The following is a 288,358-nucleotide window of genomic DNA, read 5'->3' as shown; positions in this document are numbered from 1 at the left end:
GATCATAAAATTTCTGTAGTCATGACTTTAATCTGGTAGCAACATAACCCTGTTCCAGAAGCCTATTTGTTAGAGTTCTAGCGCGATACAAAAAGTCTGCATAGCTTCGGCAAGCTCTGGCATAACGTATGAGTTGTGATATGAACACTCCATACGTATGTGCTGAAGGGATGTTACCACAGGTGAAAGGAAAGTTGACAATTCTGAATGAAAAGTCATCACGTTTGTCGTAAAGTTTGGTCAATAGTTTTCCTTTACCATCGATTTCTAAGTATAGGTCAAGATATGAGGCTGACTTCACAGTGTCTGTAGTATCCCTTATCTCAAGTTCTTTGGGGTAGATGCAATGTATCAAATCACCGAAATTAGGATTAGTTAAAGACAATACGTCATCCATATAGCGGAAACTGAGATTAAATGATCTAGCTAAACGATATTCTTTCTTTCGGATCAGATCAGCTATAAAGTCAGCCTCATAGGAGTGAATGAAAAGGTCAGCAAGTAAAGGAGCACAATTTCTTCCCATTGGAATGCCGACCGTTTGTTGAAATACACGTCCATCACACTGGACAAGTATGTTGTAGATTAAAAATTCCAGCATTTTGTAAACATCTTCCTCTGTATATTTGGGAGATGATTTGGAATTATTTCTTACAAAGTATGAGGAATCTCTACCAAGAACTATATATTTGTATCTAGGTTAACCATCTTTTTTTTGAAAAACAACGATGTATAATGTTTTTAAGTCGGGATTTTAACTGAGTATGGGGAATAGAAGTAAACAGTGTTAAAAAATCATAGGTTTTAATGTTATTATATTCAGATAATAATCTTGAACTGATTGTCTCCAAAAGATCTTTCGAATTTTTCAGGATCCACATTGAATTAATACCACTACGGGAATATCAAGTATTGTGGTAGGACTGTAGACCCTATTTGACAGTCGTGAGTATAGAAGTTAAAAGTTTTGAAAGAGGTTTGGTAGTACATTTTGCAGATCCAGCTATGAAACGTTGTTTGTATGGATTCTTGTGGAGTTTAGGAATCCAATACATAGTAACGAAGTAACGCTTAAAATTCACTATATTTACTTTTAAAAGATTGGTGTTGCTATCAATTACCTATTTGTAAAATGTCGAGCTGGATTTTTACATTTTCATAACTTTTTATGCACTTGGAAAAGAGGTATTTTTCGTGGAAATTCGAAATTTGCTAAGCAGTTTTTTTTTCATATATTTGCCCTATGCCAATCTTTATACAATATGTACATTAAAGCGAGTCAACTTAAAGATTCAAATCAGAGAAACACCGTACATCATTTAAATACAAGTTGGAAAACAATATTTTATATAAAAGCAATATTTGGGACGAGATTACTCTGGTCCCACTTGGTCCATTAGAAAATTAGATGTTCCCATCCCCTACATTCCTCGTTTGTTTGTTTGAAAAATGTACATAATCTACGAAATAATAAAACTTACAAGGCTTAAATAAGATGATAAACTCGTACCTGAGTTTCTTTATATCGGAAGGGTCTGTTTCTAACTTTGTCACGAACAAATATCGATCTAAATTGTCGTAATTATGGGCGGTAATGCTGGAGTAGTGGAGATCGTGGATTGTTATGAAATACTGCTTAACCATTCAAAAAATTATCTCTGAGTCCAACGCAGACTGTTATTTAGCATGAATTATAGCAATACTTAAAGGGCCTTGAGAGTACATAACACACCATTTTTTAATGTTGCGATATATGTGTGTGAAGGAGAGACCAAAATAGTGTATTGATAAATGTGGACCGAATCACGGACACTCTAACACCAGTAATGGGTTCAATAAAGACAGGTGAGACAATATACTGATATAATCATTATTTTTTTATTAAAAAAATAAGAAATCTTATAGCCCAAAACATTTCGATTACTACTAAAAAAAGTACATATGTACAGTTTGTAGTTGCACATGTACAAAAATGTACAATGTATGGTACTATGTACTGAATAGACATGGAATAAGCCTGATTCCCAATGTGGTGAATACTCTTTGTATTTTGCCTTACAGTACAACCTAATCCCTCCAGTTTTGGGATTCAGTGTCTGTGGCTGTCTTTTTCTGATTTGGCCGCCCAATGGCCAAAAAGGATTAAATATAACCTACAGCAAACACAGAAAAATACCGACCATATATTATGCATTTGTAAATGTATTTCAAAACTGACTCATGTTTTTTTTTCTTCATTTTATGGACCAATATAATTTTCAGTAGTATTGGCTGCTGGGCCCTTGCAAAGTTTGTTCCCTGCTTTGTTTCTTGAAAATGAGACAAAAATTATCAAAACATATTCATAAAATTACTTTGTCTGCAAAATTCTGAATAACTATGATATTTATATACAGAGTTGCTTATAAAATGTAACAGTGCATGTATGATTTTTTCTGTTTAGAGTAAACCAGTTTATATTCAAATGATTTTTTTTAGTTTTTTGTTTGCTTGTTTGTTGTGGTTTTGTGTGTGTGTGTGTGTTTTTTTCACTTTCATTGGTGTAGATACAAATTTACAAGTATGTCCATATTATTTTATATTTTTTGTTGAATGAATTAGATCCTTAATGACTTTAATTATCTTAAACATGTCATTCGCATGGAAATGAGTTTGAATTACAAGCATGAACGAATGCAAGAAGGTGATTTCAGTTCCTCGTGTATCATTCACTTCATTAATAATAAATGTTCATGAAGTTTCATACTTGTTATACTTGTACATGTACATACATGCAATGGTGATTCCTAGTATTCATTGAAATTCTGAGTAATATAATTCATTTCTTAACGGGCATTGTTTAAAATTTAAAAGATACCAATAAAACGAGAAATAGATTTTTAAACAAACGTGTAAAATAATGAGCTTGTCCATTTCTATTGCAGGCAAATGAGTCTTCTAGGAGATTGTTGAAACGCTAAGAGCCTCCATTTGAAAAAAAAAAGAACAGAATGGATAAATCCAGACTTTGAATTCTGAAACTTATGTTGGGAATTCTGAAACAAACTGGGCAAAACATTACCAACCTTGTTAAAAATGTACAAAATGTTCATGTGCTTGAAATTTATATATTGCACTGATTATAACGATTTGCCTGTTGTTTTAGAAAAGGCTAATTATAATTTATTTAGTAAATTATGTTGATTCATCAAATATTTCTTTCTAAATAAATGATGTCTGAATTTTGCAAGTTAATTCTTAGAAAACAAAATGGCGGCCATATCTCGGCCCCCTTGGATTTTACGGAAAAAATATTTTTGCAGTTTTTCGTTTCACATGGGGTCCAACCCACTTAAAATTATTAGTCATTGCTGAAATCACTTTTGGACGGTTTTGCATGGTTTTCTAAGGGACAGCCTCTTAAATAGAAAATGTCACTGAAATGGCATTAAAACGATATACGGTTCAGACTTAAAATGTATGATCCCACCAGACATCTCTCTTCGGATCGAGGATTCATATAAGTTTAGTCACAAAAAAAAGAGAAATAACGAATTTGATTCGATGTGGGCAAATTACTCTTATGATGTAACATCAAAAATGTTTTATTTAGAAAGTAACTGTATATTATCTGTGAGTACACTGACGGCTCAAATTGAATTGTTGTAGGATTAAATACAACGATAATATGATATATAATTAATCATTGTTATAAAATTATAAGTATAAAATTGTGATACTTCATAGCATTCTTTTCATTCTCGAAAAATAACACATATTCCTATTTCAGTTGGCATTTTGCTTTTTATTTATTGCTGTCTTGGTATGGCATCTTTGTATTATGGGATGTAAGTACAATACATTTTATATTTCTTTGTCAGATAAAGATTTCATTTCTCGTAATCATTATTATTTCTCAACTTTAAAGTCTTACTCATAAGTTCTGATCCCTTTTATTTGAATAATTTGTAAAGTTTAAAATATATCTCGTACTATGTACAGTTGTTTCTGACCAAATGGATGTTTAAAATTACCTTAAATGTACAAAATATATGTGACCTATCTACACCTATAAGATATTGACTTTTTTAATAAGACGATAAGTTTTTGATTTAATTGCACCCACTTAACATACACCCGATATCTATGATAATTGACCTTCATGTTAGATCAGGAAAGCAGGCGAAGCAAAAGTGTTGTATACTGTGAGTGACCGTATATCATCAATAATTATTCTGTCAATGCATTTCTATTGTTCTAATTGGACGATTGTAGTATAAATATAATTGAGATAGACTATGCTATTCAATGACTGTGCGAATAGTTTGGTAAATTAATATTTGTAAACAACATTTATTCTTTATTTTCAGAAATCATGGTTCGGAAATGCAAGGAACTGTTGGACAGGGTGGCCAGCCCAGGTAAACCCTCGCCATTTCAGCACTGGTTACATCTGTCATAAAGTAGAAGACCTATTGCAAAATTGTGGCTTTGAAATCCACCAAACTACTTCCAAAGACGTACTTTTTTGGCATCAAATATAAATAATGATTCAAAAGCGCTGTTTTTTTTTTATTTTCATGATATATTATATATACAGGTGTAGCTGCACTTGTAATATCCTTTCTGTAGATATTTCTTTGCAATTTTATATATATTGCTTTGGAGAGAAAACTGCAGTCAGATGTATTTCAACTCTGTATAAAAAGAGTAATCAAGGTTATAGCGGTAATCAAAAGAATGTAATCCAGGGACAAAGACCAGACATAGAAAACAGACAGACACAACAAAGAACATAAAGTAACTAAAATCATACAAACAAAGTAACAAAAGCGAATAAGCAACTCGGACTCCACTAAAAACTGGTAGCATGGACCAGGTGAACCGGTAGGGTAAGCGTCCTCTGCTCTTCTAGAAACACCCGCAGAGTTGCTCATAAAAAGTCATAAAAAGAAAACTGTTATTGGTTGTCCTAATCTTGGTGTTAATAAACACTCGAATTTATTACACGAAAACATTCTTTTTTTTCTTCTTCTGTTAAAAATGAATTAATTACCAAAATGAATAAATATTTTTGAAGTAGCTATGTTTGGATCATTTAAATCAGTAGGAAAGTTCCAATAATTTCTTTTGGTCTTTAAATGGAAAATATGTTTTGAACTTCAAAAATAGAAATTTATTAACAACAACTGAACGACATTAAGAAACAGATTAAATTGATTGTAGTCTTTATACATTAATAACTCATTCAAACACTTGATGTGTGTGTGTGTGTGTGTGTGTGTGTGTGTGTGTGTGTGTGTGTGTGTGACACTTAAGTGAGGGTTATGAATATTATATATTCTTTAAACCCTTACACGAATTTTATCAACTCTTTCATCTGATTGCATGAATAATAATATTTATTAATAATTGATTTTTTCAGCCTGTTACCAATGACATTTACATATACTATCTTATAGAACTAGGGTTCTATATATCTGCTGTCTTCATGTTGTTTACAGATCACAAACGTAAAGTAGGTAGTAGTGAAACCATTTGTTTTCTTTGTATATTTTAACGATTGACATCGGAGACCAAAGTAACCGTAGAGGAACAACATTATTTAGAAAAAAATATATAACCAAAAGATGTCATCAAAATGCTGGACTTTCTTTTATAGAGAACATATTTGTATTGTGGTGGACGTGTTTTTCTATAAACGATCGGATTCCAATGGGAACAAATTGTACTCCGCTACTATTCCTTCACAGTTATTAGGCTGATTGCATAGCTGATCTGATCCAAAAGAAGTAACGTCGTTTAACAAGATCCTTTGACCCCAGTTTCCGCTATAAAGATGACTTATAATCATAAAACAATCCTAGTTAAGGGGATTTTGTACATCACATCTATCCTCAAAGAACTTGAGATAAAGGGCACTACAGGCATACAAAGTCAGTCTCTTGTCTTGCACTTGGAGATAGATGATAAAGGAAAACTATTGACATACATAAACGACAAATACGATGACTTTTATTCTGAATTGTCAGCTTTACTACTATTTGTTGCAACATCTTTCAACACCTGCGTACGGAGTTTTCATAACACAATTCATATGGTATACCAGAGCCTGTCGTAACTATGCAGACTTTTGCACCGTTCAATGTTTCTTATTATCGGGCTTCTGGAACAAGTTTATGTTGACACAAGATTGAAGTCATTACTACAAAAGTTTTATAGTTGTCATCAGGAAGGAGCGTTACGGTGTATGCATCTGCACCATGAGAACCGATTTGTTCACCGCGTCATAGTTTGCCTTTCCTCTCTCGTTTACCTCAGACTTGACATTTTATGAGCAACTCGGTGTTTTTTTTCTGAAAAAGGAGAACAGGCTTACCCTACCGTAGCATCTAGTCCATGTGCCGTTTTAATGGAGTCCGAATTGCTCATTTACTCCGTGTTTTTTGGTTATTTCATGTTTTTGTTGTGTGTGTCTAGTCTTTATCCTTGGAATATATTCTTTTGATTTCCGCTCGAATCTTGGGTTCTTTAATTACACTTTCAAACAAAGAAATTATGAGGTTCAGACTCATCAATTACAACTATAAATTTAACTTGTAAATCGTATTTGTCACACTGTGAAGCGAAAGAGATGATCGATAGATAAAATAGATCGATAATATACATGTCAAGTGTTCAGGATCGGTCGTAAAAGGAGGAGATTAAGGATCATGCAGAAAATTTTGACCGGGGTGTCCAGTATACGGAATACATTTACAATTCTATGTAAATATCAGTCTACCGATTTTAGCTATCCAGACTATCTATATATCTATTTTGCATAGATTGGTTCATTCTATTATAAAACACATTGACGAAATAAATACTACTTGTAAAATTGTGAGCATAACCCTTGTCTACAACTATTGCTGAAGCAAATTCTTACTGACCTATTTGAAAAATGTGGAGAGTGTAGATTTGAACATTTCTAAGCTTACGTCAGTAATTCAGTAATTGAAAGTTATCATAAGGTGTTTGACGAATTTTTTTTCAGGATTTTACGGAACTTATAATACACCATACCGTAACACTCTTCCTGATGGTGACATCGTTTGCCCACAATCTTCTCCGGATCGGTTCTCTTATTCTATGTGTACATGATCAAGTAGATTACATTTTGTGTGTAAGTATATTTCGTTAAGTATCTTTTCTTTCTCAAGTTTAAAAGATTTATTTTTAAATGTATACTTTTATCCATACATCATATCTCCTTTCTGTTTCCTCTAAATTGTAAGCAAGTTAAAATAAACCTTATTTTTGCCAATAAGTTAAATTTTTGAGACTCCGTTTTTAAGAGAGAGAAAACACTAGACTGGAGGAAGAGTGATTTTATCATCAGAAATTATTCTTAATATAAAGTTTGTTTTCACCCTTACACTTCTTAAAGTGAAATTGTGTTTCAAACCAACAAAAATCTCTAATGTAAATAAGTAATTAGACAGACAAACAAAAAGAAATGTCCGGCCAAAAGTATAAAAGAAATAACACATTACAACTAAAAACAGACGAATGAAATAATGTTGCAATAAAACCAGTCATAACCGGACTTCCGAAGGTTAACAGGTTTCGGTATATGAAGGTTCAAAATACATTAATGGATTTTAAAAAGTGTCGTTTTATTCAGGGCCCGGTTTAGCATTTTTCGCTGTTGGATAAGAGAAAAGGTGCATCCTAAGGATTTTTTTTTCTAGAAAAATTGTTTAGAACATTTGATGGAGAAACAGATTTTTCACTGTAGAAATTAACATAAAATCCTATCAGATCATCAATAAATACATAGATGTATTACATGCACAACAATTTGGTAAGTCGTCCTTAGTTACTTTTACTATTGTGCTTTCTTGTTTGTATTTTGTTTTTTTGTTTTTTTGTTTATAGTTGGCAAAATTGGGGTCGTACACAAAACATCATACCTTCGCAGACTTATGTTTCGTCCTATTTGTTATAGTATGGATTCTGACAAGACTTGGTGTTTACCCTTACATGTAAGTTATGACTCAGTTAAAGTCGGTTCAATTTGACTTTAAATACCAGTAAGTCATATGTTTTGGCACAACCAGTAAAACTATCTACTTGCTACTAATTGTTCGCCAAATGTTGGTAAAATACTAAAAACTTTCTTGATCCAAACCTGACTCTTAGGGACCGATGGAAATAAACAAGTCATGATTAAACAATACGATAAACACATTGACGTGTCTTTTCGTCAACTGTTCTTCGTTTTGTAGCAACCTCCATTCAGCACCTGCTTATTGTGTTTGCATATGGCACAATAACACGTTATGCCAGAGCGACACTGACTGATATTTTTTTTATTTTGTGATATATATCGTACAATTAGGCTTCTGCAATACACAGGCACAATTATTTCACATTATTTTCATACCAATTTTACATCATTTTCACCTGAATTGAGCTAATAAACATTGTGACAGAGTTCCCATGAAATGCGTGTGAATCGAGCCCTCACATGAAATTCAATTCATTTTAAGTGAATTTCACGTGAAAAATCACGTTAATTGAATTAGAACTTCACATGATTTTTTGTAAAAATTATTTGTCCATGTGGTGTTATTTGTTCCAAAATTAAAATAATAAGTACAAACGTTTTATGGTGGTCAATAGAACACTTGGATCGTAATGGTCTATCCATCTGTTTCATCAGACTTTTTTACTGTGTCATTGTTTTCCTTTTCTCTCTCTTCTACTTCGGAGGTGACATTTTATGAGTAACTCGGCAGGTAATTCTAGAAAAGCAGAGAACGCCTACCATTCCGGTGCACATGGTTCATTCTCCAAGTTTTTGGTGGAGTACGAGTTGCTTCCTTTTTTTTCGTTTGTATGTGTTTGTTTTTGTTTAGTTCATGCTCTTTGTTACATATGTCTGTTTTCCATGTCTGGTCATTGTCCATGGGTTTCATTCTTTTTATTTCCACTAGAATCTTGGTTGTAGGGATTACTCTTTCTGTGTGGGTATTATTTGGAATATTTTATATTCTTTGTTGTGCGTCTATTTTTTATTTGTCATTCCCTGGATTATATTCTAATTGATTAGCGTTTAAAATATGGTTCCTTACCTCAAGTTCCCTTTCACCTCTTTTCTTTATCATAGAATTATCTATCACATTGAAAATTAAACAAAAAGCACTTCCATTTTTCAGGATTTTGTATTCCGTTTTCATAGATCTTCCAATTATTGCCGACGAAGGCGGTGCATATTTTATGAACTACTACAATAGTTCAATAATGAACTTTGTTAGATGGTCTTTATTGATTTTACAAATTCTTCATATTATATGGACATACCTTATTGTTAAAAGTGCGCTGTCGAAATTTATATCAGGAAAGGTAAGAATTATTAAAAGAAAAGAGAATTTGCATGATACTCTAGTTTGATATCGTCATTTCTCGAATGAGAACCAGCTGCACTTCTTTTAAAAAAAAAAAAAGTGTAAAATTAGTTATGACGCCATACTTTAAACTACTTTGACGTCACAACTTACGACTAATTTTACACTTACGACTTTTTTGTAAAAAAAAATACTACAAATTTAAACTAAATACATAACAAATCTATAAAGCAAATGTTAGATTTGACTTGAGAACGAGGGACACTGGTATAATTGGGATGTTATCAAATCACGATGTTAGGTATAAATAGTATTCCATTATGTTGACCAGGTTAGATAAACCATTCCGTATACATACTGTATGTTGACCTGGTTAGATAAACCATTCTATATACATACAGTATTTTGTAATATGTACTTTGAATATAAAGGATAAAGGGGTGTCAATGTTACATTTATTATACAGATACCAGTGTTAATTGATCTTCAACTAATATAGTTATCCTTTGCTTTAATGTATAACCTTGTTAATTCTTTAATGGTATATGTTGATTAGGTTGAAGATGCTAGAAGTGATGTCGAAGATAATAGTAATGAGAGTGAAGATTAATTAATCGTAGTAGTATACCTTCATGTTTAGTTTGCTTATTTCATACTCGTTTTAACAACTCAGTTTGTATATAAATCAACAGAAGGCGATAATATATCAAATATTGACAGTAATGCAAATGGTCAAATTATTCTTGGAGTTCGAAATGATAATTAAATGTGTAGTTTCTGTACTTTCTGTTTATATGAACAATGACATCAATTAGCGTCCATTGGTTATTGTTGTTTTAGAAGAAAAGTCTTTTGAATTAAAACAACACAATGGTGAGCTATGAATGCTCATAGTATGTCCACGTCAAGAAATGTAAGACATGAGTTGTATGGGGCTTTAATGTGAATCTTTCATAGAAATTTAATATTATTTCACTAGAATTTATTATTCTTACTATTTTTGATTGAAGTCAATTTTTTCTGTGTTATTAATTTCCTTTCTCATCCTTTTATCTCATTGCCAATTTTACACAGTCCACAGAACACAGGACAGTACTGGTCAGCGAAAGCACTGGAGCAAATACCAGTAGTATCAAGTAGTAGGCAGTCTATTACAGGTTATTCATGGCACTGTCAAAGAGGAAAAAAATGTTAATTTTAAAAGACCTGAATATATTTCTACATATATATTTTATATACAATAATCATACCCCATCAAACAACGTTTGTATGTCTGCAAGTCTGTCCGTCCGGCCGACCGTCTGTCCACATTTCTTGTAAGCGTAACTTCTCCTAAACTCCTTATGGACAGTTTTTAGTGGAGTCCGAGTTGCTCATTTGCTTTTGTTACTTTGTATGTATTATTTTAGTTACTTTATGTCTTTTGTTGTGTTCTAATATGTCTGTTTCTTTGTCTGATCTTTGTCCCTGGATTACATTCTTTTAACTACCACTAGAACCTTGGTTCCTTTGATTACTCTTTCTGCTAAACCCCTATGGGACTTTGATGAAAATGTTTATAAAGGTTTGGTATCATATGTAAATTTGCATGCAGGTATATATTTGATATCAAAGGACTCCAAAAGGAGATAACCCAACATACGTTTTACATCTTTGTCTTTTTGAAGGAGGGTTATTCTCTTTGTGAGCAACCTTGCAGTTTTTCTAGTTTGATTTGATATAAAAAAAAATAAAACAGACTATATATGCTTTTTTTGACAATTACAAATATTGCAAACACTAAAAAGAAAACTATTTGCCTGTCTTATGCTGATTATGTGCTCATATATTTTCTATAATTTTCATTTAAAGGCTAATGCTTTTTAATCATCACTGGTATAGTCACGCCGCAATGGAAGAGGGAGATTTAGCGCGCTGTAAATCCTAATTTTAACCCAACATTTTAGTCCATGGGCTTGGAGGGTCCACCGTGCATCCTCCCCCCCCCCACAACTCATCAACTTCATGGCAATTTTTAGATACCTTTATACTTCCCATTACCGAATCAATTTGTCGCAAAGAATATTCTCGGATAATTTTTCAGTATAAGTCTATATTTGTAACCCACAGGGTCAAAAAGCCAAGATTTTTGTGACTTAATTGTTTGACCGTCTAAGTCTTCCTGGGATAGCATGTGTGAACAAACTAAACATATTTAGGTATTATCACGCAACCAAATGTCTCAGCTTTCCAATGATACCAAAAACAGTTGTGGTAACACTTAGAGTTTAGGGGTAAAATAATGTACCCCTACCCCGCCGAAAAATCGCTCAAATTGGCATATTTTTCAATGTCAAAACCCCTAGAGTATTTATGCTTCAGTAAAAAATGGCTTATTTGGTATTTTCTGTTTAGTATTATCACAATTTATAATTCCGGGGTTCTTTTGATGAATTTTGGCGATTTTCGTAGTCAAAATTTATCCAAAAATGCAAAAAATGGGATTTTCGAAATTTTCGTAAAAGTCAGATAAATTCTACTCTACAAGACATTGCTCAACTGAAACGTCTCAAATTTGATATCATTCGATAGATAATTTTATTTTCTACTTAAATAAACCACAACAAGCTAATTTTCAAGTTTTTTTTTTTCAAAAGATGGTAAAACAATTACCCCTACCCCTAGAAAACTGATCACAGTATCAAACAGAATTCTCATTCACATTATACCAAGAATGTAGAAGTCATATTTTTTTAAAAGCATTAATAATTAAGAGAAAGATGTATAAAACATATCTGATCAATTCAGGCGCTTATTTTTTTTTTCTTTTAGAGTGACAATTACTATGAAATCGGAAAAATGGGAAATTTCAGAATTTCAGAAATGTCTTCTATATCACACGTTATTGCCTTTTTGCAGAATTCCGTACTTTAAACACGCTTTTATGTAAAACAGCAAACTAATATTATGTCTAAGCTTAAAAATGAGCCTAAGCAATAAATATTTGAACATTTTCGGAATTTCATATTTTCTTCCAGCTCACATGTAATGGGTATTGTTTTTCAAGTATCTTACTTCAAACATGCTTTTGTGTATTCAGTCACATTTATGGAGCAACGTACCATTCTAATGAGCCAAGGCAATGCGTACTTTAACGTATTCCAGGCCATTTAAGCGAAAAGATTGTACCTCATACCCGCTAAAATTTCCGTAAAATATCCATAATTCGTATATGTTACATTAGCATTTTTAAAATGGCGTTGGATACATATATGCCTGTCATTCATCGTAGCTACTTCTTTGGAACCTTATTCTTATATGTATAAGAATGATAGCAAACAAAATCTTAAACAGAAATATACAATTTACGTTCTAAAATGCTAGAAAATCTGTTTTATTCTTAAATTTCCCTTTTTTAATATTTTGTCTTCTTTAGGACATTAAAAGCAAATTTTACTTGACAATATGATTGATTCAAGATCTGCATAATAAATGCAGTATAGGCATTGTGTACTATTTGGTATAAATGATCCTTTTCTTCCACTTTCGGGCAGATTATAGTGGTTAGGGGGTACCATTCTCCAAATGGCTCATTAGAAAGGTAAGTTGCTACATAAATGTTTCTATTTTGCTAGATTTATTGTGGACTCGACTTGATTATGAAACGGATTAGTGTTCTGAAATTTTGTTTTTATCCTTATTTAATGAATCAGTTTTGATTTAAACTTGAAACATTAGTATAGATTGGTTTAGTTGAATCATATCGTTGATTTTTTTATTTTCCTTTTCATTTGATCATAATGCTGCTAATGAGTGCATGTGTACAGTTTACCTATATTAACAATTACTATAATATATTTTTTATTTTATATTAAATAATAAACTTCAAAAGAAATAAAATATGCATAAACGATTGCCTGATATAAGGAATTGGAACATCTTTTGAAACATAAGTCAGAGGAAAGCATTAGAGAAACATGCATTACATCCTCCGGCATGTTCACTGAAATAATTGAGTAGTTTAAGTATAGTTGTGGATGAAAAAATGCTTATGGTATCATCTATAATCATTTTTTAAAAGTTGATGTAATGTTAATGGAAACAAAAAATATTTGATATAAAGTTTATAGTAGGTACAAAATTTGATAGTATCCCATATAAGTGCTCAAATATTTATCCTTAAATTCAGCATAATTTGTGGAATTACAATGAGTACCACTCAGAGTGTCTATGTAGTTTTCGGAAATGTCTAATGCCTTTGTAATACAAAATAGCAGCAAAGTGCATATAGTGGTTCGATACATTTTCGACAGTTTCACTATGTTTATTAGGAGGTAAGAAGGAGATAATAGTAATCCTTATCACTAACCTCAGTTAATGGCAAAGAAGATACTAGATTAAGTATGATAAAAGTTAATATGGCATTCCCTAGTTATCATAACCTGAAAGTTTCCCAATAATCTAAGTTAAGAATTTGATGATTCAAATTGCATTGACCGTTCGAAAACGGAACGGAAGAATTAACGTACACTCTACACAATTTTTAGACGTGGTCATTATAGGCCAACCAGGTTTTTGTACTTTTTTATTTTCATGCTTTGAAGAATAAATAAAATAAAATATATGAATTTCACTTTTCTACTATTCATACCGAAAAAAGTAATCAAGCGAACCAACATTCTAGCGGAAATCCAAAGAATACTATCCAGGAACAAAGACAAGCCATGGAAAACAGACACGCACAACAAAGAACATTGAATAACTACAATAATATGTACAAAGTAACAAAAGTAAATGAGCAACTCGGACTCCACTAAAAACTGGGAGCATGGACTAAGTGCACCGATAGGGTGAGCACTAGAAACACACGCCCAGTTGTTCATAAAAAGTCGAATCCGGAATAGACAAGCGTAATCAAGGGTACCAAGGTTATAGCGGTAATCAAAAGAATGTAATCCAGGGAGACAAAGACCAGACATGGAAAACAGACATATGCAACAAAGAACATAAAGTAACTAAAATCATACATACAAAGTAACAAAAGCAAATGAGCAACTCGGACTCCACTAAAAACTGGGAGTATGGACCAGGTTCACCTGTAGGGAAAGCGTCCTCTGCTGTTCTAGAAACACCCGCCGAGTTGCTCATAAAAAGTCAAGTCCGGCGTAGACGAAAGAGGAAAGGAAAACTATGATACCTTGAACAAATCAGTTTTCATGGCGCAGATGGATACACCATAACGATCCACGAGTTCATCATGATTACCATGAAACTTCTGTAGTGATGAATTCAATCTTGTAGCAACATAACCCTGCTCCAGATGCCTATTTGTTATAATGCTAGCGCGATACAAAAAGTCTGCGTAGTGAACAACTCCATACGCAGTTGTTGCAGGGATGCTGCCACATATTAAAGGAAAGTTGACAATTTTGAATGAAAGGTCATCACGTTTTGTCAATAGTTTTCCTTTCCATCGATTTCAGGTGGAATTGCAAGTGTAGGTCAAGATATGAGGCTGACTTCACAGTGTCTGTAGTATCCTTTATCTGAAGTTCTTTGGGGGTAGATGTGATGTATAATATCCCTAAAATGAGGATTGTTTAAAGATAATACGTCATCTATATAGCGGAAACTGAGATTAAAGGATCTAGCTAAACGATTTTCTTTCTTTCGGATCGATCAGATCAGCTATAAAGTCAGCCTCATAAGAGTGAAGGAATAGGTCAGCAAGTAGATGAGCACAATTTGTTCCCACAGGAATACCGACCGTTTGTTGAAAAACGCGTCCACCACACTGTACAAATGTGTTGTCGATTAAAAAATTTCAGCATTTTGTAAACATCTTCTGTATATTTAGAAGATGAATTGAAATTATTTCTTACAAAGTATGAGGAAGAGGAATCTTTACCAAGAACTATGTTTTTTTTATCTATGTGTACCATTGTTTTTTGGATAAACAATGATGTATAATGTTTTTAAGTCGAGATTTTAATTGAGTATGTGGAATAGAAGTATACAATGTTGAAAAATCATAGGTTTTAATGCTATTATATTCAGATAATAGTCTTGAACTGATTGTCTCCAAAAGATCTTTCAAATTTTTCAGGATCCACATTGAATTAATACTACTACGGGAGTAATAAGTGTTGTGGTAGGACTGCAAACCCTCTTCGACAGATGTGAGTATAGAAGTTAAAAGTTTTGAAAGAGGTTTGGTGATACATTTTGCAGATCTAGCTATGTAACGTCGTTTGTATGGATTCTTGTGGAGTTTAGGAATCCAGTGCATAGACGGTAAATCACAGTCATCGTCCAAAAGAGGATAGCACGGATTTATGGTTTTCCACAATTTGTTCTTTGGAGAATGTGGTAACATTATAGGTCTTATCACTGCTATTATTTTCTACGTCTACCTCTGATAATAAACATTGGATGTAAAGCGTTTTGCAGACAAATATAAGGTTGTTTTGGGCTCCGTCGGCTGGTACAACAACATATTTGTCATGCATAATAGACAATGCTTTTGCTACATTGGGGTCTCTGAAAAGTGATATATGATTGACCTACTTAAAAATTTCATTCGTTTCAAAATTAAAGACTTCGCGGCTTCAACACTCTGACAGAGAATCAATGTCTTCTTGTTCTCGTTTTATCCATTTTCTTGTGCAGTCTCCCACGACATCCATAAGAACTTTAAAGTTATAATTCAAATTTATGGACCGCGGTTCACGGTACTTGGGGCCTATAGAAAGGATACTACGCAGAGATTCGTTAACGTAACGACGTGACCGGAAGGATCATATTTCAATGGAGAGTTTTTGCAAGAACAGTCAGTTGGTTTAGCCTTGAAGTCCTCAATCTCGAGGTTCTGTAATAGTCTTTTATAATTAAAAATTTTGGATACAATGGGTGAAGTATAGGAATGTGAAATAACTGGTATGGCTTTGTCTTTGAAATATGGGGGAATTTTGTTGGTAATATTTTTGTGATGGGGGATGTTAGCCAAATTAATTGCATCTATACCTTTGTTGACAAACGGTAGCGGAAGAAATTATCGTTTTTCTTCATCTTAAGTTTTCACACAAACTGGTTTAAAGAGTCTGTGGAAACCAATATCCAAAATGATGGCAGCAAGTCTGTATAATGATGAGGTTGGTTCAGAAACAGGAGTGTCAAGACTTGTTTTGTAAAGGGAGTGCAGTAGAGTGAGAGGTTGGTTCTAATGTGATGAAGTCCAAGAGGTTTTTGTAAGAAAAGAAGGAGACCATCTATTGAGACATAATGTAACTTAGGTGATGTATAGTGGCGATAGCCATGACTCCTTTCCCGTCTTGGATTTTTGTCAAATAAATTTATCACATTTATGCTATTGTTATATTGGCTTGAAAGGTTTCCTATACTTTTGATGTTGTCATTGCACCCTAGTCTGCGTATCCGGTACTGCTCTCTTTCTTACGATAGTGTTTTACTTAAAACGGGACTGTTCGTAGGATGGTAAATGGTAGGATGGTAATTTTTTTCTGAAATACGAACTTCATTGAGAGAGTAATCAAGGAAACCAAGGAGAGGATTGAATGACCTTGTTGTTTAGAATGTTGATAAACTGTCAGAAATTTGGTGGTATTAGTTCCCGAACGATGACCGCACATTCTTTTGTATAATCGTTCTTGTGTTTCACCGACATATACTAAACCACATAAGTTGCATTCTAATCCATATATTAAGTTTGTTGATTTGCAACTTAAGTCATCGTGACGTCTTGTATGAAAGGTTTTGTTTGTAAGAGAACTAGAGAAGTAAGAGTCGGTTATAAGAATGTTGCATGTTTTGCAATTTTTATTTCCACATTTTGATATAGTACAAAAGAGGAAAGTAAACTATGACGGTGCAACACTGTATCGATCGACGAATTCATGATAATGAACATACAACTTTTACACTGAGGATTTAAATCTTGTAGCAATATACCCTGTTCCAAAATCCTAATTGTAAGAAGTCTTGAACGGTACAATAGTCTGCGTAATTACGACAGACTCTGGCATAACATTTGAGTTGAGTAAACGAAAGTTCCATACGCAGTTGCTGCAGGGATGTTGCAACAGATGAAAAGAATATTTAAAACACGGACTGATAAGACATCGCGTTTGTCGTATAGTTTGGTCAATAGCTTTCTTGTACCATCGGTCTCCGAATGTAAGCTATGATATGATGATAATACGTCGTCTATATAGCGGAAACTGCGATAAGATAATCTGACTAAAACGTTTCTTCCTTTGGATCAGATCAGCTATAAAGTCAGTCTCATAAGAGTGAAGGAATATGTCAGCAAGTAGAGGAGCACAATTCGTCCCCATTTGAATGCCGACCAATTATTGAAAAACGCGTCCACTACACAGGACAAATATATTGTCGATAAAAAATTCCAGCATTTTGAAAACGTCTTCCTTGTAATATTTGGAATTTTTTTTCAATAAATTGAAGTTGAAAGAATTCCGGGTTTGTTGTGTTGCCGATCCGACTGACTTTATTGTTATAAATTGTTTACTTCGTATGAAGATTTATCTGTTTGTTGTTGTGTTTTATTTACTTTCAGAAGTTTGTAAAATTGTAGATATTAAAAGTGTTGTGTTTGATTTCAAAACTTTGAGAGCTTGAGTTTATCTGCTAGTAATTTGTATTCATTTATCTTTTTCCATTTTCTACGCTAGATTTGATTGAATCTACTTTAATAGTGATAACAAAATTATTACATGTAATTACCTAACATGACACTTTGATTAATGATAAGGCTTCAGCTTTTCACACATAAGATGACAAAATGACTGAAGATATCTAGATTGTGAGGGCAAAACGGTAAGTCAGTTCAGTAAATCCAAACTTATCAAGATTGTTCATGTATAAGATAATTTTGGTACTTTGAATTGTGTTTGAGCCATCCGACTTTGAGCGATTGAGGTTCGACTCTATTTTTACTTGTAGAACGACATGTGAATAGATTTGCCATTTAAGAACTTAAATGTTTATCGCTGCATGAATATAAGCTTTATTGTATTTCTTGAACACAGAACGACGACTCAAAGACGTGAAGGAATATTCCTTGAAAACAAATGACGCCTTCATGGAGTTAAGTAATATTACTTGACAACAGCTCGGTGCCCCACGACGTAAAGTAAAACAGAGCGCTGACCCCAAGGCGTGAAGTAATATTCAGTGACTACAAAACGACGCTCATAAGACGTAAGGTAATATTCCTTGACCACAGAACGACGCCCACAAGAAGTGAACTAATATTCATTGACCATAGAATGACATCCAAAAGACGTGAAATAATATTTATTGACCACAAAACGCCGCCCAAAAATTGTAAGGCTGAATCAAGCATTTTATTGTTATTGGTTTTTAATCAGTATTTTGACTTCTTAGGCCTGTCGAACAAGTTTTTACTTGCTACACGATTAAAGTCATGAAAACGAGATTCCTTAAGATGTATCCATCTACAGCAAAACAGAGGACGCTTATTCTACCGGTGCACTGGTATGCTTTTTTGTTACTATGTACATATTACTTCGGTTATATCGTGTGTGTGTGTGTGTGTGTGTGTGTGTGTGTGTGTGTGTGTGTGTGTGTGTGTATTTTCCCTGTAAAGACTTTATCCTTAGAAAATATTCATTTGATAATTACTGTAGAGTCGTGGTTCCCTTGTTTACTCTTTGAGTTAAAATACAGGAGCAAACATAATCATCTGCAATATGGTGACGGGGTATTCTAATTATTTATTTTTATGATGAGATTACGTTTGCTGGACTTCTGTATTCATTTGCACCATGAAAACTCTCTTTTTTTTCAATGCGTCATAGTTTTCCTTTCCTCTTTCATCTACCTTAGACTTGACTTTTGTGAGCGGGTGTTAATGGAAAAGCAGAAACCGCTTACCCTACCGGTGGACCCGGTCCATACTCCCAGTTTTTAGTGGAGTCCAAGTTGTTCATTTACTTTAGTTACTTTGTATGTATTATTTAAGTTATTTATGTTCTTTTGATTTCTGATAGAATGTTGGTCTCCTTGGTAACACTTCTACAAGAACATCTATGCCAACCTTATCATTCTGAAAGTTTCTCATATGTGGCAGTTCTAAGGTCCCTCGAAAGACCCCGTAGAACATTGAAACTGTTTTAAAAAGTTATAATTTAAATGTTAAAATATCGAAAGAAAATACTCAGAAAGCAAAAGAATTAAATAAATAAATAAATAAAGCATTTCATTATTTAGCATTATGTTATTCATAGTTTCATAGTAGTGGTCGTTCAAAGTTTATACTCAATCTCCTGTTCCGAAATACATTCAGCATTGAAATCCGTTATATCTTTGCCAAACACATTGCCTAACCCTAATATGATGCATATTGTGCCACATATTTCTTGAAGGAAAACGTAAGGATTCGCTATTGTGATGGAGTTAAATATTTTCTATGCAAAATTTCCTGTTCAGAACAAAAGAAAATCTTATTTAGTCACTAAGATTATTTCTTCTAACATTTGAGTTTCAATCTATCAAAAAGAACATAATACAGGGATAATACCTAGACAAAAGGAAAATAGACACACGGCAAATAAAAAAAAACAAGATAACTCACATTTTCACTAAGAATAGATTAAAAACATTACGCTTACTTCATAGTCCTTATAGTATCCTCACAACGTATTAAACCATAAAACATATAACAGTGCCGCAGGTCCAAATTGAAATTATTTTGGTCTAACTAACCACTTCTAACATTTCTATTACTTTACATGTTACAAAAGTAATTTTCAAAGTCTCACTGTGAATTCCCAGGACAAATGACATCTTAAAGCTGCATACCGTTGCAAAGCTTTGAAAATAAGGCTTCCAAAATCATTATGCTAAGTGGTTAGTGAGACCTTAAAACATTTTATAAGTTTTTTTGTTTTTCTTTTTTTACATTTTATAAAAGCTTGTGGTATTGTGAGTCTAATAAGACCAAAACTATCAAAATCAGACATAGGACTACAAAGAAATGGGCATTTTTATATCATGCCCCTCAGTGATATTTTCCCTAAATTACTAAAAAATTACAATTTTAACTAACTTGTCACACCAAATTGATACCTATGATAATTCAAGAAGTTGTAATAGTAAATATCATTTACCATTATGAAAAAAGAACAGATTTCAACAATTTATATCATACCCATTTCATTACTGTGTGATTCTAAGTCTGTGCTGTGTGACTATTTGAGTACTTTGAATATCCCAAGCAGTGACGTTGTGTATTTCATAGTTGACGTCAAGTTATGAGTCGCTGTTACTGATAAAAATCTTGTTGCTATGTTATTCTTTAAAAATACCTTGCACAATGCACCTCTTAGAAGATAGCCAGATTACCAATATCACTATACTGATTTTATGGGAAAATGGAAATAATGACCAGGAAAGGCAATTTTCCTCAAATTATGCATTTCTCTGAAATATGCCATAATTTAATTTGTGGTCTCATTAACCACTTCTAACGTTTCCATTACTTTACATGTTTAAAAAGTAATTTTCAAAGTCTCACTGTAAATTCCCAGGACAAATGACATCTTAAAGCTGCATACCGTTGCGAAACTTGGAAAATAAGGCTTCCAAAATCATTATGCTAATGGTACGATGATAGTAGAAATTCTTCACAAAATTTACTTGAATAAATAATACTGAAAATCCACATTTTTACCTGTTCTGCTAACTGACAGCATGGAGGCAACTTACTCACACATGTAAACAATATTCATACACTTTTGTAGTTAATTACATATACAGGTTCAGTGTGTTTTTGGTACTACATAGGGGGGTGGCCATTTGACCCGGAAGTGGTTAGTGAGACCTTTATTTCATTACCCTTTACCTGGTTTAAAGAGAAGATAATATGCTTCTTCGTATTGCTAGATTCAATTCTAGATACATTTAAACAATTAATGTTAAATTTCAGATTATTTGTTTTTAACTCCAAGGCATTTCAATCATTTTTAATCTAAAACTGTTTTAATGAGTACGGAATAACTGCTACATGGTTTCCATTACAATTATTGATTGGCGCGTAGTTCATCCAAACACTGTTTGAACTGAATCAGATTTACAATGTCCACAGAATGCTGCACAATATTGATGTGAAAAAGGACTTGCACATATGTTGGTAGAGTTCAGTATGAGACAATCCACACCAGGTAGATCATGACATATGCCTGCAATGAGAAAGAGAAAACAATAATCACAATAAATACACAAAATATATAACACTATGAATAATTATCTAAACTTATATTATAGAGTATTGTAAACCAACTATTTTTGAAGAAAAAAACTCTCAGATGTCTCATAAGTTGACAACAATACGTTTTTTTTCGCAATTTCCGGAAACAAATATTTTTTTAAAAAGTTGTTCGCACCATTAAAGATTCTTTGTCGCAAAGATTCTTTGTCAAATAATTACGTTCTGTATTAATTTTCCCTTAGATCCTAGTCACATCGTATAATCACATCGTATAAACCACTGTATATAGATAAAAAGAATATAGGGCTCACCAGAATTCGTCAGTTCAGGTGTCATTCTTGTGGATGGAATTGTTGTTGGAGACTTCGCATTTGTAGAAGGAAAAGTTGTAAGAGAATTCGCATTTGTTGTAGGAAATGATGTTGGAGAATTCACATTTGTTGAAGGAAACGTTGTTAGAGAATTCGTTACAACAGCAGGCATTACTGTTGCTATATATATAAATTTTGATCAATATAATGTATAGGATACATGTACGAAATCACAACAGTCAGTTGGAATGTTATATATATATATTTATATTTGTCAAATAAAGATCCAACACAACCAGAAGTTCCATATTTATAATTCATTAGTACTTTCACGTCTTTATAGACGATCGTCACGTGAAAAACTACAATAGTATCAAAAGAACGACTTAGTAACGTTATAAATAGAGTTAAAACGAAACTGAAAGTGTAAGCTGATACATATAATAAAAATTGAATTTAACGTCTGTTTAAGATAGGTTTAAATTTTTCAATAAACTTTCGTTCTTTCAACTCCCTTAAAGTGACTCTCGGAGATTTCATTTTATAAAATGGAAAAATAAAAAAAATTCCACAGCCACAAGTTTCAATGTGTGCACTCAGCGGTATTTGTCTATATGCGGAATCTCTGACTTGTTGACGGTGTACCCTCATTCGTTCCGATAATGCATTTCCGGTCTGGCCGATATATAACTCTTCGCAGTTCGGGCATTTAATACAATATATTAAATTGGCACTTTTGGAGTTCATATATATATATATATATATATATATATATATATATATATATATATATATATATATATATATATATATATATATATATATATATATATCAATGTAATGCGTAATCAAAACCTACGAGTAAACACAAAGAAACAACCAAAGAGAAGAAGATCTTCTTCACAGCCGTAAATCAAACTATTATACATGTCTTTTAGAATACTGTATTGGATATATCTAATCAGTTGACATGGCATATCCAATAAATTAAAGTTTTGTTAAAGCATTGCTGTTTGTTTGTTTGTTTCTTTTTTTTGTTCATTAATTACACTTAGTGTATGTGAAGTCAGCTGTGTTTCAAGCATCGTTACCAAAACGACTTTAAATTACCTAAATCAATACAATTACTAATGATTCAGATGTTCGCTCACCTTTAAATATGTCTATACAATCTTGAGAGACACAGTCACACTCGGCCGACTCTGATAATGTGGTTCTTTCACAAGTCAACAAATCATTATCCATCTGCGTGTTGTAGATGGAAAAAGAGAAAGATATAACATCTTTATTTATGTAAAAATTAATGTTTTATGTTAAATGGGATACACCACGAAAGTCAATTTATCTCTATAAAAACGCATTTATTTTTATTTTGTTTATGCAGACAAGAATTTGTGTTTTCCTCATTTTAGTAAAGTTTTCTTTCTTTTTTTTTTTTTTTTGTTATTGTTATTTTCTTTGTTTTTTTGTTTTGGTCTTTTTTTTTTGTATGTTTTTCACAAGTCAGGCTCTCCTGTGCGTATATACGTCGTATTTTATGTATTTTTTTCCGTTATCTTGCTACTTAAAACAAAATCCATCGACAAATGTATGCCAATAACACGTGTTATATAAACTATGTTTCCAATATCAAACCTTTGGAGCACAATATCCCGTGTATATATTTCCATCTTTAGATACTCTGCAAACCTATTCGAAATGAATAAAAATCAAAATACTATTTGAAGTTGCAGTACATGCTGAAGTATTTTATGAAGACATTTTTTTGATTTATTGACCATTTTTCGTAATCTAGGTGGCACATCAACAAACAGTTTGGGTTCTGTTTTCGCTTTTAAAAAAAGCATTTGTATAAAAATAGTTTAATAAGGTTTTACTTCGAATACAAATAAGCATAGCAAACATTTGTGCAGTATGTCCATGCATGACAATAGAACCGAGCTTCAATACTGCAGTAGTTCTATGGAAGGACTGTTTTTATTACTTACTTGTGATGATGAGCATTTTGAATCAAAACAGTGTAAACCTAAAGAATAAAATGCATATATTTAATATAACACAACAGGTAGTACACTAGACACTCTGTAATATATACCTTCGATGATTTAATATCATTACTATCAAATATTCATTCGCTATCCATTTGCAGTTCTGAGACTGAAGTTGTATAACCAACGAATGTTTGATAGTAATGATATTAAATCACAGAACATATATATTACAGAGTGGCTTGTAGCAAGTATATGAAATTCACTTATCAATTGTAAAAAAAAACAAAACCAAAAACAAAAACAAAAAACAAAAAACAAAAAAAAAACAAACAACAAACAAAAACAACAAACAAAAACAAAAAAAACAATAAAAAAACGAAAACAAAAAACGAAAAACACAACAGTAATCGAGTGATTTGACCATAAATATCTTTTTCACACGGGTGAATAATAAGAAAGAAAATTAATGTTGTTAGAATTTGATACTACAGTTATATCGACGCTTTTAGCTGCCAACGAACAAATAACTGAAATATATCATAAATGCAATCACTGAATGTTATACTTTTACCATAAGACGCTGTTGATCCTACAGTTGACACTGTCTTAGTCGAAATAATTTCAGTAGGCTTTTGAGATACAGTTGTTGAAAGCGTATACTCTGAAGTGGTAGTTTCAGTAGAATGGTTTGCAATTGTTGGTGGCATTGTATTTGTTCTTTCAGCTGTAGGGGTTGGTAATCTTGTCATTGTCACCACTGATGTTGTCGATTCTTTGGGTAGGTTTTGCGTGGTACCTTTGAACAAATTCGCCTTTACTGCAATGATATAATTCACCATTTATCAAAAGCTAGAGCCAGTAGTGATGATTTCATTTTTATTTTTCACTCAAGATATAGATACTAAAAATTCAAAAAAATAATTTCATAATTGTTGTGGTCTCGTTCCAATTTCAAATAAAATTGAAAGAAAGTATCGCAGTTCCAAAATATATAAAATAAAATGCTGTATCAGAGTGAACGCATCTGATTATTTGTCTTACAGAGGAATATGTAACATATTTGTAGTTGATCATGTAAGTTATAATGTTAGACGGTTCAAATTGTTGAAATTCCATTTTTCTTGGAGGAGTGGATCTAGTCTTACTGAAACAGTCCTAAAATCTCATGTAAATCTGAAATTAATTTTAGTTTAAATTAAGATCATGATTGTTATGTGTTAGAACGAAAAAGATGTCACACCAACTGTATCTGTGCATGATGCTGAAGTGCAAGAACAGCCCACATTAGAAACGTCTGTTCTGGAATTGTTACACAATGGCCATATCTAAAACAAATAAATGAAATAGCTTCCTATAATGCATCTAAAAATAACAATAAGGAAATGAATGGAATGACTATTAAACCATTATAACATTTTATAAATTGATTTTTCAAAAATCTAGACATCTTCAAAACGGTCATCATATTTTACTTCGCTGTGTTACACAAACAGCCATCACATTTTTCTCTCTCTAAAAGCGTATATAATTGTGAAAAAAAATAGCAATAAGTTTTGTTGCTTTTAGTTATTTGTTTAAACAATATTTCCATTTCTTGGGCATAACATGGTCATATTGTATGTTCTTGATAAAACGTGTAAATATATTAACTTTTCTAACGCCTAGTAAAGGAAAACTATTGACCAAACTATACGAAAAACGCGAAGACTTTTTATTCCGTACTGTCGACTTTTCTTTTATCTGTGACAACATCCCTTTAGCACCTTCGTATGGAGTTTCATATCACAACTCATACGGTTTCCCAGAGCTTGCCGTAACCACTCAGACTTTTTGTATTGCACTAGCCTTCTTACAATTAGGCCTCTGGAACAGTGTTGTGTTGCTTCAAGGCGGATCTCATCACTACAGATGTTTATGGTCGTCATCATGAACACGTGGATCATTACGGTCTAGCCATCTGCACCATGGAAGCTGATTTGTTCAATGTGTCGTAATTTTCATTTTTTTCTTTCGTTTACCCTGGACTTGACTATTTATGAGCAACTCAGTGGGTGTTTCAAGGAAAGCACAGGACGCTTACCATACCAGTGCCCCTGGTTCACACTCCCAGGTTTTAGTGAAGTTCGAGTTGCCCATTTACTTTTGTTACTTTGTATGTATTAATGTGTGGTCTTTGTCCCTGGATTATATTCTTCTTTTTTTATCGAGCCTATCGCACTAGAACTCTAACAAATAGGTTTCTGGAACAGGGTTATGTTGCTACAAGATTGAAGTCATTACTACAGAAATTTTATGGTCGTCATTATGAACTCGTGGATCATTATGGTGTATCCATCTGCGCCATGAAAACTGATTTGTTCAACGTATCATAGTTTCCCTTTCCTCTTTCGTCTACGCCGGACTTGACTTTTTATGAGCAACTAGATGTTTCTAGAAAAGCAGAGGACGCTTACCCTACCGGTGCACCTGGTCCATGCTCCCAGTTTTTAGTGGTGTCCGAGTTGCTCATTTGTATGTATGATTTTAGTTACTTTATGTTCTTTGTTGTGTATGTCTGTTTTCCATTTCTGGTCTTTGTCCCTGGAATACATTCTTTTTATTACCGCTATAACCTTGGTTCCCTTGATTACTCTTTACGCAGTCGTGTATGGTCCAGATATCACTTTTTTCGTCCTTCCCTAAAAAGGTTATTCCTTTTTGTGATATGTTTATCGTTGTGTAATGTCTGATTTAAAATCAGATGACGTATTATCTTTAAACAATCCTAATTCCGGAGATTTGATACATCGCATCTACCCAAATGAACTTGAGATAAAGGATACTATAGACACAGTAAGGTCAGCCTCATATCCTGGCCTACACTTAGAAATCGATGGTAAAGGAAAACTATTGACCAAACTTTACGACAAACGTGATGACTTTTCATTCAGAATTGTCAAATTTCCTTTCATCTGTGGCAACATCCCTTCAGCACCTACGTATGAAGTGTTCATATCACAATTCATACGTTATGCCAGAGGTTGCCAAAACTACGCATACATTTTTATCGCGCTAGAAATCTAACAAATAGGCTTCTGGAACAGGGTTATGTTGCTACAAGATTGAAGTCATTACTACAGAAGTTTTATGGTCGTCATCATGAACTAGTGGAGCATTATGTTGTATCCATCTGTACCATGAAAACTGATTTTTTCAACGGGCCATGGTTTTCCTTTCCTCGTTTGTCTACCCGGACTTGACTTTTTATGAGCAAATCGGTGGATGTTTCTAGAACAGCAGAGGACGCTTACCCTACCGGTGCACCTGGTCCATGCTCCCAGTTTTTAGTGGAGTCCGAAAAGCTTATTTGCTTTTGTTACTTTGTATATATGATTTAGTTACTTAATGTTATTTGTTGTGTATGTCTGTTTTCCATGTCTGGTATTTGTCCCTGAATTGCATTCTTTTTATTACCGCTATAACCTTGGTTCCCTTGATTACTCTTTAAAATGAGTGGTTTCCGCAGTTTGAACTTTTGTACCTTTTATTTAATCTTATCTGGTGTGTGTAAGTGTTCTTAGAGGTTCTCATTTTAGTGTTCCAGGCTATGTTTTTTGGTATATGGATTAACTATGCATGATTCTGTTAATGATTTCCCTACGTATGACCCATTGGTCTTTCTTTAAAAAAAAACATTGTGTTTAGGTTAGTTGTATGATGGCACGGTTAAAGTAATACACTTATGAAAAGCAATTCTTGTTTTTTATTACAAAGATTTGTTTTAATCAAATCATTAGTTTCTTACTAGTATATTTATCATTGTTGCGGACAACTGTTTAAATGGTTAAAGCAAAACACTGGTAAAGTATTTAATGTATGTATCCTTACATTGAAAGGCATGCATCTTGCATTCAGACGTCCATAATGTTGGTATATATGACAGTAACTCTAAAAAAAACTAAACATTAAAGCAACAAAATAAATGAAGAACTGACATTTTATGAGACACTCGGCTGACGTTTCTAGAAAAGCTAGGACGCTTACCCTACCAGTGCACCATGTCTACACACCAACTTTCCGGTGAAGTCCAGGTTGACCATGGAATTTTGTTTCTTTGTAAGTTGTGTTTTGGTAACGTATGTACTTTGTTGTGTGTGTCTTTTTTTCCTGGTAGCTCATCGGACGTATTATTTAAATAACCACTCGAATCCTGGTTCTCTCCAATTCTCCTTCATATATGCAACGAAATTCTTTTAGTATGCCAGTTCAGAACTGTTTAATTCAGCTTTACAATTTCGCAGAAGTCTATATAATTCCGCTGTAGTCTATATGATTTCGCGGTAGTCTATATAATTTCACTGTGGTCTATATAATTTCGTCGTAGTCTATATAATTTCGCCGTAGTATATATAATTTCTCCATAGTCTATAAAATTTCGCCATAGTCCATATAATCTCGCCGTAGTCTATATAATTTTACCAATGTCTATATAATTTCGCCATAGTTTATATAATTTTGCCATAATTTATATAATTTTGCCATAATTTATATAATTTCGTCATAATGTATATAATTTCGCCGAAGCTTTTTAATATCGTCATATATAATTTCTCCATTGTCTAATTAATTTCGCCGTAGTCTATATAAGACTTATACTAAGTTCGATTTCTACAATGAAAAAGATCGCAGAGTGATACCTTTGATGGTTGACAAGCTTCTCCAAAGCAGTCATAAACTACAAAATAGATGTAATATTGTGCACTTTAATGGGTAAACGCTAAAATATAAAAGGAAAAAAGGTTTTATGATGTTTCTGTTTGCTCGGTTTATTCATCATAACTGTATTGACTTGTGACTTATTTAATACTGTGCTTTGGCGAATTTGTTGATGTGAATAATCCATATCATATAGTTTATATGTTCTCATCGACACCCACTTAAGTTTTATTCGTCAGGCTTACTGTTTTATTAGTTTGAGGTAGAAAATATTTTAACTGTTTATTATATCGGGACTTTCAATTTATAAATCTATCTTAACTGCTTGGGAAATCGACTTTAGACAGAAGCGTTAAAAATTGTCAGTAAAGTGTACAACAGGTTTTGACTATTTGTTGCTATATAAACACCACTGTTCGACCCTTATAACAGTCTGTATCACAAATAAATAGCATTTTCTGTATTCAGTTTGATTTATATGTTAACCCATTACTCGCAATGAAAAACATAATTGAAATTACTTATTTGCGACTTATGTATCGATACATACTGCCTTCAGGTGTGGTGGATAGTGCAGTCGTTACATGTATCGGTGCAAAAGTTCCTTGAGTGGTGGTCGTGGGTAAGTGCTGATAATAGCTAGTTACTAAAAAGAAACAAACATCAATTACCAGGCTGTATTTTATATGCAATATACTCAGTCTTACAGGGAAAAAAAGATCACCATTACACTGCTTCATTATCCAACCCATGTATAATCAGTTTTCATGCTAGTCTGTACATTTTTTGGTTTTTTTTTCTTGCTTTTTTCGTCTTTTTAATAGGTAGTTGTATTTTAATACTCCCTAAAGAAAATGCACTGTGAAATAGAAAGTAAAGGTTGTCACATATTTTTTTAACAATATTTATAAGAAAACGGTTACTAGTTTTTTTTTCTTTTAACAAACAAGATATATTAATCTTTCAAATAATAATTACAAAACTTCAACAACCCTCACCGAAAAAAAAATCAACTCAATGGGGTATTACGTAGGCAAAGAATATGTAATTACTTTTTAGTAGTTCTTTTTCGGACAGATATTGATTGCCATTCCTGTGCAAAGTTCAAAGTTCAAGGTGGAATTCGGAAATCCTATGAAATTAGCTAATTTTCTATATTCTTATTACAAATTGTTGTTCCTATGTTTGGTTACTTTCTGAATCTACAATTTTCTCAATTGTGTAAGCGGTATCTATCTCTATCAGTTGCTGCACATAACGCTTTTTACATGTCATTATTCATTTCGTGACGTTAGTGTTAAGGAGATAAAGTAATGAACAATTGATTTGTTAACTTACCAATTTGTTCAGAACACGTTGTCGTTGAACATGTACAACCATTTCCATTAACGTCTTGGAAACCTGAACATTTGTTTCCAACCTTTCACAATTTAATACATAAAATTCCATGTTTAATATCTATATCAATTCTATGTTGTTTTCTTCAACAAAAATCAAATACTAGTAAATACTATAGTTGTTGTTTGCAGTTTACTTCTATAAGATAGAGAGTGATTTTTTTTTATTAGGGGACTTTTTATCAAATATTTATCGATTTAAGTTAGGCTGTACTACTGAAGTAAACTAAAACCAGGACCATGCCAAATGACGTGAACATATGATAGTCATTTGATTGTCATATGATTCTCATATGTTAAGTTTGGCTTGAAAACAAATGACAATCATAAGTACATGCCCGATTACTTTATTGTCAACGTACCTGAAATGGCATACATCTTCCTTCAATTTTGTTTTCAAAGAGGAATAAATGGCAGTATTGCTAAAATAAACGGTGAGAAACAACATTTAATACAGAGTTGTAAGGTCATATAGTTTCTATTTGTTTGTTATACTTGTTAGAGATGACTAATGGAAAATCTGTGACATAAATTTGATGTGTTTTCTTGTTTATTGAATGTGTTAACAAATATATAAAAAAAAACACACACGCACACAAAAACAAGTTTCTTCACAACACTTGATATGGAAGTATTTTAGATACTTTGTAATGTAGACAAGTGTTAGAAATTTGATTTAAAGTAAAATTTTATCTAGTCTGGGTTAATTACGAGTTAAACATTAGTGATCATAATGAACTGAAGCTATGCCTTAATAGCACTCATCACTGTGTTGTGATCAAGTCAAGCTTCTTTTTTACTTAAAATGATGACATAGCATAGTATTGTTAACTTTTTTAAAAGCTGAGTGGTCATTAGGTACTAACCAAATATAATTTACCACAGTTTTGCTCATTACATTTCGGGTACACTATTGGTGTTGCTAAAATATAGGATAAATCAAAACTTCTGGGCAAAAACAGTTCGATACACAACTACAAAATGATGCAAGTCTGTATAAAATAACAAAAGAAAATATACGTATTTTATGTACAAAATTTCTTTCGCAGTTTGCGTCAAAGCAAGCCTTGAGAAATTATGCAAGAATTATCAATAAAGATACATCGTTTAATTACTTTTCGAAATCCACTCACAATTTAAAGATTGTAACTCTAAAATAATATTTTTTGACTGTTTTAAACATATCCTAAGTGTATTTGTGAGTTCTGATGATATTACCCGCACAATGCACTTTACTTATCAAATGTTTTATCAAATGTTCTCAATGTTTCTTAAATCAATAACTTAAAACAGTGCAAATTTGTGTGTACATACTTGGTATAGTGGTAGTGGTTGTCGTCGGAATAGTAGTAGTTGATATCGTTGTGGTCGTACTTGTCGTGCTAGAAGTAGTTGGTTGTGCTGTATGAGAATTAACTGAATCTACAATTCAACTGATGGTAAATTCCAAAGCAGTAATTATATACACAAGATGTTATACAAGTATAAAGACTTGACATACCATAATAATTAATTCGCACAACAAATATTGCAGCTTGCTTATAAAGGAAGAATTATTGTGATGAAATAGTGTGGTAGAGGTAACTTTTATTTATTATAAATGAACACCCTTAACATTAAAATAATGCAAGTTGTGTTATTAAGCTTTTAAAGGTGCAGAAAGTACGTACAATGATAAGCGTGAACAACAAGAGTATGATGAGATAGTAACTAAAGAAACATTGCACTTGTCTCGATTGTGTCAAAGTGACTAGTGTTTTATTGAACATAATTGTTTTATTAGGATGGAAAAGTAGTTACCTTATCAGTTTAAAAAGATCTAGAATTATAAATGACATGATATTTTCTGTGTAATTTATTTAAATTGATTTAGGCTACAAAAAAGTCACCAATCACGTGAACGTATAACCATGTATAAAACGGATTCAATCTTATACCTGGTTGAATACATTACTTACTATGACAAAGTTGACAATATTGGTAACATCTACTGTAATTTGAATCAACTATATTACTATTGCAAATATCATCCGATGATTGCAAAATGTCACAGTCGAATGCCATATCACGGTCAAGGTCATCACAGGTTGCTGAGTCATGAATATTAAAAAAATAGCTGATTTTTTTTCTGGGTGAAGCGGGGTATAATACATGGATTATGAGTATAAGCGTATACATATTACAAGCAGAAGCAACTTGAGCAGCACATTGATGGGAAAAAAGGAATATAGTGGTAGAAAGCTCTTGTTTCGGAATGCTTGCATACGTATAATTTTGTGTGTAAAGTATAAATTACTAATAGAATGATTAATTGGAAAGATTGAATAACCAAAATGTTATCACGAGTGCCGAAGAACGATTAAATTCTCAGGCGTTCTTGGCACGAGTGATCATATTTTGGTTATTCACTATAATCAATTGATTATCCTATTTATTATAAAGATTTTATTCATAATTAATCGATATTTTCTACATAAATTTTAAATTCTGTGATTGGCGGATTGATATCAAAGTTGTGACGTATTGGCGGGAGAAAGTCGGATAATGAAATTACCAAATTTATTTCACAGTGTGAGTTATCGAAATGTAATACACTGGGAACATTCGATAAAATACTGTTATCTATATAATAATTGCTTTTCTTTTCCACAATTTAAATAAAAGTTTAAATCGATTGTATTAATTAAATTAATATATCTCAACACAAAGGAGAAGAAAATTTCCTTCTGCAATCATGTAAATATACTAAGGTTCGATTCTTAAATTTCTAAAAGTTTATATTTTGCTCATCTTGATACGAATGATAAACATATCATTTTCAACTATTTTGAGGAACAGAAAAAAATGATAATAGTGTGCATTAAAAATGACATCAATCAATTACCTTCAGAATATAACAACACTCAATGACTATTAGAGTAGTTGTCAATACAAGAAAAGTCTATTATCTTTGGAGTAGTTGTCAATACAAGAAAAGTCTATTATCTTTGGAGTAGTTGTCAATTTAACAACAATCGATTACCTTTAGAATAGTTGTCAACACAGCTCTGTGTTTTACAGTGACATATTTGTCCATAATGTAGATTTGATGTACACAAAGAATGCCCACGAGATTCCTGAAAATTTAAAACAGTTTGTTGTACATATAAATCACTTGACATTGGTAAATTGACTAAAAAGATGGACTGTGTGATTTAACTGAGGGTGAATCTTTCATAAATGACAACTACTTAATTATTTGAACCAAAGGTTAAAGAGTAATCAAGGGAACCAAGGTTATAGCGGTAATCAAAAGAATGTAATCCAGGGACAAAGACCCGGCATGGAAAACAGACATACACAACAAAGAACATAAAGTAACTAAAATCATACATACAATGTAACAAAAGTAAATGAGCAACTTGGACTCCACTAAAAACTGGGAGCATGATCCAGGTGCACCGGTAGGGTAAGCGTCCTCTGCTTTTCTAGAAACACCCGCCGAGTTGCTCATAAAAAGTCATGTCCGGGGTAGAAAAACGAGGAAAGGAAAACCATGACCCGTTGAATAAATCAGTTTTCATGGTGTTGATTGACTCTATAACGATCCACGAGTTCACGATGACGACCATAAAACTTCTGTAGTGATGACTTCAATCTTGTAGCAACATAAATAACCCTGTTCCAGAAGCCTATTTGTTAGAGTTCTAGCGCGATACAAAAAGTCGGCGTAGTTTCGGCAAGCTCTGGCATAACGTATGAGTTGTGATATGAACACTCTATACGCAGGAGCCGAAGGGATGTTGCCACAGATGGAAGGAAAGTTAAAATTGCACTATCTGGTTTAATATACCAATCAATCATCGGCAAATAAAGGGCATATTACACAAATGATTAAAAAATATATATAATAATTAAGTTGATGTACAAAAAGAAAATACATATTACTGAAAAATGAGGACATGCAGACATATTTAAACATAAATAGTTGTTAAATACAAAGTTGTCCTCATTTCAAAACTTTTATAAAGAAAATCTGCTAAAGCGTTCAAAAGAGTAATCAAAGGAACCAAGGTTATAGCGGTAATCAAAAGAATGTAATCCAGGGACAAAAACCAGAAATGGAAAACAGACATACACAACAAAGAACATTAAGTAACTAAAATCATACATACAAAGTAATAAAAGCAAATGAGCAACTCGTACTCCACTAAAAACTATGAGCATAGACCAGATAAACCGGTAGGGTAAGCGTCCTCTGCTTTTCTAGAAACACCAGCCGAGTTGGTCATAAAAAGACAAATCCGGGGTAAACAAACGAGGAAAGGAAAACAATGACCCGTTGAATAAATCAGTTTTCATGGTGGTGATGGATACACCATAACGATCCATGAGTTCATGATGACGACCATAAAATTTCTGTAGTGATGACTTCAATCTTGTAGCAACATAACCCTGTTCCAGAAGCCTATTATTTTGTTAGATTTCTAGCGCGACCCAAAAAGTCCACCACACTTGACAAATATGTTGTCGATTAAAAATTCCAGCAGTTTGTAAACATCTTCCTCTGTATATTTGGGAGATGATTTGGAATTATTTCTTACAAAGTGTGAAGAATCTCTACCAGGAACTATATATTTGTATCTTGGTGTACCATCTTTTTTGGAAAAAACAACGATGTATGATGCTTTTAAGTCGGGATTTTAACTGAGTATGGGGTATAGAAATATACAGTGTTGAAAAATCATAGGTTTTAATGCTATTATATTCAGATAATAGTCTTGAACTGATTGTCTCCAAAAGATCGTTCGAATTTTTCAGGATCCACATTGAATTAATACCACTACGGGAGTAACAAGTATTGTGGTAGGACTGTAGACCCTCTTCGACAGTTGTGAGTATAGAAGTTGAAAGTTTTGAAAGAGGTTTGGTGGTACATTTTGCAGATCCAGCTATGAAACGTTGTTTGTATGGATTCTTGTGAAGTTTAGGAATCCAGTACATAGACGGTAAATCACAGTCATCGTCCTTGGTAGAGAGACCAAAAGAGGATAGCACAGACTTATGGTTGTCCACAACCTCTTCTTTGGAGAGTGTGGTAGCAGTATAGGTCTTATCACTGCTATTATTTTCTGCGTCTACCTCTGATAATAAACATTGGATGTAAAACGTTTTGCAGACAAAACCAATGTTGTTTTGGGCTTTGTCTGCTGGTACTATTTTCACTATTTTCACATGAACGGTGCAAAAATCAATTTATTTTATAATTCTAAATGTTAACTTTTTTTACAAACAGTGAAACATCTAAATACATGATTTTGGAATTTTGTATTGAGTCAGATCTATGATGTAAATGTTCATGCTTATTTATTTGCCTCGGCTTTACTATTCATTTTTAATAGATATCTTATGATCTTTAGATAGCTAAAACTACATACAGCACGTAATACGTACATATATTTCTTACATTCCAATTAAGAGTTTGTTTTGTAACCCAAAATGTATTCAAATCAAAAGATATACAATTAAACGCTCAAATTTGCTATAAACACCATCCAAAATATCTGGTAAGAACTGATGATAAATAAACATTTCGAACCAAAATTAAAATGTCAGGCGCACACTTAACTGCAAAACCTGATAATCGTATGTATTCCCTTGTCCTTGCAATCCCTTGAAGTTACATCAGAATTCCATCAAGATAGTTATGAGTTTAGAAAATTCATCTGGAATAACGTAAAGTAAATAGTACGTAGTTAAACCAAATATGTATGCACAATATTTAAACAACAGATTTGCAACGGGATTATCAAATAATTACTCCTAAAATGTTTAATGCTTAAACCGTTAGGCTGTGTCGAAGAAAAAGTTTGTGGAAAGGAGTACAGACGGACAGATATCTAAATCGCTATATGCCGTACCGTTTAAAGCAAGAGTATAATAGCACCATAGTCCTGTTGATCCAGGAGTTATAATCATTATACTGTTCGTAAAATGTTAAGCAATTTTTATTGTTCAAATCTGTTTGTCTACAATTTCAGATAGTATTCATGCCATCAATTTACAATATTAGTTTAGTAAAAAGTCTCTTAATTCAATTCACATACCGATGCACTTGCAGCACAATGTTGCTGGACACTTGAGGTATATTGTTGATACGTATATGTTTGTCTGGTTTTCGTTAGGATGCAGTACTAAAAGTAGAAAACAAAGGTTTGGACTAAGCACATCATCAACAACAGAAAACAAAAAAAGGTTGCCAAAAAGAAGATTTTAGGTTGTGAATTCAATAAAATAACTGCATTTGATATTTGAATCTGTTAATTTTAAGTTGGATTTGATTGGATAGAGTAAAATGCCAAGATATATAAAAAAGATACTTGTACCTTATTACAAACAATTAATACATGAACTTGAAATCACAGAAATTCAAATCAGCAAGTTCATGCGCATAACAAATCCAACAGCAAATGCAGTGTTGTGTAACTTAGAATGACAGTCAATTTTAACAATTTCATAAATAAGATATAATTAACGACGATGTCACTGGCGTGAGTGTCGCCACCAATACAAAGGCACAAAAAATGTATTCACAACATTCTGGGTGTCGTACAAGAAGAAATAATCAGAACAAATGTCTTGAGGAAATAATGATCGGACATGGCCATCCTTCTCTACCTAAGCTAACTTCCATCCGTTTCGTGGCTTCTCATCTTGAATGTGCAAAATGCCTCCGATGCTGATTATTCTTTGTTGTCGCCAATAGATTTGTGGAATTATCATAGGGAGCGAGATATGCCGATCTCCATTTATTCCAAAAGTGATAAAAAATATTTTTGAGTTTGTGCACGTTTTTTGAATTTTACGGTTGTCACTCCGAATATAAACATCTATGTCAATAGAGAGGTATAGCGTCTTTGTTATTCTCCACCCATAAAGTAAATGAGATGGTGTTAAAGAATCCTCGTCATCACACTTGACGAATAATTTATCAATGTCATGAATTATAGTTTATCTTTCAATTATAACGGTCTGAAGCATTTCCATTATTAAATGTGATCGCCTGGGCGCCTTTCTTAATTATGATTTTGTGACAGATATCATCCGCTCCCAGAATCCACTTTATCAAGAGCTATTTTGGAAGAATTGTCATGTTGTTCCATAATTCGATAGATTATCCCGACTTTTTGTTGATTTTGTGAGATTTCCCAAGGGGGCAAGGTACGTGGAGGCATTGTCAGAATTATGATCCGTGTTAAGGATTTGCGGTTTGTAAACCGCCTTAATAGAAGTAGAAACAATTCCTCTGTAAGATCGGACACAATTTCGTGGTGAACTGCTCGAGTGTTAGCACAAGTGAAGAGAGATATATAAACTTTCTTTGCTGATCTATGTTTTTTTCATTTACGTATGATATGCCTGTATAGTCAACGCAGTGAAAGTCGGTGCTTTGATCAATATGATCTTCATAAGAGGCGGTAGGTCAGGCACTAAGTAAGATTTTCCATCGTACTTTCTGCATATAAGACATTGATGTAGGATTTTCCGAAATACTGTTGAATGCTCGAAATCAAAAATGTCTGTCTTAGATTTGTTACCGTACTCAGAACTCATGTGTGCTAAAAAAACAAGTGGTAACAAATACGCAAAATTTGTTGTTTCTGAAACCGGTGCATAACAGATCATCTCGCCACAACGCATCATTTCCTTGGAATCCAAATAGAGTCGACGTTGTTGAACAAGGGTACATTTTTTATCACTTCTTGCTTTCAAGTTTTCTATTTCCATTGATTATTTTGCTTGTTGCTAACCTGTTATCCATAATTCTGCAGCATGTTTTTACTTCCTCACTGATAACTGCTCGAAATCTCGGTTCAATTTTGTCAGTTTACAGTTTTTTTTATATTTCATCATGTACGCAGTTACACAATTTAGACTCGGGTATGTTCTAAACCGTGTTATATCAATGATGTTTTCTAGTCCTCTTACTTCATTAATATTCAGTTGCACGGTTTCATGTTGTTCGTTATCTTCTATTTTTAAATTACAGCATAATGTTTTATTTTTTTTTAATTCCATGATTGCCATTTTTTCGAATTGGAAACCATTCCGGCCCTTTGAGCCATATTTTTTTTTGTATAAACTCTGTAGTCGATATACCTCGAGACTGCAACTCTGCAGGATTATAAGTGGTTGGAAAATATCGCCATTGGTATGGATTTTTCAGTGTCGTTATCTCGTCGATTCTGTTTTTAACGAACCTTTTCATATGCTTTGTTGTAGTCACTGTTATATAATTTGGCTATTTATCCAATATGTAATCCGTTACAACTCTATGGTTTCCTTAATGTGTTGTGATAAACGTGATCCAACCAAGGCTGCCATCAACTCTAATTGAGATAATATCAGTGTTTTCACAGGTGCTACACGATTTTGTTTTTGCCATTACAATATTTAACTCCTTCTCGTTGCATATGGAGGTTACCGTTCCTTATGCTGTCATGCTTCCATCTACAAGTACATGTAGTTCGTATTCATTCTTCCGAATCGGCAAATTACATCTATCAAAGTCCATTGTATTAGTTGTTTTCAAACTTATTTACTTGCCCATTTTTTCCATAACAAATGCATTTCGGCGGGAGTAGGTTCAATATAGTTAACGTTTCCATAGTTACTGGATAAGAGTTTTAGCTCATACTGTAACTGATCTTAACAGTCCAAGAAGGTCGTAGATGCGGAAAGATTGTGTTAATATTTCTCTCTTTGAAATCATTTCCAAGCTACATTCAGTATTTGAGTAGAGTCTCTCATTGTAGTCACTTCCGAGATACACTCAATATTTGAATCTTTGAACGATAGTTTGTCAGTTGTTGTATTCCAACGTTATCCAAAAACTTTAGTTTTATATTTGTGAAGTCGGAATTTAATCAACAGTTTTGTCAAATCATTAGTTACTGGGGTTGTAGACATCAAACAATTATTTAAGCTCGATTGTTCTTATAATTATTCGGCAACTGCAGTCATAGACTATTTAAACAGGTGTTGTTGAAGATTTTTTCTCACGGCGTGATACGGAATGTAGTGCATTTTAAGTGCGTTCTCTTCACTTGGCTTTACTTTTTCTATAAACCCCTCATTTCCTGTTCTTCAATTACTCTTGTGTACTTTAGCAAAATTGTGGTTCTTAGGCAAGTCTCATAATTTTGTTTCTTTTCTGGCCTTGGCAGCTGTGTAGTTAGTTGATAGAGCGTCATGATTGCGTTTCCATGGTAATATTGCACTATAATGACCATCTTCGAATGTTATGGAATTTCGTTGATATTGATGAAGGTATTCGTTCAATGGATTTTTCCCTATTGATTGTAACGCCTAAACGTTCAGAAGGCTGTTGTCGTCCCTCTAGTATGGTGAAACTTTATTAAATTAACTTGCTGTGTCTGTTGCGAGGCTCAGTTGGTCAATAGGTCCAGTAAATATTCTATCTTTGAGTTGACAGCTGTTGGCCCATCTCCTTTGATAACTTTTTCATCCACTGCGTCATTGTAACAGTATATGCCAATCAGTAGAGAAATCTCGAGTCGAGCGTCTTTGGTTGAGGGATGTGCTAATATGAGTTCTTTAAGATGAGGTGAGATTTAACAATTTTCTTGCGGGCACATATTTGCCCAGTGTGGTGGACGCATTTTTCAACAAGCGGTCAGGAATTCAATGGGAACAAATTGTGCTCCTCTGCTTTTGACCTATTCCTTCACTCTTATGAGGCTGACTTTATAGCTGATCTGGCCCAAAAGGAGGAACATCTTTCAGCTAAATCCATAAACACACATCATAGATGACGTTTTATCGTTAAAAAATTTAAGTTTGGGAGATTTGATACATCGCATCTACTCCAAAGAGCTTGAAATAAAAGATGCTATAGACACTGTGAAGTCAGCCTCATATCCTGACCTACACAAAGAGATCAATGGTAAAGGAAAACCATTTACTATACGACATACGCGATGACTTTTCATTCCGTATTGTCAAGTTTTCTTTTATGAGTTCATCCCTTCGGTACCTGCGTATTGAGTTTTCATATCACAACTCATACGTTATGCCTGAGCTTGCCGTAACTATGCAGACGTTTTGTCTCTGTAATGTCCCTGTTGTGTGTTCACGGTCTGATAGTATGCGTAAAGTTCTGTCCTGGTCAAAGGCTTAGCCGAGGGGTAAATACACATTCCAGAGACTCTTATGGCAGACCGAGAACATATATAACATTGCCATTACTTAAACACTAATTTCTTTATAAATTTATCCAACAACCGCAGATTAAAAAAAACATACAAATGCATATTGCATATTGTAAATTTTCATTTTACCATCTCGATTAGATATTAATTTTTGTGTCCAAGTTTATCGTTTGGCATTTTGTCCATAAAAGCCCTGTCTTAATGTCTTGTTTTCCACAACAAGCACTGTTTTGTAGTTTATAATAAATGGGCCTATCAAATGATAGTTTACTCAGCTATTTCATATTAAAAATTGTGCACATGGCATTTTTCATATTATACAAAATATCACATCGACAGTTCCACATATAATATATATATTACATATGCAATCCCCTTTTGTCCGTAGGCTAATGTGGGTCGAGGATGATATGAGATGCAATATAGAGAGATACTATTATATATTTATCATTAACTTCATATTATATTTTTGTAATGTTTACTATTTGTGTCATAACTCATTCTTGGTGTATTCACAATTTATAAACTGATTGATTGCATTGGTGGATTCATAAGTTTCATAATAATTGAAAGTTGAATGTCGTAAAATATCAACTCATTGTAATTGAAACTGGAGGCTAAAAAATTTAAATTACTAGAGTTTGCAATATTAAAATTTCAAGACCTATAAAACCTTTTTCTGTCTGATTATTCTTGATTACTTGCCCTTTACATTCGGCGTATGCCATGGCGGAATTCCAGTTATCGTCTGCTTATGACGTCACCTGTTGTCACAGGTACACAACTAAAAAAACGTCACAACGTCTCTTTCGAGGAATACGATTTCATCGCAACGGCGATTTTTTTTTATCACATCACCCTATGATATATTATCGCAATGTATCTAGCCATCCAAGAAGTGATAAAAAAGACAAAATCATAGATAATTTATAATATGTTGTTCATATAAGGAACACTATGCTAATATAAAGAAAAGAACAAAGGCATTGAAAATTACAGGTCTGAGGTCTGGTTCTACAGGGAAAAAATTATCTGCCAATTTTTTTTTTTTTTTTTTTAGAAACAGTGAAATATCAAATGTTGTTTCAATGTGAGAGGTGAAGATTATCAAAAAAAATAGTAAATTTCCTATAAAATTTAAACACAAATTTGATTTAAAAAAAACAAATACAAAGGCAAAGGCACAATAAAATAAGGAGATATTGGAATAAATGTTGATTCCATATTCGTTTGACAGACAGACAAGTATGGCAAATAAGGTACAGACTCTGTATAAAATAACTGCTTGTAATTTGATTAGTATACCTGTCCTGAATGTACATGACAACTTTTATTTCCACAATTGACATGGTCATCCATTGGCTCCACTAAACAAAATGTAAAAATGCTGCTTAGAGAATTCGTCTGTGTTCAAGTTTGAAAGGCATTAGAACATATCTGAAATAGCTTATTTCTTTAAGCTAATTTAGAAGAATGTTTGACAATATAGCATACTGTATATTTGTTTTTGTGAGGTATAACCGTACACATCGAATATTTATCTAATAATAATTTTATTCATTTTCACAACTAACAATTGTGAAACAAAATAAACACAGAACTTACAAAGCCTAAAATAAAGCTGATTTCGAATTTGATTTTGGTATTGCGATAAATATAAATAAATATCCAAAAATGCAAATAAAAATTGTCGATAAAAAACTATAAGTTACTGAAGTAGTTTTCTTCCTGTTTACTCTAGAAGGACAATCTCGACTAATTGCTATTTGGCATGTATACCTGCTGTTAAATTATGTTAATTAATATGTATACAAACAAATTTTCATTTTTTACAAATATTGATCCACTGCAATTTAGAAGCGAACAAAACAAGTCTGGTAAAAATTATTCCAGGCATACTTTTAATTTGACTTTTTTTTCGCATTTCGTAAAATGTGTGATAAAAACACTTCGTTGGCTGGTAGAGAAAAAGTGAACTAAGAGGTAAAGAACTAAATCTGCAAACAAAATAAATAAATAACCAAGGTACCTTTTCCATATGTTTTGACACATATCTGGTTTTGACAAGAACACGAGTGGCCTCGTGAAGGAGATGAGGTACAGAGTTGTGGTAATGCTGCTTTTTCTGCCGCTGTCTAAATAAATAAAATCAATTCAAATATATGAAAAAATATGTAAAATTGAAAACTGGCTCTTATCTTTTAGTTATGTAAAACATGAAGCGCGAATCGACTAAGAAAACAGAAGTCGGAAACGACAACCTCCGAAATTCTGTCCTTGATTCAACTGAGACAAACACAAGAACTAATATTTCGTCGATTAATTCATAGGCAAAAATTGTCAATAATTAGAAATTGTAAATTCAGCCTTGAACGAATTCATTTCTATCCTAATAAAGACCCACAAAATCGAAATAGTAGTTGGCCTAAAGTCATTTCCGGTAACAATCAGTAACTTAACGCTTCTTATATCGGAAACTCTCTGGTATTAATTAGTAGAAAAAAAGCAGAGCATAGCTTGAAAATTACTTGCAATTTGGTGTACATGCCAAAAACGTATCCGTATGAGTTTCAAAGCTAAAGTCATTGCATTGCTATTATCCAGAAACTAAATGCAAATGAATTACAATGAATTTCACATTAATCTTGAAACACACAAATGATCAGTATTTTTCTTGGATATTTGGATGTATACAATTCAATTAAGTGAAAAGAAAAAATATAGTTTTAAAAAATACGTTTCAGGTGTCTGGTATTTGAATTACCGAAATGCTTTTGGTAGTCTTTATGATCACTCAATAGTTATTTTGCTGATACTTTTATTCATATCGACTTTTATTTCAGATGTTAAAACTAGAGGTTCTTGACGGCCTGCATCGCTCACTTGGCTTGTTTAGCTTCATTCAACTTCTTGTAAAAACGGCTTTGTTTTTTCATGAAAAAAAAATCCAAACAGTCATTTTGTGCAGGATCCCCTCAGAAACAATCGTAATAATTTTCCTTGAATAATATACAATAGTTTCTGAGAAGAAGATTTTTAAAAGACAAAACAAGGAAAATCGACGCATAAACGTTGTACAGGAAATCTTCAGGAATAATCGTGTTTCATTCAAATCCATTCAGTAGTTTCAGAGGAGAAGATGTTTGAGAAATTGCTAACGACGACTACAAGGACGGATGGCAAGTAATAGCAATAGCTGTCATGGCCTATTGTTTAAAAAAATGGTAAATGCTTGGTTACCTTACAAGTGAATATTAATTCTATTTTAAGTTTGTTAATTTAGTTTTTCGTTTTGAAGCTGTAATACGCGTTGCCGGAAACATTGAAAAACTTAATTCTATTACACTTAGCTTGCGATAAATTTGTTTTATCTCCTGTAAAAAAAATGGTTAATGAACACAGTGTCATGCAATTTGAAAAATTTCAAATTAACTTTTATAATAGAAATGCATTGGTATTTTGTATTTATTCATAAAGGAAAATGCAAATTGTTGTTAAAAACAAAGCGATAATACCTTTTTAGGATTTAGGATTTTACATACTCAAATCGAAGTGAAAATTAACCTGCCTCTTTGGCATTATATGTAAGTTTAAATATTTTAAATCTATGAATCAGGTGTATAACCATAATTATTATTTGATAGGTAAAGAACTGATGAAAACTGTCGAACAACGAGTTAATACGGAATGTAAACAGCTAACGTCGTTTATACTTTAATCAGAACAAGGGATTGCATGTTATATATAATATTTATTCTACTTCATGTCAATATACTTACAGTTGCTTCTACACACCTCAGACGAAAACGTGAGAATAACACTGACAACACACATACCTATAATTAAACCATGTATATTTCACTTTATAAAAGAATAATCAAGGCAACCAAGGTTATGGCGGTAATCAAAAGAATGTATTCCAGGGACAAAGACCAGACATGGAAAACAGACACACACCACAAAGAACATAAAGTAACTAAAATCATACATACAAAGTAACAAAAGTAAATGAGCAACTTGGACTCCACTAAAAACTAGGAGCATGGACCAGGTGCACCGGTAGGGTAAGCGTCTTCTGCTTTTCTAGAAACACCCGCCGAGTTGTTCATAATAAGTCAAGTCCGGGGTAGACAAACGAGGAAAGGAAAACTATGACCCGTTGAATAAATCAGTTTTCATTGTGTTGATGGATACACCATAACGATCCACGAGTTCATGATGACGACAGTGTCTGTAGTATCCTTTATCTCAAGTTCTTTTGGGTAGATGCGATGTATCAAATCCCCGAAATTAGGATTGTTTAAAGATAATACGTCATCTATATAGCGAAAACTGAGATTAAAGGATCTAGCCAAACGATTTTTTTTTCTGATCAAATCAGCTATAAAGTCAGCCTCATAAGAGTGAAGGAATAGGTCAGCAAGTAAAGGAGCATAATTTGTTCCCATTGGAATGCCGACCGTTTGTTGAAAAACACGTCCACCACACTGGACAAATATGTTGTTGATTAAAAACTATTAATTGGCTCCCTGGCTTACCAATAAATATTCACTTGGATAATGGTTCTTATCTTAAATTCCATCCTTGTTTGACAACCCATACTTTACCTCTATACATTAGGAACTGGTTGTTTAATGCAACTTAGTAGAAATGATTAAGAGCTTACGTTAAGGTCATGAAAGAGGGGTTAGTATCTGTAAATCGATTTGGTCGCATTTGTCAAAACATTTTCTTGAAAGCTTCCCTATATATTAATTTTGAAATAAACTTCAAAAGAAGAGGCAGTCTTAAATGTGTGTGTAATCTGTATTTCAAAATCTTCCCTATTGTATTCGTAAGTGTTGGATGATATCAGTCTTTTAAGAGTATATAGAAATATCGTCAACTTGAGGTGTTCATTTGTTTTGGACTTTTTCAGTTACTTATTTTACGACTATTATGGTCTAATTTATGTTTCACATTAAAGCCACTCTTTTGTACAAACTTCGGTATGCACACATGTTAAGTGAACTATTCATTGCTTACAAATGTAAAAATTAATAATATTGAGTAATATTTTATAGAACTTGTCACTATTTTTGTTTACTTCAATCAAAATACATCGAGTATATCAATACTTCATTTATCATAGAAACTAACAGCATGGCCTCACTCAAACAATGTTCAACCTGTTTATAAACTTACACTGTTCAAATGTATGTGACACGTCGTATCTCCACATTGTACATGGGAATCTTTCGTGTTTACTGCAGTTAAAATTATAGAAGAAATAATACTGCAAAAGTGTTGTGTCTCTTTAAAGTTAGTTCTACATGAAGTAAGAGTCATTTTGTTGATAAAAATATTTATATGTAACTTGACTGTTATCTTCGGTAAATCGAAACTCATTTCGATATTCAAACACAATGAAACACGCAGAAAAGACATTTAGACAAATCAATAAGTAATGTATAAAGGTATTTGTTGCCTTGATTAAATATGTTGGGTTGAGTCTTGATTTTAGTCATTGTTTCGGTAAATATTAAAAATATTTTCTGTAAACATATAAGGTACCACGAAAAACTCACATAGATGGAATGCATCAATACAACTCTGATTATCACAGGCGCAAACATCGTGTGTATCGTGACTTCTAGTGCAAGTAATGTGCTATAAAATTTATTGTGATCAATCAATCACTATCATTGACTTTTATTCAGCATATATATAAATGTCTTGCTACATACGTTGGAAAATTAGAATTTTTTTTTGTTTTCTTTAAGTAATGCGTGGTACTACGGGTGAAATAACCACCATTACCAAAACAAACCAAATATCGGGGGAAAATACCGAAATGTAAGCAGTGGGATGATTCATATAATCACATGTCTTTTTAATCAATCAGTGAGAGTTAAAGTTAAAACTTATTGTTCCTTATTATATCCTAAAGTCTGCTAACGGTCTATTTGATATACGGATAGTTTAGTTCTTTTCAGTACTTCACACTTCATTTTTCTCTAATTATTTTTTCCGCATGATCATATGCAAATGTCTTTAATAAAAGATCTATCCGTGATAGAGGTGTAACAACACACACACACACACACACACACACACACACACACGTATCAATGTTACACTTACACGGTGTATCGGTCCGCATTTTGTTCCTTTTCTGGCGTCGGTTGAAAGTAGACAAACCTTAAATAAGTTAAGACGTGTTTATATTAGTTAAACATTTCAGTGCTTTAAGTTCAATAATATATGATTGAATATTGCAAACACCGTAGTGCATTTTTTAGAAACAAAGTTCTTCCATACGTGCTTTCAATTATATGTACTACCAAACCTCTAATTATTATCACACAGAAATCAGATTAAAATATAAAAATAAGATAGAAAATAACAAATATTTATAAAAGAAATTTTAGTACGCTCTCCATGTATTTAAATGACCTCTTGTCAAAGTATGAGAACCACATACTAAGGATTTTTAATATTTAATAAAACAACCGTCATTATTCTATGAAAAACCGATATAAGCACTACCAGATCACTGAGACGTAAAGGTTAACTTTAACTTATATCAAGTGTTTCATGGTTCATTTAACTGACTCAAGTTCCACTTAGCTTTCATTGTTTTTTTCTTTGTTTGACTGAAAATTATCTCTACATACTTTTGGTCTTTTATCAAATAGACGTGTTTAAAAAAACAAAAGGGAAATTTGATTAACAAAATGCTACAAACGATCTCATTTAGACATTTATCAATGATTTGCATGCACTGATTTAAAACATTCTGTAAGTTAACGACTATCTAACTGATCAAAAACGTCTCAGTAATAATAAAACATCTGCCATTTTATCAAGCGAGTTAAATTCATGCACTATTTGAATTCTTGACTAAACGGAAGCTAAAGCTACTCTATCATGATGATATAGGAAAGTGTGTAATCCTGGGTGCTGGAAAACAAATAAATGTTTCCTAACATAAGAAACGCCATTCTGTTTTTCGTGGCTTCAATATGTTTAGTTTCTAGTATTCAATTTAAAGAAATCAGTTTAGTTTCATTAAACATTTTTAAGACACTTTGCAAAACAAGGACTCAATCGCTCTCGATCCAATCAAACATAATGATAGTCATTATGAAGTACATGCTTGGTAATCTTACCTCTTTGCCTGTACAGTAATGCCCGTTACACATTAAACGTGTACCACTACTGTTGCTTGCTTTCTCGTGGTCTGCAGAAATAGTTATTAAATCATCCATGTTAATTATTTTAAAGCATAAAAATATGTTTTTATAATAGTTTGAAATTTTGTACTTGAAAATTCGTTTGCACGAATGTGTATGAGTATGTGCTTATTATGATATATTGATATGCATAGGATTTCAAATATATGTACAGTATGATTTTGATTTATATTGAATAATTTATTATTCCTTTACAGTTCCATTAGACGTTTAACATTGTAAAAATATAAATACATTTGTAAGCTTTTTCTGTTAGTTACACGGTGAATCAAAGGAATGTACCGCAAATACATGTACAACTGTAAATGTTCACAAATTCCCAACAAACTCCGTGTATACTAGTTAAATACACTAAATGAATGATACCAGAGAGCTATAACAAAGACATCCCTTATTGATTCACTTACGAGAATTATAAGCCGCCAGTGTTTGATCAACACAACCCTGTAACGAACAGTAACAGTGATCTCCTAATGACAAAGAAGTGCCTGAACATTTAGGCACCGAGCCATGGTTCCATGTTGCTGGATTCTGTTAAAAAGTGAATCTTAAATGACGTTTATTACAAAATTTGATATTGACTTTTATTTGGATTGAGTAAAAATATCAGCTACCAAAGAGGAACAAGCAATACCGATAGAACAAAGAATTTATATACAAAACATCGCCTTGAATACAATAAAAATAAGCCATGAAAAACAAATCGTACAACATGCAAATTACACCCTAGAATGAACACATACCCCTCAGAAGGGGAATTTCGTGCAACATACTATTCCGGTGAAAGAAAATGAGAAAAATATAATGTATATACATATATATAAAGAAATTATAACAAATGGAGGTCGTTGGTAGTGTTTGAAACGGCCACTCAATATAGGGCAACCAGCATGTCATAGTGACAACTAGGAGGACAACATGGATCTATTTGAAATATATCACTCCCTAAGAAATCTTTTAATCTAGAAATTCGGTGTAGTCAAAGAACGTTTTGAAATTGTGCATTAAAATTAAGAGTTCTTTCAATAGTTAGTTACAAGATGTCAAAGGTCATTCAAACATACATAATGTCATCATTTGAAATGGAAATATCATTTAATTACCTTACAAGATCCCTGAATTCCTGCACTATTAACATAGAGTTCACAATACTGTAATATAATAGAATGTGTTTATAGATAGATAGATAGATAGATAGATAGATAGATAGATGGATAGATATTGTATTTTTTAAGTGCAGCTTCGCACATATAAACATAACATCACATTCATACATAGTCATGTCACAAAATATATCTGTTATTTTTACAAACCAGGCTTTAGATGCTTATGATACACTTTATTACATTTTATTACAGTTGTAACATATATAAATTTGAGATCTTTCCAAACTTTCAATTTTGAGGCTAAAATTATTCATTTTGTTTATACACAAATGTGTTTTGTTTTATAGAACTATGACATCTAAAGTCTGAAGAATATAAGAATATGATGTATGGGGTAAATGTTACCGCTATAACCTTGGTTCCCTTGATTACTCTTTTGAGTTGATGAAATATTGTGAGAGCCTTATTTTAAAATCATCCTATTGAAGCAATTGAATATTGCATGTGAAACATGTGATATATTCTTGAAAAATCATCGCATTGTTCTTAGTAAAATACAAAAATGTAAAGTCATTATTACTTTGGACAAAAGTATTGTGATAAAAGAGATGTAAAATAATAGTTTTCGCTTGTCTCAAACTGATTTTGCAAATATTCTGATTGATCTAATTTACTCGAGGGCAAACTATTTAATCATGATGTGAATGTGTTATTTTCTAAACATATTATGAATTAAATGAAAGAGTCCGGATGCGAATCATAAAAAGTTACGTAATCTGACATTGTTTATGACAATATATTTTCCAGAGTAAAATTTTGATTTGTAATTTAAATGCAGAAATAGTTTTTCAATGCAGAAATAGTTGAAATAATCAAACAGTTTTGTGGTCGTCAATCATGAGCGCATGGATCGTTATGGTATATCCATCTGCATCATGAGATCCGATTTGTTCACTGTGTGATATTTTTGATTTCCTTATTCAGTTATCCCTTATTTGACATTTTATTATCAACTCGACGGGTGTTACTAGAAAAGCTGAAGAAGTTTACCCTACTAGTGCAACTGTTTCGTGTTTTTTAGTCGGTTACTTGTTTTATTGTTCCCTATTTTGCGTTTAATGTGTGTCTATTTTTGCAGCCTAAACAAAAAACATGTTTGAGAAGAAGGTTCATAAAACCTGATGGTTAAGATAATACGTAATACATTTACACAGTTTTTGTTTAACCTTGTAAGTAAAGAATTGACATATTTTATTGACCCTTTTAATTAATTTTATTATTTTTTTATAAAAATTTTATATATTTGACAATGGAAAAATCAAGTATTCCTGTTTTTGCAGTTTGTAGAACATCCATATCTAGGTTCTCTTAATTGCTTTTAATGTCCCGGTATTGTCTATTTCTAGATAAGAATGATAATATGTTGCTGGATATAACAGGGGAGCTGGCAGTGGGGAAATCAAGTTGTAAAATTCTCAATAAACCTCGGTTAAAGTCGTTTTTCTCTTGTAAGTTTGAGTTCTATCATACCAGTCCCTCTCAGGACTAGATGATGTAAGTGATGATGATCTCTTACGATGATCAAATGCTAAGCCCAGTTTTTAGTGGAGTCCGAGTTGCTCATTTGCTTTTGTTACTTTGTATGTATGATTTTAGTTACTTTATGTTATTTGTTGTGTATGTCTATTTTCCATGTCTGGTCTTTGTCCCAGACCGCTATAGCCTTGGTTCCCTTGATTACTCTTAAAGACTAAAACTTTACAAATTAAAAGTTGTGTCATTTATCTATTTTTCATAAATGCAAAAGTGATATAAAGTTTGCTCTTTTGAAATATTCTATCGTGAAGTGATTTAGTTTTGAACAAAGTTTAGATCACAATTTCGGAGGATCTATTTTGTTTTACTATTGGACCTCAAATAGGCCATAATGACCCTGTCTCTTTTTAATATGTGAAAATGTATTAAATACACTTACATAGTTGAGCTTGAATCAAATATATCTGTTTACACTTAGACACAATAACTAAGAAACATACACTTTGATTGACCTGTTTTTACTAAGGTCGCTACAAATAACTTTAATTCTCAATAAAAAAAAAAGAGGTGTTGCTTTTATACTCATTGTATGCATTGGTTAAGTCTGATCCACAGGGAAATATTGTACTTTTCAGATTTGTTTATAGTTACGCCTCTTATAATATCTATCAACTGGTTGAATTAAGCGCATCCCTTGCTTTATTGTTCATTCATCAGTTCTAAAGATTCCTAGTAACGCATATAACAACATCGACCATTTAGCCATAGCGGTCGTAATCGAGTTTGATCTGGTAAATTTTATAGTTCGTACTCAGGAACACCCGCAAAATTGTCGATAAATTGTTCTAATTCATTAAGTAAAAGACAATGTTTGATTAAAAGTAGATTACAGTTTGAAACAGATACAGCACAGAAATGCTTATAGCGTAAATATGATGAGAAATTTCGAATGAACACCGAAGTAATTATATAAGATAGGATTGCACCTCGTATTTGTTGGAAATATTGGCTACTTCATAAGCTCCTTTTTCTCCTTTGTATAAAATAACTTAATTAATAATAACACACAGAGAGAGAGAGAGAGAGAGAGAGAGAGAGAGAGAGAGAGAGAGAGAGAGAGAGAGAGAGAGAGAGAGAGACAACTAACCGGTTCAACAGTTCTAGTACTGTTTAACAGAAAACGTCGGCCAAGGTGTTGAATGTAAGAGTTGCAGTGATGGTGGGCACAAGTACGCACAACACCCTCCAATGGTCCTATATGATATAGGATTATCACTACCACACCTGCATAAAATAATTATATTGTTCATGATTAAAAGAATTTCTTTTAAAATTTAAATAAAGGTAGTTAATCTTGTAGAATAAAATTCGAATGAATTCAGATATATATATCCGACGGATAGAATTGATGTGAAAACCTATGTTTATAAAATTAAAACAAGAAGAAAAACTGTATGTTTTGACTGATGACAAGATATCGCATATATTAACTAATCGACAAACGCTATGACGTATTACTTAAATCGTAAATTTTCCATTTATTCTGATTTTTTTCTATTTCTTAAAGACTTCAAACTGCAAGTCCTCACTTCAAACTACGGTCGAAATCATGAACTCGTAGTTGTATATGTCATGTCAACAAAGACCAGACTTAGTCACTTGTTATCGTTTCCTTTTTCATTTAAACACGGATTTTACATTCTTCGAGCAACTTCGTGAAGTGTTTTTATAAAGCAGAAGACGCTTCCTGTACAAATAATCACACGTTCATTTTCATAATTTTGTGTTATTATGGTCTATTTTTATGTTTAGTTCACGGTTTATGCTGTTCTAATGGTAGATTTACTTTTAACCTTCCTACTCTTTCTATGATTACTAATGTCGTTTTGTTATCATGTGCCATGTGATCATGTAAAATGTCTACATGTTTTTGATGGTATTTTAAAGAGTAATCAAGGGAACCAAGATTATAGTGGTAATCAAAAGAATGTAATCCAGGGGGGACAAAGACCAGACATGGAAAACAGACATACACAACAAAGAACATAAAGTAACTAAAATCACACATACAAAGTAACAAAAGTAAATTATCAACTCGGACTCCACTACAAACTGGGAGCATGGACCAGGTGCACCGGTAGGGTAAGCGTACTCTTCTTTTCTAGAAACACCCGCCGAGTTACTCATAAAAAGACAAGTCCGGGGTAGACAAACGAGGAAAGGAAAATTATGACCCGTTGAATAAATCGGTTTTCATGGTGCTGATGGATACATCATAACGATCTACGAATTCATGATGACGACCATAAAACTTCTGTAGTGATGACTTCAATCATGTAGCAACATAACCCTGTTCCAGAAGCCTATTTGTTAGAGTTCTAGCGCGATACAAAAAGTCTGCGTAGTTTCGGCAAGCTCTGGCATAGAATAGTTTCTAGTTAGATGACCACTTTGTTCATTTCATGGTTAAAAATTATCATCTTATTTATCTTTTCGAATTACTTGTCATATCACGCTAACTGTTTCAATTAACAGTTGTTCTTTTTGTAATTTGCATTATTGAAACTGGAAAATTGGAAAACTGATTTTTTTTGTTTTGGATTATCTATCATTGTCGTAGTGCAAATCCGATTTATCTGACCTCTCTGTTTGACAAAGTTGACAAACTGTTTTAAATCCACCAACGCAAGTGCGATAACTGAGGGATATACTATAGCAAACGAATGAAAACAAAAACAAAAAAACAAAAAAAAACAAAAAACAAAAACAAAAAACAAACGCATAGCAACCGATGCATATGAATAATTTTTATAAATAGGAGATATCACCCGTATACAGCCATGAGTTATGAGGGATAGAGGAATCAAGATTAGAGCGGGAATGAAAATTGATATTCATAGAATAAAGACTAGATAGAGAAAGCTGATACACTTCAATAGAAATGAACGTATTAAGAAATAAAAGTAAATAAGCAACCCAGATTCCCCTAAAAACTTGTAGCATTTAACAGGTGAGTCGGATGGGTAAGCGTACGCAGCTCCTATAGAAACACCCACCGACTTGCACATGAAATGTCACGTCTGAAACAGACTCAATGTAACTTTATAATTTGAAGTTTTAAAAAATCTATTTCCGTAGCTTATCTATTTAGGGGAACCTTAAGTAAATCAAACCTGTGAACAGAATCGCCATTCCAATATTCTAACTTCAAAGGAAGCTTATCTCAACGTGACTTTAAGATCATGAACAAATATTGATAAATCATTTGGCCATATAAGTCTTGTATTGAAATTTACACTAAGTTCATACTTGTTGTTTGTAAACCATAATTAAGTCTATAGTTTGGTTCAATTATTCTGTAGTTTTAGAAACTGTATCATTAGGTAATATTTGAGAAATGAGTCTTAAGCTACTTTCTAGTGTTAATTGCTCTCCTCTGTCGTTAGCGTTGGGCGATTGAGGGGAATTGATGCAAGAAGGTTGGTCAAAAAGTTTCTTGTTATTTGTCTTTGATAAAAAGTTGTCGGCAAAATGTTTAAATTTTGTCACTTATCTATTTATTAAATATACACGACTAATCATTAGAAAACTGATTTTTTAAATGTTGAATAGAAAACTACCAAACCAAGGAGTATCGACTTGTTTGGCGTTTGTTATGCAAGTTTTTCACTTGGTTTACTAAGGTGCAGGAATAAGGCAGGTACAATGATAAAGTAGGCAGTGGAGTATTGAAAAAATGAATTTATTATTGTAATAGTGCATACAGTACACCGTTATTCATATGCATACAGTTCTTTGTATATGCGTTAAAGACATTTCACAAATAAATGAGAACAAAATGTTTCAGCAATATTGGTTCCTGGTTGGTTTTACACAGACAGGTAATAAATCCAGACATCAGTGTCATATAATCAGATCAACCAAAGTCAAGGCAGAGTGTGTTTAATATGGAAACAAAGAGGTCTTTGGTATGCATAGCCTTTTTCTATCGAATATTTTACTGTGTGAGAAAGTTTACTTTAATTTGTTCATGGCTAATAGCTTTTCTGTTCTCGATAAATGATATTTTCTTACAAATCCAAAACTATCGTAATGTAGTGATGTCAAAAATAGAAAAAGAAACAGATCTAATGAAACACAACAAATGCACCACCGTATAACCCCTATAGAAATAATAAATACAGAGATCACCAAAAGATCTTCTATAATTGTAAACACAGCCTCAAGTAAGCTCTGAAAGGCCCAAAAGATACAGATAAAATCCACGGTAATAGAGCAATGCAAAGTCTTCCAAATAATAGTTAATTAACAACACCAATACACATTCATTACCACTAATGACATTAGGGCGAAATAATTCATTTTTGTCCAGTATCATGCCGCAAGCACAGCAGACAACCTGGAAATAGTGTAGAAACATCCGAAAGTACACTTCTAATATCTGATAATCTGGAAAAAAAGCCAAAACTGAACAACAACGGTTCACTAGTATATGATTATCAATGTTAAGGAAATATAACCTGGTTCTAACAACTATCTCTGCATAATCATTATCATACATGTATGTAAATTGAAGAAAGATAAGCTGTTTGTTCAATAAAAATGGCGGATTGTTTTGCAGGTTTGTAATAAGATAATATATTATATCTATTCTATAAACTACACACATTATTTTGTGAAGATTGATTATTTTGTACCGCCGCTATATTCGTTATCAATATAGAAAAAGATATTTATGTTCTCCAAATGAACTGCAGCATTGAAAAAGCTAGTACATGTACAAATCAAATATCACATAAAAACAATTTTATATTACTCCTACATAAACTACAATGGAACACAGTTTATATTCGAACAACTTTTTTTTCTACATCACGGCATCAAGTCTTGAAATGGTTGTTTTGTGAATTCCTACATCGTTAGTTTTATTTCATTCATAAATCAGTTTTTTTTTATCAATTCGTATCATAAGTAGGTCATATATTTGAATGTGTCGATGCTTATGAATATTATAATATTTATCATCAACGAAATACAATATTACGATTTAAATGACATTTTCACAACTTAATTAATTTTCTTAACATTAAGGTGTTGTAGTTATACTTCTGTGTCTTCTTGTCACTACAAAAGGTACGTCCTCAACAATTACTGACAATTGTTGACATGTTAATATAAATATTCAATTTTAGTAAACTGTATGAATATTTCAGGAACGGAATGAATTTTAATCCAAGTTTTGGGTTAATAAAAAAATCATTGTTTGTTTGTCCTTCTCTTTATTGTGTAAAAGTTTTATTTTCCTTTGATGTAAAACATAAAAATAAATAAAAGTTACTAACATGATTCCATCAAACAGGAACATACTCATTCAAACATTATTATTAAGAAGGAAAATAATTACTGTAAAACGTGAAATTTATCAGTTATATCTCATGATGTCGCCAGTTCACTTCTGCGAGTTTGTCAACTTCTAATATGTGTCCATTATTACCATTAAGAATGCTTCAATGAAAATGAATTTAAAAAATAAATAAAAGATATATATATAGATGGGTGCAGAGTCATCAAGGGAACCAAGGTTATAGCGGTAATCAAAAGAATGTAATCCAGGGACAAAGACCAGACATGGAAAACAGGCATACACAACAAAGAACATAAAGGAACTAAATCATACATACAAAGTAACAAAAGCAAATGAGCAACTCGGACTCCACTAAAAACTGGGCTTAGCCTTTGATCATCGTAAGAGATCATCATCACTTACATCATCTAGTCCTGAGAGGGACTGGTATGATAGAACTCAAACTTACAAGAGAAAAACGACTTTAACGGAGGTTTATTGAGAATTTTACAAGTTGATTTCCCCACTGTCAGCTCCCCTGTTATATCCAACAACATTCTATCATTCTTATCTAGAAATAGACAATACCTGTCAGCTCCCCTGTTATATCCAACAACATTCTATCATTCTTATCTAGAAATAGACAATACCTGTCAGCTCCCCTGTTATATCCAGCAACATTCTATCATTCTTATCTAGAAATGGACAATACCTGTCAGCTCCCCTGTTATATCCAGCAACATTCTATCATTCTTATCTAGAAATAGACAATACCTGTCAGCTCCCCTGTTATATCCAACAACATTCTATCATTCTTATCTAGAAATAGACAATACCTGTCAGCTCCCCTGTTATATCCAACAACATTCTATCATTCTTATCTAGAAATAGACAATATCTGTCAGCTCCCCTGTTATATCCAACAACATTCTATCATTCTTATCTAGAAATAGACAATACCTGTCAGCTCCCCTGTTATATCCAACAACATTCTATCATTCTTATCTAGAAATAGACAATACCTGTCAGCTCCCCTGTTATATCCAGCAACATTCTACCTGTCAGCTCCCCTGTTATATCCAGCAACATATTATCATTCTTATCTAGAAATAGACAATACCGGAACATTAAAAGCAATCAAGAGAACCTAGATATGGATGTTCTACAAACTGCAAAAACAGGAATACTTGATTTTTCCATTGTCAAATATATATTTTTATAAAAAATGAATAAAATTAATTAAAAGGGTCAATAAAATATGTTTCTTAGTCAGTTCTTTACTTACAATGTTAAACAAAAACTGCAAACGTTTTTCATTTTGGTCCTACACATATGAAATAAAAGTATGACAAACATATGTTTTTCAGGTATTTCAAAACTTATGGAAAACATGTGTTGCAATTAATTTTTTTTAAAATATATTCTAATATGAAGATCGTTTCTAGCGTCGTGTGCTGATGATGAAGGCAAACATTTTTCCTGCTCTGACTATCAAATGAAGTTTAATCTATGCGAAGCAAGACATGGGACATTGTATGATATCGCAATAAAAAGGTGTCCAAAATTCTGTGGATTTTGTGGTATTTATATTGATATTACTTCGAGAGAATTATGCAAACGTATCATTTAAGTATAGTTGCAACTCAGAAGTATTTCAAAATGTCGAAAATCGTGAACTGTATATAAGCCGAAAAGCTTAAGTCACACTTATAATAATAATATAAACTTATATGATATGAAGTAGCTATATCAACACTAAAGTAGGAAGAAATTATTAAACAAAATAAAAATAGGAACACTAACTAAATGGACAATGAACATATAATACGTAGAATAACACTAAGGAAAACGATCTTACTTAAACACGGGTTTCCAAATCTTCTTATAAATTTATTTTCAAAATATTTTAACATTTCGACTGCAGATCTATCTCTATAGTATATACGAACTTAAGGAAATATTTTCAGAATTTTATTGCAATAAACAACAACTTCTCCTATTCAGCTTAATTTAATTTGCGTTTTTTTATATTTCTAATAGTTTTGTTTTGTTTTGTTTTTTTTTTGTTTTTTGTTTTTTGTTTTTTTATTTTAATAGTCAGATGAATAATTAAATCATGTAACATCATTTCATTTGAGTATCTAAAGATGTCAATTGAACATCACAAAACATCATTTCTAATCCTGTATTGACACCTATAGATATTCAAATTACTTGAAGTAGCCTAGTTTTATTATGTAGCCTGCACATTTGGCTTTTTGTTTTTATTTAGTCCAAATATTCAAATAGCTGTTCCAACGTTCAAACAGACAAAATAATATTGAAATAACTAAAACTAAAATTGCATTAACCATTACTGGAATTTCTTAGGTCTGTTGAGATGAAATTCTAAAACTATTTATCATCGTTTGTTTGTTTGTTTGTTTGTTGGGGTTTAACGTCCGAGCAGCAATATTTCAGCTATATTCAGATAATGAACATGAAATGGATGATAAAATGAACATGCAATGATAAAAAAAAGGATGAGTCACAAGGACAACAGGGTCGACAAATTTTGATTGCCACTAGAAAAAGGGGGGATGGGTAAGGTCGGGCAATTTAGCCTCCTGTGGTGGAGCGCAAAGGTTCCTACTCCTATCGAATACCACAGCAGGGTTCTTTAACGTGCGAGGAACGTGGCATCTTTCCCAACACGGTGCACTACTATGGTTTGCGGTCAGGTTTTCCGTATTATAGCCTGACAACCCCAGCATGTAACATGCCAGGGGTACCCCATTCCACCACCTGGGGCACACATCCCAGTTGCTCTGTGGGCAGAGCGCCTAACCCCCGGCTAGGTTTCTGAGCACTATTTAGACGCCTTTTACGACAAGCTCAGCGCTGCTGCAGGCCTATTCTTTTAACACCCGGACCTGCACGGGGCATCGTTTGTATGCACTATAGAAAATCAAATGCACTTGAAAAATTAAATTATTTTGAAAAATGATTTTCTACGAATTCTAAGATTTATAAAACTCATACAGACTATATATGCATGTACCAATTGATAAGGGACAATACAATAGGTTTAACAGTTTAGATATTTTCAGATATATCCCGCCACCCTTTTTTTAAATAAAGATCATTATACATCTAGTTTACACAACTTTACCAACCTCTTGTATTACTTGTATTAGTTCACATATTACGGTATTTTGGATGTTTTATACTATTGAAAGAGTAAAAACTCAAATTATGAAGTTTTTACTCTATGCTTTATTATCTTGTGAACATGTATATACTTAAATAGACATATTGTATATTGAGATGTACGTTATCAATGATATGACGTAATAAGGGAATTTAATACAGATAAAAATGCACACGTTCTTTATCCTTTGTTCGAAAGTTAATGTTTTGGGATTACTGTGTTTATTTTCTGATTTAATCAGATTAAATTTCAAAAAATTTAATTGATTTCATAAATTAATATACATTGTATCCTATGACTGTTTCATAATGATCGGAAGTATAATATCGCAAAATTTCAATATGAAGTTGAAATTGCATTACGCGAATTAATATTTTGCGATATTCAAATTTCACGAGTTTTAAAACCTTTTTTTCTATATGATTAATCTGCAATATTATGCCGCATGGCATCCCGCATTAGCCAAATTTAAGCAGTCGTCCGCTTATCACTTCACGTTGCGTTTGATCTATCAGATTTTTTCGACAATAAGTCACTATAATACAACAACCAATCACAAGGGCCAATTTCTTCGTATCAATGATTCATATCACATCGTTAATGATGCGATATTACAAAATGTCTAATCATTCAAGTAGTAAATAAAACAACCTACATCATAGAGAATTTCTTTACTTAATCATTACTTAAGTAGAATTTATGTTAAACATATTTTACACCGTACGTTGCATTTTTTTTTTCAGATATAAAGGGTATGTATTGTAGTCTGCTGAATATATCATGGTTCATTGATAATATATGTTTTAAGTCAGGATTAGTTTTAACTGTTACGGATCACAGAGTAAATGTCGACACTTGTTTTTTTTTTAAATTTCGCTGGGTATGTGCTGAAAAACTTAAAATTTATTAGAGTATTTTTGAGTGCAAGAAAAGGTTTATTTTCAGGAATGGAACATCAATGCCTCCCTCATAGGTTATATTATCGCTTAATAAATGTAAAATTCACACCCTACATGAATTACACGCAATGACATTTTGACCAGTAGGAAATAGAAGAAAACAATTAATAGTAATGCAGATAACTCTAGTCATATCGAAGGAGAAACAAATTTTAGAAAGAAATGTACATCACATTGATATTAACTTACTTTCGTAATCAATAAAGTATGATTTTTTAGCGTTGTGTGTCGATGTTCAAGACGTTATTATCAACTGTGCCCATCTTTCCAGCAAATACAATATATGCAAAGCAACTTCTGGAAGCTCTTATGAATTAGCATTGAAAAGATGTCCAAAATTCTGTGGATTATGTGGTAATTAATTCAAGCTTACTTAACAATGATATTAGTAATATTTCACGTTGTCGCCTTAGCAAATAAAATACTTAAGTTTTAAATGATGGGAAAAAAAAGTATGTAATGATGTCAAATTATAAATTTAAAAGAGGCTGAAATTTGTTATTTTCTTTTAACTGGCATTTAACTTTTCAATGTTTTGTTTACAGGCTAATATGAAAAAAGAATACAAACACGTGGTATAGACCTTCAATTTTGTGTTCAATACCCCATCAACAAAACACTAAAACACGTGTTCTTTATTCATGCTTTTTATGTCCTCTTCACAGTTTTCACTTACTATGAATATATAGAACTTTGAAGTGAATATTGATTGAAGAGTTCAAGAGCTTTTACTTGATTAGTCTTTCATCAAATTGTATATGGTTCGGATCAATTGTAATATTGGAAAGCAAAGTGTCTAATAAAGGGTTGATTTATATCACTATAGCCATCATGTATATGTGTCCTTAATAGTTTTATTCTTATTAAGAACCGATGTATTTATATGGACGGAGCGTTGCAATGTAAGACCCATAACTATGAATGCTTACAAGAATTCTGACGGAGTTGACGAAATTGGTCGACACGAAAGTAGTCGATGGTGCAAATGTAGAGGCGCTGGATACCATTTTATATTAATTTATTTATTTAAATAATAAGGAAAGTAATATGGGGTAGGCATTGCCTAAATCAGCGAGCACCGTGAGCTTTACCATACATGTACCGTCTGTGCGGGACTCGTAAAAAATAATAATGGACATTACAAAGAAGGGGCGACCCGCTTGAACATGTTTGCATCGCAAGTGCAATATTTTCATTTATATTTAAGCAGCAAGCAAAATCAGTATTTCTATTTGAAAGTCTGTCTTTTTAATTAATGGGGGAGTTTTTTTCTAATAAATGAATAATTTGAACAATTTCCCTACCCCTAAAAATTCCAACCCCATACCCCGTTTCCCCGAGAACATAAAATAACCAAAATAATACATACAAAGTAACGAAGGTAAATGAGCAACTCGGACTTCTCTAAAAAGTAAGAGCATGGACCAGTTGCACCGGTAAACACCAAGTGAAAATACGTATTCGTTCGTTTTAAACAACGTATTTTACTTCCTGAATAAACTGGTTAACGCGTAAGTATTATTTTTTTGCATATACCAAAGTAGAATATAACTCATCACATTGCATTTTTAAAACATCACATTCCCTTTCCGTTTGTGATTTAAAAAAACGATAATCTAACGAAAAAGAAATCCATATTATTTTTTTTCTCTAATATATATATACATATAGGAGAGACAACTCCATTTACAACATCAACTCAACTTCCAGTTAGCAGTAGAATTCCAACAACGCCAGATTTTACTCATGCATCCTATCGTAAGATGTTACTAATTTTACTTCATACTCCATATTATTATTAGGTTATTTTAACAGCTGTAATTTTTTTTATAAACAGTAATGTTTGTACTTAGAAATCTGCATTTCAGTTTTTTTTTTTTTTTTTTTTTTGATTTCTGTAGAATTGGTAAACTACTGTTAATTAACTTTCAAAAATGCTTTGTTGAATTATGATCAATGAGAACATAATATTCCTATTTTACGTTTGTTTATTTTACCAACCTCTGAATAAGTTTATAGAAATGAATCTCAAGTCACCTGATTTGCACAGAAAAGGGGGGCATCCAATGTTCAAACGATGACCCAACTTTCAGTAAGCATTACAAGTTCAACCTCGTCATTTCAGAACCTGGGTTTGGATTTTTTCATATTACAAATCATACGTTAGGTCAGAGCTCACAAAAAATACGCTGACGTTTTGTTAAGTGCTAGACTACTTACAATTACGCATCGGGAATAGGGTTATGTTGCTACAAGATTCAAGTCACCACCACAGAAGTTTTATGGTCGTCATTATGAACGCAGGGAACTTTAATGTGTATCAATTTGAACCATGAGAATTACATTATTTTGAAAATTTGGTTCCCTTGATTACTTTTTCTCACTCCAGCATCCTTTTATTTTATCTTACTGCAAACTTCTCGATGATTTTTTAGTAATTATTACAATTGTAATGTTCACAAAATGTTTCTTATTGATAGATAATAATGTGTTTGTACTTTATAATTTCTACTTCCTGTACTTTCACGTAAATTGATGAATAACGTAGCTTAATTAGCTTTTAATAATGTTCTTTTCATTTCGTTACTCCAAAGTTTTACTTTCGTTTTTCGTTCCTGTTTGTGTGTGTGTGTTAAGTAGCAGTATTCCTAAAAATCAGACAGGAGGTGATTCAAGCATGTCAAATACCCACCGAATTCAGTTGTATTTCTTGTTCAGAAACATTTACTGATCACATAACCATTCTTAGTTTATCATTTGGTTATTGCGCTTTTGAGAACATTATATAGATTGCACATGAAATTTGTACTTTGCCTGATTTATCGTTCTTGATTTGGCATCATATGGTTGATTTTAATGGGAGATGAACAAATGATTTTCTGACAAGTGCAGATCCGAATGCAGAGATTATTGTTATGTGAAAGTATATGTAGTGTGAAAGAGGATATCGTTTGTTTTGCGGGGTTTTCGTCACCTTTATCATTGGCAGTGTCTAAATTTTATATGGACTGGAACTTGAAAGTTACTTGAAACACGCTTGTACAGCATATCGAAATTTGCAAATATATATACATGACTGTTATTTTGTAACTTTCATAATATTAAGAGGTTTCCAGAAATGAAAACTGTTTTTAGAGACGTGTACTGATGTTGAAGACCAACACTTTTCCTGTTCTAACTATGAAGCTCAGTACAATCTTTGCAGAACAATGCACGGAACATTGTATATTATCGCAATCAGAAGGTGTCGAAAATACTGTGGATTATGTGGTATTTATATTAATACTGTGGATTATGTGGTATTTATATTAATGTTGATTTAAGAGAATTATACAAATGTATTGCATTTTTATATTGCATTAAGATCTTCAAATATGTTTAATTCTATTGCTGCTAATGAGAGGTTGCCCTTCAAATACGTGTACAGCATACCGATATTTGCACCATTAATGTGATTGGGTTTTTTTATTATTACTATTTTGTATTTGTCTATTTGTTCAATTTTGCCGAACACGTACATTTGATAACAACTACTGTCATAACTTCCATATTATTATATAACACATGGGGGTCATATTTAGTACAACATTTGATTAACAAGTCAATATCGATATGATTACTATATATTCCAGTTTTGGTTATGATTCTTGTATTTTTTGTAAATGATAATCAAGTTTTTCTCGTCTTAATGATATGTAAGCAGGTCAATATTAAAAAGCCAATGTTTACATGTAATAATCATATATATTTTTCGTTTCTTGTGGATATATGACTTATGATATGGGTAAAGGTCTCACTAACACTTCTAACGTCTCCATTTCTTTACATGTTAAAAAAGTAATTGTCAAAGTTTCACCGTTGATTCCCATGACAATGACATCACAAAGTTACATACTATTGCGACGCTTGGAACGGTTTTTAAAATAGTACGATGATTACATGATTGACACAAACCTTGGTTGAAAATTCTCATTTTCATCTAAAAATGAGTAATGATTGTTTCTTCGTAAAATGTTCTTTGTGCTGATGTGACTACTGTTTACCTGTTATGACAATAGCATCAAAATGCGTATTAATCACCACTGGTATAGTCACGCCGCAATGGAATAGGGAGTTTCGGCACTGTAAAACCTAGATTTAATCCATCATTTCGTTTGAAGTGCATATACTAAGTCAGAACCATTGCGGTACCAGCTACTCCGGTGGTGTAACATCTATTTTGCCTGATTTATTTTTGAATTGACCTGATTATGAATCGGATTGGTGTTCGGTAATTTTGTTGTTACCTTTATTTACAGAAATATTTTCACAGAATTACATTGAATAAATAATACTTATTTACACGTTTTTACCTTTTCTGCTAACTGACAGCATGGAGGCAAATTACTCACACGTGTAAACAATATTCATATACTTTAGTAGTAAATTACAAATTTGATTTTAAAATACACCTTGTGAGATTTTTTTACTATTGATCAGTATACACAATAAATTATGCACATAGAATGCATAAATCTAGGTTCTGTTTGTATCGGCACTGTAAAGAGGGGCGGCCATTTGACCCGGAAGTCGTAAGTGAGTCCAAACTAAAACGAAAAAAAAGATAATTAGTTGTTTCTTTTATACAACATACATTACTGCTGGCAATAGCCTGTTCTTAGACAAATTGATTAGTAATTATTTATTTGCCTTTTTAAAAACAAATTACTCTTGTACAGTATCTAAACTAATTGATAAGTTCTTTTTGTACTCATTTATGGTTTTTTTTTTTTTTTTCATGAAGTACAATTATATGTCATTGAAATAGTACATTCTATTTCTATTAATTGCATACAAAACAAATTACCGAATTTTCTCTGTATAGGGGAGACAATCCTAGCTACAACGACGACTGAAGATACAGTAAGCAGTACAACGCCAACACCATTTCTAATTCAATCATTTTCCCGTAAGTGCTTGTGATATGCTAGTATCTTACTTCTCAAAGAGTAATCAAGGGAACCATGGTTATATCGGTAATCAAAAGAATGTAATCCAGGGACAAAGACCAGATATGGAAAACAGACATACACAACAAAAAACAAAGTAACTAGAATCATACATACAGAATAACAAAAACAAATGAGCAACTCGGACTCCACTAAAAACTGGGAACATGGATCAGGTGCACCGGTAGGGTAAGCGTCCTCTGCTTTTCTAGAAACATCCGCCGAGTTGCCCTAGTCCGGGGTAGACAAACGAGGAAAGGAAAACTGTGACCCGTTGAATAAATCGGTTTTCATGGTACAGATAGATACATCATAACGATCCACGAGTTCATGATGACGACCATAAAACTTCTGTAGTGATGACTTCAATCTTTTAGCAACATAACCCTGTTCAAGAAGCCTATTTGTTAGAGTTCTAGCGCGATACAAAAAGTCTGCGTAGTTTCAGCAAGCACTGGCGTAACGTATGAGTTGTGATATGAACACTCCATACGCAGGTGCTGAAGGGATGTTGCCACAGATGAAAGGAAAATTCTGAATGAAAAGACATCACGTTTGTCGTAAAGTTTAGTCAATAGTTTTCCTTTACCATCGATTTCTAAGTGTAGGTCAAGATAAGAGGCTGACTCTACAGTCATCTAAAGTTCTTTGGGGTAGATGCGATGTATCAAATCCCCGAAATTGAATGACATTGAATTGAATTGAATGTAAGAATGACAAAACAGGGACTATGATAATCTATGCAGATCAAGACACCGTTCATCATAAAATATTGCAATCAAAAGGTGTCAAAATTCTACAGATTATGTGGTATGCTAAAATTACTTATTACTACATTTTATTTTATTTTTGTGGGGAAGGGTTGTTATCGTCCTTTATGTTTGATTGTGTTGCTATTGGAGAATGGTTGCTTCTTTAAACACGTGAAGAGTAAATTGAGATTTGCAATATATATGATAAGTATTTTTTGTATTTTATTACCACTGGGTCGATGTCTGTTGGTGGGCTTAAGGTTCCCGAGGATATTCACAAACCCAGTGGTAAAATTGTCTGACCCCGGAAATATGTCAGATTTTAATCATTATATTAATCAAATATAACCCAATAATACATACAAAGTTACAAAAGTAAATAAGCAACTCGGACTCCACTAAAAAATTGGCAGCATGCACCATATGCACTGGTAGAGTAAGCATTCTCTGGTTTTCTAGAACCACCCGTCAAGTTGCTCTTAAAAAATCAAGTTCGGGTTAGACAAAAAAAAGGAAAACTATGACACGTTTAATGAATCAGTTTTCATGGTGCAGATGGATACACCGTAAAGATCCGCGAGTTCATGACGACTATAATCATTCTGTAGTGATGACCTCAATTTTGTAGCAACATAACCCTGTTCCAGGAGCCTAATTGTAATAAGTCCAACCCGATACAAAAAAAGCAAAATTGACAATTCTGAATGAAAAGTCATCACATTTGTCGTAAAGTTTGTTCCTCGATCTCTAAGTGTGGGTTAAGATATGAGGCCTAGTTCACAGTGTCTGTAGTATCCTTCATCTCAAGTTCTTAGGGCTAGATTTGATATATCAAATTCCCGAAAATAGGATTGTTTAAAGATAATACGATCTAGTTAAACGATATACGTTCTTTTGGATCAGATCATCTATAAAGTCTGCCTCATAAGAGTAAATAGGTCAGCAAGTAGAAAAGCATAATTTGTTTCCATAGGAATGCCGACCATTTGTTGAAAAACGCGTCCACCACATTGGACAAAAATTCCAGAAGGACCATATTTGAATGAAGAGTTTTTGCAAGAATAGTCAGGTTGTTTGCCTTGCAGTCCTCAATCTCGAGGTCCTGTAATAGCCTTTTGCAATCAAAAAAATTTGGATACAATAGGTGAAGTATAGGAATACGAAATAATCGGTATTGTTTTGTCTTTGAAATAAGGGGAAACGTTGTTGGTTACGATTTTGTGATGGAGGATGTTAGCCATATTAATTGCATCTATACCTTTGTTTACAAACGGTTGTGGGAGAAATGGTTGTTTCTTCACCTTGACATTTTATACAAATTGGTTGAAAGAGTCTGTTGAAGCCAATTTCCAAAATGATGACAACAAAAATGATGACGTAGGTTCAGAAACAGGAGTGTCAAGACTTGTTTTGTAAAGGGAGTGTAGTAAAGTGAGAGAAATGAAATGGAATTTAGTTGTGTTTAGAATGTGATGAAATCCAAGAGGTTTTTTTATATAAAAAAAAAGACCATCAATGGAGACATGATATATTAGGTGACGTAAAGTGGCATTGGAATTTTGCTAAATAAATTCATCACATTTATGCTATTGTTATATTGCTTTGAAAGCTGTCCTATAGTTTTGAAGCTGTAATTGCACCCGTAAGGTATTGCAGTAACTAGTCTGCGTATCCAGTATTCCTCTCTTTCCGTATGTTAATTTTAACTTAGAACGGGACTGTTTTTGGACGGTATTTCTTTTTTCGAGAGTATGAACTTTCATAGAGAGGATTTTTACTTGCTAACATATTCCTTCACTCTTATGAGGCTGACTTTATAGCTGATCTGATCCGTTTAGCTAGATCCTTTAATCTCAGTTTCCGCTATATAGATGACGTATTATCTTTAAACAATCCAAATTTGATACATTGCATCAACCCAAAAGAACTTGAGATAAAGGATACTACAGACACTGTGAAGTCAGCCTCATATCTTGACCTACACTTAGAATCGATGGTAAAGGGAAAATATTGACCAAACTTTACGTCAAATGTGATTACTTTTCATTCAGAATGGTCAATCTTCCTTTCTTCTGTGGCAACATCCCTTCAGCACCTGCGTATGGAGTGTTCATATCACAACCCATACGTTATGCTAGAGCTTGCAAAAACTACGCAGACTTTATCTATCGCACTAGAATTCTAACAAATAGGTTTCTAGAACAGGGTTATGTTGCTACAAGATTGAAGTCATCACTACAGAAGTTTTATGGTCGTCATCAAGAACTCGTTGGTCGTTATGATGTATCCATCAGCATCATGAAAACTGATTTATTCAACGGGTCATAGTTTACCTTTCCTCGTTTGTCTACCCCGGACTTGACTTTTTATGAGCAATTCCGGCGGGTGTTTCTAGAAAAGCAGAGGACGCTTACCCTACCGGTGCACATGGTCCATGCTCCCAGTTTTTAGTGGAGTCCGAGTTGCTCATTTACTTTTGTTACTTTGTATGTATGATTTTAATTACTTTATGTTCTTTGTTGTGTGTGTCTGTTTTCCATGTCTGGTCTTTGTCCCTGGATTATATTCTTTTGATTACCGCTATAACCATGGTTCCCTTGATTACTCATTGTCCCTGGATTACATTCTTTTGATTACCGCTATAACCTTGGTTCCCTTGATTACTCTTTGATATACTACATTTTGGTTTGTCATCATTCTAGCCAGATATTTCATACAAAATGATGGAACATGGTTTGATTACGTTACTTTGAAATAGTCGGAATGTTTGTACTAAAATAGATGGTCTGCAGACTGAACTGTGATTGGGAACTATTTGTTGGAAATGTCGGGGCACTATCCATACCAGATGTGAGCGTGCTAGGCTTCCCATTTGGGGATACCACAGTCTTACAAGACAACAGTCTGTCCGAGCTGCTCTCAGGTTTGGACTTTTATATACTGGTCGACGTCCGAGCCAAAAGGGAACTGAAATATTCACCTATAAAAATAGGATTACGAATCTCACTAACCCAGCCATTAACTCGTGATATCTGGAAGGATGGGGAGAAAGAACTGAACTCATGAAATTTTGAGGGGTGGTCAGCACGAACTAAACTCATGATAATTTGAGGTATGGGCAACACGAACCTACTGAACCACTAGTAAACTCGTGTTATCTGGAGAAATGGTCTGCCCGAACCCCATTAAACCAGTGGGGGACTCATGATTTATGGAAGGGTCAGCAGTACGAGCCCCAACTAAACCAGTGGTGAACTCATGATATCTAGAAATTCAGCAACACGATTCCCACTTAACCAGTGGTTGACTCGTGATATCTGAAGGAGTGGGAAGCACGATCCCCACTAAACTAGTAATAAACGCGTGATACTTGAAAGGGTTGGCAGCACAAACCCAACTTAACAAGTTATTAAGTCATATCAGGTAGGGTCAGCAGCACAAACCTCACTTAACCAGTGGTTAATTCATGATATCTGGAGGGGCGGGCAGCACGATTCCTTCAAAACCATTGGTGAACTCCTGATATCAGGAAGGGTCAGCAGCAGGAACCCACATAACCAGTGGTAAACTCGTAATATCTAAAAGGGTTGGCATTTGTATCTGATAATGGAAAAATTCTGAAATAAGTCAAAACAGTTTTGATATTTACACATATATCCCACACTTTTTCAAATACGGATCCCTATATAATTAAGCAGGTTTTTGGTACTTCACCATTCTAACTTCCTCTTACTTTCATTCAAATTTATCCCATTTCATACTACATTTACAGGATTTGGACTTTTTTAAAGAGTTTTGGGAATTTTTCCAATGGAATGGAATGATATGACAAAACTTCTTCTCACATGTATAATAGAAACTTATATCATTTGAAGACGATTCATACTTGCCTGCTCTTTTCTTTCATGATACTGGTCGTAAAAATATTTAATGATTCCAGTTAACTGTACTATATAAACTTTTCGCTAATAGTTTACTACGAATAAAACAAATAAAATTCATGTGTATCAAAGTTATTATTCACTACACGTTTTAGGAAAGATAGCAACTACAAAATACATTGAGTGTATGGATCATGATAGTCGCTGCATTCTCTTTAGACAACAGATTTGTTCTCCAAGCGTTTCCCGGCCTTATGTTATTTCTACCTGCGCCAGAACGTGTAATTTGTGTGCAGAATATTTAGGTAAGAGGCACTGAAATTGAAAGAAAGCCACTGAGTGATTAAACTAATTAAATATTTTTGTATAAGTTTCTGTTATTGTCGAATGGTATCTTCGAGAACAACAAACAATTAAATACTTTTTCATGTATAATGCCTTGATTGAAGCGACTATTTACGAGTTGAGACCAGGTCATGCCAACTATTTTTGGCTGTTTCAAAGACATTTTCAAAACAAAGGCATTTGAAGCGAAAAGTTGCCTTCACTTTGTACTATTTTTCCAGAAATTGCGGCGCTCTCTAGGATGAAGGGCTAAACGTTCATATGTGTCTGCTTTTTACTACAATTGATAGGTTCTTACATGAGTGAAGATAAAAGATCCGGTTATCTTTCATTCATCCTTCTTTTAAAACCACTTTTTGCCACATACTTCATTTTATAATACTGAAAAATGTTAAATATATACAATATTCAAGATGGTTGTTATTATTATTGCAGTAATAAAAAAATGTACAAGAAATTAAACTACATCTTTCCACTTCTATTATTTAATTATTTATTTTTTTTATTTAAATAATTTTACTTACGTTGCAGAGAGGTGAGATATTTCATTATTTGATGTAAAGAATGATAAAAAAATATTTGCCATTTGCGCGATACGTATCCTTTGTGGGCGCTACATGTACCACATATGTGACTACATAAGCTTGAAAACTCTTTTGCACCTAGACAGAGTTTACAAGAAAATTGTTCCTGTCATTTTGTTTATATTATTATTTAGATAGCAATGTTTTATCGAAAGTTCCAAGTGTAATAAATTTAGATAATTTACACAGTGAAATAAGTTCGGTATTTTCGGATTTTGATATCAATCCGCCAATCACAGAATTTAAAATTCATGTTGAATATATGGATAAATTATATTAAAAAAATCCATATCATAAAAAGGATAATCAATTGGTTATTCACTCTTTCCAATCAATTATCCTATCATAATCGTAATTACCCAATGGAAGTATTGCTGTCATTCGGGTTGTCTGCTAAAATTGCTGTAAAGTTTTAAGTATGGCGTCCTCGTTTCTTTCTCATTTCATAAGATTGCCATCGTCATAATTTTGATAGTAAGATTGTAATTGTTACAAGTCATGGCACTTCCGGCGAATGTATGGCCAGAAAAATGGGTAAAGCAAAACAAGAACAAAATAATTAGTTGTTTGTTTCCTACAACCTATTTTATCTCTGACAATAGTAGCCTTTGTTTAGTCAAATTAGTAAGTAATTATTCAATTTTTATATAAGTCTTCCACTGTGTTTCAATTAATTGACGTTCATGGTTATATATATTCACCAAGTGAATTTTCGTTTTTTGATTTTTTGTTTTTTTGTTTTTTGTTTTTTTTTTTGTTTCCAAAATAAATTATATGATTTTTTCCGTATAGGTGAGACAACCTTAGTTACAACGACGACTCAACTTCCAATAAGCAGCACAACGTTAACAACATCATCTCTAACTCAATCATCTACCCGTAAGTTCTTACTTAAATGATACATGCAAAGGTCTTTTTTCAAACTATATAACATTTTTTAAATATGTATTTCAATTAATAAACAGCCGTTAAAGCATTCAATAACAATATGGAAACCTTCATATATCTTCGAGATTTTTATCCGTGATAATTTCTGAAATCGTATAATGAAGAAGCTATTTCACGATCAGTCACATGACGTTCGATATCCGAAAACACATAAAATAAAAAACAAACCTATATAGGGGAGGCAGCCCTGGTTGCAACGACGACACAACGTCCAGAAAGCAGTACGTCAACATCTCTAACTCAATCACTCTCTCGTAAGTTCTTGTGATATATCTTACTTCTCAATGATTTTAAGAATAACAAAAAATAATGTTAATACTAACAATGTTCAGTTTTATTTTTTACTTTTCGACAAGTATTCACTTGTAAAAAAACTTATCATGCAAATTCACTAATGTAGAACTTCATCGAACGGATGCCATACCACATACTGATGTCCAACTGGTTGTACCTACGGACTACCATACAACGGTGTCACGTATGACCTTAGGTAGGTAACAATGATTTATATCGATTATCGTGCTTCAAGATACACACGTATGCATGGAAATCAAAAGAATCTAATCCAAGAATCGTGACCAGACAGGGAAAACAGACACACACACACACAAAAACACGAAATAAACACGCACATAGAAACAAAAGTAAATGAGAAACCCTAACTCTACTAAAAACTGGGAGTATGGATCAGGTGCACCGATAGGGTAAGAATCCTCTGCTTTTCCAGAAACACCTGCTTTATAAAGTTGCTCATAAAATGTCATGTACGGGATAGACAAAAGAGGGAAAGAAAACTATTATATGGTGAAGAAATCGGTTCTTCATTTAATTGGCTCTTGTGGTCTGAGAAGTTCGTGCCATGTGTATCACTTTAAAGACAATAATAGGATAGACTTGTTCTCGTGCTGGAAATAGTAATAGAGACTTGTCTATATATATTTATGCTGGAAAGAAAATGGTGGAAATTTTGTTTCTTTCACTTTTGTGTGTAAACAATGCAATAGCTTAATAATTAATACAACCAAAAATAGAAAGAATAACACAAACTTTTTTTTTTCATTTTGTATTTGTTTGAGATTTCCTTCAAATGCTTGGTTTTAGATATTATGAACTGATCTCGGTCTTTATAGGATTTCCAGCAATTAATGATATTGTGGCATTTCCTTCTATTTACTCAAAACATCTCCCAATATTAAGGGTTTTTGTAAAAAATGACTAATTTGTCATAACTATATACTTTTATTCTAAGCAATACAATTTCTATCTTCATTAACAGGAATATGCCGTGATCTACCCGGTGTGGACTGTCTTATACTGAATTCAACTAACATATGTGCCAGTCCATTTTCACACCATTACTGCGCAGCATTCTGTGGTCATTGTAAATCTGACGCAGTACAAACTGTTTTTGGATAAAATAAGATCAAGCTTAGTGAAATTTGAGTAGTAAACAAGACTAACTAAGGGGGGTTTTAACGTCCTTGACTACCCTGTCGGGTCTAGCACGGATGGAAGTAAACCAGATTTAATATATATACACAAACTGTATATATATATATTACCTAAGGAGGTAGACCTAGGGTAAGGGGCATAACTCTTTAAGTCAGTGGTATGTTTGTATCATATTCAATTTCACCAAAGCCTCTCAAGCTTTTGTTAGAAGCAGAATGATACTTACATAAGATGGATGTAAATGCTGCATACAAACGTTCCAATGATTTTTAAGAGTTGTGTCCCTTACCCTAGGTCTACCTCCTTGAGACCGAATAATATTTGTTTTCTTTAATGTGTTAAGCATTATTGTTCCAATTTTAGCATCATCTGTGCTTAGGAGAATGAAGTTTTTTTGGTTTTTTTTTTTGCCAAAAAAAAATGAAAATTTTTATATATTGACATTTTAAGAAAGTAAACATTAGTCGACTTTATATCAATCATCACGGACAAATCAGTGTTGTGGCTATTTGGTATGCTACTGAATTATTACAAAAGCATTGCTGTTTCGGCAACATATTTTAGTCAGTAGGTGTTTAATGTGAATGCCAGAATATCATCCACAACAGTATTCAGCAATTATATATAGCGGACATGATAACAATTCTATATGAAACTGACTTAGAGAATATTCGCATTACCATATGAAAAAGACTACGTAGACGTATGCAAGTTTTCTTTCTTGTATATAAACGTTGACTGTCTGTCTAAAGATAAAGACCGTCATCTTATGTATGTTTTTTCTGGTAGTGTAACGTTGGGCAGATAATTCATCAACAGTATTTTTTTAAAAGTTTATTGATGTTTTTACCATCAGCGTCTTTCGCGACTTTCAGTCTTTGACATTAAAAAACTCCATAACCATGCAGGACACACACAGTAATCTCATAAGTCACATTTCATCATAGCAAACTGGACAAAAATACTACATAATTAATTCCTATAGTTCTCTTTGTGTTATTTGTAGTCTATTGTATTCGATTTGATGCATTGTGTATGTAGGTCGTCTTTGTGTTCATGTTCAGGCCATGTTTTGAGATTTTGACGAATTTGGATTTCCCACTGCTTTAATATTTTTGTCGATGATCAGGGGTTTGGTGACTATAAATGTCCGCTTTTAACTTGTTAATTCGAATTTATAACAGATTAATCACATACATGTTGGTTAACCCCCACCACAAAAAATTATATTTTTTCAATACTAATACCTAAGCATTTTACAAGACGCATCGTCAATAAGTTCCAAGCCCTAACATAATATTTTTATGTAATGAACGGTTGTGTATTTTTAGAGACTGATTGTGTCAGCATAACTAATATTTTTGAAACATTCAGGGCCGAATTTTGTCCGGTCATTTCCGGTTTTCAAGAAATTGGGAAGAAGTCTTGCTTTTGACTAATCATTGTTCCTGAAACGAGCCGGATCTGCATTCAAATAGTTTCAGTTGTAAACTTACTTAATATAGAACAAAATTCAGTGAGTGATTAAGCTAGCAATTGTCATTATCATCTTCAGAAATAAAGAATATTTATTCAACCTAATTCGTCACTCAGTTTTTTTTAAATATGTCAACATGCCGCAAGTTAACATATAAGAATGGTTTATTGTAAAGATATATCTTACATTAGTTCAATTGTACAAAGTATGTACAAAGTTTGTACGAAGTACAAAAACCGTTTAAATGAAGGGTAATAACAAAACTACCGAACTGATAAAATCTAGGCAATTGTCAAAATTAATAGTAGTATAACAAATGGCATTCCAAACGGTCTATTGTTTATTTCCTATCGAGTACTAATAACTTTTATGAAATTTCTTGTTTTTTTTTTAACTATTTGCATCTGACACCAATAATTATTTAGTGTGTGCGTGTGTACTTCTACTGGTTTGATAATAACACATGGCAATTTCTTCACTTTTGAAGTCGGTGATTATATCTCATTGTAAAACATGTGAAAAATACGTACACTCAATGTATGCAGCGACGGTTCCATGTTTTTAGAAAATGTAAATCAAGATTAATTGCAGGAGAAAAAAACTGAGACACAAAACTGTAATTAAAGGATATATGTATATGTATTTCCATTTTGTGTTTGTTTGAGCAGAAGCCTATGCTTCCACTTTTGAAGCTACGATTTCTAATTCTCCTTTCAACAAAGTTGATTCTAAAGTACCACTACAAAATTCAGATCTTCGAATATTATGTGACACTAAGGCAGCCAGCAATTGGTCCTAGAACTGACGTTTCCACTGAATTACCAATTTGTAGATAACCTTAACACTGGGGGTGTTTATACTGTTCTGGATAAGCTGGCGCATTTGTTACATTTCGCCATATCCGTTCTTTTTCCCAGTTTACATGCTACGTTTTTGTGTTGACAAAGGGTTACATTTTTAACATGAAGATTATATTTTTCATATCTTTTTTTTTAAATTACGTATTAGCAAATAATAAATTGTTTTTTAAGGTAAGAAGCTATGAATTGGTCATTCTAAGAGAGGTAGCAATCAGCATTTGTTTACTCATAATTGTTTTGCTTGTTCTCAGGTACATGTAGGCGAGCTTGTTTCTCCAGATTATTCATGTTTCTTGTTTTCATTGTAAGAAATAATTGGTGCTATAAGGATGTTGTTACATGCATTACATTAAATATCCATATATATTGTAATAACCAATAATTACTGTAAATTAAGAAATTATTACTTGGATAAATTATGATAAGAGAGTCGTAATCTTCGTAATAGTAAAATCATGGCAATAGTAAGTAAACAGAAGTGAACAGTACTTTTCTGCAAAGAGTATAACTAATGATGCAATGTGGAATGCACAGTAGTTTTTACACATACAATGAGACACTGTGCAATTAATTCCTTTAACTGAAAAATCTAGGACAAGGCCGCATATAGACGCTAGAATAAAAATAAGAATCATTTATTACTCTTTAAAACATGATACAGATTCATATATTTTTAACTGTGATAGAACCGATACATAAGTAAAATCGTAGGAAACCACAGTGACAGCAATATGCTGACTTCAAAAGACAAATGCATGTGTAGGAGCAGATATTGGAAGAAAATAAAAAATAATTATTTTTTCATGGACCAAAATTTGCATTATTGTTTACATCCATTCCATTCTATACAAAAACCAAAATGAAAGTCTTATAATCTAACTTTTTATTATCTAAAACTGTTACCGAAAAGAAAGTTTTAAGTTTTATAAAACACGATACTAAAGAGCAAATTTAAATTTGGAAATGTATCTTTGTAAATAAACTAGCTCCTACACAGGCAATATAAAAATGGTCATTCTAGTTACACTTTCCATGGAAGACGATCAAACACTACACAATAACATGCATTGATTCAGTACATCGTTACTTTGATTACATTTCACAACCTGGTTGCATCTCTTTTCACAAAAAACAATCCCTCGTTTCAATGTGATCTGTGGTTAGTTTAATTATTGCTGTTTCTGATAAAACGGACGCAAAGAATATGCATTCTGAAACGACAGACAGTTTTGTATGAGTATTTAGCATCTGCTTTTCATGACTTCTTCATACGCAAAGGAATCAAATTAAAAATATATAAGTGCTATAATGCTGACATTATAACATGAGTATCAACCATTTGATTATAAGATTCCAACGAGAAGGCATGTTAGGCTAAAAACCACTAATTCCACTTCCCATAGGCTTCTATGCTAATTTCACAATATTCAATGGCTTCTCTGGACTTTACCTTAACTTTAACCTGCAGATGACTATATATCAGCATGATTCTACATATGTCAGCTCACAATCCTCAGAATGGCATGTGGGGTTAGCAGACTTGCAGTGCAGTACTGGTCACCGGAAGTGAAGGGTCGATAAATAGCATGGGAAATCCCAGTGTTTTCACAAGATAGGGGTATATTTAAAAATCATTATGGAGATTAGGCTTCACATCACAAGAAGCAAAATGCACCTATAAAATGTACAGAAATGTTTTTCCTTTCAGAAACTGTTTAATTTTTTAAAATAAGATGAGAACTTTTTTCACAGCACTATGAGGAACAGGGGTAATTTCTGCGTAGGACTATTTTTGCGTACGTTCCAAATGCTCATTGGTTGAATTGGTGGTCTGTAACCTGTTACCCGCCGACAGCGCAAAATTCCTGTAAAGTTGTAAAATAAAAATCGCGGTGCAATAAGATCAACTATATATTGTGACTAACAATCCTGAAATCTATCGAGCATTTTCCGTTGATTTGCTTCTACGTACTAACTTAACAACGTTCTATAATTCCTATATTAATGTCGAACGAAATGGTGGCGCAATATCATCCACTATTGTACAATGTATATATAAATATACATATAGCGACTAACAATCCTACATACTTTGAACAGAATACTTTAAGCGGTTTCAGTGGATTTGCTTCTGCAAAGTCAAGTGTGACGAATGCACACACGCATAGACACCGGTATTTCTATGCCCCTTCTGCGTTGCGGCGGGGGTAAAAAGTATCACACCACGAACCACGTATATACGCAACCCCTAACTGTATCGAATTATGAGGTACAAAATTAACTTTTCAGCATATGCATCATAAGCAATGTAGGGCGTTAGAGGGGAAAAATTCATGTAAAATATTGCATATATCGTTTATATAGTATTACAAAGCTCATTTTTTAACAAAAAGTAATCATATACAGACGTAGCGTACGGTGTTGGAGTCAGTTTTGGTTACGTCGAAATCCGCAAAATTTGACGTCTTTTTTGTATTGCGACGTATTTCGTGATTCGCAAAAAAAAGTAAAACACCCTCACTAAAACAGAAAGCCAACAAACCTACAAGCAAAAAAGTCAGTAGCACCACCACCCCCCCCCTGTAGAAAATTTGAGAGCGGAATTTCCTGTTTTTATTATACGACTAAAAATACTTGCGGTCGTATAATGTTATGGCGCCGTCGTCGTCCGCGCAGTCGTCGTCCGCGTCGTGGTCTGAGGACACTTCGTTTCCGTGCGGCAACTTTAGTTGTAGTTGACGAATTGTTCTGAAATGTTGATATGATTTTACCAACAACTAAGAAGATTCCTATTTAATTTGGACTTTGTTGCCCCTGTCGCTTTAGGAAAAGGGCCAATAAGGGTAAAAATATGTATTTTATTAAAACCCATGTAGATTGGTTTCTTTTTCGATTATAAATATTCTATTTTTAATGTGTTCTTTATTTAACTCGGCTAAGCAAATGTACAGCAGATTTTATGTTTTGGACCGTTTTAAAGTTATAAGGGGTCAAAGTTGGGCAACGCCTAAAACATTTTCATAACTTTTTTGTCCGATTTCCAAATTTTATATTTCACTGGATTCTTCATTGGATTCCTCATTAATATACCTGCTCATCGTTATAGCTAAAATAATTGTCATGAGGTAATTAGACGATCACGAAATATTATCATGATCAATATTTTACTAGCGAATGTGCAAGCGCGTGTCTACACATTTCAAAATACTTTGATGCAGGCACGCTGATCCCGATTTCACCAGGACATCATTGCATATGAACAGACAGGAGTGCACGCAAAGGGGGGGGGGTCTTTTTCCCGTTTTCTTTTCAACATTTCTTTCATTATTTTATTAGATTCGCTAAAATCGTATTTTTTTTTTTTTATTCATTACGTCCACAGTCGTAATAATTTAATCTAGTATCGTAACTTTCCAATACCTTTTATTGTTTTTAGAATTGACGTTAAAAAAGTTTTTACGTCGCAGAACAGAACTTTACTTTGGAAACGTCAAAAAATGCGCTTTGTGACATTTTTGTTAGACACGGACTTACATATATATTTATATATCCCAAATGAAATGATAAAAACCATAGAAGAGGATGAATACATTTTTAAATATATGAAGAAATCGACTCAACACCATTTGCTTTTTTTGAACAATTTGTTCGAATTTTGCATGGTGTACGCGTGAATATATAAAATATACAAATTTTAAATGTTGTGACATTTCGGTTAGACACAGACAAAATGCTGCGCTTATATACATGTTCAACCAAGTACCATTATTTTTAGAATATACTATCTGCAGCATATATACATGTAAAATTCAAAATTTCATAGTTATTAATTCACTCAAAGCTAACTAAAAAGCTTTTGATAAAGACTATGTAGCAGGCAACGTGTAGAAAACGTCGAGAAAAATACAACGTGACATCACAACATACGTGCGTATTTATGTACTATTAGACAATAAAACTCTTTTTTTTTAGAATCAACATGATATTCTGTATATTTATACAGACCTTTAAGCGTGAATATACTTTGGTAAAACACTATTCGTTATTATATTACAACCGTAAGCTAGAAAGTAGCCAATGGCCAACGTCGAAAAAATTAAGATTTGTGACATAATTGAAATACGGACAAAAAGGTTTTTAACAAAAAGACTGATTGAACTTTTTATTTATATTTTCATTGGGGTTCTGTAATAAATTGTCATTATAGTTAATAAAAGTCCCGATTAAAAAATGCTGTTCGCATAACTTTTAAAAAATGCCTAACAATTTGCCTTCAAATCGGTTTCTTTCCATTTTTACAATGTCCACATCAAAGGGGAGACATTTGTGATATTGTAATACGCTTTGATCTTATCATTACGTCATGAAAAATATGACATCGTCTGCAGCACAAACTGCTCTTTCCAAAAAAGTTTGTTTTATCAAAATACGCCAAGAAACAACTTGGATATATTGGTGAAATGGGAAGCAAGCATTTCTTAATGTTACCCGTCCACATATGAAAATGGACGTTCTTGTGATCGAATTTCATGCTTTCCCTCCACAATTAACGGTATCTTTCAAAGATTTATGATTGTAATCCTAAAACAACAACCATTTTCGAACATTTTAATATCTATATTGCCCTTGATAACTCCACATTCTAATAGCAATATTTTCGGTTTTCGTAACCAGCCCTGTTCAATCGACACCAACAACGTACGCATATTCACACGGCACATAAATAAGAATAAAATTATTCAAAGACAATAGAAGGCCTTCTCCGTGCAACCTACGTAGTTGTCACTACTCAGCGATGATGGATTAGACTGATAAATGAACGTTCAAAAAAATTATAAGCCCCAACGAATTTTAAATTGTAAAGCATAAATCTAAATGTTTACGTTCAATCAAAACAAGGACTGAATACAATTATCTTTCTTACTAACAATCAGGAACCAAAAGGGACAGGTGAATAATTCCGCCGTGAGGTTGCATGTGTAGGTAACAGAGGAGGATCCATAGATCTGGGAGTTGGGGGGGGGACTTTTTGTTAAAATATTATACGCGATTGTTTAAACCCTATATCACCCCTTTTTTACTTGGAACCTACATGAAGTATGGTTGAAATATATGATATAATGAGCACGCATAACTTGCAAAAAACTGTATCTTATTCTGCATCGGATAATATGATTTCTTGGGTTGATATACAAGTATGTAATAATTTTGACACGCAACATTCAGTATATCTTCTACTATCTAAAAGTACATGGACAAATTCTCTGATAACTTTGATACATGGCCAGTCAAATGTTAACTCTCTCTCTCTTCATACATAGAGAATAAGGTTAGCAAGGATTATTTGAATAATCTGTTAAATACACCTATAGTAAGTTACTTAATTCTTGATAAAATATATATAACTGTCTGCATACATGATATTCAGACGGAACAATAGTTTTAGCAAAAGCATCAACCAATAGTAAAAGATAATTAAATACGACAAAATGTACCAAAGAGCAGTAATTATGTAACATCATGTGGGTGGATCGTTGTCTTATCGAAAGTACAACCGGATCTTTTCAATTTTATAAGGCATATATCAGACCTCAGTACATTTTATTGTTATTAAAAGGGAGGTGAAAGATACATTGAACTTGTACTTCTATCGCCGTTTTTATTCTAAACAATGATAGATGGTACGTATTAGATATTGTACTATTACAACAGATGAAATGATCAATTTACTTGTAAATATCAGAATAGTTAAGAAGCAGTCTTTATGAAAATCAGACAGGGAGGTGTTTTTCGAATTGAATTTTTTTTAAACATACAAATCACATCCAGGAGAGTGGTGCATGTCAAAAACCCATAAAAATTGCTTTCATTTCTTAATCAGAAACCTTTAAAGATCACATAACCACTCATAGTTTGTCAGTCATTGTCGCAATTTAAACATTGTATATGACACTGGTAAAGAAAATGCTGAAAATTCCCAACGCTATGAGAATTGTCAAATTTGCGAAACAAGTTTTTGGGGGTTCCCTCCGCGGGACTCGAACTCGTACCGTATGGCAACACCTCCTGCACATAGCCCAGAATTATAGGTAAAATGTCCGTTAAAAAAGGAACTACACAAATCTGTTTATATTGATAGGATAATCATACATGCATATTTTAATTTGAGCCACTTTCATAAGAAAAGTAGGCCTACGATACGTATACTATACTGTTTACACCGAAATTCAGCCGTAACCACGAAAATTAAAACTCAATTAAGCTCGAAATAAAAAAATACTCTTACAAAATATATCATAAAACTTAAGTTTCGTTTTTGTTTACTTTGTTTTTTGTTTTTGTTTTTCTTTCGTTTTGTTTTGTTTTTTGGTTTTTTTTATAATACGTTCTTATCACTAAAGCTAGATTTGCATTGAGCACTAAAAAGACACAATCCATACACTGTTTTATTGCATATATATAATAGTAGCAAGGATATTTTTTAATCTATATTTTTCTCACAGTTTATAGTCTGCATGGTTAGTAGGTCGTAATCTGACCACAATTTTATTTTATTTCTCGTTTAAGGGTAGAACATATCAGCTTAATTTTCTGATAGTTTTCAGAAATATTATGGCTAATTTGGGCTCATTTTTAGCGCAGCTAAATTGAAAAATAAATTGATGCAAACGAGTCTTTCTTTTTTGCAGATGATGCCCATCAAAAGTATCTGCTGGTTAAGAAGTTAGATCTTTACATCAGATGAACTCCTTCCCAACCATTGTATTAGTTCTGTGCGGATATCATGTTTTCGTTGTATACGTACTAAACACATTTGTCGTATGTTTTGCTGTATATGACTTATGGTGTAAGTATACCTAGTCAATGAAGATTTTTATACCACCCGAAAAAAATTTGGTGTACGTCGACCTCATAATTGCCCAAGAGCAGATGGCACAGAAATGTCATTTAGGAAATACGCTATTACAAGGAGGTTTTCGGGGTTATCAAACAATGAAAGAGATCGTTGTTTATTTTTTTTTCTCAAGGTATTTAACACCTTGTCGCCTACTTTGACGTGGATTATATAATCAATAATGATATAAGGATTGTATAATCTACTAATTATCTTCCATTGAAGATTTTGTAATATGTGGTAAACGGCTTAATTGTCCGTAGTTCTTCATGGTGTAATAACACACATATAGGAGTATATATACACATTATTTCTATACTTAATGCTTGATAAGTGAAGGATTAAAGTCAAATACATCGCATTGTTTGATAATCCACAGAAACAAATATTTCTTGCAACATTTTAGAAAGTTATTTGAATGAACTCAGCAGTTTTTTTTCATTTCTGTAACCACAACTTATTTATTCCTTTCTGTAACTACTATTTATTTATTCATTTCAAATTTGCATGTTACTTTAATTCTTTGTTGAATTTTGTTCTACGAGAACAAACAGTTAAAATATGAATGTTTAAACAAAGTTCTAAATATTTGCATTTTGTTAGTTATCGTCCATACGTGTACGTGCAGTCAAGATTTTAAGTTTTATTCAATTTACGATTTGTGACAGTTTCACAGTTTTTTATTTTTGTATATTGTACTCTATCATTAAGTTTCGATTCCAATAAGCCAAGCCTAAAAATTAACCTGATATCTTATCGTACTTAATTCCCTTACTTATTACTTATCAAAATAATTCCATACATGTGAATTTTTTTCCTTACAACCCTTCAATTAATAAACTGTACGCTAAGTCCTTACGTACCGCACAGGTAAAAATAGTTTCAAACCTTTAAAAATCACGTGACTACAAAGAAGGCAACATATACCCGATATAAACACAGAATAGCATTTCCAAGTGGATGTAACGAAATAATTTATCAGGGTTACAACAAATCATGGCGGAGTCCTTGTTGTGGAAGCTGATTGCATTGATACCCGTTTTATGTCAAGGTAGGAATTTATTTTTATTTTCATTTTACCTCTGATACCTGTTTTCATCCATTGTTATGTATTCCATTAATCCTTCTATCATAACATACATGCATGATACCATGTGGTCAGTTTGTTGACATTTAAATTTACAGTTAGGTTTTATTAGTAAATCACACCGAGATTGTCTCAAAATAAAGCACTTTTTGTTGAAAGTCTTATTCTTATGAATTAAATATGACATAGACCAATATACCGTTCACTAGTTTACAATGTCGATCAATATAAAATGTATGTACACATTTGAAGACAAATTATAATAATAGTAAGCATGGAATAAATACCTGAGGTTCTGTAATATAGAAAATAAATAATATTATTCTGTTCCTTTATTTACTTAAAATGTTTATTATATTATATCTTATAAAATTCGTCTTTTATTGAGTGGATTGTCATACAAATTTAAGGAAACATTTTAAAATCTCGGGACTTGAATTGTTTCAATTGTTCAGACAAAATGTTCAATGGGGACTTAAATCTGCTGCGAAATACATTTTGTAGCAAATGTTGAATTTGTAATCGTCGTGTCATATACACAGATACGTTTAAAAAAAACTTTTTTTTTAACAAGATTTTGCAGTTCTTGTTTCGAAACAAAGAATAAATGCATTCATGTTGGCAAAAATTGGCAACACCTAATTGAGGAAACAATAGAATTTCCTATTTTTTGTATCATATTTATCTAAGTTGTAGTTTGATGGAAACCTATTATTGTTTCAAAAACAAACGAGGATATTTTCAAAGCAATTTTCTTTATTTTAATATTACCAAAAAAAATCACACGTCACATTTTAATATGTATATGTCTAATTCAATGTGAAAATAGGATATTCAAAAGCACATTCTACAATACAGAATTTACAAATAGCTTTCGGACATAAGATTTTGCAGATAAAAGAACAAACCTTTTCTATTATGTTAATACATGTACGTGTAATTACAACAAAGCATTACATGTACTACATATTTGACTGAATACCTAAGGATTGAAAACAAATATTAAGATTTGATGATAAGATGCATTAAACTCTTCATACAATTTAGCATGGGGTACATAGATTATCTACGTCTCTTATGTATATACACTATTTATACCTTTCCCCAGGCCCTTTTAGTGTTAATATACATTGTATGAATGATTTTTCTACTTCGATAACTTAACCACTGTATAGATGTCCCAAATTGTATAATAATTTCTAGTATATCCCCATATGGCACATTCATCAAGGCGATATCGTCTCTATTTGGGTCGAAATAAAAAATACATTTGTTCCAAGCAATAACATATAGATGTAACTATTGATGCTCATGCTGTAGAGTACGTCAGATAATTTTGTGAGGTTATTAAACTTGAGAATCCCTCAATGCACTTGTGTTACGATAATTTTCCTTTAAAATACCATTATATAAAAAATTTACGTGGAAGAGTTGCAAAAGATTTAACTGGGGTGAGTTGGACCCCTTTCACGTCAATTAACTTCTAATTTTACCGAGCATGGTTTGTACAAAATGGGCGTTTTAGAAAGGCATTCTGCTAGAAGATGACAGTCGTTTATTGGTCATTATGATGTTGGATCCTTTCTTGTTCATTCAGATGCTTTATTGCGCATTGAAATATTGGATCCTTTATTTTTCATTTGACTATTGGACCCAGCGTTGTTCATAAGATAAATGGATCATCAAAAAGTGGCATTTCTCGGAAGCTTTGTGCTATTTTATGTTGAACATTCAATTTAATATGAATACGAAGAAATGGCATTCAAAAAAGAATGGGGGTGGGAGGTAAATAACCACCTTCGTTTGAGACAGAGCAATTTCTATCGTTTAATCTAATTATGCGTGATGATAAGTAAGGATTCAGCTCCTCGCGACATTCAACTTCATACGATAGCAACGTACACGTAACTTTAATACATACGTCTAATAGCAGTGCTGCATGATGTTTGTCTATTATGTATCACAGGTACTTTGGTCAAGACTTTTACGTTTGCAATTTGGGTTGAATTATCTTTTTTCATTGTGTACTGTTACATTTGTATGACTTTCATGACCTAAGTGCACGTGGTACAGATGTAATTTTGATCCATTTTTAAAAAGTATATGAAGGTACAATTTTGTATCGAGCCGCTAGCTATACATTTTTGATGTATAAAAACAGTAAAATACAGCTTTATAGAAATGTGAAACGTATAACCATGTGTATTGTTTACTATTATCATGATCTGTTTTTCAAAAGTACGGTCAAAAGGTATTTAAATTACATAGATATCAATAGCGGAACTTGTATGCAGACATTAATTCTTGTTTTTTTTTTCAAAATTGAAATTTGTGTTATTGAAAGTACTGAGAATGCAGTTGTACAGCTTTGCATCAATTTTCTTGGTCATAAACTGCATTTATTTCCACCGATTCTCACAATTCAGAAACTTTATTTTATACGGAGTATGATTTCAGAGGGTTATGTGTTTTGATAAAGAAAGATTTGAATAATATTACGCATACATTTCTTTCGTAAACATTTAACTTGATTAGATAAAATTGGATGTATATTTAATAAGCGTGTTGTATCGATTTCGTCTAATGGTTCGTGTTATTGACCATCGAGTCATTCTTCCGAGGCCAGGACATTTATATAACTGCTATGTTTATTCGACTATGAATAGAGACACAATTACTCACAGAATTTGTGTTATAACAAACGTGTTAACGTAATAGTGTCGATACGCTATGAAACTGTTGATGTTATAAAACCAGTCAGTAGCCAGACTTTGTACAAATATGTTGACGAAAATTTTAAATTCAGTTGATTACAATTTGTCCTCATTGGTACAATGCTTTTATAAAACCACCTAAGCTCGATGCACGAGACAAATTAAATGCATCTGGTTACGAAACATGAACTATTCTGTATATATTATAATTGGTGCATATATGAACAAACAAAAACATAGGTATTGAATATAGCGGAGAAAGGTGTATTCATAGGTATTGAATCAAGGGGAGATGGGTGTAAACATAGCATCTTAGTTCTTAACTTAGTATTAAAATTATTACTTGGTGCACGTTCTTTCTTAAATCATGTCAAATAAATCACTGAAGTTAAATTCAGACTATTTGGTAATATAATACTGATGGTATCTACACAGGCAAATATTTTTCACGTGAAATTCATGTGAAATTCACATGAAATTAACATGATTTTCATGTGAAATTCACTAAACATGAATTTCATGTGAACATTTCGTGTGAATTTCACGCGAAGGCTCCATTCACCCGCATTTCACGTGAACTATGTCACTTAGTTTATTTGCTTAATTCAGGTGAAATTCGTGTGGAAATCATGTGAAATATTTTTGACTGTGTACTGGACAGTGAGAACTTGCTTCGTTGAATAGATCTCCTTTTTTTTGGATCTCTGGATTTTTTCTGTTTCATAAAAGTTGTAAATTTTTTTATATATTTATTTTCTTTATGAATCTTATCATATCATCTATCATATTTGGGAAATCAAGGATTCTTCTTCAAATTCTCCAAATACTTAACGGACTTGTAATTTGTGACCAATTGTCATACCGTACTATACCAGTGCTCCTAATCTGTGGTCTACCGTTGAGTTTTTGTTAAATCTGGTTTGCTTATGCTAATATGTGTGTTTAAGAAGTCATCTCTGTGTTTTAACGGACACAGGGACAGATCCATGTGGTGGGTTCAAGGGGTCAGAATCATACAATTTTTGTTGGAAATTGGGTAAGAATCGCGCAGATTTAGGCAAAAAATGAGCAAATAATAGCCTTGGACTCTTTTTTTTTTTGTTAACCCCTCTTGACACCCCCTTTTCAAAATCTCTGGATCCGCCACAGGAACATGTATTTCATTACTGTAACGCATTCTTTGTAGTTTCTTTTCCTTTATGTTTTATATATAGTATTTCTTTTATTTTATTTATACAACATGATTAATTACTGCGTTTAGTAGTAAAGATGCATTTAAATGTGTATACGATGTTGGTTTTTTTCTGTATCATTCAGTATTATTGTGATCGCTGCATAATGAAAATAATTCCCATTTCTGTTTGTAGCACCGAAGTGTGACAGTCTCCTCGAGTTCACCATCGGTCGTTCTTCCTAAAAATCCAATTCTATATTTATTATCTTTGAGTGTAAGTAAGTACACCGGACCTATTAATTGGAAATTAGCTATAACCTCTACAAAGGTATAAAAGATCCATTTAGATAGTTGTTACAAATGTTAAATATATGTAAATTGTGTGACTTTATATAGGCGCCATTGTGAAGTCATAAAACCTATAAAAACATTTGTGGCACGACTTTTAGCATATATTATGGTGAACATTACTTTATATGGCAAGATAAAAAAAATCTTCAGTCTTTCAGAGCCCGTTGTGAATATCACGGTGCTGTCTGAACACCATGAGAAACCTCTCACTTTATATTTGTCTTTGTAACGAACTGTAAAGTTTTATGTCCTTGTCATTTCCAACAGTGGCATATATACCACAATAATGCAGGGCGTAGCTGTTTACTTACATGGATTCTCCGTATTTTTTACTGCAAATTACGCTCTACGGATTGTGAATATCTCTATAGTACCAATATTAAATTTCCACAAAGTTCGAGCTTTTACGTATCATTACTCTAGAATTCGGTGGAAGATACGGATTGTCATCAAGAAGTATAAACAGATCTGGGAGGGATCCGGGGTTTGGACCCCTTTTTGCAGATATTTTTTCTTGCTTTTACGAAAAATGTTGTTATTAAGTAAATTAAATCATAGCCTGACCACAGCCTTTTTTATACATTTCTGGATCCGCCCCTATTTTCTGTTATCGCCATCCTCGAGAGAATCATAATTAACTTCTGACGTCATTTTCTTCTTATTTTTATTCCAAAACAGATAGCAGGTGGCACTGCGAAGTATTCCGATATATTTTGTATATTTCGGTATTTTTCAATTTCAACAAACCCGTATAAAATGACTCGGTTGCGTTTTCGAGGGGTATAGTAACATGAGTACACGATATCACATATTAACAAAGTCATGCCGTGAAAGCACAAAACTCCTTAATTATCTTTTATATTCCCGACTTGCGGACCAACATTTTGTCAACATTTATCTCCCTTTGGAGCAGGTATATATTCGGAACACGAAAGGTTTTCCATCCGATATCGACGATACTTTAGAAAATCTTGAAAGTCAAAAGGAAATTTCTCGTTCTACTGACCCTGCCATAAATTTTCTTTACCCGGGATACAAATGAAAATCATCTTTATGTAACCTACCAACAAAATGAAACACCCTGTAAATTTTAGAAACACCGTTGTGTTTGTCCGCTGGGGATTCCATTTTCATTCGAGTTACCTCTTTTTTTTCTGCACCCGAATCCGAACATCGATTAGAGAGACTTCGAAATTATACCTGCTCTTTCGGGAGGTAACTCTGCAAAAAACAGAATAAAATATGGCTGCATCCCGAGCCCCGCAAGTAAGGCATATGAAGGCTGATAATTTGAATTTATTGTTAACTTAGTCCCCGTTTACCAAGAAAGCTAGTGTATACCCCTCCCAAATTAAACCACGATTTCTGGCTTAGAAAAAAAAATTAACATTTTTTCCTGAGAAGACAAATTTGTCAACACACCTGAAGGTAACCAAGGAGAAAATGAGATGTCACGTTGTTTATACCATGTGATATCAGGTGTAAGGTTGGCTTCATTAAATATTAAGGTGCAAAATGATTGACGCAAGAAAGTAAATTGATTTTCCATTTTTGACGCTTTATATAAAATTTGAAATCCATTAAACACCCGTCCAGTATATCTTTTCAAGACATGACAGTCATTGTATATAAAATATTTCAGATCTTTTGTTCGATTATTTTGTGACACTTTGTTATACGAGTGTAAACTCTGTGGCATTTATAAACATGTATATATATATATATATATACTTACTGTTGTTATTGTTAAAACTCTAATAGTATTTATATGATACATGACTGTATTCATCTTAAACGTGTTTTAAATTTGTCTCAACTTTTTTTCCAATGCAGAGATCTAGAGATTTTGTTCCAATGTAGCGACCTTGAAACTTTGTTCCAATGCAGCGATCTAGAGATTTTGTTACAGTGTAGCGATTTTGAAATTTTGTTCCAATGCAGTGATCTAGAGATTTTGTACCAATGCAGTGATCTAGAAATTTTGTTCCAATGCAGCGATCTAGAGATTTTGTTACAGTGTAGCGATCTTGAAATTTTGTTCCAATGCTGTGATCTAGAGATATTTTTCCAATGCAGCGATCAAGAGATTTTGTTACAGTGTAGCGATCTTGAAATTTTGTTCCAATGCAGTGATCTAGAGATTTTGTACCAATGCAGCGATCTAGAGATTGTGTTCCAATGCAGCGATCTAGAGATTTTGTTTCAATGTAGCGATCTAGAGATTTTGAAAGGGGTTCCAGGCCATTATTTGTATATTTCTTGCCAAAATTTGGCACGAAATTAACAAATTTTCCTAATGAGTCCTATCCCCGGACAGCCCCCCCCCTCGAACCAATGTACAGTAACAATATCAAGATCACATGTCTACGTTAACGTTTCTTCAATAAATATATGTACTGTTTCTATGTGCCTTTCACCTTCATAAAGAGAGTTTCTTATGTATCCACTTACATGTATCATTTTCTACTATCCATACTTCCAGAGTTTCTTTTTAATATATCTATTAGTTTTTGGATGCCCTTCCGTTTCTTGTTCTCCCTAACTTGAATAGTGTAATCTGTATTTTACTGCACGAATGACCTACAATATATGTAGGGATATACCAGTTGCAAAATTTTACACACAAGCGAATCAGATCCCAATGCCATAAACTCGAAGGCAACCCTAACGATAGACCCAGTATAAGAACAAAGCAATATGACCCAAAATTGATTTTATTCTCGTTTTTTTCCTGTATGATTCATCACCTCCTCCCACACTAGTCACTCTATCGACATTTCCTTCTTTCAATTTGAAGTTTTTTTTATATTGTAACCTCACAGTACATTTCTCACTGTTTCTATCAGTATGGCCCTGATCCCTAAATACTTTCAAAGATGTTTTGTGCAATTTCAATCCTTGTTGATCAATAGAAGTATGCATACGCCGTTTTATTTTCTCATATTAAATTTTATATAAATAACTCCCTAATGGCCGTCAGAATAACAACCATTGTTCCTCCGTACCATGTCGTCAACACACAGTTGTCTTTTAACTAGAGAAAACAAATTTGATTCGATATTTAAATTTAAACAATAACATGTATAAATATGTTGACAAAAATGAATTATTCACTGGGACTAAATTGATGCGTTGAGTACACGTGCAATTCGACAGAATATATATAGATAGGGTGAATTAAAAACACGCAATTACAGTGAAGTCTAACTTACCGTAACCTGAATATTCCGGTAACATTCTTCTATTGGTTCTTATTCCAGTATACCTATATAAACTGGACATTTATCTATAATAAACTACATTATCTCTCTCAGTTCAAGAGGGGTTCAGTTAAGAAGGTTTCAATGTATTTTGCTTTGATCTCTTTACTAATGTAATTCTAAAACGTTGGTTTCTGGTTAAAGTATAATTGGAAAGAATATGTATTGAAATACAGGAGAAAACACGAACAGTTATACTCGAAATATGAATGGATTATTTTGTATTGCTGCATTGTGGAAAATACAACATACGAATACAATTTACAAGGTTGTCATTCGTGCTATCCAGATAACAGTTGCCCTATATGTATGTAGCAGGAGTACTTGTTCCATGTTACCACTGTATATGTAAATTTTTCTCAGTTATATTTATCTTCTGGATAGTACTAACATAGAAATTAATATACGTTCTAAGTACTTTGTTGGAAAAATTTTAACATTTTGTGAGACACATCAGTCGTTACCAATGATTAACTTTGTTTTCAGTTGAGCAAAAATGTTGGACAAAGGGTACACGGAAAGTCCCGTTGATTTGTTGACCTTTATTCTTTTTATTTTGATAAATAGAATCTAGGTCGATGTTCAACAAATTAAAACATAGTTTCATTGCGATATTTGATCATATTGAGGTCACTTACCTTCCTACTCCTAAAGAACGTTCTGTTAGAATTTTAGAAAAATGAAGTAAGCTATTTCAGACGGAAAGGTAACCCATGTGTGACTTATTTGGTCGCTATTTAAATACAGAAAGGTGAATTAGAATATTTGACCGAGGACTTAATGAGGTTATGATGCTTCCCTTTACAATAACTACGCTGACTTTATTTAAGTCTATAAACAATATTGGGTAGAGTTGTGACGTATACACCAAGACGCGATTCTGTTCTAACTCGTCACAAACAAACATGATGATTTATTGCTCAGATTACCAACACAATATGAAAAATGCATGAAATATTTTTTCTAAAACAAAAATCCAATTTGTTTGAATAGAACCTACTAATACACAGATTTATTTTATTTAAAATGCCAATAATGAGGTATATGATATGGAAAAATAAAATTTTATTGTGACAAAAGTCCAATGTATTTACATACATGTAGTTCTAACTTAATTACACCTCTTTTTGTTAACTTAAGACTATAATGAAGCGAATTGGTGTGATACTTATACCTGCTGTATTGACATGTATATTTACCCTGGCGGTCTTATTTACAATACCTCGCACTGTAAAAGTAATCCGCTGATTTTGAAGGTTTTTAAGTCGCTAATATGAATAGCGACTTCTTGCACTCATTATTCCAGTACTTTGTAGTCGCTTATGATTTGCATAATTATATATTTATAATGCTGTAGATCCTTGCCGTGTTTATACCGCCATAGCGTCATAGTTCTAGATTCATACGAGATAAAAATGTATCTCTTAAATATCGTACACGTGTGTTCTATGTGTGTTTTTTGCTTGTATGAGAACGGGAAGTTTACATGAAATGATCGGTTAGCATTGAACATTACCCAGTTTCCGATGCAGGCACTGGGGATCGTTACTAGACTATATAGGTCATATACATCAGCACGGCCCCGATATCTCTGAATATTCATTGCCAGTTGTTTAATCTGGTTCCTAATCTGGTCCCCTGGTCAATAGCATACAACATACTTCTTTTTTTTTAATATTATACGCATATACACGTGTGTGTGTTTTGTTTTGTTTTGTTTTTTGTTGTATAAGAACGGGAAGTTTACATTAAAAGATGAAATGATCGGTTAGCATTGAATTTGTGTAATATTACCCAGTTTTCGATTCAAACACCAACACAGGGGCTTGTTACCATTGATTATATATAGGTCATATATTTTATCAGGACCCCGATATCTATAAATAGTCATTGTCAGTTGTTTAATCTGGTTCCGGGTAATTGAAAACTTTCGGGTCATCACGGTTACGAAAGAGCACGCAGTCATATCAAAAGAACAACAATTTAAGCGAAAGGCACCCGATTTTACAGCATTTCGCATTTGTGCCATTTCGGATGTTGAAAGTAAGCCAAAATCAGTGACAAAGAATATTTGACGATTAGGGACTTTGAAGATTTCAGTCTTTGATTTTTATATGGTTTCCAAATTTATGAACAAACTTATGTTTCCATACTTTCATAAGCTAGTTATATATTCTGTTAAAATGTAAATAATTACTTGACTGTTCGGAACGTATCTACCATCTACCAGTACCTGTTAAATAATCAAAACATTAAACAAGACAATGCATTTATTGAAACAGAGGTGTCTATTAATGAGAGCGAGGGGAAGGGGGAGAATGTACGAAGACATCATATATTACATTACAGTACAGCGGTTGTTGACACAAGTCTCGGATAGTAATGATAAACTAATATAATATTTACTACAAAATGTTTTCAGTAAGAACTACTGATCATTTGGCAAACAGTCTCAAATGATATATAAACATGAAAACCTTGTGATGTTTTGCATTTAAATTATACTGTCATTTAAAAAAAGTACATTTGGTACGTACATACTTAAATCTATAGAGACGCCATATTGGTAGACTAACGGATATAACTTGATCTGATGTTCATCTTCTTAATGCAGAGAAGAGTAAGACACGAGCAGACATCTTTTCTACATTGTAATATGGGCTTAGTGTTTAATTGTAGAAAAAGTTGCGTTTTAATGTTTAATTTGTGAAATTTTACTTGGTGGTTTTCCATATATAAACATGCACTTGTTATCATGGAAGTCCCGTCCTTCTTTACACCTTTTCTAAAACCTACATTACAATTTTACATGTCCTCAATTCAAGAAAACAGTGCATACATAAAAGTTTGGCAAAAAGCCCTCAGAATATGTTCTCTCTTTAGAACTTTACTGAATGATAAAATTTCTTAGTCAGTAGCCCTTAACATAATGATATCATTGTAAAATTCATTATTTGTTTACCACCAACTCATCAAAGTAAAAAAGTTCCATTTGTGGAATCTGTAGAGTGTTTGATTATAAGTCAAACCTTTTGTAAGACGAGCATGCTTTTGTAATATCTTCAGAGCTATTAGCATTTAGAATCCTTGGATTTTCTTTTGATTGTAAAATAAATATTTTTAAGGTGTTCAATGTAACAGTCTATGAATATAAAGTCAGATATTATTCGGTCTCATGCAAGGCTTAACAATAAATATACTATATATTTTGTATGTGATGAGATACATTTTACATCGTTTGTAGATTTTGATGAGCTCCTTTGATCTGGTCCAGATTTTTTATGATGTGATGGATAAACAAATTGACATTTTTAAATTAAGGTTTTATAAAACATTTGATGATGACAACTTGAATAATTTTCAGTTTTACTTACGTTCGACTTATTACACATACTTCACCATTAGACTGAAAACTAGTTCATAATCTAGGTCACACTTGTTATGTAAAGTGGTGCACTATTTTTTATGCTATTTTAATGGTACATCTTCAGCTATTGATTTTGAAAATAGAAAATTTATTGAGCGTTTTACGTTTATCGCTTTTTAAAAGAAGTTTGAAGATTGGATTGGCAAAATGAGTTTAAAGCCATTGTTTATAGTTATGTACTATTAGCATATATAGCTAAAGGGTTTCGTCAAAGTTGACAGTTGAATATCCGATTTGTTTGCCACAAATCAAAGCTTGTGCAATATATTTAGCCTTCGTTTAGCGTCAAACTATTTGTCCTAATATTTTATATTGATATCCTTGTTTAGGTAGCATTCTATATCAGACAAGTGGTTACTCATTAATGTTAAGACCCACAAAAACACTTATTTTTACCCCCAAAAACACCACATTACCAGTTGTCGTTCGGTTATAAATTATATAAAAATTATAAGGATTGTCCATGGAATGGGGACTTTACAAGAGTTATCTTTCTTGATTTGTTTGATTTACTTGGGAGATCTAAAAAATGCAGGACGGGCTTTGTCGATCGGAAAATCGGTGTATTTTTCTTCGGTCCTTTTAATCACGTCTACCATTGGCAGTCTGTATTAATGTAGTGATACTGAAGCTAATATTGTGAAAACTGGGTTCACTGTGGGTACTCTGTATTGTGTTAATGGTATGTACCATATAACTGATGAGAAAGATATCATCGTAACAGAGAGGTTTAAATGTCTGTACCAACCTTGAAATACTGTAAAAGTTTACCCGCGATACTCGTGTCTATTGTATCTAAGTAGTGTTTTAATTCATATTTCAATTAGAAATGAACATTTGTGCGATTTCTTAAAATAATATCACAATTTTACCTTTTATGTTATTTATTTATATAATTTTACTGTTTTAATTGTTTGCTTTTTATCAATAACTAAAATCATTGGACTTTTAGTCCCTACCAATATCGCTGAGTGTAAAGTTATTCACAATAAGATGTTTGAAATTAATAGAGCATTCACAGCTAATTATATCACGGTCGCCCTTGATAGGTCTTTTATATATTTAGATATACATTTTTTAAATAGGGTTTGTACACAAAATACTCAAGTATTCTTCTACAGGTAACCAAGACACAATTATGAAAAACCTAAAACAAAGCAAAGAACCCTGTTCAGAGACAGAGGCTAAAATATACATTTGGCACACTGCTAATTTTGTTTTATTATCATTTCTCTACAGTTTAACATAATTGTCCATGTCTTTGAGTCTCCCTTCAATTTTCGTACTTATTAAGAAAGACCTTTTCTCTTTTCAGTTTTTGCCAATGACCCGAAGGGTCTGATGGTTGCAACATTTCCGACCTGGTTTTATCAAGCTCATTTAGAAATTTACCACGGTGATCCGTCCAATTATGTGATGAACAAAGTCCCTGGAAGGGTTCAAACAGATATAGGTGACAACGCTCAAGTTACTTCTATTGTGTCAAACACTAAAGACAATACTGTTTATTTTCTAGATGCCACTTCACAAACAATATACACATACAATAATTTCACATTTTATATGAATCATACTCATCAATCGTTTTCTAAAATTCACACCGGTGTATCAGCAACTACAAGCCAAATAGCATATGATTGGTTAGCAAATAATATTTATTGGACTGATGGCTTTTATAAATGGATTTGCTCACATCCAGCGACAACGGATCAAGATTTAAGTTTATATAAAGTTTTGGTGAAGGATCATTTGACCAAACCAGAAGGAATAACATTGGACCCTTTCAAACGGTACGTATTAATTAACAATGGCAGTGCACTGTTACAAACGATACGTATAAATTAACAATGGCAGTGCACCGTTGCAAGCGGTACGTATACATAACAATGGCAGTGCATCGCTACAATCAGTACGTATACATTGACGATAGCAGTGCACCGTTACTAACGGTAACGGATCGTATATTGTTGTTTACTGGCAGTTTCTTTTTCAGCTCTCTTACCTGTTTAAGTATGATCATCAAAGAGAGAATGTCACGATGTAAATCCTTTTACCTTGTTCCACACCTCGCCCATACAAACTTTTTTCAACATTTTGTTTATTCTAACAGATTTTCTTATTACAGTGTCATATTCAAAACAACTTATTTGGTGTTAATTTAGATGTTTTGGCTGATTGTAGCCTCTTAATTGTTGTCAACTGGAATTTCATTACGCATGGTTATTCTATTTTTGTCGTATATGTATATTTATTCGATCAGTGAGAAAATTCTTTTACCTTATCCACAGCATACATAATAATAAAAGTGTTTTGCAAGGGTATCGGTTATAGAAAGAGATAGTGTCTGCTAGCAATAATTAGACAAACGTTAATATAACATACAAGGCTAAATACTAGGCTATATAAATTGTCATAAACTGATCAATAATTCTGTGTTGCCAGGATCAAACGTGTATGGTTCTTTTAGATACTTGACAACAATTTCCTGACTTAAAAAGCATTGCTTAACCATGGACAACATTATCTACCTTGACATTAAAACAAGCGTGCAGTAGTTCTAACCGTAGTTAACCCTAGTCAATAACATCATGACTCAATTAGTACATATGTCGTGTCTATCCTAACTCTGTATATGGCTATGGATCCTGGTCTATCACGGTGCTTACAGTGTTATACTGATAACACTATCTTACCGTGTTTACCGACTTGGTATTTCTCTTTTTCTATCGTTCTTCCCATATAAGAAAGATATGGGCATAGTGTCAAGCACGGCATGTATGACCTTGCCAACACTATAGAGTTTCTTTTCGTGATGGTTATGCTATAATAGGTACATGTAATTTGGAACTTTACACCATGAGAACAGACTAATTCACGATGCAGTAGTTTCTTTCTTCTGTTTTACCTTGGTTTGACATTGAATGAGTAATTCATCGGATGTCTTTAGAACTTACCTTACCGAGACACATGGTTCATACTCTCTCTCTCTGTTATTGGTGAATACCGGTTGTTCATCTGTTCTTTACTTTATTATGTGTGTTTTCTTTCAGTTAATTTGTCTTCTGTTTGTGACCTTTTGTCTTTTTTTGTGGCTACGTTTTGTTCCCGTTTTGTGGATTCAGCTGTTATCATCATGATATCATTGCTTTTACTGCAGTAACACACAGTCAGTACTATTTCAGCATAATCCCCGACTTAATGTTGTGTACGAATCATCTTCTACTGGTTTCAATATGACTCAATCGTCCTTATCTTTGCTTTTTTCGGTCATCCTGAGATTTCTATTCAAAGCTAACACCATCTATTTCTAAAGTTTCATTACACTCGGACTTTTATCCTATTTTCATGGACAATAGGAACAGAAAAAAAAAACAACTACTGCTTAATTGTACGTGTGTATTGATGTAGACGTGAATATGTCACAATGTTAAATAATTAGCAAAGTTGGAAGACTAACCGTCTGACATTTTTGTATACTGTCAGGCTTGTTTCTCTGGCTCTGAGCTGAAAAGTTGTTTTTTTTCAACCATCGTTACAAGAAGCTTTTTAAGCAGTTATCAAGATTTGATACGTATTCGTTTTCAAGGTTGGTAAAATTGATCTTTAGTTAACACAATAATTGAGATAAAACATCTCTCTAACCTTGACTAACTCGCTACCGTACAACGCAAGAGACTCCGTAACATATCATATAATCGATCAAATTTTTGTTAACAAGAGACAGCTAGTGAATTTACATATGATAACAAAAAATTAAGACGGTATCATCTTGTACAATTATCTAAAATGTAGACACTAATAAACATCATAAGTAATGCTATAATGGTGTCATGAACAAGGTAATATTTGGTTATAAACTAGAGTTTACCAACCTTTCACTATGTTTCATGCGTTAAAGACGGGCCGAGAATAATCGTCTACGAGTATATAGTCTATGTAGGTATGATTATATTTCCGATCATTACTGGTCTCATTGGAGTGTTTCGGTCATAACTGGTCACATTGGAATTTTTCGATCATACCTGGTCTCGTCGGAGTTTTCCGATAATAACTGGTCTCATTGGACTTCTGAGACGCCTATAAACCAGTTGAAACCATACGTAGAAACTAAACTAACCCAAACCATTCCCACTGTTCTAAGGTTATTTAATCGAATGAATGAAATATAACCAATGCCATTGCATTGCTCGTTTTGCTCATTTACTTCTGTTACTTTGTATGTATGATTTTAGTTACTTTACATTCTTTGTTGTGTATGTCTGTTTTCCATGTCTGGTCTTTGTCCCTGGATTACATTCTTACATTCTTCTGATTACCACTATAGCCTTGGTACCCTTGATTACTCTCTTAACTGTAGATGTCAGGAGAATCTGTAAATGTTCTAATGATTTCTGTTTAGATATTTATTTTGGTCTGATGTGGACCAAGTAAGAGCCAGATCAAAGATTGAAAGAACCAACCTGGTTGGAGAAAATAGGAAGGTTATAGTACAGATGGATTCTCCAATATGGATCTCATCTTTGACAGTGGACACAGATAGCAACACATTATACTGGGTCGACATGGGACGGCAGACTCTTGAGATGGTTGATTATGATGGTACTTTGAGCTCCAGAAAGGTCTTATCCAGAACCCTTGGTGCCACCTTTCTCTCTATGTCTATGGGCAAGGTAGATTATAACGTGACGTTTGCAAATAACATTCTTAAGCAATACAACGTGTATATTTGCGTAATGTAGGGAGAGAAAAAAAAAACCGGAGAAGTGGCTTGAGAAAAGAGTAAATTTAGCTATGAATATTTTGAAATGAAAATTTATATTTACCAAGGTTCAATCATTTAAAATATTATTTTATTGATATTAAGATACTTTACAAATTCTAGAATAGCCAGTGAGACAGTTTTAAAAAGTGGTGGAAAATCGGTTAATTGACAACGATTTTAGCAGCGTCTATTATTTTCCTACTGTAAAAAATGTTCATTAAAGTTGTGAAACGTTCATGCCGAATATTGACAACTTAACTGGTAATTATATATTTTGGTTCGCGGCTTGATATATAGTACTTTAAGGATATACTTTGAAATGCTGATCAATAAACTATGTTCTTGTCAAATTAAAAAAATAATGAAAATGTAAATTAGAAAATGTTTTTGTCACATCATCTTTGATGACATTATATAACAAATTTACATTTTAAAGATGTGATAAAAGATATGTTTTTACTTATACTCTATAAAGTACATACTGATAATAATGGACATTTTAGAAGGTAAAATAGGCAATTTCAAACAATTTAAATAAAACTTTAGTCAGGGAGATTTCCTTTCAATGTTGTTGATTTAAACACAATGGCGCATACTGCACGCGGTTTATTGCCTTCGTTCTGGTAAAATAAGACATTCTATTGATATTATGTAACTAATGGACTAAAGAACTAAAATTTCACTTGAAGCTATAGAACAAAACTTTATAGAATAAAATGTTTTATAATCATTTTCCTTTAATAATCACACGGTTGTTTTGTCTCTTTGTTATTTTTTTTTATAGGAATCGTTCACAGGCACTTGGGACACGGATGGTTTCGACCCCCTTTTTTTCTTGAGAACCAACATTTCCCTCCGATTCGTTAATTTGATTAAATTTGCATTTTTGTCAGTTCCTGTGCCCATTCGTTAAAAATATCTCAAAAGAATGCCTAATGCCACCATCTTATAAACAATTCTTATCAGTAGTAATAAAGATATTTTAATGAAATTAAGGATCGGACGGAAATATTCGTTCTCGAGAAAAAGGGGGTGGTCGAAACCATTTGTGCCCCAAATGCCTGTGGAATCATTAAAATAGCGATGGAACAAAAAAAACTTTATACCTTTATCATCATTTATACTCAGCTGCTAAAATATATTGTCAGTACGATTAAATTCCCAGAAAACAAACAAGTTTCATCGACAAGTGAAATAATGAGAAGTTACTTAACATAGAATTAATTTCATATACGACACTAGTTCACAAATCAATCAAGGTGTTTGATCTACTTATAATCGGGTATTTGATTAAAAAAAAGTCCATGTTTCGTTATTGCATTCATTTACTTGTACTTTCAGGATGTGATATGTGCTACGGAGTTTAAGTATTATTATGTGATGTGTTTTGACAAAATGACGGGAAATAACACGTGGTTTACTTCCTACATCGACCAAGAAGTCTGGGGAATATCTGTGTTTGATTCAGACTTACAGAAACAATCTAGTCGTATGTTTGTTTTCATATCTTTTCAAAGCTCTATCTTAAAATTTTAAAACTTTGGTAAGGGAAACAAGGGTAAAATATATACTGAAAACCGAAGAACTCAACTCAAAACAATTGAGATCGACATAAATTAGTCCAGTTTAAGTTTAATCCAGGTTGCTCAAATTACTTTTGTTCCTTTGTGCGGGTCTCTTTGCTTTAATTATTTCATATTATTTGTTTTGTGTGTCTATTTCCCCTATATATTGGAATATTCTTTTTATTATTACTCAAATCTTGGTTCCCTTGATTACTCTGCCATAGAAAACGGAGTATAAATGATGACCGAAAGAAATACCAATTAACATATAGTACAGAAAAAAATCGACACATGTCATATGCAACAAAATATACAGTGAAGTTATTCATGTAATGTAAAAATGCTGACAAACAAACAGAAACGATAAAATGAACAAAAGAAATAAAAAAAAACCAAAAAGCATGTTTGAACCTGGCATGGGCAAATGAATGCATTCAAAGAAACATGAAATTCAGAAATGTATAGGTACACAATATGTCCACATATACTGGTGATCATTACATTTTTTTACGCCAGCACATATTTCCACTCTAATCAACCATGATTTATCTTTCCAGATCCGTGTCAGAACAAGAATTGTGAACATATGTGTTTTAATATTGACGACAACAACGCCAGATGTGAATGTAAGGAGGGTTATAAAATACAGAATGATGGTATTTCATGTAAAAGTAAGTTATATATTAGTGAAAGAATGATTTATTAAAAATATATAATAAATTCGGAATTTATTACATACTATATTTTAGACCACATCCATATTTGGTATTATAAAAGATAAAACTCAATGTCGGATGGCTGTTATTTTTCATTGTAAGAAAGCCAGCACTCCACAGTATTGTAGAACTGCCTAATTTTGGTCTTGTAATCTGATGCTTTGTAACATTTATCAATTTTAAAAAATGTCAAGCATCTGTAAATCTATATATCTAGAAATAGCTCTAGCCAAGGCCTTCAGGATGCAGTAAAAATTTTCTGGAAAAAAATTACCCACAGCATATAGGGTTACCATAGAAACCATGCAAAAATATGGGAAAATTTGCAAAAATGTTCATAAAATCAGGTTTAAAATTATCAAATTTCCTGCAAAATATCTGCAATTTTTATTTCATCCCCTGAAACTGTTCAAACTTTTTCCTTCGAAAACCCCTTCCTCATATGGGCATCGCCCGTTAGATTTTGAGCTATTTCACTTTGTAATCCACTTATTAAATTTAGCATGGTGAAAAATTGACTTACTTTCACTTTCACAATGAAGTCATATTGTCATTGAAAAAAAGCCCCTTCAACATTGAAAATATATGCAACATTGCAAAATACTTTTAAAAGTCCCTTTTTTTCAGAAAATGTTTTATCAACAATAGATTCTTCATTTTTAATCACTATAACAACCACCATTTTCCATTTATGTCTTTTTTCATCCTTAGCCAAAAGTGGGAAACTAAACTAAACTGTGGAGTGCTGGCAAAACTCATGCTAATGAATAGAAAAAAAGAATTTACTTTTCAAAACCAACGTTAAAAATGGTACACTTTTTATTGTTGGTACACAGTTATTCATTAAAGTTACTCTCCAGATAAATGATCTGCAGCACATAATTAGATTTTGAATGATGAACATGTATTGATATGAACCTCTTTGTTTTTAGGCGAAGATGGCTTATTATTTGGAAAAGGTTTTATCGTAGCTAACGACAGCGATGCTTGTTTGTTTGACTCACATATATTGAACAATGGCGACCAAACACCACACTGCTTCCTCAGTAATCTCACTGGAGTTTCCATGTTTGTTGTGGATAGCCACTATAGGCAGTTTTATTATGTCGACAGTACACACAGTAAAGTGAAAGTGGTTGATATGATAACCAACAGAGAAAAAGAGGTGTTCAGTGACATTACTGGACAAGTAAAAATATCAGGTATGTCCCCTAAATAAAACAAAAAACAGTTTTGCTACTGGCCATTTGAAAAAATTGCCCTCCCTTTGCATTTAATATAGTACCAGCTGCTCCAGTGGTGTAATAACTATTTTGCCAGATTTGTTTTGGACATGAGTTGATTGTAGATCGGATTAATGTTCGGTAATTTTGTTGTTACCATTATTTTGAACATAATACAATTTATATAGTGTTTAGATTTCAATTTGTAGATGTTTTATTGTAAGTATAGCATGGAATTGATACATAAAGATGAAAAAGAATCCTGGTCTACAACTTTATACAGTAATTATTCAAAAATTAATTTTGAATAATCTGATGCCAAAAGCATATTTTTGCTGGAAGAGGTAATTTAATCTCTTCCACTGCCTCATTCTTACATTGCATTGAAACGAATGAAGCAATTGGAATCGATGAACAAAAGAACAGTTGAAATTCGTTGGAAATACGTCTGTGAACATGAAATGTATATAAAATGTCTCATTAAAAATTGTCAGAAAGACCCAATTCTAATTTCGGTTCCATTATCATCCATTGCAATGACTCTAATATTACACCAGTTGACTATAGCTTATTTCAAAATAGACAGGTTACTTTCCAGATATGAACGGAAATATGAAATTTGTCTACAAAGAATTGTATTATTCCCTAGATTTCGGTAGGTCATTCGGAGACAATTCAATGGTCATAAAGTAAGAATGCTATTTATGAATTAGAGTTTGTGCAACAAGTCTCGTCCTTTCCCTGTTTACGATCCATACCAATGAACAAGTCCCAACCTTTCCTTGTTTCCGATCCATACCAATGACCAAGTCCCGTTCTTTCCCTGTAAACGATCCATACCAATGAACAAGTCCTGTCCTTTCCCTGTATATGATCCATACCAATGAACAAGTCCTGTCCTTTCCCTGTATACGATTCATACCAATGAACAAGTCCTGTCCTTTCCCTGTTTACGATCCATACCAATGAACATGTCCTGTCCTTTCCCTGTATACGATCCATACCAATGAACAAGTCCCGCCCTATCCCTGTTTACGATCCATACCAATGAACAAGTCTGTCCTTTCCCTGTATACGATCTATACTAATGAACAAGTCCCGTCCTTTCCCTGTTTACGATTCATACCAATGAACAAGTCTGTCCTTTCCCTGTGTACGATCCATACTAATGAACAAGTCCCGTCCTTTCCTTTCATACGATCCATACTAATGAACAAGTCCCGTCCTTTCCCTGTTTACGATTCATACCAATGAACAAGTCTGTCCTTTCCATGTATACGATCTATACTAATGAACAAGTCCCGTCCTTTCCCTGTTTACGATTCATACCAATGAACAAGTCTGTCCTTTCCCTGTTTACGATTCATACCAATGAACAAGTCTGTCCTTTCCCTGTGTACGATCCATACTAATGAACAAGTCCCGTCCTTTCCCTGTTTACGATTCATACCAATGAACAAGTCTGTCCTTTCCCTGTATACGATCTATACTAATGAACAAGTCCCGTCCTTTCCCTGTTTACGATTCATACCAATGAACAAGTCTGTCCTTTCCCTGTATACGATCTATACTAATGAACAAGTCCCGTCCTTTCCCTGTTTACGATTCATACCAATGAACAAGTCTGTCCTTTCCTTTCATACGATCCATACTAATGACCAAGTCCCGTCCTTTCCTTTCATACGATCCATACCAATGACCAAGTCCCGCTCTTTCCCTATTTACGATCCATACTAATGAACAAGTCCTGTCCTTTCCTTTCATACGACCCATACTAATGAACAAGTCCCGTCCTTTTCCTATGTACGATCCATACTAATGATCAAGTCCCGTCCTTTTCCTATGTACGATCCATACTAATGAACAAGTTCCGCCCTTTCCCTATTTACGATCCATACCAATGAACAAGTCCCGTCCTTTTCCTATGTACGATCCATACTAATGAACAAGTCCCGCCCTTTCCCTATTTACGATCCATACCAATGAACAAGTCCCGTCCTTTTCCTATGTACGATCCATACTAATGAACAAGTCCCGTCGTTTTCCTATGTACGATCCATGCTAATGAAATGACAATATTATTTAAGGGCTAGCTTTAGATTGGACGACTAAGAACTTATACTGGACCGACTCCTACGGAGGAAAGATAGTAGTATTTTCTTTGACCACAAGCACCTTGAATGATAATCTGGTAACCTCGTTAGAAGATCCATCTTCCATTACCATAGACCCTCATGGAAAGTAAGTAACCTATGCCATAGGATTTCTTTGAATGTAACTGTCATTACCATGATCATTGATAGACAAGAAAAGTTAATAACCAGTACCTTAGGCCCATTGAAAGTACGTTACTACCATCACATACTTCTTAGAAAGGACAGTAAGTTATTATCACCATTGACTCTCGTAAACATTAAGTAACGATAAGCTCGAGTCCTTATGAAGAAAATATGTGACCAATGCATGTGACCAATATCTTTCACTTTAAAAGAAGCAAGTACAACATAATTCTAGAAATGGCTTTTGAATAAACTTATGCAGCTAAGTTAGACGTTTGAGACAGCATTTGGGACACATCCAACTGTTCATCCATATTTGAAGCATAAACTTAATATCAGAAGTAGCATTAAATAAAAAGCTTAGTTTTTCAAGAACACAAAAAAAATATAAGTTTCTTCGTTTATATGAAGATCTATGAAACTATATATTTTTTAACATTGCAGTAATCTCTTGATTCAAATATCAAATGTCACATATTGCTAACTCATATCGGTTGTGAAGAAAAGTCCTGAAAATATTCATGGATATATATTAGTCTCGTCTAGACAAATGTTGTATACAATTTCAGAAAAATGTATTGGTTGACCGGTAAATTAGCGAATACCTTGGATGTGGCAAATTTAGATGGTACTAATCACTATTCAGTAATTCCAACGGGAACACTTAACAGTGCACATGCTTTATTCTACGACGTACATTCAAAACGGTAAATGACGATTACTATGATACACATCACTTTCGTTTTTTTTTGGTCATTTTATGAGGGTATATTTGGGGCACGACTTATTTGAAAGGTTTGTGTTAAAGGTCACACGAAATGGAAATATGTTTAAGACTTTTTTTTGTGGAGAAAATTTACTGAAGTTTAATATTTTTTGCCTATTGAAATACACGCGAAAATTTTAAAGATACAGAATCAGAGCGCATAACTCGAAATATAATAAAATATATGCATCATTACACATCAAAACCAGATTAATTGGCACCAATTAATATAAATAAATATCAATAAATTCGCAATATTGATTAAGTTTATTTAGTTCGTTTCATTTTTTATATTTGTGAATTTTTCAAATATTCTCAATTACCCGGTAAAAATAAGGTATTAAATTTGATGAAACAGGATATATAAGTTTGTCACACCGAAATTTGCAATATCTGTGTTTTTTATTTTTGTATTTAGACTATTTTATGTCACTGGACTTGGAGATATGCAGAGTGTTAAGACAGACGGAACAAACATAGCTTATCATCCATATACTGGACGCGTTACACATATACTTGTCTATAAGGTAGGTCAAGGTCATTACTGAACTGATACACATATACTTGTCTATAAGGTAGGTCAAGGTAATTACTGAACTGATACACATGTACTTACCTATAAGGTAGGTCAAGGTAATTACTCAAATGATACACAACAATTATTATTAAGATGGCACAACATAAAAAAGAAAGGAAACTATTTACAGCAGGAAAAATTTTGTCATTTTATTCGAAGCTGTTGGAGTGAATTGAATTAAAAAAAGGAGAATTTTGAAAAATATGTTGTAAGGGTAAATACAAAAATAGACATGAACTAAAATTGCATGTATTTTTTACATTGAAAGGAGTTTGTTTTATGGACTGCTAGTGATGAATATCTGGAGATGGCACATAGAACTTCGTACTTCGCCGACGTTTATATGGACATTGGTTACATGGGAATTGTCAGTGCTATTGGTATTTATGACAAAGACATGCAACCAATGGAAGTCAGTAAGTCATAACATATTGCAACAATCTCCATATACTTAGGGATATACTACAAACGAACTATACAAGAAAACGCCATTTAAATTCAACATAAGCACAAACGAACGGAGAATGATATAGAAAATTTTGACATGTTTCTTTGATTTAACTTCAATTAAACTTATATGTAAAACTTTTACAGTGACTTTCCTACAACCATGATACTTTTTGTTACCAATCTGCTGAACAATACAAAGGATTGACAAAGCTATTGAGACATTTAAACTGACCAGTTGCTGTTGAAAGAGTTGATGAACTGGTAGCCACTCACCCATGAAAAGTTACCTGGTCAGGTGTAAGGCAGCCAATACTGGCTATGTTTCACATCATATGGAAATTTTTCAGCTTGTGAATATTACTCACAATGTGTTTTGAGGGAATTTAATGTGCTTTTTTACATAATTAGTATTTTTTTGTACTTGCTATCACAGGAAAAGTACTAAAATTGAAACTATTGGTTGTGAATATTGTTTATATTTTCCAAGAAAAAAAAGGCTTTAAACCCACAGGTCCCCAAATGGATAGCAAATATGAACTGGCAAATTAAAGTAAAATGGTAACACTTTCATGGAATGAACAATAATTTGAAGTCACAATGTTATGCTACTATTTATTTGAATTGTCCCATCCCAATTCTGAATCCATTGATTACTGTATTTTTTTTTTAAATATATGCATTGAAATATACCCTTTCAAAGTATCTTCTATAACAATAGTTCGGATTCTTATAAATTTCTTGCACATGTTTCATATTATTTAAAATATACATGTACAAAAAGTATATATAGTTCTGATGAAAGTTAGTGCACTTCAGCCATACATGTAAGTATAAAATCATATTTCCCATAAAACACTCAAATCAGAGTTGTAAATCATAACACTTAATCCAGAACAACAATTACGATGAAAATAAAACTAAGAAATATTCTCCATATAATTCCAGTTACATGTATATCATTGCTAGTAATCCCAAGCTGTACTTTACATGAAAATCATTGCACTTTAAAAAAAAAACTGCACTAAATCCCAAACTATTACATTTGAATGAAAATCATTGCACTTTAATAATCCACAAAAGTTTCAAGGAAAATATCATTTAAATCAAAAGCTATAAATTCAATGAACAGAAGTTTCAATGTAAATAACACTTATTCCAAATCTTAAATTTCATTGAAAATCATTGCACTTATCATCCCAAATTATAATTTCAATCAAACACAATGCACTAAATCCCAAACTATAACACAAATGAAAATTATTTTTAACATGATACTTAATCCCAAACTATGAAAACCAGTGCAGTTAATCCAGAACATCATAATTCCAATGGAAATCCTTCATAATTAATAAAGCATTTAGCATTTAATTCAGTTTTAAGCTTACTCATATTTAAAGTTGAATAAAATAAACTAATAGCACTTTTTCAAAAAAAAATGTTTTTATGTGAACCTCAAACTGTTTGCACTTTGTATAACACTTGTTCCTTAACTATAGTATGAATCACATACTTTCCACTAAAAGGGCATCTTGGTAGGCCTATTCAAGTTTTATGAAGGAGGGAATAAATATTAATTGAGGTATCATTTTTATAATAATATATAAGACTTCTGTACAATGTAGTTAAGATAAAAATAAATTCTTTTATATACTCTTCTAAATCATGGTTTGCAACCTTTTCAACAAAATACGAAACATAATATAATTTATTAAATTTGAACTCCCCTCACCAATGAAAAATAGAATAGCCCAGGTAGTTGCTTCAGATTTAAATAACTAGGAGCTAGCTATGAAACGATTCATAGGTGAGTATTCATCAACTCTTTCAATAGCAACTGGTCAGTTTAAATGTCCCAATAGCTTTGTCAGTCCTTTGTATTGTTCACCAGATTGGTAATAAAAGAGTGTCATGGTTGTAGGAAAGTCAATGTAAAACTCATATTAGTATTACCGACTCAGTGTTTGAAGTGAACATCTTTCTATAGAACTAGATAAATGTTTTACCGGAGCTTGCTTGTGTACAATGACTTATGTCTTCTTGTTACTTACTGGTATTTTATTTCTCAGATAACTGTACCAATGATAACGGTGGCTGTCAACATATCTGTCAACCTACAGCAACGTCCATGAAATGTTTCTGTAATTTTGGATATAAACTTAGTTCAGATGGGAAAACATGTTTCAATGGTAAACTTGTTTGTCTTTAGTACTTAAAAGAAACCTTAACCGAATTTCTACCAGAAACAAATAACCGCAATGAAAGCGAGGGGGGTAAGCTCGCAATAAAACTTGATTTAATCCTTCATTTTATCGGAGATACCTTTACAAAACCAGGCCATTGGTGTTAACTTCCCGTTATTTCCATTTATATGCGGACTTTTCATTTTTGTCCAGTATTGTAATTCCGGTTATCTTATTACCCACTTACCAACTCGTTTTTTACCTTCCATAGGAGGCGTTTAAACCTTTTCAAACACTATATATACATTTCAATTAATGGCTTTTGATAAGCATTACTTTATCAAGTTATAGTCCTTGTTGTTAATGGAAAAAAAGTCTTTTTTTTTCAACGACACCTACGATATTTGCCGTTAGAACCTGTACATCTTATTAATTATATTAAAAGTTGTCAGCCAGTTGTAATGTAAATGGATTTTTTAAAGGTACTTTTACAAACTCATATGCTGTATTTATCTTTTCCAGAACCGTTCTATGACGAGTTTGCCATAATTTCGGACGTAACACATGATAGACTTTACCAAGTAGGTTTATCAGATGCAGAGTTACGGGCCTTGGATATCCCAGATGTCAACGTACCAGTGTCTGTAATTTATGACAAGCCAACAGAAAAATTGTACTGGTCCAATGCTGTTAGAACTGAAATCAGAGCTGCAAAGCTTAAAGCTACAACAAGTGAACTTATATTTGATACATGTAAGATTTTTAAAAGAATTTATACATCAAACTGTTTGAAAAGGAATCGATTTGAATTGTATTACATTACACTTTTGTTCAGCTTGTGTTAATTGTCAGTTTGTTTAGTGGAAGAAAAAAAAAACATTTTGAACAAAAGCAATATCACGTTTTCTCTGTAAAAACACTGTTATTTTATTATAATATTTATCTTATTTTTGTTTTATGTCGTTCAGCTGTCAGATCATTTTAATGTTAGAAACTGCTATTATAGTTTTGTGGTTTTTTTTTAATTGAATTAGCGAAACCATTTTTATTCTTCCTCTATTTTTTAAGGGTCAACTTTACCTGTTGGTCTGGCGTTTGATTACTCTTCTGGGCTTCTGTACTTTTCTACAGAGGCTTGGTACGAGTCTAGTTACATTGCCTGTATTCATCCACATGTTGGTAAAGTAAAAACTTTGATGACCGACTTAGACCTGCCTAAGAACATCGCTCTCTATCCGTCTAAAGGGTAAGTCCAACAGTTTCCGATTATGATAGAGTTGTCCCGTGTCATAAAAAATGTCTAAATGATTTTTGCTGAATTCCCTCTCAACTAAACAAAATGTGCAATCAGATTGCTTGAAAAATGGAGATCTGAGACAAAAATTCGGGGAATTTCGGGTATTGTTTCTCATATTGAAAATTGTCATAAAACTCTTACTATCTGCCTTAGATTTTTTCTGTTTTGTTTTTATAGTTTTTTCATAGATTTTTTACATATTAAACTAAATACTTGTAACTAATATTTTTACTCCGAATTCATCCGAGTTGACTTAAAAGCTGAATTGTTTTAAGTCTTTAGAAAATTTACATTGAACAGTGAAATATATTAATTGTACAACACATGAAATTGATAGAAATGAATGTAACAAAATAAAATATGATTGAAAAGTGCATTAATTCGACATTACAATTTACGATAGATGGATGTTTTGGACTGATATATCAACAAGTGACACGACTTCATCTTACATTGGAAAAGCTTATATGGATGGAACCAACAAAAAGAAGATTGTCACAACTGATATTGATGCCCCAAATGGAATCATCATCGATTTTAGTTGTAAGTTGGAAAATAAAGACTAACACTCAAAAGGAAGTCATTTTTTCTCATTGACGTTTACATTTACGGTTTGAACCTAACTCAAGTATGCCTGTCGGTCATATTGTCGTTATATATGGAATTGAAACAAAAAATATCACTGCCTTAGTAAAGTGCTAAATTTTGTCTTTCCTGTAAAACTTTTTTTATATATTTTGCCTGAATTAACTTTTCTAAATATTCACTAAATACCAAGCAGTCGCAGTTATTAAGTTTATTCACAAAACAGCGAAAATGAAAGTTCTTTGACCAGCAGAATTTGACAATTAAATCTTGGTTTTAGAATTAAATATTTTAGAAATTTTATATCAAGAACATTTTGATATTATTCAGCTGATAGATTGTACTGGGCCGATGCTGGATTAAGTAAAATATTTAGTGTTGATATGTACGGTAATGGTAGAATGACTATCATTGAGGAACCCAGTGCTGGTCTGGTTGGTCTGGACATATCACCGCCTTATCTTTATTACGTTGGGAGGAACAAACAGTGAGTAGAGAATTATCATTTCTTCATAAATATGAACTATTTCTTTGGTTTTTTGGTTGTCAAAACCCTTAAAATTGGAAGTATCTAATTGTAAAATAATCAATTATACCTTTAGTCCAACAAATTATTTGTAACAGTTACCTGTTTGATTAGAATAAAATGGGTTTGTTGTATTTGTATAATTCATGCTAAAACAATTTGAAATACAATCTTATTTCATCTGATTAAAGGTACTTTGAGAAAGAAAACTCCATTTATGTGTTGCATACTCCGTAACAAATTAATCATTAATTACAGGCATGTGTCAAAGATTGAATTAAGTTCTATGAGTAAGCTGTCGTTTATGAATGATGTCCATGCCCTTGGAAGAATAGAATCTATACGAGTGTATCCAGAACAGGACCAACCGTGTATGTTTATTACAAAAGTTACTTTACTTTGATCAGGAGGAAGTTTCCCCCACTTTCTTTTATTACTCCTGGAAGTGTATTCAAGTTCATCATATTATTTGACTTTAAACAGTACATAGACAAACCTTTGGTAAATTTTCACTCATTGTAATTCGCTATATGAATGGTATAAACAAGGTTCCATAAAGTATATTACACTGTTTCACACATTGTCTGCATGTATTAGAATTTAACTTCACTTTTTGTATACCGCGCTTTGACAAGAGGGAGGTTAATAGTGACCATGGTGTCTTTCCGTTTGTCCATCTGCAACCCCTCTGAAACTACTGAATGGACTTAGATGAAACTTTCACAGATTCCTTATTACATGATGCCGTTGTGAACCACTTATTTTTTTCTTCCATCCGAATGGCATTTGAAGTTTTCTGTTAGAAAATATGGACTTTTTCAGTGGTCGACCAAAGGGGATATACTATTTCACAACTCTTCTTTAACCGCTGAATGGAATTTTATGACACTTTCACAGACAGAGTCTTTATTACAGGATGTTTTTACATCTAAAAGCCTTATATTACTTACTGCTATATGTTTTCTTGGGAGGGAAGCCAGTGATATTTGTTCACAGTTTTTATATTACTTTCTTTAAATACACACGTCATTATGTAACCGTAAAATCACATGTTTGTTTTAATAATAACATTTTTACACAGTAAGTGACGCCTGCAAAAACAATGGAGGATGTGGATTATTTTGTCTTTCTATACCAAGTGGAAGAACCTGTGCATGTGAAGATGGTGATAATCTACAGGCGGACGGCAAAACATGTCAACAGCGTAGGTTTTATAGCTAATATTCTAATTTTTGTCGACTCATAACACCGAGCTAAATATTGAAAAAAACGTAATTACAATGCATTGAGATAAGATAAATGTTATTGATGGCATGATAAACAACAACAATAGATTTATTCATATTATCTGGTATTCACAGATGACAATAATTCTTTGAAAAACTACTTTTACTCTGGATTACTCCAATTGAATCGATATGTGCCCGAAAATAAACGTTAATCTTTATTGATATATTGTTGTAGATATATCATGTCCAACAAGCATACCTAACGCTATACTAGCTGATAGATGTATTGGTCATGCGACTGGTGTCTGTAACTTTACATGTGCCAGTGGCTATGAAAAGACTGTCGATGTTCTAAAATGTGATGATAATGGTAACTGGAATCAACACGTACATACAGTTTGTCAGAGTAAGCATTGATTCTGATACCAATATTGATTTTTTAAAATCAATTGAAAAGGACATTTTAAACAGTATTTTTAAGGATCTTTAAGGTAAATACAAATTAAAAGAACACACATTTTACTACATATGTCATAAATGTTAATAATATTGTTAGTTGTCACATGGCTACATATGTAGTAAAATGTGTGTTCAAAGTCATGAAATGCTATTTCATGGTTTAAAATGTACTTGGTATAAAACCGAGGTTTTACAAAATCATTCTGTAGAATACACTATGTATCAGATACTTCATTATTTTTAATATATATATATGTGTGTGTGTGTGTGTGTGTGTGTGTGTGTGTGTTACCGCGAATGGATATCTTTTTCATTAATCTTTCTTCATCCCTGAGAAGAAAGGTTTTTATTGTAAACAGGGACCCTTATACTTGTTCACTTGGGCCGTATAAGGGAATTGTTAATACCAAGTGAGTACGAAATTAACTATTTTAAAATGAAAACAAAAATATTGACTTTGTAAAAAATCTTTCAAAATTCAGCTGTTTTTATTTCAACACTATGTAGATTTAAAAAAAACCCACTTTTTTCATTAATATCTGTTTAATTAATTTTAGTAAGAACATTTATTGTATTCCTCAAGATTGCAGCTATAGCTTAGATGAAAGCTTTTAAGATGATACTCAATTAAGTGAAATGTAATTTTAGGTCTTTCTGGAACCTGTAACGCTTTCATACCTAATGGGCATGTATCAACTGACTGCGACAAGAAAATCAACTCTGTTTGTACATTTAAATGCAACGCTGGCTACGTGCCTAAGAATAATGATGCTTCCGTAACGTGCACCAACAGTGGGGCCTGGAGTAGACCAGTACAAGATCTCTGTATAAGTAAGTTTTAGTGTTAGAAAATACTTCTTCATCTTTTTCTGTGATTTATTATTTTACTTCTTTGATACATGCATTATATCTTTCGTATACGTAGTATATTACATTTTTTGGCTATTTAGCTTAAGTCATAACTGGTTAGTACTTTCCAAGCAGTATCATCTCCTTTCAAGTTAAATTGGATAATACCAATGCGTTTTACAGCTTTGAACAAAAGACAGTTTCTTATTCTTCATTAGGTTTTATTGACATTTCGTCCAGAACTTATTTCAAATGTCGTAAATTTTCCTCTTAATAACTCGATGTTGAGGTCACCGCATTACTCTCTCTTATCTTTATTTTTTGTATATGTTGATTCCTCTGTATCTATTGTTACAAATACAGGGAATAAAGTGAAATGTTATGATTTTATTTTCATATTTAATTGTCTGTCTTATTTTACTTTTTTTAGTGGACGGTAAGATTTTGTTACAACTTCTTCCTGCTGTGTCAATGGTCACCCTATTCCGTCAAATTTTCCTTTTACCATTTGTTTACACGGTGACTAACACTTATATTGCACAGGCAAAAGTGACTGATTTGAGAAATATCATTTGCAAATGCCTTAATTGAGCAACTTTTCTACCAAAAGCAACGTGTTAAACGAATGGTTATTATTCATTACAATATTGTTCTTGATGTGAAAGTTGTAGATTTACTAAAAACACATGATTACCTTCAATTTCTAAAAAATATCATTGTCACAAATTCTGTATATCCTTTCTTTCCTTTGTTTACATTGTTGTAATAAGAAAAGCATGTGATTTTAACATAAATCATTGATGAACACTGAAATTCGTGACAGTACCTATCCTGTAAACCACTTTTGCCTGAGAAATGCTAACTCTATTGTAGTGTAGTCGAGATATTCTAACATAACTTCCATTTTAAAGATCGTGGCTATTGGAAACATGATATATCTGGTGTCACTTGAAAAATTTAGTTCGACATGTTGAAATATTATGTCAAGTGACATAGAAGGTATTTTGTATGTAGGGAATTATATCGAACCAGGGAAAAACAGTCTTTTTTCTTGTTTTTTTTTTTAAATATTTTTAACTAGTTATGTTTTTTTCTTTGTCTAATGGGTCATGTTTTGGATTACACAAAATTGTCTGCATGAGTTTTTTCTGTGTTGTTTAGTGAATGAACATTGTTTTTGTTCTCGTAAAAATGATGCTACTCAAACATTGTCATATTTGTTGAAAAAGTGGGATAAATTTAATAACCTATTATTATTAACGATTATATTTGGGCTTATCAAAGAAATTAAGGCGTTCCTTTTATTGTGATTTTCGTATGCTCCTTCTATCCAATCTAGGAGATACCTTTTATAATGTAATCCGAAGCTTTTTTATAGCTATGATATCATGTTAAACATTAAATCTTTACGTATACAAACATAGCAAGATTCGTTCCGCTGTGTACAGGTCTGAATGAGGAACATGTCATCAGCAGCATGTTGACCCAGAGTGTGTAGAAAAATGTAGATATAAAAATAATAGAATTTAATTGCTTGCAATGGTAATCTGTTTATTGAAAGATGGGATTTTTTATTATGATATATATTACAGCTTCAGAAAACTATTGCCCAGCTTCTATACCAGATGGAGCATTGGCATCAGATTGTACAAGGTCGGCCGGAAGTCAATGTGATTACACTTGTAACTCAGGCTTCCTTAAGAATAATGCCGTTACAGCTCTTGTGTGCCTATCATCTGGACAATGGAACTTTAAAGGGGTCTTCTGTCAGCCAGGTAAACTTTATTTCACTGTCCATAGTGTGAGTACCAAGCATGTGTATAAATAGCTGTTATGCGTGTAATATGAATACTCTAGTAATATTTTATAGCAGGGTTGGTAATGAACAGTACCAAAAAAAAAATGTTTGTTTCTTAAAGTGATCTGAGACTTGTCATTGACCTTGATTCTTTTTATTTTTCCACTAAAGATTCGACATTACGTTGCCCAACATCGATTCCAAATGGTGCTTTCGGCAACCAGTGTACATTCTATACCGGAAAATATTGTTCATACACATGTAATACTGGATACATAAAGAACCCATCCATAGGTCAGCTAAGATGCCAAGAGAATGGTAAATGGCAGTTTCAACTGCAGTCACTATGTGTTCAAGGTAAATAATCTTACTTTTTTGTAAGTATAGTCAATGAAATAAACATCTTTTTCTTTAAATATTGAATCTATTACCCAACTATCAACATCATCAAAATTTGCTTTAACTGCATGAACTTTCTCCCTTTGCCTGTTTTCTAACTGGTCAAACTCATTTGACTTATGCACTGCATGAAATGAACTTATTCAGCAACAGGAAATGTAGCTGTTTAACTACGTTCAGTATTTTCAATATCGGCAATCATTAGAAATTTTCTCCCTCGTAAATTAGTGTTCAAAGCGTTTCTTGAGTCAGGAGAAAATGATAGACCTCTCATAGTTTTCTTGTGTGGTAAAATTCTGGTTTCAAACTGAAAAAAAAGGAATTACCGCGAAGCTCAAGTGATAGGCTGGTTCGTACTTGAACTATCAGTATGGTGTATCCTCCTGCACCATGAGAACAGTTTTGTTCAACATTTCATGGTTTTCCTTCCATCTTTCGTTTACCCTGGACTTGAAGTTTTATGAGCAGCTTGCCGGTTGTTTTTAGAAAAACGGAGGATGCTTACCCTACCAGTGCACTTTGTCCATGCTCCACGTGAAGTCCGATTTGCTCATTTACTTTTGTTGTTTTGTAGTTATAGTTTGGGTTGTTTTGTGTTTATTGTTGTGTGTACAGTACCTGTATGGGATAAACTTCCCATTTTATGGGGTATGGGGCAATGGGTATTGTGGCATTGGGAATGGGGTAAATGAATAGGGCAATTGGAATGGGGCGAGGGAATAGTTTTGATTGGTCAGTTAAAGTTGTTCTACCTTTTTCTGCAAGCAACGTACATATCATAATCCGATGACAGCAATTAAAAAAATTTTTAAACAAGATTGTTTTAGAGTACTTTTTAATTAATTACAGGTGTCGCAATTCATTATTCATTGACATTTTTTTTTAAATATATTGAAAATGTTCGCGCTCATACAATTTCTAAACGTAAATAATTTTTGAAAATTCATATTGAAATAATTTTGTGTTGGAGACACTCGTATGATTTTGATATTGACAAATTAAACACATCGCGCAACAATAACAAGACTATTTAAAAATAATAAAATGTTGATTCCCTTTGCTGTCAATTGGCAAAAGTATGCCATTATAATAGCAATTTCGCAAAGGATAATAATATTGCCGTTTGTAATATTTTATACAACAATTTTAGACCATTATTGAAATTATTTACTGTTCGCATCCTTGCAATATGCAGACATGTGTCATTTTTTAGTAATTGAACTGAAATCAATATGTCATAGCCAAACATATGATGCCTATTTGGACAATTTTAACGTTTTGAACAATAATATCAGACCAAAAAGGTAATTTCAAGTGTTCGCACTCATTCAATTTGCAAAAAATATCTCATTTTCAAGAATTTTGTCTGACATTTATGTTTCACAGCCATCAACAGAATAATAATATAGACAATTTTAACATTTTTTACAATAATTTTATACTAATAGGTATATTAAAAGTGTTATCACACGTACACTTTTCAAAAATATGTCATTTTGAAGATTTTTTACTGAAATGTGAGTGTTGCAAACACCAACCAGAATCTAATATTGCCATTTTTACATTTTTAACAATAATTTTGGACCATGTTTTGAATTAAAATTGTGCGCATCCATACAATCTGCAGAAATATGACATTTTTGTGAAATTTGACTTAAATTGATTTGTCAAAGCATCACACATGTTACTTTTTTTGACAATTTTAACATTTTAAACAATAATGTAAGACCAGAAAGGACATTTTAAATGATAGCATTCAATCAATCTGCAAAAAATATCTCATTTTCAAGAATTTGGTCTGAAATATATGTATCACAGCTATCAACAGAATAATAATATAGACAATTTTAACATTTTTTGCAATTATTTTAGACTAAAAGGTATATTGAAAGTGTTATCACGCATACACTTTGCAAAGAGTAATCAAGGGAACCAAGGTTATGGCGGTAATCAAAAGAATATAATCCAGGGACAAAGACCAGACATGGAAAACAGGCACACACAACAAAGAACATAAAGTAACTAAAATCATACATACAAAGTAACAAAAGTAAATGAGCAACTCGGACTCCACTAAAAATTGGGAGCATGGACCAGGTGCACCGGTAGGGTAAGCGTCCTCTGCTTTTCTAGAAACACCCGCCGAGTTGCTCATAAAAAGTCAAGTCCGGGGTAGATAAACGAGGAAAGGCAAACTATGACCCGTTGAATAAATCAGTTTTCATGGTGCTGATGGATACACCATAACGATCCACGAGTTCATGATGACGACCATATAACTTCTGTAGTGATGACTTCAATCTTGTAGCAACATAACCTGTTCCAGAAGCCTATTTGTTAAACTTCTAGCGCGATACAAAAAGTCTGCGTAGTTTCGACAAGCTCTGGCATAACGTATGAGTTGTGATATGAACACTCCATACACAGGAGCCGAAGGGATGTTGCCACAGATGAAAAGAAAGTTGACAGTTCTGAATGAAAAGTCATCATGTTTGTCGTAAAGTTTGGTTAATAGTTTTCCTTTACCATAAAAAATATGTCATTTTGAAGATTTTTGACTGAAATATGAGTGTCGCAACCACCAACCGGATACAAATATTGCCATTTTTAATCTTTTTAACAATAATTTTAGACCATTTTTTAAATTAAAATTGTTGGCACCCATATAATCTGCAGAAATAAGACATTTTTGTGAAATTTGACTGAAATTAATGTGTCAAAGCATCTCACATGATACTTTTTTGACAATTTTTAAATTTTAAAACATAATATAACACCATTCAAGTAATTCTAAGTGTTTTCACTCATTTAACTTGCAAAAAAATATCTCATTTTCGGGAATTTTATTTGAAATATATGTATCACAGCCATCAACATAATAATGATATAGACAATTTTAACATTTTTACAATAATTTTAGACTAATAGGTATATTCAAATTGTTCCCACACATACACTTTGCAAAATATGTCTTTTTGAAGATTTTTGACTGAAATATAAGTTTCGTAACCACCAACTAGATATAAATATTGCCATTTTTAATATGTTTAGCTATAATTATTAAAAATTTTAATTCCATTAATGTAAGTTTAAGTGTTGGCACTGATTTGATTTGGAAAAATATCTCATGTTCAAGAATTTTGTTTGAAATATATGTATAACAACAATCAACAAAAACCTTATCTGGACAATTTTAACATTTAAGAATAATTTTAGAAATCAAATTCATTCACAATTTATACATATATCTATAGTTTTAAGAATATTGTGCATGATTATATCTCATGCAGCTCGAAGTAGCGATACATGTAATACATGTAAACAATGCAAATATCGCGTGATTTGGTAATTCTCGAACTCGCCGGCGAGATTCTAAAATTAATATGGATTGCACAAAACTTTTTGCATCCTTATGCATTATATGTGTTTGATAAAATATTTACTTTACTTTTCCTTTCGGAATGGGGAAAGGCATTTGACAACGGGAAATAAGTCGATGCTATGAGGGGTGGAGCAATGGGGAATGGGGCTATAAGAAATAGGGTATCTGGCAATGGGATATGGGACTATGGGGCTATGTGAAATGGGGGATGGGGCAATGGGGTATGGGGCAAGTGGGAAGTTTACCCCATACAGGGACTGTATCTGTTTTCCGTGTCTGGTATTTGTACCTTGATCATATTCTTCTGATTTCTGCAAGCAAGAGTCTTGGTTCCTTTGATCATTTGACGTTTTGGTTTTGGTTTCTGTCTGTTGTGTGCTATATTTGCTTGTTACTGTTTTTGCTCTGTCGTGTCGTGTCGGGTCAGTGGGAAATACTTTGCTATTTCCGCTACAAATAAAACCTTTTTTTTTTAAATAAGATCTTGAATTTCATGTATTTCACAACTGTGTTCATCATGTAATTTCACTGTTAATAATTTCCCATTATTGTCGTATCTAACATTCTAGTATGTAGTGTAATGTTTTGGACGAGAATATCTGTATTTTATTTGTTATTGATGACGTCAGTTAATTCATTCTTTTGTTTGTTAAAATGAACTGTCATTCATGGCACCGTTGATGCTTTGGTAAATAATTGATTGTTAATAAATCGTCAATTTTCTCCAAAATGTGGTCATAAAGTACAGATATTTTCGAATTACTATCATGTGTAGGAATGACATTGAAACCCAAATCAAAAATCAAAATAAAAAAACTAAAATTACAATATAAAAGCATAATTTAGAAATAATACGTTTTTCCTACATGCCTAATCAACGTCACCCCTACACTTAAACCTTTTACCTTTCTATGATTATTGTATAGCTAAGGCTAAATGTGGCAAAGTTTTCTCACATGGAAATTTCATCGAGCCATGCTCAGCTTCACATGGTGTCACGTGTGACTATCAGTGTGATGATGGATATGTCCAACAACCTATTGTCCAACATGTGACGTGCAATGATGGAAAATGGGCGGTGGATAGGAATCAATTATGTATTGGTATGTCAAATATCTGATTGAGTCGGGACTAAGTTTTATGAAACTTTGATTTCCAAACTGAGAAATTGAAGAGAAACTAGAGAATAGAGAATTCGTAAGATATCGGACCCAGAATTTAAAAAATCTGAATCTGATATTCCCATTCACGTTATTGTTCATAGAGCATTATATCATCTGATTAAAGGTGTGAGCGATTAACACTGTTTCCCTGTTTTTTTTTACAAACTTTTAATGTACATTCAAATGAAAAGAAAGGTTATTAGCTTCGTGTGTAGATGTGCACGACACAGATAGGTGATATTTCTAGATGATATTTCCAGATACGGGTTTAATGAAATGGGAGACATTCGGACTGAGGATTTGTATCATGGGTATTCATCTTGTGAATTAAGGGCAACTATTCATTTTATAAAGACCTCAACATGCAGCAGTGCATGACCTTTGATACATTTTAACGGGTTATTTTTAGCTGAGTGAGACAATATAGTTTTTGACGGACGTTTCAAAAGTAAATAATTCAATATTATGTTTTTAAATGATTAGTTTGAAGCCTACATTTAACTGAAAATATTGCATCAATATTAACAAATTAGAATATACATAAAACACGCGTGGTACAAAGCATATCTACTGATTGGATACAGTAAAAGAATTAGTTTTCGAGAATATGTTCGCGGATTCTATCAATATACATATTGGTAGCCATTAATTTTTCCCATTTTAAAACAAAGATAATAAGGGTTGTATATATTAGTGTTATAAATTAACTTCGTGGATACTACTTTTCGTCCGTTTCTGTCCACCGCGAAAATAGTGAAAATTAGAACACCGCGAAAATTAATATTGAATCAGTAATAAATCTCTTCCCATGATTTTGATGTTTTGTTTTCTAAATCTCCATTTTTTCGTTCAAGAACCCTGTGTGTTACGTTTGATATTTATGTTGTCATTTTATGATGTTTTTTTTATGTTTTTGTGTTAATCCTTTCAACATTGATTGAATTTAATCTATAATAAGATTAGATTGCACATATTAATGATAAATCGATATTCTTATAATATATATTTGCAGTGGTAGAAGATAATCCTACTGTATCTCAAGCTCAGGTACAGGAGGGTACCTCAGCAGGAGCTGTGGCTGGTGTAGCTATATCTGCCATTGTCATTACACTTCTCATAGTTCTAGTTGTTGTCTACTTTGTCTGGTGGTAAGTTGATTCTTACGAATTTGTGTGCATGGCTTTAACAGATTCTTTCAAAGAGGCTTTACATTCTTCTGCATATGTCAGAATTAGATTTTTAATAAGGTCAAGCTAGAAAGAGTTATTTGATGTCATGCAAATTGATAACATGGGAACCGAATAATACTTCACACTGCATTGAATACCTTTGAAGACAATTATCCTCGTAAGTTCAGTTTCTGTAACCTAAAATATATTGCTTGTTTTTAACCTTTTATAATACATATGTGTAACAAATAACTAGTCCGTTTATCTTATTCTGAGAAAAATATTTAATTAGATTCCATTTGTTATGTAATTATATGCAACTAACTCCATTTTCCCCCTCATATTTAGCTTCTTCAGAAATATTTGCACATATACATCGTCATATTTAAACTGAAAAATGTAAATGGTAAATCAGGAATTCGGGAAAGAATCACATTTGATCATTTATTTATTTTCAATTAACATTCTAATAATCGTGGGAGTTTTATTACTGAAAGTTAATTAACCCTCACCATTACAATTAATTTTAACGAAATGCAGTGTTTTTGCTGCAATTACACATTTGCTAATAAATGTATATGCATTTTTTAGTTTTAATGTATAGGTATATGATATAGACAATAGAAATTTTATTTGCACAAACACATTTACAGTAAATGATTATGGCATGAACAAAAAACGTACAATGGAATATAAATTACATATAAACTAAATTTATGACCATGGTGCGACAGTGATGTAAATCTGATCAAAATATATTAATCTATAGTTTAAACTTTGACGCTATATATTAATATAATTTCTGTTAAATTAAATTGACCTTCGATTCCAATATTCATTCATGAATGTATATGAATATATATGTATGTTATATCTCTTGGTGTGAGGTGAGGTTTTGATGAAGAAATTAAATTATGGTTGTCCAATTTGATTCTGTATTTCATGTCTATGTGGTGTGTAGTGGGTGCATACCGTGAAGAAATAATACTCATCCTCTATGTTCCAACTATCACATGATTTACAAATACATTTTTTTCTCTATATATTTTTGTATGGACCCCTACCTATTTCTAGTGCATGTGTACTCAAGCGAAATTTACTGGTGATAGATCTTTCTACTTAAGATTTACATAAATCAATATATGAGGTCTTTTAGACGGAATAAATATTTTACGGGAAAATGAAAATTTTTCAGTCATAGCAAGTGAGCCTATTAACTTTTGGTTAAGTTGATCGTGTAGTCTTTGTTCGATTCTTTTGATATAAAATTGAAGGTTATTAAGGTGTATGTTAAGATGACAGAACTCCAACTTATTTAGTATATTTTTATATGAGACATCCACAAGTTGTTGTTTTTTTCAACTTGTCTGAACATTTCGTAAACCAGTATATCAGAGGAGTTAATAATATGGTTTAAAAATTAATGGTATTCAATTGGACGTTTAGATGTAGATATGTTCTGTTCAGTTCTGCTAAGCATGCAATGTTTGTAGTTTTACTATTTACTCCAGGGATTTCTTTTATAAATTTCAAGTGTAGTGTTCATATGGGTCAGAGTCACTGAAAATTTTTTTCCAGCTCCCAAAACCTCACTTCCATAAAAAAAATAACAGGTATTACCAAAGTGTCAAATAACTTTTCAATGAAATTACAAGGAACGTCTATAGATTGACTTTTTTTTATTTTAAACTAGGCCTTTCTTATATAGTTCACAAACTATTTGCTGTTACTCCACAATCGTCTCATTTTACTGGAAAATATTATGTCAGTTTGTCCATTATACAATTATGTGTTTATTTCAGGAGAAAAAGACCACAAGGCCAGTTGATGGCAGATACTAATCTGAAATTCAAAAAATTTGATGACTCGCATGTCAACATCGATTCTGGTGTCGGTGGTTTCTCTAATCCAATCGCTCAGCAACCAGACTATGGAAATTTTAGCAACTGTCGGGAGGAAGGTTATGTTACTGCAGAAATAAACCCTAGATATCAAAATATTGACCCCAGTGATGTTAGCGTGGCGGTGGAAGGTGTACCAACTCCTGCCAAAAATGGAGACTTGCAAAGTAAAGCTTAAAACGAATGGAAGAATGTGTTGCCATGATTGTGTTGAAATAGTTTTACAGTACATGTGATATTCAGGGTCTATATTTGTGAGTTTGACCACTTCTCTATATACAACAATTACACACGTTTAATACTGTTATGTTTTAACATACATTTGTATGGTTAATCTGACTATTCTCCTTCCCTGGTCCATTACATATGATTTTGACCTCTGCTGCACTTTTGCAGTGACAATTTAAATCTTTAAATAAAATTGTGGTGCAAACAGCCAATTCAGACCCATATGAAAAGTTGTCTATTCAAGATATTTTACAATTGTTTGTTATATTTTGTATTTTTAGTGATTTATACAAACTTTTCTACTTTTGTTATGAAATCCATGGTTGTGTCACATGATATTTATGTACATAAAAAGGTGAACAAGACAGTAACTGTAGAATATATTCCATGTGTTATAGTTGTTGGATTTGTAAGTTTTGTCTTTGTCATGATGCTAGTTTTTTTTTTTTTATTTTTGAAATCCAATGTGAGATTAGTTCGTCGGTTACCTCATTGTGTGCTAGATTACGAAATCCTCTAAACGTTTTTACTTATGCAAATCTTTTAGAATTGCAATAGGTCTCATTAGGCAATAGCCTTGCGACAAATGGCGACCCTTACCATTATTATTTAAAAGTCAATAAAAATGTTTTCAATACGGAGCTCTATACTGTATGGTGCTACAAAATGATATTAGATTGTCATACAACAAAAACATACTTCGAAACTGACGTTTCTGGGTTGTTATACAAACAGCTCAAACATATGATTTAGCTTGTTATGTTTATTGTTGTGTGTTATTTGCTTTGTCTTATGTTAATCGCTATGTGTACTCAAGAGAACCGTTAGTTTTTATATTCCATCAGGAACCCGTCTCAGCAGTTCAATCAAACGTTTTGTATCCCATGATATTATGTTGGTACATACTTGTTTGCTTCATTTTTGCTTACTGTATAAAAGGTAATTTCAAAATACTTATGGGTAAAGCTTTACAATTATTGAGAAGCATTAAACGACATGTGTACTTAAAAATACTCATCTACCAATACCTTCGTAACTTGAAGCTATAGCACTGGTCATTTTAAAACACGATGTTTTGACAGGTACTTTACCAAGTTAAAAGATGAAAATATTTTCCTAACTGAATACACATTTTTTTATGATTTGGTACTAGCAGGCCATGTGAAATGTGAAAAATTACAACTTTGACGTGCAGATAATAATCACAAACCTTTGTATTTATGTGTTGTTTCCTTATTAAGAAACACATTGTCTGCTAAGGGCAGGTCCCGTTGTGTAACTGTGTGGTTGATTTTTTAATAGTTAGTGTCATGCAATGACAAATGATGTAATGTATTCTTCTCAAACTACACAGACTAATGTGCTACATATGATACGATTCATATGATAATCATATGATAATTTACATATGATAGTCATACGGTTATCATGCGATTTTCATTTCTTAATCCTATGATAATAATACAATAATTATATGATAACTGAAACGCAGGGTTATCGTATCATGATCGTTTTGTATGATTATCATATGATGCAAACCATTAGATTCTCACGAGTGGCACATTTGGCTGTGTAGTATTGAATGATGAGATTAATTTATTTATTGAAATTACATTTAAAGAGTTTAACTTGTGGATGTTTTTTATTCGTGTCACATGTCATGTATATTTATGTCGAACCGTTTAACATATTGTTTAAAACTTCATATGCTGTTTCAACTGTTCTCATGTACTCCGTAAGGGCATTTCTACTCCTGAAACCTCGTATCAGACGAATTATACCACGGATATAATTGTAAATAAATATATTTTGTATGATCAAGTTCCTATTTTATGTTAGCCTTCCGAACATGTAAAAAAAGGAAATACTATGTTTGAATATGAACAAAGCAAAAAAAATCTCATTCAGAATATAACTAAAATAAAAATTTTAACTACCATTTTTATATTAATACATTTATTGTGCCTATCATCAAAATACGCTTATTTAATTCTATTTCATGAGTCTTCATGAGTCGATTAAACACATCTAGTTATTTAGCATTATGGCCACGCCCACAATTAAGTGGACTATATTTTTGTTGCTCACTGTATATTGCCTGTTTTTCTATGTATATCTAATATAAAATAGATATAAGATAAGAGAAACATATGAAATGTAATTATAAGAATAGAATATTCCATTTTTTCTACGTTTCATCGGCGTTGTAAAATGTCAATGCTTTTGCACGCCGATGAAACTACAGAAATGAAACATTCAATTCTTAAATGTTAACGATTGTTTGAAACGCCAAGACCAAAGAAAACATTGATAAATAGTGCTAACAAAAAGGAACCAAAGAGAGATGGAAACATAGAGGTGTATACAGCAGCAATCAAAATACATTGACTTGGTATTTATATTTTGCTAGAAGTAGAACATAAAACACTAAAAACAAATAATAGAATAAACAAACAATCAAAAAGAAAGAATAAATCCCGAATAATCAAATACTAGACAAAAACAGGTTCAGTGAAAAAAAGAATTGGGCAGATAATATGTAAGAGTAACCAAGGGAACCAAGGCCATAGCGGTAATCAAAAGAATGTAATCCAGGGACAAAGACCAGACATGGAAAACAGACATACACAACAAAGAACATAAGTAACTAAAATCATACATATAAAGTAACAAAAGTAAATGAGCAACTCGGACTTCACTAAAAACTGGGAGCATGGACCAGGTGCACCGGTAGGGTAAGCGTCCTCTGCTTTTCTAGAAACACCCGCCGAGTTGCTCATAAAAAGCAAGTCCGGGGTAGACAAACTAGGAAAGGACTATGACCCGTTGAATCAATCAGTTTTCATGGTGCTGATGGATACACCATAACGATCCACGAGTTCATGATAACGACCATAACACTACTGTAGTGATGACTTCAATATTGTAGCAACATAACCCTGTTCCAGAAGCCTATTTGTTAAACTTCTAGCGCGATACAAAAAGTCTGCGTAGTTTCGGCAAGCTCTGGCATAACGTATGAGTTGTGATATGAACACTCCATACACAGGAGCCGAAGGGGTGTTGCCACAGATGAAAGAAAAGTTGACAATTCTGAATGAAAAGTCATCACGTTTGTCGTAAAGTTTGGTCAATAGTTTTCCTTTACCATCGATTTCTAAGTGTAGGTCAATATGTGAATACATCAATGAAGAATTGAACAAAAATAATACCTACAATTGTAAACTAAGATCACTATGATAGTAACACTCGAGAAAAGGATTCTTATACAGTTCAAAGAATTTTAATTTCAAAACTTATTAAAAGCCTACTATGGAAACATAGAAATATTTGAACATCAACCGGAGTGATGGATACTTAATAAGTAATCGTTTTCTGCACCTACTCAATGGCAAAGACATCTTCAAGAGTTGACACTTCTGTAGCATGATAGATGACACTAGCTGACCTACAAATAGTTGATGGCCAGGCTACATCTGACAACAACTTCGACTTACAATACCGGAAGTAGATTGCTAGAAAACCTCCGCTCGGGCAATGAAATCAATCTTGACATCGAGGATAAGATTATTCAATTCGTAAAATTACATATACAAAATTTTAATTTGCATAGATGTTTTATCTCTTATCAAGAATTGTGTTATGAGAACTTTAATGTTTGTATTTATCTCAATTTCGTTAGATATGTTCATTTAATATATATGCTACATGTATACTGCAACAACAACCGACATCAGTATATTGTGTACGTATATTGTCTCTGCTTCCTATTTTCACGTTTGAACTTGGATTTATATGTATCTGAATTGTAAAAATTTTGGTGCTCTTGCACCAAAATCAACTAACATACTATACTTGGGAATAGATTACTCGACCACCTCTGATCTGGCAACACAAACTGACGTACTTTATATGGGAAGAGATGGCTGACCATCCTTTGCTCTGACAAGGACACAAACAGGTATACTACCAAGAATAGATCGCTAGACCTTTTCTGGTAAGACAGTAACTGTCATACTACCGGAATAATATGGCTATACCACTTCTGCTCCAGCAACGGCATGATCTGACGTGCTATCAGGAGCAGATTGCTATACCAACTCGCTCTGGAACAACATCGGCTAACATTCTACCAGGGTAGATGGCAATACCACCTCGTTCTTGCAACCTAATTTACTAATATTATATCAGGAGTAGATGGCTGTACCACACCACATCGCTCTTGCAACCACATCAACTAACATTCTATCAGGAGTAGATGCCTATGCCACGTCGCTGTGGCAACCACATCGCTTTACTTTCTATAAAGAGTAGATGGATTTACTACCTCGCTCTTGCAACCACATCAACTAATATTCTATTGGGGGTAGATGGCTATACCACCTTGCTCTGGCATACACATCAACTAATATTCTATTGGGGGTAGATGGCTATACCACCTTGCTCTGGCATACACATCAACTAATATTGTATTGGGGGTAGATGGCTATACCACCTTGCTCTGGCATACACATCAACTAATATTGTATTGGGGGTAGATGGCTATACCACCTTGCTCTGGCATACACATCAACTAATATTGTATTGGGGGTAGATGGCTATACCACCTTGCTCTGGCATACACATCAACTAATATTCTATTGGGGGTAGATGGCTATACCACCTTGCTCTGGCATACACATCAACTAATATTATATTGGGGGGTAGATGGCTATACCACCTTGCTCTGGCATATACATCAACTAATATTCTATTGGGGGTAGATGGCTATACCACCTTGCTCTGGCATACACATCAACTAACAATCTATCTGCAGTAAATAACTATTTCACCTCGCTCTTGCAACCATATCAACTCTATCAAGAATAGTTAGCTATACCGCCTTTGATCTGGCAGCATTAGAAACCCAAGTACTTCAAGGATTAGAGAGCTTGACCACCCCTGATCTGGCAACGATATCAACTAACATTCTATCAGGAGTAGATGGGTATACCGCCTCGCTCTTACAAAAATAAGAAATGACATACAATCAGGAGTAGATGGGTATATCATCTTCGATCTAGTAACGATATTAATGAGTAGTAGACGGTCATGTCACCTCTGTTTTAGAGCACCAAACGACATATACTACTGAGAGCCGATTGCTTTGTCGTTTCTGCTCTGATAATGGCATCATCTGACATACTACCGAGGATAAATGGCAATACCACCTCTACCCCCACAACGTAAATTGCATTATTATATAAATAGGTAAAGAGCTTCAGGTTGTTGTTAGATCAGTATTATAAATCATAAAATTCATGAGAAACTCTGGTCCATTTTATATCCCGCTAGAGCAAACGTCCTGATGGTCCTATAAAAGATCTGAAAAACTAAAAAAGTACCAAATGTCAGGAAAGAGTAATCAAGGGAACCAAGATTTCAGCGGAAATCAAAAGAATGTAATCAAGACATGGAAAACAGACTCACACAACAAGCATGATGACGCCCATAGAACTTCTATACTGATGACTTCAATCTTGTAGCAACATAACCCTGTTCCAGAAGCCTTATTGTAAGAAGTCTACCGCGGTTAAAAAAGTCTGCGTGGTTACGGCCAGCTCTGACATAACGTTTGAGTTGTGATATGAAAACTCCATACGCAAGTCATAAAGGGGTGTTGCCACAGATGAAAGGATGAAAGGAAAGTTGACAATACGGAATAAAAAGTCATCGTGTTTGTCGTATAGTTTGGTCAATACGTTTCCTTTACCATCGATCTCTACGTGTAGGTAAAGATATGAGACTGACTTCACAGTGTCCGTTGTATACTTAATCTCAAGTTCTTTGGGGTAGATGCGATGTATAAAATCCCTGAAACTAGGATTGTTTAACGATAATACGTCATCTATATTTTATAGCGGAAACTGAGATCAAAAGATCTGGATAAACGATGTTCCTTCCTTTGGATAAGATCAGCTATAAAGTCAGCCTCATAAGAGTAAAGGAATAGGTCAGCGAGTAGAGGAGCACATTTTTTTCCAGCATTTTGAAAGCATCTTCTTCGGTATATTTGGAAGATGATTTGTAATCGTTTTTTATTTGGTGGTACATTTTGCAGACCCAGCTATGTAGTGTTGTTTGTACGAATTCTTGTAGAGTTTGGGAATCCACTATGTAGATGGTACGTCACAATCATCGTCTTTGGTAAGAGACCGAAAGAGGATAGTACAGATCTATGGTTTTCCGTAATCTTTTCTTTGGAGACTGCGGTAGCAGTATAGGTCTTATTACTGCTATTATTTTCTACGTCACCTCTGAATAAACATTGGATTTAATGTGTTTTGCAGACAAAAACAATGTTGTTTTGGGCTTTGTCTGCTGGTACGACATTATATTTGACATGTATAGTAGACAATGTATTGGCTACGTCAGGGTCTTTGAAAACTGATGTAGCATTGACAGTCATTGGCCTACTTACTACTTTTATACGTTTCAAAATTTAAGACCGCGCAGCCTTGACCCACAATGGCAGTGAATCAATGTCTTCTTGTTTTCGTTTTATCCATTTTCTTGCATAGTCCTCCACGGTATCCATAAGGATTGTAAAGTTATAATTCCAATGTATGGAACATGGTTCACAGTACTTGGGACCTTTAGAAAGGACCTTACGGTGAGATTCGTTTTCTATTATGATGAAATCTCCCTTAGTGACGTGACCGGAAGGACCATATTTGAATGGAGAGTTATTGCAAGTACAGTAATGATCAGGTAGTTTAGACTTGAAATCCTTATTCTTGAGATTCTGCGATAGCCTTTTATAATTGAAAATTTTAAATGCAATCGGTGAAGTTTATGAATATGAAATAATCGGTATTGTTTTGTCTTTGAAATATGGGAGATTTTGCACTTTTTTAAATGTCAATATGAATATTCAATCGACAATTTGATGAAAAGTTAAACCAAGGTGTTTATGATTGATTGATTGTCTACAGATTTTACTTCTTCTGCGATCAGCAGCTTTGGAGCTGCATTTGATATGATTGAAAATTAAATCGACTCAGTTTAAAGAGAGTTAAATGTCACACACCATTTGTGACCACTCATTGAGTATGTTAAGATCATTATTTTGTTAAGTTCGAAGTCTGGTAAATAGCTTGAAGAATACATAAGTGATGTATCATCTGCAAATAAGCGCGATAAGCTATGTATGTCGTCCGCTATATCATTTATATTAAAAATAACAAAGGTCCTAAAACGGATCCTTGTGGTACACTCGGATTCTGAACAGAAGCCTCTTAACAAATACTATTTGTTTTCAGTTGCTAATCTTTATAATCTATTAGCCAGTTCAAAATGTTTCCGGAAAGGCCATATCCTTTCAATTTGATATTTAACCCTGTGTGCCAAACAAGGTCAAGCGCGTATGAAATATCACAGAACACACTGCATACAACTTTCCGTTTTTCTAAGACACACATTGTGTTAGATTTTTATTAATAGCTGTAGTACAGTCGAGTGGCCAGGTCTAGAACCGCACTGATACGTGTGTAAGAGATCTTTCATGTAAAAAAAATAAATATGTATTGATAAACAAACCTTTCAGCACCTGCGTATGGAGTGTTCATACCACAACTAATACGTTATGCCAGAGCTTGCCGAAACTTATTGTATCGCGCTAGAATTCTAACAAAGAGGCTTCTGGAACAGGGTTATGTTGCTACAAGATTAAAGTCATCACTACGGAAGTGGATCGTTATGGTGTATCCATCTGTGCCATGAAAACTGATTTATTCAACGTGCCATAGTTTTCCTTCCCTCTTTCGTCTACCCCGGACTTGACTCTTTATGACCAACTCGGAGGGTGTTTCTAGAAAAGCAGAGGACGCTTACCCTACCGGTGCACCTGGTCCATGCTCCCAGTTTTTAGTGGAGCCCGAGTTGCTCATTTTTGTTTTTTTTTTCTGTTACTTTGTATGTAAGATTTTAGTCACTTTATGTTCTTTGTTGTGTATATCTTTTTTCCATGTCTGGTCTTTGTCTCTTGATTACATTCTTTTGAGTACCGCTATAACCTTGGTTCCCTTGATTATTCTTTCAAACACCTTACCTACACAGCTTAACAATGCAATAGGTCTATAATTATTTGCTAGTGATTAGTCACCTTTTTGTGTATAGTGCCATTACTATCGATGTTTTACCTATATCAGGAAAGCAACCCGACCGAAGCGATGCATTAATCAGTACTAGCAATGGTTTACAAATGGTATTTGCAGTATATTTAAGCATGTGGTGACTTATTGTGTCATGTTCGTTCTTGTATATGTGTATATTTTCTTAGTACATTCCTTTTTATTATCCTGGTTACCTTCATTTCCCATTTAAAACGCTTTTTCGAGGGTGGAGGGGGTAATAGGCGAGAAATTTTTCTATTGACATGTTATGCGATTTTTTAATTTCGTTTTTACATTACAAGAAAAGAAATTCCGTGACCCCAATTTTATTTCTTTGTTTAATATGAAAGATTGTCATATGAGTGTTCCCACAAAATGGAAATTTGATCAGTGAAAGACATGTTAAGTAATGAAAAGTAAGTTTCAGAATAATGAATAATTAAATGTCATTTGAATTGTCCTTAATAATGCAGATTTTAATAGCCAAATTTTTTTTAACAGCCTCCATACACTATACCGAGCTAAAGAAATGCTAACGAATTAAAACAATTTTTTTTAAAAATCATTTGAAAAGCTAAAAACTTGCTAATGATATGAACGACCTAAAAACGAATACATAAACGCAATTAATAAATAAAGCGCATTTAGTACGTTACCATGTAGCCTGATCCTCTCTTTTTATAGATATCTGAATCGGAACCCCTCTTTCATTTTTCTGCATCTGCTCCTGAGATTCCCACTCTTAAAACTTATCACAGCTGCAACTAGGTGCGATTTTTGTTTTGTAAATAACAGCAGGTATTAAGAATTTGTTTATATAATGAAGTGTTCAGGCACTTGTGAGTTCATACCAGGGTCTGTTTTTCAACTTGGAGGTTTCTTACTTTTTATCGATTTAGTATTATTTTTTTTTACATTTCATACGATACCATGCCCTTCTGCACTTGTGTTCGTCGATTACACAGAACAACGTTCTCAGGCGAATGACAATGAAACAGAAATGGCACTAAATTGTGCGTTTCCTAAACGATTCAGACACTTTTATTTTAGGGTATGTAAGTCTCGTCATGTGACCCCGTGATTTCACGAGAATGGTTCATAGTCTACCATTCAAAAGCATGGAGACTTGTCATTTAGAAACCCGTCCGTGCGAGACCCGACAGGGTAGTCAAGGATATTAAAAACCCCCTTAGTAGTACATTTAGAAAGAGTTTAGTTCAGTGCTGAGAGCAAAACATCTTTTTTGTGTAAAAAATACCGATAAAAAATTACTAATATCTATTTCTATATGATAAAGTTATTAAAAAAAAGTATAAAATAAAAGATTTTGAATTGTTATACAGCGTTTCCAGTACCCAGAAGTAAACAATAAAATGCAGATCGGTCTTCGGTTTTCAATACGTTCTACGTCGTAAATTCCGGTAAAGAAAATGAAACTTGAACGAGACTTACATACCCTATTAAAGTCTTCGAGTCAGTTCGTTGGTCAATTCCTTTTACATGTACTTATAGTGTAGCCTCTGAGTCTATTTACAGGAACGGGAGATCAATATTATTGCCATTTGTATGAAGATCTTGGCAGTAGAAAAGTGCCCTTCTTGTTGTTCTTCGTGTCGAACTTTCTGTTGGTACCTTGATCTAAGTACAGGTACTTGGGGTCGTGACTTTTTTTCAAGAAAAAGAATTACGAATTCTTGAGTTATTACAGCCAACATTACATTGTTACTATCAATATGAAGTTTTCTGATATATGGGAGTCGACTGGTTTATCGGACGAACAACTTAAAAGGATAATATATATGAAATGTATAAATGCAATATTTATCAAAAAAATTAAATCCCAACGCAAGTACCTATGGATCAAATTAGTACGAATGCGTTTTTATGGGTAGTTTCTTCATTTGTTGGATGTATGATATCTTTTGAATTGAGCTTTTGTCTACTAGATAAATTTTTGACCAGGTTGAAAATTCACTACACAATTTTATTGTCTAGCTGTTTTGATCTTTATTAGATTATTACAAGTCCATCTAAATAACTAGCTGAACTAAAATAGTAATTGCATAAGAATAACAATGTAAACAATAATATAACAATGTCAGATGTCAGATTATATATATATATATATATATATATATATATATATATATATATATATATATATATATATATATATATATATATATATATAATACCAATCTATAAATATCACATTTTCAAAACTAAACAAACCTTCCCAGATCTGCATTTTCATGTACAAAGGGAAATAACTCTATTTGTAACATTGGTACAATATCTAATTATAAACAGCAAATGTAATAATAGATTCCAAAACTCAAAATTATAAGATAATTTCCTAAACTTTCTTACTTGCATGTGTAAAAAGCCATGTAGAATATGAACTTAAAAAACATTTGTTTTACCTCAAAGTTGTACATAATGTAGTGGTCATTCAGTATCCTAAATTCCATTGGCAGGTTCAACATTCCTATACATGATAAGTAATTACTGATAAATTTACGAAATCTATACCAAAAATATATATGGTTAATGAATAATAAAGATGAGAAATTGTTATCAGAATTATGCATTTTCATCAAGAAATATGAAAAGTTTTTTTTTATCACTTGAATCCTATAGTTTTTCCCCTAGTGATTATACAGCACTGTCCTTGAATGAATCTTGCACAGGAGCAATGTTAACCTAAGTAGCATATCCAGAGGGGGTGCAGGGGTTACCCCCCATTTTATTGGAAAATTTGTCATTTTTATGTGTAAAAGTGACAAAAAATTGAAAATAATGTCCCAACACCCTACTTCTTCTAATGAACCCCAGCTGGCACCCCTTCTTTTCAAAATGTCTGGAAATGCCTCTGAATTGATCCAGTAAAATCTTAATTATCAATGAAAAAGTATGATTCATGTACCAGAAAATATCAGCTTTAAAAAGATAAAAGGTTTATGATTTGTCTAAATGGAAAATCAGTGTCCCAACAAGACTTTTGATTTGCCCCTTTAGGCCAAAGAAAATATATGTTAACTGTCAGTGCTACACTACCTACCCTATTCTTTTGTGCCTGATCTCAACATTTTAAGGCCATTTTGGTTCAAGCACCATTTAAGTCTAGATTGTTTCTCCATTTGTTCAATGTAAAATGTCTTCGAAAAATAAAATTATTTCCTACCTATAAAAGTTTTACCATTCAACTACACATGTACAATAGTATTTATTCAATATTCCCACATAAAATATTTAAAATCTCCCTTTATAATTTTGGTGAAGAACATTAGAGTGACATCTTTTCTAAGATTATGTCTTCAACTTAGACCACTTAAGATGATTCTTGTAAAATTCTCCAGTTATTACTAATACATTTAGTTTGCTTAATAGACCTAATTTTCTCTGACCTTGTAAACCCCCTCTTTTTTTTCATCAGGATGGCAATATGTCTAGTTGGGGTCAAAACCATGTGTCGTATGCAAATTTGTATTTTTGGGGTATTACATTGTACATTTTTTTTTGGTACCTGGGGTACTGTACAATCACTTCTATCATCTTTTGTGATACAATAATGCAAACCTTATCTTACTGGTAGTATTTAAGAATGGTTTTTCCTATATGCAGATACATATACATGTATCAATTTCTTTCAGGAGGAAACAGCAAGAACAAAAGAGGAGTGCACTAAGAATCACAGAAAATTTCAAAACTGTTAGCTTTGCTGTACATGTGTTTTCCAAAACAATTGCTGACATCATAAATGCATTTAAACTTTATACATGTACATTAAATCTTTAAGGTCATTCAAGGATCTTCATTGTAGACATGATTGGAATCTCACGATTTGTTGTTGGATCTCGTGTGGCAAAATTTAATCATATTTTTCACTTATACATGTATTTTCAAGTGTCTTGCAACTGTTACATGTAGTTAATACTCTCAATATATGGGGATAAAGCACAGATGGTTTTGGAAAAATTTCTTATATACATTGATCAATACTTCAGTATTAATGTAGAAAAGTGTCCACTTCAAGTCAAAATTTGGTACTTCAAGGGAAATTTTGAAATTAAAATTTGTATCGTAGCCTTCACTTACAGGATGTCACAATTTAGAAGTACTATTCAGTCTGTTAAAAAACTCGATAAATACCAATAAATACCTTACTATATGAATAAAATTAGCTTTAAAGTCAATATTCCGGACCATGAGGGAGGAGTTCAAATCTTTCAAATTAGTTTTGCAATATACATGTATCTAGTATATAAATCCTTGAATAGTCAAAATTAGGTCAAATAAAAGCATTGATATCTCGAAAGAAGGGAAGGCTACAGCTATAAAACTCCTTATACACACCCTTGGACCATTTTTGATCAATTTGAAACAAATTTTATGATGATATTTCTGATTTCAAGGAAGGAGTATGAATTTTAAATGAGGAGTGAAACTGCCCTCGAAGATGGGGCTACACAGTCAGGAGTCAAAACCAAGGCATATAAAGACATTGATATCACAAAAACAGGGAAAGCTTTGGCTATAAAACTCCTTATATACACCCTTGGACCATTACTGATCAATTATGAACTAAATTTATGACGATTGATCGGGTTAGGAAGAAGGAGTTTGAATTTTAAATGAGGAGGGAAGACTGCCCTCGAGGTGGGACCTGGTTGAAAATTTGATAAGAGATTAACAGTCTTTCCGGAAGTTCGTCAGACCGTCAGATATCATCAGTAAAAATGTGACAATACCAGTAAAAAAATCCGAAACGCCAGACCAGAAGTCTGGAAAATTTCTAATATTAGTCATTCTTAAATCAGGTCAAAATGGACTGTAAAACAATTCGGTCCTGAAAAAAGTATGTCATCACAGGAGTGAATATCCTGAAAAAAAAAACTGAACCTTTGGAAAGACTGGATTAAGGTCTCAAATATCAAGGTAATGATCAAAACAAAACATTGAGATAGTCTGTAGGCAAGTTGAGGTGGGATATTATAACTTTTGTCAAACCATTTGGGCCAGAATACATGTACTTACATTTATCGTGATGAAGTGCTGAAGTGGTGGAAATTGTTTGCCATTAACAGGGCACACTCACCCTAATCTTGCTGTTAATCTCCCCATGCAACATATTTATTAACTTATTATGTAAAAGTGCGCGAGATTCCAATCCTTTTATATTTAATTCCTAAGGTCAACATCTGAATTAATTACATGTACATGTATTTAAAATACAATGGAGAACATGAACATAATATTGCAATTTAACACTTTCAGCATGGACTTCTCTGTTGTCTCTCAAAAAAATTGTAGTCAATAAGGAAACTGCTTCCAAGTATGATGACCTTATCTTGTATATGTAGATCTTTTACAAATTTGATTGTAAATTCATTTTCTGTGCCACAGACATCCTTGCAGTTTCCTGATGAGAATTTACTTATCTCTGCTACAGTTTCACCTCTTTGGGTCACTTTTATACAAACATCTGAGCAAAATTTACACAAACAGCAACTAAAGTTAAGTCTGAAGATTATTCTGCTGTCATCATCATTTGTCACATAATAACCTGGACAACAGCAAAATGATCGGTCCTCACTGATAGTTGCAATGTGAGTCCCTGGAGGGCTTTCTATATTCAGTTCCTGTATACAGCAACACCACCACCAGCAAATTCCACAGGGGCATCTTAAAGGCCGTTGTAGACGCAATATTTCTTGTTGATCTGAATTACTTATTTTCATTACAAAACCTCTATTTGCACCCAGACACTGTCGAACATAGCACTCAGAAACCTCTTGAGCATATAGTAATTGTTCTTCATTCTTTGACCCATCATAAATACTGTATCGTGCAGGTCTTTGCCAGCAACAAAATAACTCGGCAGAATCAAGATGTTGATGTACCTTTAACACTGCTATATCCTGAAGATCCTTCAAACCAGGAGGTAACTCAGGTTCAGAATGAAGTGCGCCAAATTTCTCTGGTTGTTCAGTTATAGTTGTCATCCTCGTGTATTAATGTCAGCAAGTTAGTCAATATGATTATTGTAGATATCTAATAAAATATAAGTACATGTTAGTATATATACTGACAACTGAGTAACGAGTAAGTCTTGTCAACAAGTTGCAAATGAATTTACATTAACGATGGCATTACTTCCGGTGTAGCTAGGACGAGGATATTTTTGTCGCTCAATGCTGATCAGATATTCCCCTTAACAAATAGTGCCAAATGATTGCGTACTAATTTACACATATCGGAGGTTATTTATATCTACTTTCACTTTACAAAAACGTGGGGTTATTGCAAAGAAAATAAAAGGAGTTTTTTTGCCGAAAAGTTGTCACTAAATAATTACACACACACACGCACACTAACACACATATATAAATAAAGGATTTACAATACTTTACTGCTGAATTAATGTAAAATATTAGATTTAAACCCCGATTCATAGATATAATTATTATTTGAATCCTTTTTTTATGAAAGTGAGAAACTTCGTTTAATTCTTAAGAGCTCGAACTTGTACCGCTGTGACATCTATGGCAACGCCGCCTGCACAAAGTCCGAGTCCCGCGGAGGGAAAGACCAAACATTTGCATCGCAAATTTGACAGTTCTAACATCGTTGGGAATTTTTCAGACCTTTCTACACGTTTACTTTATCTTCCCTGTATCAATTTGATCCGATGGAGCAGTGTAGTGAGTAGACAAATAAAGATTCTAAAGAAAAGTTAATGACAGTGTTGTGAAGGATGTAACGGATATACGGAAAGGGCTATCATTTTCAACTTTATTGTTATAGTGTTATTTAATAAAGTTACAGTTCTCATTTGTAGGGTATTCAGATTCAGATTTGTCAACATGTCAAAGGTGTGCCATTCTGAATGTTCACCTCAAATGAGAGTTGCAATGCTCTTTTTTTATAATCAAATTATCTGCTATCGATTTTTACATTAGTTAAGGAGTGTTGTACCCTGAGTTGTCTATATTCTGTTTAGAAATGCTTTGTGCAATATTTCAGGTGGTCTTTTGCCTAAACAGTTATGTTCTGACAAACATTGGTAGGAGTAAGACTTTAGTAAAGTGGTCCAAAAAGGTAAAATTTCACATTTGCTGCAAAATCAAACAGAAAAATCTGGTCGATAAAATGAAAGAATCCTTATAAGTCCTGTGCAAAAGGTATTATAATTTTATTGACATCAGTCAGATTGTACTAATTACATCTAGATAAACACTTTGAATCAAATAATGTAATTTTAAACAAACACATCACAAATAATGAAATATTAAAAGGAGTAACTCCCTTATACACAAAACTCTGAGCTTAGATCATTTTCGTTCTACTGGTTAGGTGAGGTCCTTTCGGCTATTTGTTCTCCATCAGTTTTGACATATTTGGTCGTTCGGAAAATACATCTCACAATCATCTAAATACTTCTCGAAACTATCTAGATACTTCTCAGAAGCATCTAGATGCTTCTCACAACTATCTAGATATTTCTATCTAGGTACTTCTCACATGTATCTAGATGCTAGATACTTCGCACAAACATCTGGATGCTTCTCACAAGTATCTACGTGCTTCTCACAACTATCTAGGTACTTTTCAAGGCTTCAAGATGCTTCTCAAAGAAACTTTTCACGAGCACCTGAATACTTCTCACAAGTATCTAGATGCTTGCCTTATCCACATGTATCAAAATACTTCATATAACTATCTAGACACTGCTAGAAATTAAATCAAATTACGCAAAACGGATAAAAAATTGGAATAATATTGACGTCTCTGCCAATATAATTCACTGTTTCATCATTCTGAAAAATAAGCTGATGTAACTTGGCTATGATGTCGTTAATCTAACATGCCATGATCGCCATCACGAACTTATTGATAAATCAGGATCATATAGCGTTATCTTATCTGCTTTGAGGACATACTTATTTGTTTCATGTACCATAGTTTTCCACTTTGGATCACTAACGGACTTGACTCAGCGAATGATGCACTCAGCGAACTGTCTCCAAGACCGTCATTATCTGTCGAAGATCGTAGTGGTAAAACAATGATTTTAGAGAGCTACATGTACGCTGAGGCCAACAAAATACGATCGCAAACTTGTATTTGGGGGCTAAGTCGGATACTCTATAATATTTTACTCATATTGAAAATGGCGGACTTCTTAGGCACCGACCATTTTTTATCCTGGGGGTGGAGGTTGGGTTAGGACTTGATGTCGGATAAGATTTTTTTTCACGTAAATGCAAAATTGTTAAGCAGAGGCTATTTGATGTCGTTTATGGATAGGCAATTCAACCGGGGACTAAACAACAAACAAGTAGTATAATTAAGATATACGTATACAGCTACAAAAATACATCGCTGATACAATTTTGTTGTATCGTATTCATGTGAAGTACACGTACATTTACCAACATAATTGTGATGATTATCTATATACGTGTGAGACATATTTAGATAGTTGTGAGAAACATTTAGATAATTTTGCAAAGTATCTAGATACTTTGATAAGTATGTAGACAGTTGTGAGAAGCATCTAGATGCTTTTGTGAAGTATCTAGATACTTCGCAAAACATGTAAATGCTTCTCACAACTATCTAAATATTTCTCACACACATAGAGATTATCCTCACAATTATACTGGTACATTTTAGTTCATATGAATACGATACAACCAAATAATATCATCGATGTATCTTTGATAAATATCTTCATAGTTGTGACAAGCATTTAGATGCTTTTGCAACTACTTAGATATTTTTTATAAGTATCTAGATATTTGTGAGAAGCATCTAGATGCTTTTTGAAGTATCAAGATACTCTTGAGAATTTTTTTGTGTATCTAGATACCTGAAAAAAAGCAGCTAGATACTAGTTAGAAGAATCTAGATGTTAGTGCGAAGCATCTAGATAGTTTAGAGAGGTATCTATATGTATGTTCCTATAGAGGACCAATGGACACCCAATGTTATATCTATATATGTATGTTCCCATGGGTTTCCATGGGTAACCCAGTGTTATATCTATATGTATGTTACAATAGGGGACCATGGGTAACCCAGTGTTCTATCTCTATATGTATGTTCCTATAGGGGACCATGGGTAACCCAGTGTTATATCTATATGTATGTTTCTATAGGAGACCATAGGTAACCCTGTGTTATATCTATAATATATGTTTGTTCATATAGGGTACCAAAGGTCACCCAATGTTATATCTATATATATTGTTTGTTTGTTTGTTGGGGTTTAACGTCCGAGCAGCAATATTTCAGCTATATTCAGACAATGAACATGAAATGGATGATAAAATGAACATGAAATGAAAAAAAAAAGGATGGGTCACAAGGATAATAGGGTCGACAAATTTTGATTGCCACTGGAAAAAGGGGGTGGGTAAGGTCGGGCAATTTAGCCTCCTCTGGTGGAGCGCAAAGGTTCCTACTCCTATCGAATACCACAGCAGGGTTCTTTAACGTGCGAGGAACGTGGCATCTGTCCCAACACGGTGCACTACTATGGTTTGCGGTCAGGTTTTCCGTATTATAGCCTGACAACCCCAGCATGTAACACGCCAGGGGTACCCCATTCCACCACCTGGGACACACATCCCAGTTGCTCTGTGGGCAGAGCGCCTAGCCCCCGGCTAGGTTTCTGAGCACTATTTAGTCGCCTTATACGACAAGCTTAGCGCTGCTGCAGGCCTATTCTTTTAACACCCGGACCTGCACGGGGCATATCTATATATATGTATGTTCTTATTATATATATGTATGTTCTTATTATATATATGTATGTTCTTATAGGGGACCCTGGGTAACCCAACGTTATATAAATATGTATGTTCCTATAGGGGACAATTGGTAACCCATTGTCACCTCTAGATGTATGTTCCTATAGGGGGCTATTGGTAACCCATTGTCACCTCTAGATGTATGTTTCTATAGGGGGCTATTGATAACCCACTGTCACCTCTAGATGTATGTTTCTATAGGGGACCATGGATAACCGATGTTATATCTATATGTATGTTGCTATGGGGGACCATTGATAACCCAATGTTATATCAATATGTATGTTTCAATAGGGGACCATGGGTAACCCTATGTTATATCTATATGTATTTTCAAATGGATCACTGGTAAACAAATGTAAAATATGTTTGCATATTTTTATAGTCAATTAAGAAAGTTAAGAAAAATTGAAAATTAACCATGTATGTTATAAAAGTCAAATAAAATCCAACTGTGGAGCTGCACTTTACAGGCTAATCTTGCGAAATCAGCCAACAAATGATATCATAATCATTCAGTAATATATTTAACGTTGAGCTACAAGCACAACTTCTGTTTGTCTGTAAAAACTGTGTTGTTTTTCTTTTTTTATAATCTGCATATTTTTTTGTTATTGCTATTATTGTATATAGTGTACACTGTTATGTTTATTTTTTCCCTACTTTCATTTTCATTAGTACCGAACTATATTTTGCGTATTAAAAGAGGTCGTGATTAGGTGGGAGTTCTCTGGTTACCGTTGAGCGACAGAAATATCCTCCTCCGTGTCGCTATCGTTTAACGGTATCATTGATAACTCGGACTAAAGATTCAACTCGGACCAGCAAGGTCCCTGAACCAATGACATTTAATACACAAGATGCTTAAAAGAACATGATCGTGATTTCATGTTAAAAATGATTCATTATTTCATGTATCTATCTGAAAACCATGTCTGACTCCTACAGACCATTTAAATTATGGGTCACAATTAAGTCTATCATGCAGGGACTTTATACGTTATACATTTGTATTACACTTCCTGTTCATGCTAATCAGTCTCTTTTAATTACAGAGCTCTAGAATGATGAAATAGGTATTTAATGTTTGCCAGGAATTAGATGCAAGTTAAATTACGAATAATAAAGGATAATTAAATTTTACAAAACAATCTCAACAAAAACAAAAGCCGAAGATACCAGCAGGGGTGGATCCACACTCTTTGAAAAGGGGGATGCCTATCTGCCCAACAAAGAATCCGATGTTGGGAGGACGTTGTCACAACGTAATACTTTACGTCGTCGCAACGTTTTATTACTACGTTATCTCAACGTAATTTTGTAGACTCCAGAGCACGTGAGTACGACCATCCACACAACGTCGTCAGAATGTCATATTGATAATGAAGTTGTCTCAAGGTCATTAAATGACGAACATAATTTTGGTTCATTTTGTTTGGCCTCTATTATTTGATTGGCACAGAAAAAATAGACAGAGAATAAGTAAAAGTAATCTAAATATTTTATTTGTATTTATGTACAACAGTTTTCCCCAAACAAGTCAAACAAGTAAGATGTCAGCAGTTTATCATAATTCATGTTTAGGTAAAGTGAATGAATGATGCGAATGAAATGTTCTGGTGCAGTGCAGCACTAGGTTTCCACGTTCATCGCTTTTAAAATTGTTTCTTTTTAGTCTTCTTCCCATTTCTGAAGTTGAAAAAAAAACTGTTATAAGAAGATGTATTTTTCTGTTTATGTATACAAACTAAAAGCGGAATATCTAGAAGTCTTTGGCCAAATTAAATAGTTTTAGACCAAAATATCTGTACCTTTAAATAACCATTAAAAAGAATAACATCCTTAGGACATAACTGCCTAGACGAATCAAAAGCGGACGAAGAATCTGGAACCAGATTCGATTTTCGAGACATGAGAAAAAAGGCAAACAAATACAACACCAGTATGTAGAATCATTTGGCTTAAACTTATCAAAAAACTTGTACATATCTAACAATATCTGTGGAGTGATAGGTAAGGCTCTACGTGGTAAATGTGAATGCAATCTAGAAATACCTCTGTACAAAAGTTAGACACAAAACCAATCCGACTCTTCAGAAGGGAATTTTAACCCCAAAAGCAAATGCAAAGTCATAACACCGCGTACATAATTCTGAATAGAAGCAACACTATTAAAAGAACAGCTTAAAAACTCTACATATAAAGAGATAATATCGACAGTAGTAGGTAATGACTTGAAATTATAAAAAAAACTCACAAAACAAGAAATAAGAAGTAAACTGAACTTTGAGGTTTCGGTAAGTTCATTTAGCAAAGGCTGCCTTTTCAGAGATCACTGTATCTTGCGCTAGCTCGCTTAAGTGAACATCTGTAAAGAAAAACAAAACAAAAAATGAAACTACCATGGAGCCAAAAACTGAAAATAACTATCCGGAATATCCACTTCCCCCATCCACATTTCTTAGCCTCCGCTAAAAAAGAATCCAGAAATTGTGCACCTAAAGACCACCTTGAGAGCATGCCAGCATGCCTGTTGTCTTCAGGAGACAAATTCTGACCCCCGTAATTCAAACTCATACGCTGCTGTTAAAAAATAATTTATCGCAAACAAGACTGCATGAAAACATTTCTACAGGCACCCGTATTGATCACTGTCACTGACGACATGTTGTCACAAAAAATTCTAATCTTCTTACCCTTGAATAAAGATGACCACAACTTTAAACAGATCACTACACTGAAAAATTTTAAAGCGTTGATTTGTAGAGCCTTTCTTACTATAAACCTAGGAAAAACTACATGGAAATACTGAGAACCGGAAATACCACCACAACCGACCCAAGAAGAATCACTAGACATTACTGTATCTGGCTCTGACCACTCCTCACGGCTCATCATAGAAACACCATTGTATGTAAAAAGAAACTTACTCCAGAGATTAACCAAACTTGAAATCTCAACCAACCGCTCCGGAGTAATAGAAAGAGTCAAACTCTCAGTATCAAAGAACCCACCGAGAAAGACATGTTTGTAGAGGGGGCACCGCCTTCCCAACAGACTCCTCTAAACCGCACTCTTGTAAAACCCAACCTAACCTTTCATAACCAACAGACGCATCTGCAACCAACACACAACCCGCAAAATCATCTAGATAATCGATGACGATTTACCAAGATGAATCGTACTGCATTTGTCACTCTCTGACAGATAAAGGCAGCTGACCGTAAACCCATAGACAAAACCCGATCAAAAAATATATGACCGTTCCATGAAAAAACCCACTATATTCCAATCACGCACGTTAAAGAACCCTACTGTGGTATTCTCCCGGAGTAGTAACCATAGGGCTCCGCCACAAGAGGCTAAATTGACCGACCATACCCATCTCTCCCTATTTCCAATGGCAATCAAACTTCTCGGCCCCATTGTCCTTGTGTTCCATCCCTTTTTCATTTCATCATCATTTCATGTTTATTTTATCATCAATTTCATGTTCATCGTCTGAATATAGCTGAAATATTGCTGCTCGGACGTTAAACCCCAACAAACAAACAAACAAACAATTGAATCACGTTTAAACTAGACAAATACAACATAGTCCATAATATGACGAAAAATTCTTTGAAGTAATTAAAACTAATCAGGGACTCTGAACTAATTAAGCCATACAATCAATATTATAAGGTAAGTAAAGACATAAATATACGATGGATGGGGACTTATCTTTTTGTAGTTTTAAACTTGTTTGGAGCTGGCATGTCACTTAACTGATAGTAGTCCCTGCAGTTTGTAAGTTTGTGTAATAAAGAGCTTTCCCTACATGGAAAAGACCTTATTGTTCTTCTAATGTTTTTTTTATTATTCTTTCGTCATTTGCAAAATTTTCTTTGGCATGCTCTCCCCTATTCATCTTTCAAGATATCATTACATTTTCATGATATCATGACCATATTTGGTGACAATGTAGATGTCATCATGTTCAATTAAGAAATGGCCCTGCTAAGGATTTCATCGTCATCTTTAAGAATAATGTCCCTTTAAATTAATTTCTTTCAATCCCTCATATCTTGAAAACCATAATAGATAGAATAAATCTGGAAACAGTTTTATGTACATAAGCAGACGACCAAATTAATAAACATGGATTTGTATTTTGTTATCAAACCATACGGGAGTTATATCCCTCGAAATATCATACTAAATTTTTTTTTAAATTACATTTCGAGAACCGCAAGTTGTAGAGACATGGGACCTTCATCAATGATCTTTGATCTATGTGACTTTTCATTTGCATTCAAGGTCAAAGGTCACAAAGTGCTAGTTTTAGCCCCTTCTAACATTTATTTTTGACACTGCCCAGTTTCGTCATCTTTCAAGATATCATTACAAAATTTGGACCATCGATAGATCTCATTTAAGACTTATACAGGGTAATCCCATGAAGAATTTCATCATCCATTGTAGAAGTTATCTCCCGCTTATTAGGGTCTTATCAACATGGTCAACATGGTCCCCCGAACTCATTTTTCAGGATATCATCATTATACTTGGGGAACATAATGTAAATAATGTAAATGTTTTGCAGAATCCGGTTTGTGACATTGACATAAATGTATGACCTTGACTTTGTTATTTTTGTCAAGGTCAAGTAATCCTAAGATGTATGGTGGTAGTTTCATGTCTCTACGACTTCCAATTCTGGAGTTTGTTATTGCATCATATTTTAATAATCATTTAGCTCAAAATGATCTCAAGAATTGCCAAATACATTATTAAATTTTGTTGCATATGTTCTGTAAATTATCATACAGCTTTCAGATTTGAGATATCTTGTCTAGTTTTGGATCTATTGAAATTTTAAGTTTTGAAAGCGGGGGTGTATATTTTAAAATCCACAACAGACAAACAAATGATCATTCCAAAGATTCAAAGATCTGCACAAGTACAACTGTTTGACAAAATACCAAGAACCGATATAAAAAAAAACAATGATACTACAACAACTTAAAATTTTCATATTTTTCAATTGTTTGAAATAGTTCATCAAAACCTATTTATAGATTTGATATTGCATTATTTCTTCAACTTTGTCGAAGGGGGTCATGTGATGTATCATTTTGAAGGTCTAAATAAGCACATTTCAAAAATCACAGTTTCAACTATGATAAGTCAAAAATGTTCAAAGAGTAGGGTCATTAAGTGCAAAACTTTATTAAAGTTCTTTGAGGGTAAGGTTGTTGCATATCAAATGAAAGATTTTAAAGCGGACATCCGAAATATCGATGTTTTGTCTCGAAAAAAGAATGAGTTGCCTCAGTTGGGTGAGGTCAATAAGTGCAAAACTTAAGTTGTTTATATAGTTAGGTTGTCGCATATCAAATTAAATGTCATAATGTGTACATCTCAAGGGTGTCTTCCACCTATTCCCACTTTTTAAAAAACATTATTCCTCCTATTCCCACATACAAGTTTCTTTGATGTTTTGATTTGTTTTTATAGTAATTAAGCCCTACATAAATGACACCTTCTGTTTACCTGTGTTTACCTTTATTTTGCAATTTTTGTGCATATTGTATATTTTTACATAAGTATGAAAGAGAATGAGATTTAAACAAATGGAACATAAATTTAAGATTTTATTATAATATGTGATATGATATTTAACAAAATATAAATATTATCAGAAACTGAAAAAAAACTAGACCAGAATCTAGACATTTTGATGTAATTAAATTACAGCTTTCTAATTGATTAAATAATTATGTATCCGCTAGTGTACAGCTTACTACCAGCCAAGAGCGAACTTGTATATAGCAGATTTCTTATTCTACCCAAAGATTTATGTCAACAACATCAACTGAAACTTCAACCTACTACTATCATTCTGGACTATGAGGTCGCCATACGCAACGCAGCATACTCCATCTTTCCTGGCATCAACGCAAAGGGCTGTTTTTTTTCACTATACTCAGAGCATATGGCGAAAAGCTCAGGAAACAGGTCTACAAGTGCCTTACAAAGAAGACAACAACATCCACCAATTAGTACGTCGTGCAGCTGTGTTACCACTCATACCCACTGCTGAGGTCGAAGACGTATGGTTTAATGCCCTTACTGATACAGATGATGTTGAAACAAACGCCAACTATGTTCCCTTCACTGACTATGTAACAACTTACTGGGTAGAGCAGAACAGACACTTATGGAACCACTACACAACAGAAGGTCCAAGGACAACCAATCACTTAGAAGGATGGCATAGTAAACTTAAGAAACATGTTCAACATCCACACCCAAACATATTCAGACTCATAAAACAACTGAAACATGAGGAAGCCATCCATGACTTGACTATGATTCAATACGCAGCTGGTGGTAAAAGAGCAGTACAAAAGAGAAAGTATGTAGACATCAACAACAGGTTAGCAGCACTCAAAACCAGACATCGTAACCAGGAAGTCACAACTGTCCAGTTTGGTGATGCAGCTTCATACCTTCTGCACCTTGACTAAATTGATGAACTGTTAAATTGTTATGTGAAAACAAAATTATTGTGTATGTTTAATATATATGATCTAGTGCTTAATATCGTAGAGACTGGTTGAATGAATGTGTTTAAACTGATATTGTTACTTTCTTATGTCTTATGACTTATGTATATCAAAAACTACTGATTCATTAAAATACATTATGTATTCATATATATAACTGTTTATTTATATTTCCTTAAATTAAAAAGTTTAATATTCAAAATTTACTTGTTTCTGTTTTATTATATTTATGCAACAAAATGGAAATTCACTGACAAAATATATCATTTACCTGTCATTAATTACAAAATCAATTAACACCTAATCAAACATTGTTTATACAGTATAATCCTTTATCTACACTATTTTCCACCTATTCCCACATGAAAATTTACCTTTTTATTACCTATTTTATAAAAAGTGGGAATAGGTGGAATGAACCATCTCAAGTTTTATTTTTTTTATACAGAAAAAGAACCCAGTTGGGGTTAATAAGTGCAAAATTCTACAGTTCACAGAAAGTAGGGTTTTCTAATATTAAAAAATCATCATTGAATACAATAAATCCGTTTTCTAATATTAGAAAATAAATTTCTAATATTCAAAAATAGTTTTTTAATATTAGAAATTCAATTGAATTTGTTATATTAAAAAATGATTTTTTAATATTAAAAAAGTGCTTTGTGATATAAAAAATCTAATTTGTAATATTAGAAAATGAATTTGTAATGTTAAAAAATCATTTTTTAATATTAGAAAATCCTCATTTTTGTCCACTTTGGCACAAAAATCGTGATGGAAACATTGACAATTGCATCTGACAAGGTAACCAAGTGCAAAAATCAAACTGTTGTAGAAGGTTAACATTTTATGTATGAAACAAACTGTCTTATTGTGTATATTACAAATAGAAAGTTTTCAAGGGAAATACTTTTCAATTGTTTTACATACTAGTTTACATTCAGTTTCTTAATTTCCGTTGTAACAAGGCTTTCTGACCTTTTTGAATTGATTTTAGAGGCGTTTGTGTACAATTATTTTTCCACAGTTGCCAGATAATAACGGGGATTGTGATCAAACCACATCGCATTTTTTTGTGTCTGTCTCGAGACTCGCTTGCCGCTGTATGTTTTGTTTCGTTTTCACCTTTGGTTTATTTTGATGTTATTTAGGTATATAAGGACAACTCTTTCGCTGTACCTGTGTATACTGATATTTTGGGACCAGCTGCAGCCTGCCCTTTGGTATGAGGATTTCCTCCGAGTCGTTGCAATCATCGAAGACCCATTGATGACCTTGAGCTGACATTTTTATCCCGGTTGGTTTGTTGTCTTTCTGACATATAAACACCACACCTATTACCTCGTTAGATATGTCTCTGACAAGTCTTGGAACATTTTATTCCAATCTATATTGTTATTCTTATCAATATTCCTTTCCTCTATAAATGTATAACCATGTAGCCCCATGTGGGTCCTTTAATTTGGAAAATAATATATTTTCAATTTTCTATTCCAGGTCTATTACCTTGATCTATTTGTAAATAAATAATAATTATAAGAAATCAATTGAAGATTAACTAGAATCATTTATTAAAACTGTAAACTTTTGCAAACTGTTATGAAAAAAAAAAAAAAAATCAACATTATCTTGATTTTGATTTACCAAAACAAAATAATAATTTAAATTAAAGAAACTTAGAATAATCGCTCATATAGAAAAAGGCAGATCTTCTAGACCAAAAACTCAAAGAAATCAAAGATTATGCACTATATGCAATAAAGTTGAAGAAGAAAAACATTTCTTCTTATTCTGAAAAAAAATATTATCAGTTTAGACTTTATTTACAAACCTAAATATGAATACAAATTACAGTGAAACCCAGAGTGATGAGACCTCATCTATTTTCAATGGAATACCAAAGAAACATTCATGAAACGAAACATATATGTAATTTTATTCAGGCCTTTTTTTTCTAATATCTAATGTTTGTAACTGAATAACCATGTTGAGATATTTTATCCTTTGTCTTTTTCCATGTATTGATATAATTTTTTTCGTGTATTGTTTCTAAGGATTAAATACCAAGCCATTGTTTGTGGAAGGCATCAATATTTTATTGATTATCCATTAAAAAGTCATAGTCTTAGTGCTTTGTCTTATATTGGACGTGTTTGATTTGGTCCGAGTTGTCCAGTACGTATAATCTATTTCTGTCCCTGATGAAAATGGAAAAAGTGAAGTTAAGTAGTTAACTTATTTAGTTTAGGAAATATATATGGTTGTTGTCTCAGTGTTTCATTTTCCTTAGAATACTCTTTGATTCTTTTTATATTTAGTTCTAATTGAGTTCTATGCCTCAGGTCAGGATACACAACAGAAAGTCAGAAACGAAACCAAAAGTGATGTGTAGTTACAATGTATTTTCTACATATTGGAGTTTGAACCTGAAGCTCTAACATACTATTGGAGAAAGACGACTGGAAGTAGTGACGCAAAGCAGGCTTGTATATAATTTCTCCAGTAGGTTCTAGAGAGGTTTTAGGTATATACTCTACTACATGTACATGTACAGCCCAACCACTCTCATGTATTCCTAATCCCTTTTGGGATTCAGTTAGTCCGAATTTCCTCTGACCCTGCAACCCTCCTCTTTTTTATTTGGCGGCCAAATCAGAATATAGCTCCAGACATTGAATCCCAAAAGGGATTAATGTATTCCATGTGTGACTCACATTTTTTTATCACTTATTTTTTTCTTTTTGATCTTTCCACTTTTTGCCAATTTTTACCCATTTGTGTTGAGTAATCATTGCAGCCCTAGCTGCTTTGTTAGTTTGTATACCATTTACAGGCTCAAAGTAAGAAAATAGCTTTCCAAACATCCTCTAGCATAGACAACTTTCACATTTGCCATTTACGTCGAATGGTGGAAACTGGTTTACAGTTTTATACTAGGCAAAGAAAGAATATTGGCTACAAGAACATAAAGTAATAGTTATTTGGAGATGTGTCTCTGAACATTAAAATATCAGAATACTATAATAAGTGTATCATTTACAAATTCCTGGCAGTAATCAAATCAAGTTTCCTTAGGCTCCCATTGCAATGTCGCCCAATATTACCCCTGCTTACACCAGTTGACCTCATTATAATAGAAGAACTTTTCTGGAATGGAAGTGAATGTGAAAGTAATCTATTGTAGGTATTTGAGATATATTTTGTTTTGACCACCACCATCCAAAAAGTACAGTGGGATCCATGCAAATATTATATTTAATGTCATTCCCTCAACATGATATGTTGTTCCTACAAGGTTTTTATATTATTCCCTCAAGATCATATGTCATTCCCATATGGAATAATGACATTCCAACAAGAAAGTTATCTTTTTCCCTCAATATGTTATGCTGTTCACTCAATTAAGATACCATGTAATTCCCTCAAGATGATTTGTTGTTCCCTCAAGGTAGCTATATAGCTCCCTCAATATATTATGTTGTTCACTCAAAATACTATGTCATTTCCACATGGTAGTTACAATGTATAGAGTTATTTAATATCTTAACATATTGTCTTGTGGGAATTACATACCGGTAATTTCATGAGGTAACAAGATAAGTTTCTTGTGGGAACAACATACTGACTTGAGGGAATGAAATAACTATCTTGTGTAAATGGCATATTATCTTGAGGTAACAACATAAGAAGATGTTTTTGCATGGCAGCATTCTGCCACACTATAAAAGGAATTTATAGTTAGCTATATAGGTATATATTCACCCATTGTACGCATTTACCATGTGACAATTTTACCTTCAGGTTTCATGTCTTTATGTTTAATGACTTCATTAATTCCTTTCTTTAGTATTTGTCAATCATAATTATCTTTTTGAACTTGTGAACTATGTGTAGGATTGAATGTTAAGTTATACCCATACATTTGCTTCTAGTGCATATTATATACACTATATATAGAGGCCTTAAATAGATCAAGAACACTTCCAAACAGTTCACTTCGAGATAAGACTTCATTTTGGATGGGTGTGACTGTGGATGTCCACCTCAACCTGCAGATTTGGGACAGTCCACCTCAACCTGCAGATTGGGGACAGGGCATCTCAACCTGCAGATTGGGGACAGGGCACCTCAACCTGTAGATTGGGGACAAATAATATGATCAAATACTAATAATTCGACATACTTCAGTCATTTATATTAATTTGAAAATAATTAAATCTGATATTTATATACAATATTTTTTTTTAAATGATACTTAAATTGCAACTGGCATCGGTTGTTGATTTTAATAGCTATTAAAAATGATCTAGGAATACATAGCATCAAGAATTTAAGAATTAATAACAAAATATTTCAAGCTTTAGACAATTTATGATTGTATTGAATTTTAACTGGTTTTATATTTATATTTATAAAATTTGGGAAGCGTGTAGGAATCAACCAGTCTGTCTGTCCACATTTCTTGTAAAACCAATCTCCACATAAACCCATAAACCACTTAAAGAATCTTGATGAACTTATATACATGTAGGAAGGTTTGGCTACATGACATCATGTATCTTGATGAACTTATATACATGTAGGAATGTTTAGCTGCATGGCATCATGTATCTTGATGAACTATATACATGTAGGAAGGTTTGGCTGCATGGGTCATGTATCTTGATGAATTATATACATGTAGGAAGGTTTAGCTGCATGGCATCATGTATCTTGATGAACTTATATACATGTAGGAAGGTTTTACTGCATGGCATTATGTATCTTGATGAACTTATATACATGTAGGAAGGTTTTACTGCATGGCATCATGTATCTTGATGAACTTATATACATGTAGGAAGGTTTTACTGCATGGCATCATGTATAGATGTGTTAGAAGTAATGTGATTATTGTTGGATGACTCCAAGGGGAGATAATTCAACTTAAATGGCATAAGGTCTCAGTATCGTATTAATTTTCCCATAGACTTCTATAGTGAGTGCATATTTTTAGGATTTTTTAAAAAATATGTAAATTGATTCAATAAAACTTTCACTTATGTAGCATTTCTAAGGACATGTGAAAAAATAATTTCCCGCAAAGAAAATAGGGTGAGTCCACGAAGATTGGACAGAAAAGTAGTCTTGAACTATAAATAGCCATTTTCCCTACTTTCACTTTCGTTTTGCACTCGCCAAACCAACCTTTTCAGTGGAACATTTTTATGATATTATGTTAGATTTTCTTTCAAAAAAGTTCTTCATCTTACAGTGTGATGTTTGCTCTATTTTTTAAGTCATTGTTCATGTCTTTTGACAAAACATTAGTTTGTAGAGAGGCAAAAAGAAAATGCACTATATTTTTATAGCATCCATGTTTTGACGTACACTCGCTCAGGGATATGCAATACGGTACTGGTACCATAAGCATTATATAATTTTAAATCCTCATCAATAGCTTAAGGAATTTGAGGAAATTTTAAAGGAAGTTTTTGTTTCATATGTAGATGCATCAAGGAATATAATTATAATCACACAAAAGATTGTCTCAGAAAAAAAACATTCTGAATATTAATTCATTAAATAGATCAAACCTGGAAATATGGCCCAATTTTGAAAACTGATTTTCATTGGGCAGTTGAATCAATGAAATTCTTGCATGCTTCCATCATATGGTTTTGCCTGAAAACAGTAACAAGAGAAACAATTAAGGCAAAATGGACAAATTGCTAATTTATGGTCATCCTAAAGAATTTGTTTATGGACCATTTGGTTTTTTAGGGACCTTGGATGTTAAGGGAATACAATTATAGCCCAGAAAGATGATTTAGCCAGCATCAGAATAGAAACAAATATTTTGGCCACATTTTGTCCATAGAAAGTGCTTCATTGTCATTTTCTTACTATTTCAGATTTCTTCTGCTGAAAAATTCCTCTGAAATATCAACATGATCAACATGGTGTATAGTAGACTTAAAACTATGATATAGAATGTTCATGGTCAATTTAATGAGCGTATTTACATGAAACTTATATTTGAATTGGCTGAACATAATTCAGATGGGTAACTGCTCAGGTAAACAGTCTAGAAAGTATAGAGAAGAACCATATACATCAAGTAAGAAAGATGCTGACTTGGAAAAACAAACTGTAACTGTGAAATCTCCTGATTTGGTGAATTCTGTTCAAAAAGAGATAGAAACAGAAGAAAGTATTTCTGAACTAAAAGGAATAGAAACAGAAGAAAAGGGTGATCCTGTAGTAAAAAAACAGGAAACAGAAGAAAAGGGTGATCCTGTAGTGAAAAAACAGGATACAGAAGAAAAGGGGAATCCTGAAGTTAAAAATCAGGAAACAGAAGAAAAGGGTGGTCCTGTAGTGAAAAAACAGGAAACAGAAGAAAAGGGTAATCCTGAAGTTAAAAATCAGGAAACAGAAGAAAAGGGTAATCCTGAAGAGAAAGAAGCAAATACAGAAAGAAAACTTAAAAAAGAACAGGATGAGAAATTAAAAACTGACAATCAGATTGTTACTCAACAAAATGGACAAGAAAGTCTTCCTGGTGACAGAGTTGTTATAGTTAATTCAGGTGGCAATGGTGACAAAAACGAAAAAGGATTTTCCTATATAGGTGAAAAAGGGTCAGCTAAACAAGATGTACAGGTTGGAAAATTGACAGGGAACCAGAATAGTAACAATCAAAGTGTCGCTATGGAAACTTCTGGCACCAAAAGAAAAAGTAGACCTTGGGGTAAGTCCCCAATAGAAATTAAAAAATATTTCTAGGAGTAAGTGAGATATTTTCTCTTATGACTATTATATGAACATGTTGTGAAAAACTATTTTGATGACTGGGGCAGATATTTAGGCAATACACTCCTTGAGACGTTTAGATTTCTCACATGCACTATACCCAAATACCCTCTAAACGCTCACCAAATGCATGATAAACAAAGGCTTCTATCTTGTGTTTAAACAATGGCTCCTATAGCGTGTTTGAACACATGACAAACGATCATTCCTACCATGCGTTTAAACACACAATAAACAAAATCTTATATCATGTGTTAAAGAGTAATCAAGAGAACCAAGGTTGTAGCAGTAATCAAAAGAATGTGATCCAGGGACAAAAACCAGACAAGGAAAACGGACATACACAACAAAGAACATAAAGTTAATAAAATCATACATACAAAGTAACAAAAGTAAATGAGCAACTCGGACTAATAAACTGGGAGCATGGACTAGGTGCACCGGTAGGGTAAGCCTTTTCTAGAAACACCCGCCAATTTGCTCATAAAATGTCAAGTCCAGGATAGACCAACAAGGAAAGGAAAACTATAACCCATTGAATAAATCAGTTTTCAAGGTGCAGATGGGTACACCATAATGATCCACGAGTTCATGATGATGACCATAAAACGTCTGTAGTGATGACTTCAATCTTGTAGCAACATAACCCTGTTCCAGAAGCCTATTTGTTAGTTAAAATGCACGATAGATGAACGGTGAAAAATAATAACATTAACAAATAATGAAAGAAGAAAAAATAGAAAATGAAATTATTAAAATTATATGAAATAATAATAGCAAAAAATATAAAAATAACTGTTGAATCATGGAAATAATCAAAGTACAAAAGAAGCGAACGCTTCTATCACGCGTTTAAACGAATGCTGGTGTCATGCGTTTAAACGATCCCTCCTATCGAACATTTAAAGGAATGCTCCCAGCGTGCGTTTAAACAAACGCTTCCATCATGCCTTTAAACAAATGCTCATATTGTGCGTTTAAACAACCTCTTCTATCATGTGTTTATTGAGCGTTTAAACGAACACAAAATGATACGTAAATGCACAATTAATGATGGTCAATGTAAGTTTAACTGTGATCCATCATGGATCAGCAGTCAGTTACAGATCGTTCGTTGGTCCTTTAAACCAGCGATTGCTTATTTTTTACATCAGGGGATTCCACTGTTATGGATACAACTCCTGGGAAACAGTGTGACAGATTTTTTAAAAAATTTGTAGGATTGTTAGTGACCAATTGTTGTTGATCCTATTGCGCCATTATTTTGATTCAATAAATTTTACAGGAGTTATGTGACTTTTGCACTTCAACTTTTTTTGCAATGGCAGTTTGAATTTAGTTTAATTAGAATAAAGCTACCTGGTAAATAGATTTATTTTTGATTCTGATCATTAGAAAAATTTGTTGGTTTGAAATAAATGAGAGATAGAGATTAAATAAGGTCACATTGTGAGTTTTTCTTGAACAGTTTCTTTTCAAGTAGATTAGGGAGATCATTTTCACCACTTAAAACATACATTGACTTCATGGGAAATTATATTTATTGTTGGTTTAATGAAGTTATTAACTCAATACTCAGACAATAATTAGATTAATCAGAGAAAACAGATATAACTCAATACTCAGACAATAGTTAGATTAATCAGAGAAATTAAGAAATACACATGTGCAAAGATGGAAGCTTAATAGTGGATCTTCTTTGCTAAGGGAACCCATTTTTGTGACTTATTTATTTGAAATCAGATGTTCTGCATTGACAGTAAAACAATGAAAATTACTTGTCAAATGAACATCACTGAAATCAGTTTCTTTGAACACATCTCAAGCTCAGTGAAAAAAAATTGAAGGCAGGTACTTTATATCACTAATGTTAGTATTATGTAGTCTCTGTTCAAGGGTTTGAATTGATTTTAAAATCACAAAATTCATATTAATACACGTATAAGTACAGATGTACATGTATAAGAAGAATGGATATGGTGAGTATGTCAAAGAGACAACAACCCCACCAGGATGAAAGAGACAACAACCCCTATGGGATGAAAGAAACAACAATCCCTATGGGATGAAAGAGACAACAATCCCACCAGGATGAAAGAGACAACAATTCCTATGGGATGAAAGAGACAACAATCCTACAGGATAAAAGAGACAACAACTCCCATGGGATGAAAGAGACAACAATTCCACCAGGATGAAAAATGTCACCTATGGAAGCAAATATTTAGTTCAACAATTTGGTCTGAGTTACTTTTTCTAAATTGAGAAATTTGGAACAAGACTACATTAAATAACAGTAGTGAAAATAAAACTTTTTGGGCAGATTTCCATTTTTTAAAATTTCTATTTGCAGAGTTTGCACATGGTTTATGTGGGGAAGATGTAGAAACAGAATTTATTGATAAAAAGAAGAACCAAAGCAAGAAAATGATGGAAGACACAAGAGATGATACAAAAGGAAGAGATGATCCTACGAATAATACAGAAAATCAATGTGGTACTATGTTTATCATTGTCTGTATACATGCTTTATCTTTTTAAAATCTTATACTTTTAATTTTTTGAGGATCTTTTTTATATATAAAATGCTGTTTTTAAAAAGATCAAAAAGTACATAATGCTATCTTTTTCATGTGCTGATGTATTTCTAATGGTTAGTTGATTTCATATTGGCAGACTTGTAAATACTTAGTGCTTTTTTTGGAATTTTGTTAGCTTCATTGTTAGAAAGAAGGCAAGAAAGTAGCTAGATGACAATAATTTTGCAAATTTAAAATAAAACTATACTATCTTAATAAACAATTCATATACTGATAAAATATACATGTATATATTCTTGTCATATTACTTGTGTCAGAAACACCAAAGATAACACATGATCAAAATGTCTAAAAGTTCTGAAACTGGTTATTGGTTTCATCAAGCAGGTTAAGATATTAAAAAAAAACATATACAATGCAGTCTTCTATATGGGTTTCTTATATTTACAACTTCTTTGTCAAAACCACAACATGATGCAGGAACTGGACGTCTGCCTTGTATCTATGTATTAATCAGACACAACCTTGTAAGTGTTCTCACATCCTCTTTTTATACGGCCATAAAAAATGTGCAGTCATATGTTAATATGGTGCTATCGTTGTCATCGTTTCGTCATCCGTCAACACATGGTTTTCGTGTTATAACTTCAGTATTGGTTGATCTTTACAAATTTTTATAACAAGATTCAAACCACAAAAGGAAGGTTGGTATTGATTTTTGGAGTTATGGCCCCAACCGGCTAAAATGGGGGGCCTAAAACAAGCATTTTATGGAATTGAACTACCAGTATAAAACTCCAACAAAAGCATAGAAATCTCTATGATATTGTTCCACAATATTCTTTACCACAATGTTCAGACTTGGATTGATTTTTGGGTAAAGACTTGAACTTTTCAGAAATTAGGAGCCATAAAAGGTAGGGGCAGAAACATGCATTTTCCTGATGTTCAGAAAATAACTTGACTATTAGTGAATGAATCCTGTTTGAAATTTTATTACTAGGTGCCATACCAAAAAAGGAAGACTGGGATTGATTTTTGGGGTTGTGAATTGAGCCAATTTGGAACAATGGGTCACAAAGGGGCCAGAAACAAGTATTTTTTTTTCTGATTTCTTGAAAATAGTTTATTTTTTCTGATTTCTTGATGATAGCTTATTTGATCTGAGTTTAAATTTTGTTATAAGATTCCTCATGTAAATATGCATTTTTTTCAATCAGATTTCATACATCTCTTACAGTTTTTGAATTATAAGGGGCCAAAGAGGACCAAGCTTCAAAAAATTGACTTTTGGTGCGATTTTGAAAAAAAATCTTTTTATTGGATTCCATATGAATTCTAGCCTTAATACAAGAGCTTTAAGAAGTATGCTTATCCAATTTACCCTATCATTTACTGTTTTTCAGATAATGAGGTATAAACACATGAAACAGAAATTCTAAATATTGTGCAATATTGTGTACAAATGAGTTGTTGTGTCTATAATGAACTGGAAGTTCCTAGTGTGTGTTTAGTGCGTCAAAAATTAACATTGTGTACACATTTTCCTTAGAGTTCAACTGGCTGCTGTCATATTATGCTGCACTTAGTGAATCTTTTTATTTCAATGGATTTGGATAAAATCTGTACCAATAGTAATTGGCATGAGACTCTTGAACAAGTTTGAAATCAAAGATTATTGAATAATAATACATGTATTAGTTAGTCATCTCTCTTATAGATTGAAATTTCAGGGACATGGAGCACTTATCTATTATTTCAAAAGCTTTTCTTGAAATGCAAATCTTTTTAAATATTTAAAATTTATGGATTTTCCAATTTTCTTCTTCAAAAATGACATTAATGATCATACATTAGAAATTAGATTTTCAAGTAAAGAAAATGTAAGCTAGGGCATTGAGATCATTGAGCCTTTGTGTTGTCAGTTTTACACAATTTTATAGACAATTACATCTACAATTGTGATGTAGGGAATTAGCCGGTTGCTTCGACAGTTAAAAAACTTGGTCCTTGGAACTTCTTATAAAGTTGTATAAAACTGAAAGCTGACTTTCCTCCAGATTCTGAAAATAGAAATATGGGGTCCTCAAACTTTTTTCTTGATATTTACGAAAAAAAAAAAAACTGAAATTCCAATTTATCATATATCTAAAGAATACTTGCCAATGATTTCCCCATGAATTGGCTTTTTAGAATCAATGTTTGGAATTTTGACACTTATAGTTTTATGTCCTAAATGTTCTACAATGGTTTTAAGATACAATGTTTTCAATCATATCAAATACTAGTTGCTCATTGGATAAACATATTTCCGAAGTTTAGAAGATGCCAGAAAGAGATATACTCTGTATGATAGGGTTGATCTGGCTGCAGAATGATTAGTTAGAGAAAAAATATGTTACATGTATCATTGAAAAAAAAAAACTATATTTGTCTACGTCTCATGACAACAATTGATTCCTCACAGGAATACTGAATTGAAGTATATTATTTCCTCATGTGCATGCAATAAAAAAATTATATTTTTTCCTTTCCAACTGTTTCCTTTCTATCTTTAACACAACAGGGGATGAGAAAACTAATGGACCTCCTTCACCAGGCATTAACAGACCTGAAACTGATTCAAAACCAAATTGCAACTTGTCTCACAAACTTGGGGTGCAGCAGCAGCATCAAGAGAATGAAAAGAAGCCTGGTCTACAACAGCCACCAGGAGATAATAATGGATATAATAGGTCCCACTTTGCTGAACCAGACAGGGGTCAGGTAAATGGAAAATTCTAATCATTGCCATCCTTGTCATCATTTCTTGTATACAGTCAAATTCAATGAGAAAATTTCTCAAGGTAATGGAAACAGTTTCATCTCTGAAGTATTGAAAAAGAGTTGTTATAAAGGGAACCAAGATTCTAAAAGAAATCAAAAGAATGTAATCCAGGGACAAAGACCAGACAGGGAAAACAGACACACTCAACAAAGAACATAAAATTACCAAAATAATATGACCAAAGCAATAAAAGTAAATGAGTAACTCAGACTCCACTAAAAACTTGGAACATGGACCAGGTGCAAAGTACTCAACTTTTTTAGTAATCTTGGCTAGAGTATAGTACATGAAATCATCTTTGCAACAAAAATTGCAATCACTCATCGATCACCGATCAGTTTCTGATCAGTCATTGATCCGTCAAACCGTTTTATTAGACCGATGATCGCATCATGTGACCACAGAGCGGTCAATATATTTTACAGATTTCATTGTTTTCTTTGTCAGTTTTACACATATTTTTTTATTTTTATTTTTTTATATTTTTTATTTGTTTTTTAATAGTCAGGCTTTTACAGAGACCCTTACAGCACCACCTGACTAGGGTGTACAGGGGTATTAAATTGAAATATATAAAGAAAAAACACTGACTATTTTTTACAAGAAATATAAGTTAGATCATTCAATTCAAAATATTAAGTATATAATGTTTTTGAAATAAATCCTTATATATATCAATTTAAAAAAAATGTCCATTCACTCTCTTTTCCTTGCTTCAACTATATACAATATCATTAGTCCTTTTATTTTAATATTCATTCATTACTCCTTTCTACTCTCTTTGTAACTCTCATTGCACACTCTCACACAGTTGCACCCAGATAGTATATATAAAAAAGTTTGCTCCTTTTTCTATTATTTTTTTATATTACATGTATTTGAAAATTATTGAAAAATCTGATCACATGGGGCCCAGAATAGCTGTGTTTTATGTATAACATTATTTTGTGTTCCATTATACATATCTAGACTTTTATAATGTAAAATTTTTTGCTTTACACCACTTATATTTGGAAGTTTTTCATCCAATTTACACTTATAAATATAATTCTGAACAATAATAACAAGCAAATTTAACAATGATGAATATTCTGGATAACCAAGCAGTATGTTTTTCTTATCTATATTAATGTTGTGAAAAACTCTTTTCAGTCGAACGAAAAATTCGTGTGAAAAAGCCTGAATATGGCAACACTCATAGAAAACATGTTCAATAGTTTCATCATGATTTTTACAAAAAGTGCAAACCTTAGAGTTGACAAACCTATTTTAAACAAAAAAGTATTTGTAGGAAGTATTCTGTGTAATAATTTGTATTGGAAAGTTTTAAGGTAGGAATTCTTACAACATTTTTGTAAAGTTAGAAAAAAATTCCTCCATTCAAATCTTTCCATATTTACCTTTTCTTGCCATGCCTCAATTTTAGGATTAGGCAAAACAAAAATACTTTTAACCAAATCCTTATAAACAAATTTAATACTTTTACATGTCTGTAAATTTGTAATAAATTTGTTATACACAGTAAAATTTTCAAAATCATACATAGTCATTCCCTGCAACCCTTCTTTCAACTGATTTTTTAAATCAGGTGGAATGCAAGAGAGAAGACTATAATATTTAATAAAATTTTTAGTATTACAAAGCTGACCTATCCTATCAAAAGTATAAAATGTTTTTGTATGCTTGTCTATCAAATCTTTTAATCTTGTCACCCCTTTTGATTTCCATTTGATAAAATAAGGGAAATCATCAAGAGATGCAAAATTCAAAATATCTAAACTTAAAATATTGTGCACGTTTGTACAGTTTGATGATTTGATATCATGTAAACCCTTAACCACATCTCGCCAAAAAGGGTTGGTAGTTTTATTACCAACTTCTCGAAGTTTTTCCTTCTGCAAATTAAATAGTCAAACACCCCCAACCTTTTGAAGTTGGTTGTCGGCAATTTTTTGCCAAATACCAAGCTCATCTGTAAAAAGTCTTTTAATCCAACTCATTTTTAGATATGTACTAAAAGACTCAAGGTGTATCATTTTCAGACCACCGTCACAGAAATTTCCAATTAATGTGTTTCTTTTAATTTTCTCAGTCTTTCCATCCCAAATGAAATTATAAAACAATTTATTTATTTCATTCAACATGGTGACTTTAAGGTTTGGCAATGATGTAAGTAGATGTATAATCTTTGGAAGTGCCAAAGATTTAATAACAGTAATCTTTCCTAGAAGGGTCAACTTCCTGTGTTGCCAACTTTTCAAAAGTTTGCTGATATCAATAATTTTTTGTTTGAAATTAATATCAATCATAGTTTCCATACATAAAGAAAAATTAATTCCCAAAAGTTTAAAATTTGAGTGTGTCCAATTCAATTGTTTCTCTGCACATATAATACGATCAGAATATCTTTTACTACCTATCCATACTGCACTGGTTTTGGACTTGTTCATTTTTAATCCTGATACATAATAAAAATTTTCACATGTTTTTAAAGATTCTCTGAGTGATATTTCTGTACCATCTAGAGTTAAAAATGTATCGTCAGCATATTGACTTATAAGTGATTCAGTTATTAACAACAATACCTTTCACTCTTTGATTTGATTTTAATTTCAGTGATAGAAGTTCAACACCTATTATAAATAAGTAAGGTGACAGCGGATCACCCTGACGACAGCCTCTTTGCAGATTAAAGAAAGATGACAGATATCCATTATTAATAACACAACTTTTGGCATTTTTATAAAAAGTTTGAAACCATTGACATATAGATGGACCAAAATTAAAACTTTGTAATGCATTAATAATAAAATCGAATTCAACAGAGTCAAAAGCCTTTTCAAAATCAATAATTAACAACATACCTTCTAAATCATTTTCTTCTAAATAATGCATAAGATCGTAAAGCAACCTTGTATTTTCTCCAATGAATCGACCCTTAATAAACCCTTTCTGAGTATCACTTATTACATCTGGAAGTACCACTTTCAACCTATTGGCAATTACTGCAGAAGCTATTTTCGTATCAACGTTCATAAGACTTATTGGACGCCAATTCGATAAATACCTTCTGTTTTTCCCCTCTTTTGGAATACAAGTTATTACACTTTGATATTGAAATTCTGAATTTCACCTTTTTCATACCCATACTTTAATGAACGAAATAAAAAAGGTCCCAAATCTATCCAAAAAAACTTGTAGAACTCTGTAGTGAAACCGTCAGAACCCAGACTCTTACCATTTGACATATTCTTTAGAGCTTCTCCGCATTCTTTGAAAGTCAAGTTTCCTTCACAGAATTGTTTCATTTCTTCTGTGAGTTTAACATCATGATCAAAGAATGTGTTTCTACGTAAATCATCTCTATACTGTTGATTTTTAGATGTATACAGATTTTCATAAAACAATTTTTGTTCAGTCAATATGTCTGCAGAGTTTGACAATTAATGACCTCTACTATCTATAACTTCACACAATGTTTTGGATAAAAAATTACGTTTCTCTAAACCGCAAAAAAATTTGGAGCATTTTTCTCCATTTTCATGCCAGTTAGCTTTTGACCTGAGTAAAATACCATCCACTATTTTTTCACGGTTTTTTTAACTGTTCATTCTTCTTTTCATTCAACTTATTTTTTGTATCATCACTAGGATTTAAGTGAAATTCGTCTTCTAAGGAATTAATTTCATCTTCAATCCTTTTGATTTCTATCTTCTCATGTTTGGATTTATTTATACAATATGAAATAGCAGAGCTACGTATTTTCATTTTTAAAATCTCAAAAAATAATTGATCACTACATGAAAACCCAACATTCATCAGATCATTCAAATCACCAGAAGTATGATATTCTAAAATAGTATTCTAAATACATTCTTTTACCATAGCAACATATTCAGAATCATGTACTAACTGGGCATTAAATTTCCAATACCCTTTACCTCGTTTTTCTAATGATACGGAAAAAGTGAAAAAAATTGCAGAATGGTCAGTTTTGTACCCTGTAATAATATCTGTCTTTTTCATAAGAGAATATAAATCTTCAGATACCAAAAAATAATCAATTCTACTCTGCTTTATAGGAGAGTGCTGTCGCCAGGTGTATTTCCGAGCATTGGGATTACTTATTCGCCAAGCATCAATTAAACTATATGTTTCTATAATATTCTGAACTGTATTTCTACAATTAACATGTCTATCATGTATAATATTAAATGTATCTATATTAATATCTTGGACAAAATTCCAATCACCACATAACAAAATAGATGAATTATTATATAACAATAATTTCTGTAGTATATCAGTAAACAAAGCATGTTCGTCAGTATTATAACCATATAAGGATGCTAATGTTAAACGCTGATTTTTTATAGTAAGATCTATAATAATATATCTACCACTGTTATCACATGTTATATCATGTATGTCAATATCAACTAAATCTTTAAATAGAATACAAACACCAGCACTTCTACTATTACAATGACTAAAAACAATCTTTGACCCCCATTCATCTTCCCATACCTTTTCTATATCTTTTGTACTGTGTGTTTCTTGAAAACAAATAATATTAGACTTTTGTTCCCTTGCCCAATTAAACAAGTCTGTTCTCTTTTTCTTATTAGAAGCAAGGCCCCTAACATTCATAGACATCACTTTGATCACATCGGTCATGCTAACCAGTGTCCAAAAATATATACATGTATATTAAGGAGCAAAACAAATTCAAAATACCTAAATGAATCACCACACACACACTCACACACTCATACACAAGATGTCGCAGTAATTCTATAAACATTGTGTCAAATGGCAGTTTTTGTTTGGATTTCAAAAATTTTATTCCAATAAATTAGTCAAAAAATTTAAGAAATGTCTATTCATTTTCTTTTAATATGTTAATGATGAGTCGCATATTGAAATTTCAAAAAAAAAATAAACATATATGTGAAATCAGACAAAAATAAGAAAAACCTACATTGTCCCTCATTTTAAAATGTAGCAGTTATCTCCCATTACAAAAAACAGAATTAAGTACTATAATAACCATTTCTGTTTAACAATGTATTTGTCATAATCAATTTGAACATACATGTATGTACAATAAGTACATTTTATCTTACATAATGTAAAACAAACAACAGTATTCTCTCATGTCAAACTACAGAAAAATAAATATCATAAACAAGATAAACTGCAGTTATCTCCCATTATTATGGCATGAAGCTAACTTGTTACTGGTTTAAAATTACTACCAAAATGTAACATGCAAAATTAAATTAAAATTTCAATGAGGAAAAGGAACACAAATTTGAAAATTTTTATTAAAAAAAAAACCAAACAAACAAACAAACAAACCCAAAATCCCTAACTTTATTAATTAAATTGGAAAAGAGAAAAGAAATAAACAAACGGCATTGATTAAACATATTTCTTTAATATAAAATATAATATTCATTTGACAAGAATAAATACTATAATCTAAAGACTAGTTGTCTTAGTAACTAGGATTGACCTCCCTTTACAAGAAATATCTCACTTTAATTTTTTACTTTAAGATACAAACTGTTTACATGACTGATAAAAAAATTAATGTTTAGTATTAGTCATGTTTAGCAATTTTTTCATCCACATTGTCAAACAAATTAAACTTAATTCTCGTTCCTGATTTTGTTTTTCCAAAGACAGAACCATTGTAATACCATACACTTTCAAATCTTTTTGTTTCCGAAAGTCTAGAAATGAGACCCATGTTATGCCTTGTCACATCATCTACCAGTTTAACACCACCTTTCGGCAAGTTCTTCTTTTGCCACATTATTTGGGTTTGACATCGGAATTGATCAATTTCACGATGATTGGTCTTGTCTGCCTTGGTTTACCTGGAATTCGGTGTATTGCCTGAATGTCGGACTGAGAAATATCAATACCAAGTTTTTCTTTCACAATATTCTGCGTAAAAATTTCCCTCAAATTTTCACCTTCCACTTCTGCACATTGCATTACCTTAATATTGAATTTGCGGGAATATTTTTGTTTTACACATATTTACTGTGATCAGATCAGTCACCGGTCATCATTTATTGATTTGTCAGCGATCAATTAGTCAGGGGTCATGGATTTGTCAAATTGTTGCAAGAATCGGTTCAGGGACTATCCATTTGTTAGCTATGCTTAGACGACTTCTATTTTTGTACAACCTCGATATTTTGGTCATATAATTGTATAATGCTGTTGTCTTGTCATCTGAAGACCCTTGGTTTTCATGAGATAACTATGATATTAGTTGATGGATCTTAATGAACTTTTGTAATATGGTTCAATACAGCAAAAAGGAAGGTTGTATTGATTTTTTTTGGGTTGCTGCCTCAAAAAGTTAGGAGCAAAAAAAAGGAGTCCTAAAACATGCATTTTGTGAAATGAAAGTATATGAATCAAGTATACATGTATGGATCTCTATAAATGTGTCACATTGTTTTCATTGTCTACAATGTGTACAATGGGTCAGGGAATAGATAACCATGAGGAAAAAGAAATTGTCCTGAAATTTGAATGTATGTAGCCAAACTCACTTGAATTTATCAATTCTATGACATACAAAGACTGTGTAACGGAGTGACCTTAACACCTGGTTTAACTTTTCAAAGGTCAAAGTTGTGTTTTATATAGACCACTAAAAACTATGACTCATTAATAACAGATTAATATTCTTGCTTATGAATATGTTCATTTCTAAATTTCTTCAGTTCATTGTCTAATCACATTGTAATTTTAATATAGTATCTGTTTGCACATGTCTATTAATGTTCTTTTAAGCACAACTAACTGTTTAATGAAATTTGGTAAAACATGATACAACAGTTTGGCATCATTTTAATACAACAGAAAAAATTTCTGTCATATAATGGTATCACCCTGTCATCATAGTGGTCTTTTGCTTCTGTTAACTTTAGTTTATTTTCAAGACATATCATAGAAAAACAAATAGACTTCAAGACTGAAGTATTGTAGAAATAAAACTATATAACATATACTGTTTTGAAAAATATTCTAGAGGAACAGCCATGATGAATTACCAAGTCATCAGAAAAGAGATAAAAGCAAGAAAGACAAAAAGAAACAAAAAAAGAAAGACGATTTGTCTGGATTTCCATCCATAAAAGGTATAGAATGAGTTCATTCAAAATTAGATATGTTGCCAGATGGACTAAAGATACATTTTTTATCACTGAGTTTAATCAAGTTCCTCTGAAACAAAGGTCTCATCAGCTTACCTGACTTAAGACCATGTGAGCTGTTGATAGCACATGACGTCCATCATCGTTAACTTATAAAAAAAAATCTTCTCCTGAAATTAATCAGTGGGTTTTTACAAAATTTGGTCACCAGCATCATTAGGGTATCTACTTTAAAATTTTGCAGATTATATATTAAATTATACATTCATACAGATCAAGTGTAAAACATAACTTCATTGGTTTGAAGTTGCAAGACAACTCCTTGTTAGAAGTACTGTCCTTGGAAGGCAAAAATTTAGGGGTTTTTTTGTGTTTTTTCAATCAATATCTGAAAAACTATAATAGATAGAAAAAAAAATCTTCATGAAATGATCTTCATAAAAATTGTAGGACGTCTCCTTCCTAGAGTTATTGCCCTTGAAAAGTGAAAAATGAACAAGATGTGTGATTCAAGCTCCTAGGATTTGTTTGCCATCACTGTGACCCTTGAAAAATAACATTTTACAATTTGAATACCTGCTTTCCCTCATTTAAACTGTTAAAGATCCCAAGAAACCTTTTATTGATGTAGTCATCCCCAATATTTTGTTCTGTTTTACTTTTTAAATGTAAGACCACCTTTGCATGAAGTAAAGCTCTTATGACAAGTACTGCATATAATATACAAGCAAAGAATATTCTGTAAATATTTCTACGATCATGTGTATCTAATCACCAAAACATGATGACTTGTGCTTATGATTACACAAATGATAAAAGGAGAAATAGGCCTATTCAATAAGTGTTTTGACGGGCAACACAAACATTCTTTGGAAGTAGACCTTAGATTTTCCTTAGTCTTCTGGCTGCAAATCCCATTGTTCACCAATGCAATGTTACTTGCATAATAACATAGTCTTCTCCTTTATGACTTACACAATAATATACTCCTTTATGGAGAAGACTATGTTATTATGCAAGACATGAATATTGAAACTAACTGTTAAATGTTCACGAAAATTAAATTGAGAAAAAAATAATTTCCTTTTCTTAAATCATTGATTGCTAATCATAGTTAGAGAATTTAAATTTCCCGCACCTATGGGCGCCACCATAATTGGCTGAGGTGTGACATTAGTTTGTAAAGTGAAAGTAAATAGGTGATTGATTACCATGTCCAAAGAAAGCGTAAATTTGGGACTTTTCCTCTAAAATTTTAATCCAAAATACACAGAAGAGATTGAGGCACAACACGTAAGCAAATGTCAGAAAACATTGACAAACTGAGGAATTGGCAGCCAGAAGACTAGTATTTCTAAGGAAAATCTAATGGCAACTTCCAAAGAGTGTTTGTGTTGCCAGTTCGAAAAACTGTTTGAATATTTCTCTTTTATCCTTTGTGAGCTTGTCATAATCTTGACAAGACAGCATGTTTTGGTGATTAGAAAAACACGATCATAGAAATATTTACAGAATATTCTTTGTTTTTATATTGAAATATGCAGTACTTGTATCAGTATCTAACCGACTTAGTGATATCACAAGCTAATTGAAAGCTCTTGGTAAAAATAAAGTCTGCATATAATCAATACATGTGTACTACTAATTCCTTCAGGTAGAAGAGTTTTACAAGATGGCTATTCACATATATCTCAAATATTTCTATATTTGCAAAGCCTTGTGCATTTTACAAAAGCTCATTTTGCATTACATTTATTTTTGGTTACATGTGTATGATTTTTCATAAGAGCAGAACTTAATGTAAAGATGGTCTTTCCGTTTAAATAAGGTCTCCATGTTTCCCAATTATATTTATTCTAAAAGGAGATGACTAGTAGATATTGAAGGGAGGTATTAAAAGATTTCTTAAGTTCAAAATAGTTACAATGTATATATAACTACGTTATTAAAAGTTAAAATGCCATATTTATTTCTGATTTTTTACATATAATGATTGTCCCCTTAACCATTTTAAATTCCTTAAATGTCATTCTTGTTGAGATAAAAATTGTGTCAAGCTAATTATTGCTATCAAATCTTACCCAAACTATACAGGATTTGATATTTTCCTTTTATATTAGGCCAAATAAAAAGATGTGTTTTTTCTATTACCCTACCAACCCTATATTTTCAGCTTATCATAGTGTACCCTGAATTTTTTTTTCTTACTTTTCAATATGTTTGTATGTTTCTCTCATAAATGTAATGTAAGAAAAAAGGGGGGAAAATCCTGACCTCCATATTTTTTTCAAAGATGTAATAGAAAAAACACTATTTTTGTTTCCACAGCTGGATTATTTGATCTTATTGTTAAAGTTTTTAATATGGACAAAATATCATCACTTTCTGCTTGTGTTAGTGATTATTATATTTTATATTTTATATATATTGTATTTTTATATGCAGAAGTACCCAATACTGAATACTTTTTTTTTTCAGATTTAATGAAAACATTACCCCAAAGTGCTAATATAAATTTAAGTCTACACAAAGATGCAGAGATGGTGTGTATTGGTAATGTCCAAGTCAACAAGAAGAAAGTTATCAAAGAAATACCAGTTAGTAAGGGTCAGTAAAGTTTAGAAGTGCAGACTGAAAGTAAAACAGCAAAAAATAAATTGAAGAAGTGTACTGGTAGTACTGTGAATAGTACTATTTTTCATGGGGTAGCAATTTTTCAATGTTTTCATGGGTAGGTCAAACCACATAATTTGAATGAAAAGGAGATTTCCATTTTTTTGTATACAGAAAACCTCAAAACCACAAATTCAAAAAGCCACAAACTTTTGGTTTTTTCCTAATCCAGGTCCCCATGAATTAAAGTTCTTTTACAGTAGCATTAGAACAAGAGAATCCCAGGATCCTGAATCACCCACCTGGTTAATTTTTTTTCTTTCAAGGGCAATATTTTTAACAGAGCTGTCTGACAATTTTGACTCGGTGAAGACTTCAGTAAAACTTAACATAAGGATCATTTCATCAATTGAAAGTTTCATTCTCTCTATTATAGTTTTCAAGATATTGACTGAAAACTGCTAAAAACATAATTTTCTCCTTTCAAGGGCAATAACTCGTAGAAGGAGTCGTATGATATTTTGTTATCTCTGGAGACTTTTGTAGACCTTACAATTAGGATCATTTCAGCAGTAAAAAGAATTTCACTAAACCTAACCCTTTTGGAGATATATGAGAAAAACTTCTGACCAACCCCTTGTTTCTATTTTTAGTAACAAATGTCATGTTTTTCCATTGATCAAAAATCCCTACATCAGTTCTATAAAACATACCCAAAGGAACATACATACCAAGTTGGTTTTAATTGCTGAGGAAGTGTCAGAGGAGAAGATTTTTGAAAAAATAACATTAGAAATAGAAAAAAACTTCAAAAAAAGGGCAATAACTCCAACATTTGACAATTTGACAACAGATAGATCTCATCATGCTGAACACTTTTACCTGCAGTCAGAATTTGGCTTAACCTAACAGTTTTGGATATATATATGAGAAAAACTACTGTCTGACCAGTATGTTCTATTTTTAGTAAAGGCTGCCATATTTTTCAATGAATCAAAAATCCCCACATCAGTTCTATGCAGGATACCCCAATTCATACCAAGTTTGGTTCCAACTGGTAAAGTAGTTTCAGAGGAGGAAAGTTTTGTATTATTGACAATGACAACGAATGACAACGAAGATAACAGATGTCAAAGGATGGCAATAGCTTACACGGCCTTTGGCTAGGTGAGCTAAAAAGGGCAATAACTCCAATATGGCTTAACAAATTAAACCGAAAAATTGACCACAGCTAGTTCTTATCATGCTTAACTATTTAATCCTGTCAGAATTAAGCTAAACCTAACGATTCTGGAGATATACATGAAAGACTACTGTCTGACCCCTATGTTCTATTTTGAGTAATGGTGGCCATGTTTTTCAACAGATCAAAAATATCCACTTCAGTTTTATGCAGAATTGGAATTGGTCAAGTAGTGTCAGAGGAGAAGAGTTTTGAAAATTTGTTAACGACCACAACAGACAAGGACTTATGCCAAGAGATGGCAATAGCTCACATGGTCTTTGGCCAGGTGAGCTAAAAAAGGAGTGGGAGAAAAAAAATCTTGTCTTTTTTCAGTTTTGAAAGCTCATTCGAGCTTGTCTTGTAAATGTTTTATATGTACTGAGTTTTAATAAAACTTTTGAATTTCAATATAAGATTAACGATACAGAATATTCATCTGTACAATATGCAATACATGATGTAGGATTTTCCAAACAGGATTCTTTTTAAGATATATGATAGCTTTTTCTTTCAACAAACGTTAATTGACCATAATGCAATGTATTGTTTACAAATGAAAATAGAAATATTAAATTAAGTTTAAATATGCATCTTCTTAGAAGTCATCCTTTTAGTATTAAATAAATATCTTTTTTGTATTAAATAATGTCTCTCCATCGATGATATCGCAATTAAATCAAAATTTAATAGTCATTATTATTTTAAAGAGTTTAAATTTGACAGTTGTGAATTCTGTGTGAAAAAAATGCTTTTAGGTAAAACATAGACCTGTAATTGAATCTAATTACAGGACTATGGTCTACTGGATGCAAATGAGTGATTTAAAAAAAAAATACTATTAAAATACAAAGTTATTTTACCAACAGGATATCGTGAACACTAGTAATCGAAGCAACATAAAACAAGTAAAAAATAGCTGTATTTTGAATAATGTTGTACATGTATTTCAGGTGGATGAGAAAAGTTCTAATGGGTATAAAAAGCAAAAATATATGAATTTTGTCTAATAAAATGTCAATTTTCATTATACATGGGACATTGCAAACATTTATTCTTAGTTAAAGTTTAAATTTATAGAATGTAGGGTGAAAAAAAACCTAACCTCATGTGGATATACGATAACTTCCAATTTATCTAAAAATCCATATTTCATGCTTCATGACTTAAAAAAGACAAATTTTCAATACATTCAGGATACTGCAAACACTTTTTCTCAACCTATGGTATAAGAATAAAAAAAAATCTCACAATTAAGGTAAAATTACCATATTTTGAAAAATGTGGTTCTTCAAGTTGATGGCACCTTGGGCTATCATACCTTAACAGTTCATATCACAACCCCTATAGTCAATCCAACCTTTTCTTTTGTGGTATGGCATCTTGTGGTACAATATTAAAGAGATCCAAATACTTATAGTCAAGTTACTGTCAAGACATCAGGAAAATGTGCTCCTTACTCCAAAATTGTTCAAGTCACAAACCATGAAATAAATCCCAGCCTGTCTTTTGTCCTATGGCACCTTTTTTTACAGTGTCAGAAAGGTCTATTCAAATTAAAACTCCTTGTATGGCCAGAAAATGTCTACATATGTTAAAGATGATGATGACACCAACTCTGACAGCATAATACCCTAATATGGCCTGAAAAAGGTTTTTGGTCATTAAAAAAAAATGCAGTATAATTTGACATCTTAAGAGCCCTATATCAAGGCTTAGATCAGTTTTGGGGATGTGCTTATTCAGGAAGAAGGGGCCACTTTGATACTGATCAAATTCATTTCTTGTTTGCCCCTTCACCTGTGTGGTTAATAGTAGATTTTTTCCAATAAGTAAGTACATGAAATTAATTTATTGTTTCATTACAGGGGAGATTCAACAAACTGGAAGGATGAAATTCAAAGTTACGTCAGTTTTAAACAAAGCTTCAGAGTCTGTAGGATATCTACATGGTAAAAGGAAAACTGGAACCTGTTGGAGAGTTGGAATAGACAAGATTATAACTGCCTTTCATGTAGTGAGGGATAATATATGTAAGTTATGTATGAGATAATTATATAGATATTAAGATGGAAATCCATCATAGGTACTTTAAAGTGGTATGTTTATTATGAATAGGTGCATACACTACACTTTAATGTACTCCCAACACTTTCGGACCCATGTGGGGTCTCTGCCAGAACGTTAACACAGCAGCCCAATTGCTAGTAGTACAAACTAGGACTAAATTCTTCAGTCAGGTATCCCTAAGGCTGGGCTCTGCTACCTCCAACTACTAACAGACATCTATTAACAGAATCCCTATAAGGTGCTGTTGTTCGAGGTCCGTAACGAGTCAAGACCATAAAAAACAGACATGCAGTTGTTCGAGGTCCGTAAGGATAGTCAAGACCATAAAAAAAACTTTCATCATGAATAGGTATGCCATGATTGACGTTTGTTAGGTCAAAGTTCAGGAACTTAGGCTACACTGTTGACTCTCAAGTGTGTTGACAATGTCCTGTATCATTTATATGTGTAAGAATATGATACTAATATATCTTAAATGTCACGGGTAGAAAGACATTGAGCATTCAAATGACAATATCAAAAATAATATAAAATTCAGTGAAGTACGTATGTTTATTTGACATTGTCTTATTAATTAAACACAATCACAGGTCCACCTTCTGCATCTTTAGAGTTGAATGTAAAACAATTTGAAATTTTGTATAAAGTTTAATTGTCATGACAACAGAAATTAGAAAATCAACACCCTGCAAAAATGATATGATTATATTTGTATGTTGGGTTATTTCGGTATCCATTTTTTTTTTTCACTACAGGGCATAGCGTATATAACACAGTATATGAACAAGATCTGAAGGATATCTATGTACAATTTAATTATATTGAAAAAGAAAATCCAAGGATAGTATTTAAAGTTGAAGAAAGGATACTATTTGCTGATGAGAATCTAGATGTAGTTGTGCTTCAATTAAAAAAAAAGGATGAAAATCCAATATATCCACCACCAATAGATAGATTTATTCGTCTTGACCATGATAGACATTCTGATGAAAAAATTTATCTAATCGGCCATGACAAAGGCATGGAAAAAGAATTAAACTTTGGAATTGGTTTGTGGAAACCCACAGAAACAAAAATGAAAGAACTTGAAGAGGTTTGTGTAAAGTTTGGAAAAGAAAATGGATACCTTGGTTTGGATAAAAAAGAACGGTTGGTCATAAAATGTCAGTTTGAAGGAGGTGCCTCTGGCAGCCCAGGTTTTGTGATTAATAACAATAATGAAGCTGAAGTAGCATTTATATATTTGAGAGGTTTCCCATCATTCTATTATGAGGAGCAATTTTCTGAGGCTGATAAGAGAAATTTTCCAGCAAAATATAACCTGCAGCAGGGTGTCAACATATTTTCATTGTATGATGTAATGAAGAAGAAATCTGTTCACTTGGATCTTATGAATGAAATTTTTTCTAGGGAGCATGAAAAAGAAAAAAAAGAAATGAATTTACCACAGCATAGATATGCAATTGCTGGAGACGGAAGAAATGTTATAAAGTCATATCTACTAAATGACAATTCCACTCAAGCCATTGAAAATAAAAACATTGACAACCAACAAGTTCATTCTGACTTAGAATTGTCACAGGGTGAAAATCAGAGCTTTAATCAGCCTGGAGGTGAACACCAAGACAGTAGGCTTCAGCCTCAGGGTGAAAATATTTTTAAGGGCAGTGCATTGCAGCCTCTGAGTGAAAACCATGAAATTGCATGTCAGCCTCTAGGTGAAGGTCGTGAAGGTCCTCTTCAGTCGGAGAGTGAAAATCACTTTAAGAGACAGACATCACAGTGTCTTCCCAGTGGAAATCGTAAGGAATTTCCCCTGACTACAGTCCACCCTAAGGATAGACTAACTACTGAACCACCTCATATTGCCTCAAACTCAGGAACCCATGAAAGTGGTGAGTTTTGAGATATGTAAGATAAATATGAAGCATGATGACTTGTACCACTTTCACTTAATTGTAAGTACCCATTTCTTGTAATCAGTTGTTAAAATACTCTGAGATGGCCATACCTGTTAACCTTTTGAATGCTTAAAGAGGGAGACCTCCCTCTTTTCATCTTTTCTAAGAGGGAGGTTTAGCATGATGACCTTTTTAGCAGAAAAAAAAGGATAATTTTGCTAGAAATCCAAGTATAAAGATAAGATAAAGATATAAAATCTATCTTGTTAAACTACTAAGGGTTTCTAATCAAAATTTCAGTAATTAAAACAAAAAAGGATGAATTATTTGTTGATTGTTTCTCAATGATGTTACATAAACATTGTGTTTATATCTATTTCATAAGCCATTTAGAACATTTAGGGAGATTTTGTTTTGAGAAATTTATGAAAGAAGGAAATTTGTGTCTCCCATGTGAGAGACAGATATGGATGGCTTGGGAAACTTTGTCATCCATAGTAGTTAACCATTGAGCAAGCAATGTATACCACAGGTATGTACAATGTATTTATCTGGTTGATCCTGGATGTGATATGAATATAATTGAGAATCTTTACTTCTGATATACATGTTTATATGTATTGTTGATTTACCAAGTCTTTGTCTTGTAGCTCCTTTTGACCTCAGCCATGGTTTAGAATGTTTGCCTGATGTTACACTTGGTAAGCAGTAGAATGTATGATGGAGTTTAACTGATTCAGTAATGTCATAATCCCTCTAGCATCTCAATGTCTCCTGATTTTAACAGAACTTTAAATTAAACTTTTTACGGCAAGATTGAGAATTAAAAATAAAATAGAATGTGACATTAAAATTTGTGAAACAGTTAATTTCCAATTAATGTGGTGCATATATAACCTGAAATAACTATAGTGTTACAAGTTTAGATTGTATTCATATCTCTCTTAAGTTCTTCAAAACTATGAACATTATTATATTGTGTATCATAACTGTAAAATCCATAAGCTAACATATTATTGAAATGTTCTAAGTAGCAGTTTTTGTAAGAATCGTGCAAATTCTGTAATATGTGATACACCTCAAAAAGGGCTTCACATTTTTATTTTTGTTATTAAGTTGTTTTGTGGGTCTGTATAATTATTCATTCCAATCTGTTTGCTCTTAGGAGATAATCCACATTGAAAATCCAATAGTTTCTATTGTATTATAGTGTCATTTACAGAGTTATCTCCCTTAATTTTGAATTCTACAGTACATTCTTATCTTCTAAGAACAGGAGTTATATAAAAATATACATGTTAATTTCTGTTAAATATAATGTTTTAAAGAAAATATCAAAAATAAAAATATGTAGGCTTTCCAACCATGAATCACATTTTGCATGATTCTTACCTGGAGTACTACATAAATTGTTGCTGGTACAGAGTCATTCCACATTTTTTCCAAATTCAATCCACTAAATTATTTTTATTATGAAATATGTTAAATCAGTTCCTCATTAGTTCAAATATATGTGGGGCTGTATAATTCTGTCCATTTTTCCTCATCCACTACACAAGTTTATTTTGCATTGATAGATTTAAATGCAACTTGTACAGATTCTAGGTAGACAGGAATCTGTGGTAGTACTTTTGTGTAGCAGAGGGTATTACCTTTTTACGATGATGTATAGTCAGGTGATCATTTTCATTATGACAGATAGAAAAAAAGAACAGATTTGATGAAAAAATGGAAAACATGCCACTTTGTATAAATGTGTAGAACACCTTTTTGATGCCTGGCAGAAAGATAATAGTAGGGTTTATAGTGACAAACTGAAAAATGCAATTAATAGAATGTTAACTGAGAAACAAGGTTCTAAAAATCAGTAACAATTGCCATTCATCCTTTAGTTGCTAGGACTCAAAACTATGACTATACCAATACTGAACTTAAAAAAACATTGTATAGCATGAGATCAATTTTCTAAAATATATTTTCAATGAATGCTGATACACAATTGTTAGGAAACGATAAAGGCAAGAGATATACTTTCGAAAGTCCAGAATCCGTCTATAACACTCCTATGTAAACGTTCTGGACTCAATATTGTTCAGTGGATTTGACATTTAGAAATTTGATGCAAAGGTCAAGGTCACAATGAGAGTAGATGCCCTTGTTAGTTATTATATCGACCGTTTGGTTTTTGTAAATATATCATATTTAATTTATAATTCATTTGTTGTGAATGAAGAACCTGTAAAGGTAAACTTTTTTTAGATTTCCTTTTTATACATGTATATATATCTGCCATTTATATCTTAGTTGAATATTTATCAATTTATGTTAAAACAAGATAATCATGTTTATTATTTATTTTATAGATAGCAGCGATTTATCAAATATAAAACTTGATTACTCACATGAGAAATAAATTCTTAATTTTACTCTAGGACTTTCTCAGACCCACCTAAAGTCAGAACATGAATATCAATCTTATGATCACAAAATTTAAATCTTTGCAGAAAATAACAATAGCAATATATTATGGAAAAATTCTCAGTAATAAATAGGATAAGTAATTGGTTGTCATGGAGACTGCTTTTTTCTTAGATTTGTTGTTTTTCAAAATTTTTACAGGATGTTGGATGGACATTCTTTAAAAAGTTGAAGGTTTTTTTCTTTGTCACTATTCAGTATAAATGTTCATAGCATTGTTTTGTTGTTTGTCATTGTTACAGTGATATTCAGTCATATTACCCTACTTGCCACAAACAGGACTAATAATTATTACCTGGAAATGTTTCTGATGTTGTATGTAAAGTTTGACTCCATATAGTAATTGTACTATTATGCTGTTGATATAATCCTTGTACATGATGCACATAATAATGAATGTTAATCAATATGTATTCTACAATCAGGGACTATATATGACTGATTTATAGATGTGTAAGATGAATTAATGTTTTAATTTTTTGAAAAAAAACTTTCTCCATATGTTCCAAACTTTGACATGCCAAAATGTCTTACATAACTTTGCTAATATGTCATACTTGTTACATCTGATGTCACTGCTGATCTAGATTAGCCATGAGGAAAAGGTCAATTGATATTGGAGAAAAAGAAAATAATTCATGGGGCTGAGATTCATATGGCAATATAAGGACAAGTTGATCACCCTAAGAAGAGTAACAGAGGTCTATTTAATTTTTTGGGACCACCAACTAGTCTTTATATTGCACTTTGACCTATAAACTATAAACTAATTGGCTATAGTTATTAAATATAGTTTACTTTGGAGTATTTGTGTGGAAGAAAAAGAGAAAAACATACATATCATATGTAACTTTTCAATTATGATGTCACATTCTTTGAAAGTAAGGTGGTTTATATAACAAATGGACCAGTACTATTTATATCAAGCTGAGCCCAATGAAGTGTTTTATTTATAGACATTTGTTCAGTAAACACTAACTTGTTCATTGAGATTTCTGAATTGCTATGTTTTGTGGAATTTTTAATATCAAGACTTTTTGGTACAGTATTTATAAAGAAGGTCTGATAACTGACGAAGTGTGGCATTGGTTCGAATTCCATACCGGTCCAAGTGTGTTCGACTTGATCGATATCCATCTTGTCGTAGATACTCCAACAATCGACTAAACCTGAAAATTAAAAATTACTCAGCATCAAAAGATGGTTCTAAATTGTCATCACAATATTTATTTATACAGAATTAGAATTCTAACTTGTGCTGCACCTTTACAGAGTTTTTGATGCCACACAGTTGAGTAATACATTGTTAAAACTAATATAGTAAAAACATGCACTCTTCCAATTTACAGTGAACTTATTTAAGTATATATCCATTTCATGTTGATTTTTATTATTGTTATACATGTACTGTTTGCCTTAATTTGTGAAATAAAAAGTTACAGTAATATATTGTATGGATGCCTATTGTTATGCCTATAAAATGCACTTATTGGAATGGTCAGTTGTTGATAACATAAGCATATTTCCAGAGATTTTTTCTTTTGTAAATCAATGATTGGGAAACCAGGTCATCTACCACTGAAATATATTCAAATGTCACTGACACAATGCAATGCAATATTACATTATCCATGTATGTGCAAGTGCTTCATGTATTTTTATTTTGATAAGTTCTTAAAACCTGAAAGGAAAATTCAAAGTTAACTAAATTTGGATCAAGTCACTTCAGAATAATGTGTCCCCTATGGCAACTGTCAGCTAGCATATAAAAAAAAAAGTTTTATTTGTTTAGTACAAATCATGTTATCTTGGATTAATGAAATGTGTTTTCCTTGCATTCATAAAATACTGAACCCTCGTAACCTGCCAATGGGTACAATGTACAATAGATCAATTACCTGGTAACTGTTTTTGGTCAATGTAAGAAAGATAACAACTCAATGCAAGGAACCAAAAAAGTGTTTTAACACCTGAAGAAATATTAGAACAACTCAGAGCCACTGTGACTAAACTTCTCCATGTAGATGGGCCAATGTGACCTAACTTATCCAAGCAAATGACCCACTGTGACTAAACTTCTCCATATAGATGCACTAACCAATTCTTATTGACCTTTTTTCTAGTTTTTTAATTTACTGGTTTCACTAGAATTCATTTCCTTTTCAATATAATTTAATTTGATTTATAACAAGTTTTCTGATTGGTTGATTCTCCTTAAGCAAACAAAGTTATTTGAAATAACCTGGCTTGGTACTGCCACGACAAAAGTATTGATTGGTCCGCACTCCCCAATTAAAATAATCCAAAACAAAATAGTGTTTGAACTAAAAATCAATTATTAATATTTGGACTTTAATCCATAAGAAATTAAAGTATAAGGAATGTTTCAGTTTATAAAAAGTGTAAGCTGGCCAAAATAAGGTCATGTTCTAAAATAAGATACATTCCTTTGTTTTGGTGCATTTTGTTTCCAAGTACCATGATAAACATTTTCTTGCTATACAGTTCTTCTTGAAACTATAGTCATAATTCACTATTAACGAACTCTACACTTACTTAGGCTGTTGAACTGCCCTAAGTTTCATACTGGGTATATTGTAATAAAAAACTGGCATTGGTTTTTCAGGGGCAGATAACCTAGTACGTTTTAATTCTGGTTCCTTGTCTAAAGAATCACAAGTACACTCTGCCTCCTCTTTGATGGTTGCCAGGGAACCAGATAATCCTAGGTTGTGGTCGTCATTTACTTGATCCATTGTTTTGATGAATGGAATGTTAAATAGATCTCCTGACCTAAAAAGGAAACTTTCTTCTTAGAAACATCTTCTTAGATTGTATTAGTGTAAAGTTTTTTCCAGTTGATAGAAATAGGAAAATTAAACAATATTCTGGAATTTCATTTCACATAAATTTAAGAAAAGTGCACTATTTTTTTTAAGAATGTAGTTTAATATGTCCTGAAAAGAGTACGCAACAAATGTCATACAAAGCCAAAAACTTGTCAAGTTCAAACAAATATATGATATTCTGGTCCATTAACTATAGCTCAGTTGGCCTTTGGCCTTTGGTCAGGTGAGCTAAAAATGCATTATTGGAATAAGTTCTAAAACCTGAAGTTATATAGAGCTTAATGCTGTGTAATGACAATAGAGTTGTTAAAAACGGTCAGACCTTCAGACCTATAAACTGGAAATTTGAAGGGGCCAGTAAGAACTGGTTTTGTGCCAGACCCAGTGTCCGACAAAGTATTTAGCCATTTGGGGCCATCAAAATCAAAATTATGGTATTGTTTATGACTTTGTGGCCAATAAGTTAGTATCTGATGCGAAACTAGGTAAAAAAATGCCTCTACTGAAAACCGACAACAAAGCAACAAATGCTTTTCTTATCTCAAAATACTCTACAGAGGAGTAATAAAAATGTTTGAATTTTACATGATGAATATTTTTAAATAAAATGTCAGTCAGTATTCAATAAAGTATAAATAAGGTGTTGGTGTTAATAATTTAAAGTTGAATGTAAGAGTTATTCAGTAAAGAGGTTACTAGTAAATAACAGCAAGTGGCTACTCTTTGTATTATTGCCATTCTCTTGTTGTCTGTCAACAATGATGTAACTTCATGTTTTTACAGGAATGATTCAAATTTGGTGAAAAAATGCAGGTATGGCAAAAAGTTGATAAGTCTGGCAAAGATGGCTTTCTCGCTGGACCTAATGTCTGACCAAAATAATAAATTTCCACATGAAAAGTTAAAGCCTACAATTGATGTAGGTACACCATTTAAAAAGTCTTACCACACAGGTCCTAGAATTACAGCTGTTTTCCCAGGGTTTTCTTTATAACAGGAACATGGCAATAAACTATATGGTTCTTCTACAAATATTGTACACAAGGATTGGAAAGTATAAGTACTATATAAAAAAATCAAATTCTAAAAAGGAAGACCTGACATAATAATATCAGGTGTGATCACTACAATACATGTTAGAATTATGTCTGATCACTGTATGTACATGTAAGAATTGGTCTGATCACTACATGTAAGAATTGGTCTGATCACTACATGTAAGAATCAGGTCTGATCACTACAAGTACAAGTAAGAATCAGACCAGATCACTACAAGTACATGTAAAATCTGGCCAGATCACTACAAGCACATGTAAGAATCAGGTCTGATCACTACAAGTACAAGTAAGAATCAGTCCAGATCACTACAAGTACATGTAAAATCAGCCTGATCACTACAAATACATGTAAGAATCAGGTCTGATCACTACAAGTACATGTAAAATCAGCCTGATCACTACAAGTACATGTTAGAATCAGGCCTGATCACTACAAGTACATGTAAGAATCAGGTCTGATCACTACAAGTATATGTAAGAATCAGGCCAGATCACTAAAAGTACATGTAGAATAAAGTCTGATCACTACAAGTGCATGTTAGAATCAAGTCTGATCACTACAAGTGCATGTTAGAATCAAGTCTGATCACTACAAGTACATGTGAGAATCAGGCCTGATCACTACAAGTACATGTGAGAATCAGGCCTGATCACTACAAGTATATATATAAAATCAGTCTGATCACTACAAGTGCATGTAGGATTCAAGCTTGATCATTACACCTAAATATCAGGGTCCAATATATGAGAAAATTTTGCAGTCGATATGAAAACATAATATGATTGATTTTCTCTACACTATCCTGAATATGTACTCGAAATTGTATAGAAATTCTTTTAGAGGTCCAAAAAATATATCCAATATAATATTTTGTTTTTTAAATGTATTACTGTTACAAGTGGGTGTGATTCTTAAATTGAGCTATACTTGTCAAAAGTATTCATACAATTCAGGTAAAATATCTTTCTTATGTTTCTGCCTGTTTTACATTAGTTACAAATGAAGACATTGTTGTTCTATTTGAGATGTAATAACCACATGAATTTTATGAATAATTAATTTGAAAGCTAAAATAATGAAATTGTTACCACTTTATCATTCATGGGACAATAAAAAGCAAAAAAAAGTTTTATAGTGTAATGGGAAAACTATAAGTAACTTTACAAGTGTAAAATACAAACCTTGTGGTAACAAAGTGTTGGGATACAGAACTCTTTCTTCACAGATCTGACAGTGTAACACAGGTACTATTTTTTCCAGAGAACTATCGGCCTCTTTGGACCCACGTACGACTCTAATAACAATTAAGTAGAGGTCTTGTTCACAGAGGGAAAGTAAAACCTCTATGCCTTTGTTACATTTGCCACATGACCTAAAAATGTACAGCTGATCAATCATATACATGATTAAAATATACAATTAAACAATATACTGTAAAATCAGATATTATTTACTATAATAATGATTAATTAGTTTAAATTAAACATTTTTGCTGATACTGTAAGTTTTATTTTTATGTTCTGGAGATATGTCCCATTTCATTAATATTAAAAATTCAATGTTTTGAGTTTTTAATATTGTGAATTTGAGCAAGTCACATTTTTTGCAATAATAGAAAATCTCAATAAATTCTAAATGTACATTTTTTTTTCATTTGAAATATATATTGTTTTATAAATACAACTGACCCTGCCTAATGTGTATCTGGTGCAATCTTTACATTAATACTTATTTTCAGGAGATTGATTGATTGAATGTTGGGGTTTAACGCCTGAGCAGCAATATTTCAGCTATATTCAGGTGATGAACATGAAATGGATGATAAAATGAACATGAATGATGATGAAATGAAACAAGGGATGGAACACAAGGATAATAGGGTCGACAAATTTTGATTGCCACCAGAAAAAGGGGATGGGTAGGGTTGGGCAATTTAGCCTCCTGTGGCGGAGCGCAAAGGTTCCTACTCCTATCGAATACCACAGCAGGGTTCTTTAACGTGCGAGGAACATGGCATCTTTTCCAACATGGTGCACCACTATGGTTTGCGGTCAGGTATTCCGTATTATTGCCTGACAACCCAAGCATGTAACACGCCAGGGGTACCCCATTCCACCACCTAGGGCACACGTCCAAGTAGCTCTGAAGGCAGAGCGCCTAGCTCCCGGCTAGGTTCCTGAGCACTAAGCGCTGCTGCAGGCCTATTCTTTTGACACCCAGACCTGCATTTTCAGGAGATATATAATGCATATGACAAGTCAATAAGATAGACTTTGCCAGAAATTAACATTAATTTTAACTATCAACACAATAGTATTTTGTGTATACATTACATGTATGTAAAACTATTTAAAAGATATTTAATACAGAAATCTAGGATTACCCTTAAGTGGCAGTCACTGTAAGAATCAGGCAGTGAGTGAAATATGGTATGAAAAAAATTACCATTTTGAAAGTTTAATTTGACTATTTGCACCATCAGAATCAAGGAAAAATAGACAAGATTTTTCATATCATTTTGGTAAACTGAGTTATAATTTCATTAAAATGCACTAAAAATGAACATTTTTTCTAACATACTTTTCTGACATTTCTGAGAAAATCCAGTGATGCAGAGATCAAATGGAGAAAAGCATGCTTGAGTGAAATAATATTGTCAGATCAGTGGGTTTCAGACATGCATGTTTCTTTCCCTTTTGCCTGATTCCTACAAAAACTTACATTTAAGAACATAAGTTTGATAGTGGCAGCTAGTCCTTATGTTCTCACCTGGCAATATTAGCTAAGACAATGCGTAGTGCTAATTCTTTCATATAACTAGTTTTGATCACATTTGCTCCATAATGCCTCTTTACTATGAAAGCTGATCGTGTGAATTTAGATGAGATATCAGATGACGTCACACAAAGAATTCCATTGTTCCTGAGATTGGTTACTGCTGAGTCTACGATACTTGACAAGTTCTGAGTGGGATTCAGGTATCTGTGAAAACAAGTTATCAAAACCTATGTTAGATATCAAAATACCGGTATATATCATTCAACAATATATTTTTACAACCATGAAACTGAATACCATATATATGTATATTTTCCCAGATATTGAGGTAGATAATACCTTACACTTCTGGCCAATAGATTTTCCTCATTTACTCAGAGGATGTTTGAAAAACATATATTTTATAAATTACTCAAAAAATCAAATCTAATGATAATTTGGTTCAAGTGTTTACTGTTATTACATTTTATAAAATTTTATATTATATCAGGAATTTTCCATATTTCTATCATAATCTAATAAAGAGCTATGCCATGAGCACATGATACACCTATACCTTATCAGCTTGTTTTGTTATCTAAAATGATTATTTATGATCAACTTAAGGTGATAAAGAGCACCATCCCCATAATATACATCAATCCAAATACACAATATGAATGATAGACCAATACAGAGGGAAATCACTCAATTTTTTTTCTAACTGAAGTCCCATAACTTAAAAATTTCTAAAATTCTTAAAGGAGTGTATACCAAATGAAATAAACAATTAATAAAAATTCTATGGAAATAGCTGATAACATAATTGAGTTTATGTCCAAAAACAGTAATTTATGTTGCTACAAAATTGAAGTTATCACTACAGAAGTTTTATGGCCGTTGTCATGAACTCGTGGATCGTTATGGTGTATCCATCAGCACCATGAAAACTGATTTATTCAACGGGTCATAGTTTTCCTTCCCTCATTTGTCTACCCCAGACTTGACTTTTTATGAGCAACTCGGCGGGTGTTTCCAGAAAACCAGAGGATGCTTACCCTACCGGTGTACCTGGTCCATCCTCCCCGTTTTTAGTGGAGTCCGAGTTGCTCATTTACTTTTGTTACTTTGTATGTATGATTTTAGTTACTTTATGTTCTTTGTTGTGTATGCCTGTTTTCCATGTCTGGTCTTTGTCCCTGGATTACATTCTTTTGATTACCGCTATATTTAGGTTACAGACCACCAATTCAACCAATGAGCATTTGGAACGTACGCAAAAATAGTCCTACGCAGAAATTACCCCTGTTCCTCATAGTGCTGTGAAAAAAGTTCTCATCTTATTTAAAAAATTTAAACAGTTTCTGAAAGGAAAAACATTTCTGTACATTTTATAGGTGCATTTTGCTTCTTGTGATGTGAAGCCTAATCTCCATAATGATTTTTAAATATACCCCTATCTTGTGAAAACACTGGGATTTCCCATGCTATTTATAGACCCTTCACTTCCGGTGACCAGTACTGCACTGCAAGTCTGCTAACCCCACATGCCATTCTGAGGATTGTGAGCTGACATATGTAGAATCATGCTGATATATAGTCCTCTGCAGGTTAAAGTTAAGGTAAAGTCCAGAGAAGCCATTGAATATTGTGAAATTAGCATAGAAGCCTATGGAAAGTGGAATTAGTGGTTTTTAGCCTTAAGTAGAAGCCATGGCAAAATGAAAAGTTTTTTGAAATAGCTTTAAACTACTTGAAGATCTTGTTAACTTTGCCATGAGAGGAATACACTACAAAAATCCTTCAAAATATGCATTTTTTTAAGTTATAGGTCCAAATTATTGAAAATTGGTCTTTTTGGCTGATTTTTATGTCCTATCTTATAAAAAGTGTAGAAAATTTAGTAAAAATATCAAATATTAAACTTTGAGGGCTATATTTACCTAAATATGGTGGTAATAAGCACTTGAAATCAAGTTTTGTATAGATTTGAGCAAAAATTAGGTTAGAAATGAGGAAAAACTCACTTTCATTACTGCGGTTAAGGCCATATCAGCATTCCCCTATGGCAACATGGAAAATCCATTATTGAGTACTTTTTTTGCTTTAGGTGCCCTTTACTGGTCATGTTTTAATGTGAAAACACTGTATTTACAAATTTAAAGCCAAATATATCACCTTTTGTGAAAATTTAAAGATTTAGGATTTTTGACATGTGATCAAGAAAAAGGGGGAGGCATGTCAGAAATAATTTTTTAAAAATAGACCAATTTCTCAGAAAATGATTACTTTTAAAACTATTTCTTCATTAATATTGTTAAAAAACAAGTTGTGATTGATATTTTTTATTTGAAAAGTCAGAAAAAGTTCTTTGCAAATATTTAATGCATTTAAGTATGGTAGAATATTGTCACTTTTTTGCTCGCACAACTTGGTTACCCTATATTTAAAAATCAAATATTTAAAAAAGTGCTTGTCACATTTCACTGAAACTTTGCAAATGCATTCAGTATGTGTGTAGGAAGATACCTGTATAGTTATTTATTTTTACTAAGACAAAAAGTGACTCTTTAGGTTACAGACCACCAATTCAACCAATGAGCATTTGGAACGTACGCAAAAATAGTCCTACGCAGAAATTACCCCTGTTCCTCATAGTGCTGTGAAAAAAGTTCTCATCTTATTTAAAAAATTTAAACAGTTTCTGAAAGGAAAAACATTTCTGTACATTTTATAGGTGCATTTTGCTTCTTGTGATGTGAAGCCTAATCTCCATAATGATTTCTAAATATACCCTTATCTTATGAAAACACTGGGATTTCCCATGCTATTTATAGACCCTTCACTTCCGGTGACCAGTACTGCACTGCAAGTCTGCTAACCCCACATGCCATTCTGAGGATTGTGAGCTGACATATGTAGAATCATGCTGATATATAGTCCTCTGCAGGTTAAAGTTAAGGTAAAGTCCAGAGAAGCCATTGAATATTGTGAAATTAGCATAGAAGCCTATGGAAAGTGGAATTAGTGGTTTTTAGCCTATAACCTTGGTTCCCTTGATTACTCTTTCCTTATAGTCTCATAGGTGAAAAAACGTAAAGTTGGAAATTTATAAAAATAGAAGTTTAACAAGTTTCATGAAACTGTTGGAGTTATTGTGTGAAGTGTGAAAGATGAATGAACAGACAGATGGAATATATGCCACTGGCAGGCAGGCATAGGGGAATATGAAGTGTGAATGAAACACTTATCTGGTATACTTTCCTATTCTTAAAAAAAAATTTGGGTCACCAAGCAATAATTAAAATTAATTCTAGTACATTCCCCCAAACCCCACAATTGTCTCCCCTTGAAATTGTTTAGAATTTTGCCTTTATGGTGTCAGTTCTCATTTTAAATAATAGAAAGATAAAATTTAAGCATTATATATAAATGTCCTTTTTGAAATTACATGATTTAACTTTTGAAATGTTTATAATCAAATTCAGAATTAAAAAAAAACCCTCTTTGTTTAATGATTTTAAATCAATCTTATTTCTTTGTTTGATTGTTATTCTTATATATCATTGCAGTTTTCATTTTGGCACACTTCAATTTATAATGTTTTAATCAAATAAAAAAGTCATAAAAATTATCATCAATTTAACTTATCATTCCATAATTAATAAATTCATTAGATAGTAAAGAATTTCTGATTCTTGATATTAGTATTCATATCAATAATGACTAACCTACTGGTAATGCTAAAATTTACAATAAAAGGAATGATTTTTCATTCCCTATTGTAAACTTTCTATTTTTAGTTTCAGTTTCTTTATTCCGTTGTAACAAAGAGACTCAGACCTTTTTGAACTGATTTTTATGTGTATAATTGCGGAATATTTTTTTTCCACAATGGCCAGATTTTAAAGGGGGAGGCTATGTGATCATGCCAAAGTATTTTAACCTGGCCACATTTTTATGTGTATAATTGTGTATAATGATGTTTTGGGAGCAGCTGCAGCCTGCCTGTTGGTCTTATTTTCTCATCATTCATTGTTGATCAATTAGTAGTCTTAGGCTGACATTTTCATCCCGATGGGGTTGTTGTCTCTTTGACATATACACCATACTTATTCTTGTGATATTCTTTAAACAGTATATGTTATAACCCAGGGCTGTTCCAGTAAAAGACATGAGGTACCTGGGGAAGAATTTTTTCACCAGGGGAGTGACCCATAGAAGTTCTATTGATGTTTTGTATTAAACTAGTATATTTCGTCAAGAGACGTAAACACCCACCAATAAACATAAAATAAAAGTGCCTCCCCCATATGTTTTACAGGAACAGCCCTCAGTTTATGACATCAAATACTCTATATAAACTTACATAAAATCAAATGATTCCATGTGGAGTAGGACATGAGCAGCACATCTGGCTGTGAATATTTGTGTACTTTGTTGTGGTACCATGGGATCTCCTGGGACACGGCTGAAGTCCAGGGGCATAGTCTGATATGTCAAACCTCTTTCTTCACAGAGACAATGACAATCTATTTCTCTGTTGGCTACTGTAACATGCACATGGTCTTTCAAAGTATTCTTCCAGTTCACTCCTAAGGTTCCTAAAATTGTCAACAATTAGAATTTTAACGACTGTGTAAATGGTGTAATAATTCAGATTATATTAAAAAATTACTTCAGTCCTATTCCTCCCCCCACCTGAATCCGTTTTAAATTCAAGATGTGAAAAAATATTTACTTCTTTTGGGCTTTTTTTTTCACTTCATGAAAAAAAGGCCTCTAAAATTTCATGTTTGAGTTTGAGTCCAAAAAATATTTTTTAATTGCTCATGTGCTGCAGCAACTGATTGAAAATATCAAATACGATATACTCTTAGTCAAAAAGAAAAATGGCAAATAAAGGCATATTATAAAGGCATGTTATAAAGGCATGTTATAAATTTGAAGAAATTAAATCAACTCGTACAGTATCATCATTTCAAAATGACGATGTTGTCCTACAAAGTGTCAGAACATTTTTTTCTTTACATCCACAGATTTAACAGATGCTTATTTTTCCAATTCCTATGTAAGCATTTCTTGGAGTTGAATGTGCAGGATGATGACAATTCCATATAAAGCATGTAGGCTTCAAAGGGTTTAATCTTCCCTCCTTGAAAAGCCACATTCAAAAAAATACAACTGAATCTTTGAACGTAGTCTGGAAGGTTTACACCTGGGAGTCAATACATTTCACTTTTAAAACCATGCAGCACATAAGTGACAATTATGAGTGATGCAACTGTAAAGGTATATTTTTGACAAGAATTTATATCTATATTTAACTCCTTGTTTTTGATAAACAATCTTATCGTGATGAAATAATTATCCAAACAATCTTCCAATCTTTCAGATGTAAGAAGCATATAATACCATGTTTATCAAATGCATCCAGACAATAAAGTGGTTCATGTCTTTGCCTAACTTCAGCTGACAGGACACAACATACCATGTTCCTAGAATAATATATATATATATTGTTTTATAGATTATAAAATATGACATGAGCAATAAGAAGTAGCAATACCAAAACAAAAACAAAAAAAGAAACAAGCCAAGATCACTAAAAAGGTATATACTAAACAAAGAACAAGAAATTCACTTATGGTAACACAACTACCTTAATACCTTGAGAAACACTTGTATATGCTAACGAAATAAGGCCTTAATTTCCTCTTCTGCTTAAACACAATCCTTCATCATTTCTTAAACAATGATGTTTATCATAATTTATGCATAAATCATTCTCTTATAAAAAGAAACATGAGAGACCTGAACAATGGGAGCATACCTTAAATGAAATATACAGGCTTGATGATGGGTGAAAATGGAAAATCATGGGTGTTGATTAATTTCCATACTGTTGAATTATTTTCATACTAACACGTTTCTAATGAAATTTTATATTTTGATTTGGACTTTTCTAGTTTGAATTTGATTTGTTAATTTCAACTGTGGTAACCCTCCCGTGAGGAGCGTAGTGTAGGGAGGGTTACGTTATCGTATCTATTCAGCACCTGTTTATGGAGTTTTCATATCACAACTCATACGTAATGCCAGAGCTTGCCGTAACTACTTAGACTTTTTGTGTCATGCTAGGACTCTTACAGTTAGGCTTCTGGAAGGGAGTTATGTTGCTACAAGATTGAAATCATCACTACAGAAGTTTTATGGTCGTCATCATGAACTTGTGTATCCATCTGCACCATGAAAACTGATTTGTTCATCGTGTCATAGTTTTCCTTTCCTCTTTCATCTACCCCCAACTTGGCAAGTGTTTATAGAAAAGCAGAGGAGGCTTACCCTACCAATGCACTTGATCCATGCTCCCAGATTTTAGTGGAGTCTGAGTAGCTCATTTGCTTTTGTTATTTTGTATGTATTATTTTAGTTACTTAATATTCTTTATTGTGTATGTCTGTTTTCCATGTATGGTCCTTTTCCCTGGATTACATTCTTTTGATTACCGCTATAACCTTGGTTTCCTTGATTACTCTTTCAAAGGAAAGAAATTAAAATTATCAGGAAGTCATTAAAAAACAGCAAGGCCATAAACTAAAAGTCTGAGACAGAAAAATTCTTAATTTTTCAAACATGTATGCATGTATCTTTAAAATATATATAAATGATAATTTTAAAGATAGTTTAGATAAAGTCTTAATATACAATAGATAGCTGCAATAGATCTTAAATAGTTCAGTTGGCATACATCCAAGACAGTAAGTGTGGAGAATCCTTTATTAGAAGGTCAAGGCATCAACTCAGCACCCTAGCCACCAGTAGGACATTTTCTTTTATGAGGTACCCCAAAAGCTGGGTTCACCATAAATATTTTCAAGGGAGAATAATCAAAATAAAAATATCATATGAATTGAGGAAAAATTGTTTTTTGTACCAGATAGCACTGTAATTTATCATAAATATTTTGTTTTACTACATTGTATTTAATATCTTTATTTCTATTTATTTCAAAATCCTATGAATTAATAGACATTTTTTCATTAGATCATCACTGTATTTTCTTTTTAGTATCAATCATCTATGGAAGCATATTAGGGCCACATAAACACATCACTATTTTTATATTTTGCACATTTTTTCTGTAAATTTTACACATTTTTCTGTAAATTCTATACTTTCTTCTATATAAGTTACTTTTTTCTATAAATATTATACTTTCTTCTGTAAATTTTACACTTTCTTTTGTAAATTTTACACTTTTTCACTTTTTTTTTTTTTAAATTTAATTACACATTTTTCTGTAAATTTCATACTATTTACTGACAATTTTATACTTTTTCTGTAAATTTTGCATTTTTTTGTGTGTAAAATTTACATCTTTATCTGTATAATTTACACTTTTTTCCATAAATTTTTACTTTTTTCTGTAAAATTTGCACTTTTGAATGTAAAATTTAAACTTTTTGAACATTTTTCATCACTGCAAGACTGAAAGAACTAAGTTTCATAAAGCCAGGGATTAATTTTTTTTATTGTATTCATTAGATTTTGTCTTTCTTGTTCATAGTGAGTACAATGAAGTAATAAATGTTCTTCATTTTCAATTTGTTACAAACTGTAGATAGATGTTCTGAAACAGGGACATTTCTATGGCGTCTTTTTTCTATCATTAAAGAATGGGAACTTGTCCGAATTTTAGCAATTGTTAGCACTTTGAGCTATGTTCTCTACATTGTCAGACAATAATGGTCTTGTTGGTGAAAACAAAAAATATCTCCTGCGCCGAATAACAAGAGGAAACAGGGATATTTCTATGCCGTCTTTTTTCTATCATTAAAGAATGGGAACTTGTCCGAATTTTCGCAATTGTTAGCACTTTGAGCTATGTTCTCTACATTGTCAGACAACGATGGTCTTGTTGGTGAAAACAAAAAATATCTCCTGCACCGAATAACAAGAGGAATTCACCATAAGGTTTCATAAGGCATACAGATTTTTTTTCTGTAACAAGTGCAAGTATTCATATTTAATAGTAACCTGTCATATTTATAGAAACAAGTGCCAATGTCTGAGCACAGGGTCCCTGTGTGGTCTGAGACAACTGGTCATAGGGCACTACTAAACAAAGAGTGGTAAAAAGCACAAAAGTCTGGTAAAGACTGGTAACGAAATATTGACTTATTTTATTGAATAAAAGTTTCTTTGTATCTATATAGTGATATTCTTTTATTTTTAGCTAAAATAAATGTTTTTGGTACATTTCTGTAGACATTTATTTACATACGGTCACGACTTCGTTCCGTTTCGGTTCATTTCATTTCGTTTCATTTCATTTCGTTTCGTTTCGTTTCGTTTCGTTTCGTTTCGTTTCGTTTCATTTCGTTTCATTTCATTTCATTTTATTTTATTATTAAGTTCATTTAATTCAGTTTAAAGTTTTAGTTCATGACAATGACACGATATATTGTTTTTTATTTTCAAACTTAAGTAATCTTATGACAATAGTCGATGGGTAAGGCTGAGGGTCCAAAGAAATAAATGTTTTCTTGGATCTCTTGCAATAAATGTCGTCACGGCATTCAATATAATGCAGTGAATTTTGGGCAGACCTTATAAAGTAAAAGGCCTTAGTGGAATTCTTGGCGGACTGCCAAGAACCACATTCGTCAGAATATTCACTGCATTTTTTCAATGGTATCGGGTGGTTTCACCCTAGTTACATGTTCTCCCTAAGTTGTTTCTCCCCAAGTTGTTTCACCCTGATTGGTGAGTGGTTTCGCCCTTATCAATTAACAGGTAAATTATTGATGTTTTAATAAATAAAAGGTTTTGTTATTCATGATAAACTAATTAGTACTCTAAAGAAAAATAAAAGAAATCATTAAAAAACATGTTTGCAGAAAAGAAGTAATTAATCCTAGTTAAGGAGCAATTAGGTATTTTATTGAAATTTTGATTGGTTTTTCAATTATTAGGAAAATTAATATAACGGACATTGTTATTACAGAAATATTCTTCAAACAGTAATTGACAATAGATGTTATTTTCAGCTTTAACTCAACTTGCAACCTTTTGATCTTCAAACAATTGCCGAAAATGTACCACCACCTGCCCAGCCAGAACCAGAACCCATGAAGGTCAACAACCCTATAGATGCTAGCTTCGATGTTAACCATAGAGTAGCAGATGACGTAGAAGAACCACAGGACACGCGAGTTTCTATAAAAATTTGTAAGTATTTCATCATGTTCAATGTTTTAGTTATAATTTTAAACTTGTCCTTGTATTTCTTTTATCTTATGAAATCTTTATTCATTATAGATTTTACATTGCTTTAATTTTATTACAGATCCTTTAATGCAGAACCTGATCTCCCAGATGACATACTACCAGAGGAGCCAGTGGTGTACAAAGCTCTAGAGAAGAGCAGCAAATGCAGTGACAGACTTCTTGTATCCAGTAATGCTTATTCTCATGGTGTTAAGGTATTTTAATCTAAGATAGAACTGAATTAATATAGAAAAGAATTTTTACATGCGACGTGTAAACGTGCCCAAGATTACACAAATTTAAATTATTAATTAATTCAGTTGATGTGTAAATGAGCGTCAGTTGTTATCTCTTTACGACAGTATAATCTAAGCACGTGCCTGAGATTACAAAGGTAATATGTTGTAAACCGGCACTACAATGAAAATTTGCATTATACTGATATAAAACAGTACTGTTACAGAATCATTAGAGAATAAGGAAATAGAGATATATTTTAAACTTTTATTTGATTCTAAATAAAATATTTTGATATACAAAAATCAGGGCGAAACCACCCAGGGCGAACCGGTAGTAGGGCCAAACCACTCAGGTGCGAACTGGAATTAGGGCGAAACAACCCGGATTCTTTTTCAACAAGCAGCGTTGCCTGTTGCTGGTGTCATCAAGAACGAAGTAAACGTTTTGCTTGACACCAGGTGGGGTGGAGGTCAGGGTAGAAGTCTGAGTGGAGGTCAGATCAGGGGACGATGTCTAGATGCCGATCTATGAATAAATATCCAGAATAGTAGTTGATATATTATTTTCAATGATCACACAGAAAAATAAACACTATATAGATACTAAGAAACATTTATTTACTCAAATAATTCAAAATTGCGATACCAGTCTATACTAGAATTTTGTGCTCTCTACCACTCTTTGTTTAGTAGGACCGAGACAACTGCCTGGAACAGTGGAAAATACAGGTTTTATTAGTTTCATGCTCATGCAGTCAGTCACTCACTCGGTCACTGACTCAGTCAGTCAGTGGGTCACACTGTAGTTCGTCGATTGTGTTGAATATGATATTTCGTGAAAAAGCGACATTTTGTCAATAGTAATTCACCTTATATACTTCAGACGGTCAAGACATGAGATGTTCTCCGATGACATCGCTGCCCGGTTATGAATTTCTACTACTTTCACTTTCGACAGGTGCTTCCTTTTCCTGTTCCATAACAAATTATAGAATACTTTTCCGTTACCTTGCCTGAATTATAACGGCGGTAACAGTTTTTTTTTGGGGGGGGGTCAGCCGTGCCCAAAATAACAATTCTATTTCTTAAATCAGTAAATGACATTTTTTTCAAGGATTTGTATATTAATCTACCATAAAAATCCTTGACAGATTGTCTGATACCTGAAGACAGTTCCTATATAAAGGCTATATTGTCCCGACTTAAAAACACTATAAATCGTTGTTTTTCCAAAAAAAGACGGTAGATCTACACCTAAGACTAAGACTAAGGAACTTTATTTAAAGTCGGTACATATAAACATACAAAACATAAGCTTTTATCCGACATTATAACAGTAAAATAACATACAATAACATACATGTAACAGCACATACACAGACATACACAAATATTAAATACATAAATATGGCAAAGCAGAACTAGCATGCTGCATTAAAAGCACTAGCAACCAATTATAATTCATGCACTATTAAAACAAACTAAAATGAAGCACTATAAAAACGCTAGTAACTAATTATAATTCATGCACTATCAAAGCAAACTAAAATAAAACACAATGAAAAGAAATACACAAGACATACATACATGTATATGATATAGCATATTGCACTCACTGAGACCTGCAGGAGCCACATCTGCAAGAACTGCCATTCCAGTTGTTAATCAGGCTTTTAAACTGATAAAGATTGGACTGTTGTCTGATATTATCAGGCAGCTCATTCCAAAGTGCTGCTCCAGCATATCTCAGTGAATGCAATCCAAAACTGGTAGTTCTTACCTGTGGAATTTCTACAGTATGTTGTTTTCTAAAGAATAAGATACATTTTTAAAATTCACAATACTATTAAGATATACAGGAGATTTATTATGAAGAATTTTGAAGGTTTCCATTGCCATAGTTCTTAATCTTCTAATTTTAAGTGATGGTAAACCAGATTTCAATAGTAGATCATTATAATTACTGTTATAGATACAAATATATAATTCTTGGTAGAGATTCCTCATACTTTGTAAGAAATAATTCCAAATTGTCTTCCAAATATATAGAGGAAGATGTTTACAAAATACTGGAATTTTTTATCGACAATATATTTGTCGAGTGTAGTGGACAGGTTTTTCAACAAACGGTCGGCATAAAATTGTGCTCCTTTACTGGCTGACCTATTCTGTCACTCTCAAGAGGCTGACTTTACACCTGATCTGATCCGGAAAGAAGAATTTCGTTTAGCTAGATCCTTCAATCTCAGTTTCCGCTATATAGATGACGTATTATCTTTAAACAATCCTAATTTCGGGGATTTGATACATCGCATCTACCCCACTCCCCAAAGAACTTGAGATAAAGGATACTACAGACACTATGAAGTCAGCCTCATATCTTGACCTACACTTAGAAATCGATGGTAAAAGAAAACTATTGATCAAACTTTACGACAAACGTGATGACTTTTCATTCGGAATTGTCAAATTTCCTCTCATCTGTGGCAACATCCCTTCAGCACCTGCGTATGGAGTGTTTATATCACAACTCATACGTTATGCCAGAGCTTGCCGAAACTACGCAGACTATTTGTATCGCGCTAGAACTCTAACAAATAGGCTTCTGCAACAGAGTTATATTGCTACAAGATTGAAGTCATCACCACAGAAGTTATATGGTCGTCATCATGAACTCGTGGATTGTTATGGTGTATCCATCTATACCATGAAAACTGATTTATTCAGCAGGTCATAGTTTTCCTTTCCTCTTTCGTCTACCCCGGACTTGACTTTTTATGAGCAACTCGGCGGGTGTTTCTAGAAAAGCAGAGGACGCTTACCCTACCGGTGCACCTGGTCCATGCTCCCCGTTTTTAGTGGAGTCCGGGTTGCTCATTTGCTTTTGTTACTGTGTATGTATGATTTTAGTTACTTTATGTTCAATGTTGTGTGTGTCTGTTTTCCATGTCTGGTCTTTGTCCCTGGATTACAGTCTTTTGATTACCGCTATAACCTTGATTCCCTTGATTACTGTTAAATAATATCAATAAATGGAATTTCTGGTATGAAAGTAAAAAATCTGTAATTTATGATGTTAGAAAATGATTTCTTGATATAAAAAAAAAATAATAAAAAAACATTAACTGTTAATATTTGAAGTTTTAAAATGATTCAAGACAAAATAATTGTTCTGATGCAGTAAATGTATCCTTTGATATTACGATATTAAAACAGCAACCTATATTTATTGAAAAAATTGAATTTTTGTTTTAAAAATATCTAATAATTAGTCAAACGGCACCCAATTTAAGCATTTTTGGTCCCGAATTCTTATACATGTATTAAATCGAAAGAGGAAGTAAAAAAGACTTTGATTTGATATGTGTATCACGAATTAGTTAATGTAAGTACTGCCGGAGGGTATTATACATGCAGTGACCACAAATACGGAATACCTTATAAATTTATAGCAGCAGAGGGCGGGGGTCACTTCTAATATACAATGCGGTAGGGGTGAGCCAATAGAATAGGTCACCTTTTATATATGACCACATATGAGCTAATTACATATGATAAGGCTGAAGTATAAAAGATATAACAAAACATTCATTGTCTTTGATGATGCATGATATGCTTTAAATATGTAAAGACTCGGCACACAGGGATTTACATTCACGAGCAATGCTGGGATTGACGGATGATGTACCAATTGGGACTTGCCTCAGCATGTACAAAATTAGTCCAAATTTCCTCTGACCCTGGAACCCTCCTTCTTTTTGTTTGGATTTTGATAGGACGGGCTAATTTTGGCACCATGTTGGGTTCACCTCCAGTCAATATCCAATATCAATGTCAATATATAAATAGGGGTTGAAAAGTTAGAGGAAAGTTAGACTAACTACAGTACAACATTATTTGTTATATGTACTTATAAACCCGACTCAAAATAAAAAAAATACTTACTAAATTATTTACATAAACGGTTGTTTACACATTATGAACTCTTGCAGTGTTCAATTGAGAACATGACTAAATTTTCTCTGATAGGTCATCACCGGAATGTTTTTTTTTAAAGGTTATTCTTGTGTAAACGACACTGCATGCTGACCTACATCGTACTCTGAGATGCACTATCTATATTTTTAGCTTGGAATTCGATGTGGACATTCACTTAATATATCGAGAATCCGGGTAACATGGGAACTTCGGGATCTAGAACATGCAATTCTCAAAACACAAGAAGCTTATGCCGTGGAAATACATATTCTCACAATAGGAACGAGATAGAGTCTTGTGAGCCTTTGGGTAATCAGCCTTTAGAGAAATTAAGACTGTCAAACAAAAAACAGCACTCCAAAAGAAAACGAAAGAAAGTTATCAAAAGTTCAAAGTTTGTAGCGACCTCTAAGCCAACTATTCAATATGTTGTCTTGAGGAAGCCGGAAGATAAATATGATAACAGAACCCCATTAAGAAAAAAGACAAGTTTCACTCAGAATAAAAACAATAAGAAGCATTTTAAATCTCACAAAATACCAGAAAAGTTAAAGGAAACCAATGAATTCCATACAGATGATCAACGACAATGCCCTATATGCCTCGAGAAAGCCTATAAGGATCCAAGGATTTTACCTTGCCATCACACCTTTTGCTTTCCATGTTTAGTTGACTATACAGGTATGATGAGCAGTAGAAATGTCGATAATCTCGTATGTCCTATTTGCCGCGCAAAAATTCCCGTTCTTGGTGGAGGAATTAAAGCTTTCCTACCAAACTTTTTCGTTGTATCCGACGATGTCATGAAATGTGACATATGTCGTGAGCTTAACGGGAAAAATATTTTGTGTTCTAGTTGCCAAAAACAAATATGTAAATCTTGTCAGAATCGCCATAAATGTGTACAAAATCCAAGAGAAAGCGGAATTTTAGCAATATTCGATCAAGGCGACATCAGTGATGACTCCGATAGCGATTCTTCTACAGGATCTGCCGTTTCTATCCCATATTCCTTTACTAGACCAGCCGTTGGAGGTTGGTCAAAAGTTTTATTGAAAGAGGTAACGAAATTCCATATTGGGGAAGATCAACTATGTGTACATATTGTACAAAAGTTATGTGACGAAATGTGGTTACTGATTGGCACATCGGAAAGTATTTCAGTCATGAAATTCAAAACAGATGGTACTTGTTTGCAAAACAGCCGAGAGTTATCATTTACCATGAACTTTGCTGTCGAGCAGTCAAATTCTGTGCTCGTTCCTCTTTTCGAAGAAGCTTCTTTATGTCGCTTTACAGCGGAAGAAGACCCGAGTCTGATTTTACCACTGACTATATTTTATCCTTTTGCGATTGACCTGTTTCCGGATGGAAATATCCTTGTAGCAGGTTGTGACAAGAGCAATGTTGATGAGATCGCAATGGGATGCGTCAAGATTGTTTCACCAGGTGGGGAAGAACTATCGAGTTTTACTACTGGATATTCAATTGTTCCGACTAGAGTATGTATCCTTAGTGATGACTTGATTTGTTTGGGATTTCAAGAAAATCATTTTGTTGACATTAGGCTAAGGGACGGCAATGTAGTCGGAAAGTACAGCGGTAACAACCTCGACGATGACGATTCTTTTCAACCATATTCAATTTGTGTCAGTACTTATGGCAAGGAGCCCGTGGTTCTAGCGTCTGATTGTTACACAGACACGATTCACATGATTACATACTCAGCAGAATTTATTGGACTCCTTATGAAATTTCCGACGCCTCATACCTCTGGACTAGGACAACCCGGTGCAATCACTGTCAGTCCGTCTGGTGAAATATGGATTGCTCAGAGAGAAAGCAATGAAATTACCTGCTATAGCATATGCAAATATGATAATATAATGGATTAACATTATAACCAATGTGTATTTCTAATGATTCATTACCAATGTGTCTATCTAATGACTCACCGTTTATTTACCAATGTGTCTGTCTAATGATTCATCGTTTATTACCAATGTGTCTTCTGTCTGATGATTCATCGTTTATTTACCAATGTGTCTATCTAGTGATTCATCGTTTATTACCAATACAGTGCCTATTTTATACATTGTATTATTTGTATATTTACTGTTCATAAATATTCGCCTAATTTTAAATCTTACGATTATGATTCTACTTTTTTTATTTTCCCTTAATTTCTTGGAATTGTAATAAATTTAACTTAACAAGGCAAGTACGAACTCGTCCATGTAAGTTATGTGACAATGGAGAGACAAAAAAAAACGACCACAGAAACTTAAAGAAAAAAAACACAGGTATATTATAGATCATTTTAAATGAGCAACAGCTAAAATATGGGATCGTACACGAAGAGGAATGGTCGGGTAGGATCCTCTTTATCAATTGAATATTCAGAGATATACATGTCCTGTATTTTCCGAAATGCGAACTTTAAGAACAGGGAAATAAATCTTGTTGAAGACGAACCATGCATCAAATGACCAGTACTTGTTTGGATGTACAATTTTAAATAGAGATAATTATTAAGACGAATTGCACTACATTTGATAAACAAATATCAGCCGTGAGAGTATTCATTCTGACCTCAGAGTTTTTGAAAAGTATATTACAGATTAAATTCTAGTTGCTCAAACAGACATACAGAATAGGGAGAGAGAAAATTCTGCTAAATCCAACGAAGAAACTAGTTCTAATGTTTCCATCGAGCTAACACTTGTTTGGATACTATCTTATGAATATTTTGAAACATCTTTCGGAATTCATTTCAAATATATGAAAAATTGGGTTTTCATTTCTTTGATTTTTTCAGGGTTTTTGTTTTATTTATTTGTTTGGTTTTTTTTTTCGTTTTCGTGGATTAGTTTGTTTTTGCTGTTTTTAAGTTCATTTAATTTAGAGAGTACGAGGAGGAAAATTGTCTTTACACCTGAGCATGCATACCCTTGAGCGCATCCCTCCTTGGTGCCCGCTGTATTCATTTGAACAATACATCCACTGCCCCTATTATTTGTTGTACGAGCATTAATTTTATGACTCCCTTGCCTGGTTTGCACTTAACGCAGCTATACTGATATCATAATTTAATAATACAACGAGAATTAATATGGTGAATATGTCGAAGAGACAACAACCCCACCGAGATGAAAAATGCCAGCTCAAGGCCACCTTGTCTTTAATTCAATGAATGACGAGGATCGAAACCCTAACGCCATAGGCAGGCTGCAGCGAAAGAGTTGCCCTTATAGACTCCAGCAGTATAAAAATAAACTGAAAGTGTAAATAAAACCAGACATACGGAAGAAAAAGGAACAGGTATTACGAAACGCAACAATTGCCCTATCGTATAACCTCTATGAAAATAGTAAATACTTACAGAGATCAACAAAATGTCTTCAATAAGTGTAAACACACCTTCAAGCAAGCTCTGGAAGGCACCGACAACTAAAGTAATAAAATCCACGGTAACAGAACAATGACACTCATTCAAAATAAACTAAAAAGTCAAATAACAACACAAAGACACATCAATGGCCAACATTGACAAAAAGGCGAAATCATTTGGCCAGAAATTCCTGAATTGGCACAGGCGCAAAAAAATGCGGCGCTGTTAAAGTATTTTGGCGTGATCACAACCCTTCCTTTTTAGCTCACATAGCCAAAGGCCATGTGAGCTATTGCCATCATTTGGCGTCCGTCGTCGTCGTTAACAATTGTACAAAACTCTTCTCCTCTGAAACTACTTTACTGATTAGAACCAAACTTAGTATAAATGTTCCTTCTCTTCTCCTCTGACACTACTTGACCAATTGAAAACACATTTGGTATGAATGTTTCTTGGGGTATCCTGCATAGAACTGATGTGGGGTTTTTGATTCGTCGAAAAACATGACCGCCGTTAATAAAAATAGAACATCGGGGTAAGACAGTAGTTTTTCACATATATTTCCATATATATATAGCCTCTTGTTTTTTTAATCCGGCCACTGTGGAAAAAAAAATATTACATAATTAAACACACCAAAAAATCAGTTCAAGAAGGTCCGAGTCCCTTGTTAAAAAAAGAAATAAAAAAAAACTGATTATGGGTTACACAAATGAACAACATAGGACTATGAATTGCAGTTAATTGATTTGCCAGCCCCAGACAGTTTAAACCTACAAATTTGCCTTGTGTTGACCACTCGTGATTGGATAAAACAATTCGTCCAAATAATCGAAGCAGCAATATGCAAACAAAGAAAAATCCATCCGCCATTGATGAAAATAGTCGAATGAAATATACAAATGGCCATAAAAGGAAAATCCATCCACCAATGATAACAATCGTTGCAGAATGACGTTGAGACTAATATAGCCCTTTGAATGAAACGACGCACGTTAAGTGTGCACTTATGAACAATTTGACCTGAATATTTCAATCATGCCACCGGCCAGCGTGTACATTTGACCTGGACGCCAAGACAAAAATAGATTTTACCTATTAACTACTGAATGATTTTCAAAATAACTTGGAAGAAATCTTGTTCGAAGTCAAAGTTTCCCCATAATACAGATAAGTAAAATCGTAGAAAAATGTTACAGCTACCGTAACCGTCTATGATTATTTAGACTGTCAGTAGATCTGTTGGAGGGTGAGAAGTTAGCCGAATCTACTGACTGTCTAAATAAACATAGACGGTGACATGGGAGCTTATAACTTATAATGTTCTCATCGTATGCAGTATCAATCCTAATTCTTTTCTATGCAGGGTTTAGAACCACGGTAAATCATAAGTCAAAAAACAAGGACACAACGCGGGTCATGTCAAAAACTGTAATGTATGCACTGAAATTTAAATGTGAAATGTTTTAAGGGACCAGTCAATATTTATCACCGGGGTGGGACCGATACAAAATAATTTACCAATGTAAAAAAGTACGTGTCCCATGGCCATAGTTTAAACAAGAACTATCTTTAAAAAAAGATAGCCGGCGCAGTAAAAATTTGTTCCTTTTACTTCTAAGTTTCTACATTTCTTTCAAGAAAATAACACATGGCACGTCATTTCAAATTTTCTATACAGTATTTTGTTATCAGAATTTGGCTAATCGGGAAACAGAATTGCGATCAAGTGACTTGCGTTTCCATAGATCGAAAAGCGTCATATTAAGGTCAAAGGGTGAAAAGCGAAACTCTACCGACAGCGTCGAAAAAAAAACAACATATGTCCCATGTACTTAGTTGTTTAAAAGAGTCTATGTCCCATTCAAAGATATCAATATCGTATTATAACTGTGTCTCAATATCGTATTATAACTGTGTCTCACTATTGTTCTGCCTTAGCCGGGGGCTATGGCGCTCTGCCCACAGAGCAACTGGAATGTGTGCCCCAGGTGGTGGAATGGGGTACCCCTGGCGTGTTACATTCTGGGGTTGTCAGGCCATAATACGGAAAACCTGACCGCAATCCATAGTGGTGCACCGTGTTGGGAAAGATGCCACTTTCCTCGCACGTTAAAGGACCCTACTGTGGTATTCTCCCGGAGTAGGAACCATAGGGCTCCGCCACAGGAGGCTAAATTGCCCGACCCTACCCACCTCTCCCTATTTTCAGTTGCAATCAAAATTTGTCGACCCCATGTTCCTTGTGTCCCATCCATTTTTCATTTCATCATCATTTCATGTTCATTTTATCATCACTTTCATGTTCATCGTCTGAATATAGCTGAAATATTGCTGCTCGGACGTTAAACCCCAACAAACAAACAAACAAACAATATTGTTCTGTATTCTATTTTTAGTCTTCTTATATTTCATAGTATGTTAGAGCCAAAAGTGTAATTCAGATTCTTTATTTAGTAACACAAATATATACAAATCATGCCAATAAATCAACAATAGCAAAATAACAAAAAATGAACACTTCCACTATTCATTTTTATCAATTTAGATCGAAGATCAGAATTGATATACACAGCCAAATGTGCCACATAAGATAATCATATGGTGCTCGATTCATATGATAATCATATGGTAATCACATGGCAATCATATGATATTGAACATATGATAGGCATATGATTCTCATATGGTAATATTGGCTTAAAAACATATGACAATCAAATGTTTGTCAAAAACACATGATTATCATATGATAATCATATGTATACCGAAACATATGATTATCATATGGTGCTCGATTTATATGATAATCATGTGATGCAAATCATATGATTCTCATGTGTGGCACATTTACCTGTGTAGCAGTCGCCAGAGCCTTTGGATTTGTAAAGCCTGTTAGCATTCGCAATTATCTTACACTCCCGCAGGAAAATAGTCCCATTGGCATACCCTATTAAGGTTCAAATGCAGATAGTTAGGTCCACTTTAAAGGTATTTCTAATATATCACATTTAATTCTAAACTATTTACACCGATAAACAACTTTTACTGCGAACAAAATGTGCTGATTAATTTGGTTTGTCTTAACATTAGTACCTGTTTTCATGTATTCTATGCATTAACCCGAATTCACCAATCGTTCATTATATCATATTGAATGTATATATACAAGTTGCCTAAAGACATTTGATGTTAAGCTTGAAATGCAAACCCTGCGAGATTATAAATAGTCATCGATCACAGAAATGAAAAAGAACAATGCCGAGTACCAATTTGAAGAGCTGTCTTTTGAAGAGATATTCCATGCAGAGCTTTGCAGATTCTTATATTAACAGAAAGGGGGCAGTGGTTCCGATCAAGAAACTAATATAAAGGAAGAGGTTCCAGACAGGGACTACACTCCCTGTTCCTGACTATTATTTGCCGCTCAATTTTTGCTAAATTACAATTAATAACAAAAAGGGTAGCATTACCCCCGAAACCACCCTGAACTATTACCCACCGTATCGTGTATTTTATTACGATTACCGCCTCGTGACATCGGAAGCCCGGAGATGACAAATAAGAATGAAACTTTGCTTATTGACGATGGCAAAGGAATTTCGATAATGCATTTCTCAGGAATGGTTTCAGTCTGTGGTCTGATGCTATTGCTTTGTGTAATAATGATTCTATTTGGCTATTTGGCCATGTTTTATAATGATAGAACTGTGATTGCTTCAGGGCTTTAAAAGTGCACGGCGATTGTTTCCCGCACAAGACACATTTGTTGAAATTATATTCTAAGACGTTGGCGTTTATATTAATGTACGTGTCTTTGGAACTAGGTGCCCTGAAACTAAGCGCTTTTACATAAAGTGTCTATGCGCTGACTTGTAGGACTAGGGTTACATAGCTTATCAACTGAGAAATTTACCTAATTGAGAGGGACATGTATCTAAGGAAATGCTTCATTTCAACGATTGTTGCTTTAGTTTGAATGATTTGACAGACGGTTTTGACCTGGAAATCTTTAAATTGAAAATTTAGAAACTTGGAAATGCCAACTAGTAGTTTGTAGTTTAATAATGCTGCTTGTTGGATGTTTTGAGTTAATTCATCTAGGTGTTCCATGTAAACCAACATCGAATCTGAATATTTCGCAAACTGGCGCACCATATGCTAGTATGCATCACAAATTTTGTTGTGTGTTTATTAAATGTCTTTGGTAATCAGAATGGTGAATCAAAAAAAAAAAGATCAGAGAAAAATATTAAACATTTACAACAATAAGCTTGTGTTTAGATGCGTTTGAATTAGATCCCGTACTTTCATTTTATCCCTGCTTTTGTCCCATATTTTTGCAATTTGACGATTATTTAAGGCGAAAATTCAAACGATCGATACAAATTGATTTAGTTCACGAGTACTTTGATTCTAATTGAACTCATCTTCAATGAAAATGAAAAGGATGCGCATACGGACAAAGTTCCTGACATATCCGGTCAAGAGGGATGCAGGTGATACATCGTGGTGATATATATATATATATATATATATATATATATATATATATATATGTCTGAAAAATTCCCAACGATGTTAGAACTGTCAAATTTGCGATGCAAATTTTTGGTCGTTCCCTCCGCGGGACTCGAACTCGTACTGCTGTGACATCTATGGCAACACCGCCTGCACAAAGTCCAGCGCCCTAGACCACTCGGCCAGCTAGGCTATAAAATATCTATTTATCATTGGAGCTAGAAAGAAGGAATCTATAGACCAAACTAATGTGTAATGCTTATCCAATAGAAATTTGTGATTTTTGTACGAGTTATATTTATAGCACGATCTTACGTGTTATTCAAATAAACTTTGAGCCCACGGGGCGAGATGTCTATTTGGATGGCAAGGAAGGCGGTGCTATAAATGATTTGTGACATGAATTGACCACACAAAAATTGACAAATTAGAAATATACAGGCAAAAGTAGCCCGTGTTCTTGTTTAGCGGTAAGTCAAAATAAAGTATTAAAAATATTTGGCAATTATTTAAAGGCGGAGTTGTCACTGTGATAAAATTATGCTGATGAGGTGGGATATTGCATGGCTGTTTTCCAAAGGATTTCTATGGGAACACGTGCCCTTTCATGCAATATCATACCATATTTCTAGTTAGAGCATACTTGGTCTTCCTCTCATATTTATTTGGGAAAAAGAACAAAGGAAAAATCTCAATTTATGTTACAAGTTATAATATACTATATATAGTAAAATATGCACACGATTAGAGATTTTCATTCCTGTTCTTCATATTGATAGTTGTTGCAAGGTCCTTCACAATTGATAAATAGATGTGCATCTCTGGTGTTAACACCCCCCCTCCCCCCTCCTCCGAAGTGGCAAAAGCCTTGAATTAATTAAGCTTTATTTCTTTATTCATAAATCTGCATACAGAGGAAATAGGGATTAGCATACACAAACACATTTAAAAAAGTTTGTCTCGTACTCATTTTGTCTGAAAAAAAAAACGTGTATCCCATACCCATTTATACTGGTCCCGGTGACAAATATTGCCTAGTCTATAATACTGTTGATATACAGGACACTGTCATTAACATTTTTAAATCATATTAAACTTCGCTTAATCCGAAGACTGACAAAGGTTACACTAACTAATCTCATGTATCGTTTTCTAAGCTAGTTGTACTGTTTGTTCGGTACGGCAAGCCAAAGTGGAAAAAAATGAGCATTATCTGATATTAAAAAATGATTTTTTTAATATTACAAATTTATTTTCTAATATTACAAATTCAATTTGTAATATTACAAAATGTGTGATATTTTATAATATTACTAAATCAGGAATTTGTCATATAAGAAAATGAATTTTTAATATTACAAATTTAATTTCTAATATTAAAAAATCTTTTCTAATATCAAAAAAATGTTTTTGTAATATTAAAAATTCATTTTCTAATATTACAAAATGTCCACTTTGGCTTGCCATAGTTTGGGTTTAAATATTGAGGTAAATTTAAATATTAATGAAAACAGGAAGTAATACTTAATGGTATATAAAATTAGGTCATATTTGCATATTTTCAAATTTGAAAAACACGATGCCCAAACTTCCAAAAGAGATAAAGGATATACATGCCAAACTGACCACTGATATAAGTAATTATATTGACAAATCTATTGATCCGGATCAATTTGAACGATTAAAAAATCGACTGAAATCTGAATTAACACCGAAGGCAAGGAACGATGCAAACAATATATTAGAAATATTGGAGGCTTTGGAAAGAAAAGGTTTCCTACAACCTGGGAAGTATGACCAGCTAAAAAAAATTCTGGATGAATTCGATACGAGGATAGCACAAGACCTAATTTTGCCAGCCCTCGAGGACATTGACAAAGTAACAGCCGATCACCAGACCCCATCGTCTCATTCAGAAGGTTTGTTTGTTTGTTTGTTTGTTTGTTTGTTGGCGTTTAACGCTCGAGCAGCTATATTTCAGCTATATTCAGCATGTAACACACCAGGGGTACCCCATTACACCACCTGGGGCACACAACCCAGTTGCTCAGTGGGCAGAGCGCCCCATCACCCGGCTAAGGTTCTGAGCACTATTTAGTCGCCTTTTACGACAAGCTTAGCGCTGCTGCAGGCCTATTCTTTTGACACCCGGACCTGCATGGGTTCATTCAAAAGGTAATATGATATTTCTTGATATTGTAGGGCCATTTTTCTTGCTATTTGTGAGTTTATCTTGTCGTTTAGATATTTATATATAGTATTTTTGTATTTTTTGTTTGTTTTTGTTTTGAACTATGAATTTTTTATTGGAAAGGGGGTATGTGTAAACATATACTAGCTGTGTATTCGTATACTAGATAGTCGTTTCTGCGTTTTGCATGTACGCCGATTTGCATTGCACTTGCACATTTTTTTTCTTTCACTAAATAAAGTTAATTTTCAAGATATTTCATCTCTTTATTTTATTTATCAATAATAATGTATTATCTCTTCCCTTTGCCAGCTATGCACATGTTAATTTTTTGGGTTTTTTTTTTCATGACATGTATAGAACTGTTCACCACATCCACTAAATCTGAACAAAGTACTTAAAATCTCTTTATTGAAGCATTAAAACATCAAAAGACACTATTATTCTCTTCTGTATGCATGGTTAAAGACTAACACCTCTGGTCAAGATTCAAGATTTCAAGTTTTATTGATACACTCAGGCAGAATACACTGTAACAAGAGGCTAATCAAATACATATACAAAATGGCAAACAAAGACAAAGTGGTACATGCTATTACATAAGAAGCATATGACAGAAAAACAATGAACAAATATATACACTGATACGATGTAAGCGACAATATTCTTAACTTTTAACAATCGTCAATAACACTAATCACGTGCTAAGCAGATCACATCAACACTGAATATATACATTCAATACAAACATACATGTACAAGTGGGTTAATACAATATGGATTTTAAGTTAATCATGATTTATACGATTTGTAAGTATACATTTATTTCTTATAATATTCTATAATGATTTGCTAAGCTTTTGCACAAAGATAGCCAAATTATTCAATACTGTTTTATTACAAAGAGACAACAACCCTTTAAGTTTGTCTTCCCTTGGATATGTATAATAGTACGACGAGATGAATTTTATTCTAAACCGCTGTATGTGTTCATTTTTACATTGGAACAAGTAGTGAAATTCATTACCAATAGCACCAAGATTACATAATAAAATCTTTCTGAGCGTGAGGTGTTGGTCCAACATCCAGTTTCAATTGGAAACTTGACCTTTGAGCAACGTAACTTATGTAGATTCTACGATTTTTATTTAACTTCACTAAATACTTTTCAAAACCAAATTCATTTTTAAATAAACTGTAGAACTGACCTCTAGACGAATTCATCATGTCACTGTACCACTTCTGTATAAACTGATCATGTAAAATTTGTTTGACATATATTTTAGTGTCTAGCTTACTTAATACACTTTGACTATTCCATACATAAGATAAACCAGAGTTGTCTAATAGAGATTTAACATATAAAATCCATTTTGAATGATATACATTTCTGTTATGCATATCTAGTAATAACTGATATAACATTCCTGACATTTTATTTTCATTTGTAATAAGTTTAGCCCAAAAGTTCAACATGCGAATTTTAATCTCAATTTCAATCGGATAACGTCCGGTTTCCCCATAAATCATAAAATTTGGTGTAGTTGATCTTACAGTTAAGATTTTCTTCAAAAATTGCAGATGTATCTTTTCTAACATACTAGTGTTTTCAAAACCCCAGACCTCGCATGAATATAAAAGAATTGGCTCAATCAGTGATCAAATAATTTTAACTGTAAGTCAATTGGTATATTAATGTTTCTATTTTTTCCGTACAGTGCATATAGTGCTTTTTGAGCTTGGTCTAACAATTTTTTCTTTGCCAATGAAAAATTCCCGTTGTAATTAAAAATTAGACCTAGGTATGAGTACGAATCAACTCTTTCTAAATTTTGTCCAAATAATTTGAAATCATGTTGAACTTTGCTTTTACGCTTACAAAAAATAATGGTTTTAGTTTTGTCAACATTGACAGTCAATTTCCATCGTGAACAATAGTCTTCAAATACAAGAAGAGGACTTTGCAGATCTTCTGCAGTTTCTGCCAATACAATGGTATTATCAGCGTACAGTAGCACAAAGATTAAAACATAGATTCTTAATATATCTTGACAATTCTTTGTAATATACTCAAGGCCTCGTACATTGTTTTGAAGAAAAAAGTCCTCTAAATCTGCTAAAAATACTGAAAAAAGAAAAGGTGACAAATTTTCCCCCTGACGAACCCCCGTATCGCATGAAAAGAACCCAGAAATTTGGTCGTCCTGCTTAACACAGGATTTAATGCAATCATACATTGCACTATATGACACCAATTACCTGTTTTACCTGTAAATAAATGCTAATCATTTTTTTTTAAATCGGCGCACGTGAAAGAATGGACATTTTATCAGATGGACGCAAATCATGGTCATCTCCCAATTATTTAGCAACCGTTTTTAGGGTTTTATTGTCATGGAATAATTAAATATACATATATTTTGCAATTTTAAAAACATTTTGTGACCCATAACTGCTTTAGAAATTATAGATTGAAAATAAGATTACACGCCATTATGAGACCAGACATCACACGAACGTATATATACACAGACAAACAAGAGATTGGTGTACATTGTATAAAATAAGCCTTTTTATTCAAAGGCGTCTAAACGCATTTTTATTATATTGTCCACCTAGTATTTTCCCCTTGCATGGGTTTTGTTAGTCATATAAAGGAAAACCTGACACAATGTTAGATCGAATACAAAAAAAAACAAACAACAAAAAACAAAAAAAAAACATCAGCTGTTCTTTAAAAAAACGTGTATTTACAAATAATCGCAATTAGCAAGAATTAAAACAGGACCTACTCAACAATCCCGTGCAGGTCCGGGAGTTAAAAGAATAGGCCTGCAGCAGCGCTAAACTTGTCATAAAAGGCGACTTAATAATGCTCAGAAACCTAGCCGGGGGCTAGGCGCTCTGCCCACAGAGCAACTGGGATGTGTGCCCCATGTGGTGGAATGGGGTACCCCAGGCGTGTTACATGCTGGGGTTGCCAGAATATAATACAGAAAACCTGACCGCTAACCATAGTGGTGCATCGTGTTGGGAAAGATGCCACGTTCCTTGCACGTAAAAGAACTCTGCTGTGGTATTCTCCCGGAGTAGGAACCTTTGCGCTCCGCCACAGGAGGCTAAATTGCCCAACCTTACCCATCCCTCCCTTTTTCTAGTGGCAATCTAAATTTGTCGACCCTATTGTCCTTGTGTCCCATCCCTTTTTTCATTACATCATCATTCATGTTTGTTGTCTGAATATAACTGAAATATTGCTGCTCGGACGTTAAACACCAACAATCAATCAATCAATCAATCAATCATAAAGAACATATTGTATTAATGTTAGGAAACACAATGTGTCCAAACGTGTGGTTTTTAAACTGTTTCTATTTACTTTTAGATGATACATTCTTTCATGCAAAACCAAGTGAAGCAAAGAAGAGAAAATCTGAGCTTGGCAAGTACACACTGATAAGCATATATTATCCAAATGATGCACATGTCATTATTTTTTTTTGTAAACTTGTTTATTTAAACATCAATGTTGTTGATAAAAAGCATCCAAAACTCTGAATTTAAACTGGAAAAAAAAATCATTCAAAAGCTTTTTGATAAGACGAGCCTACCAATAAAATACATTACGATATATCCCTATTGATTTTATAAACATAAAAAACGTTATGTCCAGTGTAGTTGTTGCAGTAGCTTTTAATTTCACTTTATACATTTAAATTCAATATTCTTATTTTGTAATCCTCCCATTTAACCCAGAGATTCAAATATTTTCATTCACAAATTATATTGCGGATACAAAAAAAAAATAACTAATCAAATCTTGCAATAAACGATTTAAAATATTGATCCGTCATATTTTAATTATTAAAAAATTTACATTTCGACGGTGCCATTTGCAAAAATTGTTTTGATCTATAAAACACTTTTTTTTTGGTTTTTTGTTTTGCATTGCAGCATACTCTGATTTCTCAAAGGAAAAATATGACGTGAGAAGGGACCAGAAAGGGCTCTTGGTAATCATAAATATGTCAAAGGATAGACCCGGTAAGTGTGTGTGTGTGTATTATAAGTGACAATTTATATTTTCTCTTGTAAGCACCATGACGAAAGAGTTTTTTGTTTAAATATGGCAAGCCAAAGTGGACAAAAATGCCTATTTATAAATATTTATAAATAATTATATTTGTTATTCAATTATAAATATTTATAATTCATTTATAAATATTTATAAGGACGATGTTATTTAGAAATATTTATAATTTAATTATATTTTTTTGTTTTTGTTTGTTGGGGTTTAACGTCCGAGCAGCAATATTTCAGCTATATTCAGACGATGAACATGAAATTGATGAAAAAATGAACATGATATGATGATGAAATGAAAAAGGGATGGGACACTGACAATTGGGTCGACAAATTTTGATTGCCACTGGAAATAGGGAGAGGATGGGTAGGGTCGGGCAACTTTGCCTCCTGTGGCGGAGCCCTATGGTTCCTACTCCGGGAGAATACCACATTAGGGTTCTTTAACGTGCGAGGAACGTGGCATCTTTCCCAACACGGTGCACCACTATGGTTTGCGGTCAGGGTTTCCGTATTATAGCCTGACAACGCCAGCATGTAACACGCCAGGGGTACCCCATTCCACCACCGGGGCCCCGGCTAAGGTTCTGAGCACTCTTTAGTCGCCTTTTACGACAAGCCTAACGCTACTGCAGGCCTATTCTTTTGACACCCGGACCTGCACGGGTCAATTTAATTATAAATATTTATAAATGAATTACAAATATTAATCATTGTCTTATATTTATTAACATTAATAATTCATTCATAAATATTAATAATTCATTTAATAATATTTATAAATCATTTATGAATATTTATAATTGAATTATAAATATTTGTAAATCCAAGACAATTGCAAATATTTATAAATCATTTATTCATAAATATATTTGCCCATTTTGGATTGCGTTATAAATATTTAAAATTCATTTATTAATATTTATAATTCATTTATAAATATCAATAATTGCCATATTTATAAATATAATTCAATTATAAATATTAATAAATAGGCATTTTTGTCCACTTTGCCTTGCCATATATAAAACATGACTCGAGATAATAAAATTAAATCAGAAGGAGTAAGTTTTTTTTTAAAAACATGTTACGACTATTTGTATTTGATCCTTGTCAAATACATATGTTTTAATATCCTTTTCACTTTTTGTTATTCAATTATATTTAAAACAATGTCGGATCGCATTTTCTTTTACATGTTCTAGGGAGTGTTGACGACGTTGAGAAGTTAGAGGAGTTTTTCAGCAGCAATTTCAAATTTGATGTGGAAAGAATACTAGACAAAACAAAAGACGAATTACTGACTGAGTTACTAGAAGTACGAGATATGTACATGAAAAACAAGAAAATGGCGAACAAATTTTACTGTTTTGTTTGTGTTGTTATGAGCCATGGAGATGAGGTATGTTGACCTACTTTCATATTACTTGAATACCACTCCACATAAAATTCAGACAGGGCCAATGGTAAAGTGATTCATGGTGAAGAAAAACCCACCAAACAAACGATGCCTTTTCTGTCTACATTCACATCTGCACTTTTTAGAAAATCATACATTCATCATCCACTAAAATCAACCAAATCAAGCCAAATCAAGAACGATAACTATTGCAAAGTGTAAATTTCATGTACAATCTATATAATTTTTATCTCAAAAGCGCAACAATCTAATGAAAAAGTAAGACTGGCTATGTGATCAAGTAACTATTTCTGAACAAGAAATAAAACTGAATTCGGTGGGTTTTTGACATGCATGAATCACCTTTTGTCTAAATTTTAGACTAAAATTGTAAAGCTGACCACAACTTTGAACGATTAATGACCATTAAACCCTAAAACTGTTCTGACATTTGTTATCAATTTTAAAATATCTGGAAAGATATCTAATGCCCAAAACACTGGCTAATTATGAAGTTGTTACATAAAATGTACCAGGATTTTAGACACCTTACACTCTCAACGATCACGCGTTCATATACACCAACTAACGTGGACATACATATTCCCAATCATTCTGTATTTAAATAACACTATAAAAATAAAGTTGAAAATGATAGCACTTTCCGTGTATCCATTACATCCTTCATTTCGCGCATTATAAAGCTAGGACATCGTTGCTTTGAGCTGATAATTCGGCTGTCTTTGTGGAAATAAACCACTAAAATCCCCGAAAATCTTTTGTAACACAATGTTAGCCAAACATTTCGACCATATGAGTGACGCCGACCATCAGCTGACTGTACTTCTACAACGTAAGATGTTTGGAATTCCGATCCTCCATACCCTAACCTTACTCCTACAACGTAAGAGGTTGGAATTCCGTTCCTCCATACCCCAACCTCTTACTTCCGAGCGCCATATCGCATAACGCTCGTTCCGCCATTCCTTGAAATCGGCAGAATTATAGTAAACTGTTTTCCAGTTAAAACGTTTTATAAAGTTTCTTTACCATTACACGGGAGAAGGTGACTTAAGGCTAAAAACCACTAATTCCACTTCCCATAGGCTTCTATGTTAATTTCACAATATTCAATGGCTTCTCTGGACTTTACCTTAACTTTAACCTGCAGAGGACTATATATCAGCATGATTCTACATATGTCAGCTCACAATCCTCAGAATGGCATGTGGGGTTAGCAGACTTGCAGTGCAGTACTGGTCACCGGAAGTGAAGGGTCTATAAATAGCATGGGAAATCCCAGTGTTTTCACAAGATAGGGGTATATTTAAAAATCATTATGGAGATTAGGCTTCACAACACAAGAAGCAAAATGCACCTATAAAATGTACAGAAATGTTTTTCCTTTCAGAAACTGTTTAAATTTTTTAAATAAGATGAGAACTTTTTTCACAGCACTATGAGGAACAGGGGTAATTTCTGCGTAGGACTATTTTTGCGTACGTTCCAAATGCTCATTGGTTGAATTGGTGGTCTGTAACCTAAACTAAAGAAAAACAATGATTACCTGATGAGAAAATTCAGCAATCCTGGAAATCCTTTGTAAAAACAGTTCAAATGAACTTCATATTTGGTTTTGTAGCTTTTGGAGTGTGTAATTCCGGTTGATAAAATTACGAATTTTAAAATTTGAGAAACGAACATATCAAATTAACCAACGAATTGCCTTTACTAAGTTTAAGTTCGTTTTGTCAAAAATATATTGTATTCCGTAAAATTAGTGACCTAATTCAACGTTGCTGGTCATTTTGACAACTGTCTTCATTACAAATGTATTCTAGTTATTTAACAAATATTTAGGATTTTTATCGTTCGATTTCCGGTAGGTTAAACTTCTTTTATGTAAATAAAAGTCTTTAAATATTTTTAAACACATGTTAAGCTAATTCACATTTGCGGTGGCTTTCAACGTGTCAGATGCTAGAGGTTAGGACGACACCAAGTCAGAAAATAGCATGCCAGACAACCTCTAGCACTGCTGTCCTCTCCGTCTCAGTGCAGCTGACTGTTCCTATACTTGGTTTAATTTTCGTTTTCGTGCTAACATATACTCAATACTGTTAGACCCGGTCTGCACTCATATGTGATATTTGTGATACATGACGGGCATAGGGGTTTCTTAACGCCCTTGGCTATCATTTGGGGTCTCTCACGGGCGATGTAAAGCATTGAAGCATTTACACAGTCCCTGGGCATAGTCATACCCGTCAATGTGGGTCATGGTGTATTCGCGGAAATTGTGACCACGTCCATTCATTAAATTCATTATCACGTGATTTAATGTGGATCCGTGAAGTGTTCCAATTTGTAATCTGTACGCTATATATTGTACAGCCTACAGCATATGCTGAATCTTTGACCCAGCAAAATACTTTTTGGGATTAAATCAACACCTCCAATTGCATATAAGACAGAAAGGTAGGTCAACTTAATGGTGCACACCAGTCAATTGATAAGAAATCTCCAAGGCCGAAAAAATGAAGTTATGTTTCCGATCACCATTTTAAAATCTTGTCGGGTCGATAGGTAGGGATTTATATTTATTTAAAATGTTTAAAATGGAATAAGTCATAGTGACAACAAACTTAGAATATAATGAACCAAATATGCAAAAACTAATAGACTTAGTCCACGACCTAATCCCTTTTGGGATTCGGCGCTTGAGATATTTTATTTTGTTTTGATGGTGAAGGTCAAAACAAAAAATCTAATTAAAGTGCCGAATCCCAAAAGGGATTGTCCACGACCAAGAACACACTCACGGCATGTGTTTTTACAATCGAAATTAAATATAAACAACCAATATTTCTCTGTTTTTTCCTTCTAGGATCATAGAAAAAAATCTATGGCATTATTTTCTACTTTTTTTCTGAAAGACAATCGGCAGACTTTATAATTATTTTTTTTTTCAAAATAACAAATAAAAACATTCGGGTAGTGGGTCTGAAGGAGGATCGGTAGGGTGACCGGAAACATAACATAATTTTAGGCCTAATAGGATGGTCTATTTCTTACTCCAGCAGTGCTAGAGATTATCTGGCAAACTATTTTGTTGCAAAACACTTGGCATTGAGGAATCTGTTGAGTTAGGGTAGTCCAATTAGCTGCCCATTACTGTAACATGAAGTTTTGGGAACTCTACATTATACATATAGACATCATGTCCACGTAAAAGTACTGTGTACATGTAAGTACATTCCCAAGGAGCTCTAACGATTTTTAGTTTTGCTATATATGTATATGTCAGACTGCCTGATCTGAAAACTCTTAATGTGAACTTTAATTCAACCATTTTTTGTTTATGACTTCAATAAAGTAAAGTTTGTACATGTATATACAAATATAATTTTAGTCACATTCATACTTGAACATTTGTTAAAGGGGCGGGGATTTTATTAAGTATCAAGACATTAATACTACACACGTAAAAGTAAGTAAGTTTTGTTAAATTGTGAAGAAGATTTACAGTATTTAATGAAATAGATATTCTAAAGTTAATGACAGTGTTGTAAAGTACTGAATGTACATACGCGTTATGTTGGTTCTGAAACCAAATAATACTGGCAGTGCCTCTAGATATATTTTATACAGCTGCAAAACAAGTACTATATAATAGGAAACATTTTCCAGGCTATTTAGTTCTAGGTACAAGAAACTTTACCTAACCATTGTTTAGTGCAAAATCTGTTGAAGTTTAGAATATTTAATTTAAAGTTATTCATTCAAAATATTTTACATAAATCTATCAATTTTAATGTATTTAAACATGACCATTTGTTTTTAAATCACGAGCTCATACTGTATTGTATTGAATTTTGTTTGTTAGGTTTAGTCTATTTTGCTCGTTTATTTGTTTTGGAATGAAATATAAAATGATATCATAGATTATTATCTTATATTTTTAACCGAGTCAACAATAAGTTACAGTTTTTAACTCTCTTCTAAGAAGTAAATATGATCGAACTAAAATTGTAAAGCTGACCATAACTTTGACCGATTAATGACCATTAAACACTAAAACTATTCTGACATTTGTTATCAATTTATAACAATTCGAAAACGATTGTAGGATAATCCTAGTCTAAGATGAATTCTGACAATTCTAGTCACCGAATTAGTTAAAAATAAATCCTGAACATTCTACCAAAAGAACGAAAGCACAACATTATAGATGATATAGTGGTCTGTTTTAATGTTTTGTTTTTGTAGAAAGGAATATGCACTAATGACAAAATGATAACCGTCGAGGAGATTACAAACAATTTCAAAAATAGCGAAATTACAGAATTTCTAGGTAATTATAGATATTAAATACAACGTAGCCGCAAAAAATAAAATTAAAGAATTTTGTTCTTATCAAAACATTCTGCTGAAGGTTAATTCGAAATCATGTTTAATATAGTTATAAAAATGTCTGCAAAAAAAGATTTACCTTTAATGTACTTGTTTTTAAAACTCAAAATGTACAGGACTGAAAACGTGTTTGTATAATGCAATGCACTAACAACTATATATATAGAAAGGTTAAGCTACTTTAAGTGTATTATAAATCTGGAATTTCATATGTATGTTTATTTTTATTAATCTCAAGGGAAGCCCAAAGTATTTATAGTTCAGGCATGTAGAGGTTGCTCCACTCAACCTTTAGTGATGTCTGATGATACTGAAGATAATGTCGTCTCACTTCCAGACGATGCTGATATGCTGATAGCTTATGCCACAACTCCTGGTAACTAATAAAGTGTTCATATTTTTTTAGTTGTACATGATATTGATCGTGTTTTCATACATTGCTATTATATCAGGAAATATGCAAGTATGTAAGATTAATCAAGGGAACCCCGATTCTGGCGGAAATCAAAAGATTGTAATCTAGAGACAAAGATCAGAAATGTAAACAGAAACACACAACAAAAAAACATAGAATAACCAAAATAATACGTACAAAGCAACGAAAGTAAATCAGCACTTAAGACTGGGAGCGTGGACCAGGTGCACCGGTAGGGTAAGCGTCCTCTGCTGTCTAGAAACACTCACCAAGCTGCTCCTAAAAAGTCAAGTCAGAGGTAGACAAAGAGGAAAGGAAAACTATGTAAATATTCATTAAAGGTGTAAACAATTAAAAATAAAAACGGTATGCCCAATTTACTTGAAACTGAAATGTAATAAGCTTGATGTGATGATGCCTTACTTTCGTGCACTTTTTTACAGGTTACAAATCTTTTAGGACAGTTTACTGTGAAATTGGAGCATGGCTTATACACAGTCTACTTGAAGTTGTTGAGGAGCAATACAAAGAGGGACATCTAGAAGAAATGTTGATTACAGTACGTCATAGATTAGCTACAGATGAGAGATACCGTACTAACGAGTACCGTCAGATGCCCTGTGTATGGACTACACTCACTAAAAGGCTTTACTTACTTGGGAAATAAAATCGATCGAGGAACGTATTCATACGGTATCCCATTTCGACTATTGAGTTTTGTACCATTAATAACAACAAAGGTTAAATTTATTAAAGTCGTAAATTTTTCAAATTTAAAATCAAGATTGAGACTTTTAAAAATTGCTAATTTTGAAAGTTTTGCATGACGTAAGTGAAAGAGATGTATGATGACATTCAGACAATGCCAACAAAATGGATACCAAACATGAGAAGAAAAAAGAAGAAAACAGATTTAAATGAGTGCCTTAATTGGTATTTGAATGTTGTAGTTTTTAAGTAAGAATAAACACAAGACATGAAAAACTGTTTCATAGAACTTTGTGACTCACTAGTCTTTATCCTTGGAATATATTCTTGGAATTTTCGCTCGAATCTTGATTCCCTTGATTACTCTATCAAGACAAACAAAGAAAAAAAAATCCACAATAATTAATTTGTGTGTTTTTGAAAGGCTTTCCCTCTACAAAGAAAACTTTTTTGCAAATAGTTGATCTGACTATTGTCTCCTTTCATATATTGCATTCTAAGTGAAAATATCACAGACGGAATAATATAAACACAAATACAAACAAAGATAGGGAATCCATCATGTGTCATCCTTTTTTAATGATTACGCACCCAAAGGAAGCGTAAATGGCTGTATTATCAACTGGGTCATGTATACTTAGGGGCAGAAAAGGCAGCAATATTCGGTTTGTGCATGTAAATTCGGAAACTTAAAAACAGTGTAATGGTAGCTTCGTTTTCGTACGCTTCGAAAAATGTGATTGAGAACAGAACCAGTCTCAGTAGCGTTTTTGATTAAGTTCAAAACATATCATATTTTTCCATAATATGGATTGTCGAAACAGTCAACAGAAGGCGCTCACATGTTTACGAAAATACCATTACCCATAATGCCATACGATTGTCAAAATGACCCCAAAAACGAAACGAAAATAATCGATAAAAGAAAGAATCGAAATGAATCAATTAAATAAAATGAATCAAATCGTTATAAAAACAAAATTTAACTGCACAAAATGAAACAGAATGAAGCGAAACTATGCAATAAAAGAAATCTTTTAAGACGTTTCGCAAATTATAAGAAACATCATATTGACCAGTAGCGGACGATTCGACCAGAAGACATTTCGGACCATGACAACCAATAATTCCTTATGAATGCTGGACATTTCGGCCAATAGACATATCAGACCATGACAATTAGTAAAATGCTTTAGGACAAATGTATATCATTACAATATATAGCCTAGCTGGCCGAGTGGTCTAGGGCGCTGGACGGTGTTGTCATAGACGTACGAGTTCGAGTCCCGCGAGGGAACGATCAAAAATTTGCAGCGCAAATTTGACAGTTCTAAATCGTTGGGAATTTTTCAGACCTTGCTATACGTTTATATATTTTCCCTGTATCAATTTGATCCCATGGAGCAGTGTAGCGAATAGAGTCGTCACATTCTGTGACGTTTCTATCTATCTATCTATATATCTATATAAATTTATTACCTAATTATACGGTTTTATCTTGTTTATTAAATATACACATATTTTTCTCTATTTTCAAAATTTATTCAGGACAGGGCGATCTATTGCACTGTCGATGTACTATTGCACGGTGCAATAGTCCTCTTGAGGAGTCTATTGCACTGACCCCATAATGACCTTTATCTAAGCCTTTGGATTGGTCGAATGGTTGTCTCTTTGACATATTCCCCATTTCTATTCTTTATTATATCACATAGACAAATTAGATAATAAAACAGTTATTAAATGGGTTGGATGCAATAGACCAGAACATTTGTCCTTTGGTACTATTGGCCTCGTGCAATAGAACACTTGATCATTCTCAGTACCTCAGGACAAATATTCTGGTCTATTGCATCCAATCCATTTATCACTGTATAATATATATATATATATATATATATATATATATATATATATATATATATATATATATATATATATATATATATATATATATATATATATATATATATATATATATATATATATTGATTAAATGGATTGGATGCAATAGACGAGAATATTTGTCCTGAGGTACTGGATTTGTTGTGACATGCATCATTAATTTGATCCACTATCCTACATAATAACACCTAGATGAACTGTCCCGTACTACCATACATCGTGTACTAAGTTACATCCCTAGATTAATCCTACGAGGAGGAATCACCCGGCCAGCGAAAGCTATATTTTTATATAGCCTAGCTGGCCGAGTGGTCTAGGGCGCTGGATTTAGTGCAGGCGGTGTTGCCATAGATGTAACAGCGGTACAAGTTCGAGTCCCGCGGAGGGAACGACAAAAATTTGCTTCGCAAAGTTGACAGTTCTAACATCGTTGGGAATTTTTCAGACCCTTCTATAAGTTTACGTTATCTTCCCTGTATCAATTTGATCCGATGGAGCAGTGTAGAGAATAGAGTCGTCACATTCTGAGACGTTGTATATATATATATATATAAAGTCTAAAGGAATCTGCCAATCAGCAAACTTAATGGGTATCGGATCGTCCAGTCATGACGATGCAGCACAAACAAAAAAAATATAGAAGTCTAAAGGATTCTACAAAGATACCTATACAGATGTTAATACACTAACTATAAAAAATATGTAATGAGCAAAATTTTCAGTCAACAAATAACCTTCTTCAGTGCCTTAAATAAACTGAGTGTGTATGAAAGTAAATGGTCTGTGAGCACAACTGACTACCTAATCAGGTGAATACCTGTGACGAATAAAATTTTATCGACAGTAACAAAGATCTTGAACATTGTGTTATAGACACACGTTGTGTGTTGATCTTGAATACTGAACTATAAAACTAAAAATATTTACAAACACTGTTATACGAAACTATACAAAATAGGAAGAACTTAATGTTTTTTGTTAATTCCGTGTGGGTGTAAAACACGGAGTTCTTTTATCCAAAATCCCTCCCGCTTCAATCTCTGTAGATCGCTCCAGATCATGTTTTGTTCCACGATGAAGATTTTCATTTTGTTGAAATCATCGAGGCAGTGGTTAGGTAATCTGAAGTGTTGATTCACTGGGAGTAAAGGCCTTTTTGTTAGGTCGCTCCTGTGTCCGTTCAAGCGCTTGTGAAAAGGCTGTTTAGATTCACCAACATATTGAAGGCCATAGATGGGACAGTGGAGCAAATATATTACATTAGCACTCTTGCAGTGCACGTTGCAAAATATTTTGTAGCGTTTCCCAGTGACTGTGCTGGTGAATGATGACAAGTGGTGCATTTGGTTGCAACATTTACACCTGTATTGTGCCTGTGCCTGTATTGTGTTTTTACGCGATCCCAGTAGACTCAACATTTTCCATCTCTATTCGTTATGAACTGTGACGAATATTTTAAGAAATTAAGGATAATTAAACAGAAGCAATTGGGAACTAGTCACCATTTATCAAATTTTACTAATATATCCAACAAGATGTCATTCCTAAGGGTCTTCACATCAAGCTCTTGCCTCAAACACCAGGCAGGGCTTCCGGTACCCTATCTCGTAGATGGGATCAGACACTTTTCAATTGTTCAAAACGCCTACTGATCCTACTGAAGAAACACTGCGAAGAATATCTTAAGAAACTAACCACATAATTTAATCGATTGATAGACTCATCGAAGAAAGAACTCACAGTCTCTGATCATGACTTTATTATTAAGCGTCTTGTTGACATCACAAAAACTCAAAATAAGGCCCTTCATGACAAACAGAAACGTAAATTCCAACTTTATGGCATGTCACCAATAACATTCTCACCATGTGAAAAACAAAGCAAAAGACGCAACAGACATTTTAAACGAAGAAACAAACCTGACAGTCAACCATCCAACACTGTCATTAATCTTTCATCACACAACCTAACTGAAGATGAAACATCATTATTAGCTAAGGGTCTCAATTTCTGCCCAGTTCCAGGTCCTGTAAATGAAACCATCCTGATCGAGGAACTTGACAACTTCGCCAGAAGTTTGAGGATCAAAGAGTACTTTGGCTCAAAAGAGAGTGAGGGTCAAAATGAGAGTGATTCAGAAGATGAAAACAACCATCGGTTTATAAAGAAAATTGAGTGGGTCACTGAAAAGAGCAAAAATTTAACTTTGGAATCATTTATTGATAATGTAAAATCTGAATAAGAAATGTAAGGGTCAACGTAGAGAGTCACGATAATTTAACCATAGGGGAACGTGCTGCACTTCAAGGTCTAAGGACTAATGACAATATCATAATAAAACCTGCAGACAAAGCCAGCGCTGTAGTGATCATGGACAAATCCGCCTACATTAATGAGACTGAGTTAAACAAAATGTACGAAAATAACCACATTGACATTAAAACTCTTGAATATCTCAAACCTGAAAATCCTAAACCGGGTCGATTCTATCTACTCCCCAATATTCACAAAGTTAACAACCCAGGTAGACCTATAATCTCTGCTAACGGCCATCCAACAGCGAAAATCGTGGACTTTCATCTACGCCCACATGTTGAAAAACTTCCATCATTTATAAAAGATACGACTGATTACGTACAGAAGATGCCGGCTCTGAATCCCCTTCCACCAAACACCACTCTGGTCACTATGGATGTTACATCTCTCTATACCAACATTCCTCACTCTGATGGTATCGAGGCTTGCAGAGAAGTACAGGACTCTCTGGAGGTCAAAGTTCCACCTACTGACTGCCTAGTCACTTTGCTCACGATGGTTTAAAAAAAAACAATTTTACTTTTAATGGAGACCATTACTTACAAATAAATGGCACAGCTATGGGTACCAAAATGGCTCCGTCTTATTCCAACATTTTCATGGGAAAATTTGAAAAAGAACTACTTGAATCCTCTATAGAAAAACCTCTGTCCTGGTATAGGTTTATTGACGACGTGGATATGAAGTGGACACATGACGAAGAAGAACTAAACAATTGTATCGCTCGTGCCAACAATCAACATCTTTCAATCAAGTTCACCCACGAAACATCTGCTACTAACATCTCGTTCCTCGATACCTCCAGCACCTTATCGGGGGAGAGCTCTCCACGGACCTATACTCAAAACCAACTGACACACATCAATATCTTATGCCTAAGAGCTGTCATCCATCTCATCTGACTAAGAGTATACCATTTAGTCAAGCTCTTAGGCTAAGACGCATTTGTTCAAATGACGAATCCTTAAAAAACGTCTAGGTCAACTGAAGAACAATTTAAGAAGAAGGGGATATAGATACAAGACCATCAAAGAAGGGTTCCAAAAAATTCACAACATCCCAAGAAGTAGTCTGTTACAATACAAGGCAAAGAAAAAAATGTAAAAGAATCCCTTGTGTTCTAACATACCACCTCTGCCTTAAAAACAGCCACAACACCATTCGTGAGCACTCAGCCTCTGTCGAGAGAAACTCAACATTATCCAAAGTCTTTCCCAAACCACCTATGATTGCTTTCATACAGCCAGACAGTTTGCGTCGTCTGCTTGTGAGGGCTGAAATATCTGAGCCCAACTTGACTCCAGACGAGAGTCGCTCCTGTGGTGACAAAAGGTGTAAATGTTGCAACCAAGTGCACCACTTGTCATCATTCACCAGCACAGTCACGGGGAAACGCTACAAAATATTTTGCAACGTGCACTGCAAGAGTGCTAATGTAATATATTTGCTCCACTGTCCCATCTGTGGCCTTCAATATGTTGGTGAATCTAAACAGCCTTTTCACAAGCGCTTGAACGGACACAGGTAACCTAACAAAAAAGCCTTTACTCCCAGTGAGTCAACACTTCAGATTACCTAACCACTGCCTCGATGATTTCAACAAAATGAAAATCTTCATCGTGGAACAAAACATGATCTGGAGCGATCTATATATCTACCATATATATATAAATGTTGCTTTGTATGAAGAGTATATAGGCCTTGCTTGCTATCCAATTCTATTCATTTTTTTATTGAATAAAATATGTTTAAATCATCAAATCAGAGCTGACAAAAAAATATCAAAGTTGCTTTTTTATTAATGTTTCTTCGGGAGCGTTAAAAGGTTCCACCTTCATCATATTATATGGAATGGTACTCCTTTGGTGAAATCAACAACTGAAAATCAAGTAATACTATAGAAATGGGATTTCTTTAGATAAAATTATTAGTCAGCCCAAGAATCATAGAGGGTGTGAACTTTGGGTCGAGGTTTTTTTAATTTGTTATACCAGTGTCTCAGTGTATAAAAAGGACAGTTTCATAAACCCTATTGTCTAGTGGCAGGATCAAGAAATCGATAGAATTTTTGAAAGAGGGAAACTCTGATTTTGAGGAAAATCCACCTCAAACACATTTTACTAGAAAGTATCATATAGTCACTGTCTATTCCACTAGAAAATGACTTCAGTTGTCTTTCATAAAAAAAAATCTGTTAGTACAAATGATCTTAGTGACAGGCTTTACCATAAAATTACCACTTTATTAACTTTTTTCCAAATACGTGCAAAGAAACAAACAGACAAAAACCAGACAAAACTGGACCGACCGATTTAGGTATGCTGTACGCATGCTACAATGAGTTACCTATGCACCAAATATAAAGGAAGATCGGGATAAAAAAGTAATAGTACACAAGAAGTAGTCATAATAAAAAAAAAACAATTCAAAGTAAGAAGCCACATTCAGCAGCGAAAAGTTTTACAATGAGCACTACACAGAAAGAAGACTTCGTATTTTAGGAATTTAAATGCTAGTGTCAGTAAGAAATCTATGATAAGTTCAGATTTATGTCAGAAAGAAGCTGACAAAAACCCTAGAATAAAACTACAAAAAAAATCTAGAATGAAGATGTTATGAGAACGTTTGAAAATTAGCATAGGATCCCTGAGCACGGAATCCCATAAAACAGATGCCAACACGGGAATGTCAAAACTATTGTGTTTCACTGATTGGTACGACCGAGGAAGAGGAAGCAGGGAGGACTAGATTGGTACGATCGAGGAGAAGGAACCGGGGACTAGATTGGTACGACCGAGAAGGAATCGGAAACTAGATTGGTACGACCCAGGAGTCGGAAGTGGTGACTATAGATTCGTACAACCGAGTAGGAGGAATCGGGGACCAGATTGGTCCGACCCAGGAGAAGGGAGCGGGGACCAGATTGGTAGCACCAAGGAGAAGGAATCGGGGACTAGATTTTTTATATTTATTTAACTCTTTCTATGCCGAAGGGCCAATTGTGGGCCGATCTACACATACTACGTTCAGTGCCAGAGGACCGATTTTCGGCTGATGTTTTAGCTATGTTTCCAACGACGTCAACAATAGATAATTGTGACGTCGAACTCCCGATATCGGAGAGCGCACTTGTCACTTCCAATTTTCGTCAGTATTATATAGTATGGAATTAAAAAAAAACATCTGCTATATATCAAATAACTAGGGAGTACAGTACATACGAATTTATGACCATTCTCTGAACAAGATTAAATTTAACTTTTTTCCACACTTTCAGTGTTTTTCTTTCATCGATGTACGCGCTGACTAACTGATCTGATAAATCAGCTCCTCCCATTTTTGTGTTGTAAAATTCAATCATTTTAGGTTTCCGTGATGTGAAGAAAGCTATCTGTAACAACGTGATACCATTTATTGAAATGCTGGCATGAATCTAAATACATAGTTGTACATGTATATGATGTTTCTTATTTACTAAGCATGCTTGTTTTATGTTTAAATGCTACTCCTGCAACGTAAGAGGTTGGAATGCCGTTCCTCCATAACAGTGACCCCTGTTTTAACGGGAAAACCTTGTCAACACTGGACTTACAGACTTAAAAATAACATGCTACTTCTTTTTTATTCAACTATTTGGGACAGACTTTTTAAAAAAAAAAATAGCTGTGTGTCTCTGGTGTATGTCAAGGTAGGGGCGTGACCTAACCCAGTGAGAATATATCCATCCCCGCTCTACTGATACCCTATTATCTATTCACCTTTAATTCTTTCTACACTCGATTTTATAGTACCTGTCCACTTTTAAAAAATGCTTTGATTTCATTTATACATGTTAAGGTCCTTGGTATTAATCATTGAATAGGGGATTTGTTTTGGGTTTTTTTTGTGTTCACAGTCTCCAAAACCTCCTAGCAGGGGCGGATCCAGGATTTCAGGAATAGGGGATGTAATAGCATTTAAGGCCGAGCTAAGCGGGTGATGATATTTGGTAGTAAATTAGGGGAAAATCATGATTTCATGCTAGAACTTTTAGAGTAGGGGTGGTATGACAGGTCCGCCCCTATGAATCCGACCCTGTCAAAGAATAATTTAGCATGATAAAAATTAAATATAAATCATTCATCTCATTCTCAATCTGAATCGTAGTTATCTTGCTACCACTTATAAATCGGTCTTTGACAGGGTCGGATTCATAGGGACGGACCTGTCATACCCACCCCCTACTCTAACATTTGGACACACTATTTTGTTCTGGCTTGAATCATGATTTTTCCCTAATTTACTCCAAACAATTATCTTCCTCCGCTTTGCCCGGCCTTAAATTCTATTACATCCCCTAATCCTGAAATCCTGGATCCGCCCCTTTGGGGACTGTAAACACACACAAAAAAAGCCAAAACAAACCCCCTATTCAATGATTAACACCAAAGACTTAAACATGTATCAATGAATTCAAAGCATTTTTTTTTTAAAGTGGACAGTTACTATATGATCGAGTCATAAATCGGCAAGGAAGATATCAAATAGTAAAAACAACTCAAGAATTAGTTTAAACATATTTTATTTATTTGTAATAAACAAAAAGGATTGGACAAAAGTAAAACATACTTACGAGGTCCTCTCCCATATACAATAGCAATGTACAATATTTTGTCAAACCGAGCATGCATTAATAACATTTTTCAAAAACTAGATAAAAAATAAAGTGAAAAATAAGACATAGAAGAGAAGAGTTTGAAGAAAGGAAAGAAAAAATAAGAGAGTTGAGAGGAATGTGGTGATGGTGAAGAAAACATGGGCATATCACTATTTCATCAAATTTCATCAAACAACAGAAAATCTTTTAGTTTCTTTGATATATCTATGGACATGTTTTATTAAACGGACATTTTGATCATAAGTTAAATTTGGATTTCCATGAGTCAAAAGATTTACATTCAATGGAAAATCATCGGGCAGCCAACTAATGTTATTCATAAGGATTACTCGAGTGTTTTCGTGTAAGGGACAGTCAAGAAAGAAATGATGAGCATCCTCAACATCTCCGCATCTACATAAAGAACTACTTACGATATTGACTCTACATAAGTCATAGTTTAAAGAAGAAGCAGAACATCTTAATTGTGTCCAAATAATATTCAATTTTCGTTCACCAATAGAATAATAATTAGGAACTAGTGGTTTGTGTGTATCCTTCTTTAACTCTGTTTTAAATTTGGAAATAGTGTCTAATTGTCGAGTGGGTACATCAAGTTTATTCCATTCTTTAATAGTAGCAGGGAAAAAAGACTCGCTTGTTACAGATAATCTACAAAATGGCTGTAATATGTCATCTCCGTTTCTAAGGGGATAATTAGTAAGGGATTGTACTTTCGGTGGTATTATGTCAAGCAAATAAGATGGGGCATTTTTATGTTCAATGTTATAAATCATTTGTAACTTTCTTCTTTTGCGTCTAACATCTAGTGGTTCCCAATTAACTTCTTGATATATTTTTTCTATCTGTGTAAAAATAGGTAAACCCGTGACAATTCTCGTTGCTTCTAATTGAAGTCTTTCTAATTTGAAGGTATTACATACACCACAATTATCCCAAACTTCAGGTGCATATTCAAATAAAGGTCTTATATATATTAAATATAACTTCTCTTAAGTGCTTCTAGTAAGTTGATACTTCAACTTCCGAAGAATATTTAGATGTTTTTTAACACTAGCTATAATATTTTCTACATGGTCGTTCCACTTGGCATTACTGCTAAATGTTACTCCTAAATGTTTATGTTGGTTTTTGATTGGAATGTCTATTCCATTCAAGGAGAACGTGAAGTTGGGAGTTTCATAATTGGAGAATATCAAAATTTCGGTTTTATCTGGATTAAAGGACATCAGCCACTTTTTGGACCATTCATCCAATTCACTCAGATCGTGACTGATTACAGAGAGGATCTGTTCACTGTCAGAATCTGAGTAATTGAAGGAAGTGTCGTCTGCGAAAAGTCTGCACAAGAATGTCAAGTTACCTGCTATATCATTTATGTATATAATAAAAAGAAGAGGTCCAAGTACAGATCCCTGTGGAACACCAGCTGAAAGATGGCAATCATCTGAGGATGCTGTATTCAACATTACCTTTTGACGTCTACCATCTAAGTAACTTTTAAACCAACTAAATAAATTTCCTGAAATACCATATAATTTAATCTTTTTTAATAAACCTTTGTGCCAAACTTTATCAAACGCTTTCGAAAAATCACAAAAAAACAAACAGTTCATTTCTTTTTTCTCAAAAGAATTTAAAATGTTACTGTATATCTCAAGAAGTTGATGCACGGTAGAGTATTTTGGCAGAAAACCAGATTGGTACTGATAAATTAGCTTATTACTATATAGATGATTATATACATGTTTAAATATAATTCTTTCCATGACTTTGCCAACACAACTTATTAACGATATTGGTCTATAGTTTGAAGGCAAAGAGGGGTCTCCTTTCTTGAATAAAGCAGTAACATTTGCCATCTTCCAGCTAGTTGGGTATTTGCATTGTTGGATTGATTTATTAAAAATTTTCTTTAAGGGGATAGCGACTTTTTCTGGACAAAGCTGGAGCATCCTATGACTAAAAATATCTGGTCCCGATGCTTTGTTGGGTTTTAAAATCTTTAATATATCAACGATTTCGTTTTCAAATATTTCAATATTTCTAATATTTGAAATACAGCTATTTGTCTTACTTTCGAAATCTGGTAACTGATGGTTTTCCTCCTCTAGTTTTGAGATAGAACAAAAATATTTATTTAGTAATGTACATTTTTCATCATCTGTGTATACTATGTCACTTAATACATCATCGTTTGTTATATTTTGAAGGGGCGGGATAGAATTTGTACCTTTGTTTGATTTTATCAGCATTTTCATAATCTTCCAATACGCTTTAGGATTATTTACATTATCTAAGATATAATTGTCAAGATTACTTTTAAACTTTTCTTTGGCAGCTTTTTTGTTAAATTATTGACTCTGTTTCTCTGCTTCTTGTACCTCAGAATATCACTTTCAATTTTTGATTGCAACGCTTTTTTTCTAAAACGGTCACGCTTTCTAATTTTCTTTCTAAGTTCGTTATTAAACCAACATTTATCATTTTTTCTAATGACAACTTCTTTGGTTGGAATGCACTACTTCGCGATGGACAGAAATGTTTCCGTAAATATTTCTGTGATTACATCCACATCTGTGCCATCGGGAAGGAGTGTATCCCAATCCAAGGCCTCTAGTTTCTCGGCAAACTTTTGTTTGTCAGTTTGGTCGTACACTCAGACAAGTCTTTTGTAAGAGACAGGATCTTCGTTTGGACATACCATATATACAATAGATGCGTCGTGGTCACTTACAGATCTGGGAATATCAAAGACATCGGCAATGGTGTACGATTCTGTGTCGCTTATAATAATAAGATCTAATAAAGATCTTCGACTATCAGTTGTTCTAGTAGGCTTGTTAATCACATTTGTAAAATTGAACATATTTATTGTGTCAACAAGTCTATTGTTATCAATCATAAATAGATCCGAATTTAAATCACCCGTGACCACAATGTATTCATTGAACTGGTAGCTCATTCCTATCGCATGATTTAATCGTGTAAAAAAATCAACATCAGTTCCAGGGGCACGATAAATATTACAGAGTACAAATCTTTGACCCTTTGCTCTGATCTCAACCCAGAGTGTTTCGTCGATATCATTTTCTAAAATATTCAGTCTTTTGACATGAATATCGTCTTTTGTATATATTAATATACCGCCACCAAAGTTATTACGGTCTTTTCTGATGACGGATTTAGAAAAGGAGTCTAGAAGTATATCATCATCTTTTATATTTGGATCTAAGTGTGTTTCCGTTATGGTTATGACATCAAAATCCTCACAGAACAGGTTTAAAAAATCTAGTTTGTTCCGAATACTTCATATTTTAATGTTACATAGTGAAAGGGAGTTGTCGTTACTGGAGGAGCTAATAGAAAACTTTGAGGAGTGAATTATAGGACCTGGGTTCATTTCAACATTTCCTGTAATGAGAATGAAGTGTAGTACAAAAAGCAGAAAAACTATGTCTATTTTGGGGTGTACTGATTGAAGAAATGAAAGGCCGATGACAAAAAATGTACAATTAAAATTAATGAGAAGCAGATCAAGGTAGGTTGAATTTCTATAATTTAGGGGTATTGAATTAATCAGTTTTCTGTTGTTAAACAAACCAATGGCTGCTCTGTAAGTACAAAGATCATTACCTGCCATCTATCACAGAGGCAGAAGTTGCAGATATGATGATATAACAGCCACTGTCAAAGAGTATTATACATGTCAATTCACCATCACCAACTTTAGAAACATAACATAAAACACATACATTATATACAAAGCAAATTACAAAGACTTGAAGAAAATACATATATGACATATACGTCATAGAGGCTGAGTGGGGATTGGGATTTGACAATGTAATATATCTACATATGTATTTAGGGACGTATCATTCCTTAGCTGGGAGGCCTAGGGGGTAGTCATTTAGAATTGAAAGTTGGAGTAAAAAAAAGAACCCCTCGCCTAAATATAGGGATATATTTAAGTACCCCTTCTTCACTTCTTCAAGTTAGGGAAAATACTTTATCCCCCTTTTTCATTTATAGTTATTGTACAGATATGCATGTAAATTGCGGTATACCCAAAGTAAAAATTCAAAGTCAATAATATGATGGGTGGACAGATACCGAGTGTGTTCCAATATTGGTAGCCATGTCATATTTGTTGGTAGCTTCATTACAATGAGGACATGCAAATATAAGACTTTTTATATAGTTATACACTGTCGTGGGTCTTTTTATATCATTTGCATTTCAGCAATTAGGAAAGTTTTGAGAAATGACCCCCCTCTATAAAGATAGATAAAAACCTGAACTCTCCTTTTCCATCAAAACAAAACAATGATATCCCCTACATTTTGACCAGCCCCCCCCCCCCCGGCAAAAAATGATACGTCCCTTACGATTAATATGTTACACGCTACCAGTCAATAAACTAATAGTAAATACTTATAACATAAATTAATACATTATACTGTTCAACTGTTTATTGTCATAGATTATTATAGATTACTCCAGCTGCTGTTTACAGGTCGACAATTATTCACTTGGTATTCCATTTTCAGTTATAATTTGTTACATGAGGAAGTACGTGAACAATTATATGAGTAAACTTTCTCAAATTTTATCCTGCAATTAGCTTTATCATTAAGTAGTACATTGTACTTATTGGGCAGGTTAGTTTGAATTGATAGGTCTGCAGAACTGTAACATCAGGGGCCTCGGGCATGTATTACAGTTATACAGTCCTAGCAGCAATTCAAATCCAAACAAAGTACTAAGTACTGCAGAGTAAAAATGAGTTTTACAACCAATCATATATTATTTAAGTAATATGGAGAAGTCACATTTTTGTCGCCATATTAACATGAAAATATGGAATAAAGAGAAAGTAACAAAAAGATATATATTAACTGATTCGACTATTAGTATTTCACCTCAATACAGGTTATATCGATGCGAACATTTGATGATATTTATTCATATGCAATATTTTAGCTATATCTTACTAAGATTTATGATAGCTATATCTTACTAAAATGTATGAAACATACTTACAAAAACAACTAGAAAATGTGTAAGTGGGACGGAAGATGCCACGATCGGTATTCACAATAACCTAAAAGTTAAACTAGAAAGTTCCATGCTAATTCAAGATGGACCCTGTTATGTCAACATAGTTATATCCGGGGTTACATCTAATAACATAGTATCATTGCCCATCCATATATTTGGATTTTATGGACCTAAAAACAAAACTTGACAGTGGTTAAATGGAGAATGTAGGTCAAAATGTCCTAAGTCCGCATTTTGGATCGTGCTTTACTAACCAAGATAAATATACAGACAATGTATCGTTGTCCTATCATGGAGTAGTACCCAAGAAAAAAAGAAAAAGAAAAAAAAACATAAAAAAAACTAACAAACCTTATCAAGTCACTTAAGCGGAAAATGTATGTCAAATTGACATAATTTATTGTGGATCTTGGTGTTCTAATTAAGTGACAAAGTATCGTTGCCCAACCATATACAATACCCGAGAAATGGACCTAAGCCCAAAAAATCTTGACCAAGATAGGAACGCACGGACGTACTCACGGACAATAGTAAATCTATATACCCCTTTCATTTGCGTGATAAAACGTGTATGGATCTCATAGTCCGTACAACTTTGACATAGGAGGTCCAATGTACGTATAAATTCTCTAGTTATACTATGGAGTAATGTTTGAAATGTGTTAAAGTTTTTTTTATATTATCATCTAAATCGCAGTCCCAAAAATACAGGTAAAATTTGGATAATTGTTTCTGTTGATATCAAACAGAACAGGTAAATTCGTCTAAATATAGCCTACACAAAAAAACCCGCAGGTAGAAGTTGGAACACATGTTTTGGATGAATGCCTATGTTTACAAACAATAAAATAAAAACAATTCATGAAGACATAGATAGGCTATTTTAAAGCAGAAAGCATCCTTTAGACGTTTATATCACGGCTATGCTCAACTGCTGCATCATCTCTGATACGTCGCTCGAAGTTAGCTATATCATCAAAGTTGTTTATGATCTCTTTTCGACTCTGCATATTGTTTAACGAAAATTCTACTATCAAATGTCCAGTATGCTTCGATTAATTTGTCAATTTTAAGTTTGGCAAGTCTCTTAACCAATTCCGATCTATTGGGTGTTAGATTTTCTGTAATAAAGGTGCCATTTGTGTCGTTCTTTAAGACCTTTTTAGTGGAATAAACCAAAGCCCTTGTCCTGAAACTTATAAATCTGACGATAACTTGGGATTTTCCATTTCTAACTTTTCCGATTACATGCGATCGGCCTATGTCATTCAGTCCAATATTCAAATTCATTTTGCCATCGCAAATATCAAGGACACGTTGGTCAGTGTTTAAAGGGTGCTTGATTCGGCCATCCTCATCTGTTGGAACTGGGACATTGTGAAACCTAAGACTAGTTCTTCTAGAATATTGTTCCTGATTTTCTAGTCTGTATTCAAGTTTTTTTTATATAGAGCGTCGATGTCTCTTTCACGTTCTTTGACCGCACTAATGTTGGTCTGAACGGATCTTTCTAAAGAGGATATTTCAATAAATTGTTTACAGATTTTTTGTTCATTTTTTGTGATGATTGCGTTCTGTTTTTCCAACTCATTGCGCAGTGACTTTGTTTCATGATCGAATCGTAGATTGACTTGTTCAATGTCAGCAGATATAGACTCGCTGATTTTACTTACTAGCAAGTACTGGCAGTATTGTTGTCAGAATTTCTGGGCTCATCAAGATTTCTAATACCTTGTCTGCGAGATTTTTCATTGCAGCTGTCTGTTTTTTTTTTTTTTTGTTTTTTTTTTTTTTTTGGTAGCCGGAGTTTGGAGTTCGGTTAAGTCATTCAACGAATTTCGTCTACGGATTTGTCTTTTTGTTTGCTTTTCAGTGGCAGGTAGGGTATCGGGGCTCTCTGGGTTGCAATGTTTGTTAGTGGTGGGTTTTGTAGAATCTAAAGAATCAGTACTGGGATTTGGTTGTGATTGGTTAAATATGGGCAATTCGTGATCATCATGTACGGAGGCATCCATGTTTGTTTACGTTTTTGTATCGTGAGTTGAGTTCAGAGTAAATGTTACAAATGTTATTACACACAATTTTTCAACAAAATTTCATACCAATCTGTCGATTAATATTCTAGCAACGATTTGATAAAAGTTATTCGTCCAGCATTTATGTTTTCCAGCAAAAAATCCCAATTTCCGGACGACAAGTTTTATCCTACCATGTCAAGTTGACGCATGCCCGGATCTCAAGAATCAAGGATAAACCGGAAAAATGAAATTAGCAAAAATGTTCCTTACATAGTACAGATAGCGACAATGTTCCTTACACAGTACAGATAGCGACAATGTTCCTTACATAGCACAGATAGCGACAATGTTCCTTACATAGTACAGATAGCGACAATGTTCCTTACATAGTACAGATAGCGACAATGTTCCTTACATAGTACAGATATTTTCAAGTGGCTGTTAAACCAAGCTGTATGGCTACCCTCACCATCAATAGGTACATGATGGAACTACATATAAGAGAGTGCCAGACGTATTTTCAAAAATGTTTTCCGAGCTGTTGTTCTGTGACGTTTCGTCGTGCAACGATTGTATGATGTTACAATGCTGCCTCCAATAAGAGGCATCAAGAGGGTGGAATGAATACCACGCACTTGTTTCCCAATTACTATTTTTAAAAATTGCTTTTCCCTTGATTGAAAGTCTGAAAATATTGACAGGGCAGCTAAGCTAAACATTAAACATTAAAAACAATTACAAAATGTGAACGTAAATGAACAAAAAGCAAACGACACTGTCGACAGGGAATGACCTTTTGAAGATGCTATCTCACTTTACCTACATTTTTTGTAGGCTTTTATCTTAAATTGCGCATATAAAAATTTTTCCAGGAAAAAATAACATAAAAAGGCAGTGAGTACTATCAGACAAAATGATTTCATGTAAAATGCTATTCAAACGATACATGTAAAAATAATAGTTTGTTTAGTTTGAATCCAATTGTCTTTCCAATCAATGAAAAATTTAAGAGGAGTTTCACCTTTGAGCCTCAAAATATATGAACACTTTTATCGAAAGATCTCCCTTTCGCAGAGGTACGTGGTCATAATTTTACTGCATCGTACATACATTCATACAAAACGCAAACAAAACATTGGAGACAGACATGATACATGCATGGCGAGTCCTACCCATCAGTCCTTATTTTATTATTTTTTGGGGGGATAGCTAACAAATTAAGAAAGCTTTTGACAGATTTTAAAATTCACACTATTTTACAATTAACCAAATTTCCAATCCATTTGATATACGGACAAAGACAATACCAATTGTGATTTTTTTTTTCGGGGAAATCTTCACTTTTTTGTTTTCGCCAAAAGTGTGATTGTTGGAATAGATGAGGTTAAGTTTGACAAAAATGAATGTTCAATAGTTAAAAAACTTATCATTTCTATTGCTATCACTTTATTTGTGTCATTTTTTAGAATAAAGAATTTACGTACGTTGTTAATTTTATCGACTTATGTGAAGTAAATTATGATCTGTGTATAAAACCTATATCGGCCACCTTTTTTTAATTAAAAAAACTTCAAGATGATAAGTTGAAAATTCAAGATACAAGATAAAAAAAGAGCGGCCGGTATCGGCCTCCGTATCTGTGTATTCATTGGTATTATTTTTTACTTTGTTTTATCACTTTTAACCCCCTACTAAGCGGCATTGAAACCACCTTGTTTGTACGTCATTCCGTTTTGGCTCCAAATGGATGGGTTTGTTTAAAAAATTGTTGTGGCTTTATAAAGATTTGGCATACTTTATAAGTAATTTTGGTTGATCTACGATATCAGCTTCCTGTTCGAGTTTTGCATGCCTAGAGAAATACAACTCCTGCAGCTTTTTTGTGGGGAATGAAGGGAATAGGACCAGACGCGTGGCCTTCGGTCCCATAGAAAAAAGTGATAATAGAAAAATAGAACCAAAATCAAAAAATCAAAAAAATTTTCTAGCAACTGATATAAATCAAATAACTTTTCAATTGCCATCTTAACGAGTTCTGTGCCATAGGGCCCTTTTTGCGTCGGCCCTTTCAAAAACCTGTTGTTTTCTTAGCGTCATAGTAGCAAGGCCTTTGTGACGACGGAACGTGACATTGAGAGGCAAAAGGGGGAGGGTCAATAAAGGAAAGTTTTTGTAGTTCACCAGTCATTTTATTAATCAATTATAAATATTTTTAATTACCTTGGCTGGATGACTGGGGGGAGGGAGCTAACGTCAACAAGTTTTTCTCTTATGCTGTTACGTGTATTGGTTATCATAAGAATTAAAACTTTTATGGTTACATATTATCTTAATGAAATGCTTAATACACAATTTAGTGCTAGACAAGATGTTACATGAATTCAATAAACAGTGTACATACATTCATTTAATATATGAGCCTTTGCTAACATAAACCTCATTTCCCCAATTAATTGTTTGTCTTTTAACCCTTTGACTGCCAGAGTTTTCTCTAAGAGAGTGCCAGACGTATTTTCAAAAATGTTTTCCGAGCTGTAGTTCTATGACGTTTCGTCGTGCAACGATTGTATGACGTTACAATGCTGCCTCTAATAAGAGGCGTCAAGAGGGTGGTATGAATACCACGTACTTGTTTCCGATCACCATTTTTTTAAATTGCTTTTCCCTTGATAGGAAGTCTGAAAATATGCAGTAAATAAGGACTTCTAGCGCAATTAAAACATTGGAAGACAGACATGATAAATACATGTCGAGTCCTTCCCATCACACCATTATTTTTTTCTTTTTTTTTTTTTTTTGGGGGGGGGGGGTATAACTAACAAATCAAGAAAGCTTTTGACAGATTTTAAAATTACATTATTTTTCAATCGCTTAAATTTCCAATCCATTTGAAATACGGACAAAACAACACCGATTGTGCCTTTTCGGGCGAACATTTTACATTTTTGTTTTCGCCAAAAGTGCGGTTATCATGATAGAGGCGGTTAAGTTTGACAAAAAAGATGAATGTACAATGGTTAAAAAACTTATCATTTCTATTGCTATCACTTTATTTGTGTCATGTTTTTAGATATAGTACGTACGTTATTAATCTTATCTGAAGTAAATTATGATCTGTGTATGGAAGCCTATATCGGCCATTCTTTTTTAATTAAAAAAAATCAAGATAATAAGTTGAAAATTTAAATTTAAAAAGAGTGGCCGATATAGGCCCCCCTATCTATGTATTCATTGGTGTTATTTTATATTTTATGTTATCACTTTAAACTCTCACCCAACGAGATTGAACCACCTTATCCGTCATTCCTTGAGATTATCTCGGCTCCCAATGGATGGATTTGTTTCAAAATTTGGTGTGGCTTTATAAAGATTGGGCATACGTAGAAAGTGATTTTGATATCAGTTTCCTGTACAAGTTTGGCATACCTAGAGCAATACAACGCTTAATCTGTTAGGGCAAAAATAAGAAAAAATGAAACATTTATTTCTAGCAACTGATATAAATAAAATAACGAGACAATTGCAATCTTAAAAGACAAACAATTAATTGGGAACAGGAGGTTCATGTTAGCCTAGGATCATATATTTAAATGAATGCATGTACACTATTGAATTCATATAACTTCTTGACTAGCCCTAAAGGGTATACAAGCATTTCATAAAAATTATATGTTTCAATTATAATGATAACCAGTACGTGTAACAGCATCAGAGAGAAACTTGTTGACAGTACTCCCGCCAATCATCCAGCCAAGTAAATTGAAATTTATATATGAAATGACTGACGAACTACCAAAACTTTCCTGTATGGACCCTCCCCTTTGTCGTCACAAAGGCCTTACTACTGTGACGCCAAGGAAACAACAAGTTTTGACCGGGCCGATGCATCGGCCTCTGGCGCTGAAGGGAGTACTACTTTGGGCCGATGATCGGCCCTGTGGCACAGAACTCGTTAAATCACAATTATCATCAAACTTTGCACAGTTTTATATAATATTGCACGTATTTTTATGGATTCATTTGATTATTTTTTCTTACCTTTTTAACATGCTGAACCTAGCCATTTTGTCTTTTTCTCTTTATGTAGTGAATGTAATATGTGGTTCGAAACGTATTTAAACCTTACTATGCCAAATAGTCTATAAATGGGCTTTTCATACTCCCACATTTTTGCCAAGAGCCTATATATAGGCTTAGCAAATTGACGTCACAGTTCTGAACGTGATGATGCGTGGGGGGTTCACGTGGTAGACTGTACACTTTAAATCAACGCCAAAAAAGTCCCTTGCAAATTTTGTTCTTATTTCTACTCGTCGTTATCTATTGATCAAATATTCACATTTTGTTTACTTCTCTTTGTTTTTACCTTCAGTGTAATCTACTTAAATCAACATGTATTCTTCACGTATTTCGTACAGGTAAAAATAAAAAAAAACGTGTAAAAGAAATAAAAAAAAAAGCAAAACAGAAAAAAAATAATGATAAATTTTAAACAATATGAGCATATTATTTCAACTATACATAATGTACATGTATTTATCATTGATAAAATCGCAAATATTGTACAATGATTTTACTCAGTTGACATCGACTGCACGGAACATTTTGTTAGCTGAACATATGATTATGAAAATTAATCTTTTCACATGTACTAGCGCCAAGTATTCACTAATTAGGGAAAAGAGAACATTGGCATGAAGGTTATTTATTTCCTAGAGGTTTTACAATTTTTTTTAGGATTCCATTCAATGTCCCGAATAAAATACTAAGGTTGTTTATCAATATTACTTCTATTTGTTTTTTTTCAAACTGTACTTTTTTAAGGAGAATGGATATGAAATTCAACTTTCTTCTTAGATGTTTTAATAGCTTATTATATCCTTTTCAAATAAATATCAGTGTAGAAATAGCGGCTTGCAAAATCTTTGTGTGTGCTAACTACATGTATGGGCTTAAGTATTAAAAAGGTTTAATGTGGTAAATTAGATGTATTTAGAAAATCGAGTAATTGAAAACACTTCTCGTGAAATGTCTAATTATATTCTTTTAACGTTTTATTACTTTTTTCTTTCCTGTTTTTTGGGTACATTTCTATGTACGTACGTACGTCAATGCGTATATGTACTAAGTTGACAACTTGACAGTATAAAATATATTCGAAAACATCCAAATGATGAATAGTTTATGTCTATTTCTTTATGCGTTCGATCACCCCGCCGTTGTGCCCTTTCTTGTGATAAGCAGGACAATTGAATTTGAATCTTCAAATTCTTCCTTGGCAAAATAAAGGAAAAGCCTTGGCACTCAAAGGATTAACCAATAGTTTTCAAACTGAAACAGTATTTAGATACACGATTTGTAAACTTGGATTTTCCTACATTTTTGTCATGTTGAATTTGTCAGCTGTATTTGCTATCATAACCGATACTACACTCAGTTTTTTTTTAACTTGAATAGTGTTTATGTACATATTGAAGGTACTTATTGGGCTTCTTGGTGATACAATGTATACATTTTATTCATAATTGTCAACTTTCCTTTCATCTGTGGCAACTTCCCCTAAGCACGTGCGTATGAAGTTTTCATATCACAACTCATACGTCATGCCAGAGCTTGTCTTTACTACACAGACTTTTTGTACAGCGATAGACTTCTTACACTAAAGGAACAAGCTTATGTAGCTACAAAATTGAAGTCATCACTACAATTTTTTTATGGTCATCATCATTAACTCGTGGATCGTAACGGTGTATCCACATGCACCATGGGAACTGATTTGTTTAGCGTGTTATAATTTCTATGGTAGTTGTTTCTAGAAAAGCAGAGGACATAGGGCTACCGGTGCACCTAATCCAATGCTTCCAGTTTTTAGTAGAATCCGATTTACTTTTGATGCTTTGTACGTATTATTTTGGTTGTTTTATGTTCTTTGTTGTGTGTGTCTATTTCCCTGTCTGGTACCGGTATTTGTCTCTGGATTTAAATTCATTTTATTTATGCTAGAGCATTGGTTCTCTTGATTACTTCCTCACATGTGTTCCCGAATTCCATCTTAAATCATTCAAATATTATCATTCACAAGAACATTGCGGATACACGTACATGAATCTTTCAATGAACAACATAATTAAAGATATCAACTCATAATTTTTCTCAGTTATTTTAAAATTGATAAAATGTTTTGCAGTGCGCAGCTTGATAAAACCACAGAGTTCGAACCTTGAATAATTATTGGAAGTTCAAACTTGATAAGGTCTTAATTTTGATTGCGATTAGACATTTGACAAAGGATAAAACATTTACCATAAAAGAAGTGCCCATTTTGTGGCTAAATGGTTACAGTCAACATCTCCATAAATAAATCCCGACCTTCCGTTATGGGCACGGAACCTTGTTGTGAAATTCAAAGCGACCCATTCAATTTTACTCACTTGTTTCCAGCCCCTTTGTGACAACTTATTCTCTATTCTCACTTGGCTCAAGACATAACCCCAAAATAAATCACAGTCTCTCTCTTTGTGGTATGGCACCTTGTTGTAACATGAATCCATTCACAAATGGTCAAGTTATTGTCTTGACACCAGAAAAAATATTTCGGGTCATATTTTAGGCACTAAAAGTCTTATCCCCCTAAGTTAAATCTAGTCTGACCATTGTGGTATGGCATAATATGATACAATATCATAGACACCATATGGTTTTACTGTAGTTATATAGACTCTATGAAAGAGTAATCAAGGGAACCAAGGTTATAGGGGTAATCAAAAGAATGCAATCCAGGGACAAAGACCAGACATGGAAAACAGACATACACAACAAAGAACATAAAGTAACTAAAATCAAACATACAAAGTAACAAAAGCAAATGAGCAACTCGGACTCCACTAAAAACGGGGAGCATGGACCAGGTGCACCGGTAGGGTAAGCATCCTCTCCTTTTCTAGAAACACCCGCCGAGTTGCTCATAAAAAGTCAAGTCCGGGGTAGACAAATGAGGAAAGGAAAACTATGGCCCGTTGAATAAATCAGTTTTCATGGTGCAGATGGATCCCCCATAACGATCCACGAGTTCATGATGACAACCATAAAACTTCTGTAGTAAAGTTTGTTATCATCTTGAAGAAAAAAATATCATACAGATATCAATGTACAGATTCAGATGTTTACAAACCTATTGAATTAAAATAATTTTAATAGAAAATCGTTTGCATTAGTAATATTCCTCATGGGTACGAGTTGGAAGGGGTTGATTTGTCTGTACATATCTTACCGTCCATCCAACACCACATTCTAATCTTATGTCACAAAAGTCTGCGTAGTTTCGGCAAGCTCTGGTATAACGTATGAGTTGTGATATGAACACTCCATACGCAGGTGCTGAAGGGATGTTGCCACAGATGAAAGGAAAGTTGACAATTCTGAATAAAAGTCATCACGTTTGTCGTAAAGTTTGGTCAATAGTTTTCCTTTACCATCGATTTCTAAGTGAAGGTCAAGATATGAGGCTGACTTCACAGTGTCTGTAGTATCCTTTATCTTGGTTCTTTGGGGGTAGATGCGATGTATCAAATCTCCGAAATTAGGATTGTTTAAAGATAATACGTCATCTATATAGCGGAAACTGAGATTAAAGGATCTAGCCAAACGATATTCTTTCTTTCGGATCAGATCAGCTATAAAGTCAGCCTCATAAGAGTGAAGGAATAGGTCAGCAACTAAAGAAGCACAATTTGTTCCCATTGGAATGCCGACCGTTTGTTGAAAAACACGTCCACCACACTGGACAAATATGTTGTCGATTAAAAATTCCAGCATTTTGTAAACATCTTCCTCTGTATATTTGGAAGTTGATTTAGAATTATTTCTTACAAAGTATGAGGAATCTCTACCAATAACTATATATTTGTCTCTAGGTGTACCATCTTTTTTGGAAAAACAACTATGTATAATGTTTTTAAGTCGGGATTTAACTGAGTATGGGGAATAGAAGTATACAGAGTTGAAAAATGATAGGTTTTAATGCTATTATATTCAGATGATAGTCTTGAACTGATTGTCTCCAAAAGATCTTTCGAATTTTTCAGGATCCACATTGAATTAATACCACTACGGGAGTAACAAGTGTTGTGGTAGGACTGCAGACCCTCTTTGACAGTTGTGAGTATAGAAGTTAAAAGTTTTGAAAGAGGTTTGGTGGTACATTTTGCAGATCCAGCTATGAAACGTTGTTTGTATGAATGCTTGTGGAGTTTAGGAATCCAGTACATAGACGGTAAATCACAATCATCGTCCTTGGTAGAGAAACCAAAAGAGGATAGCACAGATTTATGGTTTTCCACAATCTCTTCTTTGGAGAGTGTGGTAGCAGTATAGGTCTTATCACTATTATTTTCTACGTCTACCTCGGATAATAAACATTGGCTGTAAAACGTTTTGCAGACAAAAACAATGTTGTTTTGGACTTTGTCTGCTTGTACGACAACATACTTGTCAGATATAGTAGACAAAGTTTTTACTACATCGGGGTCTTTTTGGCCCTTTTTGGCTCATGCATGTTTCTAAAACGGTTGGTGCCACAACTCCACAATCAATACCAACATATTCTTTGTTGCTTAGGACCTTGTTATAATTTTCAGCTCATCTGGCCGAAGGCTACTTGAGCTATTGCTATCACTTGGCGTCCTTCGTCGTCCGTCGTCGTCGTTGTCATTAACAAATTTTCCAAACTTTTCTCCTCTGACACTATTAAACTTAATATGAATGTTTCTTGGAATATCCTGCATACAACTGATGTGGGGATTTTTGATCTGTCGAAAAACATGGTTTTCGTTACTAAAAATAGAACATAAGGGTAAGACAGTAGTTTTTCGCATATATCTCCAAACCGTTAGGTTGAGCCAAATACTGACATTGGGTAAAAGTGTTCAGCATAATCAGATCTATCTGTGGTCAAATTGTTATTTTAATTCGTTAAGCCATGTTGGAGTTATAACCCTTTTTCGACGTTTTTTGCTATTTTTAATATCATCTCTTTCAAAAATCTTCTTCTCTGACACTACTTAACCAACTGGAACCAGACTTGGTATGAATGCTTCTTGGGGTATTCTGCAAAAACTGATTTGTGGAGTTTTGATCTGTCGAAAAACATGACTCATGTTACTAAAAGTAGAACATAGAGTCAGTCAGTAGTTTTTTTGCATATTATATCTCCAAAAACCATTAGGTTTAGCCAAATTCTTTCAATTGGCCTCATAAGGCCTACAAAAGTCTCCTGGCGCCAGTTTCACAAAATATCGTTAGTATTAAATTGATAGTAAGTTATGACACAACGCTTTTTTCTGTTATGACGTCATTAATTACGACCAACTTTACACTTACGACTTAATGTGAAATCAATGCCAGGAAAAAAAGCTGTCAGACGACTCCTTGTAAGAGTTTTTTCCCTTGAATTGGAAAGTGATGTTTTTTAACAGTTTTCAGCAAATATCATGAAAACTATGATAGCTAGAAAGAGACTTTCAATTCCTGAAATGATTTTTATGTTAACTCCTACCAAATACTTCTTGGGTCAAAATTTTGGACAACATCTTGTTAAAGTATTGTCATTGAAATGCAAATTTTAACCAGGTGAGCGATTAGGCTCCTGTGAGCATCTTGTTTAAAAGTTGCAAAAGAACCAAGTGTCTACGGACGACGATAGCGCCATATTATTATACAAGCTCAATTTTTTGCAGTTGTAAAATAATACATGTCGATGGTGCCGTATTTAAAATTTGTTTTTATCTCTTTTAAGCCCTTTTTATATTTGTTTGCATTGCAGTATGTTCTGATTCTTCCAAAGAAATCCCTGGGGATAAGGAATGGCTCTTAGTAATTATTAATATATCAAAGGATAGACCCGGTCAGTGTGTGTGTGTGTGTGTGTGTTGAGACTTTAATTAGTTATATGTGAGAACTTATATGATATTCTTAAACACATCAAAATAACAAATTTGAGTTGTAAAAATTAACACGGGTTAAATCAAAAAGAGCAGGGTGAATATACTTTTTTGTATACTTTTTGCAATAGTTGCTGTTATATTTTATAATGGTCGGCAGATGAATACATGTATTTTGATATCCTTTTTTGTGTATTCGCTGTCGCTTGAAAAAGTTGAATCGCTATTAAATTGTAATATTTGTTCCGGGGAGTTCTGACGACGTTGAACGAGTTTTTCACCGGCAAAGTTCAGGTTTGAAGTAAAACGTTTAATAGACAAAAACAAAAAGAAAACGAATTATTTAAAGAGTTACTAAACATACGAAAATCGTTCCTGACAAATATGATAAAGGTATTGAGTGTTATGAGCCATGGGAATGAGGTATCAGGGGCGGATCCAGGATTTTAGATTGGGTATGTGGGGGGGGGGGGAGAAAGAGGGCGCACAGTTAAAATTTCGCCGAGAGGAGCGAGGCGAAAATGTTTTTTAATGTTAAATTTTTTAAATATTCTTCTAGAGTGAGTGCAATGTAGATATTTTTTGTGGTAAAATTAGCGAGAGATTAAAGTTTCAACCTAAAAACATTTCAGGGGGCGGGGGCGCACGCCCGCCCGCCACGCCCCCGCCTGAATCTATCCCTGGGTATGGATACATACGTAACACATGATTATCTGGACATATGTTGGATATCTATAGTATCAAAATCACCAGAAAATGATTGATTGATTGATTGATTGAAATGAAAAATTGGATGGGACACAAGGATAATATTGTCAACGAATTTTGATTGCCATTTGAAATAGGGAAAGGTGGATAGTGTCAGACAATTTAGCCTCATGTAGCGGAGAGCCAAGGTTCCTACCCCTATCGAATGCCACGGCAGGTTTCTTTAACGTGCGAGGAGCGGGGCATCTTTCCCAACACGTTGCACCACAGTGGTGTGCCATAAGGTTCTCCGTATTATGGCCTGACAACCCCAACATGTGGCATGCTAGGACTCCATTCAACCACTTGGGCCACACAACCCAATTGCGCTATTTAGTCGCCTTCTACGACAACTATATTTGCTCTCCGAATCATTCCATCGCTTTTCTATGTTTCCGTGAGCAAGAAAATTTACTTATTATTGTTTTGGTGTAAAAATGAATGGTAGAAATATAACTACAACAATTGTCTATAAATATATGAAAACGATCTTTATAAATGCATTATAAATATATATAACATTTGCTTGACCATTGTCAATTAACATTTTGTATTGTATTGTATGGCGTTTTATATGCTACGTTTTTGTTTTGTTTGGTTGTTTTTTAGGTTGGTTATGGAAAGAAATACAATGTCTATCCAAAAATGATATAGATTTCCATCTGATATTTTGTAAAAAGTCAAAAATACAATGAATATCAGTTCTTAATTGTACTGAACAGGAAAAATTTAGAATTGTGAAACTGGCAATTATTTTTTATGATTGATAACAAATTTACCTTAATCTATTCTTGGTATTTTTCAATCAACTTATTATAAATCTAAAACGATTTCTGACAAGTCTTGACTAAACCTAGACAAAGATAAATCCCGACAATTCCACCCGAAAATAAACTAACAAATTCTGACATATTTACCTAAGAACTAACAACTACCAACAAGAAGAACTCTGAGCTCACTTGGTGATACCCCCTTCCCCTTCTTAGAAACCATACAGGAAATCCCATTGGACAATTTAGATGAAATAACACAATTGGGGGTACACAATGACAGTATGTGGTAAAGAACCTGTGAAAGAGTAATCAAGGGAACCAAGATACTAGAGGAAATAAAAAAAAATGTAATCCAGGGACAAAGACCAGATATGGAAAACAGAAAAACACAATAAAGAACATAAAATAACTAAAATAATACATACAAAGTAACAAAAGTAAAAGAGAAACTCGGACTCTACTAAAAACTGGGAGCATGGACCAGGTGCACCGGTACGTTTAGCGTCCTCCGCTTTTCTAGACACACCCGCCGAGTTGCTCCTGCATTTCTAGCAGGAATATAATGCCACAAACGGGTTTCCCTGTGTTAAGCATAAAAAATGATACAAAAAGGATGTACTAGAGATGACATTATCAACTTCTTGTCTCTTTTAATGTTTAGTTTTATAGAATATGCACAAATAACAAACATAGAAGAGATTACAGACAACTACAGAAATATCTATATGAAAGAAGGATTTGTAGGTAATGTACGAAATAATTAGAAAATCAAAACAAAAACATAAAAAAAATCACGGAGTCGTACAAAGTGATCTAACATGTGACAATGGAGGAGCTGGATGAACATCCTGTTATGCTATGCGTTACAACAATATCCATAATATATTTTTGGTATTTTGGGTTTCTTTTATCATCTTGTTTCTTTTATGGTTTTTGTTTGTTTGTTTTTTTTTTATATAGTAATCTACTTCAAGTAAGTGATAACTCGTGGATTCCACATAATTATGCGTCTTTTTTTGTTGGTTTGTTGTTGTTGTTTGATTTTGTTTGTTTTTAATTTTTTGTTAATTTCAGGTTCAGGGAAGCCTACGATTTTTATAATTCAAGCCTGTAGAGGTAGTTCCACTCAATCTTTAGTGGTGTCTGATGATACCGGAGCCAACACTATCTTACTTCCCTATGATGTTGAGACACTACTTGAGACACGCAATAAATTCTGAAAGTGCACCTTTATCGGTCCGTTATGACCTTTGGTTAGAAAACCAATTACGTTTAAAGATTTATCGAGAGATAATATTTTGTCTATATTTATAAGTCAATGCCACAAAAGTTTGCAAATATTGATATAATACGGAGAATGTGAACCTCCTATTATGGCGGAATTTAATTTTTTTCTATATTTTTACCTTATGCTGTGAACTGAGCCGAGCGAGGCGAACAATTTTTTGAAGTTAAATTTTTGAAATATTCTTCTATAGTGGGTGAAATGTAGATGTCTTTTCGGCAATGTAGATATATTTTGTAGTGAAATTAACAAGAAATTGAAGTTTCAACCTAAAACCGCCGAAATCTATCCCTGACAACCCATACTATGCAAATTTTTGGTGGGGGGGGGGGCGCACGAATCCGCCCCTGATTGTTTAGTAAATTTTTAGAATCGTGATATCAGCCATTTTGTCAGCAAAATATGTAATCCATAGAACATTATTTAGGCAAATTTGTAACCCACACTGTAGTTTATTTTTAACTTGCTCAATGTTTACACACATATTGAAGGTTTTTTTTTATAAATATTATGACATTGACGTAAATTAAGATACATGTATATATCATAGGAAAGCTTGTCAAAGTCAACATTGAAGTAACGTATCCAAATTCTCCTTCATGGAATACCTCAACATACGACATATAGACAAAAGCAAGATTGAGGTCCAAAAATAGTACACAAGAAGTACTCATAACAAAAACAAGTCTTAGAAATAATTCGAAAGCCAAATCAAACACACCAAAAGGTTCCATTATGAGCAATACATTGAATGAAGCTTCAGTATTTAAGGATTTGAACTTCGTGTTATTGCAAGTTTCGATAATTAACATATGATACAATTTAGGTCCGAAAATTCTGATTATTAGGCTTGCAATTCAGATTATTAGAAGTGATAGTTAAATTAGTAAAAGAACGTTAAAAAATCAAACATTTGATGTTCAAAGGCAATATACGAAAAACCATAAACAGACACAGACGATAGTGCCAAAACTATCGTGTTTATTTATTGATTGGTACGACAAAAAGGGAGTGGGGAACTGGGTTATCAGGCTAGCCAAATATGACAGAAGAATTCATATTAGCTGGATGAGGTCTATTCGCTTATGATACAGTCGTGCTGACCTACAAACTGGAATAATAACTGAAGATAAAAAAAAAACAATTATCCAAGACGAATGGAAAACTTAAGAGTGCGAGTATGTTGCAAATAATTTTATAAGCTGACTCTAAGGCAGTATGCTGAAAACTATGGATATGTGAAAAGCAACATAGGCAAAGTTGAGGAAATCAAATAGAATCTTCTCATGAACTGAGCTGAAACACGTAATAAACTATAAAAAGATGAATTGTAACAGGATAAACCTTTTTGAGAAAGCAATCAAACACAAACTTCATAAAGCAATGGAAAGAAATAACAAATCATGTGGAGTTCAATGATAGAGGAAGACACCGTCACCGTTGTAGTCGGAATGTTGCTGTCAAGATGGAAGCAAGAGAATAATGGTGCTAAGATAGAAAGAGTAATCAAGGGAACCAAGATTCTAGCGGAAATCAAAATAATACAAATCAGGCACAAAGACCAGAGAGGGAAAACACACACACACACACAACAAAGAACATAAAATAACAAAAAAAATACATACAAAGTAACTTAAGTAATTGGCAACCCGGACTCCACTAAAAACTGGGAGCATGGACCAGGTGCACCGGTATGGTGAGCGTCCTTCACTTTTCTACAAACACCCGCTCATAAAAAGTCAAGTCCAGGGTAGACGAAAGAAGAAAGTTAAACTATGACACGTTGAACAAATCAGTTTTCATGATGCAGATGAATATACTGGTACGATCCACGAGTTCATGTTGACAAACTTCTGTAGTGATAACTTCAATCTTGTAGCAACATAAACCTGTTCCGGAAGCCTAATTGTAAGAACTCTAGCTCGAAACAAAAAATTCTGCGTAGTTACGGCAATCTCTAGCATGGCGTATGAATTGTGATATGAGAACTCCGTACGCAGGTGCTGCAGAGGTGTTGCCACAGATGAAAGGAAAGTTGATAGTACGGAATGAAAAGTCCTCGCGTTTGATAAATGAATCATAAACGCATTTCGTCAGGGAAATGTGATCAATCCAAGACCATCAGGCTTGTAAGTCAGTAATTATCGTCTGATTCTGATTATTTTCTAAGAAGTTCAGAGAAAAATCGTCATTCTTTTCATGCACACAACTCAACTTCGACGAAAAGTTATTATAAGTCTTCTAATTCGAAATTTTGAATTGTTGAAAACCTTTTTGGAGTAAAACATTGGAGCTTTCAAATGTCAATTTTGTTTGTAAAAGCACTAAAAGAAATACCTTTGAGTACCTTCTACGCTTCTGTACTTATCCTTTCTATACACATGGTCAATAACTTTATTTAAAAAAAAATGAGTGGTTTTTCCGGTTTTTTTTTTTTTTTTTGTTCTTGTTCTTGTTTTTGTTTTTTTTGTTTTTGGTGCTGTATGATATATTTTCTGTTTAGCTTTTACCTCGACTCTGTTTGATATATCGGTTTTTGGTCTAACCCCTCGACTTAACGGCGTTTTCACTTTTTCGGTTTTGGTCTAACCCCTCGACTTAACGGCGTTTTCATTTGTTCGGTCTTTGGTCTCATCCCTCGACCTAACGGCAAACTTGGTCTCATATGTACAGAAAAGAACCAGTAAAATTTATCAAATACAGTATCTTTGTTTCATCTTTTTAACTTTCACGCCAGCATGTGAAGCAAACATGTGATCGTTCGAAACAAGACTTAAATAACAACGTTATAAAACTATATCTTAAAGTAAAATCTTCGTTTGAAACTTTTCATTGCTCGAGTCTCAATCTATAAACAATGTTATGTATTTGCTCACAGCCCTTGGGAAGTAACATAAAATTAAAAGAAAGGCTTAATTACATCATTCAGATTCATTAGATGAAAATATAAATGTGTTGTTAAATTGCGCGTTACGGCGAATCCGGATGTACATGAATGTCTAAAGCCGAAATTCACATGATCTCAGGTGCTTCAAAACGAAATGACACTATAACTAGGTTAGTAAGTTCAGACGACCAAGCAAAGAGGAGCCCACGTGCCCTCGCTTTTCTTCGGTCCTGTTTGCTGTAAGTCGAATCAATGATGTATTATTTCAACTGGGCGTATATTTTTCTGCTCAGAGTGTTAAATAAAATCTGTGAATAAAGTTAAGTAACAAGTTACCAAACTATAAACATTCTTTTATGATAAAATTAAGTATTTTAAGATATCAATTTGAAGTAAACAAATTTAAAATGTTTTTTATGTGAAAAGAATTCAAATGGGGGGGGAGATGGGAGGAATTATGAGTGACTGTGACTCTCCCTTATAATTGATTAATATTTTTAATCGATGAAGGAATCATTTCAACGAATTGATAAATTTGTTGAATTTATTGCCTTAAATATAATTAAGCAAATAAATTAGGGAACTTAAATTCTTGATCTGCCATAACTCGAAGTACGGTTTATGATTATTAAGCTTGAAAGGTTTTGAGTACCTTTCTAAATTGTTTTTTTTTAAATCAAATTTATATTTATCGATGCTTTTAATCAAGAAATTCGGGTGCATAACGATAAAACCGAAAGTGATAAAAATTTTGGTGATGTATTATAATGCTATTACATGACCAAAAAAAAAACTCAGTAAAAAGGATTATTTAAAGACGTAACTGATCGTCCTCTGCCATAAAGGCTGATGTTCGATAACAGCGAAGCAGGTAGGTTAATATTTCCATGATCTTACCAAATTTTGTTTCCTAATAATCATTGGTTAACTTTAAAGTATTCAAATCAAAACTGATTGTTTTGTTTATTGTTTGTTTGTTTTCCGTTCGTTTTATACATCTTTTATAATTGGATATTATACTGTGAAACTACAACTGGAAATACTCGCAGAGCATTAAACATTAGTCAAACACGATGGATAAACTTGCCTTATGTTTTGTGCAAGCATATACCCCTCAGTGTCAAAAGAGAGAAATGATCGTATAAACAGATCGTTAACGGATACCAAGTATAGCATCTTGATCCTGAACGAAAGATTTTAGGGGTCATGACCAATAATGTTATTACTTTTTAGACAATTTCAGCAAAACTGCGACTTTTATTATTGTATCTGTCAAAATAACAACTTTGAAAGGGATCGGGGTATTGCGTCATTTTAACTAAGCCATTTTTTTTCCAGAATATACAAGGAGCAACATTTCGACCAATAGATTTTTTCATTCTCTGTACCATTATATCATCTTCACTTTTATAAACCATTTAAAAGATCGGGCTAAGACGTTTGATTCCTCGATCGGAGCTTGTAAACATAAGAACCAGTGTTCATTCTGTACTTGATGAAATAATATGACATTTAGAACAGGAGATAATCTTTCATCAAGGTCTATCGCGACCTTAAACCACTGAATGTGAAAATTGAAGAAAACAAAAGAGAAATGTTACAATAAATCAAAGAACAATGTACATAAACGAAAAGGAGCATGCACACAGAAATTTTTTATGTCATTAGAAACTGGGATGGTGGACCTGGCAGGTGCATCGGTGGGGCAAGCATCTTTTACTATCAAGAAATTCTCACCGAGTTGCTGATGTCTAACAGCAACCACTGAAAGAACCTTTGGCTTATAAGGAGTTCATCTGCAGGTACATTGAAGATGCACTCTTATAACAGTCGATATCCATATATTTTTTATTATTACCAGACTTTGATAAATGAAAACTTATCTCGTAGGTGTTATCTGTGAGTGACCGTCATGATATTTTATTTCCAGCGTGAGGGTTTTAACAAGTATCACGATTCTTTGACAAGTATCGATAATTGTTAAAAGCATCGTGATACTTATAAAAAGTATCATGATACTTATTCATAGCTTTATGATGCAATGAGTGAAACTGACAGCAGCATCACGATGAAAATCAAAAGCATCATGTATTGATGGTAGTCAAAAGCATCGCGTAATGTCTACTAAGAACAGCTTCAAATGTTGAACATATTTCTCATTAACATTTTCTTCGATACTTCCCTTTTTTCAGAAAACTGTCGGAAGTAAATAAAGTGCAAGCAATGCAAAACAAACCGGATATATCAACATCGATTACGCAGATCAATCAACCACGTGATCTCAAAGTTCTCTCGTTTGTTGTTACACTTTTGTTCAATCACGTATGTGGATTCTTCGCATTATATTACACAGGTAAATTGATCAGAAAAATTTATTGAAGCCCTAACTTTGAAAAAGGCGTGACCGTTAATAAACATGAAGTACGAGTAATATATCTCAACCCGAAAATAATATGAAGAATGTCGAGACAGAAAAAAAAAAAAATAATAATAATAAAAATGGGATAAAACACAGATAAGCTGCACATGTGGAATTCGTTTAACCTAAACTTTTCTCGGAACGCCTGTTGAGTTTTTTCTTATCATTTGCTTGGTATATGTTCAAGTTTCCTTTTTAGCTAAAAGGGGAAGCCAGCAGCAAATTCCCAAACTGATATTATACATGTCTTTCGGTACTGTCTGATTGGTCAGGTTGTTCACCGTCAATTTTATAAGATGTACTCAATATTGTATCTTTGCATGGTTTGACATACTTAGTATTCCATGATACATTATTTGTTAATATTTTAACCAGTTTCAGCAAAGCACAACTGGAAACAGAACGATCTTCCTAAAGCTTTACGCCATGCCAAGTATTCAACTTGCCTGATAGTCTTTGGTATCTTGCTGGGTCTTGCAACTTATGCCCTGTCCTTGTCATTGTATTTTACGCTTAGGCATGGAAGTGACGGAGAAAACAAGATATATTCCACGTTTTGTTGTACGGCACCCTTAAACGAGCAACAGACTACGACCCTCTGTCAAGCCTCGGACGATAATCCAATCTACTTTGATCCGAGTCATGTTTATGGACCATGTTGTTTGCAATCTCCAATTGAATTCAGCAGATAGTAGACCTCGAAACATACTTGGTGTGTTAAGAGAAAACTTCATTATTTCACAAAGATATTTATATTAAGAATGTTGGCCATATCTAGGTTTAACAGTAAATGCTCAAATTTCTCTTTATATTTCAATGCGTCCGTTGTTTACTGTTGACCAAAGCGTATTTATGAATATTTGCTGAATGATTGCTGTTGTATGAATGTATTATATTGATGTTTTTATTGTGTATATCTATGTATTAATGGAAAATTGTTAGAATATAGTTCGTCTTCATTGTTTCACCAAAGGGTGGGGGATCCCGAGTCCTTCCCAACTTTAGGTCTTATGATTTATCACTTGTCCCTGATTCTTACCTTCATATCTCATTTATATAAGGGCCATGTATTGTAATGGGTGCATACTCCGTTAAGGGTAAGCCCTGTTGATTCTCACGTATGATTTATTGAGGTCACGTTGTGTTTTCACTTCGAAAACTCGTCATTTCTTGTTATTTATTTACGGCGCATGATTACCAGAAATTGATAATAATTGACCTAATGTTCCAATCGATAATTATTCTTGGGCCCACGGTGGGTTTTCGCGTCCACAGACCGTTGTATTGTCTGCAAATCATTACTGCAGCTACTACCATAGAACAAGGACGGGTCTGGTAGATCAAATCAGAGAAGAGACAGTAATTAAACCAACCGCAGCATCAAAATAATTTATTAACCTGTAAGCGCCCCTTTTTTATACAGCTGACGTAATCTGTATATGTTGACAAACCAATCTGAAAAGTACGTTGTCCGCTGCTAGTCTAAAAAGGGGACCCTGTACCATTTTATCTGCTCTGGTTTGGGGTTTATTGTAAAACATATTTGTTGTTTAAGATATATTTGAATATATTCAGTGGAAAAATATACATGTAAACCATCAACCAATTAGCCTCCTGTACTAATTAATGAACAAGGAATGTGTACACACACGAGTGGCCTTGTTCGAGCAATCAGGCTACCAGAGAAAATACGCTACCAGTGTTTGAAATATTAAACCAGAAGTTCAAACCAAGGCTGAGGCTCGCCCAATACATTTGTTATATATATTGAACTATAGGGTATTGTTATAGGAAACGGACCGAACTATTTAGAATAAAGAATCTTTTATCGATATAATTATATAACTACACATCTGGCTACACAGCTCCGTGAAAATTCGTATGTTAACTTCTTTTTCCTATAATTTAAGCTAAAAACGTAATGGGTACGGAACGATCGTATATTATAATATGATATTGTAAAAATGTAAAAGCGCTTTTAAGTGAAATTTCTACCTCAGAAAATATAATGGTATATGTTAACAGCGTCGGCGTCATGTGCTTTCCTTGTTTTATGGTTTCGAGAAATCGGGGGATGCTTATTCATATAAAATTGCTTTGAAATATTTTTTCCGGAGAAAAATTTAGTTGTCGGCAACGTATAGTTGTATTATCATTGTACACTAATTTTTTTTTTAAAATAGGACGTCGTTCAAGCTGCTTATATATTATCTGAAAATCCCTGTATGAATTATTTTTGTTATCTTTCTGACAACCTTTTGCTTATTTTCGCTGCTGTCTGATTTTTTTCTTTTATTTTATGCTGCTTTAAGTTTGCTTTCACGCCATCTTGCCTGTTATATTTATGTATTATATGTTAGTGCTATATGTTTTACCAAATTGTTTCTATATAATGTATCTTGAATAAGTCTGCATATTTATATGTCTTAAGTACCAGTCAATATAATATTCAGACACTGTAAAAATTAAAGTGATTCATAGCGAAGAAAAACCCACCGAACAAACACTGCTTTTTCAATCTACATCTGCTATATTTTTTACGTAATAGCTGTTTTTCTCATATTCAGATCCGTACTTTAGAAAAAGTCAATCATTTATCTTCCACTAAAATCAACCAAATAGAACAAAATCAAGAATGATAACTCTCGCAAAATGCTAATTTCATGTACAATCTATATAAATTTTATCTCTAAAGTACAACACCCAAATGAAAACTGTGACTGGTTATGTGGTCTGTAACTGATACTGAATTTGACATGCATGAATCACCTTCTGTCTGATTTTTATTAAGACTTCTACTTTATATGTATTGTGATTGTATTGCTATACATGTAATTTGTATAAAAACTCCTGAGATCTTATGTTGATTGTTATATGTACTATATTAACCCGATTTTACTTATTTACATGTTCCCTCCGAGGGACTCGAATTCGTACCGCTGGGATATATTTAGGGAATCAAATACAAACATGTAATAAGGGTTAAAGAACAAGTTATACAACTGCAGATTTTTCAGAGCAAAACTCTCTCATAGAATCGCCAAAAGCATTTTACCAATGTATTACAGTACACGGTTGTTATACTAATTTTGCGTGCGCTGTTACGGCATGCTTGTAATGTATTTGGGGAACAGTTCCACTATATTTTTTATAGTTCCTCGACAATGGTTCATAAGAACCTAATTTAATCCACACAATTTGTCTACATTTTATCAATACTAAAATTCACATATAAGAATATTCAGAACTACAACTATCTAATTCAACAGATATATCAAGACTGACATACCCAACATGTGTATAAATTATATGAGCCCAAGAGCTGTGGGAAATGTGCAATACATGTTTCATGTTTTCATTGTAAACAGATTCTAGTAAGGCTTGGTTTCAGAAGTAATAAATCTCCAATACTCTTGTTTATCTAACGGTTCAGATCTGACATGTAAGATGATTGAAATGAATGACCGTGACGTTACCTCCGGTTTTCTAACAGAGTTCCACTCTCTATTAAAGAAAAATAATAATTATTAATGATAAAACAATTATGATCAATTTCTGTCTTAACTAACTTTAACGTAAATGATTGTGCACTTATCAATCACATTTATTTTAATCAAAATCGAAGGAGTGATCAGCTCCTTGTGATAGTGAGAAAAAAAAATTAGCTAAAAGAAAAATTGAAAACAAATTCAATTTTTTTTTATCAATATAATAAAGAAAAAAATGTAAAAGTATCATTCAAAAGACAATCAAAATCAAGCATTAAAAAACATCTATAGCTACTAAGGTACTAATTAACCTAACCTACAAAAGTGCAAGTTGTACGGGAAGTTTTCATTAACTATATCACGTACTCTATCAAAAAATCAACAAAATCAACAGGACCTTATCATCGATGATTTCACAGCAGTAACACTTTAAGTTGTTTACAATGCAATTAACTTTTCTATTTACTTCTACGATCTGTAAAAAATTTATGATGCATGTCATTTACATACTTCTGACAATTTGCATCCAGATCTTTGCACTGTGGGTAAAAACTTGTTGTCTGCGTTTTCTTTACGTCCAACAAGCGACATGTTTCACGGACAATGTTCGAAAGATAATTAGATCCTCGGTCAGAATGTAATGTCTTGCATATCCCGTGTCTGCAGATCACATTTTTAATAAACGCATCTGCAACAGTAGTAGCTCGAATGTCCTTCATGTAACATATGAACACGAGGACATATTTGTTACTATTGATTGCGGTAGTTCGCAGTGGTCCTAATATGTCGGTACTAACAGCCTCAAATGGTTGCGATGGAACAGGCATAGCCATTAATTTTGCTTTTGTTAAGGTTTGAGGTCTTTTACGTTGACTACACATTACACAGGATTTGACCCAGTTCATTACGTCAGCATTTAATGTGGGCCAATGATATCGTAATCTTGTCTTAAACAAAGTTCTGTGGATTCCACTATGATTGCCATTTAGTAAAGAGTCATGTGTCTCTTACTAACTTTTTTGTAATACAGACTTGTAACTTTGTTTCAATGTTTTTCATTTTTCGTTTGTCTTGAGTATAAACGTGAAATAACATTCAGTTATCTATCACATAAAAAGTGTTAGTAATCAATATATTTCTGCATTTCTTTGGGTCACCTGGAAGTGCTCCGGTTTCAAGATAGTCAATTAAATCTTTATACCACATGTCTTTTCTTCGAAGTTGACGTACATTACCGCAGGACAGGTTATATGTTTCTTCATTCACCGAATCGGCAGCGCTACAGGTGGCGGCATTCTCCTTTACTACAGTTTCTGATTTGACACGCCCAATCTTGTTTAATACACTCGAATGACGGTAACTCATCCCAATTTTCTGATTGATCGTTTTGACAATCAAAGTAACGCCTCGAAACCCCATCAGCGCTTGTGTGTATTTTTCCTGGGCGGAACTTAATTTCATAAACATATGATTGTAGGAGCGCTACCCAGCGTGCGAATTTTCCGACTGGTTCATTCATTGTCAATAACCATGTTAATGACGAATGATCCACAAATGTTTCGAATTTGTTATGGCGAAGATAACAATCGAAATGTTTGACAGCGTATACAAGCACAAGACACTCTTTTTCGCTGATTCCATAATTTTTCTCTGAAGGCGACAATGCTTTTTCCAGCGTAACTTATAACACGCTCTATGCCGTTTTGAACTTGACATAGTACTGCCCCAAGAGCAAAAGAACTTGCATCGGTGTACAACCGGAACGGGCGGTCATATTGCGGATATCCCAATATAGGAGGTTTGATTAATAATTGTTTGAACGCATCAACAGCACATTGACATTGTACATCCCACACAAATTTAACATCCTTTTTTGTCGGTACAAAGGCGAAGCTATTTTCGAGTAATCCTTCATAAAACGCCGGTAATATCCCGAAAGTCCTAGGACTGCTCGCAACTTCCTAACACACGTTGGAGTCGGATAATTTTTTATCGCACTGACAGTTTCTGGATTCGGAGAAATACCTTCGCTATGACAACATGTCCAAGATAGCGTATTTCCCGCTTCGCAAAGTTACATTTCGAAGGATGAAGTTTGAGTCCGGCACCTCGTAAACGCTCAAACAATTGTTCTAGATGCACCAAATGATCTCGAAATGTACGACTGAATATTATAACATCATCAAGGTACAAAAGTGATGTTTTCAAATTAGTCCACGTAACACTGCTTCCATTACGGGTTGGAAGGTCAAAGGGCTATTTTTCAGCCCCTGAGGGAGTCTCTTGAAATGGAACAACCCTAAATGACAACGCCACGTATTAAGGGGACGGGATTCTGGGTCAGTTTTCCAATTGATAAAACCCCGATTGAAGATCTAAGCATGAGAAAAATGATGGGGAGGCAGACCCTAAACTTTCCAAAGCTTCATCGGTTGTGGGGAGTGGATAAGCATCCAAGTTTGCAATATGCTTCTTTAAAGCCCTATAGTCAACTACAAAACGATACCCATTATTATTCTTTTTTCGTAATGAGCAGACAAGGGGAGGCCCACGGACTTATAGATTCTTCTATAATGTCTTGATCTATGAAAGTTTTGACCATTTTTTCAAAAACATCTTTTTGACGTGAACCTAACTTGTATGCCCGTTGGCGAACAGGTATGGTCCCCTTTCGAACCTCAATGGTATGTTTCAGTAAAGAGCATTTACTAAGCATGTTATCACTTCCTACAAATACATCACTATATTTATCTACCAAATTTTGCAAAGCTTTCATTTCATTTTCCGATAAACTCTTATCAGCTTGACCTTTGACATCGAATTTGCCAGTTTTAACATTACAAATTCTACCATCACCTGTATCAATTTTAACAATTCTATCATGTTTAGATACACAAACAAACTTTCCTAAGTTACACTGTTTAGACACAGTAATTGGTTTATCAGAAAAATTTCCAAGCCCAAATAAAATCTGGCCATTATCAACTTTACAAATTGACTTTGCAGTCATTAAACCGGAAGACAAAACATTCAGCGATGCCGGCACGAAACCACAATTAATTTTTCCACTGTCTTCTTTATAGCCTTTCTGTAATTTAAAAAAATTCCACCGGCGCAATTCAATTCAGATTTTCAGGGACGTTAATTTGAACCTTCCAACAACTTATATAAAAAATATAAAAAAATTTACCATTATTTTTTCAAATTTTATGCATAAACACAGAGATACCCTAAAAAATGACCCAAAATGGCTTCTGGATGTCACAAACTTGACCTTTTTTGACCTCACCAAATCACAACCTAAATGTCAAATTTCTCATTTCAACACATCTACTAAAATAATTTCATTATTCCTCTTCCATTTGAGCACAAAAAGTATGAGAAATTCTGAAAGGAAGTGTTTCTAAAACATTTTTGAAAAATCCCCTATTATTATACAATGAAAAGCTAAGGGCAGATAATTGTGGTCTCGTACCTGCCGAGGTCAAACCAATTACTTCATCTGGAAGAGGACTTCCTCTATTTGTTGCAACAACAACTTTTTCGCTTCTAGGCGGTACAACTACAGTGTTTTCTATGGTTAATTGACGACTATACTCGGCGTCACATAAATAACATACTGTTAAAATTTGAATAAAAATATTTTCTACGACTTTATTGACACCAACCGTCGTTTAAATTGTCTTAAATGACTTGCTCATTCGTTTAGCCAAACAGCTTCTCAAAAACAAGTCGCTTATAAGCTTAAATCATGCGTAACAAATCCTTACGGGAAAATCCCATACTAATATCCGCCATGTTGGTTTTTACGGGACGATTTGTTTACAAACGAAGTTCGTAAGTTCCTGTCGAACTCCGGTGACAATCGTCTGCTTGATCAACTTCTCGGTATTGTACGTTGTTCGCGTAAAATAAATCCGAGATATCCGAAATAACGCCGAAGTGCATTCTGGGTTCTTCGGTTTTTGGACAAACCATTTAAACGTAAACAACATTTCCTAGCAACCCGATCACTGTAAACATGGCCGACTTTTTACAATGTAAATATTGGCACCCAGAATTAAAATCTGACCGGAATTTAACGATTCAATGTTTAAGGAGAAGCCGTTTGGCTAAACGAATGAGCAAGTCATTTAAGACAATTTAAACGACGGTAGGTGTCAATAAAGTCGTAGAAAATATTTTTATTCAAATTTTAACAGTATGTTATTTATGTGACGCCGACTATAGGGTCAACTCTTATCTTATTATCATTAAAATCAATAATAATATTGTTTTATTTCAAAAATTCTAACCCTAAAATAATATCGGGTTTTGTACCATCAACTACATAAATTTTAATTGACATCTTATGACTACCAATTGTCAAAGAAATATATACAGTACTTTTGATAGCCATATGTTCATCGTTTACCGCTACAATCTTTTGCTTGTCCGATTTATAGTGTCGACAGTTTGGGGATTTGACAACTTGCTGGCTAATTACATTTATATCAGACCCTGAGTTAATTAAAGCGAACTTGTGAAGTTGGCCTACCTTAATTTGAATATAATTGTTTATAAAATTAATCCCATTAGTAAGCGTATTATCACTACAAGTATCAGGGCAGTTCAATTCGCTTTGCCCAGCGGCTGCCCTCACACGGCCAGGCCTAACTAGTTTTTTCGACAGTTTCTCTCAATGTGGCCAACTTGTCCACAACCATAGCACTTTCTGCTATCTTGTCTAGGTCCTTGGTTTCGTTTAGGTTTGGTGAATTGGAAATACAGTCGACTCTCATTGTCTCGAACTCGGATGACTCGAAATTTCGGTTAAGTCGAAATTTTGTCGAAGTCCGGAAAAAAATGCCTATTTGTCTATGTTATTTTACTTCTTTTTAGTCGAAACTGGATGAGTCGAAATTTCGGTTTTCTCGAAGTAAAAATTAAGTCCCTTCAATGAATTTATTTGTAAAAGTCAATGGTTATCTCGAACTAATTAGGGTAAATTACATGTCAAAGTGTCAAATCATTTTACCTGTCGAGGCCCTGTGTCACCATTAATTAGTTTATTACACCTTTCGATGATGATTTTGATTTGATGACTTGTTACCTGTATTTCTATAATTAATAAAACTATAAAATATTTTATTAATGCAATTAGATTTCTTTTATTTAATGATCAAAGACCATTGTCGGCATTTGTGTTTTTGACAAGATGTCTACGCTTGGGTGTGTATAAAATAATTACCGTTATCCGAACTCAATGGGTCGTTAATGTAGTGACTTTAAATTGTGAAATTGTTTTCTCATCCACAAATGTTATTGTTATTGTTCATATAGTGCTTGATCATTTAAAATTGTAATAAATTTTGTAATCGTTTATTATCTTTATTTTATGCAGTATCTTAGTCTTTAACACATTTGAAACAAGTTTATATTCTTCTGACAACTTAAAATTACGCTTTGAATTTGAACTTAAAAAGCGTAATTTTCAGTCGTCATTAGAAAAAAATAACTATGACAATAAAAAAACTATTTTATTCAACATTATTCAAACAACATAGAAACATAGAAAAACAAGAATTCATCAAAGTACAAACAATAACAAAAATAATTTACGACAACCCAGTATACACAGAATATGTAACCGGATCCAGTTGTACTTATTTTGTCATTCTCGTCCATGGTTATCTCCCCTTTCTGCTGCTCGAACTTCATTGATTTCGTTAAGTCGAACTTCGGTTGAGTCGAACTTTTCTCCTGGTCCCTCCAATTTCGAGGTAACGAGAGTCAACTGTACTTCTTCGCGATATGTCCAGGCTTTTCACAGATCTGACAGGTCACTTTATTTACGGCATTCACGGGCGCGGTATCTGTTTCCAGGGTTTGTGCCAATGTAAGATGTTGCACTCTCTCGCTCAATTTGGTGATTTGTTCATTTTGCTGTTTCATGTAGTCCATGATCTTATCATTCTAATATGTCTGTAGGTTTGGCAACACGTTTATGGATTCATTAGAATGTCTGGCACATTGCAGGGCATCTTGCCAAGTCTGTGGATTTCTTTGAATGACAAACATTCTCAATGTGGGGTTGATTCCGAGAATAAAGTACATCACTTTGTCCTTTTCCTACTTTTGTAACATTATGCACCGACGCTCAATATCTTCAGGGTAGCTTTCAAAATTCTCCCCTTCCTTCATTCGACGGTCGTATAGTTATTGCTCCAAGAGCCAATTAGGATGTAAGTTCTGAAAGTGGTCCGTGAATGCCCTATATAGAATTTTACTGTTCGATTTGTGACTAGCTGTAAGAGATTTACTCCATTCAAGTGCGCTTCCATTTAGTCGCAGTTTCATGGCGTTGAAAATTTTTAAAGGGTCTTTCCAACCATTAAACTCGACCCACGCTTTGAAACTTTCTAGCCATGAAGCGGAATCATCTGCCGGGAGGCCACTGAAGAACGACGGACAAAATGTCATAGAACTTCCAGAATTTTCAATTTTACTTCCCAAAGATTGTAACACAGTATGGATATCGGAAAATTGTTTGTTGTAATCGGTTGCAGAATCACCTTCAAGGCTAAAAACCACTAATTCCACTTCCCATAGGCTTCTATGCTAATTTCACAATATTCAATGGCTTCTCTGGACTTTACCTTAACTTTAACCTGCAGAGGACTATATATCAGCATGATTCTACATATGTCAGCTCACAATCCTCAGAATGGCATGTGGGGTTAGCAGACTTGCAGTGCAGTACTGGTCACCGGAAGTGAAGGGTCTATAAATAGCATGGGAAATCCCAGTGTTTTCACAAGATAGGGGTATATTTAAAAATCATTATGGAGATTAGGCTGCACATCACAAGAAGCAAAATGCACCTATAAAATGTACAGAAATGTTTTTCCTTTCAGAAACTGTTTAAATTTTTTAAATAAGATGAGAACTTTTTTCACAGCACTATGAGGAACAGGGGTAATTTCTGCTTAGGACTATTTTTGCGTATGTTCCAAATGCTAAGTGGTTGAATTGGTGGTCTGTAACCTAAATCAATGTCTAAGGAAACATCCGCCATTCTGTCCGTATTACTTCGGAGATTTTACTGTGGTGGCATTCACATTGTTAGGTTGATCGAAGCCGAATTACTCCACCAGGTTTTGCGTGCGCTGTTACGGCATGCTTGTAATGCCGATTAACATCTTAAAGTACAATTATAGATGTAGAAATCATTACGCATTTATTTATGCGAATTTGTCATTTTTTGTGCAAACAAGTGAGAAAGAGAGGTCACGTGAAGCGCAATACACCAGGTCGTTTCCCATAACCCTTTGGTTTGCAATCAAAGGAGTGCAGCAAAATTTTGCAGAATTATAAGCGATTTTCTTGTTATAGCGTTATAGCTATTTGATTTTTAGGTAAGCCAAAACTGGTACCAGAAAAGGACCGGCCACTCGTGGTATGCATGAGATGATGGTCTATCCAAATTTCTTGGTAATCCAGGAAAGTGAATCGTGGTATTCATGAGATGATGGTCTATCCAAATTTCTTGGTAATCCAGGAAAGTGAACAAATTGATTTTGTTCGAACAATTTTCCGGGCGTTTTACTTTTGTGCCAAAAAGGAGCCTTTTGCGCCACAACTCTTTGGCGCCAGTTTACTTTTCGATATTCGTAGTTAAATTGTGCCAATAAATTAATGATCCTTTTGCACCAGAATACAGGTAAATTTATATTTGATATTGTTTCGTGCTACATTTAAAAAAAATCTCTTTATAAGTGGTTGTTCATCTCTTTTGCAAGTATAGTAGTAAAAATATAAGAAATGTATCAGCTATTTATTGATTTCATCGCCGTAATTCTTGCAATCCTTAAAAAGACCAAGACTCTTTCGCCACCATGACTGACCATGACGGAAGCGATATGACTTGATGACAACAATCGGATATAGCTCTTTGACAAGGAGTATATTTTTTTCAAAGTCAAGATGTAAGGTTTTGAATACTTAGAATCCATCGATAACTATCATTGGTTTTCCTCTATTTGACTCAATCTTCCTAATATTGACATCCATTTCTCCCGATCGGATCAACTGTACATTATATATACATAGATATTTTTTTTATTGTACTTACCAGACTAATACAAATCTGTCTGGTCAAGTTCGGATAACAAGTTATAGTTCTTATGAAAGAATAATAAAATTGAAATTAAAATTAAAATAAAAAAAAAGTAGATAATTATAATAAAAGCTTATATTTGGTTTTTATTCAGGATACATTTTTACATATATGGATGTATTTTTGTTATGTTTCTTATCTTTACTTCATTCATTTCTAACTCATTTTCTTTATTTTATGATCGTTGTACTTTTTATCTTTTTCATTTTTAATTTCCTTATTTGTATTTGACGGAAAAGGACTACACGGAATTTTTTTTTTGGAGCAATTTAACTACGATTTTTTATCCAATTGGCGCAAAAGGACGATGCCTATTTGCCGGGAACGAACGGATTTCCATGTAATGGGACAGATAATACGGCCTACTTGTTTTTGAATTATCAAGGTAACGCATTGGCTTTAACGTGCTTCCTAAATGTTCTGATTTGCACGTTCTGTTCATGTGAAGTTTTCATCTTTATATGATTCTTATCTAAGAGCTGTCAAGGTTACATTGACTTGTTGTCAAGGAAGGCTATTTATAGCCTGAACTTGTTGTCAAGGAAGGCTATTTATAGCCTGAACTTGTTGTCAAGAAAGGCTATTTATAGCCTGAACTTGACTTAGAGATCGTCAAGTGGGATTCAACCGGAAGTGGATATTGCCACATGGAACTGCCTAAATATTTCGCGGTCTGTTCTCTATACCCTCCCCCTTTTTTACCTTGCAAATTTACGTTAGTATATCGCCAATCAATATGTGATGCTTTATTTTTCGTATGAGATGGAAGTATTATGACATCAAAGCTTTTGTAATATTTTTTTAATTGCAATATTTCTATGATTATGTGCTTATCTTGAACTATTTGAATTTTGTCTTGGCCAGCAGGACTATTTTTTTTCAATTTACCTGACGCAGGTCAAACACGGTACCTCCAATAACGGAAAACAATAAAAAAAAAATAATCTAAAAAAAACTGCGGACAGGCTGAGGTGAATTCGAGTATAATTGACGTTGCAATTGGTAATTATATGCATCCTTAGTGACGTAAAACCGACGTAATTTCCCCTTCACGCTAGATTGGTTTTATAGTGTTGAAACTTGTTGACTTTTTGTTTTGCTTGAGTTGTTAGACAATTTGTGAGGTATTGAAGGTAAATCTGACGAATTTTAGATGATTTAAAGTAGCCTGAAGGTCACCTCATTCATCCGGCCACGGTTATAATATTAAATTTGGTCTATGAGCTTTGACAAGTGTAAATGATTTATCTTCTTGGAAGTTAAATTAAGTAGATGATATCTTTCTTTGCGAATAAACGAATGCTTATCTTTAAATTGCAAGTAAATTTAGCTGAATTATGTACGGGTTGAATGTTCTAAATGTTAACTGGTATATTGGTAAGTTTCAGATTGGATAAAATGCTGTCCCTGAGAAAAAGTACTGGAAACGCATCGCTACAATCAAAGCTGGTAGTGGTAGGAAGGCATCAATTCCGTCAGCGAAAGTTTCAAGGGCAGCGTCATACACAGTGCCTCCCCGGCAGTCTACAGCACCGGTACCATCCATTACAACCACCCTTTCAACGGCCATTTCATCATATAACTCTACATTCACGCTTGATTTAACGCTTACAAACCCAGTCACGGTCCCATCGGAAAAACAATTGTCGGATTTCGAAGGTAATACTAACGTATCACTAATACCAATTACAAACAGACACTAAATAGAACCACAAATTCAATTACATTGCCAGTACAAATGAATATGGGAACACAAAACCATTTCAACACACCAAATATGACAAAATGTGCCAATGATGAAATAGCATTAAATGTTCCACAACCAATAAAAGAAAGGATAATTAAAGGGGAATATATAGATTTGTCGACATTGATCAATAATTCTACATATGATAACCAGAAACAGACCATAAGTTTCAGCCAGGGCCAGTTGTCGAGCCATCAATAAAAACAAAGCAAATAACAAACATTGAAATGTGGACTGGTGCATTTATTGTGTATTTAAGCATATATTGTTCGGTTCACAAAACTAGATTTCAGGAGTTATTAAAATATCTGAACGCTGTTAGGCTAGGGGCAAAACGCTGTTCGGGGAATGGTTGAATATCATAAGACCAACAATACAGGTTAAAGAAGGCCCAAGATCCTACTAGTAGTTGGAGCGATCGACTGTTGGAACTGTTTTACTTTGAGAGTTACTTTGTATGCAATCCAAAACATTTCTCCCAACCTACCCAGTAAAAAGAAACGCATACAATCTTAAATGTTACGATTTTAACTACTCTGGAACTTGTACAAAAGTAGGCTGTTTTTATCAGCACGCTTGTTTAAGGTGCGATGAACCTCACGCTCAGATTTATTGTCATAAGCAAGTACATGTATCTCAAGATCCTATTAGATTTTCAACAAACAGGCATGTCACCCCAAGAACCAATGATTCTTTTCGTGCCCAATATGACAACGGTCAACGATCTGGATTTCGTCAAAGATTCAGATTTGGGGAAAACAACGCAAGCACCTACAGACGTATGGGCCCTAGGTAAAACGCCCATTAAAATCGAAATTATGGAAAATATTTTGCGAGATTACCCATTTACTGATCAAAAAACCAAAATTGTTGACTGGATTTAAATTTGGTTTTCGGCTAGAATACAAGGGTCCCAGAATTCCCAGAGTATAAAAAATTTAAAATGAGCTGACGAAAATAAGTTTGTAGTACAGGAAAAGTTGCAAAAAGAGATAGAATTTGGTCGTATGGCGGGTCCGTTTGACGAAATTCCCATAGCGACATTACGCACTTCGCCAATCGGTATTGCTCCTAAAAGTAGTGGAGGTTGGCGGCTTATTACGCATTTGTCACACCCAAAAGGCAAAAGCCTCAACGATTTTATAGATCAAACAGAATGCAGCGCAAATGATAGGTTCTCTGGGTAGAGGGCCATTGTTGTAAATTGCAATAAATGTCTTCCATTTATCGACATAAATGGAAGCTTACAGTCTTTCACGCTTTCAGACAAGACGTTTCAAGAAGTTGTGCCCGGAAGCGGCGGAAGAGCCAGATCCAATTCTACAGGCATTTCACAGCTTGATATCAACATATCAATATAAACATATTCAACAAAAAGAAGAGGACGCTTACCCTACCGGTGCACCTGGTCCATGCTCCCAGTTTTTTAGTGGAGTCCGAGTTGCTCATTTACTTTTGTTACTTTGTATGTATGATTTTAGTTACTTTATGTTCTTTGTTGTGTATGTCTGTTTTCCATGTCTGGTCTTTGTCCCTGGATTACATTCTTTTGATTACCGCTATAACCTTGGTTCCCTTGATTACTCTTCCAATGGGTTGTTGCATATCATGTTCAGTTTTTCAGACGTTGCCATCTTTCATTTGTTGGAAAGTTGCTGAAAAATCCGGAAAAAGGTCGCTTTAGCATTATTTAGATGATTATCTCTTTCCTGGGAATGGGACTCGAGTGTCTGGAGTTAATGAATACTTTTGCTAGAATTTGTCAAGATCTGGGGGTTCCTATAGCCAAAGAAAAGAGTAAAGGACCCGTTACAAAGTTAGTCTTCCTTGGCCTTGAGATAGACACCACTGAAATGTTAGAATCCCTGAAGATAAACTGCGCCGTTTAAGGGCTCCGCTCGAGACTTTATTGTAGAAATTGTAGAAGAAACGTATTAAGATTAAAGAATGTGAATCTATGGTGTGTCTGATGGCATTTTGTTCGAAAGCGATTGCGTTATCACGAGAATGTATGCTCCGATTTTATGACATTTTGGCTTCAATTAAGTGTAAGTGCAATTTTCGATACATGTTAATAAGGAAATTAGGGAAGATGTTTTAGTTTGCTTAGAATTTCTCAGAGATTTCAATGGTATATGATGCATCTCAGGTGATGATTGGGTGACAAATGATACCCTACAATTATTCTCAGACGCCAGCGGCTCTTCCGAAATGGGTTGTGCGTCATATTTTCAGGGTCGATTTGTGCAGTACCGCTGGCCTCCTGTTTGGGGAAAATCAACCTACTATGTGGGACACAACTTTCTTGGAGCTTGTACCCATTGTATTATCGTTATTTATATGGGGATCTAAATTATCTAATTCTAAGATAATTTTCAGAATAGACAACTATGCATTGTGCTCCATAGTAAATAATAGGACTTCAAAGTCCAAGAGGGTGGTGACCTTCATTCGTCCATTGGTTTTGTTCACAATGAAATTTGGTATACAGTTTAAGGCCAAATTTATAGAAGGGATCAAGAACGAGGTCGCTTACAGTGTTTCATGCTTTCAGACAAGACGTTTCAAGAAGTTGTGCCCGGAAGCGGCGGAAGAGCCAGATCCAATTCTACAGGCATTTCACAGCTTGATATCAAGCTTGAAATTGACAGATTAATTAAAAGCTCCCTCTTCTCTAATTCAAGGAAAACCTACCAGCAGGCTTTAGAGTCCTTCAGTAACTTCGTATATTTATGAAATTATATGATTCGTGGCCAGTACCACTTGATCACATAACCCGATACATAGCTTATTTACCATTAAATGGGTTGTGATAGGACAGTGCTTAGACATTATTGATTAAATTGTTATTTTTGAGAAAGGGAGGAATGTATAATGACTTAAAGAATTAGCATTGTTCATGTTGACTATAAATTGAATTATATGCATGTACGGGTAAAAAAAGGGCTTACGGGTATAAAACAACCAAAATGAGGAAGTAAAAGAACATATCATAAAAAACAACAAGTAACAAGTGGATACAAAAAAAATGTATTGATACCTGGAGGACAAAAAATACTTGTACACAAATAATAAAATGGGCGGGTTAACTGGACACATAGGATGTTTATGTCCAGATTCACATTGATTGATGGATGTGTCTTGTATAATTGAATTGTATATATGTTTGAACATGTTGCATATTCAGAGAGCTCGCTTTTACTCTGGTAATAAAGGTTACAGACCACCAATTCAACCAATGAGCATTCGGAACGTACGCAAAAATAGTCCTACGCAAAAATTACCCCTGTTCCTCATAGTGCTGTGAAAAAAGTTCTCATCTTATTTAAAAAATTTAAACAGTTTCTGAAAGGAAAAACATTTCTGTACATTTTATGGGTGCATTTTGCTTCTTGTGATGTGAAGCCTAATCTCCATAATGATTTTTAAATATACCCCTATCTTGTGAAAACACTGGGATTTCCCATGCTATTTATAGACCCTTCACTTCCGGTGACCAGTACTGCACTGCAAGTCTGCTAACCCCACATGCCATTCTGAGGATTGTGAGCTGACATATGTAGAATCATGCTGATATATAGTCCTCTGCAGGTTAAAGTTAAGGTAAAGTCCAGAGAAGCCATTGAATATTGTGAAATTAGCATAGAAGCCTATGGAAAGTGGAATTAGTGGTTTTTAGCCTAAACGTTACAGTCAGTTTTATACGTCTTTGGAATTATTAATCCGTGCCAGACTCTACCACAGGGTTTTCTCCTTCTACGGCAAAATGCCATATATCTGGAATAAATTGCTACCATAAGTTGGCTGGTCACAATGACAGCTGAATCGTTTGTCATGCAAAAAATCTGAATTAGATTGGGATGAAATGAAGCCATGTGGCATATTTAACACATTCAGTAATTGATCTTGATCCATCAAAAAAGAGGGTAAATTAGGTAATTATATGTAGCCAAGCAAACTTTTAAAGCATAGAGTCCCCGCGTATGACATTACTGCTGAAAATTTTCCTAAATACGTTAAAAACTATTTGATTACATTTTTATTGTATTAGAAATCGCCCCATTCTCAATTTTCAATCATTATCATTGTGGCTGACCTGTGATTTAAATACCCTATATCACACCCGTAGACTTATATTGCATACCCAAATCACAAGCCTAGACCTATTTCGCGTTCTTAGACCTATATTGCATACTGTACAAATGTATATCACACCCCTAGACCTATATGGCATACTGTATATCACACCCTTAGACCTACATGTATATCGCATACCCTATATCACACTGCTGGACTATATCGCTCCCTTAATCATACATAATATGCACATCATATACTGCATATCACTCCCCTAGACCTATATGACATACCATATACCACACCCTTAGACCTACCGGGTGTATGGCATACCCTATATCACACACCTAGACCAATATTGCATACCTTATATCACACCCTAGACCTATATTGCATACCTTATATCACACCCCTAGACCTATATTGCATACCTTATATCACACCCTACACAGAACACACTTGAAGTATGATTAAAATATATGTTTCAATGAACATGACATGCCAAAATCTGTATCTGATGAGGTATCAATCCTCGACCTATATCACCCCGCGACCAATAGCCCTAAGTGGGTTGACATAGGAATCTTGTGTTGATACCACATGTGATACCGATTTTGGCATGTAATATTCAGTATGGAATGTGCATGTGTATTATATCCATATACATGTAATTGATTATCAATATGGTTCTTTTTTAGTGCATTGTCAAGATATACATTTAGAATGCAGATCTTAAAGTCAGATACATGATTTTCATGACGCATGAAGGACACAGTCAATTAGTTTAGAAATTCTATGTCCATGAAAGTGGATTGAAAATATGATGGATATCATGGCACCCATAAGTAGACCTTTCCTAAGAGCTGATTTTCAGGGACATTCATACATGTACATGTATTAGGTAAGTGAAGGTATACATCAGTTTGTCCATATACTTCCAATGTATACAATGATTTTAAATTTTCAGAACTGGTGATAGGTCTACTATAAACATTGCTAGTGTAGAACAGTTGTCATATGTCTTAGCAAAGTTTGCAGTTTACATTTGTATGTCTGTGAACAGAAAATTTATACTGAAAACTTCAACAATACATGTGCATGTACTATGGTTACTGGCATATGCAGTAGAGTATTAATTAAAGATTTCATACATGAAATTATGATATTTGTAATTAATAATACATGTATCAAATTTGTTATTTACTTTACAGTGTGACATTAATTGCTCATAAATAAATCAACATACAGGGATGGATCCAGATATTTTGAAATGGGGGGTCCAGACATCATTATAAATCATCAAGTAACTAGAAACCATACATGGGAGAAGCCCTAAAGCAATATCATTAGTAAACTTTTCAGTTTCTGTATTTAGAAGTTTTGTCTAGTACATGAAATGACTTTAATTTATTGTTTTAAACTCACCACTTCAAACCACTTTAATGATTTTCCTGGTTTTGTGGGGATGTTGTTTTAACAATGACAACCTGTCAGTCAGGTGAAAAGTAACCTATTCTATACCCTTACTTATGTTACCTGTTAGTAACAGTTATTGAAACAAAGATGTGCTCATGAAATACACTGTACTACATTTTTGTAAAGTTTGTTATGTTTCATTTAAGATAAATTTGAATTATTTTAGAGAAAGAAGTGTTTATTTTTTTCTTAATTAAGACAGCTGATAGAGATATTTTCAGAACACTAAAATATAATATATATTTAACTCTATGTAGGACAGAAATTATAATGCTACAGAAATACTGTTTGCGAAATTTCAATCAACCAGTATTGACTAGGTGGCTTAAAAACCAGTAAAAACCTGGGACAGTGATAACCACCCAACCTCTATTTTTGCCTGATTTTGCACACAATTATATGTACATGTAAGAATATTTCTCATCAAGAGAAGGTTTCTGTACTTCCATGTGATGTGTCTAAAATACATGTATATTTTCATGCATTTACATATTGCAACTATCAAAGGCACTGTTATCATTTTTTCCTTGATTTCTTTTCAGTTGTAATCCCTTTTAAAGTTTCACTAGATGTAGCAAGAAGAAAGCAAAAGCAAAATGGACTGTTTTTGTGCTGGGACACTATTTAGGCATGAAACAATCGAAAGTTCATGATTCTCAAGTGCTGGTACATGTCAACATCTCTTAATAAAAACTACAAATATGAATTCTGATTTCGTAGCACTTATTTGTTGGCAAAACATATTTTAATATAATACATATTGGTGAAACAATCATGCAGAAAAAAAATGGAAGAAATGCACATACATTATGAAAGGCAGACAGGTATAAAGGCTCATTTCTCCTTCAGAGTAGGTCCTTTGGTCAACCTAGCTCCCCTATTCCACAGAATTCATTTCTGCTTCATGCATCTCCAACCCGAAATTTCAAAGTGTGGATTTTTTCTTACTTTGAAAATCCATATAATATTGATAGTCAGTGATTCACAACGGAGATCATATTTTTGAAGAAATGCTGGTTTAGGTGTCAACTGTCAAGAAATATGAGGACATAAACGTACACAGCCAGAAATATCAAAAACAGTAAAAGAAAAGAAGGTCCATAAATGCGTTAATAAATAAGCAGTATTGATATGCATTTCATTAAAACAGATGGTTCTCTTTAAAATGACTAAGTTTTCCATCGTTTTTTTATCTTGCAATTTGGTTACATGAATATATATGAGGTCTTCCTTGGGTCAGTGCTTCAGCACTTTGATTTTTATACAAGTCGGCCCTTGATAGAATGCTTTGTAATCATTTCACATTTCTTCATTATCAAAAAACTAACATCCACCATAAAGACACACCTATGACAAGCCAAAGCGGACAAGGAATAAGTGTTTTCTAATATCAAAATGATTTTTTAATATTACAAATTTGATTTCCAATAATACAAAATTCTTTTTTAATATTAAAAAATCATTTTTTTACATTAAAAATTCAATTGAATTTAATATTAAAAAATATTTTATAATATTAGAAATTGATTTTCCTATATTAGAAATTTTTTGATATCTGAAAATCATTTTGTAATATTAAAAGATGTGACTGACTGACTGCAATATTGCAAAGTAATTTTTCATTATTAGAAATTCTTTTTCTAATATGATAAATTCAATTTGTAATATTACAAAATGTGTGATATTTTATAATATTACTAAATCAGGATTTTGTAATATTAGAAAATGAATTATTACAAAATAATTCTAATCATGAGATTCTTCATGTTTATAGCCGTTTTTGATTGGTCGAGAACGTCATCGCCAGATCGTTCATACATGCATGAACGCAAGTCAACCTGAAACAAATATGGGGGCCGTGTAGTTCAAAAGAATATGGCAACGAACTAAACGGAATAATATAGCTGTAAGAATAGTTTATTACATCCAGATTGTTTTTACCGGTCAAGTTTGTTAAGGTACCAGTATCGTATTGCATATCCCTGAGCGGGTGTACGTCAAAACATGGATGCTATAAAAATATAGTGCATTTTCTTTTTGCCTCTCTACAAACTAATGTTTTGTCAAAAGATATGAACAATGACTTATAAAATAGAGAAAACATCACACTGTAAGATGAAGAACTTTTTTAAAAGAAAATCTAACATAATATCATAAAAATGTTCCACTGAAAAGGTTGCTTTGGTGAGTGCAAAACGAAAGTGAAAGTAGGGAAAATGGCTATTTATAGTTCAAGACTACTTTTCTGTCCGATCTTCGTGGACTCACCCTATTTTCTTTGGGGGGGGGATTATTTTTTTCACATGTCCTTAGAAATGCTACATAAGTGAAAGTTTTATTGAATCAATTTGCATATTTTTTTAAAAATCCTAAAAATATGCACTTCACTATAGAAGTCTATGGGAAAATTAATACGATACTGAGACCTTAACAGGGAGTAATTTTCAGTCCGGGGAAAGAAACTTATAAATGCCTAAAATCTAAATACCAGTTAATTCGCCCCAAAATTAAACTGTCCCAAAATTAGATTTTATAAATACATTTACCAGTCCAACGCATTTCAAAAAAAAAATTCCCAATTGTTCGAATAGAAATATAAGAATTAAACATCAATTTTCGGTCGTTAATGCATGTATGAACGGATCTCGGAGCTCCTAATCATTACATAACGGCCTTCGGCTTTGGCAGTTCATATAATGTTTGGGAGCTCCGAGATCGTTCATACATGCATGAACGACCGGAAATAGCGATTTAATTCTATAATGAATATCTAATATTAAAAAAATATTTTCTGATAATAAAAAATGATTTTGTAATAATATTATGAAGGTGAAACCTTTAAACGCTCCTGAAGAAACATTAATTAACAAAACTGATAACTTTTGTCAGCTCTGATTTGATATGTTATACCTGTATCCTTCAAATATGGTAAATTTTGTAATAATATATGTCCAAAAGCATTATACTAAAAGTCCAGAATGCAATTGTCTGGCACTGGTAAACATTATGGTTCTTATAATTTGCGAAACGTCTTAAAGATTTCTTTTATACAATTTAATTTCGCTTTATTCTGTTTCGATTTGTATCGTTTAATTATGTTTTTATTACGATTTGATTCATTTTATCGAAGTGTTTCGTTCCGATTATTTCTTTTATAAATTACTTTCGCTTCGTTTTGTTTCGTTTTCGTTTTACAATTTTTATGACCAGAGAATTATTGGTAATATTGATTACGTAATTTTCGTAAACATCTTGTCGCCTTACTGCAGAATGTTATGGCCAACCCTATCTAGGAAAAGCTATGATTCGATTTGTATTTAATTATCGAAACTAGCCAATATTTTCCGGGACTGACTTGGCTTCCAATCGCACAAATACAAGTATACTCAAATGAAGCTGCCATTATGCTGTTTTTCAACTCATGAAAATGAATGTAAAAACCGGATATTGATGATTTTTCTTGCCATAAGTATACAGAACCATGATGATAATACAACCATAAACGGTCCCTTCGAGAGGATTTGTTCTATTCAATTACGATTTTTTAATGTTAGAAAATTTTTACTGTAATATTAAAAAAAATGTGACAGATTTTGCAATATTGCAAAGTTAATTTTTCAAAATGTGTAATACTTTACATTACTAAATCAGGATTTTGTTATATTAGAAAATGAATTTTTGAGATTACAAAATGAATTTCAAATATTGAAAAGTATTTCTTAATATTAAAAATGATTTTGTAATATTAAAAATTTATTTTCTAATATTGATTTTGGTCCACTTTGGCTTGCCATACACATTCATATTTCATTCATTATAGTTTTGTTTGTATTCTATGGACAACCAGACGGGACATGTTCTATTTTGTCTGGTGATGTTAGAAAAGTAGAAAACTCTTACTTTCAGTGTCTGTTTTAAGTGCTAATTTTTTTTCTGCTTTTCTCTCTACCTTGTCTCAGGCTATTGAAACTATCGTAGGTTACTCTTGTTACACATTTAATGCACTCTATGATTATAGTTCTCATAAAAAGTTATACATTATTATATTCACGTTGTTATAAGTAATATAATGTATACATACTAGCATTCGGTTGTCTTAATCTTGAATTCATGACAATGAACTTCAAAACCGTAATTGGGTTACGTTAAAAAAACGGTAAGCCGACGGTCACGTCAACTATGTAAAGGACATTTACAGTAATTACAACAAGCGAAATAAAAAGTCCACCAATAAAATCAATCTCAATACCAACGTCTGTCCATGTTATATCAGTGTCCCAAGTATAGAAATTGCGTTTTTCTGGGTTTTTTCTACAGCATGTTTTGCATCGCAAAAATCTCGAAACCCGGACGAATCCACGCGTGATTGAGGGAACCGAAAGTTGATCATCTCGATGATAGTATCGAAGACTCCAAATTACAAGTATAACAATGAGTGCACTTAAAACAACATCTGTAAAAAGAAGAAGTGATATGGTGGGTACCCGCGGTTCTGATGTTGCAGGTAGGCTGTCCGAGGATATTGTCAAGAATACAGCAATGGCAAGTAGTACGGTAACTGAAAAACCTACTCTCTCTCCACTCTCGGCGGGAAGAAAAAATACAAAGATGTTCAATATGCTCATCACACATATAGGGAGAATCAGATTCAACACAAAAAACATAGGATGTCGTTTGAGTTTTATGTAGAACTCGACCAACTGAAGATCTTCATTTGATTTGTCGACACGGGTTTCTACAATTTCCCACGTTTTACTTGGGTTATACCAATCAGTAATTATGTAGTTGAACATCGGAGTAAAACGTATTTCATTTTTCGTATACCCCCACGGGAGAACCTGCACTACACAGATCTGAGTATCAAATGGATATCGCGATACATCAGCATTACAGACCACTTCAAATGTATCCCCCGGACTCCAGGTCACGAACCCCTCACTGTTAACTCTCTTTACCATATCATCTTTGAATATGTACTTGACACCTCCATATGAGTTTCCGATGATAAAATTTGGCCGCCACAAAACTTCTTCTGTGAAAGTTAGCGAATTGATATCAAGTGCTTGAGCATCCCAAGAAATTGTTTCATCTTTCCATCCAAGTCCAAAATATCCTGTTAGGCCTAGTTTCCCATCAACTTCATCGAATTCTTGAATGTAAATCAAATGGAAAAACAACAGAACTTCGACTTGGGTGTTTTGGTCCCGTACTGGTCGGATATTAATGTTCTTCCCAGCTGTAATATTCCGAAAGAATGAATCCATCTCTTCATAAGAAACACCATGGCTGACATCAAAAGTGGCGACAAGTACCAAGAGAAATAATGTCACCATAATACATTGCTGCATTGAGCCTTTCTAGAAAATAAAGTTATAAGTTGTAAATACACGGACTGTATACTGAGTTAAAAAATATTCAATGTATTTTTGTCACAAAAGACATGTCGCATAATAGTGCTTTAGTTTTCGAGTTTAATGGGCCTAAGGGTATACGGCTGTATCATATGTCAATGGAAAGATAAATCAATGTAGTTTTTTAATATCGTATATACTTATCAAAGTGAAAAACGGTAAAGTTTTCTGCTATTTTGCATTAATTAGAGGAGAGGTCAAAGATCAATCGACCCCAATACACTTTGGTAAGTAATTTAAGTGGAATCATTCATTTTAGGTACTGGGGAACAAATAACATGAAAAGATCATATGTATTTAATTTCAAAAATGTAAAAAAGAACTTTTTCCGACCAAAGTTGATTATTAAATCACAGAACAAAGTTCCCCCTAAAAATGGTTGCATTTTAGTGCATTTTCAATGATTAAGAGTTAATAAGACACCGTAGAATATTACAATGTATATCTAAATATTCTTTACTGAATAACAAATAAAATAAACACAACCTTCTCGATTCGATCTGCAACATGGGCTTTGCAAATTTTCACATATTTTAACTACTAATTATACTAAAATTGTAAAATACGAAATCAATTACCGGACAACCTGTTCTGTTTCCGAACTGTTGATACAACAGAAAAGCATGAATATCATCCAAAGTAATTTATTTTTTGACATGATTAAGATTTTAAGTGCTTTTTAAGCAGATAGATAAAAGTTTGATATATTTTTCTGTTATTCAATAATCGAGCGCTCAACAATGTTCGTTTTCAGGAAATTGGAATGAAGAATAGGATATCCATAGTCAAGACAAGGCACCAAAATACCAAAATAGTCAAAAGAATAACATATATAAATTAAAAGAATTAACTAGCAAGCCAGGCTTGATAAAAAAAATGGGTTTTGGACCAGGTTCATTGCTAGGATATTAATTTTAACGGTTTTCATGTTTTCCTTAAGCGCTCGTCGATCTGTTCTTATATAAATGATGTCATTCCGGTTTAAACATCCTCCCAAGTCAGGGTCTTGAGTCCACTCTCGCTCCCTCAAACCCCTGACATCACTCATTCATATTTAGCGGGTATCGTCCAGCCAATTCCGATTGGTTGCTTCTCCGGGTGAGAAGCACCAATGAAAATCGATTTAACATAAAATGTCTGTGGAAAGGTAAACAATAATACGAGGTAATGGACGATCCGATATAGTAACTGAAAGTTGCATGATGTCACAAATGATGCAATTTGAGCAAAAATGATAACTGTAGATTTTGTGTAGAGTCTTTACAGGAAAAAAATAACATTATGTGTAGCCACTTTGTAAGTTATATCGAAGATTTTTCTATTACGAGTAATTTGATTGGATTTTGGATCCGGGTTAAATTTAATATGGCGCTGGACGATACCCGCTAAATATGAATGAGTGATGTCAGGAGTTTGAGGGAACGAGAGTGGACTCAAAACCCTGACTTGGGAGGATGGGTTTAAACGAAGGAGTCTGGCATTGCTTAAAAGTCATCTAGCATGTAACAATGAAAAAGAGAACGTTACAAAGATTTTTTGTAAATGGATTATTTCAAATAAAATCGGTCTTTACTTTCATATAGACCGATGAGAAAAAGTTTCCAAATTATGAGCGGCTTATTTGCGATTCCTTCATTTTACAGCATCTTCGTTAGGCAAGGGTTACGGTCCTGCCCCTCCCATTGCGTGAAGGGAGGGGGCAAGACCGTAACCGTAGGATAGCGAAGATGCTTTTATAATGTAACAAATCAGAATTAGTGTGAACTCGCTTATCCATTCTTTGCGTGAAGCACACAGACATGATAGCTGCCCGAAAATTAAAACTATGACATAGTAAATGTCTACCTTGTCAAAATATGACAACAGAAGTAACGCACAATTCAATGAAACCACTTGCTACAACTGCTCTGTACATATATTTTTACGCCGCAAAAAAAAAGAAAATTTATAACAACTTATAGACAGTAAATATAGCAAACGATAGATTGTATCCCCTGTTTTTAAACGTCTTGATCAGAGCCTCTAGCTGTTTTTTCTTTTTAAATATTCTTGATCCGCCTCTGCAGGCAGAAACCTACCCAAGTTAAATTATCTCCCATTTCATTGTGATTTTCGTCTGTCGGGGAGGAAATGGCTGCGATAGGCCGTTGTTGGTTCTGATACGGAAAATGATCGAATATGAACGACATTCACGTGTTGATAATATATGTCTGGTGAAAAGTGCTTTCTACATGTATGGTGAACAGGAAACGACAAGTGTAGATCGTGCCGTTTGCTTGACAGATTTGTAAAACGATGATTTCTTTGGATGGATAAGTTGTGAAAAATTCTTATATTTGTGGTAAACTGTGGTGCCCTAATGATATTTCGTGGTTTAAAATTGGATCATGCGTTTTAATTTTATGGTAAGTGTTTCTAGTTTCCTAGAATGTAAAAATTATTTTCCTCCGAAGTCGCATATAGAAGTGATCCCCTTAAACTTAAAATTTTACATCATTTAGTAAACAAAAAAGGTCAAAGGTATAACGTACATGTACTGTCCTATAGCTCCATTCTTGATTTCAATCGTCGTACGGCAATCGTATCATAAAATCATTCAAGATTAGAGTAGAATATGATGATAGCTAATGAAGGTTTCTTACATATTCACAAGATGACAAGTTACGATTTTGCCATTTTTGGAATAGGTTCGATGCAAATTTAATGCTAAGACGCTATATATGTTATATTCCGAGCACTTGACAATCAGAAAGCTAGTTAAAATTCGTCACAAGGTTTTGTTATAGGCACCATGTTTATAATTTAAGAAGGGCCAGATCGTATGATCTTTCTGAAAAAAAAAAGAGTTCCAAATTCTGTGATTTTTTTGTCTCATCCATTCATTGAAAAAAATTATAATCTGACATAAAACCCAAGTACACACATCCCCCTCCCGCAGGATACAAATGGTCAGTGTCTTTATTATTAAATATACTATTTAAAAGTTTAATTTTGAAGTAGAATTTTCTTAAAGTGCATCCACATAGCACAGTTACTTCTTTCTATCAATGATTTGGCTGTATTATCCACATATGCCCTGTGGAAATGTTTTCTCAGGGTACATGTACAAATGTACGTGTGGATAGTGATAGAAACAAGTGCATGCGACGCGTACCTATTATTTATTTATTATTTAACAAATATGATTGGTAATTGAAAATGATTATTTCCAGTTCCTTAGTACTGCTTAAATATTAAACATAGTACATGTACACTACAACAACTGACAAGTATTCTTTCCATTTCTGATTTTCAAACTGATTTATTCAACGGGTCATAGTTTTCCTTTCTTCGTTTGTCTACCCCGGACTTGACTTTTTATGAGCAACTCGGCGGGTGTTTCTAGAAAAGGAGAGGACGCTTACCCTACCGGTGCACCTGGTCCATGCTCCCAGTTTTTAGTGGAGTCCGCTCATTTGCTTTTGTTACTTTGTATGTATGATTTTAGTTACTTTATGTTCTTTGTTGTGTATGTCTAATTCCAATGTCTGGTCTTTGTCCCTGAATTACATTCTTTTTATTACCACTATAACCTTGGTTCCGTTGAATACTCTTTCAGGCTTTCAAGTAGTAAATTTCTCTATATATTTAATGTTACATTAATTTAGTATTTTCCTTGTGTTCTGTAATAGGATTTTCGTATCTATTATCTTGGTAGACTAATCATGTAGCTATACTTGTACATGTATGTATTCATGACATATACACATAAATATTTGTAGTAACTGTTAACTATTGTAACTAAATATATATACATGTGTGTATTATTGTCATAAATACAGTCACTCAGACAGTATTACTATATAATGCATTTGTTATTTTACAGGGAAAGTACAGATAAGCGTGATAGAACAGCTTATGTTGGATTGGATCAACATGTGTTTATACCTAGATGAACAGCAATAGAAGGAACACATTTATCAAATATGTGAAGAAGTCAAGAACTGTATAGAACAAAATATGTTTAAAAAAAACGAAATAAATCCAATATTTATTTATCACATTGTTACTAATATGATTCCCGCTATGATCCTGGTTAAGTGTCTATTAACCAAACGAAAAATTTAGAGTTGTATCAAACTTGAATGTTGTGTTGATACTTGTCTAAATTGTTGAGCCAGAGGGTTCTACCTTTACGGTCGTATCAAACTGCAACCCAGGAAGCTTTACATTCCTTGTTGAATTAGAATTGGTTAATATTAGGTGGCATCATACTTACAATAAGGATGAAACTTAAAGAAATTTTGATTGTGGGTATGATAGTATTTATACATGTACATAGATGATTCAATAATGTTCATAAGAAAGAGGTGTGAGATGCATACTTTCAGCTTTAAGGAAAAATTCATGTCTACACCAGATTAGGTTGATCTTAATAAAAAATTTTAACAGGATAAAGAAAGGTTTGTATTGATTTTGGGGTTTTGGAGGAATGTCGCGTAGTCCTCTGACCAACCAAAACTATGTCGTCATCGGGATGTTTCTCGGTACCGCATCCTGTACACTTAGTGCACGTGTTGTGTAATTGCCTTTTGTATTGAAAAAAAAATTCGGCATAGTTTTAAATTTCGTAAACCATAGAATTAGAGGCAGTGTGATTGTTACACAAACATAAGAAATTCGGGACTGAAAGCGTGAGAAAGGAAGTAAGAGGAGAACGTATGTAGTTTGCATATTTTGACCGAGAGAAAAAAATCTGCGAAGGAAACGTTTTAAATAAAAGCCATGTTCAACACTACCACAGACACCTCGAAAGCAAGAATTAATCAAATTTTCAGATTTTCGCGAATAAAACTCCTGGTAAATAGAGTGAAAGTGTACTCAAATAATATTTGAGTAAATATCACTGATTGATGTATAATTGTAGTAAATCACTTTTGGTATTAAACCATAACACTTTTTCGATATACACGTACATGTAACCTTGACCTTAATTGTTGACAAGCTTATTGACCAGATTATACTGGTAAACTTAGGTAAATGTGTCATGTGTACATAGGCAAACCTTCGATGTTCCGACTCACTTAATTTTTTTTCTGTAATTATTACAGCTAGCAAAAGTTCCAAAATTGGCATGTTGGTAGATACTTGTTTGACGGACTCGTATATATTTTTTCCTGATTTTGTTGTGATCAAACACAAAGCGTGATCCAATTTTGATTGAACGTACCCCCACTCAAAATCATTTCAATTAAAGATCGAGGCTTTATCTTAGTATTATTTGATACTGTTTTTGTTGATAATTTAATGTTTAGTAATAATGTTCCTAACTTAAATAGAAAATAAGAACTTATTTTGTCTAAAAGTAACTTTTAATGTCATTAGCAACGGGAAATAACAACAGGATTCACTTTTCCGCCTCAACTAAACGACAGCGCGAGTTCTATTGTTCTCGTCGCGGTAGGTTTCTTACCGCCTGGCCTGGACAATGATGTTTCTTTTGAACTGATATTCTATAACAACTATGATACCATTGTGTCCTATTCATACGGCTACTAAAACTGGAGTCTTTTTAGAGGTATAAAAATCTTAGAATTTTTTATTGCGTCTGAACTTCTTACTTATTTTTGCGTTAGAATTTTTATTTTAAAGGAATCTGGTTTGTTTTTATCAAATAGTTTAGTATAATCCGTGCAGAGCAGCGGCGGATCCAGAGGGGTGCATGGGATTGGCCTCCCTCTTTTTATTGGAAAATTTGTCATTTTCATGTGTAAAATTGACAAAAATAGTAAATAATATCCTAGCACACACACCCTTTTCCGAGGAACCCCGGCTGGCACCCTCCTGTTTACAGTGTGAATCCGCCATTGCAGAGGATATTGCATTTTTTATAGGTTTTTATAAGTCGATAAGAAAAAATGTTTTAGTTTAATAGATCACTAAACGAACAACTGCACTTTCAGATGAGTTTTGAGATCTTTTCTACCTATAAAAGAGTTTGTGATTAATATGCCAGGATATAAGAACACATTTTGTCTCGAACCTATAGCAACGCGGGAAGGTTATTTGTAAATATATACATGTACTTTTATTATTTTAAATATTCGTCATGTAACACCCGAACCTTTTTTGCAACACTATAGAACGTTATCAAAACAAATAAAGACATAAAAACCAATAAGTAGAAAGGAAGAAAAGTTGCTAAGCCTTATTCTTAGTCTCGAATCATTCATACAAAAAGGCATAAGAGGAAAAAAATCAGGCAAAGTAAATGCACCGTGTCAGTTAAAATTGAATCCCCTTTGCTTTATATTAAAGAGTAATCAAAGGAACCAAGGTTATAGCGGTAATCAAAAGAATGCAATCCAGGGACAAAGACCAGACATGGAAAACAGACATGCACAACAAAGAACATAAAGTAACTAAAATCGTACATACATAAAACGTCCAAAAAGATGGAAGGAAATATTTTAATACTGTACAGTAAAATGATACACATTACTCGAGCCACTACTTTGCATATTCCACGCTATTTTGATCTTCGACCTGAATTGACAACAACACCTAATTACAAAGACGCAGCGACTGAAGTATCCCTCAATTTAACAATTTATCATCGCTGCATGTGCACCATTACGCTATTAATAATTATAAAATGTACAAAACATACCTACATCATGTTCAACCCCTCCCTCTTTTTGCATACCTTGAAACCAAGCCTCTGGCATTCGAGTAAAATGGTCTGCGACAAGAGGGTTATAATCCAAATATTGACAAAGTCCTGATTTTAACAATCATGTTTACTCCAATGTTGGTTTACAAGAAAGGCAAATATTTATCAATATTTGATAATGAAATGAGTTTTAATGCTTTTAGGAATTCGGAATACTAAATTACACAAAACTATGATACTTTATTTCATTGACAATAAGTTAACAGTTGATAGTATTATTTAAAGTAACTATTGTTGAAACGCAAATATCATTTACTGAATAGGTACGAGAACACAATTAATTCCCCTTGGTTTTCGTTTACGAATATAGTTCCAACTTTGGTAGTAGGTACCTTCCACATTTTTTTCATATTTTTACTGGAAACTTATTTGCTGAAGTTTTGCCTCTAATTGGTAGAAAATATTTTAAAATTACATGGGATTTTTTTTCATTAATCAATTCTGACTAGAAGTTGTGATTTGGTTGTGGAAGAAGGTTAAAATTTAGGACTTTTAACTCAGTTCATTTGTCATGTTTACTCATCTCCGAATTATATGTATTAATTTCAGAAAATGATGGTAAAATTTTCTACAATTTATATATAAAATCCTGTTTGTACATATCTTTACGCCAGAGAAGTTTTATTCAGTTTGCGCCGGTGGAATTTTTTTAATCTGCTCAAATGTGTATATTGAAATGCACTTCAAAATTAATTGCGGTCTCGTGCCTGAAGTAAATGAACACTGATAGTTACGGAAGAGTAATCAAGGGAACCAAGGTTATAGCGGTAATCAAAAGAATGTAATCCAGATACAGAATGTGCACTTTCGTAATGAAATAATTATTTGCCTCCAGCAACATTAGTTCACTTTAACCAGTAAATGTTCTTTATGATTTTGACTTGTTTCCAAAAAATCCGCACACTCCATTTTAAGGTAGGTAAAATATTACCTTGATACTTATTTCTCATTTCACGTGAATTGAGGTAGCTAAATGTTTTACGAACTAACAAAGAGAAAGAGCTATGGCATGATGAGTGTAAGTCTACGTATAACCATGGTGTGCGTTTTATAGCTTAGACTTACAGTAATTAACAACCAAAGGGTTCGAATCGCATCGTAAGCAAAGATTTGCAATAAACATTAGGAATATAACAAGATAGCTCGGAGGAGTCGCCATGTTTTAAGAAAAAGACTGAAGAAAAATCAACTATTTTTGGCAACAGTTGATCAATTAAAACAACTAGATAATCAATTGACCTCTTCAGATGTCGCGGAGTGATATATACATATAAGGAGTCAAGATTAAACAATTTGGAACTTAAAATATGACACAGAATTTTGATATTTTGAACACTGTTTGTAATGACTAAGGGGTTATTCAAGTGTGACGGGATGGCTGAAATAGTAATAGAATACAATAAAAAGAACAATACCACTATGTATTTAGAAAACGTTAACAGGATAAGATTCTTTATTGAATAATATGTTGAAAAAATCTCGTAGTTGCAATATTAAAATATATGAAAGCTGACAAGCTAATGTCTATATTATGGAATATTTTAAAATATAGTGTATTAACATTTCATAAACACACAGGCGTTGTTTTACCCAGTTTTTGGTAGTATTCATCAACATTTCTGCAAACTAATAAAGTAAATTCATTTAAATGAACAACATTAATTTTGATTATTTTTGTGAACAAATGTTTTATATGATGCACAACCATATTTTTGTAATTAAGTTTTCTAAATATCTTATTTACATTTACTTGGAATTTATTGAAAAAGATTTTGATGCCATAAATAGAAGGGCAATATAAACAAGTAAGATATAACAGGTTATTTGTTTGAATGTTTCAAAAAGTAATAAATTAATTTGAGATAAATACTGTGATCTGATTGGTTAAAATAATTTTGTTATATCTCAATGGATCAAAAAAAATATTGACACGCCCCTATTCAGTTAAATTCAAAGCTACTGATCTCATGTTTAAAGATAGAATATGTTTTGAAATTAATTTATAAGAATTGGCTATGATAAAAATTTTGGCTATTGAAAAATAACATAAATTTTCCATGTGCATATTTTGTTTATTGCACTTCGCGCAATAAACAATGTGCACATGAAAAATTTATGTTATTTTTCGATAAACAAAATTTTTATCATAGCAAATTCTTAATGAACAGTGAAGTAAAATAAAGTTTTCAGTTGTTCTGTTGATTATCAGTTCAAACAATGGAGTAAAACAGCGTAGTATTATAAGCCATTACTTTTCTGTGTACATCAATGATGTAGCTGATACTTTCAATAAAACACATGATGAAACTACAGTAAATAATAATATTAGCTGTCATATCTTGTGTATGCAGATATACATTATTTTATATCTAAACCTGCTACTTGTTTACAAAATTTACCGAATAACTTCTCTGAAAGTATGAATACTTTGAAAAGCTAAAATTTGTCAATGGATATTGTAAAATCTAATGTTATGATATTTGTAAAGTTGGGAAAATCATCATCAGAAAAAGGTTTATTGTATGAAGATGAAACATTAATTTTTATTTTTTTATTATTATTCCCTCATTTGATTAGTTATCTGACTTTAATTATATTTTTATATACTTCTTAAAATAATAATTTCGACATATATGTCTGGTTGCACATTAAAACAAATTATATATATATATATATATATATATATATATATAAAATACTGTAACCACGGGTATTAGTCCTCAGCATAATCATAGACATTCTATTATTCAAGTCTAAAGGATTGTACAACGATACCGATAAAGATGTTAACACACTATAATAAAATATATAATGGGCAAAATTTTCAGTCAACAAATGACCTTTTTCAGTGCCTTAAATAAACTGAGTGAGTATGAAAGTTAATGGTCTGTGAACACAACTCACTACCTAATCAGGTGAATACCTGTGACGTATAAAAAATTTTTTACCGACAGTAACAAAGATCTTGAACGCTGTGCTATAGACACTCGTTGTGTGTTGATCTTGAATACTGAACTATAAAAATAAAAATATTTACAAACACTGTTATAAGAAACTATACAAAATAGGAAGAACTTAATGTTTTTTGTTAATTCCGAAAGGGTGTAATACACGGAGTTCTTTTATCTAAAATCCCTCCCGCTTCACTCTCTGTAGATCGCTCCAGATCGTATTTTGTTCCACGATGAAGATTTTCATTTTGTTGAGATCATCGAGGCAGTGGTTAGGTAATCTGAAGTGTTGACTGACTGGGAGTAAATCAGATTACCTAACCACTGCCTCGATGATCTCAACAACATATTTATACTCATAATTAAAACAAATTATATATATATATATATATATATATATATATATATATATATATATATATATATATATATATATATATATATATATATATATATATATATATATATATATATACTGCAATCTGTCTATACTTTTACTGCGTTTTTTTTCTTGTGTTTCTCGGTCTACACATGTTGTATTTAAAATTAATAATCTTGAAACCATTACACAATTCACATGGACAATGCTCCAGTTTTACACGTATTTCACATTTTAAGTTAAGTTGGTCAGGATTGAGTATGAATGGTATCAAAATATAAGTCCATTCAAAATGTTAGAAATCCTCAAATTAAAACCGATTGAGGTCAGTCATCTCTATTGGGAAAAAAAATCCAAAGATGCTTGACAACAACTCTCTCCTTTCTGATTCTGAATATCAAAATACGCAGTATTTGGCAATAAGAAGTCTTCCCAAGAATATACATTTAATTCTTCAAACTCTTTTGATTCTTTTTTATACGAAATGGTTAATGTTTTTAACCCAATTCTGAGAGAATCATTGTTGATGTATTTGTAATGGTCTTTCTTGATAAAAACACAACATGTTTCGAAAGAGAAGTTTCCGTAGCTGGTCCAGTTTGTGTGTTGATAATCATCACAATCTCGTGGATGGATCGTTAAATCATATTTAAGACATGAAGGTGGTCTTTTCGTCTCTACAAGTTTCAGAGGACCTTCATTATTGGCACTTAAGCTGCCATATTTTTCCATCCACCAATCAGGAAACTGCGATGGCCTACGAGTGTCGGGATTAACCATTACATCTTGTACGTCGCATTTCGCATACAACTGGTCACTATCAGGACAAGTAAGAAAACTAGATATTCGTTTAGATGACTTACCGACGTAGCTTAACTTCTTGGTAACACACAATGGAAACTTTGGGCTATCCAGGGAATACGCGTGTGGAAATATTTCTAAATGGATTGTTGCTACGTAAACTAGTTGATTCCTTAAAAGTTTTTCTACTTCTAGAAATGCTTCACCATGTTTTGGCCAAAATGACACAGCTCTAGATGTTTCGAATATCTTTAGGATACTCATTGGTTTAACTGTTCCTCCTACAAAATTACACGAGTATGGGGTTAGTTTATAAACACTACAATGTAAGAAAAAAATAATCATGTTGAATATAGTCGTGTTAGTAAATCTCAATATGTTTCACCTTTCAGTGATGGGTAAATACATAATTACTGAACTAATTAAGTCTCAG

The 288,358-nt window shown here is 33.2% G+C and overlaps 10 protein-coding genes, 3 long non-coding RNA genes and 1 pseudogene across 23 annotated transcripts in view; 9 read left to right on the top strand and 5 right to left on the bottom strand.

The window, feature by feature from the left end:
* LOC148610979 (ceramide synthase 2-like) overlaps window positions 1-14,334 on the top strand; it is an 18,435-nt gene extending 4,101 nt beyond the window's left edge. Inside the window, exons 4-10 of the mRNA XM_088595204.1 lie at window positions 3,770-3,827; window positions 4,350-4,400; window positions 5,405-5,497; window positions 7,016-7,144; window positions 7,900-8,006; window positions 9,183-9,369; window positions 9,928-14,334. Coding sequence (XP_088451330.1) covers window positions 3,770-3,827; window positions 4,350-4,400; window positions 5,405-5,497; window positions 7,016-7,144; window positions 7,900-8,006; window positions 9,183-9,369; window positions 9,928-9,981 — 679 coding nt within the window. The 3' untranslated portion in view covers window positions 9,982-14,334. The remainder of the gene's footprint in view (window positions 1-3,769; window positions 3,828-4,349; window positions 4,401-5,404; window positions 5,498-7,015; window positions 7,145-7,899; window positions 8,007-9,182; window positions 9,370-9,927) is intronic.
* LOC148610980 (uncharacterized) lies at window positions 1,427-3,221 on the top strand. The gene is made up of 2 exons (XR_015924028.1): window positions 1,427-1,845; window positions 2,925-3,221. It is a non-coding gene; the product is annotated as an uncharacterized LOC148610980 (long non-coding RNA).
* Window positions 14,335-21,358: 7,024 nt separating the features above from the next.
* Window positions 21,359-53,343, bottom strand: LOC148610978 (uncharacterized). 2 transcript variants are annotated; one of them, XM_088590945.1, is made up of 27 exons: window positions 53,274-53,343; window positions 51,248-51,384; window positions 48,562-48,609; window positions 47,866-47,989; window positions 47,375-47,445; window positions 46,347-46,403; window positions 45,791-45,872; window positions 45,408-45,469; window positions 44,003-44,059; window positions 42,253-42,358; window positions 41,529-41,590; window positions 36,099-36,185; window positions 33,035-33,128; window positions 31,327-31,434; window positions 30,879-30,934; window positions 30,375-30,434; window positions 29,954-30,035; window positions 29,166-29,261; window positions 28,597-28,634; window positions 27,788-27,847; window positions 25,161-25,245; window positions 24,492-24,737; window positions 23,918-23,955; window positions 23,565-23,618; window positions 23,081-23,174; window positions 21,930-22,109; window positions 21,359-21,589 (listed from the first exon to the last, which is right to left on the bottom strand). In XM_088590945.1, exons 1-27 carry the CDS (start codon window positions 53,290-53,292, stop codon window positions 21,450-21,452), a joined length of 2,343 nt encoding a protein of 780 aa, XP_088447071.1. In that variant the 5' UTR covers window positions 53,293-53,343; the 3' UTR covers window positions 21,359-21,449. The 2 variants fall into 2 exon arrangements, with proteins under 2 accessions (XP_088447071.1, XP_088447073.1); XM_088590947.1 differs by having other exon boundaries at window positions 31,327-31,413.
* Window positions 53,344-59,388: 6,045 nt separating this feature from the next.
* On the top strand, window positions 59,389-73,313 carry LOC148610977 (uncharacterized). Its single transcript, XM_088595202.1, has 11 exons — window positions 59,389-59,475; window positions 59,800-59,947; window positions 61,265-61,351; window positions 62,729-62,863; window positions 64,458-64,541; window positions 69,370-69,519; window positions 70,083-70,094; window positions 70,936-71,022; window positions 71,268-71,345; window positions 71,492-71,581; window positions 72,368-73,313. The coding sequence occupies exons 1-11, from the start codon at window positions 59,389-59,391 to the stop codon at window positions 72,505-72,507; spliced, it is 1,098 nt and encodes a 365-aa protein (XP_088451328.1). The 3' UTR covers window positions 72,508-73,313.
* A 9,363-nt stretch (window positions 73,314-82,676) lies between these two features.
* On the top strand, window positions 82,677-125,112 carry LOC148610976 (low-density lipoprotein receptor-related protein 2-like). Its single transcript, XM_088590944.1, has 24 exons — window positions 82,677-82,826; window positions 95,104-95,578; window positions 98,188-98,458; window positions 99,892-100,039; window positions 100,673-100,786; window positions 101,764-102,033; window positions 104,142-104,295; window positions 104,903-105,040; window positions 105,518-105,626; window positions 105,945-106,092; window positions 108,193-108,312; window positions 108,829-109,059; window positions 109,375-109,552; window positions 110,007-110,146; window positions 110,519-110,675; window positions 110,973-111,085; window positions 111,796-111,918; window positions 112,179-112,349; window positions 113,051-113,233; window positions 114,844-115,026; window positions 115,221-115,406; window positions 119,757-119,933; window positions 121,006-121,141; window positions 122,965-125,112. Exons 1-24 carry the CDS (start codon window positions 82,772-82,774, stop codon window positions 123,239-123,241), a joined length of 4,257 nt encoding a protein of 1,418 aa, XP_088447070.1. The 5' UTR covers window positions 82,677-82,771; the 3' UTR covers window positions 123,242-125,112.
* Window positions 125,113-133,424: 8,312 nt separating this feature from the next.
* LOC148610975 (phospholipid scramblase 3-like) lies at window positions 133,425-137,643 on the bottom strand. Its single transcript, XM_088590943.1, has one exon. It carries the CDS (start codon window positions 137,447-137,449, stop codon window positions 136,718-136,720), a length of 732 nt encoding a protein of 243 aa, XP_088447069.1. The 5' UTR covers window positions 137,450-137,643; the 3' UTR covers window positions 133,425-136,717.
* A 5,373-nt stretch (window positions 137,644-143,016) lies between these two features.
* LOC148610974 (uncharacterized) lies at window positions 143,017-143,683 on the bottom strand (annotated as a pseudogene).
* Window positions 143,684-149,996: 6,313 nt separating this feature from the next.
* LOC148610973 (uncharacterized) lies at window positions 149,997-178,894 on the top strand. Of its 4 annotated transcripts, none has more exons than XM_088590934.1 (9): window positions 149,997-150,315; window positions 153,708-154,546; window positions 156,962-157,105; window positions 159,715-159,914; window positions 167,033-167,141; window positions 169,635-169,763; window positions 172,860-173,024; window positions 173,817-174,956; window positions 175,613-178,894. In XM_088590934.1, exons 2-9 carry the CDS (start codon window positions 153,856-153,858, stop codon window positions 175,672-175,674), a joined length of 2,640 nt encoding a protein of 879 aa, XP_088447060.1. In that variant the 5' UTR covers window positions 149,997-150,315; window positions 153,708-153,855; the 3' UTR covers window positions 175,675-178,894. The 4 variants fall into 4 exon arrangements, with proteins under 4 accessions (XP_088447060.1, XP_088447061.1, XP_088447062.1 ...); XM_088590935.1 differs by having other exon boundaries at window positions 150,041-150,295; XM_088590936.1 differs by having other exon boundaries at window positions 150,041-150,337; window positions 169,635-169,757.
* On the bottom strand, window positions 178,445-195,827 carry LOC148610972 (tRNA (guanine(27)-N(2))-dimethyltransferase-like). 2 transcript variants are annotated; one of them, XM_088590941.1, is made up of 9 exons: window positions 195,781-195,827; window positions 195,398-195,425; window positions 189,521-189,603; window positions 188,475-188,709; window positions 184,118-184,330; window positions 182,530-182,720; window positions 181,236-181,314; window positions 179,997-180,233; window positions 178,445-178,609 (listed from the first exon to the last, which is right to left on the bottom strand). In XM_088590941.1, exons 3-9 carry the CDS (start codon window positions 189,597-189,599, stop codon window positions 178,468-178,470), a joined length of 1,176 nt encoding a protein of 391 aa, XP_088447067.1. In that variant the 5' UTR covers window positions 189,600-189,603; window positions 195,398-195,425; window positions 195,781-195,827; the 3' UTR covers window positions 178,445-178,467. The 2 variants fall into 2 exon arrangements, with proteins under 2 accessions (XP_088447067.1, XP_088447068.1); XM_088590942.1 differs by lacking the exons at window positions 195,398-195,425; window positions 195,781-195,827 and adding an exon at window positions 194,487-194,571.
* A 106-nt stretch (window positions 195,828-195,933) lies between these two features.
* LOC148610971 (uncharacterized) lies at window positions 195,934-199,744 on the top strand. Of its 3 annotated transcripts, none has more exons than XM_088590939.1 (2): window positions 195,934-196,022; window positions 197,675-199,744. In XM_088590939.1, exon 2 carries the CDS (start codon window positions 197,796-197,798, stop codon window positions 199,488-199,490), a length of 1,695 nt encoding a protein of 564 aa, XP_088447065.1. In that variant the 5' UTR covers window positions 195,934-196,022; window positions 197,675-197,795; the 3' UTR covers window positions 199,491-199,744. The 3 variants fall into 3 exon arrangements, with proteins under 3 accessions (XP_088447065.1, XP_088447064.1, XP_088447066.1); XM_088590938.1 differs by lacking the exon at window positions 195,934-196,022 and adding an exon at window positions 196,671-197,002; XM_088590940.1 differs by lacking the exon at window positions 195,934-196,022 and adding an exon at window positions 196,968-197,002 and having other exon boundaries at window positions 197,746-199,744.
* A 7,271-nt stretch (window positions 199,745-207,015) lies between these two features.
* LOC148610970 (caspase-3-like) lies at window positions 207,016-218,995 on the top strand. Of its 2 annotated transcripts, none has more exons than XM_088590931.1 (7): window positions 207,016-207,426; window positions 211,084-211,140; window positions 211,653-211,742; window positions 212,987-213,183; window positions 217,450-217,534; window positions 217,832-217,969; window positions 218,452-218,995. In XM_088590931.1, the coding sequence occupies exons 1-7, from the start codon at window positions 207,087-207,089 to the stop codon at window positions 218,673-218,675; spliced, it is 1,131 nt and encodes a 376-aa protein (XP_088447057.1). In that variant the 5' UTR covers window positions 207,016-207,086; the 3' UTR covers window positions 218,676-218,995. The 2 variants fall into 2 exon arrangements, with proteins under 2 accessions (XP_088447057.1, XP_088447058.1); XM_088590932.1 differs by lacking the exon at window positions 207,016-207,426 and adding an exon at window positions 208,419-208,508.
* A 40,822-nt stretch (window positions 218,996-259,817) lies between these two features.
* LOC148610969 (uncharacterized) lies at window positions 259,818-272,360 on the top strand. Of its 3 annotated transcripts, none has more exons than XR_015924026.1 (5): window positions 259,821-260,366; window positions 263,611-263,915; window positions 264,611-266,030; window positions 270,894-271,096; window positions 272,214-272,360. It is a non-coding gene; the product is annotated as an uncharacterized LOC148610969 (long non-coding RNA). The 3 variants fall into 3 exon arrangements; XR_015924027.1 differs by having other exon boundaries at window positions 263,611-264,756; window positions 265,754-266,030; XR_015924025.1 differs by having other exon boundaries at window positions 259,818-260,366; window positions 263,611-266,030.
* Window positions 272,361-275,633: 3,273 nt separating this feature from the next.
* LOC148610967 (acetylcholine receptor subunit beta-like 1) lies at window positions 275,634-288,127 on the bottom strand. Its single transcript, XM_088590928.1, has 2 exons — window positions 287,988-288,127; window positions 275,634-277,028 (listed from the first exon to the last, which is right to left on the bottom strand). Exon 2 carries the CDS (start codon window positions 277,017-277,019, stop codon window positions 275,817-275,819), a length of 1,203 nt encoding a protein of 400 aa, XP_088447054.1. The 5' UTR covers window positions 277,020-277,028; window positions 287,988-288,127; the 3' UTR covers window positions 275,634-275,816.
* On the top strand, window positions 278,967-281,119 carry LOC148610968 (uncharacterized). Its single transcript, XR_015924022.1, has 2 exons — window positions 278,967-279,487; window positions 280,948-281,119. It is a non-coding gene; the product is annotated as an uncharacterized LOC148610968 (long non-coding RNA).
* Window positions 288,128-288,358: the final 231 nt, after the last annotated feature.

Source organism: Perna viridis, chromosome 7, assembly GCF_037379345.1.
Source record: "Perna viridis isolate PV_CMFRI_1.1 ecotype Kerala chromosome 7, ASM3737934v1, whole genome shotgun sequence".
Taxonomy (NCBI): Eukaryota; Metazoa; Mollusca; class Bivalvia; order Mytilida; family Mytilidae; genus Perna; species Perna viridis.
This window is presented reverse-complemented; position numbering and strand designations above follow the sequence as displayed.

What these genes read in the sequence shown, in the direction of transcription:
- LOC148610975 (XM_088590943.1), bottom strand. Translation starts at nt 137,449, where the DNA reads ATGACAACTATAACTGAACAACCAGAGAAATTTGGCGCACTTCATTCT.
- LOC148610977 (XM_088595202.1), top strand. Translation starts at nt 59,389, where the DNA reads ATGTATTGTAGTCTGCTGAATATATCATGGTTCATTGATAATATATGT. An exon ending in TAACTGTTACGGATCACAGA is followed by an intron (nt 59,476 to 59,799) that starts GTAAATGTCGAC and finishes TAATCAATAAAG; the next exon opens with TATGATTTTTTAGCGTTGTG. An exon ending in AAAATACTGTGGATTATGTG is followed by an intron (nt 62,864 to 64,457) that starts GTATTTATATTA and finishes TTCTCTGTATAG; the next exon opens with GGGAGACAATCCTAGCTACA.
- LOC148610976 (XM_088590944.1), top strand. Translation starts at nt 82,772, where the DNA reads ATGGCGGAGTCCTTGTTGTGGAAGCTGATTGCATTGATACCCGTTTTA. An exon ending in CTTACAGAAACAATCTAGTC is followed by an intron (nt 100,040 to 100,672) that starts GTATGTTTGTTT and finishes TTATCTTTCCAG; the next exon opens with ATCCGTGTCAGAACAAGAAT. An exon ending in CACATATACTTGTCTATAAG is followed by an intron (nt 105,627 to 105,944) that starts GTAGGTCAAGGT and finishes TTACATTGAAAG; the next exon opens with GAGTTTGTTTTATGGACTGC.
- LOC148610972 (XM_088590942.1), bottom strand. Translation starts at nt 194,533, where the DNA reads ATGTCATCGGAGAACATCTCATGTCTTGACCGTCTGAAGTATATAAG. An exon ending in GACCGTCTGAAGTATATAAG is followed by an intron (nt 189,604 to 194,486) that starts GTGAATTACTAT and finishes ATATTATTCTAG; the next exon opens with GAACATGGTATGTTGTGTCC. An exon ending in ATGGAATCATTTGATTTTAT is followed by an intron (nt 184,331 to 188,474) that starts GTAAGTTTATAT and finishes TTGTTTTCACAG; the next exon opens with ATACCTGAATCCCACTCAGA.
- LOC148610971 (XM_088590939.1), top strand. Translation starts at nt 197,796, where the DNA reads ATGGGAACTTCGGGATCTAGAACATGCAATTCTCAAAACACAAGAAGC.
- LOC148610967 (XM_088590928.1), bottom strand. Translation starts at nt 277,019, where the DNA reads ATGCAGCAATGTATTATGGTGACATTATTTCTCTTGGTACTTGTCGCC.
- LOC148610978 (XM_088590945.1), bottom strand. An exon ending in ACTGGCGGCTTATAATTCTC is followed by an intron (nt 47,446 to 47,865) that starts GTAAGTGAATCA and finishes CTATTTCTGCAG; the next exon opens with ACCACGAGAAAGCAAGCAAC. An exon ending in ATTACTGTACAGGCAAAGAG is followed by an intron (nt 46,404 to 47,374) that starts GTAAGATTACCA and finishes AACTTATTTAAG; the next exon opens with GTTTGTCTACTTTCAACCGA.
- LOC148610973 (XM_088590934.1), top strand. Translation starts at nt 153,856, where the DNA reads ATGGGTAACTGCTCAGGTAAACAGTCTAGAAAGTATAGAGAAGAACCA. An exon ending in AGAAATACCAGTTAGTAAGG is followed by an intron (nt 169,764 to 172,859) that starts GTCAGTAAAGTT and finishes GTTTCATTACAG; the next exon opens with GGGAGATTCAACAAACTGGA. An exon ending in CTCAGGAACCCATGAAAGTG is followed by an intron (nt 174,957 to 175,612) that starts GTGAGTTTTGAG and finishes TTTGTCTTGTAG; the next exon opens with CTCCTTTTGACCTCAGCCAT.
- LOC148610970 (XM_088590931.1), top strand. Translation starts at nt 207,087, where the DNA reads ATGCCCAAACTTCCAAAAGAGATAAAGGATATACATGCCAAACTGACC. An exon ending in CCCATCGTCTCATTCAGAAG is followed by an intron (nt 207,427 to 211,083) that starts GTTTGTTTGTTT and finishes ATTTACTTTTAG; the next exon opens with ATGATACATTCTTTCATGCA. An exon ending in TATGTCAAAGGATAGACCCG is followed by an intron (nt 211,743 to 212,986) that starts GTAAGTGTGTGT and finishes TACATGTTCTAG; the next exon opens with GGAGTGTTGACGACGTTGAG.